This window comes from Pteropus medius, unplaced genomic scaffold (assembly GCF_902729225.1).
Source record: "Pteropus medius unplaced genomic scaffold, Ma_sr-lr_union100, whole genome shotgun sequence".
Taxonomy (NCBI): Eukaryota; Metazoa; Chordata; class Mammalia; order Chiroptera; family Pteropodidae; genus Pteropus; species Pteropus medius.
In genome coordinates this window covers 3,538,421-3,826,778 of record NW_024344370.1, presented here as the reverse complement: position 1 = coordinate 3,826,778, position 288,358 = coordinate 3,538,421, and the positions used below count along the sequence as shown (strand labels likewise).

At 36.0% G+C, this 288,358-nt stretch overlaps 5 protein-coding genes, 1 long non-coding RNA gene and 2 pseudogenes across 8 annotated transcripts; 6 read left to right on the top strand and 2 right to left on the bottom strand.

The window, feature by feature from the left end:
- Window positions 1-17,532: 17,532 nt before the first annotated feature.
- Window positions 17,533-21,992, top strand: LOC120608293 (uncharacterized). Its single transcript, XR_005654369.1, has 3 exons — window positions 17,533-17,625; window positions 20,892-21,004; window positions 21,779-21,992. It is a non-coding gene; the product is annotated as an uncharacterized LOC120608293 (long non-coding RNA).
- Window positions 21,993-52,964: 30,972 nt separating this feature from the next.
- PLPP1 (phospholipid phosphatase 1) lies at window positions 52,965-124,862 on the top strand. 2 transcript variants are annotated; one of them, XM_039869950.1, is made up of 6 exons: window positions 52,965-53,462; window positions 82,861-83,015; window positions 105,166-105,446; window positions 115,571-115,628; window positions 123,578-123,754; window positions 124,262-124,731. In XM_039869950.1, exons 1-6 carry the CDS (start codon window positions 53,405-53,407, stop codon window positions 124,388-124,390), a joined length of 858 nt encoding a protein of 285 aa, XP_039725884.1. In that variant the 5' UTR covers window positions 52,965-53,404; the 3' UTR covers window positions 124,391-124,731. The 2 variants fall into 2 exon arrangements, with proteins under 2 accessions (XP_039725884.1, XP_039725885.1); XM_039869951.1 differs by lacking the exon at window positions 82,861-83,015 and adding an exon at window positions 100,375-100,526 and having other exon boundaries at window positions 52,968-53,462; window positions 124,262-124,862.
- Window positions 124,598-201,726, bottom strand: MTREX (Mtr4 exosome RNA helicase). The gene is made up of 27 exons (XM_039869949.1): window positions 201,342-201,726; window positions 195,639-195,776; window positions 194,173-194,239; window positions 190,955-191,017; window positions 189,984-190,096; window positions 184,434-184,608; window positions 183,328-183,418; window positions 181,993-182,117; window positions 180,876-180,974; window positions 180,292-180,394; window positions 178,758-178,889; window positions 177,799-177,878; window positions 176,391-176,501; window positions 171,175-171,276; window positions 168,991-169,116; window positions 164,967-165,117; window positions 157,869-158,041; window positions 157,194-157,262; window positions 148,648-148,776; window positions 147,135-147,245; window positions 145,679-145,867; window positions 141,546-141,709; window positions 137,876-137,981; window positions 134,829-134,885; window positions 133,652-133,814; window positions 126,259-126,363; window positions 124,598-124,886 (listed from the first exon to the last, which is right to left on the bottom strand). The coding sequence occupies exons 1-27, from the start codon at window positions 201,473-201,475 to the stop codon at window positions 124,834-124,836; spliced, it is 3,129 nt and encodes a 1,042-aa protein (XP_039725883.1). The 5' UTR covers window positions 201,476-201,726; the 3' UTR covers window positions 124,598-124,833.
- Window positions 188,060-188,178, top strand: LOC120608349 (uncharacterized; annotated as a pseudogene).
- An 85-nt stretch (window positions 201,727-201,811) lies between the features above and the next one.
- On the top strand, window positions 201,812-243,201 carry DHX29 (DExH-box helicase 29). The gene is made up of 27 exons (XM_039869948.1): window positions 201,812-202,130; window positions 209,805-209,878; window positions 210,928-211,041; window positions 211,941-212,070; window positions 212,750-212,895; window positions 214,427-214,555; window positions 217,435-217,561; window positions 218,263-218,421; window positions 219,901-220,066; window positions 220,330-220,453; window positions 221,698-222,306; window positions 223,457-223,600; window positions 227,223-227,399; window positions 228,036-228,176; window positions 229,306-229,450; window positions 229,575-229,692; window positions 230,310-230,394; window positions 231,410-231,498; window positions 232,806-232,934; window positions 233,029-233,104; window positions 233,918-234,142; window positions 234,619-234,755; window positions 235,196-235,289; window positions 238,246-238,548; window positions 239,451-239,582; window positions 240,596-240,692; window positions 242,905-243,201. Exons 1-27 carry the CDS (start codon window positions 201,950-201,952, stop codon window positions 242,958-242,960), a joined length of 4,107 nt encoding a protein of 1,368 aa, XP_039725882.1. The 5' UTR covers window positions 201,812-201,949; the 3' UTR covers window positions 242,961-243,201.
- Window positions 232,521-232,635, bottom strand: LOC120608392 (uncharacterized; annotated as a pseudogene).
- A 13,344-nt stretch (window positions 243,202-256,545) lies between the features above and the next one.
- On the top strand, window positions 256,546-259,336 carry CCNO (cyclin O). The gene is made up of 3 exons (XM_039869947.1): window positions 256,546-257,305; window positions 257,934-258,119; window positions 258,616-259,336. The coding sequence occupies exons 1-3, from the start codon at window positions 256,919-256,921 to the stop codon at window positions 259,099-259,101; spliced, it is 1,059 nt and encodes a 352-aa protein (XP_039725881.1). The 5' UTR covers window positions 256,546-256,918; the 3' UTR covers window positions 259,102-259,336.
- A 3,519-nt stretch (window positions 259,337-262,855) lies between these two features.
- Window positions 262,856-269,070, top strand: MCIDAS (multiciliate differentiation and DNA synthesis associated cell cycle protein). 2 transcript variants are annotated; one of them, XM_039869945.1, is made up of 7 exons: window positions 262,856-262,972; window positions 263,060-263,156; window positions 263,337-263,425; window positions 266,598-266,670; window positions 267,241-267,464; window positions 268,143-268,253; window positions 268,511-269,070. In XM_039869945.1, exons 1-7 carry the CDS (start codon window positions 262,856-262,858, stop codon window positions 268,949-268,951), a joined length of 1,152 nt encoding a protein of 383 aa, XP_039725879.1. In that variant the 3' UTR covers window positions 268,952-269,070. The 2 variants fall into 2 exon arrangements, with proteins under 2 accessions (XP_039725879.1, XP_039725880.1); XM_039869946.1 differs by lacking the exons at window positions 262,856-262,972; window positions 263,060-263,156; window positions 263,337-263,425 and adding an exon at window positions 264,158-266,228.
- The last annotated feature ends 19,288 nt before the right edge of the window (window positions 269,071-288,358 follow it).

The window sequence follows — 288,358 nt, the reverse complement described above, 5'->3', positions numbered from 1 at the left end:
AATCCATGTCTTCCATATAACACAGCCTCAGTGTTCTGAAAAAGTTAGATTTCTCTAATTTTAGGCTAACACTAAAAAGTATGTTGTGTTAATATACATCCCATATCCCAGGATGGTGTATAGATTTGTGTTATTTCTGTCCTTTGAGAAAGATGGGTGAAATAGCCTTTTTTTAATCTAGTAAAGAGCTACAGATTCTAGACCAGCCGTAATTTCTTTCAGCAAAGCATTCAATCCAGTCCATAGATACATATCTATATTGATGAACTCTATTTCCTAAACTTCTTTTTTTTGAAGTGTCATGAAAATTTTCAAGCATACACAGAAGTGGAAAAAAATAATATGCTAACCCCTTCCCCATATACCCATTCCCTAGATTTAGTAATTATAAAACTACATTTGCTTTACCTATTCTCTTTTTCTTTTCTTTTTCACTGAAATGTTTAAAGCCAATCTCAGATCTTATGTCATTTTATCTCTAGAAACCTTAATATGCACTAAAATTGCCTTTCGAACTTAGTTACATTGGTTGACAGAGACAGCCTCGAAAGTGTTTGTTAGCAAAACTGTTCACAGAAGTTGGGTTAATGAGAAAATTCTGCATTAGGTGTTTGGATCTTTGTGTTAACCTCTCTTAGAACAGGGATATGATGCATGGAGATAGCGTGTCTCTCTGTGCTTGGGTGTCCCTGCATCTTTTTGACTTCAGAGTCCGTTCAGAGAGTGACATAGGAATCAAAAGCTAGGTAGCTCCTTGAGAGATCCTTTAGGCTTAATCCTTGTTTATCCCTGGTTGCCTCTCTCATTTTTAAAAACATGAGATTTCATTGCCTCTTTTCAGTATACTTGAATATTATTTTGACATGTGGAAAAATGATTTGGTATATTTTTGCCCATTTAATGTTCAAAGTGAATATGACAATGAATGCATTACTTACCAAACTAAAAACCAATGGGTGTGTGTTTTGTTTTCTTTAAAAGACTTGATAATTTAGAACTTCTAAAATCCTGCCTTGGACTTATGCTGAATGACTTTGCCTTCTTTAGTTTCTTTTCATGAAACCAACTCCTCTGGTCTGTTATTTAGCTTGATCAGAAACTCTTTGTGTGGGTGTGTATGTCCTGGCTCACACATTAGTATGATGAGATATGAACTCATTCAGATCCCATTATAATTAATTTTAGACTTGCTCTACTGTCATCTCTTAGAATTTTCTAATTAAATTTATTTTACTTTTTGCTCTGATGTGGTTAACTTTAGTTTCTTTGAATTTATGTTACTTAACACACAACTAAGGATGTTATAAAATTAAAAACAAGTTTTTTAGAGAAGTCTTCCTTAGAAAGGCTCTGGATGAATATGTGGTATGCTAATACTAAACCAGAAAAGACAAAGAAATGTCTTTTGAGATTTGACACCTATGGATGATCATCCAAAATCAGTTTCATCATCACACCCAAAAATGTATTGGAGTAAAGAATAAATTTACCCACAAAAAGGGGCTATATCAAAGGGAAATATTTATTTTATTTACATTAAATATATTTTGCAAACAATACAGCTACTATATGTAGAGGTAGAAGAGTTTTTTTTGTTTCTACTTGGAGTTCATTAGGAAAAATTTTTTCAGTATTTTGACTTAATTAATTTCCATAAGAAATTGACTGAACTATCTATGTTCAGTGCTTTGGAGGATGCAAAGATGTATAAAACATCATTCATATCATATCATAATCTAGTAATGGAACTATGTATATAGTTAACTATAATGCAAGGGACAGTTAGAGAAAGACAAACAGATCCCTTCCAGTTGGGATCCTCAGGGAGGGCTGATGAGAGAAGCAAGCAAAGTGGTGAAGCAGGGAAGGCCATTTTCATGCTTCTGATAACTGTCCAGAATATTAGATATTTGATACATTCACCATCATATGGGATCTTGTAAAATGTAATTGCTTTTATTTTGGCAAATTTCCTCTAAGTTTTATGAGAAATGTTTCACTGCTTCTGTATACTATTTATTGTCCTCTTTGCCTTTTTAACACTGCATTACTCACATCTGTGAATCTCGGACAGCAAAGCACAATTAATAGGGGAAATAATTAGTAGCACATTGTGCAGTACAAACAAAGATTCTACAAAATTTTCTCTCCAAAGTCTTGAGTTATTTAACTATCAGTATTCAAAATGTCAAATGTTTGAGCTCCTTGATAAGAGCAGAAAATATTGATGCTGCATGTTTTCTTTGCAAAGCACTGAACTATCGCTTTTTAGAATCTGATAGTGGTGGATTTTTTTCTCATCCCAGTTCGAATGTCCAAAACAAAATCCCAATCTAGTTGACAACTAAACAAGAGAACACTGCATCAGTTTGTGATCCAAAGTGAAATGTGCACAAGGCCGCCTGGCTGGCCCTAGCTTCACAGTGGACTGCCCTGCCGACTTCACTTCAGATTATGTAAACATGTGTTGCAAAACAGCTCTGACGGGAACTTCATAACCTAAACAGTATTCTCTGAAATGTTATTTGTTGTTTTGTTTTTTTTTAATATAAAAGAAGAAATTAAATCAAATTATTTTGAAGAAAAACAACTCTGGGACTTTGTTTAATTGAATTTTGCCAAGAAATACTATTGCCTAGTAGTACTGACCCCAGGGCAGAAAAAAGCTGAAATTCATCTTTTGCAGGGTCAAACTTCTCAAGTGACTTTGCATGTGTCACTCAAGTCACTCAAGTGACTGTTGCATCTGTCACATCAGGACTTGAGGAGCCCTCCCTAGTGTTCTGATCCTGGAGAAAGGTACATGCTATTTTATGTTAACTAAGACCTAAAATGACCATCACTTTCAGACAATAAACTGTTGTGACCTCTCCCTCTAAGAATATTTCAGAATGAATGTGACACTTCAGATAAATGTAGCCCAGTTTCTGGCAGAGCTTGGTGCCATAATCTTCTAGAGCCATTTAAGGCAATAAAGAGCTCTTAATTTTCTGTCTTTCTTAAGTAAAGTGTCTTTTTTCTCCAATGTCATTTTCTTGTATTTCCCAACTCTTCTGCAAAGATAAAATAGGCTGTCTTTTAAAAGACTAAAATTTTTTCCATTCTCCTTACTTATCTCAGGCCATAAAGTACGAGACTGGGACAAGAATTGGAAAGAGCATACTCTAGATTTTTCCTTCTTTGGCCCTTTCTTAATCCCAAGTGATCCAATATGTATGGTAATAGCAGGTACTTAATATACACTTGGTTAGTTAATCAACTAATTAATGAGGCACGATTCTACTTTAATGGAAAACAATAAGATAATTGCTATTTGCTAAGACTTTGTTCCATTTCTCAAAAAAAAAAAAATTGATTCAGTTGGGTTCAGGATTAGTCCTTCAGTCGATACATAAGTACTTACTGAATGCCAGGCCCTGTGTGAAGCACAGAGCATACAATGGTGAACAAATTAGATGCAGCCCTGCCAGTTTAGCATCCTCTGTCCACCCTTCTGCACACTGGAAGCCGGTCATTTCCCTAAGTACCACGAAAGTGCCTGGCTTTAACCCTTTCCTACTGCCCTGTCTGTTGAATGCTGTGATGAAGCCACATCGTACATGTTTGAACAGATGCCTATAGGCATGGTGCGATACATGCAACTTTGTAAAGTGAGCCATGTTTAGCAAGATAACACTTTATTTCATCACAGACTATTTATTTATCAAATAAAATTATGTAGACATGTGGACAAAAATTAGAAGGGGCCACAGAAGAAAGAATATGGGAGACCTGTTGAGGTGATGGGATTCTAGATTAAACATTTATGTTACTACCTTGGTTTTTGCATGATGGGTCTTCTAAAAAGATGTCTGGGGTAAATCATGAAAAAGAAGGCTTGCAGAAATAAATCTACACTCAACTCATGAAGTAAAGACCAACATATAAGGAACCTTTGGGATGGGAGACAAAGATTTTTGATTATAGGAGCAGATCCAGGTTTTGAGGGGGCCTGAAGTTTATAGAATTTGCAGTTCCCTCTTAACTAAAAACATACAAAATTAGAAAAGTGCCCATACAAGCGAAGAGCCCTAACTTTAGCTTCTTTAGCTTTAAGGTAAATCATTCACAAACCACTCTATGGGCAGGGGATTTAGAAAGAGTCTGAAGGAAGGGAAATAAAGAAAAACTGGGGATGCTCTGATATGTCAAGCTTTGAGTTTCTCTGCTACCATTAAGAACTGCAACATTCACCAGATTGAGCTTTTATTGCTGGATTGCTAAATTGAATTTAGCAAAATAGCATGGAGTACAAATTTAGTAATCGTTAATTTGGGATCAAAATAGGACATTTTTCTTTTTTAAATTAGAGTTTTTACTTGGGCATGGATCTTGAAGAGTTTTTTTTTTTTTCTTTTAATCTTTACAGAGCTAATAAAGGGTTCAAAGAATACTGTTTAATTGTCAAATAGCTATTTGATGAATCAGAGATGACGAACTTTTTAAGGGCTCAAATTTTGATGCAGAAAACAAGCTAACAAGAACAACATTAAAGTACGGTCATGGGGTTTTTTTTTTACTTATACTCTACAACGTTCCAGAAAGAATCTGTTTATTAAAGGATTGACTTAAATTTTTTTAGAGAAAAAAATAAGAAATTCATGATAGCTAAGAAAACTAAAATCATTTAAATAGTTACCCTTCAGCGCTGTATTATCAGTGCTGTATGTAGATAAAGCTTAATCCAATGCAGTAAACTTTGACTGATTGTCCTAGATTTGGAAATGTAAATACAGAGTTATTCTTCCCAATGCTATCAAGAGTCTCTTTATTTAATATGACACTGACTGTGTCCCTCCTCTGTAAAATGCTTCAGTGCCCCAGCAGAAAAATATACAAGGGCCTTTGTAACAGTAGCTCTCAGACGAAAAACTGCAGATAAACATGATGAGAAAAATAAGTTCAGGATTGAACTACTGATACATGCTAATGGATAACCTTAAAAACATTAAATGAAAGAAGGCAGACACAAAAAAACTACATGTTATACGGTTCCATGTATATGAAATGTCTAGAAAGGGCAAATTTATGCAACGGAAAACAAATTTCCTAGGAGCAAGAATTCATGTAAATGGGTATGAGGGAAATTTCTAGGGTGATCGAAATGTTCTCAAGTGGAGTGTAGTAATGGTTACACAACCATATAATTACGAAAATCATTGAGTTGTACACATGCACTAGTTGAATTTTATGATGTTTAAATGAAACTTCAAAGCTGTTTTTAAAAAGTTCACCCTCACTAACAGAAAAGGAAACAGTTTAAAATGCTTTCTACGTGTCATATACTAAGACGATAATGATAAAACCCCGACAAAGGTGTGGGAAATGGATACTCACACAAGCAGTAGTTGTAAAAGCAGGTGCAGACTTTCTGAAGGTGATTTGGCAATATGCATCAAAGCCTCAAAGTGAGACTTTGACTCACTTCCAGAGGTATATCCTAATGAAATAGTTGGACAAGTGTCAACATATACACAGAGCTGTTCATCTCTTTACTATGTATAATGGAAAAATTAGAAACAACCTAAATATCCAACAGTAGATATATTATGAAATATCCATCTGTAGAATACCGTGTAGCTATTTAAAATGATGATGCAGATGTATATATGTAATGTCAAAGAGATATTCATAAATATACATGAACAGAGACAATTAAATATGTATAAAATTTAAAACATTTGTTTATACAGTCATGTGCCTCTTAACAATGGGAATATGTTCTGAGAAATGCATCATTAGGTAGTTTTGTCTTTGTGCGAACCTCACAGAGCGCACTTACACAAACCTGGATGGTTCAGCCTACTACGCACCTAGGCTGTATGGTTCAGCCTTTTGCTCCTAGGCTACAAACCTATACAGCATCTTGTTGTACAAAACAACATGAGAGTAAGTCAAGCACAAGCACAAGAGAAAACGATGCAATCAAGAGTCACTATAAACACAAGATGTGTAAGGCTACTGCGGCATAATACAATGTATTGTTTCAGAGCAAACTTTTTTTAATAAGTAAAAAGATTCACTTTAAAATAACAAAAGTATAGTATAGTAAATACATAAACCAATAACAGTCATTTATTATCAAGTACTATATACCGTACATCATTGTATGTGCTATACTTTTATATGACTGGCAGTGAAGTAGGCTTGTTTATACCAGCATCACCACAAACACGTGAGTAATACGTTGCCCTATGACATCATGACAGCTATCACATCACTAGGCGATAGGAATTTTAAGTGCCATTATAATCTTATGAGAGCACCATTGCATATGTGGTCCCTCACTGACTGAAACGTCATTTTGCAGCACATGACTATACCAGAAATTGAGTTCATTCTGGAATGGCAGAACTGCAATTCAGGAAACGCATGTTGAGCAAGCTACAGGCAGGTCCTTTAAGCATTTGGGGAGGGCTGCCTTTATGGGCAAGGAGTACAAAGATGGGGGAGACCAGCTAGAGTCCAACAGTAAGTTCACTGGCTTGTAGGTGGGGAGAGATTCTTGGTGGATGTTTGAATGTTCGTTGGTCAGGAGGTAAGTCTCAGTCTTCCATAAATCAGGCGTTTACTAGAAATAAGTCTCAGTTCTTAAGTTCCGTTCTAAGGGCACATGTGTGAGCTTTTCCATGTCACATACTTCCGTTCCATTTCAGATTGAAATTTTTTCACAGTACAAAGAAAAATCCAGCAAAAACAAGGCTCTGGGTTTGAGCAGTGCTGTGATTTTACTTTGCAAGGTGCAGTCACATCTTACAAGAACACTGTTAAGGGTAGGGCCAGTCACCAGTGATGCAGTGCACTGTGACCTTTTGAGGGCTACAACGTCCTGAGGGATAGGAAGCCTTCAACTCCATTATAATCTTAAGGAACCACCATCGTGTGTGTGGCCTATCTTTGACCCACACATTGTTATATGGTGCATGACTGTACATATATAAAGGGCTGAAAGTTTATATAATAAATATGAACATTAGGTATCTCTGGATGCTAGGACTATTGGGTGTTTCTTCTTTATTTCTTTTGTTTATCTGTATTTTCTAAACTTTTAAAACAAAATGTATCAGGTTTTATGAGAAAAAGCAATATAAGTTTTTTCTTAAAAAATTATCTTTCAGTGACTTCTCATCACTTAAAACTAACTATAAGTTTGCTTTTTGATAGTAATAAAAATCCTGTGGACCCTCACACAATAGTACTTTTAGTGTTTATTGTCTGATAAAAAAAATAATGATAAAAATGACAAAAACCTACTACAACTTCTATACCACTTATATATAGCTTTAAATATATTATTATAGTATCTACAGACATTTAAACAAGTACACACACATCTTTCATGCTTATTTATTCAGTCTACATTACAAAAGTCTTTGAAATAATTCTGGTCTGCAGGTTGGAAGGAACCAACCTAGAGAATAAAGTCTAAATACTATAGCTTGGCACCTAAGGCCCTTTTTATTACAATCTTCATACTTTCCCAACTTCACACCAGTTCACACAAAACTACTTGTTATTCTCTGTCCACACTTCTTTATTCCATCTGCTTTTGTACACGCTATACTCTGGGCCTGGAATGTCCTTTTTCCTTTGTGCATTTGACAAGCTTTCATCTTTCAAGACATTGCTTGAAAATCGCCTGTTTTATTGGGTGCTCACTTTTCTATCCTCTCCAGCACTTCATACATGCTTTTATTGTAGCATTTATCCACATTGTTTTATAATTACTGGCTTGCAAATATTTCCCCAGCAGGATGAGGAATTTTATATTCGTATCCATTGCCTTTAGAACATTGCAACAGAAGAAGCGCTTGCAATAAATCTCAGTTAGATGAGTGCACAAAGACCCTGTCCTTGCCCTTAGGCACTCAGAGTCTAGTTAGGGAAACAGATAATGTCTAATATATTAGTCCTATAATAAAAGATGGCAATGAGTGCACAAAGGAGATATGATTGATTTTGACTGGGTGAATAGGGATGGCTTCCCAGAATAGGGCCCATTTGAATTTGACTTATTTTGATAAGTAGAGAAGAATAAAAGCCTGAGTCCCCCACTAGCTTTAGAAATTCATTCCACAGAAAAGTAAGTGCAGGTCACTCACCAATTACACCCTGAACCTCCAACTCTCTAGCTCTCCTCCGCACTAGTTGTCTCCGGTTCCCACTGCCCGAACTTCCTTTCCTCTTATTCCTTGTCAAAAATCACTAACAATAATTTCCTTGTGAGGATGCTGAGTTGGCACTCTAATCTGGCAGAGTTTGCTTACCTGGCCAGACATATGTTTCGGTGGTAAGAAAAATGCTAGGTGAGGCACAGAAGAACTGGTTTCTCATTCTGGCTTTGCCATAGACTCACTGCAGAGACTAGCTGTGTGACACACACCATACTTCTTGATCCTCGGTTTTTTCTTTTGCAAGATAGAGGTGGTTATGATAATACCCCTGTTATCTAACTCGTAGAATTTAGAACACTGTCTGTAAAAGCGCTTTATTAAACTATGATACACTGTATAAATGCTCAGTTTTAGGATTATATGATTACAATCCTGAAAACACTTCAAGGAGTTAGCCAGTCCCCTTCCACGGACGGGCTTTACAGCTTACGAAGAGAAGCAGGCAATGGGTTGGGGGGAAAAGTCTTGTCTCCCTTGTACAATCAGATCAGTGATTTTCAAGTGACGGTGGATGGTAAACATCTGGAAAGCATAGAAACAAAATATTGGTGTATTTAATTATGTCACACAAGACTATTTCGTTTGAATTTTATCAGCAAAACTGATTGTATTACAAGCAAGTAAGAAGCAACAGAGATACCCTACTCTCCAGTTATTGCCTCAGTTTAAGCCCAAGGTACTTAAACTCTTTTCTCGCTATTGTAGTCAGAGTTCTCCACAGAAACAGAACCAATATGAGAGAGAGAGAGAGAGAGTGACGGAGAGACAGAGAGGTAGAGAGAAACAGAGACAGGGAGACAGAGAGACAGAGATTGATTTTAAGGAATTGACTTATGTTTTGCAGAGGCTGGCAAGTCCAAAATCTACCGGGCAGGCTGGAGTTAATATCTCAGCTTGAGTCTGCTGGCAAAATCGCCTTTCCCTCAAGGGATGTCAATCTTTTTCATAAAGCCTTGTTCAAATGATCGGATGAGGCCCACTCTGTTGATTTAAGTGTTAATCTCATCTTAAAAAAAAAAAAATTGTCATGGCAACATCCAGAGGTATTTAACTAAATATCTGGATACCATGGCCTAACCAAATTGACACAAGTAACCATCACAGTCACCAATTTACAGACCACAATGGCAGGGTGGAAACAGTTTCCCCTCCCCTTCTTGTCAGTTTTCAGGAATTTCCTAAGGTTCTGAATGTTCAAGGGGGCGTGCAGGGTGTGCCACCGTAGGGAAACAGCAGGAAACAGCACTTCATGTGATGGCAAGTCCAGTAGATGGCATCTCCGAAGCACTGAGAGACAGGGTCTGGTACCTTCCAGGCCTTAGACCGACCCCAAAATGTAGCCTCAGGTCAAGTGTAGGTGACAGCTCTCTCATGGAATGCTCGGGATCTTTCTTTAATTACAAATGAGATTGTTCTTTTTTCTTCACATTTACTGGTCATTTTGAGGTTTCTTTTAATTTTTTATTATGCAAAGGCCAAGTCTAAATCATGTCAGACAGCCCTGCTACTCTGAATCTTGATTTGATTATTGTTTTTCTAAGTCCTTTTTAAACAGTTCTTTTGGTTCCTTTATTTCTGATGATTTTTTGCCTTATAGCTGGAGCATGATTAATGCTCTATGGTAATCAGATTTAGCCTGCAGAAATTTTTAGTTTATCAAGTTAATTCACAGGAATTCTCAGAAAAAAAAAAAAAAAGCTAAAATTCAGAGAGATTACAATGGTTCCCAACTCTGACCGACTTCACTAGGCTCAATATGGCAGCCAAACCACCTTCCCCCAGCCCTCCTCAACTGTATGGAAATTACCTGTTATTTCTTGCTCATCTCTCCCACACTAAGTGTTTTGGTTACTATTTTATCCTTAACACTTTGTCAGACAGATGGGCATTCAGGAAATACTTGTTGATGGAATGAGTAAAATACCTGAAAGAATAGAGAATTTGTTGTAACAATGAACGAAATGGAAGAAACTCGATGAATGTTTCCCTCAACTCTGTATGGGTAAAAATGATCTTAAGTCTGAGAGCCATGGAGGGAATTGCATGGAACAAAGCTATAGATGTGGTTACATAAAACTGTTAAACTCTATAGATCCAAAGAATCATAAACTAAATTAAAAAGAGAAATATCAAACTGGGAAAATATTGGCTACATATATGGCATAGCAATATGGAAGTAAATAAGGGGGAAATCTAAGATTCCAGTTCAAAAATGAGAAAAGGACATTAAAAACAGACAATTCACGAAAGAGGAAGTACAAATAACAGCCATAAAATAACAAAGAAAAAACATTTTTAAAGAACTACTATTAACAAAAAGAAAGAAATCAATTATAGTACTCATTGCTGACTAGGGCACAGTGACTTGGGTATATGCCTCGTACTTGGCTCTTGGTCTCCAAAGACAAATTTTTAAAACTAAAAGCTAGGCATTAATCAATTTTTTTCCTGCATTTTAGCTGTTTAGACTCTACCTTAGGAGTAGTACTTAACAAAATAGCCCTTGTTTCCACTAAAATGATGGGAGAAAGGTAGGAGTACAAAAATTAAAAAGTGCATTAGGTTAATATTAAAGTATTATTCTACCATAAGCAGGTAGAAATCAAACATATTTTATTAAGCTGAGCAGTGTGATCTACATGTGGTCCACCAACATTTTATCTCAGTCACCCACACCTTCAATGAAAGAATTATCAGTGACTATAGAAAATTATGAAATTAGTTGATCAGTATTACTGATACTGCTCTTTATTGGGTACTGTTTTCCCAAAGATCCAGAGAGAATGATGAAATGAAGCATCAATTTTGTCATGAAGCATCAATTTTGTCATGTACAGTTATGTAATATGAATAAAATTTTCTTCTTTCAAAATCTTTTCTCTTTAAAAAAACATCAGTTTATTCTCTCTGAGTAAATTTTAATAAAGATTTTTATCATTAACGCAGGCTTCAAAAATTACAAATCATGTCAATTCCAGAATCTTTTTGTTTTGGTTTGGTTTTTGCTTGCTAATCACAAACCACAATGTGAATTTCTGCAACAGCAGAATGCCATGTCACATAAGATCAGTCTGGCTTCAGAGTCTTCTTATTTTCCCTGCATGGAGGACAGATGCTTTTTTTTGTTGAATCGAGACCATAATTTGCATCTGGTGAGACAATGGGCCATATTCTCTTCTGTCTACACAGAGAGATACATTGACAATAGAAAGAGGTGCTCAGAGATAGAGGCAAAATTTGGCTCAGTTGGTGAAAAATTAAGCCTGATTTTAAAATGTAAATGGTCCAGTTAATATCTAGTAGGAACAAACCAGCTAGTGGGTTTGGAAATTTATTTTAAAGTTTCTTGAAATTTTCCTTTGAAATTCTCTGCCCAGTATTAGGAGTAATTCCAGACGCTAAAGAGTTTCAGAGGCCTCTCTGGCTTAAATAAGAACCAAAATGATTGTCTATATTGGATCCAGAACTTTGTTAGGCCGTGGATAATTTTTTGTTAAGCTCTATGTCCTGGATTTCCCTCAGTGATTGATGTGTTCCCTTCCGTGTTCAGAAAGCTTTTCTAATATTAACCTAATTTTCAAAAGTGACCCTGAAATATGAGTCAAAAGTTCCATACCTGCTTTCCATATGAGGAAGCTGGGGCAACAAAGGAACTCTGGGTTCTCAAGTGGTTGTGGAAATCTAGCCTACATGGAAACGAAACTTCTGCTTCCTTAGGTGATCTTTCTTGTTTGTTTAAAATGAGATTCTTTCCATTTCATCCGTTCCTAGGACATTTTTTGACACATGTAAATTTGGAATCCCCTCTGATTAGAGCCAATTTTCTCCAGACACCCAGTCATGGATTATGAGGAGCCTCTGCTTAGGCCTCTGCTCCCAATACAAACACTGGCTGAACAGATCATTATTGATAGATTTCACCAATAAATATTATAGAGAATCTAGAGAGTAATTTGTTTAATTACCAGACTGGAGTATGTTGTCTCTGAAATCTACACATTTGGGTTTTGTTTTTGTTTTTGTTTTTTTCCTTAGAAAAGCTATTTGAAAGAAAGTTGACAGCTTTGAGAACAGAGAAAAAGTAGAAAGGGGGTTATTGGTTTTGTGAATTTTAGATTTTCCCAAGGAAAAAGATGAAAAGGGGCTGATTCTATTCTTAGAGCACAAAATTCTTGAGTTATATGACATACTTCCCTTTTAAAATGAAGTTAGAAGGAAACAGAGATTCTTTGAGTCCAACCGCCCATCTTACAAATGAAGAAATTGAATTCAAGTAAGTTGTTACATGCTGTAGAGCTATTTTCGTGTCAGTATGTATAAATTTACCTTATTCTTTTAAAAGCCATACGTACATCTACAAAGATGTACTTTAATTTATTATTCATTTTTCTTTGAGAAATATTTTGGTTATTTCCAGTTTTTCACTGTTATAAACGATGTTGCAATGAATAACCTTGTATAGGTATATTAGTTCAGTGTGTATTTTTATAGGATAGATAACCAGAAATGAAGTCAAAATTTTAGCAGAAATAGTCATCCTATGATATTGTACCCATGACTACACATCCTTACCAACCCTGGATATTATCAAACTTTTAAGTTTTTTAAATGATTATTTTTTTTTTACATTTATCTCATTAATCTATCTGAAATTTGCTTTTATGTATAATGTGAGATAGGGGCCTAATTTATTCATTTTGTTGATATTTAATATGAAAGGAAGAGCAGAGTATTAGGGGTAGAAATGCCACTAAAGACAAACATCAGGTTACACAATCCACTTAGCGAAATTAAAGCCCTATAGCGTACCAGACCTGCCTCCTGTGGCCATCTGAAAAGGCTAGTTAGGGACCTTGTATTGTTATGGTAAAGTTGCATCATATATACATTTTGGGATTTAACTACACAAGCTTTTTAAGCTTCTGATCACCCAGATACTAGCAACTTCAGGACATTTTAAGAGACTTCTAAATATTGTCTACAGTGATTTTTACCATCCATGTCAACAATGAATCTAGTCTGTTCTCCCACCCCTACCCACCCACAACAGATATACCTAAGATATGGTAGAGTGTGCTGCCTTTTGAAGGTTTCATTGTGTCTCTCACTCACAACCTCTAAGGAGCTTATGAAAAATATTCCTTCAATCACATAACACGCAGAGTGTGTTCCTGAAAGGATCTTGAAAAGAGGTTTTTTTCACCTTATTATGTTTGGAGTTTTTAAGTTTTCCAGTGATTTTTTTTTTTTTTTTTGCACCCCTTATGAATTGGTACCTAGCTGCCCTAATCCATAATCAACCCACTTTTTCCCCGCAAGCTTCAGAATCTCCTCAACACAGTGCTCTGGGCAGCTACTACCAGTTGATCAGAGTTGGCGCACAGGTAGAAATCAGTTTGCCAACTATAGGTTATTTTTAGTAGGTGTTCCGTGTAGTGGTAGGAAATTTTTGTGTTGATATGTTCATGTTATTACCATGATGTGTATCGATGGTCTCACCCACGGGTGTGAGACAAGGATTATTGGGGGTGGTCTGGCCACCCATGGAAAAGTAGGCTGTGGTTCTTTGGGGGAAGAAAGCCCTTCCTTTTTCCTTTAAGGGCTGATGTGAGTCATATAGTTCCTTCTACTTTCTATGTCGAAGGGCAAAGTCTGGGATATGATTTCATATCAGGAGTTCAGAGGTTGCAGAAAAATGGCTAGCAGATACCTCTGATGCCCCACACACATCCTTTAGCACTCCCTGTTTTAAAAGCAGGTGGCTTCAGCGACTCTGCCTGAGGACTTGCTCTGGCTGCAGGAGCGCACATGGCTTGTGCACAGATGAAAGTGCTGGGCGATCCATGCCCTCAGGAGCAGAACCCAACCAAGAACAGGTGGAATCGTGGTACAATACTCCAAGGGGTACTGTTTGCAGTTTCCCAGGGGTCTCCCAGCTGCCCCAGTGGTAACAAGCTTATTAATGCTTGCTACCTAAAGGCTGCCTTTTCTCCCTATCTCATGTCCCTATTTCCCTACCAAGAACTCCTTCCAAATAACCTACTTGCAAGCCAATCTTTTTCTCAGAATCTGCTTCTGGGAAAACCTAGTATAAGGCAGAAGGAGACATCACCTTTGTAAAAAGAGAGTGACATATCCTTTTGAGAACTGATACTAGCTAACAAAACATTTTAAGGAGCTACCTGTAAGCAATAACGAATTTCATTCTTTACTATGTAAAGAGATGCAAAAACTTTTCTGGGGCAAGAAGGGTATCTGTTTTTGTAGAAACAAGGCAGCTACAAAAGGGAGGGGGCGGATTCTCAGGACAGGGAATCCCTGTCATACCTGCCACCTTCCAGCTGAAGCAGTGAGTGAACTGGGGCTGCTAAGAGAACTCCCCATCTTTTATGAGACCCCAGGGACAGGGTCCAGGCTCAAGCACCAGGAACTGTACCAGAGGCAGCAGTGATAAATAAAATATTACACTGTAATTTTTTTATTTGAAACAATTATAAATGTATTCTTTAAATATATATACATATAGATAGATAGATAGATAGATAGATAGATAGATAGATAGATAGATAGATATAGATAGATAGATATAATCTCTTCAGGATTGCCAAATGTCATTTGATAGGACTGTCATCGTTCTTAGGTTTTGTCTTTTTAATTTAATAATATTATAATATTCATATGTTTATGAAATGATGTTGATAGAAGATACTATTTGTAAAATAGTATTCTTATTGGGCAGAATTAAAAGCTGCCAACCATTTGTCAGTGTCCCTCTTATATGGGGAGACACTTAAACTCTGGGAGCCACTGATTAAACCCACATGGAAACACCCTTTCTGTGATGCAGGGGTTTATACAAACTAGCCACATTGAAAGCCAATGTAGTGGCCAGTCCCTGAGAGCATAGGCCAGCCCTCTGTGGTGGTTCCAGAGGCAAAGATTTCTCATAGAATATTATTCTGGGGTGAACTGGCTAATCCTTAACCCCTCATGCCCAGTGCCTGTTCTCGGGCTCTTTACCTGTCCATCAGGATTTCTCTGGGATGGCCTTAAGCTTTCCAAGCTAGTCTAAATGCTTTACTATACCTGCCCCTTCCTCAGCACCTATATGTGAGGGAGAATAGAGCCTTCTCATGTTCTCAGTCAATCCCCCCATCTCCCAATACCCCTTCAGGGGACCTCACTTTGGAAAAGAGCCTCCCTTAATAGTAAAGGCTGTGTTTGTTGTTGTTGTTATTGTTTTAACTCCTTTGAGGTCAAAACTTCACTCTATTGTGAAAAGTTTTTGCAAATTATGCATTTCACTCCATTCCTCAACACCGTTCTTCCAATCATAAAGTACTAAGGTTTATCTGCATAAAAATGAAGCCCATTTATAATTTTAAACTGCTAGAAACTAAAGGTACCATTAATAACAAATAAGGAACATGATTTTGGACATAAGAGAAAATGATAGTGGCTAAGCTGAGAATGCTCTCACAAAAAGAGCAAGGCCAGGTAATTTTTTAAAGAGATTGAGACAAGCACTAAAAAATGAGGTCAATCACATTAAAGGAGAATGCCTGTTTTCTGGGATCTGAGGAGATAAATTAAATGGGGACAACTTTTAAAACTGAATAAGATGGGGTTAGGTGGGGAGCATCTTTCTGCCCCTATCACACACACAGATTTCAGCATAGAAGGTCAGAGACATTGTTCTTCAAATTGTTAGGCAAATTGTCCCTCTTGAAAAGTACTTGTTTTCCAATAAATAACTTCACGGTATATCTCTAGTCCAGGGGCCAATGTGGCCAGGGGAGCATTGGGCAGAGGAGTCAGGAGACGCAACTGGCTTGGCCGTTATAGAACTGAGATTCCAGATGTAAGAGTTTGCTAGCACTGCTGTAACCGAGTGCCACAAACACGCATTTGCTCACCGTTCTGGAGGCTAGCAGTCTGAAGTCAAAAGATTGGCAGGGCTGTTCCTTCTGAGGGCTGTGAGGAAGGACATATTCCCGGCCTCTCTCCTGACCTTGTAGATGGCTGTCTTCCTGTTCACATAGCATTCTCCCTATACGCTTGTCTCTGTGTCCAAATTTCTCCTTGTAAGGACATCAATCCTATTGGATTAGGACCCACCCCAATGACCTCACTTTAATTTATACCTCTGTAAAGACCCTAGTTCCAAATAAGGCTACATTCTGAGACCCTGGGTATTAGGACTTCAATAAATGAATTTGGGGGAGACACAATTCAACCCATAACAGCGGGCAACCTCTCTGGTTTATTTCTCTTCTTTAGAGGAGAACGTTGGCCTTCGTGTTCCTTAAGGGCTCTTTCAATCTCAGCTCTCCAAGATTCTTTCAGCCCTTTTAACACTGCCAAGCCTGGCCCCCCTATTCACAGGACTATAAATATAAGAATTTTCCTGACCCAGGCCTGCCAGCCCGTCCTGGAGGGCGGGAAATGAGTGGGGAAATGCTGGAAGGGTGGAGTTTTTCTTTAACCTTTGGTCATTTTCATGAGTTCTGTAATCAGACAAACATTTAGAATGTGGTGAACTGGGGTTCCTGACATCCTAAGGCAAACAAGCAAACTTGATGGCATTTGTTCTTTTCCAAATCCTGAGGTTTTATGTGTTCCAACGATAGATGACAAAATAGTTCCAGGGGAGCTGCAGTGTTTTGTTCTCCCTGCCAATTCATTAGCAACAGAACGGTTGCCGGGCTGTACTCCAGCTAGGCTGACATCAGTTCCCCAGTAAAAGAAGGACAGAACTGGAGCTGGGTCTGTGCAGCCAACAGGGATCAGGAGGGCTCAGCTGTACTGACACGTTGGCAAAAAAAAAAAAAAAAAAAAAAAAAGGGGGTGCGATAGGGGGAGAAAAGGGAAGAGAGTTGGAAAAGTTCGTAGAGATGAAGAGGTCACCCAGCTTCTTCGAGAGACTCAGGAAAGTAGGAAGGTAGTGGGGAGCTAGGCATGGTGATAACACATACTGGGATCCGGCCAGCATAGTCTTCAGTGAGTATTTAGAAAAATTGGGGTTTGCTTGACCTATAAGTAAAAGCCATCAGTTTTAGAAACGTAAGCTAAGAACATGTGTGCAAAAAGAAACCTATATAAGGAAGCCGGGCTGGGCTGTAGTTATGGAACAGCCCACATCCTTTCTTTGTGCCTTTTTTATTCATCTCTAAATGAGGGGATGGTAATACAATTGCACTCTTCTCAACTTAAAAATACTTTTCTTCTGAATCACCTGACAAGTCTTTTTTCCCCCTGCACAGTGCTTATATCCATTAAGAGATCTTCCAGAGCCACTTTGTCGGTTTGGCAGCTCTCGCTGGAAGCGTCCGGCACTCCAGACATTGAACGAGGTCACTGACCCCCCACTCTCCTCCTTGTCTTAGTAAAGTGCCAAATCTTTACGTTTAAGGTATGTTTTATTAGGAGCTCCCTGGGCTTTCTTTCCATAGCACTTCTCCATTCTCACTTCTGGACTTTCCTCCCAGCTTTTTACGATGTTAGAGAGCTTTGGATGCCACTTCATGGCTTTTGAAAAGCCTGAGTATTATATGAGTGTGTCTACATCTTACCTTCTTTTTCAGCCACATGCAGCAGGGCAGGGGAGAAAGAAAAATCATCCTTGTAGCACCACTCCCAGCTGATGGGCAGGCACATCCCTTGCTACAAAGTAGCTGAACAAAGGGTCTCTGCACACAGAAAACCAGGACAACAATGAGTTTATCACAAAAGAAAAATCTGGAGTTAGGTGAATTGAGGATGAATTATAATACATTAAACAACTTACTATGGTTCAACCCCATTTCCCGACTGGGTTTTCTTTGACTTATGTATCTCAAAATGATCCATTTTACCATCTTTCCACTTCTATACCCTTGGATACTGACTCTCAGATACTAAACCTGGTCCTCCTTCTTTAGAAATCGTCCACTTATTTATTCGTCCATTCATTCATTCAACAGCAAGGACAGAGTGTCTCCCATCCACTAAACATGGTGCTTGGGGATGCACAGAATAATAGGAAAGGTTTCCTGTCTCAGAGGAACTCCTAGTCCAAGGTCTCCTCCAGACCATGAGGGCTCTGGATTTGGGTTTTGACTTTGACTTTGACTCTTTGAACTTATAGTACCCTTGCTTTCTTTCCAAAGAGGAAGTTGGCTTCCTTGCTAAAGCAGAGCATGGATATCTGCCAAATTCCTGTCCTTAACCAGATATCCAGTCCCAACTTCTCCTGCTTCTTCCTGTCTCTATTTAAAGTCCAGCAGGACAGTTCTTTTGCCTGGAGTTTCCACTCAAATTCAGAAGCTCTGTCCATATACTGAAGGTTATAAACTAGAGCCTTTGGGCCTACAGAGCCTCTTAGATGTTGCTTCTGGGGAGTCTCAACCTTGTTTGTTCCCTCTTGGGTCCACCCTTAGCCTGACCGCCACTGGACTATGACAGAATTCTAAGAGTCCAGCATATCTGAGAGCTAATCTGTAACAAAAGAAAGTGAAGTCAAAGGGGAACGTCTAGGTATTTCCCTTCTGAACCAATCCAGTCTAACCGAGTTGTCAGAGTGGTATCTGATGGCAGTAACTCTGCCAGGCCTCTGGGAGCCCAGGTCTGATAGGCACAAGCTTCTCGGCCACCTCCGCTGCTTTGTCTTCTGGTAGGGCTGGGGGGAGGTGGTTACGGGGTAGTGATGCACAGAGAGGTCAAATGGGCACTGGGCACAGCCTATATCTGCTGAAAATACTCACCCTGAATCCAATCATGAGGAGAAAATCAGACATCCAGTTCATGGACATTCTACAAAACAACTGTCCTGAACTCTTCAAAAAGGTTAATGCCAAGAAAGATTGTCTAAAAAGCAAGGGAGTTGTTCTAGATTAAAGAAAACTTAAGAACATGACAGTTAAATGCAATGCATGATCCTGGTTCAGGTCCCGAATTGAAAAAAATATGGCCATAAAGGACATTATTGGGACCAGTATGGCTGTGTGTGTGTGTGTGTATGTGTGTGTGTTTGTGTGTAGAAAGAGAAAGAAAGAAAAACAAATGGGGCAAAACGCCAGCAATTTGTGAATCTAAGTGAAGGATATATGGCTATTCATTGTACTGTTTCTTCGACTTTGCTATTGGGTTGAAATTTTTCAAAATAATAAGTTTAGAACTCCAATGTAGTTCAGGTTAATAGACAGAGAGAAGGAGAGATGGCATGAGGAGACTGGCAGGAGCCAGGAGGGCATGACATCCCAGTGAAAAGGCAGGAACCAGGCCAAGTTCTAGGAAGGCACGCTGGCCACAAACACAAAGAACCTGCAGCTTAGTGAGCACCTGGCTGCCTCAGGTCAGCCTCATCATCTGGAGAGCAGATGTGGAAGCAAGAGGCAAATGCAGATCCACTAACAAGCAAAGAACTCCCAATAGTGCCACGTGTGGACTCCGGAGGCTCAGAACTGGGAAATATTGAATAATCCAGTGCTTGGCCATTATTCCAGAGGCCAGACAGACTGAAGCCAGCAGGAACTAACACGTCTGCTTAATGCCCAAGGAACTCAAATGGTGGGGGTAGGGGCTCATCAGGAGGCATTGACCTAATTGGATTTTATTTGCTCTCAACTGGTTAAATTTAGCGTTGTCAGATTAAGTTACTAATTACTCCCACAGATGTGATCCTAATTTCTCCTCTCTTCCATCTTTTGTGTCTTCTGTTCTCTATTTGTAATTCTTTCTGGCGGTCCCTGTTCATCTCCTGGTTTTATGCCATTGTGATGTGTGGAAAACATTAGAAGACCTCTCTAAAGTGTCTTAAAATGCCTGAGTACAAAGATGCAAAACAAAACAAAACAACAACAAAAAAAACCACAACGACTCTCAAAGCTGGTTTCGGACTCAATAGTGTGACACTTCGTTTCCAAAGTTCAGGTTGCTGAGTGCTAAAGTGACCCAACCTCCACACCCTCTGGCTTTGTCATCTTTTGGCATTTCCATAACATTTCTGGCCCTTATAGGAATTTCTGATTTCTCCTTCCCGACTATCTTTTAATTTCAGCTCTCCTGAGCAGAGCTTTTCAAATTTTAGACAGGACTAGCAAGCAGTTCAGCCTTCTCCTCTCCAGGGTCTTCCCCTGTACATGGAGATGTACAGGGAGGGAGGTCAGCCAGGGGTTGGTACAGCCAAGGGCTCTGCTCAGTTTCCACCACGCACCTCAGTAACAAAGCAGCCGTGACAAGCATTGCCAGGAGCATGTGCTGGGAGCCAGGAGTAGATGAATTCCCGGTGTGAGTTAGGAAAACAGTAACCGGGTTTGCTACAGCTGTGATTCACATGCAGGATTCAGCCTGGAGAAGTCTCCTCCTGAGAAACCATAACATTTGCAGAAGTGGATTCAAGCAAATCCCAGTGATTTTCAATCTCAATCTCTTTCTTTCGCACGTTCTCTCCCTCTCTCAGGCTCTCTCTCTCTCTCTTTTCCCTTTCGCTGAGCAACAAATCCTTATGTTTGAATATAAATTTTAGAAAAGAACGAATTTACAAAAGAGATCAAAACTCAGCCTGTTTGATTTTTTGAGGGCGCTGTGAACCTACGTGGCCCCTCCCCAGTCATCCCAGGATACTTTCAGGGTATCATCAGAACCCCACCAAATCTAGGGTATGAAAACCATTGCTTGTTCTGTCTTCCCCACACACAGAGGGAATATGGGGTCTTCTCTGGTCATGCTTTCTCAGATTCTCTTCAAACAACACCTCTCCACCGCTCCCCAAGCTGTTTTCATGCTTCAACACATACCAAGAACTTTATCAGGTAAGATCTGTTCTGTTTCTTTCTTGAAAGTCTGGAAAGTGTCTTTTGATGGACACTGAGTCTAATCATAACTGGTGCTATCTTCAAAAAAGATCACTGGCCTGAACTTAATGTATTTCATCCTACTAGGAAAATAAGGTGTGATCACATGCTTTCAGTTCCATGAGGTCGAAAAGGTCCTGCTCACAGATTTTTCCTTCGCCTCCCTCATGGGATGGGAGAGCCCTAGGGTGTGACTCGTCTCCCAGGTTCTGTCATGCTGACTTTTTGTTAACTCAACATCTTTGATCCAATTGAACTTGCTTCATCTTTTTATTATTATTATTATTATTACACACTATGTCAGCCGCTTACTTTTCCTGCCATTGACTGCTAGTCACATTTTCATCTGTAACCTCAAACGTCATACGGGATGGAAAACTATGAGAAAGTTCACCTCTGAAGCCATGGAAAGTTCCCAAATGTGAGAACAACATGGCAACCTATGGTGGGAAAGGCCACTAAACAACTTTATTACATCAGCTATCACAATAGCAAAGACTCTTGGGGTGGAAAATTTATTTTATATGACTACCAATCATCCCAAAAGAACGTGTTTTTAGTCATTCATTTCAAATTTGTTTGGCTCGTTCCTCAGCTACTTAGTTATTTTTCATTTTATTTCGTTAGAGATTAGATTGTATTTCCCTAGCCCATATCAGCCAGAATGCTGTACACTCTTAATAAACAAACAGTGATGATCCATGTGTCCCCTGCTCTTATCCTCACCTCTAGTTCCCATCAATATCCCTTCTGGGAGTTCCCAAAGAGCATCTCACCTGAGTTCATCAAAAAGTTCAGGACCACCATGGGCTGCCACCCCTGTCTTCTTCTGCCTCTCCCTCTTCAGTGATGTCAACTGCCCTGGCCTTCACTACTTATGCAGCTGGATGAAGATGTCTCAAGGCTTCCTCCAGTGTTCCCAGTCAACCACCCCCTACAGGTCCATTGCCACTGTCACCACCCCTGATACACAGGGACCTTCAGTGTACCAATGTAGAGATGAATATTCTGAAGGTTATAAAGTTTGGTGGCAAAATGGGAGAAAGTCTCTTTTGTGTAATATATCTGCGTGAGCAGATTACTGAAGCAGAACTACCTTATATCCAACATCTTAGGGTTTTTAATGAGAATAATTGTTTCTCATTGGAGGTGCTATAACAGAAATTCCATGAACTAGGTGGCTTATTAACAACAGAAATTTATATGTCACAGTTCCGAAGGCTGAAGTCCAAGGTCTGGGTGCCAGCGTGTTTCTGGGGAAGGCCCTCCTCTGGATTTCAGACTGTTGATTTCTTGCTGTGTACTCACAGGGAAGAAGGGTCTAGGGAACTCTTTAGGGTCTCTTTTATAATTGCATTAATCCCATTCATGAGGGCTCAATCCTTATGACCCAATTCACTCCGAAAGGCCCCAGGTTCTAATACCATCACATTGGCCATTAGGATTTTAATGTATGAATTTTAGCAGGACACAAACATTCAAACCATTGAAATAATGCTTTCAGATTTTCTGCATAAGCCTTTCTCTTCTGGGACTCAGTCCTGGGTACATAGAAGTAAGACTAGGATTTGGGGAGTCCTGCACATTTCAGAATTATGCCTTCTACCAGAAGCTTTAACAAGCTTTTCTGTTTCAGTCTCTCTTCCCTTAAATGAGTTTTCTCTCCTAAGGTCATTCTCCCTCTTAAAAATCAGTTTTTGGCAGCTCAGCCCACCAAACAGGCCCAGACACGTCTGAACTCCAGCAGGGGATGGCTTAGGCTTAAGCTAAGGCCAGTGCTACATAGCTTTCTAGTTTAAATTTACTGCAGGCTCTTTACCCAATATGCATGCCTTTATTTCAACAGATAACTTTGGTTACATCAATCATTCATTTCTAAGTTAGTCATTTTCTTTTCTTTGGCCTTGTCCTTATGAGCTCTTCGATGTCAAATGGCAGATTAGTGAGGTTATTATTGATCATTTGATTCATGTGCATTAATCACATGAGTATGAAGTGTATCATTCCTATTTCTCCATGTCAGCATCCTGTTTGTATAAAATAAATTTAATCAAATGAATCTTTACTTGGATATGGAGTAATTGAAACCCTCATATGTTGGGAATGTAAAATGGTGCAGCCCCTTCTGAAAGTAGTTTGGCAGTTCCCGAAAAAAGTTAAACATAGAATTACAATATGACCTAGCAGTTCCACTCCCAGGTATATATCTATGAGAACTGAAAACATATGTTCACATAAAAATTGTACACTGGTACTCATAATAGCATTGTTCATCATAGCCCCAAAGTAGAAACAACCCAAATGTCCATCAGCTGATGAATGGATAAACAAAATGTGATGTATGCATGCAATGGAATATTATTCGGTCATATAAAGGAATGATGTACTGATACATACTACAATTGGGATGAACCTTGAAAACATCATGCTAGGTAAAATGAGCCAAACCAAAAAAAAAAAAATCACATATTGTATGATTTCATGTACATGAAATGTTTGGAATGGGCAAATTTATAGAGACAGAAAACAGATTAGTGATTGCCAGGGACTTGAAAAAGGGAATGGGGAGTGAATACTAATGGATGCGGGGTTCTTTTGAGGTGATGGAAATCTTCTGCAGTTAGATAATGGCAATGGTTGCACAACATTGTGAATATACTAAAAACTACGGAATTTCTATACATTAAAAGGGCGAATTTTATAGTGTGCAAATTATATCTCAACTTTTTAAAATGGATCTTTACTGCATATTAAGCATTCAGCACAAAAAGAGCCTGCTTTTTTCTCCTAATAACTAAAGTCCAGTCTTTATTCAGATTTCCTTAGTTTTTACCTACATATTTTTTTGTTCCTAAAGCCTGCTTTTTAAAGAAAAAAATTAAATAGTTGCCTTACTGATCTATGTTTATAACAAATTGCAGTTTTCTTGTGAAATGCAAAATCTTTGTAAAGCCCAAATAGACAGAATAAATGCTTTTTCTATTCGTTCACCCAGCAAATGTTGAGTACATGGCACAGCAAAATGCAGAGCATTGCAGAGATAATGGTGGCTAATGCAGATACAGCCCTTCCTTCACAGGGAGATACAGGCAATTCAATACAGTTTGAAAAGGGCTGTGCCGAGGAAAGCCCAAGGCTCCGTGGGAGCACCTGGGAGGAACACCCACTTGGACTTGAGGGGCCCAGGGAGATCTTTCTGGAGCCCTCAACTCCTACTGGACACCTGAAGTCAGCCCGAGTCAGGAGATCAAAGAGCAGAGGGAGGAATGTTCCAGAAAGAAGGAACAGCAGTGCAAGGACCCTGAGCTGGGAAAGAACACGGCATATTCTCAGATCTGAAAACAGTTCAGAACAGCTCTTGAAAAAAGGCCCAGTCTAAACATTTGGTATGAGCCGAGTTCAGACAATTAAGTTTAGGAATTCAATACTTCTGTCAGGATTCTAGCTTGTTCAAACTTTACTTTGTGTCAGAATGTTTTCAGCTGCAAGTAACAGAGATTCTGGTTCCCACAGGCTTGCAGATTAAAGACATTCATTATTTCATACAATGAGACGACTACAAGGAGAGTGGACTTCAGGCCTGGTGGATTCAGAGGCTTTCCAATGTCCGTAGAGGCCCAGCTTCTGAGCCTCTCTCTGCTATTCGCCCATTTAGTTTTTTTCAAAGGCAAATTCCCCTCAAAGCCACATGATCTGGGACTTGCTTTCCTGTCCTCTTTGAGCGGAAGAGACACTTCTTTCTCTTTTCTAAAAGCCTCAGCAAGCCTTCCCTGGCATCTCACTGTCACAAATTTCTGATGGATCCCAGGTAAGGAGATAGTTACCGTGAGTGGTTTGGATTAATTTTCTAGCTGTGGATTAAGTGTGGGGAGTCAACCTCAATGTGACTACCCTGGGGACCCTAAACATGGTCGGGTGCCTTGAGCTGGCACTGCATTCGCCTGCACCTGCCTTGGGGCTCGTCTCCCACTTTCGTATCCAAAAGTATGTCTAAATCCAACTTTAATGCATGACAAGTGATGTGGTTTTTATTGCTACAGGTTTTGTGAGAACTTGGCTATCATACTGAAAAACTTCCTAAAAATTATCTTCAAGTCACCCTTTCCTCAAATTTCCACTCCTTACCACAGCCACCACATCTCTTTCTCTCTCCCTCTACTCCACCTTCCTCCCCAGACCTCTTACAGCCAAACTGGTTGTTATCTTTTTTTTTCCAATCTGTTTCTTTAAATCCCTCAGCTTACATTTTCCACCCAGCAGAAACCACCCCTCCCCCACAACAAGGAAGAGAATTTCAGGTCACCTACTGTTTTTCCTGCATGCTTCTGAGGATCTCTACTTGCCCTGTTAGGAATTAATAATTATTAAAAGTTACTAAGAGTTTTGTGGAAATTGTTCTGTGAGGTGCTGAATTAACTCAAAGAGTCAGACAGCTTTGGCTAAAAAATAAAATGACTAAGATTTATTCAAGGGTCTTAGGGCTTGCAAACTGGAAACACTAGTAGGTAATACCCAAGAGAAAAAAAAGAGTCTGAGAGTTTCATGGTAAAAAGTACATTCTTGAGAAGAATTGGTTCTGCATTCTTAGCCCCCGGATTGGTCCAGGATGGTGATCGTCAGATGTCTGGTGGTCATTCAAATGATTAACTGAAGGTCTGAGGTATGCCCAGGTATTAATGCACAACAACACACTGATGTGCATCCAGGTATTGACACAAGACTGGAAGGTTCAAAAGTTTAAGTTCCCAGGCTAGTTAAAACAACAATAATTGTTTCCTTATGCTGTGACCCACTCCAAGTTAATAATTTAGCAGCTTGACCACAGCGACTCCATTTTATTTCTTCATCTATTCCTCTGTGGGGAAAAACATAACTTTAATATGGTTTAAAAATACCACAAACTATGTCTAAAGACAAACAAAAAATTGAGAAATATTTATAAAATACACGACAATTCCTTTAATGTACACAATTACTTTTACAAATCACTAAGAAAAAGATGAACATTCCAAGGTAAAAGATATAGCTGTCGGCTTACAAGAAAGAGAGAGATAACATTTATTTCATTTTAATTTTTTCTAATCAGATTGGCAAAGATTAAAAAACATTACTAATACTCGAATATGGAGCAATAAGTGCTGTTGATGGGAATGTCAATTGGAGCAACTTTTCTGAAAGTCAATGTGCATTTGTGTCAATATTTAAAATATATCTACGTTTGATCAAGTAATTAACACTTCTAGAAATTTATTCTAAAGAACTATGCATGTAAGGACACAAACATGTATGTACAAGATATTCATCCTAGCTCTTTGAAATAGCAAAATTGAACAACTTTATTGTCCAGCCATAGGGGATTAATTTGTGTTCTCAAAGACTTGCTTACCTATGATTGTGTTTCCAAATCTAGCTCAGTGACATCCATATATGAATATTTATTGAATAAATGAACAAATAAATATAGTAGACGTTCTATAACCATTAAAAATGATGATGCACATTTATATTTATTAAATCGTAAGACTGTCATCTGTTGAAAGAAAACGCATGTTCCAATACTACACGAATAGAATGATCTCACTCTTATATTAAAAAAAGCATGTGTGTTTGTATCCATAGAAAAAAAGTTTAGAAGGCTATATACCAAAATATAAGTTGTGGCTCTCTCTACATGGTAACAAATATTGCTGTCTCTAAATACGTGTGCTACTGAAACACATATACCTGAAAGTAAGCATAAACTACTTTGCAGTTTTATATATTTTGCTGGGACAACCTGAAAATGACAAGGTCCTTGTAGAAGCTTGCCACCGGGAAAACTCAAAAGGTTATAAAATTTTTCTCAAAGAAAATACAAAAAGAAAAGTCCCAGGGAGCTCTTCAGCAATACGTTGTGTGATGATGTACTAAGTGGACAAGAAGGTGGACAATACAGCTTTAGGCCTGGTCAGGAGGGGCCTTTCCTGAGCCACATGCTGTAGATGGCTCAGCTGTGGTTCTCTTCTGTCCACCATCCTCCCCACAGGAATCCAAGGAGCCGAGTTCACCCACTTCTAGATCATGCTCCAAATATCTGGGAACTGGATTAGTCCCCTGTGCATGCTTTCTGCAGAGACCTCTTCCCCAAGTGTGACCTCCAGAGGGTCAACTGTGCTGGTAATGTCACTTTCAAAGCCCAAGTGGAGGCCAAGGGCCACTTATGTATGGAGGTATGGGAGACTGGGGTACCCGCATCTGTGTGTGCAAGAATCCCAGGAATGGGCCCTGGGTTGTTCCAGGGCTGAGAATGGAATGAGGAGTAGGCCGGAGGCTGGTTTTCCCACATTCTAGCCTGGAACTCTGGGGACTCTGATAATGCTGAATTTGAAACTGACCTTCCAGGTCATTATGAAGGAATATTTATGAAAGTAGGAGAATAAAATATGATATTTATAGTACGTTGGCCTGATTTACAGCTTTGACTATTTAGACACATGGTATGCAGACTTTCATTTATATTCTTTCCCGGGGTTCCACAAATGTTAGGGACCAGCCTGGAGGCACAGAGCAAAATCAAGTAGACCAGTCTATTGCCTGAGGAACACAAAATGTCATATGAATGGGTCTACAGAAGAGCATAGCTGGTGCTCTCCAGCCTCGTGGACAATGTAGACCTAGATCTGTCTTAAATGACAGCCATGGTTTCTCAGTGGATCCACTGGTACCATCTAGACGCTGGTGAATATGTCAAGCAATGGACCAATGACAAAAGGCCTAGAATATACTTGAAAGCAATGCCTATTAAAGAACAGTTGATAAGCCAAGCATTTGCTAAGAATGGACAACAGGATTCCCAGGCATTCCAGGCCTCAAGCTGTAGGTACACCCGGGACTTATTTGGAAAAGGAAAACTGGCTTCCCATATAGCTTTCTAGAAAAATCACTACTTTCTGGGAGCCCTGGCTTAGGACTGCTCTTGAGCTCAAGACAGAGTTAAAAATAAGAACAAAGGACAATTCATAGAAAAGAAAAGGCAATTATGTTTTAAATATATGAAATATTTTCAACCTCACAATAAGAAAAAAATAAAGTACGCTTTTCACTGTGCATTATCCAATATCAAATGATTTGACAATATGCAGCACTAGGTTAAATGTAGGACAATTTAACCAATGCCTTTTTGGTGGAAATGTAAAGTAGTACATCCTATTCAAAGTTATGTTTTGGCAACATCCATCAAAAAGCAAAATTTACATAATCTTTGACACTACTATTTCACTTTGAGAAATTTATCAAATAGATATACACACCTCAGTATATGTGCACAAAGAAATTTGCACATTGCATAGTTTGTGTATTAGTGGAAGATTAGAAACAACTTGAAAGTTCATCAACATGATACTGGTTAAGTAAATTATGCCTCATTTATTCAGTGGAATGCGAAATTATTGTTAAAAAAGAAATAGACTGCTTTACAAAATGCTTAGAATATGCTTCAAGGTATGTGAAGAAGAAAAAATTGCCGCAAAGGATAGTATTGAGACAACTGAAAAAATTTGTATTTGGACTATGTAATAGATAGTAGTTATTGTGTCATTTTTACATTTCCTGAATTTAATCATTGTATCATGGTTAGGTAAGACAATGTACTTGTTCTTAGGAGATACACAAGCAAGTATTTAGGTGTGAAGATGTCTGCAATTCACTCCAAAATGGTTCAGCAATAATAATAGTAACAATAACAATGCTAATAAAATTATATATATAAAGAGAGAGAATGCAATTATGGCAAAATATTAACTGATGAATGTAGGTGAAAAGCATTCAAGAGTTCATTTTACTACTCTTATAACTGTTCTGAATTTTTTTTAAAAAGAAAAAACGTTTAAAATGAAAGAAACAGAAGTGCAGATTTGTCTATAATATACTCCCTTTTGGAAGAAATGCACGTATCACTTCTAGAAGGAAACAAAGGAAACCGATGCCAGTGGTTGCTTCTAGGAAGGGCAATTGCCCTGAGGGGTGGGGTAAGGAGGAGATTTGCTATATTGTGTACCTAACTATGCTGTATTATTGAAATTAAAAGATATATATATTTTTTACTTTGTGCACATATCCTCTGTACAAAACGAGAGAGAAAGAAGACAAGTTATTTTAAAAGTAGCTAAAGGTACTAACCAAAAAACACAACTTCACCTCTGTTGCACAATGTTAGAGAAGCTATCTCTTTTCCTAATCCATTTTAGGCATTCCCATGTACACCAATCAGAATCAGTCAGGATAATGCTAAAAAAATGAAGGGCAGGACAAAAAATGGCCAGAGACAAGCACAGTTAGTATTTTCCTGTTTCCTTGTAACCTTTTCCCTACATTTTTTAAACAAAGTTGAGATCATACTTATATAACTTTACAGTCGAACTCTTTTTTTTTTTGGCTTAATATGATGTCAAACATCTCATATCTTTAAAAACTCTTTTTAGACAAAAATTTCAATAGCCACATAATATATTATGCTTTCTTACAATCTGTTTAACCAATCTCTATTGTTGGACATTCAGGTTGTTTGCATTTTTATTTTTTTAAAGTAAATCTGCAATGAACATAATTACTTAAAATTCTTCATCTGCATTTCCATTATTTCCTTAAACTAGATTCCTAGTAGAGAAGTTACTAGATTATGTGATATTAACACATTCAAACACTCTTGAGGCATATTTTAAAATTCCTTTCTGCAAAGATTTTTTTTTTCGGCTGCTTTTTGCAGTGCCAAGGACCTTCTAGGACCTGTGGTGAAAGGAGCCTTGCTCACTGTGGACTGGACTAGAAGTCAGGACAGCCGGGGTATGGTCCCTGCTCTGCCACAAATCAGTTATGTAATCTTGAGAAAAGCAATTAAAAAAAAAATAGATTTTAAAATATGCCTAGAACTTATATGATTTTTAAATCACTTCATATTTTTTTCCAAACGTCACAATCACTCCATGAAACAACAGGGAGATGTTATTCCCATTTGAAAGATCAGAAAGCAAAGCCCAAAATGGTTAGGTGATTTTTCCAGGGTTACAGCTGGTAAATATGAAATGCACAACTTCTGGTTCTGATTTCAGAATAATTTCTAAATAATAATCTTTCCTCTTTCTTTTCACCATTTCAGCAATCATTCTGGATCTCAAGGTGGGGATTGCCCTTATGCTTCTCAGACTTTACTGTGCACACAAATCCCCTATGGACACTTATAAAATGCAGATTCTAATCAATAGATCAGGATAGTGCTCAAGATCCTACATTTCTAACAAGCTCCCAAGTGAAACAATGCTGCTGGTCTGTGGACCTCAGAATAGACAGCCTTTTAAACTCTTTTTGGCACTAATATTCCATATTTCAGTATCTGTAGGGAGCTAAAGCTCCCAAAATTCAAAAGAGTGCATGGTTTATCTTGGGAGGCCTGCTTGCATATAAAAGGGAAAAGGCTGGTTCTGAGGAATTCCAGGAGGAAGAAGATTAAGATTAGAAACAGGAGGTACGAAGGGAGTTTCGAAGGGAGTTTCGATTGTACCTTGATCTTCAAGATGTTACTTTAACTATGTTATCTTGGGATACACAAAGGAACAGAATATGTATAAAAAGGAGCCTAAGAAATAAACTCGGAGAGACAGTTGTGAGATCTGTTCTCCCTCCTGCACCCTGTCTGTCTTCTCTTTTTTCTCAGTCCCCGCTCCCCCATTCAGGGACCTGGTTTGACTTGGTCAGCTGGTTTCCGACAAGTATTTTCCACCTAAAATTAAATCATATCATATATAGATGCCATTTATCATATAGAATCAACCAGGTTCCAGAATGTCTAGATCGGTAGATGGGGATCAGTAACTGATGACAGCACAGATTCCATAATTTTCTGCCACGGTGTCAAATAATGAGTTGAAAAGAATTTAAATCTAATAAAGAAGCTCTTCAGAACCAAGAACACAAACTGTGGGACCAGCCCCGTACTGAGTATGACGTTTAGCCGGGGATGCAAGAGTTGTGCACACGAGAAGTTCACTAAGAGCTCCAGGGTGCATGACTAAATAGCTAGGCAGGGTGTCCCCAGGCAGGGACCACAGCCTTGGAAGGCAAAGGCAATAGGAATGAGTCACATGTTTCAGGGACAGCAAATAGACTCATGTGGGAGGAATGTACAATTCATGAAGGAAGATAAGATTGGAAGTGCAACTCCAGGCCAGATTTTTATAGCTTGTGGATGCTTGGTTTAATTTAGGCCTTTACTTAATAATCCAGAGGTATTTGCCATTGAAAGCTTTTGAGCAAAGGAGTGGCTTGAAATGGTGTTAGGAAGATAAATTCTCAGAGGGGAGTGACTGTAATGTTGAAAGGCCAAATCCATATTTAGGTGTGAGAGAATGGCAGTGGGAATAAACATGAACAGATACGCACATGAGAGATACTGTGAGGAAAGTAAGAGGTTGACTGTGTTGGTTCATGACATGTGACAAGAGATGGGAGTGTTTAAGGCGAGTTTTTGAGATTTCAGGGCTAGGTAATCGGTAAGTGATGGCAACATAGCAAAAATAGGGACATGAGGAAATGTATTGACGAGATAAACCACAACTGTCCCCACCCACTTGATATCCTGGCATGGCCCGGAATACTATCATCACAATGGCAGAAGAAAGATTAATTTGAGGTAATCTTGCCTACTTTCTATCCAACCTAGTAACTGTCATTGGTAACAGTTTACTAGGAGTAGAGAGAAATTTTCATGCTTGGATCAGGGCCAAACTAACTGATCTCTGTGGGGTTCAGACTCAGAAGGAGTGACATTATGAATTCCTGCTGTCTGCCCACTCTCAGCACATATAGCTTTATAAAGGCATTAATGTAATTCTAATTTCACCCTGATTTAGCATAGTCCACTGGAAACTTCCTTTCTGGAATCTGAAATTCTTTACAATTGAGGTCAGCTCACAAGTGCACTGGCTTCTTTGCCTTATAGAGGTCTCGATGCCCTCAGAATAGCATAGTTATTTGCAGCAAAGGGCAAACCTTTGTACTCCATTGGCAGCCTCATCTCTGTGGAGCTCGTGGGAGCCTGAGAGGAAGAAGCCCAGACACGCATGCAATTTCCTTCCCTGTGCATCAATTCGCTCCATTGTCTTTTTTGGTGGTTTGACTTTATGCCGCAATTGTAAGGTATCTGGGGGAAATTCTGAGATACAATGCCTAGCTCTTGCTGTACAGACAGAATATTTTTAATTAAAATGAAAACAATAATAGAAACATATTTTCGGAGAAGAGGGTTGGTTTTTGTTTAAGCCACATGTCTTCATCAAATTCCAACTGGGAGAGTTCCACGTGTGGATATTTTTCTCCTTACTTCTTATCACAGACAATTAAGGATTTCTGGAACACCCACTCTGTTCAGAGCACAATAATAGTATGCTATTATTTAGAGTTCAAAACAAGTTGCTAATTCAATAAACCCAATAAAAGAGTTTGTTTTTTCCCTTTGTAACAGGCATGGTTATCCAAGCGATTGACTATATTTCAATAGTAGAATTATGAGGCATTATATAGCATATGTCATAAATTTGCAGTTTACTACAAGATGAGATGGGACTCTGATGAAGCCACCAAGAAAAGGGCTTATCTCATTCCCTCCTCTCTTCTCATTTCTGACAGTTTTAGTGGTGGGAGAGATGTTTCCAGCCTAAGGAAAAGACAGGTGCAGCATCAGCATCTGGCACAAAAGCAGGGATGAGTAATGAGGTCTCAGGATAGTTCTGTTTTTGCTTGGCTGTAAAAATCCTGCCCTGTGTTCTTATTACTCTCTTAATCACTTCTTACGCCAGTAATACAGGCAAAGAAGTTAGTTCAGATATGTTTTCAATCACAGGAAGGCCTTAGAGAACAGGCAACTGATTCAGAACGACTGATTATTTTAACCACAGTCACACAGTAGGAAGATACCCAAAACTAAATAAATGCCCCCACAACTTGCATAAGAACACACCCAAGGAAAGAGAAGGTAAAGCTTTGTAGAAAACCAGCTAGGTTTTATCTGTTACATCAGCTGTTTGGCAAGGTCTGTTTCACATACACTTTTTAAAAACTTCTTTTTGTTGTTTCTTTTCAATTACAGTTGACATTCAATGTTATATTAGTGTCAGGTGTACAGCATAATAGTTAGACTTTTTTTTTAAGTTTCTTATCTATAGAATCAGCTGAGTTCTTTGAAACGTTACGTCATCTTACATTCAAAATGATGATTAAAACTTAGCTTATGGCTATGTCCAAACAGAAACTGAAGGGAAGAATTTGGGTAAAATCTCTGGATGATTTGGGCTAAAAAGAACACTTCTGGTAACCTGGAGCCCGTTTCAGTTACGTTTCACTATCAGTAATGGGGTTACATGGACTCAGACTAAACAATTTGTGTTGCTTCAAGCTGTGCATTTGTGTTTTGGGATATTGTCCAAAATCTTTCAAAATATCCAATTTATTAAGTTTTATAGACTTAAAATATTATTTGAAGGTAATATAGCTCTTACCTACGTCTGTAAAGTTAACTCCATTGGCATCAAAACCCAAAACACTTCATTTTATGGCCCTAGAAACATGGTTTAAAATGTTTAGTAAGATATGAATATAACCCCAGTTGATATTTCCTCATCTTACAGTTAATGTAAGGGCATCATGGAAGGTAGTTTCAGCATCAATGAAAAACTGTATATTATTTTTTAATTGCAATTTTAATTGACATAATGGTAGATCTACACGCAGTTGTAAGAAATAATTCAGAGAGATCCCTTGTAAACTTTGCCCAGTTTCAATGGTAACTGCTCAATAGTAACATAGTCTGAAAGTACAGTACAATATCATGACCAAGATATTGACATTGATACAATCCAGTGATCTTATTCTTATTTCTCCAGTTTAACTTTTGTTTGTGGGTACACGTGTGCTTATTTATACAATGTTATCATTTATGTAGTTTTGTGTATCCACCACACAGTCAAGATAGCCAGTTCTATTACCACAAGGATTCCTTATGTTGTCTTTTCATAACCACGCATTCTTCCCTCCTAGCCCCAAACCATATTACTTTTGACTTATCAGTTAGTTCTCTGTGTAGATTGAAAAGCTGGTATATGTAGTGATTAAGAGTGGCTCTGAAGGTCCACTGCCCGGGGTTGAAGATTCCTGGCTCTGCCACCATACTAGGTAATTTATACACATGATCTTATTTGGTGCTCACAAAAGCTCTGTGAGATAGGTATTCTTGGTTCCTGTTTTAATATAAAGATTCCAAGCCTAGCAAATTAAATATAATACAATAGTTGCTCAGAGTAACACACTAGTAGCCATTTGAACTAAGATTCAAAACCAGATCTGTCTGACCCCAAAACCCATGCTTTTCTACAACAGCAAACATATTAATTACAAGTGTTCCAGTTAGAGTAGTGTGCTGGTTGTTAAGCTTTTGATTCAGCCTCAAACTCACCCTTCTATTCACTGCTTTGTGATGCAAACCACAATTCTCTTTTGCCAGCTTGTTCCTCAATAGGTTGTATCAATAAGAGGCGCTAGGGGAACAAGTTACTGTGCTCCTTTCCATTGTCTTCTGTTCCCATTACTGTCACCCTGGAAACAGCTCCTCACTCTAGCATTGGCAGTTCCTCCCAGTAGCAGGACTCGATTCCAGGTTGCAGGTTGTCCACATTCCCAGAACCAGCCTCATTGCACCCCTCAGTGATACCCTACCACCCAACCATACCCACTCCTCAGAGATCTGGCTCCCAGCTCCTTAGGGTCCCTCCTCTGAGTTCCTGATGCTTCAGGCAAACAGCATCATAGATCTTCAGGCCCTAACCCCAAGACTTTAACTTTTAATAATCCAGCCTCTACGCTTTGTTCCTTCAGTTCTAAGGGTGTCAATCACTTCCTGATGTTACTATCTCTGTAATATCTTCATGTTCTCTTTTTGTCTTTCCAGTTCTAACACTTGGTTAAACAGTGCCTTATATTAAATTCTCTCTGTTAAAATAATTGGTATGGTTTCTGACTCTTGATTGAATCTTAACTGATACAAGTAGATAGCTCATAATTTGGAAATTTGTTTGTAAAATTGACAAAAATTTTGGTAAAATGGTTTACTCTAGCAAATAGGACTTGTTACAACTTTAAGAAAAGATATTTAAAACTTAAAAAGAAGGCGAAAGGATGGCTGTATGTTTGTCCTTTCAGGGTCATACTGGCACCGTCTAACAGGTCTACCCACATACTATATAATCCCCTAGCGAAATGCCTTTCCAGCCTGGCTTCCTTCACTTACTAATATGCATTTACGGTTCCTCCATGTCCCTTTGTGTCATTTCTTTTTATTGCTAAATAATAACCATTGTATAAATACATCACGATTTATCCATCCTCCATTTGACATGTGCTTGCTTACCGATTCACATTAAGGGCTATGTCTTTTACTTTCTAAAAATATACTTTGACAATAATAGCCAACCATATTTCCCACATGAAAGATGATCCTACTGATCCATCATAGGAAGAAAACTCTTTTGTCATTTAAGTCATGATAATGACCTTTACAATTACGCTCAGATTTCCTAAGCATCAACTCACATGTGAACGGTCAAAACAACCCTATTAAAAGCTAATATTTTATGCGTGCAAAAGAGTACCTCGTGAACATTCTAACAAATCAATCCATTGATTTGTTTAATATATATATATAGTGACCTGAGAACCAATTACTAGATAAAAGCTAAGTCACCCTGGTATAAATCTGATTAAAGTGAATTTTTCAAGCTATATATAGTCTCCTTTTTTCTACATATTTTAAATTTACCAGCCTCTGTTAAAGGAGAGAATTGAAATCAATCCTCTACAACTGGGTCTTAGGCTTATCTCCATGAAATAGAATCCTCGCAGGATTTTGAGGCCTACAGGCCGAATTCTGACACTGCACAGAGCTTCTACAGGCAGGGTGGAGAGTAGAATTACATGTCTGTAGTCAGGGAGGCTAGGGTGCATGGTTCGAATGTCAAGGGCATTCTTGGGCTTGCTGCAAACCTCATTCTGATTCGTTCATTTTCAGACTGTTGTGCTGAAGTCTATTTCTCTTCAGTCTTAAGTCATTCCAGACCATGGAGAGAACAGTTCGCTCTCCCCACTCTCCTCAGATGTGGAGCCCCCGGGCAATGGCTGGCACGGTTCACATGTAACTTGCACACACACACACACACACACACACACACACACACACCCCTCAACTAATGTAAAGGTCCCAACATAAACACTAGTTCTCACCAATGTTCCAAGGATTTTAAAGGCTTTGGTGCTGTAAAAAAAATATTTAGTCAGCTTGTGACAGCTACAATCCTGCTCCTGTTTCAGCTTTAAAAAAAAAGAAAAAAATTAAAAAAAGGAAACCATACTCATTTCTTCCTTCCACAGCTCAGTGAAGTTCCAAAAAGTAGAAAGAATCCCTTAGCTTGCCTCATTGGTAGAAATGCCTGGTTGGGACATTCCTTTGGCCACTTTAGCTGAAGTTTTCATACCTCTGGGACTAAAGCATCCTTGCTCTAGTCTCCTGTCTCAGAACTGACTGAGATCTGTCTACAAAGATAGGAGAGCTCTGTGCAAAATGCCCCAGAAAAACAACACGAAACCACACCTGACCCCAGATGGAGGTTGCATTTCCAGAGAGAAAACACAGCCACTGAGATAGTAGCATCCCTCAAGGTCTCTGTTTATTTTGACTGCCGAGCAGGTAACCACCCTCTTAGGAGTTTTGGTCTCTGTTTCTATCATATCTGTGGAAATGTAGGAAACTCTTTTAACCAACAAAATGAAACAGTAGTCTGTATGACACATTGCGGTAACCTCCAAGGGGTCATACTTGCAAGTGAAGAAACCCTCCCTATAGGAAACGGAAAAGCTGACAGGGCCTTTTCTATCTAGGATATTCATGCTCCTGGCTGTTTTCCTGCAGCAGCTTGTACTTAATTTCTTGTTTTATTTGGCAAAGAGCAAACAAGGAAAACAAGGGTATTAATAATGCTAAACGACATTTGATCTTCCTGGGTACACCATGTCTTGTACTCAAGTACTGAATAGAATTTTTTTAAGATTATTGTGTGTGTGCAAATGAGACTAAAATTTGCCACAAAAGTAAATCATTCATTTCCCTTTGTCCCAGAAAAACACATTTTTGTCTCTGTGGCATTTGAATCAATTCTTCTTTCCTATCCTAATTTTGGCATTTTTATGTCATGAAACAACTTTATTTATTTATTCTGCAACTCATGCCACAAAGCCTTAGAGCATGCCAATTAAAAACACAACAGCAAAGAAGCGAAGTAACTCAATTTTCCATCAATGAAATGGTTTCCATCAGCAAGCTCCTTGCAAAATAATATTTGGTGACTCGAATGCCATAAATCTGTTTGTCTCTCTGGTTTTGTGGTAAATCTCACCTGCTATGGGCTTGGTTGGTGACTTTCAAACTTCAGTCTGGCTGCCATTTATTGAACCCTGTTCCCTATCCCTCCTTTGTTAGAAAGGCGGAAAATCAACATGGCCCTGGGAAAACAGGGATCTTGGTAGGAGTCTCCTAAGGGTGATACCATTTACAGATTGTGATTTATGGAATTCAAGTCCTGGAGCATCTGAAGTCTGCTGCAGAAGTTTTCTTGGCATGTTAAAATCTGCCCGCAAGAGAATTTACCAGAAAAGGAACTCCTGAGGTAAGGAGCTAGTGTCTACATCTTTGCCTCAGATGGTCAACATTTCCCAGGAAAATCTCAGTTGGAGCTCTGCTGAGAAATAAGCTGACATCATTGGGTTAAAGGACTTATTACCTCAAAACTCTAATGCTCTAGAAACTTGCGAAAGTCACTACTTTTAAATTGAGTAGCTTGGAATTGCATGCATCAAGGCCTCCTTACAAACAAATGGAGGAGTTGTGCCCAGGAGCAAGTGTCCTTTGCTGTGAGAAACCCCAGAATCAGCAATCTGTATGATTAACACAGTGGTAAGAACACATTTGGTGAAAACCCCCAGCAAAAGCTACTAATATATCTATCTCTAATGCCTCACTCCCACCTCCCCCAATTTGGCCTTCTTAAAAAGCCTGATCCAGCTAATTGCACTTTTGGTGTTCTGAAAATGCAGTGACTAAAGAGAGTAAAGAGTAAATTGAAACTGGGAGATGTTTAGGTATTTTCAATGACCTAATCCAATCCCTAACAACTCCATCCCTGACTTCCTACCTTCTTCTTCTTCCTTTGTTTTAATTACAAAAGTGCTGCATATACATGTGGAATAAAATTTATTAGAGCACAAATAGTTTTAAAAAAATCTTTTATGCTTCCATCAACTGGGAGCAATTATTGTAATCATGTTAGTGTATTTGCTTCTGGTCTTATTTCTGTGCTGAAATTTTAGCAATTTTGTATTATAAATTATATGTATTATAATGTATTATAAATCTACATACTTTCTATAAACAATTCACATACAGAAATAAAGGATAAATTATTTCTTATAACCCCAACCTAGAGAGATAACTATTGTGAAAAATTTGATAGTAATATTATCTATTATATATACATTGATTCTATATTATTGCATAATAACACATAATTTAGGTATACATATCTTATATCTATTACATATTATTTATTATATATACTGACTTGATATTTTTACCAAATGGCTTATACAATATATTCTGTTCTGTAATTTGCTTTTTTTCACATAACAATATATCTAGACATCTTTTGAAGTCCAGATATGGGTATCTACTCCATTTTAAAAATGACCATATAGTATTCTATTGCATGGATGTATCATATTTTATTTATCTAATTCCTACTGATGAAGATGTGTTGTTTTTAATTTTTTGCTATTATGAACAATGCAGTGAACATCCTTGTGTAGTTGTCTTTGCATACCTCTTTGGTAAGTGGAATTGTTGGATCAAAGGATATTGTGCATATATTTTAAAATATGATGATAATTACATCATATAGAATTTTGTCCTTCACTTCCACTAAAGATTGTATCATTTCATGATATCACATTAAGTTAGTAAGTATCATTTTAATGGCTATCTAATATCACCAAGTGAATTAGTACTTCTGAGCCACGTGAATATTGCATACGTGAGACACTTACCCCTCACTGTTTTTAGCTGCTAACACTAGTGGCTGCCTTTAACCACATCCTGAATGAGGAGACTCAACGTGGCTATAAAATGTGTCTTGCTGGAGGCAAAAAACAAAACAAAACATAAGTGATTTTTTAAAATCGAGTTGTATCTGTAAAGGTAGGAAAAAGATGCAAAAGAGTCACTTTCCATAATTTTACTAGGGAATAAGTCAATATTTCAAAGATGAAAAATTATTTCTTGATAGCAAATACAAGCCATCTGAGATTTCAGTGAAAAATCTGTTTTAAAAATACTCATGTCAAAGCAAGAGGAGGTTTCTACCTAAAATAGTACATTAGCAATTAATCTAGGAAACCACAGTGTTTCCTGATCATAATGTTTGCTGATTTCTCAGCCCCTGGTTTATGCATACATTGTTCCTGGCTGACAACTGTCAGATAGTTTCTTACCATCATCATCAATAAAATCTTATAGTTAAAATGCAGACTAATAAGCCTGTTTAAACTTAAACCTCCAAGCTTCATTAAGTCACACCTCTATCAAGAGCCTGCTTCCCAGAAACATCGAACATATTGGACCTGCAATACTGGAAATTTTTATTAATTGCCCTATGTAAAGTATTGTCTAGGATCCAGGATTTTCAAAAAATGAGTAAGTGGAACCATTTTTTCAAATAAAATTTTATATAGAAACCTAATATGTAAAACATTAAAGAAAATCTGCTTGAGTCCAAGCTAGATCCGGGCTCAGAGCCTCACCCTCTCCTTTCCCCAGTACTGTGGTCCTACAGGTGTCTCCTCAGACTGCAGTTGGGTCGACAATAAGTTGACAAGAAGTAATAAATGAAACAAAATAATAGATGAGATATTGGTAAGGAGAAGGACCAAGTATGCAGAAAATAAATTCTATCATTTATAGTTACATGCTTCTGACATTTAGTGCCTTTTAAACTATGTAAACTATGCATAATTATGGCTAAAGTAAAAAAATGGTCAATCTCAAAATTAATCAAGATCAGATCACAGAGAAAGTTTTCTGTTTTAATGCCGTGTTTAATTCAATTTAAACCAGAAAAATAATATATTCACAAATATTATCAGACATTATCCAGTTAAGAAGAATGATATTGAGAGTAATCCACCATTTGGATTTTAGCAATAAAGTACTAAGTTCAGTCTATTTATATTTATTAAATATTGTGTTTGTTTGGAGACTACCTTCATTCTACAGTCCAGCTCAGCATGATAGGCTTCGGTCTAGTAGGATGAAAGAAAACCTGGAGTGTCCAGAAATTTGGAACTAGAGTATCCTCATCTTTAAACATTGCTTTAAAAAATAATAATAATAAGTCCAAAGACTACCTACATTAGAATTGTCTTGAGATATTAAAAATATAGGTATTTCTATTTCACCTCCAAAAATCCTTATTCATTCCTAGTATCTAGGGAGAAGCCCAGGAATTTGTACTTTTTCAAATGGTCTCCAGGTAATTCCAATGTCCACTCAGGCAAGAAATTAGCAATAGGGAGTTTAGCAGGCGATAACAGGACATTCTGGTAAGCTGGTTTGCAGAGCTCAGTTGCAGGTAAACTATAAAACAGGTAAATAGCTGGCATCCAAGAAGTCCCATATCGTTTCTATGCCAGTCCTGAGCTACTTGCACTCAGATATATTTTTCAACTCTTTCTCTACTCTGCTCAGTATAGCAGGTGCCTGATACCTGCAGGCTGTTTCCTAGGCTCCCATAGACTGACTTCTAGCTGGGATCAGAAAATGAGAGGTACCGGTTTATGTTTGGAGGACAGAAGTGAGAAGCCAGGACACTTCTCCCTCTATTCTGTTTTAACCTCCTTCTCTGGCTGCAACTGTGTCTTCTTCATAGTTTTGGCTTCTATCAGACAGTACCGCCGTGGCTTGTGCTTCCACTAGCTGACTCCAGCTCCTGAGCTCTAATTATATCATTTTCTCCCTCTGTCCCTGCAGACTAGAAGTGAAAGTGCCTTCCTGCTGATGCTAATGTCTGGGATGCTTTAACTCAGGATTCTCAGCTGCTCCACCACCCATATAACCAATTCCCTCCATTAAATTATATTTTAACTACTCACGATAGTGTCTGTTTTCCTTATTGGATCCTAGCTGGCACAGGCCTGGCTACAGGGCTAGCTAGGAGTTAGAACCAGGTCACTAGTAACTCCAGAGGCAGGTGGAACTGAATAAGTCCTGGGGCAGGTGGACAAGAATAAGGCAGGGAGGTCCCTGACATCGGGTGTGGCCCTGGAGTATATGCCTTAGGATTCTCCAAATGTGTGATGAGGCTTGGTGCCTCCCTTTAGGATGTGGTCTTCAAAAAAGGTCACAGGGTATAATGTCTTCTGAAAGCCATCCCACTAGAATGTCCAACATATAGTAGCTGCTTAATAAATGTATTAAATCTAGTATTATTGAATGTGCATAATTTGCAAGGGAAACTATCTGATCAGATTTAGAAGGAAGAATTTGAAGGAGATTTTTTCCCCCCTCATCCAATGAATATTTCCCATATGAAAAGAAGACGAAGTTATTTTTCTAGAGCTATTTATTTTTATTTTTAAGCACCAGAATTTCTTTTTTTTGGACTGAACAATATCTTCTAGAGATTAAGTCAAGGTTTGTTATTTTTTTTATACAGAAAACCAGACCTATAAACTAAGAATTTATTTTTATCTACTTGGCAATGAGCAGTAGTCAGTATCTTACTTTTACAAAAAAATCCATGTTAATGAGCTAGGCAATGTCAGATGCTTGTTACATTAAATTTGTACCACAGTTTCGTAGTAAAGTGTTAACGTTCCTAGGACAGTGAAAGTCTCGTATTATTGGGAAAACAATTGAAATTCATGAGAAAGCAAAATGTATTGAGATTACTGGGTTAATGTTTCAATGTAGATTGGTACATTTAATATTTTTATTTATTAAAGTTCCACGAAGTCAAAATTTCTATGTAATTAGTCTCATTCAATAACTAGAACAATTTTTAAAGTCAAAGACAAGGTTTACAAAATATTAATTATCTTTGTGTTTGTAGTATTACATTGTAATTGATTCTTTTCCTTTTTCTTTTTTATTACCCATATACTTATTTCTAAAATGAACATTCATCTTTTTTTAAATTGAAAAAGAAAATAAAGTTAAAATTATAAGACAAATTTATTTTTTTTTAGAAAAGACAGCAAAAATGCTAACCTTAAAAAAATGACAAGTTGGTTTGGTCTAGATTAAAATTAAGAACTGCTCATCAAAAGACAATAAACTGATATATCTGTCAAAGAGATTGTTTCTTGAATATACAAAACCTCCTAAAAATCTGTAAGAAAAAGACAACCAAACAGAAAAAAAATGCACAAAAGAGGTGAACAGACACAACAAAAAGGAAGATATAAGTATCTAAAGAATACATAAAAGAGTTTTCAACTTCATTAGTCATTAAGGAAATGCAAATCACAGCCATAATGAAATAACTCTACAAATCCATCAGAAGGTCTATAAAGAAAAAGATAGATTGTAAAGAAAAAGTATTGGTGAGGATGTGGAATAACTGGAATTCTCACACATTGCCGGTAGAAATGGTAAAAACATTTTGGAAAACTGTTTGGCAATATTCACTAAAGCTGAAAACATTCCTTATGGCCCAGCAACCCTACATCCAGGTGTAACCCAATAGAAATGCACTCATATGTTCACCAAAGACAACATGTTTATAGCAGCACAAGTCATAATAGCCCCACACTTGGAAACTATCCAAGTGCTTACAACAATAGAAAAGATTAAAAAATTGTGGTTTATTCACAAAACAAAAAACCCTACAGCAATGAAAATAAATTAGTTACAGCTACATGCAACAATGAATGGATCTCACAAGAGCAATGTTGCATGAAAGAAGTATGGGTTAGACAATTCCATTGAGATTAAGATAGTTCATTGATATTGAGAGTACACACTATATAATTCCATTGGTATCAAGTTGAAATAATTGGAAAATTAATTTATGGCACCTGAAGTTAGAACAGCAGTTACTCTTGCTGTGAGTAATGACAAGAGGATACCGGGGGGATTTGTGCGGTGCTGTCAATATTCTGTATCTTCATTTGGGTACAGGTTACAAAGATGTGTTCATTTATAAAAATTTAATGCATCTGTACTTTGATGATGTGTGTATTTTTACATATGTAGATTATACTTCACTAAAATGTTCTAAATGGAATGAAATGCTCTAATAGGCCTTCTGAACAACAGTTTGTTTTTATGGCTTATATATTTATAGCACATGCAGCCCAATAAACATAGCATTTGTCCCATATTTCCTTCCTTAAACAAATCTTCAGTGATAGGCAGAATAATATCCCCACCCCCAAAGGTATCCACATCTTAATTACTGGAACCTATAGATATGTTACTTTATAAGGCAAAAGGGACTTGCAGATGTGATTAAATTAAGGACTTTAAGAAGGGGATATCTAGGTGAGCCCAACCTAAAATCACATCTGCCCTTAAAATTGGAGAACTTCTTTCAGATGTGATCATGAAAACATATGACTGTGGGAGAATGGTCAGAGTTGCAACATTGCTGGCTTTAAAAATGGAAGAGAGAGGTCATCAGCCAAGGGGTGTTGGCAGCCTTTAGAAGCTGAAGAAGGCAAAGAAATGGATTCTCTCCTAGATCCCCCAGAAAGGAGCACAGGCCTAGCAATGCCTTGATTTTAGCCCAGTGAGGCAAAGGTTGGACTTTTGACCTACATGACTGTAAGATAAGAAAGCTGTGTTAAGCCACTAAGTTTGCAGTAATTTGTTATAGCAGCAATAAAAACATATATCTTCCTCTCCCTGTTTGTTGGAAATGCATTTTTTTAAATAGAAAACTAATATACTTTCCTTTTCCTGCTTGTTGGAAAAGCAAATCTTTTTGTAATTGCATGCTTTTATCCCTTATGGGCTGTCACTGTCAGCAGCAGCAACAACGATCCTAGAATGTTGAAAGTTTGGCAAGACTTAGAGTTATGAACAGTATTGAATCAAAACAAATATGCAAGAAGTAAAGGGCACAGAGAGCTAACCTGCAGTTTAACCTGTTCACTGTCCTTGGAAGCTCTATCAAGAAATACTGTTTCTGCAAGGTACAGAGGCCAGGACAATGTTCTTGGTATAACAAGAAAAGTGATTTATAAATAAGGAAATCATTCAGGTAAATACATGGCATGTCAATGATCTTAAAACTCTGTTCATGCATCTGAAAACTGGGTATACCTCCCTGACCTGGAGCCAACAAAATGATCTCTGTCCCCAACAGCAAGAGAATAATATAACCAGGTAGAGAACTTCATTATTAGCAAGTCTGCAGAGTAATAACTTGAGAGTGTGCCAATCAATGGCGACCCATTCTCTCCACCCACATTCTCTGATAGGGTCCTTTTGATTTCCCCCCCCCAATCATTTTTAAAGTGTTATGTAAATACGATCTCAAGACAAGTTTCATAAATCCTTCCACACGGAATTCTGGAATCACCACTAGAGCTAATATTTGATACATGACATTGTCATGTCATCGTTTCTGGATACTTGCCAATTTTGGTTGACAATAGTTTGGCCTTAATTTGTAAAGTTGAACATAAAAATACCTGTGTTAGCTTCCTAGGGCTGCTGTAGCAAATCACCACAAACTTGATGGCTTAAAACAACAGAGGTTTATTTTCTAACAGAAGTTCAAAATCAATTTCACTGGATTGAAATGAAGGTGTTGGCAGGGTACCATGCTTCTGCTCTAGAGTCAAATCTCTTCTGCCTCCTACTTGTATAAGGACACCTGTGGTTGTATTTAAGGCCTGGATAATCCAGGATAATCTCCCCATCTGAAGATCCTTAATTTAATTGTATATGCAAAGAGTCTTTCCACATAAGGTAACAGTCACAAGTTTGAGAGATTAAAATATGGACATACTTTTGAAGGACATTGTCAGCCTACCACCAATACCCTGGCAATTCTACTCCTAATAAGTGCCCCATATATCCCTGCCTAAATGCACCAGGAAATATATACAAGAATGTTCATAAGTACAGTTTTCATATGCATTTTAAAAGTCCAAAAGAAACCACCAAGATGTCTAATGATAGGTGAATAGATAAATAGTGGCATATTCACACAAACAGAAATGTATCTATCAGTAAAAATGACTCATGTGTAGCAACAGAAAACAATATGAATAAGCATTAGAAATAATGGTGAGTGAAAAACCAAATCCTCACTACTGTACACGATAAGCTACTGTTTTTGTAAATCTCAAAACATATAAAATATTGGCTAGGGACAAATATGTGGTAAAACCACAATTTTATTTTAAATAAAAGCAATGATAAAGAGAAAATTTAGAATGTGGTCTCCTCCAGGTTAGTGGAGTTGAAAAATGGAGCAGGCTGGGAGTATGGAATTGGAAAGGAACATCCAAGTCACATTATTGAAGAGGTTTTAGCTCTTATGTTGGGTGGTGAAGCTGTTTATTTTGATATGCTTTACAATTTAAACATGTTACAAACATTCTTGCACTTAAAAAATACCAAGGTAATTAGTGGTGATTTATTAGGCATTGTATACAGGCTCAAGCTTGCTAGAGAAACAAAATGATTTATCCTAAGGATTCATATGGATAGGAACTGAAAAGCCTCTGGGATTTGAAGCAACCTAAGGACCAACTTCTCTCTCTTCTCTCTTATATGCAAAAGAGAAAGAGGCTGCTGCAGGAAGTCTCATTCAGCTATGAACAGATTATTTGACAAATTATTCTCTTGATTGGCTGGCTGCTTCATCTCTGAGATCAGTGTTTCCTCCCTAAATGAGAATAACCCAGAGTAATATAAAAAAATGACCAAGTTTCATGAACCAAAATTTCAAAGAAAGACACCAGATAATCTGCCTATTTAATAAGCATACCAGGCGATTCTCATTAACAGGGAAATTTGGGAAATTTCTGGAGCAGTGCTTCTTAAATGTTAATGTGCACAGGAATCACTCGGGATCTTGTTGAACTGCAGATTTTAATTAAATCTTCAGTGGAGTCTGAGTCAGCCTTTCTAAGGAGACTCAGTTGATGCAGACATTGCCAGTCGAGTGTACTATTTGAACAGCAAGGTTCTAGTGCCTCAACACAGTGTCACAGGCCTCCTTTGAGAAGAGCTATCTATAGAGCCATTACACAGCAAAATGCATTAACATAGAATTTAACATATAATCGCAAAAGGTTTGGAAGGGCCCTGAGCAGTATCCTTAGGCCAAGGTTGATAGGACACATCATCAACCTGGTTCTGATGAGGAAGTGACAGGAATCTTCAAATAATAATATCCAACATTTATTGAGCGCCTACTATGTGCCTTGGCACTACGCTAAGTATTTAAGCCATATCATGTAATTCAATCCTCACAACAAACCTATGTGGTAGATATTATTGTTATCATTCTCATCTTACAAATAAGGAAACTGGTGCACAGAAAGTTTTAAGTAATTTGCTCAAGGGTATTCAGTGAGACTGATTCCTGAGCCCAGGAGTTTAATTACTATGTTGTACTGCAGTCTCAATGTATAGCAATCACTTTGAAGAAAGTGATTATATTTGATTAAATTTTGTCTGGAGAGTAAAAATGAAGGCTGACTAGAACTGAGGTTTTCAAATTTTTATGGGCATCAGAATCTCTTGCGGGCAACTGTTTAACTTGATAACAAAACAATGCTTGGGTTCCATCCTAGACCTTCATTTAGACTCAGAATCTCTGGGGATGAAATCAGAAACTTGTATATTTAACCAACAGTCAAGACGATTCTGGTGTGCAAAGTATGAGTATTATTGCCATAGAGTTTACGAAAGCAGGATTTTAAAAGTCCAAAGGAAAATTAAATGAAATTTGTGATGTGAGAAACTGAAATGCAAGGTGGCTCTGATCTTAAGGAGGAAGAAAAGCAGGGAGGACCTGTAAGTCTGTAGTCTTTTGCAGTCCAATCAGGAGTTTTCCATAATATAGTGACTTAGAAGGGAATGGATCCACTTTTTAAAGTAGTTCACATTATTGAGGACACACACAAGTTATAAAGTGGTGTCATGAACCTATAAGAATAATGGCAGGAAATTTAACCCTACTCCCCACCTCCACCCAGGACAAGCTTAAATTTAAGGGGTGGGAGAGCTAGAAGAACAGCAACAAAAAGGTGGGGACACAGCTCCTGAACTTCTGTTTACTTTTCTTTTTCTCAGTCATTAGTTTATTCACAACTCTAGGGGCTGGGAATACAATGCAGAAGGCGGCCTACTCCTTTCTCTGAAGGAGATCAGTTAACCCCAGTCATATCAACACGAGGATGAGGTTTAAGAGAGGGACAAGTACAATGTGAGAGGAGCACAACTGGGGCTTGTGAACAAAAAGAGAATCAGAGGATGAGAGAAGGGCAAATTCTGATTCCAATTACAGACCTGTAACTGGATGACAATCTTACCCAGTAGATTTTAATAGAAAAATATATGTGATATCTTTAAGACTATAGATACTTCATAGGTAATTAACTTCTGTATCTTTGGTGATATATTTTTAAAGAGATTATTAAAGAAATAATTTGTGAGCATCCTTGAGGAAGTGGTGCTTACCAGGGCTGGTGTGGATTTACTAAGAATAAATCATATCAGACCAGCTCCATTTCTTTGGTAGATTAGGGAACCGTGGTAGATATAGGGTTGAGTGGGCGGTAGAGAAGTAGATGTAGATTCACAGATCAGACATTTGCTAAGCAATTTCATCTACATATTTGTATTTAACCATCACAATAAAACTATTAAGAAAATATTGTCTTCCTAAAAAACAACATAAAACCAGGCCCTCCTAAAGGAAAGCCTTGGTGGAAGGAGAATATCCTGGTGGGGCTGGGTTGCCCATTCATGAGGCCCCCAAATCTGATCGCAGAGATTCACTTCCTTTTCATGTTTTTGTTTTTGTTTTTTTTTTTTACTAACTCTTGCAGAGTAGTCGCATTTGTAGATTGAGTCAAAGCCTTAACAGAATACTTTTCCCTTAATACCCTGCACCAAAGATGAAAAAGGGCTAGAAGCCATAAATAAAATTTTAGGAAGATAAGAAGATAACAAAATGAAAATACACATAGTAAAGGACTTAAAACTAAATAATAGTTTTACAAAATAGGTTTACAAAATAAGGTTTACTTATTAGTTTAGAACCCACTGCAGGGATTATGACTTCTCACTACTAGATTCTTCTCAGTGCTTGTTTTAAATGGCTGTCTTCAGCAAGTCACTATGTATTTTCAGCCATTTTTCTTCGCTTCCAGACATACTTTTTAGCAATAAACCGATCTTCTAGAACCTTATCTTTCACTAATCCTCAATATGAATTCTTTATTTCACGGCTTTTTCTAATCAAGAACTTCAGAATATGTCATTTTTTATCTCTAGGTGCAAACTATTCTTCAATCTTCAAAATCTATTCTCCCTCGGCACTCCTTTTTATCTTCTCAAATTGTGGCTTTGTGGTTTCCAGGACCAGAAATTCAATTAAGTTAGCTCAAGTAAAAGATTTTCCTAGAATAATATGACTTGTGATTTCTCAGTAATAGGAATCAGAATACTCTTGAGCCTTTTACCAGTTGTGAATATTTGAAGCTTAAGCCATTTTTTTCCTCACATACAAAGAAATCTGGAGGTAGCCAGTACTGGTTGTTTTAGTAGCTCAACATCATAAACACCAGTGACACGATTTTTCTTGTCCTTTCTCTCATGATCACAAGATGGCTGTTGTAGCTCTAAATATCATGTCCATTTTTAAGGAAGGTAGAAAAGAAAGGAAAGGAAGCTAGTTCTTTCCTTTGGTCAGGAAAGCAAAAACTTTCACAGAAACCTGTCAGTAGACTTCTGCTTACATTACATTTACAATAATTCTGTCGCATAGTTGCTTATAAAGGAAGTGAAATCACAAGCCACATATTGAGAGAAAAAATTTACAACACAAAGAATTACTATTGAGAATATATAAAGAATATAAAAATTTACTGCACTTTGATAAGATAAATGACCCAATAGAAAAATAGGCAAAAGATATGAATAGGTAAGTGACAGAAGAGGAAACATTTTTGGTAAAAAAAAATTCAGGAAAAGATGCCCAGCCACATTAATGATCAGGGAAATGCAAATTAAGACTACATTGAAATATATATTATACCCATTAAATTAGAAAAAATTAAGAAATCTCAAAAATAAGTGGTTTTATTATTATTATTTGTGCCTACAGCATCTGGTCTTTCTAGGTAGTCTCCCATCCAAGTATTAACCAGGCCCGACACTGCATAGCTTCTGAGATCAGACATTAGGCTTGTTCAGAGTGGCATGGCTGTAGACCATGGACCATGGCTCCACTGGGGCACAAACCCAGGACCTTCTACATATAAAGCAGACGTGCTAACTGCTACACTATGGAACTACATCCTCAAAAATAAGTGTTGATGAAAATGGGGAGGCTTGTCCACTACTGGTGTGGGTGGAGTAAAATGGTATAATCCTTTAGGAATGCAATCTGGGATAATCTAGTGAAGTTGGATGTGGGCACATCCTACCATGCAGCAATTCCATAGCTAGTCATTGCACACAAGAACGTACACCCGATATTCACAGAGGCATTTTTTTTTAACAGCAAAAATGGAAACAAACCAGATGCTCATTGTCAGAAGAATGAATAAAATGATATAGTTATATGATAGACCTACAATTATTGCAACATGAATGTAAGAAATATAATTCTCAGTGAGAAAAAACAAAAGTAGATGACTATGTATATGGCATGTTTTGAAAGCTAAAAAACAAGAAGGCAAAACAATATATATTTTTAGAGATATATACACATAACATGTGGTTATGTGCTTCTCCAAAAAGAAATAACAAATCAAGGAAAAGATAAAAACAAAATTCAGAGTAGTGGTCATCTTTCCTGAAGCAGAGAACAAGAAAAGGCTAGAACACACAGATAGATTGACTGATACTGAAACGCTTTTTGTATTACGTTGAGTAGTGAATTCATAGTTGCTGATTTTATTATGCTTCATAACTTATATATATTTGTGTATGAAATATTACATAAAAACTTCAATAAAATAAGAAGTAGCTTTGGCAATGAGTGTTTAAAGAATTATAACATACCACAGTGCGAAATTTTTGGGGGGCGGCAAATATACTTTTTAGTGTTTTACATTTTTTAGTGTTTTAGTTTTACAATACTATTTGAGTAGGATAAAAACTATATTTGTTTCAGTCCAGGTGGGGAGAAAGGAGACAAGCACATATGAATATAAATACTCTAAGGGAATTTATTCTTAATCTTTGCAGACACTTTTTGAAATAAATAAGTTGGGACAAGCACCATTAGAACAAGGAGAGGAAAACTTGCCAATATTATATTAAAGAACAGAGCAAAACGAGGAATGGGAACAGAAGTGCGAATATAGAAGTATTTTAAGAGAAAGTAAAAATGGAGGATAGATTATAGTCTTCTTTTCAAACTGCTTAGTAACGAGGGAAGAAAGTTTCTCTCTTCTGCAGAGAGTCTTCAGGACTATTCTTCCCAAGCCCACTCTGCTTTTGTTTGATGACTGTATTAGAGAGAAAAATAACGAGCCCAAGGACAAATTCTGTTAAGCATTTAAGGAAGCCTCTGAGGTTTCATGTTTAGTCTAGGGACACACTAGTAGTATCTACCCCAACAAGGGTGAAAATGGTGTCACCACTGATCAATCAGTTTCCTTTTTATTATTTTCACCATCTTTTTAAGGTTATTTAACCTATTCTCACTTCCAACGAATCCAGCCATGACAACAGACCAAAACAACACCTCCAAAAACAAACAAAAACTTCCACCCCCAAAACAAAATGACACATCTTAGTCATTCTCACTTCAACTGAGGACTTAATTGTTTATAATCTGCACAAATCAGAGATCCTATTTTAAATGACAGGAAATGATAATACATTTTGATGGACTTTGCTTTGTTGATCTATTTTTAAAGCTATTATCTGCAACTCCTCCAAAAGGTCAAGAAATCTGTTAATATATCAACTGTTTACTTCCTTCTCACCTAAGAAAACATCCATTGGTATGGGAGAGAGTTAGGAAAGAAGAATGTATGCATTACTTTCCCAATGGAGTGTTTCCAGAGCTCCCGAGGAAACCCCCTTTGTGTGCCTGCTGAATATCAACATACTTTTATCACAATATTCATTTAATTACATGCCAGTTTTCTTGACTGGGCAGCAGACTCCTGGAGAGCAGAGATCTCTTGCTCATCTTAGTCTCTCCACAGCTGTGCACTTGGGGCTCATATATATTGGGGGCTCAATAAATGTTGAATGAATGAATGAGTGAATAAACAATGAACAACAGTGTTAAACTAAGGTTTTTTGAATGCTTACTTTTGATAAAGCATTTTTAAAAGAAAATGTTTATTTCAAAAGCTGTTTAAAACACTGTCCCTAGACTATGCCTGGTACACAGTTCCAATAAATGTTTTTTGAATGAATATCTAATACTTACATATCACACGTAATTTCGATTTCTTGTAGCCTTGCAATCTGGGGTCCTTTTAACTCTGGAAATAAGGGAAGCCATAGAACCATGGCATATCTTTCTCAGGTACACATCATTTAAAACATTTTAAAGATAATCGAACAAAAGGTGAATTCCAAAATTCACATTCCTTTTAAAGAAAAACATAACATGCTTCTTAAAATACTTTTTTTTTTTTTGCTTGTGGGGGATCACTTGGTACTATAGGCTCTGTGAGCGCAATATTATCTCTCCGTTGGTTTTAGGAGTATTTCAGAAGAAAAATTTTAGAAGTAGTAGGTACAGTTTTCAATGTGCATCTTACATATTTGTATCAGAACATATGAGGAAAGATACTAATCGTTGACATCTATAGAGTATATGACCTTTCCGAAAACACTTTCATGTTATTTTTTCCAGGTTTCACCACTTTTTGACTGTAACACAGAGCAGGGATTATTGACGTCCCAATTTTACAGATTAGGAAACCGAAATTTACTAAACTTTCGCGAGGGTCCTCCCGGAATCGGGGATTTTCTTTAACTGCCGTTAAAGGATTTTCTTTAACTGCCGTCAGTGGATAGAAAGTTACTAAGAGGTAACATTAACGGTAATGGGCTCCTTACTAAAGGCAGACTACGGACTTAAATTAATATCAAAGGTGGGAGATAAGAAGTTTGATCACATATCAAAGATACCAAGGGTGGGGGATGATTTAGCAGATTTCACACTAATACTGGGTTAGACTTGAAGGCCTAGGTAAGCAGACGGTTTAGAGTAGCCTAAAGTGCCTATTCCGCACCACTCAAGCAATCCCTATGGAGGAGGGGAGCTGACAGAAACTCTAGGGTCGTGGGACGGGCGCTTAGTTTTCCCTCTGAAGCAGCAAAAATCGGCGGCCGGTGCTAGCCAGGCCGCATTCAGTTATCATAAGAGGAATGCGGGTTCGAGCAACAATCCCCGTACCGCACCCGAGACCCACGTTCTATTCCGCCCGCCAGCGTCCTACATCAGGGGGCGGGCCCCCAGGTCGGCCGGGGCGGAGCCTTGGGCGCTGATTGGCTAGAGCGCCCCGAACGGGGGTTGTGTCCCAGCCCTGGCCCCGCCCCGTCGCCACTTACTGGCCGCCCCGCCCCTATCGCGCTCCCTCAGCTTGCAAGGCCTGGAGCTGGCGGGTCCCGCGCTGCCCCGCGGGAGGGGCCGAGCCCGTGTTCCTCCTCCCTACCGGTCCGCATCCTTAAAGCACGAGTCCAGACGCCCCGCCTGTTGGAGAGGGCGCCGGGATCCGGCAAGTGAACGGCGGAGGGAAGCCAGGGCCGACCGTGGAGGGCCTGAGGCCGCAGAGCTGCCGCGGCTGATACGCGAGTGTCTCGGCCTCCACCGAGAGGTTGCAGGACCTGCGAGGGCAGGGTTCCCGGGCGCCATTGCCGGCCGTCAGAGCGCCGCCCGGCCCCTGTTCGCCCTTGGCTGCTCTTCCCTGGCTGGGAGGAGCTGCAGCTCGGGATCATCGCTAGCCCCCGGCCGGGACTCGTGAGACGGGTGCCTTGTCTGTTGCCCGCGCAGGGCCGCCCGGGCCGAGACCATGTTTGACAAGACGCGGCTGCCGTACGTGGCCCTCGATGTGTTCTGCGTGATCCTGGGTACGTAAGTGCCGCCGGGCCGGGGGCGTGTGTGCGCGCGAGCCGGGGTCTGGTGCACCGGTGGCTGCGGGCGTGTGTCTTCTGGGAGGGGACTCGCGGAGAGCGGCGGACTGGCGTTGGGGGGGGTGTGCGCCTGACTCGCGCGCCTCTCTGCGGGCGAGACACTGGGGCGGCTGCCGCAGCCCGAGGATCCCGCTTTGCAGTGTGCACCCCGGCTCCCGCGCGGCCGCTGCTGTCTGTCTGTTGCCCACCCGTGCGCTGAACTCATTCTGCTTGGACGCTGTTCATGCCTCTGCACTCAGTGCCTTGCTTCTGTCCTCTGTTTCCCGTTCCACTCCCAGCAGAACAGAGTGGGCTCCTCCTGCTGTAGGGAAACCTGGTCGCTGGCTTATCAGGTTCAGTAGCGAAACCGGAGGTTTGATCACGGGGGGTTCTCAGTAACAGGCTGCAGTGCCTGGTTTATCTTACTTGTGGGAAGCAGTTTAATTTTTCGTCTGTAAAAGGCTAGAACGTTCCTAATTAGAAGGTGTTACTAGGCTGTAAATTGTCAGGTTGAAGTGGGTGTGAGGATGCCAAGTTTCTACCTATATAAGTCTGAAGAAACTTGATATTTTTTTTGGGGGGGGGAGTTGCGGTGCACGCCCCAGACCTGCTGTTCCTTTCTCCGCACAGACCTTTCCGTGGTATAGCTTTCCGTCTTCTGTGACAGCTCACAAGGAGCCCTGGACATTCTTAACTGCAGCAAATTTGGCGTTGTCTTCCTGATGGAAGAGTTCAGTTCTGGGGTTTCTGGTTGCCAGTTACTCCTTTCTTTTGATGAGAAAGAATTGAAGTCATCTAGATAAGGGGTAGGCGTTGGAATGAGTAACTTTCACCTTTTAAAATATGTATTGTGTAAGGCAGTACGTTAAGGAAAACACACATAAACAAGAAGGCCTTCTTGAGGTTTGGGTAGTCCTACTCATGTGCAAGTAGCGAAGAAATAGTATTAGCAGGTTCTCAGGGTTAGAGATATGTGACTTAGCAGTATTCTAGATGGCAAGCCTGCATTACGGCTTTTCTGTGATGGGAAATTCCTCTGGTTTTAATCCATTATTCCATTCTCCTGCTTCGAACCAGACCATTTAGGTGCTTGCAGTCTTGCTTAATTCTTAGAAATTATGAAACATTTTTACTGTTTATCAAGACACTACCTGTATTGCTCCACAGTGAATTGTAGGAATTAAGTTTAGGAAAAGGAAATGCAATTTTGGAACACTTTTTATAGAAACACAAGCGATCCTTTCAGATGTCAGGATATATTAATAATTACATTAAAATATATTCAAATTTATTTGCAACAAAAAGTTCCTCTTTGGTAAAGATGTTAAATTTTAAATTCACTTCATGGATTGTATAAATGTCTAACTTTTAAAATTTAAAATAAAAGAAAAAAATGTTAAAATTTAAAGTGTACTTTAACTTGTACTCAGTGTCAGTGGAGCTTTGTTAAACTTCATTTATATTTTCATGGAGAGGAAAATGTTTGGTCAGAAGTAATTTGGATAATTCGAATATATTGGATATTATCCTGTCATTGCCATATGTCTTATACTGTCAGAATTATATATCAACTTCCTCTTTCCTACCTTATGAGATTTACTAATTTATAAAACAAATATTATGTTTTATCTTTGAGCCAGGCACTCTACTGCTTGACAAATGAAACAATAATGCTCTGAAGTAGCTCAAGCTAATGTTATTAAACATAGAGCCATATAGTATATCTACATTTTGTTTGTTTTTTAAATTTATGTATAATGGAGGAACCCTATTGCAGTACGGTTTTAGAAATTATAAGTTCTTGTAGTTTATATTTTCAACATGATGCAAACATCACACAATTGTTCTATAGAGGTAATTTATTGTTGCATTGGCCTAACAGTTACAGGATTTATGATGGCTCTCAAAAAGATAAAATTGTGCTTACGATTTTAAATGTCTTTGGTGGTTTTGGAAAAAACTTGTTTGGGGGATTTGTGCATTAAGTATGTTTTAGGAAAAGATACCTGATCTCTTTGAAAAATGTTTTACCTGTTTTTGTATTAATAGAATTTCTTTTATAGTAACTCAGTGTATTGTCAAGATAAGCCCAGAGTTCTCTTTTTCTACATAGCAAATGAAGTATTGATTTATTTCAATTTGGTATATAAGATAACATTAGATTTAAGAATATCACCTCTTTAGAACAGAGAGCAATGAAGGAGAATTGTGGGGCAAAAGATAAAAAAAAAACTTCATTCTGAGTTTTGGAAGACAATATATTTTTATAGCAAACTCACCTTTCTGGTGGAGTCTAAGGGTCATTTTAAATTTGGCTTTTATTCATCTTACCAGCAGCAGGAGATTGGCAGCCTAAAGTCATGGTGGCTTGAAGAAGATTATCAACTTGGCATTAACTCTTTTCTTTTTCTGTGGAGAATCTACAGGTCAGAGTTGACTATACCAACAAAAAGATGATTAAGCACTTTGTAAGTACAGGGTTATGTGAAAATGTTTCATAATTACAATGTGAATATGTTCCATGTTCTGTTAATGACCACCCCAACATCATATAGTATATCCATTTTAATAGGACAGTGTTATGTGATTGTGTTACATGGCTACATTATAATTTTACAGAGGGTGATGTCTGTCGAAATGATCATTAAACACATCCTCTGTGTGTGCCTGTGCGCGTAAGCATTTCTACCCCAGTCAACATAATCATCACTGTGAAACATGAACTCCTCTATATAATATATACTCAAATTATTAATTCTTTCAGTAGGTCTGGTGAATTCTTAGAAAAAGAGAGTTTTGAGAGATGATGTGTATTTGATTCCTTTCGGAAATGGAGCATAGTCTTGCCATCTTTCTCTGTCTCTTTTGATGATGAGTTCTGTGATTGTAGTAAAGGCCATAAACATCTTGTGAGCACACAAGACAGGCTGCTCTACAGAGGATGATAGTGGGCTGGTCTGAAAGGAGCTGTGTGTTTTGTCCAATGTGCGTAACTGTGCCCTGAATAAAACTTATTGGGGTTTAATTGCTGAGGGTCGTTCTAGATTTTATCCACCATGGCTTTAGGCTGTCATCATTAATAGACAGTGAGTCCAGTGCACGCTGATTGAAGGTTAACTTTGTGCCAGGTCCACGTTAGGTGCCAGGGATAAAAAGATGAATAAGACAGTCCCTGCCCTAAAGGAGATCAGGGTCTAATGAGGGAGAAACAAACAAGAGGTTATAGTACATCACGATAAAAATAATAATGGAGGTTTGGAATAGGTGCCTTTCGAGTTAGAGAAGGAAGTCGTCACAATAGATAAATAGGTTGTCTCTACTCTTAGAGATGCAGAAATGACAAAAGTTATCTGAGATTATTTTCATAATTTTTTTTTCCAAATCGATATGAGGTAGTAGGAACTCAGGTACCTATTTTATGAGTTTTCTGCAGGCAGTCTCATGGTGTCTAGAAGATTTAGATGAAACCGGCAAACCTTTTTATGTGCCTATGTTTTTCTGGGTGGCGGTCATTTAGAATACCTTTCTGTGCTTTATATTCTACCTTTGCCCCACCTAATCTTTTCTCCACCCTGCTCTGTGCTTTGAGAAGTGACTTCTGTGGACTGTATTAACTGAGCATTTGCTTTTTGGTTTCTGGTCGGCTTTGGCCAGTTGGACATCAGGAGGAGGCCTGGAAGAGCCATTTCCCTCTTGCTAGATGTGTATTGCCAGAGCAGTCTGAGTTTTGTGAGTAGGTCACAGCTTCTATTTAGTGGCCCTCCCTGCCAGCCAGCTACAGTTACAGATCTTTCTGGGTTTTGGTAACTCTTTACTTGCCCCTTTAGGCCTAGAGGTGACAGTGGCTTCCTGATATTGCTAGGCTGGGAGTATTTCATCTCTCTTGCTGCTTTCTCTAAACCCTACCTATACTTTTAAAGATGGTTTCTTCACTATATTCTCTTGAATACCGTATTTGAGAGTGCTGTTTTTTTTGCCTGGACACTGCTCATAATACTCACGTATTATCAGATCTGATATAGCTTCTCTTTCTGCACTTGTAGTCAATCACAGCTGCCCATGATAGCAGATGCAAACAGGAGTTCATGGACCCAACATTGGCTTTCTTGGAATGGCAGGGGTCATGGTTTCCTCAGAATGCTCCAGATTCTCTATCACCATTATGCCAAATCAAAGTAGTAGATTTAAAGTAAAATGTGGCAGTGAAGAACTTTGGCGGCCAATACTAGGTGGTTGTGGGATCCTTGTTACATATTCTACCCCAATGATTATCATCATAATGCTGACATTATTCTGTCCCTTAAGTAGTATCCGTAAGAAGTGGTCCTTTTCCTTACCCTCAATCAGGGCCCCTTTCTTATGGGAAAAAACCCAAGTATTTAATGATTTTCATCTGCTAAATAGTCTGCAGCATTTTGTGCCTTCCCTTTTCTCCTAACATTTACTTGTTCATTAACTCATATTGAATATGTAGTTGTTTAATATCTAGTAAGTGCTGGGCATTGTGTTAAGTACCAAAGATAAAAATAAGTAAATAAGTAAGTACAGATGGTCTTCTGCTTAGGATGGTCTGACTTGCGACTTTTTTTGTTTTTACACTGGCATGAAGCTATGCACATTCAGTAGAAATCATACTTCAGATTTGAATATTTATCCTTTCCCAGCTTATTGGTAATGTGTCATGATGCTCTCACGATGCTGGACAGCAGCAGCCTCATGATTTCGCGAGTAAACAGTGGGTACTCTTAGTGTACTGTGTTGCCAGCGGTTTTTGGATTTTGTGTTTTCGCATCAAATCATGTCTACAAAATGCCCATTTGTGTTTCCTGCTTCTGGGAAGGAGGAGGAGAGGAAGGCCGTTACTCAAGATAAAATTCAAGGTAATTGGCCAACTGTAGGCTAATGCAAATGTTCTGAGCACATTTAAGGTAGGCTAGGCTAAGCTATGGTGTTTAGTAAGTTAGATGTATTAAATGCATTTTTGACTTAAGATATTTTCAATTTGCAGTGGGTTTATGGGGACTTAATTGTAAATCGAGGAGCATCTGTAAATAGATAAACAGGACTTAGTACTTATCCTGATCACTTGCCATTTCAACTTCTATTATCTTCTATTAAGCAAACTTCTTCTACTTCCAATGAAGATTGACTGAGTTTGTTTCTTTGTTTTATATAACTTTTCTTTTTCCTTCCAACCATAGAGAAAGTGAAAGAATCTCAGAAAATGAACAAAAATTTGTCCATCTGGCATATTCTTGGGTCAGACTGGAGTCCTGTTGCAAGGTTTTTTCTACCTTTAAATGGCCAGTTTGGAACAAAAGCAGAAGTCTGGAGGAAATTGCTACTATTTAGCTCTACTTGATTTTATACAGTTGAGTTTTAACTTAAAATTTACTTTGCTTAGAATAGAGATAGAAATGTTCAGAGACTGTTCTCTTCTATAGATTTTATGAAATGTAAATTCTTCTTTATATTCTTTTTGAATTACATCCTTTTGGAAACTCATGAGCATTCTATGACTATTAATTTCGTTTTTCCTTAGTCAATTTTGACTGAGCTCTACCAAAGTTTCTGATGCGTTACTCAGCTTGGAGAATTATTCTGATTCTTTTATATAAGAAGTTCAAGTTAAAATTGTTACTGTTTATCCTACTAAAAAAGACGGAAGTTGGTAGAAAGTCACTAAATTCCAAGATTTTAAGTGAATCAGTTAACATGTAGTTTCAGTTTTATGGAAAGCAATTTGTAATGTTACTTGTCTGCTTTCTCTCAATTTTGGTGGCTTAATTCAGCATTTGGGATAGAAATACACAGTCTTGGTAATAGGCTAGTTAGGGATTATATAGGCATTGTCTTGTCTCTCTTTTTTTATTTTCTTTTCAAAACATTCATCATTCAGATATTATGAACGGTAGTTACTATTTTCCTTCTGTCCCTTTTCTAATTACCTTATCTTTCATTGTCATTACTCCCTTCCCCGCTTCTCTTCCTCCTGCTTGCTTTCTTCCCTTCAGCCTTCTTGATATCTAGGTTTAAAGACCAGATGGCTGAGTTGTTTTTCACTTAACAGAAACTAGTCTAACATTGGGAATGACTTGTTCTTTATAATTTTTTTTTTTAAGCATTAGAGAGACTGCATAGTTCACTGATGAACTCTGGATCCAGACTGTCTAGGTTCACATTCCAGCCCTTCTATTTACTGTGTGACCTTTGGCAAGTTTTCTCTTTGTGCCTCAGTTTCCTCAGCTGTGTAATGATGTAATTACCAACCTCATTTGGTTGTTGTGAGGCATAGATAGGTTAATATGTAAAATGCTTAGAGCAGTTCCTTGCACTTAATATACATGATATATGTTTGTCAAACAAAATTAATCCTCTGTAATTTTACTAACTATAACATGATAATTATTTTAGTTGAAATAACATCAACCACTTTTGTATTAGGAGACAAAATCAGAAACTTTTAAAAAATACCCATGAGTACTCATGGAATGTTTTTGAAGCTTACAGAGGATCTTGAAATAGCAGTGTTTTACCAAGTCATGTGTAAAAACCACATAGGTGATCTCTAAGTAGTGGTAATCCCAGCTGTGGTGGAAATCGACCTGTATAGGTCTGTGGTAGAGTGTAATTAAACAAATGGAAAACTTATACAGTGGTCATTCCTGAATTTTAGCTTAATCAAGAAAATGGAGTTAACGGCACTCTCGTCACCTTCATTATTTTTATTTTCAGGCCTTGGAAATGGTCCCTCCTCTTGTAAAAAGTAGACCTAATAATCCTAAAATTTTTGAATGACCTTAATTATACATCCTCATTTGTGTAAATTCTGTTATTTTAATTCCTCTCTGCAATTAAGGCAGCAAAGAAAAAAACTTATGTAATACCTCTTCATACCTCTCTCCCTCTTACCCTTGTTGTTTCAATCAGATACTTATTTTGATGTATGCTAACCTGAGATTGTTTTTTATGTTATGTGACTACAGAGTTAAGTTTTTAAAATATTTGACTTTGCTTCATCTTTCACTTATTTATTGAGCACCCATTATGTGCTTAGTACAATGCTAAGAACTAGAAATATCACTGTGAAAAAGATAAGGTCTCTATACTAATATATAAGGAAATTACAGATGTTTGTAAATGTCATGAAAGAAGGCAAGGTTAGAAGAGAGTGAGACATTGGGGCCCAGAAACCTCAAGGAAAGCTTCTCTGAGGAGGGGGGATTTGAATTGAGATTTAAGGATGAAAATAAGTTGACCATAAGGAACCGGAAGAAGATGAGTCCAGGCATAGGGAAGAGCCGCCATTGAGGGCCAAAGGGGCAAAGGACATTTTGCAACAGAAAAGAGGCCAGTGTGGCAGGAATACAGAATGCATCCATGGTGAATTTTGTAATTCTTACTAGTGAATTTTGTCATTCACTTCTAAATGTCGGAGTGGATAATAGTAATAACTGACATTTATTTAGTACTCACTAGGCCTTCTGTGGCCTGCGAAGTCTCCAGTCAACTTGCTCAGGGATGGTAGCTTGGTCATATCCATTTTATAGATGATGGAACTGAGGCCTAGAATAGGTGGGAAACTCTCAGTGGAACCCGGGTAAGAAGTTGTGTGGTCAGGAATTGGGAAATGCATTTTTGAGGATTATAACTTTTGAGTGTAAATTGGTCCAGATTCTGGAAAGGTGATAGTAAATGGAGAAATGGAGAGGGTAAGGAAAGAGAGATTAGAGGAATTGGCTGCAAAAGCAATGATTATTTTAGGTGGCCTATGATGTGGCTTCAGAGTCAGTTTCTGCTTACTATATTTTGAGCATGTGTCTGCTGTCTAAAGGAGGCACTTTAATTTGTTATGACTCAATCTGCTAATAACTACTAAGAGTTTGCCAGGAGGGTATACCATACTAGAAAATGTAACTGATTTGCCCTATTCAGAATTTTTCTTCAAATAGCATTATCACTGTAGGCATTCCTACACAGGAAAGGAAGACCTTTGTCCTTTGCTTGATTTCATGTGAGTCTTGTGTGTAGAGTTCGGAGTCACCTTTAGTAACTCATTCCAGCAGATATAGTTAGAACCTCTTGGTTTAGCTCTCAGTTGTCACTGCTTGGAATGTTTCCTGAGTCTTTTTCAGGGTGGAGTTCCCAGGAAAATGACATATAGGAAATGTGTAGCGGATGAGCTCTTGAGTTAATTGGCAGCTTGTTAAGCCAGGTTCTGCCTTGCCTTTTGGTTTCTTTACGTCAGCAGCAAGAAAGATGGATTGGCTGCCTAGGTGCTTGAGTGGTAAATGAAAAGAGAAGAAAACCATTATTTATTAAGTGCCTACATGAGCCTTTGGGAAATGTCTTACATAAACTCATGTAATCATCACAAAACTCTGTGAGGTGTTTGCTTCATTTTATGCCCTAGCGTTGGGTATACAAAAATGGGTGGAAAAATTAAATAAAACCCATGCATATCCAATAGCTTTTTGCTTGATGTGGAAGACAGAATCATAAGAAACAATGACAGTACTATGTGTGATAAGTTGGGTGCCTGATATGTCATTGCACTGAGGTTACTGAGAGTAGGTGAGAAAGGCTCTCCATTCTCAAGAGGTACACAGAGCCTTGTAAAGGGAGATAGGCAGGTGTCTAAATAATGCCTATCTATATTTTAAAACAATTTCTCCTGAGACCATTCCTTTTACTTTCCAGCAGAGATAATGTAAACCTTTGGGAACATTACTTTTGGCTAGTGCTAAATTCTGGAAATAATTGCTTAGATAGTTCAGAATCCATCTGTATTACTGGGTGAAAACACTATAATGAGGGTGCTTAAAAAATGGGTAGCAAATGGTAGTCATTCAAATATTTGTCACACGAATGAATAGGCAGTATCCTTGAGTCAGCCATTCTTCTGGGGTTTGAGTTCTAGCTCCATCTGTTAGTAATCACTGAATGACATTGGGCAGGTACTTCAGTGCTCTCTGAGTTTCCTCATCTAATGAGGAAAAAGATGATGCTAATAGTGCCTTCCTTATAGTGCTGTGAAATTAGATAATGTATAAGACAATGTATGTGAAATGTTTGGCATAGTCCTAGCCTGTAATGCTATTATCATTATCATTATTAAGCTAATAAAACAATTTGGTACCACTGACCCAGTCTGTTATTTAAATTCGATATGTGCTGGTTACTTTTCTTTTGGAATATTATTTATGTATAGTTTTAGCTTCAGTTTAAACAGCACTGAAATTGGAACCTGGTTCATATTTCAGTTTTTAATGCACAAATCACTGTAAGAAATGTTTTGATTACTTCTAACCTTTTTCTTTCTGGAATCAGGTACCACAGTCAGATATTCTGATTTTACTTGTAGGTGAGCAGTACTCCCACAGCTCCTAGGCAAGATACCCAAATGAACGTTCATGGTTGGAGAAAGAACAGCAAACTAGAAATAGGAATAAACAAAGATGTGTGAGGTCGTAATGGCATAGTTTGGATAGTCGTAACCTCTCTTAGTACTCAGCTCCTAAAACAAATATTTTATTTCTTGAATATAAACTGGTCAAGAGCTAAGTTGCAGTACAGGTTGAATGAGCTAAACATAACCAGTTCTCATCATAACTTCTTTTGATGGATAAGAATTTGTCTTTTCTTCTTTCTATAGAGTTTAGGAAAAGATGTATAGAGGGATACACCTATTTGCAGGAATAATTTGTTCTGGGATAGTCCTAATTTAGGTAATATTCTTCATAGAGGCTATTTGTTAAATACATGACTAAATGTATTTAAAATTTATATTTTTATAATATTTTTCTTTAAAAAACTTTTTAAAGAACATTTTTTCAAATGAAATCCCATTTTGATTTGGAAAATATACTTAGCATAGTTGTGCAGTGTAGTAGAAGCAAGTGACATTTGTTGTATTTTGCTTTTTTCCAAACAGCATGGATAAAAGAAAGGAATTTTAAATGTGCCCTTTTCCAATTATTGTCTCTGTCTGACCCAAAGGCCCAGTTGGGGAAAAGAGTTCTTAAATTGTGATGTTATCAAAACTTGTTAGGCAGGTTATAGATAGCACTCAACTTTATAGCTAGTGTTGGATATCTACATTAATGTTAACTTTATGTTCCACAATATGAGTGAGAATCTAAGTGGTGCCACTGAATATAATCAAATCTAGTAACAAGTAAATTACCTTTTCTGAAGGTAAGTTTTTTGCATAGCGTTCCCCCTTGCTTAGGATTTGACATTGTGGATGACGTTTCAGTGAGTGGCAATATATTTATTTATTAACCTTATTTAAAGAGTTCAAAATGTGATTTAGTAGTGAAAGCAGTTGGCTTGGAAGCCAAATTCTGATCATGCTTGTGCTACTCTCAGTGATCATCGCATGGTGACATATTGAATGTAGGGAGTCAAAGAGAGAGAAATATGAAGGATAATTCTGAAAGTTCTGGCTTATATAATTGGGTAGATGTTGGTTCCTGTGAGTTACTGAGCTGGGGAGCACTATGAGAAAACCTGATTTGAAATAGGAAGGAGATTGGAGAGAAGATAGTTTGGTTTTGAGCATGTTATGTTTAAGGTGCCTATGAAATTTCTAAGAGGAAGTGTCAAATTTTCCTCTGGTTAAATGGGTCTAGAGCTGAGAGGAGTGATCTGACCTTTGAGAGTCATTGGCATATTTGTGGTAACTAAAGTCATGAGAATTGACGAAATCTCAGGAAGAAGTTATGAAGTGAGAAGGAGAAAAGATTTAGGACTGAACTTTGAGAAATACCAACATCTCAGCTGGTTGGAGGAAAAGGAAGAACACCAAGACTGGGAGGGAACTCTTTAAAACCCAGGAGAATGTTTCTGGAAAGCCAGTTGAAAACATTGACTGGAGGGGAGAGTAACAATGTGTACATTCTCCTGAGAGGTCAAGTAAGATAATGTCTGGAAAGTGTTCACTGGGTTTAGTTACAAAAGGTCATTGATAACCTTATGTAAGTGAAGCCATTCCCAGATTACAGTGGGCTGAGAAGTGGGTAGTTGGTGCAGAAATGGAAATTGTGGGTATTGGTAATTACTTTTAAAAGTTGGACTGAGAAAGGAGAATGTAGTAGCTTAAGGGGTAATACACCCAAATATTGGCTGAATGAATAAATGCACCTCATAGGCCTTCTTGAGAAGATTCCAAGCATAGGCCAGCAGGATCGTTTCTGAGAATAGGAGGAAGATCACTTAGGGGCATCAGCTTAAACACATATTCTGAGATAAGATATGTCATGGTTTCCTGTGGTGTGCTGAATGGGGGAAGAATATCTTGAAAGATAGAGGAATACCAGTTTTAGATCAATGGTAAAGGAATAGTTGAACTCCTCCTACAGAATCCTCTTTGCTGAGAACAATGGATTAGTTAATATTGTTGTTTTCCAAAGTAACTGTTACCAAGTATGATGGAGTCTAGGATTTGAAGCTGTAGACAGGATTTCAGAATCCTGCTTTGCTACATGTTCTTGCTTCAGGTCATACAGGTGATTAGTCTTGCTAAGCTTCAGTTTCTTCATTTGTATAAAGTGGAGCGAATACTGTCTACTTCGCAGATTTGTTAGGAATAAATGAGAATCGACGTAAATAAAGCACCTGGCACTTCATAGGCACTCAGTGGGCATAATGTCTGCCTGTCTTTTTTTCTTGTTTTCCATAGTGGCTGCAGTTTATTGTGTAGTTTTAGCATTGAATGTTTGCCTTACTATTTAGCCTTAAAGGAATAATTTGTGGAAGTCCTTCCTTCTTCAGCTTATCTTCTGTATAAAATAACTTGAGTGATACAAACATATATTTTTGGGAAAATGGATATATGGTTTGCTACTGCAATAATCATAGCCATTAAAAAAAGAAATTTACCGAACTTTTTTTGGCCTTATATGCCTTTTTTTAAAGTGTGTATGTGTTTTAAACAAAGCTTACTAATTTAGATATGCCACTTTAGTGACTTCCTGCCAGAGTAAGAGTTTTTATGTTTTTCTTCTGAGACACACCTTAGTATAACTTTATTTTAGTTTCTGGACCCTTGCCATTTGGCATGATTTCAGACTAGACATGATAGATCTACATAACTAGATCTACTTTTAAGACATAAACTATATAATATATTTTTTATTGGGGGGGCGTGGAAACTGATAAGAGCAGTTGTGGACTCAGGTTTAGGCTTTATTTGGTTGCTTATTTTTATTTGTAGTTTTGATTATTGAATTATTTCCTATGTGTATTTTGAGCACCGAGATGACTAATTTTGTACCAGAATGGTGAAATCAAGTCAGTATGATTTCTTTTTTTTACAAGTTCAGTTGCTAAAGCAATCTCTTTGAATGTTTTAAAATCTGTCCCCAGCCACTATACACAATTTCTTAAAAGGCATTTATGTATTTACTTTTCTAGAAGGTGACTGCCTTAGAAATTTTATAAGGGCATTAGAGTTTGCCAGCTTTATTCAAGAATCAATATAATGGTAAACACACACTTGTTACTATTTGGAATATAGGTCTCACTACTGAGTGGGAGAAGTTATCTCCTGCCCAGCTATTAATAAGGGAGACTTTACTGGTTAAGGGAACTTTATAGATGGCATTGCTGAGACTGGAAGTCTAATTGTTGGTTCAGAGAGAGAAGTAACTTAACCAGGTGTTCTTACCTGAATACAGGTTAAATAATACTCAGTTAAAACCCTACAGGTCATAATTTCTTTAAAGACTGAATAAACTCTGTAGAAAACTATACTTCAAAGAGGAACCTTTCCCTTGATCGACTATCTTACATCATCTTCTGAAGTTTGTTAGCTATCAACAAGCCTTTAAAGAAAAATTATTAAAATACATGTAGTTAATATTTGATGAAATGTTCCTGTGCATCTGTTTATAGATTTTCTAAGTTAAAAATTACTTTTTTCACTAGAGGAGCTTCTCATTTTTTCTTGTTTCATAATTTGTAACATATTTTACTGTTTTGACTTTGGAAATACATGGTATTTCCTTGTATGAATTTAGCATAATGTACTTAACCTCCATTTTTGGACATTTGAGTCTTGGATATGGAATACCATAATTAGTAAGATCTAGATTAGCTTTTTTTCTTTAAAAATAATTATTCTGTGATTTCCAAATTTTCTAAAATTAACATGTAATAAATTGGTAAACTCTGAAAAGCCTAGAAAAGAAAATAAATGTCACTGCTAACCTCACCATCACCCAGAGAGGAGCCCTTTTAACATTTTGGTTGTATACCCTTCCAATGCCTCTTTTCATGTCTGTGAAGTCACACTTGAAAAAAAGGGGGAACAAACCCCATACTTTTAAAAAACCAAATTGAGATATTGCTACATATACTCTTAAATTTTTTTTCCTTATTTTTCTTTTTTTGGTCTTCTTTCTTTTGTTTTTATTATTTTTTTCTTATCTTGCTCTTTTTTCTATACTCTTTAAATTTTAACATAGTCTTCTACAAAATTACTTTTAATGGTTATATGGCATTCTGTCTTTACTTAGCATAAACCACTTTCACTTTTTTATATTTAGGTTATTTCCAGTGTTTGTGCTATTATTTTGAATACAACATCCTTATAGAAACTGGAAAACCTTGGGTTGTCCATCCAGACTATCTCAGTGTGTTCTGGCCTTTCTACCTTTTTCTCTTTACCAATACTTCCTTCTTTAAAAATAACACCAGATCAGGTGGACAAACTATTTTTTAAACAATTTATTGACTATCAGGCAATGAACATGCTGGTCTCTGTGAATTCAGAGATCAAAGAGACACGCAGACACATTTTATTTGCTGGAGATAATTTTGTTGGTGATAGATTTATGTATGTATCAGCTTTATGGGGAGTCAGAAAGAGCAGTAGTTGTGAAGGCAGTAGGCAGAGGAGAAGGATCAGGGAATAAGCATTTATTAAGCTCTTTTAATGTGCCAGGTGCTATATCACGTGCTTTACTAGGCTCTTAGTTTGCAGCAGTTTTGAGAAGTATGTAAAGTAGTACTTATTCACCCATGTACACTCAAGTAGTCACTGGGAGAATGCCAGAAGTAAACCCAGCTAGATGTATCTGACTACAAAGCCCCAGGTCTATCCAGGACCGCGCCCTGCCACACCAAAGGAAAGATTCCAGGAGTAGCTGAATAGAAGCTAGAATGGCAAGTAGACATTAGTTAGGTGTGGATGGGGGCAGGGTCATTGTGTAGAACATGGCAAGAAATTTGAAACAGGTGAGGGGAGTAAAGAGCAGTGATACGAGGCTTAAGCCAACATTTTTTAAAAAATTTACATATAGTAAAATTCACTCTTTTGGGATACAATTTTATGAATTTAGAGAATTTAGAGTCATGTAACCATAACACAATCAAGACACAGAACTGGTCTCTCCCCCACCACCCTCCCCGCCCCGCCAAATTCTCTCATGCTACTCTTTTGTAGTCCTTCACCTGATCTGTTCTCCATCTTATAATATCATATAAATGGAATGCCATATAATGTCATATAAATGGAATTATATAGTATACTCTTTTGAGTCTGGCCTCTTCACTTAGCATAATGTATTTTTAATTAAGCAACCATTGATGATGTTCTAATTGTTACCGTACAATATTGCTATAGTTTTTTTGCCTCTGTCAAAATGTGCTTATATCATTTCCAACTCTATTTTCAGGTAAGCAGAATGTTTTTTGGCTGAGAAATGATTGTGGTTATAGCTTCAAATACCAAAGAAGACTGAAATAGATTCCTGATAAATGCCCAGGAGAAAGTAAAACAGGAATAAGAAAAAAAAAAAGCTGTGTTTCCTCATACCCTATTACATCAGCCATCTCCTTATCTTTTGCATATAGAAAACCCACCAGCTTGGAAAGTTTGCTACTGTTTGTGACCTTTGCTAGCTTGCAAAAGAAAGGGAACAGCTGTCAACCATGAGGGGGTGGAAAGTATTAATGTTCTTCCTGGCCAGTTGGCACTGTGTGTCTTTCTGGGGAGGGAACGACAGGTGACCAATTTCTTGCTTTTTATTTTTTGGAGTATATAAATAGTCTAACTTGTTCTTTTGTGCAGAAATCTCAGCGTCCATAGTTAAAGAACCTGCCCTTACAGTCATTATGGATTTTTTAAAAAACTCTCTAAATATATATACACATTATTTTCAGTGTCTTAATAAACCTTAGACTCCAAGGTTGAGGACACTATAAGTAATTATTGACAGAAAACTACAAAAAGTGCATACCTTCTTTGGTAAATGTCACTTATATTCAAACTGCCTTTTTTCCCCTTTTGTCCCAACTTAAACACAAAACAAAAACCAAGAGGACTGAGTACTTTTTATAGTAAAACCATGTCAGCCACAGATAGGTGGTGACTACAAGCCAGTGACCAGAATGTAGGTGTCTCTAGAAGCTGAGGGTACACTGTTCTTTGAACTTTTGCCCTTGAATACTTGGCCTACCGTTTCTGTGAATCATACTCAAATACAACAGTCCCCACCTTATTCATGGAGGAATACGTCCCAAGACCCCCAGTAGATGCTTGCAGCTGCGGATAGTACTGAACTCTATACACTGCACTTTTTCTTATTCTTGCACGCCTTTCATTTAATTTATAAATTAGGCACAGTAAGAGATTAACGATAGTAATAAGATAATTATAACAATATACCATAATAAGTTATGTGAATGTGGTCTCTCTCAAAAAATATCTTATTGTATTGTACTTACCCTTCTTGTGATGATGTGAGGTGATACAATGCCTACAGAATGAGATGAAGTGAGGTGGAGTTTTCCATTTAATATTTTTGGACTGAGGTTGACCATAGGTAACTGAAACCTCAGAGAGTGAAACTGCGATAAGGTGGGGAGGGGAACTACTGTATATTGCTCTCTACCACTGACCCCTCCCACCTGGCTCCAGGCTCTTCCCCATCTCCACTCTACCTTGTACAGACTCATCTTTCTGAAGTATAGCTTTCACCAGCTCCTTTCTTGCTTAAGAACCAGTGTTGATTTTTCATTTCTTATTGAAATATCCAAGTTATTTACCTAGAATCAAAAATCCTCATACTGTAGTTTTGCTGTCCATTCATATTTCTCTTATTCCTCATTTCTCTTTACCCTACCTTAGTTGGATCATCCTGGTTTTGTTTTGTTTTGTTTTGTTTTGTTTTGTTTTTGATTTGGCAACATACTGAGCTCAGTTATCAATCTTTAATTCATTTCTAATTCCATTTCCCATTGTAGTTGTTTGGAATGTTTTTTTCTACTCTATTAAACCTCCAGTTATCCTGTTTTCCTCATTTTTTTTTTTAGCAAATGGGACTATTTCCCACTTCATTTAGAAAGATTTAAAAAGTCAGATAAGTATGTGATTGAATCCTGGGTGTAACACTAATTGTCAAGGCTGATAGCCAATATAGATCTGAGTTTTCCCCTCCCCCACCCACAACCTTCCAGTGTCATGGTCCCTCCTATGGACCTCCCCAAGATCCTACAACTAAAGGTTGAAGTAGAGCCCAGCTCCTCCAGCAGTAGGTAGCATCTGTTCTGAGTGGCCAGTGCTGGTGCATCATTAGTTGTTAAATTTTTTTAATTTCACCCTTATTATATGTATGGCTTTAATTAAGTTACTTACCCTCTCTGAGTCATCTCATCTTTAAAGTGGAGATAATACCTGTTTTACAAGATGACTCTTTGTTCATTCATCAGATATTTGTTGAGGGCTTGTCTTGTTCTAAGCACTGACTTAGGTGTTTGGGATACATCAGTGAACAAAACAAAAGTATCTGTGCCTTCTTGGAGCTTGTGTTCTAGTATTCTGAATATTAAATAAAAATTAATGTTGCATATTCAGTGTGGTGCCAGACATATAGAGGTGCTCACAGTGTCTTGACCCTCTTTCTTTCCCTTTGCCATACTGTTTCCATCAGGGCCAAAGGGCCAAGGGGAATGTGTGACAGGCGATAGGGTGGAGCCAGAATTAATAACTGGACATCAGCTCACCAAAGAAGACTCAAGGCCTGATTACATTGCATGGCAATACAAGTAAAATAGGAAGCTTTTTTGTGTGTGTGTGGTAAAAATACTAGCTGACCTTTCCCTTGGTGGTATTGGTTGCTCACCTTTTGGATCTAGCTCTGTCCATTTATCATTTATCCTCAAGTCTTCCTCCTCCCCATCCCTATTCCATCACCTTAGCTCCCTATCATATCTTTTGCACTATAGACAAAAACAAAAATTGTTACCATTCTTCTGCTCTGTTTGTGCTTCAAGGTGTGGACCAAGTTCTCCCTTTCCTTCCTTTTTATCAGAAATCTTAAAGTTGTCTCCCCACTCATTCATTCGCTCCTTAATTCTTTTCAGTCTTTCTCCCATCACTCTAAGTGCTACAGTCCTTCTATTAGGGTTCATCAGTAACCTCTTTTATTTTTCTACTCAGCTTCTTTGTGTCATCTGTTATTGTTAAGACCACGTGAAGTCAGTGGGCTCATGGCCTCATTGACCTGGGTTCATATCCTAATTCTGCAAACTAAGTGGTTTTGGACATGTTTCTTCATCTTCAAAATGTTGAAATAATATTTACCATTTAAAGTTATTGAAGGATTAGAAAGCTACAACACCTAGCACACTGTCAGGAGATATGGTGGGAATTAAGTGAAAAGTACCTACTGTTATTGACATTTTTAAAAAATGGCCCTTCATTTTTCCTGAGACTATCTATTCTTGCATGTCCTCCATTCTACTTTACTGATAATTCATTCCTTATTAGTTGGCTTAGACATGAAACATTCGTCAGATGATTAGGAATAATAATCAGAAAGTAGTGTTTACATTTGATCCGCAAGGAAGCAATCTATGTTACCTGGAAAAATTATTAGTGTCACTTAAGTTGGTAAAATTTTAATTGACTTTCTTTACGTTTGGACATCTAATGATCTTTTTTGAAGAGGGAAAAGAAAACCTTTTCTGTTCAGAAATAACACATAACTCTTGTCAGTTAGCAGGAGGATTTTTAATGTGATTTTGGAAAGAATTTGTAACATCTGTTTCCAAAGAGAGCAAGAAAAAATATTACATTTTCCCCCAAAATGTATTTTGTTCAAACTGAATTAGACACCAAATAAAGAGCATTCCTTAAGTTTGGAATGAATAGAACTTTCTAAAAACTGCTCAGGTAACACTAAGCAGTAAAGATCCAAAAAAATTTTATTTACTTTTAACCTTAGACTGCTAAAAGGAGAAAATGAAAGGGTTTGTAGAAGAAAATTTCACTAAAGTAACTAGACTTACTTGTTAGACCCAAAAATACATGTAGAAAAACGCACAAACATGGTTAAGTTTACATATGCTAGATTTTTTTTTTTTTTTTGAAAGGGAGACTTATTTCCTACATATGGGTTTTATCCATTACCTTTTCGGTAAAACATCAGCTCCTAGAAGCAGTTTCTTCACTGTTTAATTTTCTTATAAGTTTTGCTGAGGTTTTGTATGTCTCTTCCCTAGTTTGCAGCAAAGTGTAGATAGTAACTAGGATAGCTCAGTCAGCCCAAGTGCAGTAGATTATGATGTATCGTAGGTCACATATAGCAATTTCACCTTCGCCACCCAACCTCCCTCCCCGCAGTCTAACTAAAAGAAGGAAATCAGTTGTTTGTCTGTGTATAGACCAGCTTAGGCTCATAGAATCATGGACTGTAAGGGATCTAAGAAATGATGTCATTCTTCTTTCTCATTTGTAAATAAAGATAGTGATACCCTGGTGGTTAGACTCCTTTCCTAAAAGAGAGGTGGTATGATGTGGTGAAAAAGAAACTTTTTATTAAAATCTTGGCTTCCTGCTTACCAACTGTGTAATACCAGTTATCTGCCCTAGTATACAACCAAGAGCTGTGTAATATTGGATGAGTTACTTAGTATCTCTGAGTTTTTGATAAAAGTTAGCCCAGATATATAGTTAGTACCCTTTAAAATTTTTAATAATTTGCTGTATTTGCTTGTTTGTTGTTATTTTCTTAAGCCTTTAACTAGACTGATCATTTCATTAACTGGTAAAAACTCATTTGGTTTTGTTCACCTGATTTTTCCTCTTTTCTATTTCATTAATTTATGTTCTATACTCCTTTTATTTTCTTGAGTTTTTAAAATATAGTTATCGAATGTTTCATTAATTTCTAATGTATAAATTTGTGGCTGTACATTTTCATGTGTCTTGTTTAAGCTGTATACTTTGTTTTGCTTTGTATTTTCATTGTTAATTTCAAACTTTTGTATTTACATTTTGACTTTTCTAGAGCAATGACTTAGTGATTTTCAAGTTTTCAAATGTACAGATTTTGGGAGACTTTCTTTCCCCCTTCATAGACTTGTTAGAATTAAAGATACTATATAGGCAAATACCTGGCAAGTAGTAGATATTCAACAAATGCTTTCGTTTTTCTTTAAAGAAATGAACCTAGAACAGGAAACCTAAAATTACAATAAGCCTAAGTAATACTAAAAATGACTTTAGTTCCATAATATAACCACATAAGAACATGAAGTATAGCGAGCAAAGAGAGATGATAGGTAAAGGGTAAATCAGGATGAGGTGAGGAAGGAAGCAGAATTAAGGGAGGATGTAGGAATATCAAGTTGAATTAGTTATAGTCTTCTTTGAGGTCATATTCTACTGATCACTTTGGTCTGTGGGCTTTAGGATTTTATTTTTTGTTGTTATATTTCTTATACCTTTGTAATAGAGGTGACCATACATGACCTTTTCTTTGGGGAGGGGGTACATGTGCATGTTGTGAAACCGTGTGGCAGGAGTTCTTATGTTTTTGAGGAGAGAGTCTGTAGTTTCTCTAGAACCTTAAAGCGGTCCATGAAACCCAAGAAGTTAAGAGCTGCTATTTTAGAGACTTGATGACGTGGAATAACTCGAAAAGCTTTCCAGGAAAGAATTCTGTTTTTTCCTGCTCCAATAAGAGTAATGACTGCTACCCACTTGAGAGAGATTGAGTGTTCCGTATGATTCCTCAGGTTAGAAGCAGATGACCAGGCATTATACTAAGAACAGAATTTAGCTTTTACTAAAGTGAAACATAAAATTACATGGTATTTTACGAGCATAAATATTGTGATACGTGGTATGAATGACAAAATCTTAACTCTTTGATTACGATTATTTTTATACAGCCAAACCAAGTGTTCTTGGCCTCTATTGAGGGTAGGAATAATTCAGGGAGTAAGAGGAAGCAGTTGGTAGCTGCTGTGGAGATGGGGTACTGTATAAAGGCAAGCTTTGGGCAGCCATAGACAAGAAGCACTGCTGGAGATGAAGAGGCCTACCCCAGGACAGAAGAATAGGGAAGATCTGAAGTCAGTGAGGGAGGTGGGAAGGGATCCCAGACATACTTGACTAGCCCCTCTTGTTTCCCCTTATAGGAGACCTAGTTGCCTGGAGAGAGAAACCAGTTCAGATTTTAAAAATTGGGGGGTGCAGTAGGAATAGGTTCTTTACAGGAAGCGAGCCAAAAGTATGCGTTTAGAGGAATGTTATTCTGAGCACTGGCTCACAATGAAACCTATGTTTCCTCAAGTACTTCATAATTATTTCCTCTTTAAGTTTCTGGAATTAAATTAGTTTTGCTGTATTAAGTGTTAATACAATTTAGAAATTTGATGGCTCTCAACTTGTTAGTTTGTTTTTAACTACCTAAATCTGCACTATGCAGTATGAGAGCCTCTAACCATGTGTAGCTATTTAAGGTGAGATTAATTCAAATTATGTAAAATTTAAAAATCAGTCCTTTATTCTCACTAGACACATACATATCAAGTGCTCATTAGCCATGTGTGGCTATTGGCTACTGAATTAGATAGCACATCATATTGGACATTCTTGTCATCACAGAAAATTTTGGGATAACACTGCCCTAAATGAAATTATTTTCTTTACTCTCTGCTCCATCAGACTAATGTTGATTTATATTAATATGTAATCAATTTCTGAGATTTTTTTAAATCAAAAACTTGAAAGACTCGCTAGAGTAATGTCCTTGTTTGTTACATAATTAAAAAGACAGTGCCACTCTTTTAGAATGATCTGCCCAAGGGCCATTATTTTATCAGGATTTTCAAGCAATGGTGACTTAAAATTTAAGTGTATTCATTATAGTTTATATTCAGCTGCCTCTGCTAAACTGATGACCCTCAAGATTATTTTCACTCTCTATATAATAAGCATGTTCTGGAAGAGCCTGGAACCCTAGAATAATTATTTCACTGTAGGCCTACTTCTCTGAGATCCTGTCAGTGAGGTATAAAAGCTAAAGGATAATTTCTGTTGCTCTGTTTTTTGTTTTAAACAGTACACAAAAATAGGCCTTTTCTTTTGCTTTGGTTTCACACAATCTCTGTACCAAAGGTACGACTCTTTCAAGTAAGTTGCATATATAGCATAATTTCAGGAAACACAACAAAAAAACTTTTTCATTAAGATAAAGCGTTTTTTTAAAATTCAAAGCTAATCTTGATTTTTTTGTTTTATTATAAAATATTCAAACATGGAAATGTATACAGTAAGAAATGAGTTTTCTACCTGATTTGTATTAATACCATCCCTGGAGATAACTACTTAAAAGTTGGCTGTATATTCTTCTAGGCTTTCCGATGTATATTTAGACATAAACATAAATAATTTATATAAGTGAAATTATACTAAATATGTTTTTACAGATTATTTTACTTAATATATTGAACATATTTCTATGTATGTGTTGATTATTTTCATTCTAATACTATTGATTAGGTTTTTAAAATTTTCCCCAGATTTCATGGTAGGAAATATGAAGTATAAATATGTTTTTATATGAAGATGATATAGTTGAAATGTATGTGCAGCTGCGTTAGTATCATGGTGACCTGTATGAGGTGCTCAATACATGTTAGTTTCCGTTCTTCTTGGACACATAGGAGAAGGGCCATGGAAGAGGAGTAACTTTCTTTTGAGTAGTGAACCTCTGAAGACTCACAAGTAAATGTCCACAAACAACCAGGGTATTAATCTTTCTCTTAAGCATGTTTGTGTTTTGTGATTCAGGTTTATAAATTGCTACACGTCTAGCAGAATTGCTATTTAAGAGTCTTGTAAGCTAGGCTGCCCTGATTATTTTAGGTGCTTTTGGTAAGAGCAAATATTTTTTAATGGTGAATAAGAGACCACATTATGATTTATGTTTTATACTGAGAGTGCGTAGTATAATGTGTGCCATAAAATTGTTCAGTATGTGAGAATGTTGTACATGGGAGTCTCGGGACAAAGTCCTTTGTTAACTTTGAAGATGTGTGGAATGGATGCTGAGGTTGGAAATTAATACTTCTGTCATGGAGCAAGATGTGTAAATGTGTGCTTTACAATCTAAGATCTTTTTTTTTTACTAACAAAATTCACGTATTATTTACATTGAAATAAGCTATACAAAATTGATTTTCTTCACCAAAAATAACAGCAGTATTTTCTGTATTATTCCTAGATAAACCACAAAACATAATTTTGTAGGTTTTCCAGGTTTTGCTTATAAATCAAAACAAGGCACAATAGATATAGTTTTGGAAAAAGGAAGAATAAAACAGACAAATCAATTGTCAGTATTCGTGGTCTCTGATCCTGTCTTGACCATGAAATTGAAGTGTTCAACATATAACTGCTAAAAAGCTTACGAAGATATAGGCTCAACAAAGGAATGCAAATAGCAACAACCAGATGTTAAATAACAATGACAGGTTCTTTCATTCAAATGTTAACTGTAACTCATTCCTTTAAGATCACAGAAAAAAGACAAAATCTACACTGAAATGCTTCTTTGGCAAGCTCACATGTTCCTTTCACTGTCTGGAAATTCCCTTAAGTGTCCATTACAGATTTTTAACAGCATACTTAAAACTCCTGCTATTCAAAGATTAGTTGTGAACTTTATTATAATATTTCATGAAATGAATTCCTTCCTCCCATACTCCTCAAAATGTGTTTCTTCAAAGAACTAATAACTCAATCCCTGACAACTGGATCCACAGTGATGATAAATGTTATATCCAAACTGATTTAACTAAAACAATTCCAAAGTGCCATTAGTAAAGATCTCATAGAAGTGTAACATGACACTTTTCAATACTATCTTCTGGAAGAACTGTTAAGTCTCCAAAGCATGGGAGTTCAAACAGAGGCCATTTAAAAAGACATATTATCAGTGGCTAATGTACTCACTGGGAGGCCTATAGGTCAAGATATTCAGTGGCTAACATAAACCTTATAGCTTTCAGATCCGATTGTTTCTAGTGGTTCTAGAGAAGAAGCTAGGAAAAGATGAGTCTGGAGCTGATAATTATTTGTAAATTCCAGTTTTGAAGTATTAGTGCTTTATACTCTTCACCATCTCATTTGGAAATCTGGTCTGACTCCTTTCCTGCAGGGAAGTCATGGACCGCTGTTCTGGGTAGATCAGTGAAGAGAATTGAATTGGGTGGGGCTCCAGCTTCTTTTCCCAATTGAGAAAAGAGTGAAGGGTGCTGCTGAGAGAAGTGCTTCCACAGCCATTCTGAAGCTTTGCTGGAGGTAATGCTGACTGTACAAAAATTGCCTTCAGGATTCCAGGAGTTTGTGAATTATAAATTTGTTTTAGCAGTTAACATGGGTATATCAGTATGTTTATCTTTACTTATTAGCACTTTGTGTTCCCAGTGGAAAACAAGCTTGAGAAATAATTGTTAGGCTATAGAATTAGAAGAGCTTCCCTGGCATGTTCTTGGACTTTTTAGATTGTCAACCAGTTTTTTGTTTTTGTTTTTTCATCCTTTCTTGATTTGTTTTAACTTGAGTCTTTTGGAGAGAAAAATTACTTAAAACGTTTCACGTATCTAAGTTTATGGTTCTGCAATATTATTTTTGTGCCTCGGAGGCTTTTGCTCACTTGTTTATTCATTTATTCATTCAACAAGTACTTCTTGAAGTGTTTTTATTATAAGCAGGATTGTGGAGGAAATGCTATCAGATAGTAATCTGCTCAGGGTGAAGGAAAATATACCAAAGGCTGAGGATGTGTGTGTGTATTTCAGAGACAGAAACACATCCATATATATACGTATACAGAGATATGGTCCATAGTTATATAGGAACAGTCTAAATTTTTTAGAATCTGTCTCTTCTTCCTATTCCCACTGCTATTTCTTATTTCAGGCCTTCAACATCTATCATATGCACCAGTATTTCCCTCTATTCTAATTTCACACTGCTTTTTCCTTTATATAGCTCTTCTCATAGTTTTTTCCCCCAACTAAAGCACAGATTGGATTGTGTGTCTCCTGTTACCCAGAATAAAGTTCAAACTTCTTCATATATACAGTCATAATATAGATTCTGCAAATAGTCCTTTTAAACTCTCCTGAGTTATCCCTTTTAGTTACTGTCTGTTCCATGCTGAGACACTGATCGGTCTCACCTTCTGCCTCCAGGTTCTGTATAGGTCCTATTTTCTTATGCAGACCTCTCATCGTTATCCACCTGCCCTCAGTGTCAGGAGGCTGACCTTGCCCTTTGGCTTCTAGACGGGTTTGGACGATGGGAAGCACTGGCAGGAGGAGAGTGGGCTTCCTGCGTTTATTCTGCCAGTTTCCTCCAGCCAAATCATATCTTATTGGCTCTCTCAGAGGTCCAGTCCTATCAGGCGGCTCTCTTTGTACCTTTTAGTCCTAGGGGTGATAGTGGCTTCAGGAGGTTGCAGTATCTCTTGACTCTGTCTGTCCCTTCCATACCTGGTAATAGTCCTTTATTAAGTTCTTCTTAATTACACAGTTTGGCAGTTTCTTGCTGAAATCTTGACTGCTCCACTGTTGATATTCCTTAAGCTTCAATCTTGCTTGTTTACAGTTGTGTTATTTTCCTGTGGCACTTATCTCTCTTTCATTAAAATTTTTTTAGTGAGGTCTTTTTCATTTCTTCCCTCTTTTAGTCTGTTTTCCTTTTTCCTTACCTGGCTGCCACATAATAGGAATTGAAATATCAGAATGAATAAGGAGTGGAGATTTTCAAGAGGAGGGACATTTGAATTTTCCTGTGGTATAGAATAATATTTATTTAGATATCTCAAATGAGAAAATGGGGGAAAGTAGTGGGTACTGAAGTCAGTATAGTCACTTTAGTAATATCTAGATTTGTACTTCTTTCTTTTCAAAAGGTAAACTTAGCACTTGTTTTTCTTTACCTTTGCTGCTACATATTCGAAGTTAACATTGGTTTACTTCAGTTTTTCTCTGTCTTTAAAATGCATTTAGATTTATACTATTGAAATTTTTTGTAACAGCATGTCTTTGAAGAAGTATATACTATATATGAAATGGGAGAGATTTTAATTATCCCTTAATTGTTGCAGGAGAATGTAGGAAACGTGTGTGTGTGTATGTATCTGTAGGTATTCACACTATCTTCCTCAATATATCTTAGAAGGGATGCACTAAGAACAGACATACAGTAGCTAACAAATGTGTTTAGCAAGATTGAACTATAAAAGTGAATTCTCAAAAACAAAAAAGTCAATTCTCTAAAGGAATTTTAATTAAGAGAAAAATATTCTAGAATTATGATTAGAGTCAAAAATAGTTTCCATGTCCTGTATATATTAAGGAAAGCATACAGCTGTCTTACGAAGGGGTTTATTTGGAGAAGGATCTTCCTATAACAGTAATGTCGACACAGAACTCTTCCATTACTACCCTTAAAAATACTGTCGAAAATAATCTCTATAGCAGATGGAGAATATTTTGTTGCTTCTTAGCGTAGAGATATCTGTCTCCCCTAGGGGGATGGATATGCCTCTCTCTCTCTCTCTCTCTCTCTCTCTGTCTCTCTGTCTCTCTGTGTCTTCTTGAGGTGCCATAACAAAATACCATAGACTGGGTGGCTTAAACAACAAATTTATTTTCTCACAGTTCTGGAGCTGGAATTCTGAGATCCAGGTGTCAGTATAGTTGGGTTCTGGTGAGAGCTGTCTTCCTCACTTGGAGACAGCTGCCTTGCTGTGTCCTCACGTGAGTGCGTGCATGTGGAGAGAGAAGTCTTTCTCTCTTCCTCTTCTTATAAGGCTACCAGGCCTGTTGGGTTAGAACACTACTGTCATGACCTCATTTAACCTTAATTACCATCTAAACATCCTATCTTCAAATACAATAAAATTGAGGATTAGAACTCCAACATAAGAATGTGGGGGGACCACAATTCAGTCCTTAGGGTTGTGCATGTGTATATATATAAAACATGAGCAGTAGAGGAAATCTACTAAGTATGAAAGAAATTCATACTTAGACTATGATAACCCAATATTGAAGCTTATTATTGATATTTCTTCATAAAGACATTGTTGTGTCAGTAGAGATGGTATAATATACTCTCTCACAGATTACTAATTATACCCTTTTCCCTAAGATTTTGTAGTCTACTCAGTTTTCACTTTCCTTAATGTCTTAGTATTGGACATCCTATGTTTATCTAGATATAGATTTAATACTCTAAGCTACTTTCATTGGCTGTTGTATCACAACACTCTCCTCTTGCTTCTCTATTGCTTACTCTTTTGTTCAAAGAATGGCCAGGGTGTGCTGCCGAATGAGACACACACACAGCCCCTGCCCTCTGGAGCATGTAATCATCCTTTCTTCCTCTTTCTCCTATAATCTCTTTTCGAGATTTCACTATGGAGATTAGTTCTTGGCTGATTGTTCGATCTCTGTTAGTCTTGACTTTAGGCTTTCTCTGAGAACTGTTTCATTCTCTTGGCTTAAGTTACCCATTGCATATATCTCTCTACTTCTGATCTTTATTCTGAATTTTATTCATTTAGCCAGTCAGCAAATGGCTAAATTTTATTCAGAGCCAACTGTGTGCCTGGTGCAGAGGATTACAGGAATGATATAGTCTTTACCATCAAGTTGCTGAGAGAATGCAAAAGATAGTTTAAAATATAGTGTGATAGACGTATATACAACATGCCATTGGACAGATAAGTAGGGAGTGCTTGGCTTGAACTTAAAGGGGAAATGAGAGGGCAAGTATCTCCAGTAGAAAGCTGAACATATTTGAAGGCACCTAAGATTTTGAAAACAGTATATTCAGGCAACAACAAATGGTTCCTTGTGTTTGGAGCCTTGGGCTGCATGGGGAAGAGTGAAAAATGAGGCTGAGCATTTAAGAAGGTGCCAGAGCACTCCAAAGGCAATACACTCAGTACTGAACTAATTTTTTCCATATAAACCAGCTCCCCATCCCAACTTCAGATTTCTGTCAATGGGACTATCATTTTCCCTACTTCCAAAACCCTGACGTGTCGTCTCCAGGCCTGTCTCAGCAATTTGATCAGTCATCAAGTTGAGTCATTTCTAGATTCAAAACACTCTTTCTCACATTCTTTTCTGTTTTCACTATCAACACACCACATAAGTGTTCCCCTTTCTGCTACTTTTTTTAAAAAAATTCTAAAACCCCTTATTTTACCCAAATGCTAGCCCCAAACAAAAGGAGACAGTGATATTTTATTTCCTATAAGCTCTTAGGTCAGTATTTTAAATACATAATTCTTTTTAGTGAACTCAAAATTCCCAAGCCTACTTCCTCCCATTAAAAAAATAAAATTGCAGATTTAAGAGTAATCTGTAGCAAAGATTTTGTTCTATTAACTTTGGGTTTTTATTATGAACATAACATGTGTTTTATACCAAACAAGCTTTTCAAAAGGACAGGCCCCCCTCCCACCCCTGGTGCAATTATATGTTCCTTGTCACATTTCTAACTTGTTAATTTAGCTAGATCGCTTGCCATCATGGAAGGCCCTATATACACTGACTCTAGAAACAGATTACCTGTGTTGGAATCCTGGTTCCACTTACTGGTTTCAGTGAAGTTCTGCAATTCTTAAAGCCTCATAAGTTTATGTGAAAAATGAGAGAAGTGATAGTACCTACTTCACAGAGTTGAGGTAAAGATTGAGTTAATTTCTGTAGCCTGTGCTTGGCATGTGTGAGCATGTAGTACCTGTTGGCTGTAAAGTATTATGTACCCTGAAAACTCCTTGCTCATTCCCTCTGTGATCTCGTTGATGTGCTCTTGCTGACCTTGCATCCATCTACCACTAAATGCTCTCCTTGAACCCTTCTCTATTGCCTATGATTTACCTGCTGTTTCAAGTTCAACTCAGTTGCCTTTGTCTTTTCTGACTACTCTAGTTCAAGTTGACCTCTGAATTCTTTTTATAGGACCTTTTATGCCATTTTAGAAATTAGTCATGTTTTCTGTCTTCTATGATATTTCTTCTAAAATTTACATGTAATAAAATTCACTTTTTTTTGTATGCACAGTTCTGTAAGTTTGGACAAAGGCGTAGAGTTGTGGAATTACTATCACAATCAAGATACAGAAAATTTCATCACCCCTCCCCCAATTCTGTCTTGGTGTTACTTTTTAAACAGTTTCCTGAGTATACATTCTCTTTTTACACGTACAATTTAGGCTCTTGAACCTAGTATCTGTTTTACACTAATTTGTTTCCCTTATAAATGGCCTAGCCTAATATTGAGCATATAGTAAGTAGATGCTTGAACATTTAAATTTTATAGAACAAAGCCTAAAAACATGGTAAATTTGAACATATTAAGAAGCTACTAATTAAAGTTATTTGGGTAAAAAATTGCGAATGAAATTACTCTGTATAAATTCTTAAAGTGATTTTGGAGTCTTGCCAGGCCTAATAAAAACCATTTTTAATTTGTCTTTGGAATACAAAGGGCTTGTTTCTTTCTATTTTTATTGTCAAATATACTTATGGTTTCTATTGTTTTCTAACCCTATTAATTTAAATTTTAATGTAAAACAAATTTTATATCTTTCTCCTCAACTCTATTTGGCTGTTATGACATGATTATTAAATGTATTTACTGAGTTTTCCCCTTTTTTCTTAAACATATTTAAGATATCTAGCAATTCAATTAAAAATGAATTAGTTACAAAATGTAAAACCTTGCTGTTTTCTCAGATTTATTTTTCTGTGGGCCAATTTTGCTCTCTTCCCTCATTTTTTTTTTTTAACTGATTATCTCTAAAATCGGAGGTCAACACAAGAGAATTTATCCTTGATAGAGGTGAGACTGATATAGACATGCTAATGCTGCATGGTTTCCTCAACCTTCATTCTTGGATATTGTGGAATATTTGTTTTTCAGAAAGGGTACAGTATGTTTTAAGATTTGCACCCCATTCAGTAGACTTTACTTCCTAACGAAGTGAATTGAATTTAACCATGTGTGTCTTTTTTCCCTTCCCCAACAGCTTCCATGCCTATGGCTGTTCTAAATTTGGGCCAAATATATCCATTTCAGAGAGGCTTTTTCTGTACAGACAACAGCATCAAGTATCCGTACCATGACAGTACCGTCTCAAGCTCTGTCCTCAGCACAGTGGGGCTTGGTTTACCCATTTCCTCTGTAAGTAAATTAATAAATAGGTAGCAGTGGGCTTGTTGTGCTGAAGGTTGAATGAAGTGATGGAGTTGGGGCGGGGGTAAATCCAAAGCACTATCCTCACCAGTGTTTATGTGGTGAATGATTGCTTGAGGAATATACCCACTGTTTTAATCTAGGGGCAGCCTCTCCAGTTAAAAGGGGATGCTACCCAAAACAACTTGATGTTATCATGAAGAATTATAGAATGATTATTTTAGAATGGAAGGGTTCATTTAAGTCATTTGGACCAACTCCTTTTAGTATACAAGTGAAGAAACTTATGCCCAGACACTTGCTAAAGCCCAGTAAGCTATTCTACGGCAGAGCTAAAATTAAGATTGTTTGTTTTATCATATTATTAGATAGAAATTGAGACCATAATAAAGGATAGATTTTTTAAATTAAATTTGAGAAAATAACTCTGTAGAAAGGCTATAAATATATATGCAAAAAAAAAAATCCTCAGAATACGTCAGAATTGTATCATTATTTTTTAAGTTGTATTGACCTTTATATAGTTCATCAGTTTGTAAGATAATATTGGGTTTCATTATTTTAGATAACTGTAAAGTTTCCTTCTAGGTTAAGTTTCACTAACTGGATAAGATTGGCACTTAAGATGTTGTGCTTACTTCCTTTATCCTTGACTCTGATTCCTGAACCTTGCCTTATGTCTCTATGTGACTTGGAAATAGAAGGAGCTGAGTAGAGATTTACCTCCTAGAGTGTCTTGGAAGTCAGCAGGTCATGCCATACTTCTCCTCTGACCACCTATCTCTTATCAGTAGTCTTCCCCAGAGAGTTTACTTAAAAATTTTTGTCTTAAGCAAACTCAGCAGACGCATTTCCACAATAGGACAAGCTGACTTTTCTTTCTCTATTTTGCCCCTAAATTGGCGAAGAATAATAACCTAGTTCTTTGATTTTCTAGTTTATATCTGAGTTCATTTTGTCTAGCAGTTTTTTTGTTTGTTTTTTTGGGGGGTCATTTTTAGTACTGTATTCTCTGAAGGTGAAGGGGGCTTGAATTTTGTTATGTTCCAAGATATATTAAATATTTCTATATACAGTATACACATTCTAATTTGATTATAACTACTTTTATAGAAGTAAAGGAGAGAAAAAAATCTTGAATTTAGTTTAAGGAGATACTTACTTTTTTTCTAAAACGTAAATTCCACCATAACTGGTAAGTTCTGTGTTAGCCATCAGGCTTACGAAACAATGTGCAGGAAAGCATCTACTACTGCCACTTAGATGATAACAGACAATGTTACTGTATTTGTATGAAGTAAGTTCAAGGTATTTGTTGTAGCCATTATTTTGAGCAGCTATTGACTAATAAAAGTTTTTTAAAAACTACCCTTGTACTTGAGAGTAATTGCTTGAGGATTCGGAGGTTACTTTTTAGTTATTTAACTTGATACATTTAATCTTTTTCTTAAAAAAGCTGAATTATAAAAATACATATTCTTTAATGAATTTAAGAAAATCTGTTATCAAGGAAAAATTTAAAAAAAATCACCCTTCATTCTACTACCTAAGGATAACTACTGTTAACATTTTGATATTATTTCTTTTCGTTGGGCAGTTTTTTAGATCATATGAGCAGTGTGCAAATATAATTTTGTGCCTTGTTTTTTACTTATTTTTATAACAAATATTTTTGAGTTATTATAAGTATCAAACAGCTTAAATTAAGAGCAGTAAAGCTAAATTTAAAAAAAGTAGTAGAAAAAGACTTGGTTTGAATCCTTGAGTTCTTGGCTATGAATTCCTGTGAGGTTGCTATTATAGAGATGTGATCTGGAAAGACATTTTAATGCAAATTTATTTGTATTAAAAGAAGTAGTAGTATTTGGCTACTTTCTGGACCTTAAATGCTATGGCTTGTGGATTAATGTGAAGGGATTTTAGCATATTTCTAGGGTAGATTTGTTTGTTTTAGTAGTTTATATGTAAAACATTTAACTGAACATTTTAAATCAGTGACTTAAATTTTACAATATGAGGTCAATAATTTTTAAAAAAATGCATCCTGTACTGTTTCTTCATCAGCTAATGAAAAAGATGTAACATTCAGAAAACTATAGATTTTCATATTTTTTAGCATAAAGTTTCTTTTTGGGTTTTAAGGATGCACTGTTTATTTAACACTACCTTTTTCCCCTCCCATTTTGGCTTTACATAAGTTTACCATCTCCTTCTGCCGTTCTTTATACATTTACTTTTGTAAGTTTACATTTCTAGAAAAAAGATAAAAGCTTGAATTTGTATGCAGATTTTCAGAGAAATGATAGTAACCATAAAGTTAAATCCCAAATCCCTATGTTGCAATGGATAAGTATGCTTTTTCCAGCATTTAAAATGTATATAGTTTGGGAATAGAAAACTTTCTTTTAGTATTTAATAGGTTATTTTATATTGACGAGTATGTGAGTAGTTGCCTTTCTTAGCTCTCGATTGTTCTGTGGTTTAATCATTTAGTAAAAATTTAACCTAAAATAATATAGCCAATGTTTTTTGTGTGTGCATGACCAATTTATAAAACTCCTAAAGAGACATTGTATTATTTACAATGACCGAAATTGCTCCTCGACCAGCTAGGAATGCATGTGGATGTATGTGAAAAAGGCTTATTAATCCCTTTACATATAAATACTCTTATAAATTAGTGAGAAACAGATGAATGCCCCAGAGCAAAGTGGGCAACAGGCATGAACAAAAAGGTGTTAGTGGAAGAAAAAAGTTGTCAAAAAATGTTAAAAAAAAGATGTTCTTAAGAAATTGAATAAGTTCATTTTAAAACAACACTGAGAACATGATTTGGCTTGTTACATTGGCAAAGGTAAGAGCTTTCCCAGTCTGTCAAGTGTAGAAAACAAGTACTCTCATACACAAAACTGGCAGGGGGGTAAATTGATATTAAAAAGAAGATATCGTTGGACCTAGAAATTATACTTTGAGCAATTTATACTATAGAAATAATAGTTTCATGAAAAGCATTAGTTACAAGATTGTTCATTACAGCATTATTTTTTATACCAGAAAATTGGAAATAAATTCAGCTGTAGGGGACTACTTATGAGTGACCTCAGTGATGAAATATTTTGATATCCCTTTAATATTTGATGATGTTTATTGATCTGGAAAGATCTTCGTAATATGTTAAGTGGAGGTAGGAGGGAGAAGAGTGGTAATGGTATTATTTTCATTTTATCCCCTGCATTTTTCCTCCTCTCCCTTTTTTCATAGTGTTTTTCACATAAGGAAGCCTGTTTTAAGTTTTTAAAACACCATAGAAATTATTCCATTTTCATTTTGATAAATGTGAATTCTGTCTTAACTGTATACCCATTTCACATAGTTGTTCCAGAAGCTTAACTGTTCTGTGTGTGTTCAGTTTATTCTGTCTCCAGAAATGTGCCAAAACAAAAGATTTCAATGGCGATATTTTAAAATGCATAATAAGTCAAAATCAAAACTTCACTCATTTCTTTAGGGCTCAGCATCCTGTGTGGCTGACTAGTCTCTTTTAGGAGTGATGGGTTGTCTATGGACTTGAGTGGACCTACAGATAAACATAATAACTTCTTGAAGGCAGAAAGTTTGTCTTACATGTTGCAGTATATGGTAATCTAATTCTGACGCTAACCACCAGAGTTAATGTCAAACTCCACAGGTTTAAGGTCACAGTCTGCAATAAGATTGTCCTCACTTTAGTTGTCAGCTACAAATTTTAGGGTCCCCAGGTCACCCACAGTTCTGACCTACTGGTTATAAATCCAAGGGATTCCCATGAACCCCTTACCCCACAAGACTGTCCTCACTTCAGATGCCAGCCACAAGTTTGGGGGATTCTTGCTAAGACTGGGCCATGAAGGCAGAGCAAGGACAGGATGAATACAGAAGGATAAGGTCAAAGCCTAACTGAGAAGAGGACTCAGAGGAGCTTAACTAAAGTTTCATAAAAGAGAGTGTCTCGGTCACTATTTATTATCATTAATGATGAACTTCATCTCAAGTGTATATTGTATGTTCTCATTAGCTCATGATAGAGGAAAATCTATGTGAATATATCTTAATGTGCAAAAAAACCTTTACCTAAATTGTTTTAAAGAAAGCATTATTTGAAATTCTATTATGTCTTTATTGTTTGAAGTGTTTGTCTGTACTTTAGAATGTGCATTGTTCCAGTTTCTGTTTCCACGTTGGCATAATTGCTGTGCTACCTTTTCAGAGTTTCACTCCAGTATGCACAAAGTAATAAACTTTACTAAGGTAAACTTTACTAAAACGCCAGTCTGTTTTGCTCACCATTTTACCCTTAGCACCAACCACAGTGCTTGGTATGTAATAAGGTATTTAATAAACATAGGTAGAAAATTTAACGAAAAACTACTAATATGAAATGGAATATGATTGTCACTTATGTTTAATAATAATTACTACCATGAAAATTTGGCTTATTTATACACCATATTTATATACCATTTATAAATTCAGCTTATTTACAAATATACCATGTTTCCAAGCCATCGCTTAATATTGGATAGCTCATTAAAATATCTTTTTAGGAAAATATTGAGAGACTATTATATTGAATATATATCCTGATTAGAGATATCTTAAAATATGGAGGAAATTAGAATTAAAGAAATTTAGTATTAAGGAGCTTGGTTTCTTAGGTTGGAAAAAGGTTTTATTTTCTTGTTTACTTATTCCCATTTGGAGCTACATTTCTTGTGCTCTTGAAAACTTACACAAAAATTAGCATATGGATGTTTCTAACAGCTTTATTCGTAATTGCTCAAACTTGGAACTGAGATGTCCTTCAGTAGGTGAATGGATAAACTGTGGTATATTCATAAAATGGAATATTATTCAGTGCCAAAAAGAATTGAGCTATCCAGCCATAAAAAGACTTGGAAGAACCTTAAATGCATATGTATATTGTTAAATGAAAGAAGACAGTGTGAAAAGCCTTCATACTGTGTGATTCCAACTATGACATTCTGGAAAAGGCATAACTATGGAGACAATAAAAAGATCAGTGTTTTCTAGGGGTTGTGGGGAGGACAGAGGAGGGATGAGTAGTTGGATTACAGAGAATTTTTAGGGTAGCGAAACTATTCTGTATGATACTGTAATGATGGATACATGATATTATGTATTGTCAAAAATCATAGAATGAACACAAAGAATGAACCCTAATGGAGTTTAGTTAATATATCATTATTGGTTCATTAGTTATGTCAAGGGTACTACGTTAATGAAAGATGTTTAGAAGAGGGGAAATTAAGAGTGATAGTTGTAGAGCGACAGTATATCTTTTACTTTCCGTTCAGTTTTTTTTTTATAAATGTAAAACTGCTTTAAAAAATAAGATGTATTGTTAAAAATTTAAAAAGAAAAAAATTGCTCATAAAATCTGGTGAAATATCAGTGTTCTTTGGTTAACTAAGATTGCTACAAATAATTATCCTCATAGTTAGTGAATATTTGTACATTCATTGCTAGGGATTGGATTACCTGATAAGATATAAAAAGTAAAGTTTCTAGGCTATGATTCATATAACTTATCTGTTTGTGAACTCAATTTATAAGAGTATTGTTTTTGACTTGAGATTTGTGGTTTTTTACCAAAAGAAAAGAGTGCAAAATTGGTTGACAGTTTAATAAATAGAATAAACTTGATTTAATAAATTTGGGAAACACAATAGTACTTACAAATTCAGTGCCAGTTTTAAATTTTTATAGTGAAAAACGACAAATGAGGAACTGAAATCTTGTGGCCTCTACAGTCTTATAATTAAGAAAATGTATGTGTGGGATATATTTACTACATTTTATTTTAAGGGACCATTACTGTTTAAAATTTTATTATGTAAATTACCTTGAATACATCAAAGAGTTTGTATTGGCTCTTTGAAAAATAATAGATTGAATTTAGAAGCATCTTTTAATAGTGAAGATTTTTATCTAAGTACAGGTTCACAGTCCATTATCCAAAACTCTTGGAGCCAGAAATTTTTAAATTTTTGGAATGTTATATGATTCATATACCTTATGTAATGCCTTCGGAAGAGCTGAAGAGAGTATCTCATAATCAAGATATTAATATTTATACAGCGAAATATGACGTCAAAGTGGAGTAAATAACGTCTAGGGTTGTTCATTTTGTTCAGGTTAAGTCTTGCCATTAGATAAGTTCAGGTTGGGTTTTGGCACCGAATGTTTTGAAAGAACTAGGATTTTGAGGACTTTGGACCTTCGAATGAAAGCTAATTTAAAATTATTTAATTTCTTAGTCATATTATGTGGTTACTTTAAACAAATAATTGAAAACCCAAAATTTGGTTTTTATTGAGGAGCAGGATCTATGGTTAGAAGTATGTAAACTTAGAACTGTTTATGTGAAACACTTATTTGTGATTGCTGTGCAGGGTTGGTGATGTAAGCCTTAAAAAATAAACAATGCATAAAGTAATTTTTGAATACTGTCTTATTCAGTAATTGTGAAGTGTGAGCAAAAATAGTGTCCTGGAAAGAAGCCACTCATGAAACATTTTGGTGTTTCCTTGTAGCTACAAACAACTTATGTGGCATATCTGGCTTGCTGGAAAATCACTTCATATTTTATCGTAGCCAAAATTTCCTTTGGGCTCCATCTTTAAATAAAAATTTTAAAAAGTTATCTACCATTTCTGTCAATTATCTTTAAGTTTTCATATTTAGAATGAGAATGAGAGTTTTTAAAAAGGGAATTTACTGCTTTGATCATGAACCTGTGTTTCTAGCATGACAAGAAATGAAATGCTATGTTACTTATGGAAAGAAAACTTTTCGTGTTTTTACATCTGTTTTTGTGCCATGAATAGTCAACACTAGTTGAGAGCTGGTATTAGAGCAACCTACTTTCAGAAGGCGGTTCCTAATTGCTGCCTTTCTGGCAGCAGGGTACATAGCAGCAGTGAGGAATCTTTTTAATCTAAGATGACTTTCTACCAGCTATCTTGGCTTGGAGGGCTGGTTGGGGTTGGGGGAAGATCCACTGGGTATCTTGTTTTATCCAGGGGGAATATAAGCAGAGGTCACTGGCAGGGCAGTAAAAGTGAGGAGAATAGTTTAGTGATTGATTTTCTCAGTAGAATACTTGGGAGTTTGGAGCACAACACACCAATCAAGTGTTCAGTTAAATATGCGTATGTGTTAAATCAGATATATTCTTATACTTTGGTGTTAATCTTCTGATATACCTAAAGGCATATTTTTAGAAGATATAAAAATTTGAAAGAAAAGTAAGATTTCTGTTGAATTAATTTCTCTGTAACTTGGGGAATATACCCCTGTTTAACTTTAACAGCAGATTATGTGTTTCTAGCGTGGCGAGTCAATGTTCTGTGGGACCCAGTAAGAAAATCTGGGCAAGGAGATGGAAGGAGCAATTGGGAAAGACATTTATTTTGTTTACTATAGAATTTTGCTTATTCTCTTTGAAAATATTATAAATTGGCTGTTCATTGTTTGGTTTTGAATTTTTGCATATGTGGTAAATGGAAGGCTTCATTTGTCCTGTCATTTATTGTCTATTGTGTATGAAGTACAACTGTGTTATAGAGTCTTTCTCTCCTCATGACAACCCTCTGAAGTCGGTAGGTATTTCTTTTTTATAGCTACCAAGAGGCTGAGTTGGGATTTTGACCCCATCAAGTCTGCCTTACCCCCATTGTTCACGTTCTTTTGACAGTCCCTCACTGTCTTCAGGGTGGAGTGGGTCTCTTTTGTGGAAATGGGTAAGTCCTGTAAATTCTTTTGTTTTGGTTTTCTTTTATCAGTTGGAAGTTATAAATGTGTGTCTAGATGGGGAAGATTAGATTAGGCAAGCTTGGTAGGAAATGGGTTAGTGTGGTAGCAGTCACCAAAGTATACCATGGGGCTTGTCTGTCTAGGTTGACTTTATCTGCTGGAAGAATTTTTTTGAGTCTAGACAATTGAAAATTGAAAATTTAAACGTGAATCTATTTCTTAGTTCCAATCCTGAAATTCAACATAACTTTGTATAAGTTACGTAAGCTGTTTAGATGTATTTCTCTAACTGTAAAAAGGATGTTTTCGGTTTGTCAGAAAGCCATGAGAAGAGCATTTGTTTCATTGATGCATGCACAACACCTATCTCAAAGTCTGTCCTTGTTCTTAAGAATAGAGTTCACCGATTAAGCTCCAAGTACAGCAAACCATTTTGGTATTGTACTTTGGAGAAAGGCACTGCCAATTATTCACCTAAGTAGGAGTGAAATGCTTTGTATTTCTTTCCCTGATCTTTTTGTTGTCTGTCTTTACAACTCTTTTAGGGCTTTAATAATCTTTTCTATGGTCCTTAAATCAACTCTAGAAGAATTCTTGATTACTTGTTGCACTTGATATAGTTTAGTAGCCTCCTTGGGAATATTGCAAGAATAAGCTGATCTTTTCCTTCCGCAAATACAATAAGAAAGTCTCACTTCTCTTAACTTTTCTACTTTAAAGGTCCTGTCCTTTGGCTTAGCTACTTACCTCTCATAGTTATATCCTAGTTGATACAATTTCTAATAACTTAATCCACCTCCATAATCTGAACTTTAAACATTCTGTTCTCTAATCACCATCCTCATGGAAATAGTTCCTTTTAATAACTAGCAGTTTTCAAGTTGTTAAATCCAATAGTCTTGATCTTATTTATCAGCAGCATTTTAAAAACGTTTTTAAATGTTATACTTAAAAATAATTTTAGACTCACATAGAAATTGCAAAAATAGTTCAGAGCTCCCATGTTCCCTTTCTGCAGCTTCTCCCAAGAATAACATCTTATATAACTATGGTAAAATTATCAGTATTATTAACTAAGATACCTTATTCATATTTCACCAGTTTTTACGTAGTCTTTTTTTTTTTTTTTTTGGTGTGTATAATTCTATGAAATTTATGACGTGTATTGATTCGTGTAACCATTAGCACAATCAAGATTCAGAACTCTTCATTACCCTTAGGAAACTCTCGCATACTATCTCTTTATAGTCACACCCTTCCCCAGACCCTAACTCTTGGCAACCAACTGATCCATTCTCATTCTCCATCACTATACTTTTGTTAAGTATGTTATATAAATGGATTCACACAGTATATATCCTTTTGAAATTGGTTTTTTTTTTAAACCTCAGAGTTATGCTCTTGAGATCTATCCAAGTTTTGTTGCATGCATCAATAGTTATATATATTTTTTATTGTTGAGTAGTATTCCATTATATGGATGTATCATAGTTTATCCATTTGTTGAGAGACATCTTGGCTATTTCCAGTTTTTGACTATTAACAAGTAAAGCTTTATGAAAAGTGTCTACAGGTTTTTGGGTGAACATAAATTTTCATTTTTGTAGGCTAGATAACCAGTAGTGAGATTGCTGGGTCTTTTGGTACTGTAGATTGAAATTTATAAGACACTGCTAAACTGTTTTCCAGAGTGGCTATACCATTTTGCATTCTCACCAGCAATATAAAGTGGTCCAGTTTTTCTGCATCTTCACCAGCACTAGTATTTTTTATTTTAGCCATTCTAATAGGTATGTAGTGATAGCTCAATAGAACTTTAATTTGCTTTTCTCTAATGTCTACTGTAGTTGAACATCTTTGCATGTGCTTGTTTACTATCCATGTATTCTCTTTGGTGAAGTGTAGGTTCAAGTCTTGCTCATTTTGTAATTTTTTTTTTTTTCCTGTGGAGTTTAGAAAGATCTTCGTGTGTTCTGGATACATAACGTCTTTTGTTAAATATGTGATTTGAAAGTATTTTTTCTTCAGTCTGTAGTTTGTCTTTTTCATTCTCTTAAAAGTACCTTTTGAGAGCATAAATTTTTAATTTTGATGAACCAAGTTTGTTTTTTTTTTAAATAGATGAGAAAATTTTTGCTCAGAGAAGTATTCATCCCAGGTCCTACACCTAGTAAATAACAAGGCTGAGATTTGAAACTGGAATGAATCAAGTTTGTTGATATTTTTTCTTTTATAGATTGTTATGTTTAAGAGTTCTTCACCTAACCCTATTACAAAGACTTTTTTCTGTTCTAAAAGTTTTATAGTTTTCTGTGTTCTACTTATGTCTATGATCCATTTTATATAAAGTTTTATATAAAGTATGAGGTTTAGGTTGAGGTTCACTTTTTTGTATGTATGTATAGATGACCAATTGTCCCAGCATCACTTGCTAAAAAGCTTCTCTTCACTGAGTTGTTCGTACCTTTGTTTGTTTGTTTGTTTTTTTAAAGATAGTTGGCTGTACTTTGTAGATTTCTAGACTCTGTTCTTGTTCCATTAACATATATATCTTTTCTACCTGACATACCACACCTCGATTTCTATAGCTAAAAATATAAATTGAGTAGTAAAATATATATTGAGTAGCTTAAAATTGAGTGGAGGAAAAAATGAAATATAGACACATTTTTCTCAAAAAATTCAGGGAGTGTGACTCTTCCAACTTCATTATTTTTCAAAATTGTATTAGCTGTCTAGTTCCCTTGCTTTTCCACATGAATTTTAGAATTAATGGGTCTACAAACAATCAGGCCAGAATTTTGAGAATAAGAATTACATTAAAGTCGTAGATCATTTTGGAGAGAATTGACATCTTTACCTTGTTAAATCCTCCAATCCAAGTCTTTATTTAGGTCTTTGATTTCTTTCATCAGTGTTTTATAGTTTTCAGGACACAAATCCTGTACATACTTTGTTAGGTTTATACCTAACTATTTCAGTGTTTTGAACCTACTGTAAATGGTATTGTGCTTTTAATTTTGGTTTCTACTTGTTTATTGCTGCTATATAGAAATATGATTGATTTTTGTGTGTTGACCTTAAATCCTGTCACCTGTTACACACACTTGGGTAGTCTAGGAGTTTTCAGATAGATTCCTTGGGATTTTCTGTATCTTCCTAATTTTAGTTCTGCCTTACTGGCTGCTCTTTGTCCTTCTCCTCTGAAGTTCTTTTTCTTCCTCATGATCTCTTAATATCGGAGTGCTCCAGGGATCAATTCTTGGGTTCTCTTTGCCCTTCAGTGTAGACTCACTCCTTGGCAATTGCATTCAGTTTCATGGCTCTTAATACCACCCCTATGCCAAATTTCTATCTTTAGCCCGGACCTCTCCCTCAATGGACTTTACATCCAACTGCCTAGTTGACATCTCTACTAACAGGCACCTCAAACTTGAGGAATGCAAGTATGAACTCTTGGATCTGTCCCTTGCCCCTATTCATTCTCCAGTTTTCCTCATCTCAGTTAATGCAGCTTTAAACTTCTGGTCTCTCAAATGGAAAACCTCAGGATCATTGTTGATTCTTTTCTCACACTCATATCCAATCTATCCATCAGAAATACTATTGACTCTACTTTCAAAATAAATTCAGAATTTGACCACTATAAGACCTGTGTCATATCTATGGTCCCTCCTTACTTCAAACTAGTGCCTTTTACAGAGTATTAAAGAAATGGTACTGAGGACTTTGAGATCTTAGTTTGTCTAGTTGAATTATAATGATTATTTTTCAGTTTTTTTAAACTCTGCCTCTAGTAAAGATTAATGTTAATGAAGTATACTCAGATAAGCATTCCATTTGACACTAGAGTACATTATGTATAAGGTAACTGCTCTTAATTGTTTACAACAAAAGAAATATAGTCATGCTTCAAGTAATACAAGAATACAGTAGTCCAGGTATTCCTTCAGTTACACAATACTCATGACCATTCCTTCTCTCTTTTTGGCTTTTGTTTTTTGGAGTAGTTCAGTAATTATTTTTGTTTCTGATTTATTCCTTCTGTTTCCCGAACTACATTTTACCTTGGGCCCCTATATGCCCTAGTGCGCATACGATCATGCATTAATGGGTCAGGGTAATTTCACAGGTTCTCTTGAATAGTCACCAGAGTTCATTCTCTCAAATATAAACAGAAGGAAAAGAAATAAGGCATTGACATATTCTTTTTACGGTCTTATTATGAATTCTTATATTTTAAGTACTCACTGGAATGATTATATTTTAGGTACTCACTTTAGACAACTTGTATTTTTAAAACTGACTCTTTCCTACTTGGAATTTTCCCCTTTGGTAAATAAACAAAGGGAGGTTTTCAAATGACCTAATAGAGAAGTTAGACTAAATAAATACACACCTCACATATCTAGTTAGCCTAGGAGTCTAGTCAGGTGGCAAAAACAATAATAGACCCATTATTCTACAGGTTAACCTATACCTTTGGATTCTTTAGGTTTCCAGTGTCCACCTTCATTCTCCTCTTCTTGTTCAGGCATTAGGAGAGAAGTGTGATCTCTGAGATAATTCACAATTGGATGTCATCCTCTTTGTTCAGTGGAGTCTTTTGGTCTGCTAGTGGGGTCTTTTTGTCTGCCAGGCCATTGTGGTATAGTTCTTGACCTCTCAGCAAATCTCAAGGAACCTGACAGCTTTGTATCAGAATTTCTGTCTCTTGCCTACTGCTCTTAACCTTGAATTAGTGTGTTCCCTTAATGATTTGCTACTGTGGACTCTGAAGTGGCACATCCATCAATCCTGGGCATCTGAAATGGTTTATATCTATATGATGAAATGCTATACTGCAAGAAAAAGGAACAACATATCAATCTATGCTACACCATTGGTGAACCTAGTAACATTATTAACATTATTTTGTGGAGGCATTTGTGTAGTTTTCACTATTAGAGGAGTTCCCTTCACACGTGAAAACAGTATCTCAGTTTGCTGGATACCCCACTACCCATCTTTCTAACTGAGACACTTGTTAGTATTTATATTATGGTATCAAGATGCTGGATATTTGTGCAAGATGTTGTGTGACTACATTCTTACTTTGTCTTTTCCTATCTCTGATGAAGGATATAAAGTGTTCATATGGTATTTAATTTGTGGAAGCGATGAGCTACCATAACATGCTCTCTTTTGATTTATTATATTCATTGGTAGAAAGTAGAAAGCTATATTTATTTGTGGGTATGAGTTTACTATGCAGAGAATTTGATTCTTAAGTGGGCTAATATGACTAGCCATGTGGGCATATTAAAAAGCAGAATGTGAGAATGTAAAGTGGTGCAGCCACTTTGGAAACAGTTTGACAATGTCTTAAAAAGTTGAACATATGACCCTGCTATTCCATTCCTACATATCTACTTATTAGAAATGAAAATATATATTCACACAAAGACTTATACATGACTGTTTTTAGTGGCATTAGCCATAATAGACAAAAACTGGAAACAACCCACATGCCCATCACTGGTGAATGTATAAACCCAATGTACTATCTTTATATATATACAACAGGATTCAGCAACAAAAAATGCATGCTACAACATGATTGAACCTCAAAAACATATGCTAAATGATAAAAGCCACTCACAAAATCGCCACATATTTAATGATTCCATTTATGTGAAATGTTCACAAAAGGCAAATCTATATAGACAAAACAGATGAGTAGTTGCCTGGGGTTAGTGATGGGAGCAGTGATGAAATGCAAATGGCTCATAAGAATTTGGAGGATATTGAAAATATTCTAAAACTGGATTGTGGTGATGGCTGTACAGTTATACACTTAGCAAAATAATTGAGTTATATACTTAGAGTGGATGAATTTTATAGTTTCAATCATACCTCAGTAAAGCTGTTTTTAAAGAAAAGAGAATAAAAATGAATTTTACCAGCTGAATTTTGAGAAGAACATTGTTTGACAAATGTTGAAAAGGGATTGGTTTAGAGATGTACTCTTCAGGCAAAAGGAAAAGGGTAGTTGATTTGAATTGATGAAAGAGCAAGTGGAACCCTTCACTTTGCCCTAAAATCTGTAGTACATGCCAAAGGTATAGTACATGCCAGATATCTTTGCTTAAGTTTTTGTATTTCTACATGCTTTTGTACACTGTGGCTGGTAGAATAAATTGATGATATAAAGTAACCTTTCTCGAGCAGTTTGTCAAGGACCTTTGTCAATATTTATATCCTTTGGCCTATAATTCCACAAAAAAATATATATCCCAAGGAAATAATTAGATATGCAAACAAAGACTGGTATTTGGAAATGTTCACTGTAGTGTTATATAGAGTAATAAAACAATAGTAACCCGCATGCTCTCAAAGTAGGGGGAATGCTTATAATTGTTTTAGTTATGGCTCTCTTGGTTGCAAGTAGAATCCTTTTCTAAGTAGCTTAAGTAAAATTGGGTTTTGTTGAAAGGATACCAGGCACTGTACCAACTCCAAACAGCATGATCAGAGAGGCCTTTTGGCAATGGGGAACCAAAACCACTTTCTCTATTTTTTGCATTCAGGGGTCAGGCTCGTCTCTTATGTTTTCTCTGCAGACCTGCGTTGTTCTCAGCCTCTTCTTCAGCCAGTCTTTCTTCTGCGTGGCCCAGTGCTTTGTGCCAACTCTGAGTCAGTCTTTGTTCCAATTTTAAAATTTCCAGAACAGGAATATGTACTAGCTCATCTTTTTGAGCCTTATGTGGGTCAGTGAACAACCGGCGATTTGGTCTTCCTCCCCATTCCACTTTTGGGGGGTAACATTTAGGTTTAGTTAATTCGTGAAAATGAAACGGCATTGGGTAACGACTTTGATACAATACATCTCGTGGGCTTATACGAGAGATTGCGAATATTAACTATTTAAAAATATTTCTGAGGCCTTCTGTGATACCGTCTCTACTTTCTCAAAAAAATAGTGTGCATTTGTGGTAGATTCATGCTAATTATTTTTATCATGTCTCACTGAAACCTCTATGATCTTCCTTATTAAAACCACTCTTACTAAGTCTGAGTTGAACACTCATTGGACATGGTGGACCCATCAGCACCTCCTGAAACGCTCTGGACTTGGCCTCAAGGACATTACTCTCTTCTGGCCTTCCGTCAGCCCACCAAGTCTGCCTCAGTGGATCTTCTTCCTCTGCTCATCCCTTCAGTGTTGCTATTGCCACGCCCCACATCCTCCACTTCTTTTCACTTCATAGCTGTCCCACACAATTTCTTTTTCCTCTGTGGCTTCAGAGATTCTTTATATCCCCAAATCTCTCTCTCTACCAGACCCCTTCTGCTGAGATTCTGACTTTGATAACCACCAGCTTTTTGTATATCACCACTTTAGAACCTCACCAGCTCTCCTCTTTTGAACCCTCATAGCTCTTTGTACCTCTCTTTAGTCTCTGCTATAATTTTGCACTGTGCATTATTCAACTTTGTATTCCCGATAGCACCTAGCAAAATTTTTTGCACAATGGATTCACTCTTTTGCCCACTTGGATATTTCTATTTTAAGAAAATGGACTAATTACATTTGTATGTGATTTTATTTTGTTTCCCTCCTATTCTAAAAAATACCCACAAACATTTTTTTCTAAACCTAAGAATAATTTCTAACATAGTTTTTGTGGTCAAAAGAAAAAAATCAGCTTAATAGATATGCCTGTTAAAAACATTTTTCAATATATTTGGGCCTATTAAGTATGAATTTTTTTTCTGAGAATAAGGACATAAAGTCTACTGAGTTTTAGACACTAATCATACATGGATTTAATTTCTGTACTAGATATCTTTTTCTTACTCCAAAAGAAGGAAATGCTCTTTGAAAAATTAAAGCAGTTCAGAAATATGCAATATAGACACTGAAAGTGTCCAATATTATGTATTGAGTTCTTACAAGTAAAATGAATTATAGAAGTGGTTGTTCTTTGTAAAAAAAAAAAAAAAAGGATAAATTTGCTTATTGGGTTAGAGTACAGTTATTGGTTGAAGGCTAATCATTTAGTTATTGTATTGAGCAGGCAACAACTAAAACTACAGCCCTGAGTATTCACCTCCATGATGTGTGCTAAGTGCAAAAGGTTTTTGCTGCAGCCACAGTATTTGTATTGTAGGTTTGGGCACATCACTCCATTTCTCTGAATGCAAAGAATTCAGTGAATTAGAGGATAGTCTGAATTCAGATATGAGAGGTAGTATAGGGGTCAGTTAGAAAAGTCAGCTCTATTTAATTTTTTTTTTTAATGCATCATTTACTAGAAGTATGGCTTTAGGAACCTTGTGAGCCTCTTAAAGACTTCTAATGAGTTTACCACTATTGGTAAATTGGCTTACACAAAGAAATAAACTTTGGTTCATATCTTAAGAGTCTAAATACAAACTAGGAAGATAAATAAAAGAACTAGGAATGCACTTCTTTTTATTTGGCCCTTGGAACTTGAACAGATTTGATGTTTGTAGTAAATACACTTAGGCAGGGTGGCAGAGTCTCAGTTGTCATTCAGCCTTTCAGACTTTGTGGAGTAAATGAGAACTGTAAGCGGTTGTCAAGTCTTGGTGCTTCATGGAAAGAATACTTGAACATAAAGCACATTAGCTTAGTGGATACGGTATTACTGCTGGGAGAATGAGTCACTTAGTGAGAGCTTTCTGTACTTGAGTAGATCTTGAAGCAGACCTCAGGTTGAGGGTTTCTGCTCACCTATATATCTCTTTTACAAAGTAATACTTGTTAGTATGCTGCAATATTAATCAGTTTGCCAGATTCAGTGAAGTAAAGAAGAACCGAATCCTTAAAATTCACACTTAGGTAAAAATGGGACATTTTAGGAGGTGAGTGTGAGACATGATCTTTAGGGAAAACATTGCTGATGAAAACAGAGAGGTGTCTTTCAGGTGCTTTTGTACTTGAGTCCATTGTCCATCTTTACTTAAGAAACTTGGTTTAAGTTCAGACTCCTTTTCACAGCACCTCTAAACTTGCCATAAACAGCACAGAAACGATTGGCTAAAGCTCTGTTTAGATACTCTGATAACTTAGCCAGTGACCGGACCTGTCTAAAGGTGGTAGTAATATAGAGACAAAATGGGAAATGACAAAATGCTGTTTTCCTTTTAGAAGCAAAGTCTGTGACAAGTTGGTTTAGTGTTGAAAACCCCGTGATGGAATGACAAACAAGAGCATGAGATGGGATTTTTTTTTTTTTGTAAAATGCATTTAGTGTATTTGGGAAGAAACAAAGGGAAAAAGATACTCTTGGTTAAATTGGTTAAGAGAGGACTTGGAAGTGTTTCCTGTAGAAAAAAGATCTTTGCCCTAAACTGTAATCTTTCTAACTTCTGTTGCATGCATTGCTGCATTTCCTTTTTACATGTGCTCTTATTTATTTTCATGGCAAATGTATTTTTAAACACAGCCTCTGGGATAATTACTGCCATTAATCAGTTTTGATATTTCCTTTTTAATGATATTTTCATTTATTCCTTTTGCTAGCTGGATTGCCTTTTGCAATTCTTACTTCAAGGCATACCCCCTTCCAACGAGGATTATTCTGTAATGATGAGTCCATCAAGTACCCTTACAAAGAAGACACCATACCTTATGCGTTATTAGGTGGAATAATCATTCCATTCAGTATTATCGTTGTAAGTTAAATCCACTTTTTCCAAATTTATCACTTTTGAGCAGTTGGCTTAATTTTTGTGTTAATCTGTTAATGATTGAATGCATAACCCTCTAAAACAATGTGTGTTTTTTAATTGAAGGTGTTATTCGATCAAGATAATTTCAGCTATTTCAAGTGGGGCCAAAAGAATAACAATGTATAATTAAAAGAACCTTACTGAATATGTAGGTTTTATGCTGATCTTTTCAAGTCACTGTGAGTTTTAGAGCTCTAAATTGCTGTGGTTTCAGTAATCATGCAATATATAAATGCTCCTTTCAATGTTTCTAGCATACTTTATACCTAGGATATTATTTTATAATTTATTGAATCTGTGTATATGTACTTATTTTCTAGTTACTGATTCTGGAAAAGGACAATTGCTAACTAATGTTAAGACTTCATTTAACCCATGTTTACTATAAAGAATTTTTAGATAATGCCAGAAACGGGAGAGACCAAACTTCTATATATAAATAGCATTGAACACGAAAGAATTTTTACTGGTACTGGAACACAATATTTACTATTATTCTTTAGGATTTCAGATGGGAATGCTTAGAGAATTTGTCTAGGGAAGACATCAAGCGATTGACCCACAGATTCTATGAGTTAGATTAGTTTTATACACCATAACTTGTAACTTTAGAAATAAGATTTATCTTAGTTCAAAGCAGAAAATGTGGTCCAGGAGATAGGTCAACAAGATAATGGCATACATGTCTTGTCGGTTTTGAAGTTTATTAAAAATAAAAGACACTTCTTAATTTAGAAATTTAATGTCTTATTTAAAAATGATCAGAGCTCCTTATTAGCACTGAAAGTTAAACAGCTCATAAGTTGTGGTACATAATTAGTAAAAGAAAACCTCTGTTATACAAATGTGTGCTTCACGAGACTGTGAGCTCCTTGGAGGCAGGGATGGTGCCTTGTTCATCTTGGTATTCTTGCTGCCTTCCATGGAGCCGGGCAAGTCCTAGGCGCTAGGATGAAACTGGAGTAGTGATGCATTAACGTTGGTAACTCTCCTACAGTATGGTGAAGTTTTAATAAATCAGTGGATCCCTTTAATCTGAACAAATCGTTACATTGAATTTTTACTAGTAAAAGAAAGAGAGGCAAGCCTATGATTCTTCCATTAAGGATGGGGTAAGAGTAAGGTCCTTTTTTTTTTTTAAAGTATGTATGTTCTGAGAAATTACCATTTAAATATCATTTTTTAAGTAGGACTCTGTTGCAAATTGTAGCTGATTTCAGACAGGATTCAAATACTCAAGCACTGCTGCAGATGTACTTGTCTTTCAATTCTAATTTTCTTTGTGTCTCAGTAAAAAGGATGCTATACAAGCAAAACTACAGAAATTCACTGCAGACGAGAGACCCGCAACAGGACAGAGGGCTGACTGCCAGGCACCGTGCAGGCGCGCAGCCTGCACAGCAAGTGCAGGGTCTGACTGGCCACTCAGTTAGCAAAAACTCATTGTTTATATTTTGTTAACTTGGAACGTTTTACTATTTCAGCCTCACCTGTGTGAAAGTTATCTTTATATTTAATAAAATAGCAAGTAAGTCGAGTGTAGGTTTCTTAAAAAAAAAAAAGAACAGAATGTTTAAAAGTGCTGTAAAATACTATTTTCATATTAACCATATCAACAAAGACAAACCTGCTTAGGGCAGTGGTTTTATGTAGTAATTTAAAATAATTTTAGTTTATTCAGTAACTCAGCTTCTTTTAGGTGGGACTTGGTTAGATTTGTATATGTTTAATTTTATTAACTAGAAGGTAAATCATTTCTTTAAAAAAACTTTTTAATTATGATTCAGAGTTCATACCAAGTCTTTGATGTAAGTTGCAAATGTGCCACAAATACATGAGTGAAGGAGCCTAGTAGAGAACCAGAATTAAGGTAGTTTCTCAGAAGCGAAGGGAGAATTTCAATAAGGAGGAATAGTCAGCTATGTCAAAGACTACTAATGTTAAGGTAAATGAGGGTTGAGGAAAATCTGTTCAATCTTATGAGACCATTTTGACTTTTGAGAGAAATTTAGTAGAATATAGGGAATAGAGGTAGTTAGAGATATTTAGGAAGGAGTGGAAGTATGTCAGTGATTTTAGACTATTCTTTTGGGAAGGTAGCCCTGAATGGAAGACACATAACTATAGGGACGGTGTAGAGATGTGTAAAATCATCTTGGTTGGTGGAGATATAAAGGAGATGGAGAGAAAATACTGTGGTGCATAGGTTTTAAATGGTTTGATCACACTGATTTAGATAATTATTAGCTTTGATTTTCAGAAGTATTGTATTTAACTCCCTCAAACATTATCTTTAGTTCTTTAATAATTTATCCTGTCTTTAGAATCTGAGTAAGTAATGCATGACAAGTCATCTCAGCTCTAAGATTAGGCTACAGTTAGCTTAAGTGCTGACTTCATCAAAGGCTAAGAATTGGCATAAATGGTTCAAAGAGATAAGATATGAAAATAAAAATATGGCTGCCATGTGTAGGTGAAATGCACAGACACATCCCAACATTTAATTTAGAAGAATTGATTTAGAACTTCTCTCGTTTATTTCTCTCAATAAAGATGGAGCATATAATACAAAATGATGTAAATTGACCTAGCATTTGTCAGCTTTAGAGTCCCCCTACCCTTCTCCAGTATTAAGGGTTAAGTTTCAGCTTACACTACTACTGTAGATCAGCTTTTAATCTGTGCCCAGTGTTCTGATTGCTCCTAGTGAGCTGATTTTTCTGTCAAGAACCAGGGTTTGGCTGATCCTATACAACAATCACTGTGACTAGGGAGACTCAAAAAAATTAATACCTGTTTCTGGAAAATAGTTGCTTGCTTACTCAAGAACAGCTGACAGCTGAGATGTGGAAGATTCAACTGCTCCAATTGTGGTTGATTAATATACTTGCTATCTATTTTAAATGATCAAAGATCAGTTTTATAACAGAGCATTAGAGAAATTTTTTCTTGCTGCTGATCTATTAAGGCAGTGCTGGAACACAGCAGTCTGATGAGATAGTGTATACTTTAATGCAAAGCCACGGGAAGCAGTCTGGGAGAATCCTACACAGAGTTGCACAGGTAGGGCATCCCCAGAAGTGCATGTGGTTTTCTTCTCCTGTGAGACCTGTTCTCAGGAAAACATCTGATTCAATTATTCGCATTAAGGACCACAAAGAGGAATATATTTCTCTGGGGCATAGTGTGTTAAAGCTAAGGGTGCTTGTTTTTGCTCAAGAGGCAGCATCTTCAATTAAAATTTATTGACCACCTATTCCGTTTTAGGTCACTGTAGTGGTGCTAGCTTTCTAGTCAACAACTAAAAATTCATTCTTGCTTTTGTAGACTTCATAGTCTAGTTGTCAAAGTTATAACATTCTAATTATGGAATTTTAGGAGCCATCCAGCCAGATGAGGAAAGAATTTATGGTATCAGGTTCTTGAACTCCTTTTCAGGAGGTAACCATTTATTCACGTATGGTAAGGCTCACACTAAAGACAGTTAATCCTCACTAAATGGAAATGTCTGAATGCTTTGTAAAGTTGTCTATGTAAATTGAACAATTTTTATGTAAAATGAAACTGCAAAACTAGTATGTATCTTAAGCGAAACTTTGTGACACATTCACCCTCAACATAAATTAGCAAGCAGATTTGTTTAAGTGTTTATTTTGGTCTCAGGTAGCTAGAGTGTAGCTTATTTTATTAGCAAATGTAGTTTTTTATAATGTTGCCATTCAGTATTGTTTTAATTTCTCAGGTTATTGGTCTGTGAAGTGTAAAGTATTTGGAAACCTTTTTATGCCTTTAAACTCATTACTCTGTTGTGTGCTCATACACACATTGTTTCTGAATCTGGGAAGGCTTTAACTCCAGTTTTACAGAAGTTGGTGAAAAAATAGAGAGGAAAGAATCACTTGAAATGTTTTCTTAGAGAAGGAGAATATCGAGTGTGTGTTTGATCTTTTAATGAGACTTCTTAAGGAAGCTGGGCCTAAAGGTCTCCTGGAGAGGCAGGATGGGAGTGGGGGGCTACCGGCTAATCTCTGCCCTCTGTACCCATTGGCCTCAGCGTTAGAGCCCTGCATTTATATTAGAGTCCTGCTTTCATATTTTTTACTCCTTTAAACTGTCTTAACTATTTTACCCTTTTTAATATGATAGATGTCTTTGATTCCAAGGAATGTTTGATAAAAATGAAGACTGTCAAAAGTACTTGTGTAAGGGATATTCTAATTGGGGAGGTTTGTGTTCTTCAAATAAACCATAGTTTTTGTCCATAACACATCACAGTCTACTTATTAAACTCAGTTTTTTTAATACAACAAAGGAAATAAGGCCATATTGTTTTGAATAGACTTTGAAATTATTCTGGCTTAGCCATTGCTTTGTAAGCAGTATCCACAATTGATCTGACATCTTTTTCTTTGTGGTTTAGAATGAGATATCTTAAGTTGACTCTCCATTTGTAAGGAAAAAACGGGGTGGTGGTATTTTTAAAATAAAGATTTTATTGTGATTTGCCATTTTTGTTTCTATTTTTGATTTTGTTTAAAGTGACTGGTTGCTGCTTTAACCTTATTTTTCTTTTCTTTTTCAGATGGTTATTGGAGAAACCCTGTCTGTTTACTCTAACCTCTTGCACTCAAATTCCTTTATCAGGAATAACTACATAGCCACTATTTACAAAGCCATTGGAACATTTTTATTTGGTGCAGCTGCTAGTCAGTCCCTGACTGACATTGCCAAGTATTCGATAGGCAGATTGCGGCCTCACTTCTTGGATGTTTGTGACCCAGATTGGTCAAAAATCAACTGCAGTGATGGTTACATTGAAAACTACATATGTCGAGGGAATGCACAGAAAGTGAAGGAGGGCAGGTGCGTGTTAAATGTTTAATGCTTGTTTTATCTTGTGTGTTCTTGGAAACGAATGTTTCAGTGACTGGAAGACGAGTTTAGAGAGAGAAGCTAATATAATCACTGGGAGGTGAGTTGAGTTCATGTGTTTGACCTATTCGCTCCTCTTATTCTTTTTTCCCGTTTTATCCCTATCCTCTGTTTAAGAGCATTTTAATGCAGCTCTTTCGTCTCCAGTGTATTATAAAGTAAAATGAACCTTGTAGATCATAGTAGTCCAGGCTCAGCAAACCTTTTCTTAAGGTGCCAAAGAGTAAATATTTTAGGCTTTGTGGGCCACATGGTCCTTAGGCAACTATCCAACGCTATTGTTGTAGCATGCAGGGGGGCGGGGTGTTGGGGGCGGGGTTAGCAGCCATAGACAATGAATGGGTGTGGCTATGTTCCAGTAAAACTTCATTTACATAAATAGTGGCTGCTTCAGATATTCTAGTTTGCTGACTTCTGACCTAATCCAATCATATGTGAAGCTCTGCTAGATCTCTTAGTATTCATAGAGTACATTTTTTCGTAAGGTAACTTCGTTCATTTCTTGACAACTCTAAGTCTTCAGGTTGCCTTCTTATAACACCCTTGTTGGGTTGCATTCTACATCTAGAGCACCATCAGGCATGAATGAAATAAAATGTTTGGAACTCAGAGTCCAACTTCTTTAATTTATGGATGAGCAAACCAAAGCTCAGTAACATTAAATAAAGCCACTAATTAGTAGCAAAGCCATTTCCTCATCTCAAGTTTCAGAATTGTTAGTGATAACTTTTTTATATAATTGACCTTATATTTTAAGATAGCTATTTCCCTTAGTTATTTATCATTCAGCAAATACTTTCTCTGGGTAAAACATCCTTTGATTGTTCTTTATATATAATTCTTAGATACTTTACTGTTCTTATTGTTAATTTTTGCTTTTAGTGGGAATGAAAAAACCTATTTAACTATAAGTATACGTTATACTATGTCTTTAGGATTCAGCAGTGAACAAGATAGCTCTGGTTCCTATCTTCATGGAGCTTAGGAAGACTTACATTAAACAAATGATGACATTGGAAGAGAACCCCCCTGTTGTGATGCAGCCAAAGATTAGAAGGGCTGTTGAATAGTGAGCTCTGAGGTGATGATATGAGGACTGATATGGGTGTAAAGTCTTAATGAATGAATTAGGGAAAAGTGACTAAAGCAGTAGATGGTTGAGAAATAGATAGTGGAAAATGGTATTGTTGAGTTGAGCTTAGGTGAGCAAGCACTTTTTTAACGGGAGGGAGAATGATTCAGAAATGGCTTTGAGGACTGATGAAGATACCAACACTGGACTCTTAAGGTGTGAGATGTGGAGATCTCATTCTCTGCTTTGATAGCATTTCAGGGCCAAGTGGTATACTTGGGAAGACTCTTTAATTTAATGAGTAGGGGATGCAGTTAACCTTCAGTGAAGAGTGTGAAGACATAGAGGAATATAGAGGACTTTAACAATAGAACTGGAGTTCCAGAGTGTATGGTAGAAGAGTTGGGATGGAGGGGATGGACATATGGTTTGGTTGGAGAAAAGGAAGCTTATTTTGATAGAGATTGCTTCTAATCTGTGGATCAATTTGTGAAGGATTCCTTCTTGATATTGATTCCTCCACTCCATGAATATGATGTATCTCTTCATTTATTTAGGTTTTCTTTAGTTTCTCTTAGCCGTATTTTTTAATTTTTAGTGTTCACGTCTTGCTCACATTTTGTTTAATATGTCACTAAGTTTTTAGTGTTTCTTGATGCTGTCGTGAATTTCCAATTGTGTTTAGAAATACATTTTTTTTTCACAATAGGTTTTTATATTGGTCTTGTATCCTGCAATCTTGCTAATTTATTAGTTGGAGTAACTTCTTATAGATTCTTTGAGATTTTCTCTGTACCTATTCAAATTGTCTGTGAATAAACAGTTATGCTTTTCATTTTCTCTTCTGTCTAGCCTTTTATTTCTTTTCTTTGCCCTACCCTATTGGCTAAGATCTCTAATACAATGTCGAAAGAAGTGGTGAGAACAGACATGATTGTCTTCTTCCTGCTCTTAGATAGAAAGCACTCAGTCATTCACCATTAAGTATGTTACCTGTGTGTTTTTTGTAGATGCCCTTTGTTAGATTTTTATCATGAATGTGAGTTGGACTTTGTCAGTTGCTTTTTCTATGGGTATTGCTTTTGGATTTTGTCAGTTGCTATTTCTATGGTCATATTATTTTTATTTTTTATTCTTTTAATACAGTATATCCCATTAATTTTGGAACAGTAAAGCAACTTTTAATTTCTGGTATAAACTCCATGTGGTCATGGTATATTTATTATACTTTTTATATTAACTGGATTTGATCTGCTAATATTTTGTTAAGGATTTTTGTTTCTGTGTTCACTAGCGTTATTTGTCTGTAGTTTTCTTGTACAGTTTTTGTCTAGCTTTGCTATCAGATGTTTGGTATTAAATGTTTGGTAGAATTCACTGGTGAATCCACTTAGACTTGTAGTTTTCTTAGTGGGAATATTTTAAACTATGATTTTATTTTTTAAAATAGATGTAGGATTATTTAGGTTATCTATTTCTTGTAAGAGCTGTGGGTTTTCTCTTTCATCTCTTTTTATTTTTTAGTTGAGGTATAATTGACATATAACATTATATTAGTTTTAGGTGTAACTTCTTTAATTCTTTAATTTCTGTTCCTATGCTTTTTTCTTTTGTATTACGCAAATATTTTTTAATATAACATTCTAAATATTCTACTGACATTTTATCTAAATTTTTTGGTTAATTTTTCTCTAGGAATTACAGTATACATCTTTTAATCATAATTTACATCACGTTAATGACAATTAGCCTTTTGCACTTAGTATAGCTCTGTGCCCCCAACCTCCACACACACTTTGGGCTATTACTGTCATATATACTACATCCATATACATTATTAACCCAGCAAAATAGTGTTGTGATTTTTGCTTTAAACAGTTGTGTTTAAAGAAATTAATAGAAGACATTAAGCAGTTTTCTTTAATGATTAGGATGTAGCGACTCTTCAATGAAGTGTAGTTTAAGGATAGCGGAAAATATAGGTTTTGTCTATATAGAACTGGAGTTCCAGGGCGCACAGTGGAGAACTTGGGGTTCAAGTTACCATCTTGTGTTATTTCTCTCAGCCTGAAGAAATGTTAGTACGTTTGTAGCTCCACATGTTAAATATGTCATCGCATAGACTTGTGGTCTCCACTGCAGAGATGGCTGAGAGATCTGATGAGAGATCATCTCTTAATTTTATTCTTGCTCCCCTTAATGCAGTGTATTATTTTCTCTCATACAGCTTTCATCAGTTTTACTGTGATATGTCTAGGTATAGTTCTGTATTTATATTTGTACTATACAAAATTTGTTGAGCTTCCTAATGTTTTTCACAATTTGAATCTTAGCTTAGTACTTTTCTACCAAGTATCATACCTGTGCCTCTAATAATAGACATATCACCCAACAGGAAATAGACAGGAAAACTCTAATATTTTCTCTCAGTCAAGGAATTTAAGAAAGTCACTGTGGTGATAAAGGTTTACCTAAGGTGCAGGTACATAAATTTTAGCTCAAAATTTTCTTATGACAGTGTATCTTATTGATAGATTTTTTTTTCTTACACTAGGCAAAATATGAGATAATATAATTTATTTAAAATGGTACAAAAAGAATTACATTTTCCAGTCCAATGTGTCATACCCTCTCTCTGTTTCTAGTATATCTAAGTTAACATAGGGTATATACTCTGATTGTACTTTTGACTTAAGTACACTTAGATGTTTTTACTTATCACCCTTTAAAATTTCTATTCCAACACTCATGCAATAGTCCACTTAAAGTCCTATGGAAGGGTCAGGAAAACAGCCTCTTCAAAAGCAGTATGAGTATATGGATAACTCAAGTTGTAGAGCTATGTACCTTAAAAATAATTACAGTTTTCAATGACAAGATCTGTTAATAAGCTTTGAGGTTCTGAAGCGAGGAGAGAGGAAAGTCATAGAAATGAAAATTTAAGAAGACTTCGTATCTCCTGAGGAAAAAACATGATTTTCATCAATGTTTCCAGAATGAGTTGGTTGTTGCCATTTTTAGAGCTGTATTTGCATTGCTATTTTGTTGTGGAGCATAATTTGGTTGGATACAAACTTTTCTAATCCTTTTTTTTTTTTTAATTTTAAAAGTTAGGATGCCAGGAATGCAGAAACATTTCAGTCTAGACATTATCTATAGTTTATTAGGATTATGGTGTAATTTACTTTTTAAATTTATCTCCATAGCCTGCTCCTTATAAGTTTTTAATTATGAAATTATAATGCTTGACATTGGACAGAAAGAAACATAAGCACCTGAAATGAATCATTTTTGTTGACTACAAATGAGTCAGAGTTACATCTTAGGGTGAAAGTACCCTCCTTCAATTTTGGTTTTAGGTCTTGATTTTTTCCCGTTTATTCTTATTTCCTTTTTCTCTTCCTCCCTCTTTCCTCCTTGCACATGTGCATGCTCTTGTGCTCTGCCTGATATCACTGATGTCACAGGACTTTTACTGGGCTTCATTTGTGGTGGCCATTGAGTCCTAAACATAGAAGTGAGAATTTAATGGACTGTAATAGAATACATATTACTTGTAATATCCTGAGAGCTCCTATTCATTGTTTAAAAATAATACCTGAGAATTTACTATAAATTAAAAGGGGCTATATTTGTAACAGTAGGGCATCTAACTGCCATTGTGTATATCAATGAGAATAGCATTACTTTCAATTTTTGAAAAATATTACCAATGAGCCCAGGTAGTTCAGACGAATAGTTCCATTCCCAGTTCAAGTTTCTCTTTAGAGAAATTTAGACCAGTGGTGCTTAAATGCCAGTGGTTCATTAGAATCACCTGGCGGCCTTATTAAAACACAGATTTCTGGGCTTCTTCTCCAGGCGTTGGATTCAGAAGATTTGGGGTGGGGCCTGAGAATTTGTATTTCTAACAAGTTCCCAGATGCTGCTGCTGCTGCTGCTGCTATTGACCTCAGGACCGCATTTTGAGAACCCTTGCTTTATATTGCCTGGATTATGGGAACATGACCTTGCGTGACATTTGCTATCTCAGGATGTGGGAGCTGATATTAACCCTGTTAAATGGGGTGTACTAAGATTGCACACAGCTAGCTGATCTTTTTGTGCTAGTACAGTATAGAAACTTTGGTTCCTTTAAGGATTCACTTTTTTCTTTTTTCTGGCTTTTATTTAAATTACATTTGTTTAGGTATAAACTCAGCGTTTCTCATTAATTACAAGTAGCTAATCTCTGGCTATATGAATCTGATAGTCAACACAAAGTTATTTCTGTTCGAATTATGGCAGCTTTGTATTGTTTAGATGTTTAACTGCAATATGTTCGCTTGAATATAAGAAATAATCTTTTAAAATTAATTTTTGGCTTATTCTTCCTGTGGTTTAAAATTTTTTTCATTAAAGTATAGTTGCCCTTTTCTCTTTTTTTAATGCAACCCACATGCAGGTAAATAAACCTGAAGTTTGAGGGAGTGCCTCTAATAGTGAAACTATTAGACTGACTGGCTGTGGTACTAAGTACTTGGTAAAACCTGCTTTATACTTTGAGAGGATGGCTTCTTCTATATGGCCTAATACTAGACATTACTGGATAAACCTTTATGCCTCAAAAAGATTACTTTGTTCAGGCTTATCTGTATTTCTTATACAAGTATATATCAGTAAACTAGACAAACTTTCTAGTCTTATCAATGCATATAGAATGAAAGGGGATGATTTTAAAAGATCTTTCACTCAAGGAAAGGACATTAGTTATTTGTGTATTTACAAGGAATGTGATTTCAAGGTTGGCACCTCTTTCTGCCTCCTCTATTCTGAATGTCAGTACTTGACACTTTAGGTTGTAGCTGTGACTGCTTCCTCACCCCTATACCACCATGACTCCTTTGGCCCCACTGTTTCTCACACTAATTTCACTGGAATCACGTGGAGAGTTTGTTTAAAATACAGATTGCTGGACCTCACTCCCAGAGTTTCTGATTCAGTGGATCCAGGGTGGGGCATTTCTAAAACGAGCCCAGATTGTGCTATGGCTGCTGATCTGAGAACCATTGCTTCAGCCTATTCCATGAAATTACTAAGTTCAACTAATACCCACTGCTCTTAAGCCCTAGTCAGTGTGGGAGCTACCAGAGTATGCATGTGGCTCTTGTGGTGCTCACTGCAGAGGAGCTGAGACATGGACTATATGGGTGATAAGTAGTACATGCTTAAAAGGTGTAAAGATAAAATATTACATGAAATCAGAGGATGCTAATACTGCTAGTAGAGGCATTTTAGAGGATGAGTACAGTCTGAATGTAGAATCGGGATGGAATATGTTTGTAAAATATGAAAGTTTTTCTTAACTCCCATTTGATATCTTTCCCCAGAGCCACTGTTCACAGTTTGTACATCGTTTTAGTTGTTTTTCGGTATGTTTTTACATTAAATGCAAAACTGTATAGTTTTATGTAGTTTAAATAAATGACATATTTTTAAGTATGTCCTAGAGATAATTTTTTTTTTGTCGTTTCACATAGTTACTCATTTTAGCTAATTTGTAGCATTCAAAAAGAATAGAGACAGAACCATCTTCTCGGGTCTTTGAGTTGCCAGCAGTGTTGCAGCAGATATCTTTGTGCCTGGAAGTGGAATTACCGGGTTAAAATATATGCTCGTTTTACAGAGAGACAGTTATTGCCCAACCACCCTCTGAAAAGTATGTGCTTATATCAGTGTAGTATGAATGTACCCATTTTTCCCATTCATCCTGTGTGTTTCCTCAAGAATCTTAGACGTGAGATTTTTTTAGATAATAACCTGATATCTTATTGCTTAAGCATTTAGCACATTATTGGTTGTGAAAATCCTTTCATAATAAAGTTGGACTAATACTTGGGAAATTGTTGATTAAGGGTCATTGCTCCCATGTGCCTTTGTATGGGACATGTTTTAACCTTTGAACAGGATCAGTCCATGTTTAAAGGTTATCACAGAAGAGAAATTTATTACGTCCTTCAAGTTAATTTGCTGTTATATAAAATTTATAAGTCAGGAAATAATATTTGGAGAAAATGCCTCATGTTGCAATTTGACTTCCTTTTATTTGAACTTTAGAGTATAGAAAGGACAAATTAGTATTCTCTTAAAATGGTTATTTACACATTGCATTTGTTTTTTCACAGATTGTCTACGTTCTTGTTTATAAATTTGCTTCACACATGCTACCATGTATAAGCAGTGCAGTTTTTCCAGTGGCTGTGCCCCGCCCTGAGATGGCAGGATGACACTGCTGCTGGGTTTGCCTGCCATTCACAGGAGTGGAATCATGGCCCAGTGGGAAAGAGCTGGGAAGACTCAGATTTGAGCAAGTTCCTGAACCTCTAGGAGGTTGTTTCTCTATATGTAAAATAAGGCTGACAGCCCCCCTGCTGTGGGTGTAACTGTTTTATGCCTTTTAATTCTGGGGAGTAGAGAAGAAGCAAGGAAAAAAGTCCGGTGGTAAAGAAAAAGTGAGATGATTAGGTTAATTGTGATTTAACCTCTTCATGAGGCCCCAAGTACTTAGTAAATTCCATTTTAAACTTAAATGCTTTATGTGAGTTGTTTGCTTCTGATAAATGATAAAGGCTAGATTGGGTTGTCTTTGCAGTTTATAAGGCTGAACATTGATGTGAGTGCTGCATAATTTGTAACTGGGAAGTCACAGTCATTGTGGCGGGGGGTAGATGGCTGTGAACGCTCTTAAGACTGATATTGGGGTTCAGGCCAAGTTTAATGAGCTCTCCCAGGAAAAGCAATGCCCTGGCTGATAAATGTAAAGGGTGGGGGGATAACCTTAAAATTACAATTAGGAATGAAATCCCATTCACAGTAAGTTACAGTCATGACCACTCTGCTTGCTCATTGTTAATATACCATAGCCCAGCATTAGTGAAAACAGCTGCATTTTAGAATATAATTTTATCTCTAAATTTTCTTTCTGAAAAGACTTTCCTAAGCATTGATAGTAAGCTGGCTTAAATTTTTATCTACCTTTATTAGAAGGGCTATACGAAAATGAGATGGTAGTCTAAGGATTGGTTAAAATGTAATAAGAGGTCAGTGTTCTTAGGCCACGGACAAAATTTTAAACGTTTCAGTTGAGGTCACTATGATGCAGAAAACACTCTGCATTTCGACTAGTCTTTGGGTTTTTATTAAATTACCCATTGCAGTTTTTTGTTCATTTGTGAATTATGGACACAATAAGATGCTCTTAAGAGCTATGTTGCTTGAGACTCCAGGAAAGAGTTAGTTTTGTAGGAAATATGAAAATAATTTGAATTGATATTTTGGTGTTTTTTTTTTCTGTTTTCTTTTTAATAGAAATAAAAGTCCATAACCATGATCTCTTTAATAACTTACTTTGGGTGAAGACTTAGAGACTGAGGTTGGACAGAGTTCTCCCTTTATGTTTTATATTCTTGTCAAGGTCAGAGCCAGACTTCTTTGGCTGATTCTATACTGAATAAAATGTTTATGTATTCAGAATAAAAACCTGAAACCATTTTGTTTGCAACTAATCACTCTGTGACTGAATCAGAGCTGTTCAAACCTATCACGAGTCTGGAATTTATGATTTTGTGGCACAGCATAAGGTGAATACTCTGAACATGAAGTCTTGGTGAAACTTTTTAACTTGCTTGGCTTTGAGAATATTTTTGCGATCATGGTCACGATGGCTTAATGGGATTTGACAGTCCTTGAAATTGACTTTTATTTAACTTGTAGACTCTTCAATATAACTCACTGAAACTAACCATAAAATGAACAAAACTCTTCTCTAATTATCTGATTTAAAATAAGGATTCGTATTGATCTTTTTCTGTAGCCAAATAGTTGGCAAGGGTAAAAGTAATTTTTGTCTTACATAGATTAAAACCAATATAAGTATCTGGTTTAATTAGTAATTCCTAACTGGCACAGGAAGTTAGAATATTCTTTCTTAGCAATGTATCTGATTCTAAAAAAGACTATCATAATTCTTGGAAGAATTATCATCACTGAATGTTTAAGAACTTTCCACTCTCTCACCTACTCTCAAGTTGCCAAACTTAAACACATGACTTTCTTATGTGTGTTCTAGCAGTCTTTTTTTCCTCTCTGAATCCAGGGGACCAAATTGAACCAAGCAGGGCATAATAAGTAAAATATTTAAGAGCCTGTCCCTTTTTGTCTTGTTTTTATTCATATGTAGGAAAAGCAGTCAGAAGCATGCTAATTATTTGCATGATGCATCTTTCACAGGGAGTACTTCTACTGTATCAAATGTACTTGCCTTTTCTGCATCAGTAGATAATAGTATGTAAGCAGAACTTTCAATTATGAACGTTAGCTTTTTCTAATTCCAAAGTGCCATAAAGTTTTGCAAGCATTCCCTCATTTTTAGGTGGGAGGATGATACTCAGATGTTTACAGACTATAATATTGAAAGAGAAGATTCATGTGGTATAGAAATGTCAGTGTACAATTTAAAAATAAATGTCAAATAAATGCACGTAATCTGGTGGGAAATTTAAGGCAAGATGTGTGCCCATTTAAAATGCTAAAATATAGGTCTTAAATTTTTTTATTTTTTAAAAAGTAAACTTCTGAATGTTCCAAAGAGGTGTTACTATTACTAAGGGGCAAACCCTGCAAGTGGAAAATAAACTTTAAATCATGGTCACATAAGTTTACATGTAATAAAGTCAGGCCATTTATGCCAGTTATGGCTTGTCAAGCATTACTTTAGAAATGCCTGGCAAGTTTGCGCTCAGACTCATTACTCATCCTGAAAGTTTAAATAAAATGACACTGTATTAAGAAATTGGACCTCAGACCGCCCACTCTCCCCCTGCAAATATGCTTTAATGTTCCTGTCCTGTCACCCTACACCATCCTCCTAATTTCTAAAGGGGAGGGAAGGGAGCTGTGTCTCCTGTAGGAGAGAACATTAATGTTTTTCTTTTTTCTCTTTTAGATTATCCTTTTATTCAGGCCACTCGTCATTCTCCATGTACTGCATGCTGTTCGTAGCAGTAAGTACTTTGTGTATATTGGTGGTGGGTTATGTACTGTGTGCAAGTCATGTGTTCAGCCTCCGTGTCCTCTCCTGTGTGGCCACCTCCGACATTCTCATCAGCTTAACATCTCAGTTAAGCTGCGGTTAAGTTCACAAGAGAATGTATGTCTGTGCTTCTGCCCAAGGCCAGTTACAATTGTTTGAAAGTATTTTTGTCCTTCATTTAGCAGTAGCAAACAGGCACATTGTATAGCAAGGTGCAAATTGGGGACCTGCATGATAATAGGGAGTCTTTACTTTGGAAGTAGGTTTTTTTTCTGACAGTGGTAGAAACCTATACAGATAATTACCAAGTCTGCACTCCTGGTGCTAAGAATGAATTGATGTGTGCCCTTATTCTGGGACATATTTTCTGAAAGTTTTCTGGAACACAGAAACTGTAATCAATCACAGCAGGTCACTATCTGAAATATCAGGCCAAGGCGACTGCTGCTGCCTAATAACCTCAGCCTAACTGGGAGCCCTAGTCTCATCTGTTCAGTGTGGGCTTTGCTTCTTCATCCTGGGGGGCTGCTGGGGTGAGGAGCTGTTTCGATTATTGGAAGTCAAGGAAACTTCTGGGCGAGCTAGGTACTGCTTCAAGAGCTTGTCATCTATACAATTTCTAGGTCCAGTTCTACTTGCTCACCCGTAGTGCATGGCAGTTTGTACTTCCATTATACAAAGTCAACAGTCAAGAGTTAGAAAAGATTTGCACCCAAAATTTGCATATCAAATTGAGATGAATGTGTATAAAGAGTAACTAATAGAAGACCAGGCTTTAGGGCTCATACAAGATCTTTAAAGATCAACTTAAATGACTTTTTAAATAAAGTCTTTTCTTTGTGTGGGTGTCCCTCTCTGTATACAATTATCAAAATTGGGTGTTATTCAGGCTCACTGACTTTTTGATTGATTACTTGATCGAAACAGTTATTTTGAAGGTCAGGTGATTCCGATCCCTGGAAATTAAGTGGTGGCTGACACATAACTTTTAGCCATTGTTTTTAATTTTAAAGAATATTTTCAGTTGTATCATATAGCATGTAATTTTCTGCTCTTCTTTGACTCTTCTCAAAACATCTGTATGTAGAGTCAAATAGAAACTTTTACTGAGGGCTGTTTTGTGAAATATGAAATTAATGTATGGACAGAATTAACGTATAGAGGGCCTCAATGACAGGCCTACTCTTTGGGCACTTAGGAGCACAGGAGGCAAGTTAGGATATAAGCATAGGGAAAATTACCTCAACTCTGGTTTGGAAATTGAGTCTGTATGATCCATTTAGACGTAAACTTATAATGAAAATAAAAGTTCAGATAAATAGGTTTGTCATAGACCAATGCCCTTGTGGGGAAGCAGGCCAGAACTGTGCACTGCATTTCACTGACTTTAAGCAGTGGAAGTATTTACTTGATGTGTGTCTAGGCCCCAGCTTTTATTCAGCCCCTGAACACACTGATGTCTCCTTGCTTTCCAGCTTTCACATTTATATACACTTCACCTCCACCCCCAGATTTCTTAGGCCATGACTCATCTTGTTTCTCTAGGCATTTTGGCATCATGGTCAGTCCCAGATTTGGGTGGAGATGTACAGTCATTTGAATTCTGAGGACAGTGTTTGATAGCTAAAACTTCCCTGTCGAGAATTCCTGACACCCAGAAATTAACTTCTAGTTAAAAATGTCTCATAAAGAAAATACCATGATCATTGTTCTCCTCTAGCAGGCAGCCCAGCCCTGCACACTTTACACAATGCTAGTAGTCAACATCCATGAAAACCACATAGGCTGGTGGGAGCACAGGGCAGGGCTTCCTTGCACATGGCCAATTTATGTGCTTAGTGAAGCCCCTTGAACTTGGCTGAATGCCAAGATCCCAACTTTATTTGATCAGGAAAAGAGCCATGGTATGAGACTATCCTTTTTTCAATACAGTGAAGAACATACTAAAACATTTTTCCCAGCACCGTCCTATTGAGGCTGAAACCTCAGATTGTTTATACCACTGCTATGAAATTCCTATGTTCATTACTGCAGTGGGGATCCAGGTACCTCTCTGTCTGTGCCTCGGCTTCACTCCCCTCCCTGCCACAAAATGCCTTGTGTCCAGGCCTTGCTCCCTCCTCTGTGTTGGGACGGTGCTGTCCACTTATCTCAATCTTACTCAGGCTCTTTGACACCACCCGCTTTCTGCAAGATTTCTATGTCTCTCATCTGGTATTACCATATACTACCTAGCACTGTACCTAGCACTGTTTATTTCATGAAAGTGTTTCCAAAAGTGTGGATTAATGCTGAACATTGGGCAAATGAACAACTCATGGCCCATAAACTACATGAGTCCAGCCTAATTTTAAGGTGGATTTGAGATCTTAATTTAGGAACTGTGAATCCTAAGGATGGTGATATTAAAGCCTAGAGAAGACTAAGCTGAGGCCAGCCTTACAGTGCTCTCCTGGCCAGATGTTTTTAAAAAAATAACCCTTTTAAAATGTGAAAACTGTTTTTAGCTTACAGGCTGACTCCCTGAATCTAGTTTAAATGGAAAAAAAATCTCTGAAGAATGGAGTATTAATAATTTCTGTGAGACCCTAACATTTTGCAGTTGTGTTACAAGGTCAGTCAAGGAAAGGCAAAATAAAAACAAACCAGCTTCAAACAATACCTTGTTTACAATCAGATTTTAAAGTTGAGACAATACAATTAGATCTTTTAATGTTAAATGTGTTTCAGAAATTTTAGGTAAAAATGGCTATACCCTCCCTTTGGTGAAAGTGAAATAATGAAAGAATGCTTAAGTAGTGTCATAGGCATTGAATTTCCTTATTTAAAAAAATTATTTTTTACACAAAAGGAAAAATGTGTACACCTTCTAATTTTTTTTCCAATGTGGCCCTGTGCAATGAAAAGTCCTGTTTGACGAAGTATTCTTTGGGCTACCCATAAAACTATCATGAGGCGCTTCATAAAGAGATCCAGTGTCAGATTCTCTTTGGATTATGAAGAAGGCTTCTCTGCACTTGTCAGAGAAATATTTGCTGCCTGCATGGTGGAGCTTCTTCCTACCACCTCTGTGGTCTTGAGTATCTCGTTATTTTGAGCAAATTGACTCCTGTCCTCATGGCCTTAAGAAATAAGAAATTGCCTTTATGAAGTCCTAGTAATAGCCTAGCCAAGCATCTTGTATTTATAAAGCTTTCTCTATATCCTACATAGTAGTTTTATTTCCGTTCCATTTCTCTTTGCTAAGAGACTGGACACTTGATTCTGCACTGAGCAGCAATTGATTCTTTCCTGACCAGAAGCCCTCCCTGGGAGAGCAGCTCAGGAGACTCACCTTTGCTCAGTTTGTTCTTCCTAGAGGCAAAAACTAGAGCTGGAACCTTTCTTTTCATAAGGGCCAGTAGTGATGCCTGGTTTCAGTGAGCGGGGCGGGCGGGGGGCTGGGTATTCCTGGAGTATGTCTACGGATTCCTAAGAGTTAATTCTTCTCAAACTAGTTTCTGCTTTCTAAAACTGAGCTATGCCCAATCAGTGGTTGTATTTGATTTGCTATGAGTTCTTGTTTTGACACACTGGCTGGTCACGTTCAAAGACAGTTCTCCTTCTCGAGAGACGGCAAGGAATAGACAGGCCTCACTGTGATTTCCTTTGGAGGCTCTGAGGTTGACTCCCTCCCTTTATCACGTCCTGTGGTATTTGTCTATCCTGCACCTTTTAATAGACGAAAATGGTGAGGAATTGTGTAAAGGTTCATGAAATATATGACGTTATGTTTTTCCTATAAACTCTTCTTCAACCGCACTTTGTGTTTCCTGGAAACTCACAAGCCTATTGCCTTTCCCTGTTTTTAGCAGGGATGATACTAGTAGCAGGCTCAGGTGTTCTTTTTATAAACATTAACTATTCTCTTAAATATTTCGGGACAGTGTTCAAATTCGTGGACAGGGATAGACAGAAGGAGCAAGCAAAGCTCTTCTGGTCTGGGCAGCTAATGGGATTCGCCCTCATCCATTCCCTCTAATGCTGGACTAACCCTTGTGTTAATTCTCTTTGCCTCACCTCTTAAAAAGAGTTACCACTGCAGCTCCCCCTCGGCATGTCTCTGGATTAGGCCCTCTTTACTTCAGTCTACTGTGGCTGACTTTTGTGGATTGCCCTAATTACAAAACCCTTTGCCATGCCTGGAGTCCTGCCAGCTGCACGTTTTCATCTCTGTTCTTTGCTGTCCTGCATCTGGGCTTCATGATGCCTGTAGCATCACAGTGTGATGGATTTTGCTTTGGGACCACCTCAGTGAAGAGCTGCATGTTAATGCTTCTGTTCTCCCTATTCTGCTTATTTCAAGTTGTGAATTTTCTACTTTGGAGCTTCCTTCACCAGAAAGTTGGATGTTAAGATTGTGATGGATCCAGAGGCTAGAATCTCTCATCAAGCAGCATTCCACCCACCCCACCCCACCCCCATGGCGACTGAATTATCCATTGTACAAGTCAATTAGCTAGGCCAAATTGAAGCAAGTTCAGAGAAGAAATCTTAGAACGGGCTTGAGGCATGAGATGGATCGAGAAGCTCTTTGGCTTGGCGGGCTCATGCCTTTGTACTATTTGTAGAAAAAAGTGATAGAAGCAAATCCCATGCCCAATGCCACTGCTCTCTTATAATGGTGCCTTCAGTGGAAATTCAGTGTATTTACTCTGTTGGGATTTTATTTTTCTAAGTTTTTCTCAGTTGGAACCCAGGTGTTTTCCTTTTCATTCAAAACTTACCATTTTTAAGTAAAACTACATCATTCGGGTCACAGAAATCCAAATTAAAAACAAAATGGAATTTTGGTTAAACACAGAGAAGGGTGTTAACAAAACTCCTAGATAAGATGGTTTATAGTAAAGAGACACATTGGTTAGAACTAGCACACACTAGAAACTGAACTTCGATTCTCCATGTGTCTCATTGGGCACCTGCATTTTCACTGTGGCTGCCACTCTGCTCCATTTTTTTCTCTCTACTAAATGGCTTGCTCTCCTTGCCGAGCCATAGTTTTTGCCACCTCTTTAACTTTTGTCTGCAAGTAGCCTATCATGTATCCATTAAGTGCCCTTTCTGAAAATAGAGAATTTCTCCATACTTTCAGTATAATTCCAGAACCCAGCCCAGCAGATCTCTGGGTCAGGTCTGTCATAAGTCATTTAGTCAGTGCCATCCCAGAAGAGAAGGCAAGGTTGTGTGGTCCAAATAGGGCTATGCCTTCAATTTTGTCTGGGGGCGGGCAATTTCCTCCAAAAGGGGAATTTGTGTTGGTACTTCCACTGAGCCTGTTTGGCACTATACACAATACTGGATATGGAATTCTTTAAGTTCTTAAGACATAAGCAACCAAATGCCTTATTTCGAATGAGTTTAGTGCATGTATTATTAGCATATGCATGTTTGAGGAAGAGGGAAGAGTGGCATTTAAAAAGGCAGGGACCTATAAAGCCTTTTTGTTATCAGCTCTGACATTAAAGCATGAGCTCTGTCCCTGTATCTGGTTCTAACAGAACAGTGCTGCAAAGCTTTAAACAATTTTTCTGAGGCAATTAGGGACATAAACTCTCAACAGACTTCTTTTTAAAGAAAACATATACTTTCCTCTCCCCTCTCAAAGGACAAGGAATAGAATTTAAAAAGTTATAAATCCACAAAAATCAAAGAATGGAAAGAGACAATAGGTGAAAGGTAAGGTTTTTGGAAAGCAGTTAAATGAACAGTAGAGGAAGCCAAAGCTCTAGTGCCTCCAGAGTGTGAGAGCTTGAAAGACAGATCTGCACTGCAGAACCTGAGAAGGGCTTAGAAGTGGAACCACTAGAAACAATGTTGTGTGTGTGCTTTACTGAAGCTGCTTTTTGTAGGAAAGACTTTGAGGTGGCAATATGGGAAGGGAGTTGTAGTGCTACACTGAGTACCCTGCAACCAGGGAGACAGAGCAGACAAATAGGCAGTACATTCAATTACACAACCTCATCCAGGGCTGAGAATTGTTCTGTGACAACAGCCAGCACACAAGCCATGACCATTAGCCATCAGACGAACAGAGCCTGGAGCAGAGGGTAAAGTTAGGTGTATAACCGCAACTGGAGAATCCTAGAACCCTCTCAAGGTGAAATAATCTCTGGGTCTATGCAGATAGGGGAACATCTATGCTTGGGTAGATGTGTAAGGAGAAACTAGCTATTTAGAGGGGTACAGGTTTCACCTAAAGTCTATTGGAGCTTATTCGATTGCTGTTCCATAAGTGAATGTTAATTCTTTCTCTTCACTGGAATGTTGAAAAAAAATTGGGCAAAATATTTAACATAGAGTCAAAGCCAGGGTTCTTTGGAAGGAAAATATAGTTAGAGGGATTTTAGAATCCTAAGTGAGGAAGGACATTGAAAGTCTCTGAGTTTCCTTTAGGTTAGAAGTACAAAATAGGACTGACTAGCTTAAGTCCATTTTAGTTTTTTTTGCTGTCTAGCAGAGATGGGTACAGTTCTCCCTAAGATGACTGCATTTATATAAGTATTTGTAATTACTAGGTATATATTTTCATAGTCTGAAAAACCCATGCCTTTATTGTATCAAGAGGCAGCTTAAATATCCAGAATAGGGACACCTGAACTTCTTGACAAAAATATTCAAAACTTGGCTTTAGCCCCAAAGAACTGTCCTCCTTAAAATAAAATGTTTCCAACTGAGGTAGAACTAATGAGGTGATCTTACTGGCATGGTTATGTTACCTAATTGGCTTCAGCTGCCAGATGCCAACTTTGCTTCAACTAGAATCAACTTATCTTTCCAACTCCAGAATCTTGAGACATGTTTTTATTGTTTACTTTTTTATAGCTTCAACAAACAAAAAAGGGAGGAAGGGGCTCCGCAGCACTTAAACCAGCTGGAGTCCAACTCTAGTTAAAAATGGTATTCTCTTTTAGAAATAGATATTTATATTATAAAGTACTTGATAAAATTAGACAACCTCTGGGTCTTTTCTAGCTGCTGAGAACTGAACACCCATAGCAGTACTCAAAGAACTGGAAATGGATTTGTGCATCTAAATAGGCAGTGTCAATGGGCACAGCCACATACATTGTTTTCTGAGGACTGCATTAAGTATGAGTCAAATTATTGAACAGAATTTTAAAAATGAACATGAAAAAGTATATTCTTATTGGAAGAAGTTAAGCAAAAAAAGAAATATATTTTTAAATGAGACCAGATTTGCTAAAAGGAGTTCCTAGGAACTATCCAAATTCCTTCTACATCATAACCTTTAGGGATGTACCCAAAGTCAGGGCAGGCTGACACGAAAGAAGGGCAGTTCTCAGGTCTGATTAGTATAAAAGTTATAGAATTTAGAAATGTACAAGTGCTATTGAAAGAATAGACTTTTGTAGGGTAAAGACTAAACCTGTTTAATTTATTTAGGCAGATTATTTTATTTACTTATAATTAGTCTTAGTTGCCCTGTTAAATATTTGAGACCAGCAGGGCTCTAACACATGTAAATTGTTTGAGTACATTAAGTAATTAGTCCCTGGATAGGCTGGGCAGAAAACAAAGTAGCCTGGCCCAAGGTAAGTAAGGGCAGCCTGTGTTCAAATGCTAGCAGTTTATCCCAAGACTGGGAACTAATGACACTTGCCTTTGAGAATTATAACACAGATTACAAGGGGAGGAGCTGTCCATGAAATCCTAAACAAGCTAACCCTGGCCTTGTTTAAAATTTGAAAGGTGGTTTAGTTGGATAGGTAAATTCTCCTAAACAGAAGTTATTGGGGGCAATAGTTTTGTTTTGTTTTGCTTAAAAGGATTAACTTTTAGGTACTTGAGTACAAGAATGCTTGCCTAAAGCCCTATTCCACATATAATAAATACTGATTTTTTTCTTATCTTTTCTATAAGCTTTATCTTCAAGCCAGAATGAAGGGAGACTGGGCAAGACTCTTACGGCCCACACTGCAGTTTGGTCTTGTTGCTGTATCTATCTACGTGGGCCTTTCTAGAGTTTCTGATTACAAACATCATTGGAGTGATGTGCTGACTGGACTCATTCAAGGAGCTCTGGTTGCAATACTAGTTGTAAGTATACAGGGTTGCAGCCTACATCTTGATACTGATAAACATTTGGATAAATAAGTAGAAAAAATGTCCTAGCGATAAAACTGCAAAGGCAGAGAATGTGGTACAGTAATCCAGCACTATGTAAGAACTCCAGTGTTGTTAAAAGTCATGTAAGATAGACAGCAGACAAAAACTAGGTTATTCTTTATAATTATAAAAGTTACAAAATCTTACTATGTATTTTTATTGTAAAAGGTTCTAACTATAAAGTTTTCTTTTTGATAAATCGAAAAAAACTAGTTTACATGAAGAATAATTCTTTAAGTGCTGGCATAGTGAAGCTATTTGCCCAAGACATGATAAAGCAACTATCAATTTGGAAAAAATTCCTGTTAAGCCACTAAATTTTTGTACCCTTAATCTGTAATTTGTACCCTGTAATATATATCCTGTTGTTTATATTTTTGCAAACTGCTTATTGCAACTTTGTGGTTTTTAAACTTATAACCTGTTCTATACATACAGGCTGTGTATGTATCAGATTTCTTCAAGGAGAGAAATTCTTTTAAAGAAAGAAAAGAGGAGGATTCTCATACAACTCTGCATGAAACACCAACAGCGGGGAATCACTATCGGAACAATCACCAACCTTGAAAGTGACAGAACGCCCAGATGAAGCTGGCCTGCTTTCTAAAGGAAAATGATTGCAACCTGAAGGCAAGAGTATGTGTTGTTCTTGCCGGTGTACAAGCCTTTAAGGGACTGCTGCTGCTATACCTTGGACGCCCACTTTACATGTGTGTATATAGTTTAACACAACACTTAATCTAATAGCTCTAAATTCATAAAAAAATTCAAGCCTTTCACTAAAACAATGCCCCACCTGTACATTTTTTATTAAAAAAATGTAATGCTTATGTACAAATGTGTTATGTAATATGCTTCCTTGGAATGCTTGATTTAAATATAATACATATTAAAATGTTTGAGGACAACTGTTGTGAGATGGGAGAACCAAATCAATACTATAAGCATTTGTAGTCAACTGCAATCAGACAGGTGGTGAACAATTTAAAATCCCACATTCCTTTGGCTGACTATAAGTAAAGGCTGGCAGCAAACACAATATCTCTCTTGATTTTGGTGATTCCTAAGAGAAAAGAAAATATGGTTTAAACTTTCAAGACCACAAAGAATGTAATTCCCCTCTGCTGGGGGTTGTAAAGACAAACATAACAATGCTGATTAAACTAGTGAGAGAACAACTTGGAAAATAAAAAACACCTTGCTGGTCTGAAAGATCTACCTAAAAGAGGTCACAGCCATCTCTGAGAGGTGGAAAACTTAGAAAATAGACCCCTGCTCTTATGACTTGACTCTAAAGTACTTCGGTGTGTGTGTGAGGGAGCAGTATTTACAACTATTCAAAAAAACTTATCTGGGGAAGGACAAAGCTGTTAAAAGAAGCTGACTGACCCAAAAGCGTGAATTTTCAACCTGAAAACACATTTTCAGTTACCATGTGAAATTTTTTCTGAACTAAGAACCATCATAAATTTTTATTTAAAAAGTTTATGTAATTAGACTTATACCCTGAGTGATTAAATAGCCCTGCTTCTATCAATAATAGAAACATAAGCCAGTTTTTGCAAAGTTTTTCTTTAGGACACTCAGCAGAAATCACTAGGGTTGACTGTAAGCAACTAACTAAAAGCAACAATGTGGTTGCTGTTAATCTCATGTTTTAACTCAGCCCTTTATCCCTTTATATAAGCCAACATTCAGATGGTGTGAAACTATATACAAGCATTTATTACCCCTGACCCCTACCACCTTGGTCTAGCTATCCTTTCTTGATCTGGTCTTCCTGCTTCCATCTTGTGACTCTACAGACTTGCTTATAATGCTACAGCAAAAACTGCCTTGTAAAACCCAAGTGAGAGCACACCATTCCTGTGATCAAAGCCTCCAGACATTTCAGAGGAAAAAGCTGAGGGCTGGGGGCTACATGATTATTTTTCTCTCTCCAACCCCTACTATTCTTCTCATTGCTCACTCTGCTCCAACACAATGGCCTCTTGCTGTTGCTCAAATATATCAAGCCTAAATAAAGGGCCTAAATGCCACCTTCTGAGGGGAACTCCTAGACCATTCCATCCATCCCCCAATTCCCTACTGTCCTTTTTTCTGAAGACTTATTACCACCTATTGTAATTGTTGAAATAAAGGCAGGGATTTGTGTCTTTTTGTCCACTGCTGTATCCCCCTAGTGCTTAAAACAATGCCTGGCACATAATGCACAATAAATATCTGTAAATATATATAAAAATCTTTTTCCCACTCTAAAATTTTATTTAAACATTACTAGATGGCCCTTCTTGGCAATCCAGTAAAGAACATCTGAAAACATCCTCCTAGGTTGTGGTCAAGAGCTCAAGTCTCAGAAGATTTGCCTAAATTATTAAAAAAACAAACAAACAAACAAAAAACAAAACAACAAAAAAAACTGAACGGGTACTTACCTTCTGCAAATTTATTTTCCAGCTCAGTGTTTCCAATGGCTTTTGCTGCTTGACACATTTGTCGAAGCAATTCTTCCAGGCGCCTCATACATCGAATTATGCTGCCTGGACAGAAAAGGAAACAAAATCACTTGTAAAATGGAAATAATCAGGAATAGAACTTTTGTTAAAAGGCAAGGGTGGAGAACATGGGATGATTAACTAATAGCACTTTTAGAGACTTCCCATGTAGTAAATCAGTTAGCAAACTTGACTGGCTGCCTGCTAGGCACTAGGAAGAATGCAAAGATGAAAAGTTAATTCTCATTCTTGACTAATGGTAGAGAGAGTCATGGCTTTATTATCATGGGTTGGCACTTGTTCTCTTACAGAGGTAAGTAAAAAGAACAGAGAAGAGAGCAACTCTGGGTGAGGGATGGCAATATAACCTGGGTCTGTAAGAATGAGAAGGCCTGTCAGGCAGAGACAAAAGAAAATCACTGAGGCAATGCAGAAAAGCCTGACAAAACTGCAGCTGATATTCAAGGACCTTGAGGAGTCTGGCCTATTAAGGCCCCTGGATACCATCCTGTGAAGAGAATGCAACGAGATTTTTAAGTAGGGGAGTAACAGGATCAGATTTGTCATTTGAAAGGTGCAATTATTCATTCTTTTTGACTTTACTAGTAGACTCTTTCATCAGTGCTTTCTTCACACAGTGTGTCCTCAAGGAAGTACAAAGGAGATAAGCCTCTTCACATCAGACTTGACTCCCCTTGTGAGACAAGTGTTTGTATCAAAACTGAAAATGTAAACATAGTTTCACTTCTGTCAGACTTCAGCAAGAAGGGGCCTGGGATCCTTTAACTGCTACCCACTTAAGTTTAAAACTTTTAAAAAGGACTTTATTTTTAACATCTGAAAATACATTAGGAATATCAGTTCTGATAAGGCAAGTTGTGAACTCACACTTTAACTAGGTCTTTATTAACTCCTTGCAACGCTGGAATAATACTTTAACATTTATCAAATTCTTTTTCAATTACAGTTGACATTCAATCTTATTTTACATTAGTTTCAGGTGTATAGCACAGTGGTTAAACAATTATATAACTTATGAAGTCATCACCCCAGTAAGCCTAGCACCCACCTGGTACTATATAGTTATTACAATATTATTGACCATATTCCCTATGCTGTACTTTACATCCCCGAGACTCTTTTGTAACTTCCAATTTGTACTTCTTAATCCTGTCACCTTTTTCATCCAGCACCCCGCAACCCCTTCCCATCTAGTAACCATCAGTCTGTTTTCTGTATGAGTTCGTTTCTATTTTTTTGTTATTTTGTTCTTTAGATTCCAGATATAAGTGAGATCATATAGTATTTGTCGTTCTCTGACTTATTGCACTTAGTATGATACCCTCTAGGGTCCATGTATGTTGTTGCAAATGGTTAAGATTTCATTTTTTTTATGGCTGCATAAAATACCGCATTGTATATATGTATCACATCTTTATCCAATTGTCTATTGATGGGAATTTAGGTTGCTTCCTTATGTTGGCTATATATTGTAAGCAGTGCTGCAGTGAACATAGGGGTGCATATATCTTTTCGAATTAGTGTTTCAGATTTCTTCGGATAAGTACCCAGAAGTGGATATCAAGTTCTTGTAATACACTCAGTGCACAGTGTTGACAGTTCCTTTTTACCTTTTAATGCTCTCCACACTGTTTCAATGTGCTTGAAGGGGAAAATCAGCAGAGAGGTACACTCATAAAGCAGAATGGAATCTGAGTTTAGACAAAGACAAACACAAACACTCAAGCCATTTACTTAACAGAGTCAGCACAATCCAGTAGGAATTGCCCAGGCACAAGAATACTTTCCCTGTGGGACAATCACAGGAGCCCAAGAAAATACTGCAAAGGGGCCTGGACCAGTAAGGACTACTTGCCTGGTTTCTGAACCTGCCTATGGGCCAGAGCAATGAGAATACAAAGATGCTATTTTGGGTACTGGGACATTTATGAATGAGACTGGTCATACAGAAGAACACCACCAGCACTAGGTTACCTTACTAGAAGGACAATACCATGTCCTACATATAGGATGTTCACCTACTTTAGACTTGGAGCTAAGGCACCAGGAGTTAGAGAAAAGGAGACTAGATGGAGATCTGAGCTCTACTCCACATTTTGTCGCTAGGTGATTAGCTCTGCAATTAGGCCCTTATTTAGTCCACTCTTATTAATTTTTCTGGTTTGTAAGATAAATAATAAATACAATTTAAACAGGGCTTGCTCTACCTCTGGTCTCACTTGAGATAAGAGATGCACAAATTCTTTGACAAGAGCAAAGTTGTAAAGAAATGTAAGATCATATAGCCCTTGAGCCAAAATATCTGAAGTCCATAGCTTCTTTTGTCCTTCCTCTTCTTCCATTAAAAGGTTCATGGAGTTCTTGGAGAAAAACTCCAGCCCTCAATTACAGAATATTTCCACTACACAATTCTACCAGTTATTTAGCTCCTAGCAGAGAAGTTTCTTAGATGACAATCAGTAGCAATAATGGCAGCAGAACAGAGAGATGAATTACATAAAATCCAACCAAACACTAGGGTCAAGAGTGATACTACACTCTCACATATACACACATCTTACTATAACTTTGAGGGCATTCTTGTATTATAGACAAGAAAACGTTTATAATGACATTTAAGCATCATGAAAAGGTGAAATTAGGCTGAATAAAAAGGGCCAACATTTTCTGAGCACGTATTTTGTGGCTGGTCTGTAATCTTTATTTTATGTGAATTCTCTCATTTGACTCCATGAGACAAATACTGTTACCTTTATTTTACAAAGAAGAAAAAGGAAAATCTCAGAGAAGTTACCTATGTAACTTGACCAAGGGTAGAGACAGGAGTAAACGGAGTCAGGATTTGAATCCACACAGTAATATCTATAGCCCAAGGTTTAACTATATTATATTACAGTGCCTCACAGGAATTATGTATATTTTCTAAATTTTCTATAATATGTGGATTATTTCAATTTATAATTAAATTCAGTTTGTATATTTAAAATAATTAAGAAAAAAGTGTTATTATAAGTTTTTTTGGCCTTAACTCTAAGCTCTTCACTGCGGTAATACCAAAGAAGTTACATTAATGGGTTTCAAGAGGTAGGAAGCAATAAAAACTGGCAAGCAGGATCCAGTCAGATAAAGGGTCTGTTTTCTGAATCTGGCAATCAGATAGTCACTGGTGACTTGTGGTAATGTCACTGAAAGAGGCAACCAGATTACTGTGGATCAAGAAGGAAATGGGAAGTAAGGAACTGAAGATATGGTCTATTCTTAACTACTCTTTCTGACTCTGGCTATAAAAGGAATGAGGGATTTGGGTGATCATGAGAACAAAGTAACTTACTAAAAAAATGACTGCAGCAGCTAACATTTATTGAATGCTATGTGCTTGGCACTGTGCTAATGCATTGTTTTCCTCACAACAGGAAGCAGAGGATAGGGATTAGGAATGGAGGAGGTAATTAACATCATATTACCTATACAACCAGATATTAAATGTTTATTTTGCAAATGCTTTTATTCAAAGAGAATTAAATTAGGTAGTAGCTAAAAACGTATCATTTATAAGTATTATATGTAGCACTTTAAGGGTCTAAGCGAAGGCAGGCAGTTCATATACATTTTAGCATTATCAGTACTTCATTCCTTTTGCTAGTGGAATACTGTTCCATTGAATGGATATACTACAATTTTAACTATTTACCCATTATGGAACATTTGGGCGCACAGGCTTTAAGGGCAATTTTGCAAACATTAGGCTCATCTGGTTCTTGAACAAAACAGCATCATTCTCAATGAAGACAGAAAGCAACATTCTCTGAATGTTATTTCTACCTCTAGCTTTCCAGCATTCCCCAAAGGGGTTCCCCACAGTTCATGTCCTGCATCTGATTTAATACTTCTATGTACCTGATTTTAATGGGTTTGGCCTAAGGTTAGGATCACAAATATATTTTCTTGAAACTATTTACCACTGGATACCAGTGCAGGTTGAACCCTTTCTGGAGGGCAGAGACTCTGATGCTCACACTGCACCCAGCACAGTATCTGATCCCTCCTAGGGTCTCTGTAATTATTCATAAATAAGTATTAGGTACTTATTCCTAAGTCATTTAGTACTAAAATTTAAACAAAAATGATACGTAATAAAATATTACTCTATTATTTTTAGCAAAACTATTTCTATAAACAAATCCACTGGAAAATCTCTAATAACAATGGTGTACCCTGTCCTAGAGAAGGGTCAAACTATGCCAGCTGAAAAGTCATTTGAGAAGTTATGTGGTTGGGGCAGATTGTGGGAATGTACTATACAGAATTGCTCAAAAAACCTATGGCAGGCAGAAGTACAGTAGAAGGTTTCAAGTAATAATTCATCACAGGTGCTTTCCTGATGACCTGTGCTAAGTGGAAAGCAAGCCCTTTATGTGTAATGGAGAGTACAATATTGCTTCTGTATAGAAAGAAATAGTAAAGGCCATTGTCTAGGTTACAATGCATCTACATGGATTAGTAGACTGAAACTACAGGCTTTAGCCCATACAAATACTTTTAAAATTGCTATTCAAATTTAGTTTGTTAGAAATAAGAACTACATGCTATCATTTTTTCCCCAAGGTGATAACAGATGAATTATTTATATGAAATCTTCAAATTCCTCAACTGAATCCCAGTATAAACTCTTCTCTTGCATCAAACATCCCCTAAACACAAGGTGTTAATCATGACGATGTTAACTGGCCCTTAATGTCTGAAAAATACTTAAAACTACTTCTAGGGTTCATGACATGAAATGATCAGGCCCTTTTATTTTCACATAAAAAGAAAATTAAGAATCTAGGAACAAATATGGTTTGAGCACAGCACATTAAAAAGTTCCAATGCAGTCATTTACTGCCTATGAAAATAAAGACACATTGTACTATGGGCTAGCACTTTGATTACAGTATTTTTCCAATTACATAAAGCCATGTACAGTTACAAGATGAGGAGAGAATGGCTATTTTGAGATAGAATAACTAAATAACATGGTAAAAAAAAAAAGGGGGGGGCGGGGTGAGGGGACACAGTATGTTGGAAAAAGGAAACACTATCCCCTAAGTAAATCAAGGTTCTGTTACTTTTTTCCTGTTTAATTATATGTTTTATTTTTCAAAGTTAATATACAGTCTATACCAATTTCAGAAAAAGCTTAGTTAATATAATAGCACCCAGACCAGGAAAACATGAAAACTGCTGATGTTAGACCAAATTTCAAGTTATAGTTGTAAACTGAATTCCTCAAATTTTCAAACTTAGATTTCTCAAGAAAACTGTGATGTAAAAATAGTTCCAAGGAATTGAAAAGGGGGAAAAACAGATTTCAGGAATGCTAGTATGCTGTGGAAAAGGTCAAAAGGTGGCAGAACAACAGTCTTCGGTTTTAGCAGTTTAAGATTTATATTCCATATTGTTGATAACTTTTCCATTTAAATACAAAGAACAGAAAAATGAAACATAAAACAATTTTATAGAGTTCCTTGGATTCCCAGGTCTGCTGCCCCCTGGTTTTTCTTAAAACAAAACAAAAGCTACTCTCCCCTATGAACCAGTATTGTTTTATATATTGTAGCAGAAGGTATTATATTAACATGAGCTATTATTATATTAACAAGTTTTTGAACTATTTAGGCACAGAAGTCATTAGTTTCCCTTATGTCTCAAAAAGATTTTGAACTGAAGAGCAGTGGTGCTGTATCTGATTGCCTTTGTGCCTCTGAAACACACAAGGTGTCATACATCTACCTGGGTTTCTGCATGTTAAGCAATTTTCACTAGTGAGATGAGTATGTCATGCTTCCTTTTTCTCACATACTCAAATGTTGCTACCCACCATGAACTATACTGCAGACCACCTTACCATTCCTACAAGCATGACTTTTCAGTGGATGTACATGATATAATCTAGGTTAGGATTTAAGTCTTTAGGTGATCCAAAATTCAAGAATAAGATATTCTGGTGCTTAGATGAAGTTATCAACTACCATGTGACTTATAGTCACAGAGGCCAGGATTCAAATCATAGTGCCATCATGTACTATACCCTGATGACTTTGGCCTAAGTATTTACTTTGTAAAAACTCAATTTCCTTGTGCAAAGTGGAGATAATAATATCCATCCTTAGTTGCTATTTTGGTGATCACATCTAAATTAAAGTGCTTATTAGCACAATGCCTGGCACACAGTAGTTACTTAATAATGACCACCTTACCAGTAAGAGAATACAGTAAAAGATTTTGGGACCATATTGCTAAATGATCATTTAATGGAGGCTAAAAAATAAACTTTTAAAAAAAGACTAAAACATCTTCCCATAATAAAAAGATAACATATGGTAAACTGTAACACTTAAAACTGTGTGTTAATTTCAATGTTAATGTAGTAAAGGCCTATAGTTGAAAATTTTAATATTCTGTTGCAAAGATGTTTACCTATAAATCATAAAAATCACTGATTAATAAACTCAGCAATCTATTAGTCTTTAATAATACCAGTTAAAAAGCATATAATATTGGTGTTAAAAATATTTTTTCTCAAAACAGATATTTCTCAAAATAAACAATAGTATGTTTTATATTCTTATAATCTCTATGAAGTCCAAGCTCATTTATTTTCATTTATAAGAAAGTTCAATGTAAATATCTAATTTTTTAAATACAATTCAGCACTATAAATATCTACTTAAGCCAATCTTTTTGCAATGAATACAATATTTCTCAACATGGTCTTTACTGTGCTTATTTTTTGCTTCCTGTAATTCATTTATAATTACTTCTCTTTACCTTTTCTTCATTTAAAATTTCTCTTTGAGTAACAGTTATTTTTCAGGCTCCTAAAATTTTGCTTATTAATCTGATCCATGCTGAAGAGTCTGACTGAGGCAGTATTTGCTATTTGAAATGCAATGATGGACAACATTTTCACTCTGCTGTTTTTCAGTGAAATTATACAGTAAGCCATTAAGTTATTACCAAGAGAATAAAACAAAAAGTAAAAATACCCACACAAATATGATTTACTAGGATCATCTGTCTGTGATGGCAGAGACTCTGGCACAGGATTACAAACTGTTAAAATAGTTTAAGAAATTTATAATGAGCAGACTATCCTTATTAAATAACAAAGGATTGGTGGAGAATATTTTTGATCTACATAAGCAGAAGAGTCTTTTATTACCAAAAATTAAAAATAATACATCATTGTGTTTAGTTAGAACAATGCCATCCTAAGTACATATATATCTTGTATCAGAAGGAAATGTATTTATACAAAATTTAACCATACCTTCAAAGACATCTGTCATTTTGCAGATATGGGCAAATGTAGCTCCAGTTGCCCAGGTATATACTACATCCATTAAGTGAGGTTTGAATGAGCTTAGGTAAGTTTCCTCATCAATTTCCAATTTTGCTTCTGCTGAAACTTTTGCAATTCGTTTAGCACATTCCTTTGAAGATAAAATATAAACTTAAAATTTCTTACTTATGATCTCCCATATCACTTATTTCTTTAGGTTTCCAAAGCCAGTATTCCACAAGGTCCCATTTCCTTTCCTAGGTAATATGCGTGCAATTTGGATATTCTGCTTCTAAGCAGTCAGAATGCCTTTTCCATTGCTAAGGGAACAAACAACAAAGTTTTCCCATTACATTGAAGTAATTAACTAAGAAAAATATATCGAGATCATGGTTTTCACCCAATTATACCTTTTCTACAAAAAAAAAAAAACTCTTTGTTAAAATTATTCAAGAGTAGCACTTAAATTAGATTCATTCTTTTCTCTTTGGTAATCCAAAAAGTCAAAAACACCTATGTCTACTTTCTGTGGTTCTGAAAGTTTAAAATTCTCAGTTATAATAAGGAATGCTAAATGTTCCTTTGAAGGGGCCTTTTCCTATGATTCACTTTTCATTCCTTTCTAGCAATGTCTTAAAGTTCATCTTTCCTTATTTTTCTGCATAATGTTGACAGGCAGACAAAATCGTTTCATCCTAACAAAACAATAAAAGACACAAATTCATCACTATAAGCTCCTGTGGCTTTGAGGATCCAGAGATAAACAATTTCTTAGAGTAAAACAGATTTTAAAACTTTGTTATAAACCAGAATGGAAAGAAAAATGAACAAAAAATTAAAGTTAACTGAATCCTAGTCTATTAAGATGTCATTCTTAATCCCAAGGAGAACAATGCAGGCCCTGAATTGTTGGTATAGCCTATCTGGAGTATGCACTCACAGCAACTCTACACAGTTTATTACACTGGTAAGGGAAAATGTTTAATTATTAAAATAAAAATCACAAATTATGTTATGATATAAATAGCATTAAATGACATAACACCAAGTAACATCTTTAATTCTGAAGGAAGCATCTCTGTTGAATGATAAATACAATTAGACAGTCAAAAATGTTTATTTTACAATATACTATTCATAAAATATGTAGTTCGAAAAATCTTACCTGCATTTGACGAAGTGGTCCTGCTAACTGCTCTGTTAATTTGGGCATCTCACTAGACTATATAAAAAAAAGAAAAATTAGGTGTAAAACCCCACGTTTAAAATGTTGTATATACTACCTGTGCTTTAACAAAACAAAGCTTTTATGATATCCATTAATATCAAATTATAAGACCTTAGACATTAGCAGCATTTAGTTTCTAATCAACTCTCAGTATGTAAAAATACCACTCCTCTCAACCTAATTACAATAGCCTATTATATTTCAGAGGATAATATTATACTGCTAAGTTTGCAAAGTGTAATAAACTAGCTATTTTCTGTGACCACAAATGGAAGTGAGAAGAACAAATATTATAAACACGCATAGTAGTTTAGTTACATTAAAATTACTATGAATGGTTCTATCACTGTTTGATCTTCAAACAGTTTTGGCTTCCAGGCAACTCAATCTGGAGAAACTGAAAATTTTAGATAAAGAACATTAGAAACATGTCCTCAATTTTTATTTAACCCAGATATTTCTAGATCTCTATACAAAGTATAAAATAGTTAAAATTTTAATTTGAGTTTGTGTTCTTAATATTGCCTTCCCATAAGTGAAAAGTTTGTCAATTTCTCAATTAGAATAATAGGAGTTTCAGGTCTATTACTAACTGGCCAAAGGAACCTGGAACAAGCTGCTTGAATTGTGTTAGTTTCTTACCTTGTCAAAGAGAAATAAAAGGTCAAATCCTGAAAACCTATAGGCTTGTGATTAGAATAGACAGTTTTTGTGAATGGTATGTATGTATGTGTGGGAGAGGATTTAAAATAATTATAAATTTTTTAAAAAGCAATTATAGGTTAATTGCAACAGATATGCCTTTATTTTAAACATCAGTATTTACATAGGACTTGGTTTTGATTTGCGTCATGCAGAAATATGTATATTATGTAATAAATCATGAACCAAGTTCTATATTCTATAATATTCCCGTTAAAATAAAAAATCATGAAAAAGCAAAATGGCCAGAATGAACTTAACATCTCATTTTAACAGTGAAAAGAATGCAAGACTGCTAAATGTCTTTGATACTGTGTTCATTTGTGGTCAACAATAACTGCTTCTTCTGATTTTACCAGTGCTCTTCCACCAGGTATGTGCAGTTTGTTCCTTCGTCCATCCTTTAAGCCTCAATTCAAATTATCAGTGAGGCTTTCTTTAATCACTTTATTTAAAATAGCCACACTATCCCCTCAGAAATTTCTATCCGTCTCCTCTACTTAGCTTTTCTCCACAATCCTCACCACTATTTGATATAATCTGTGTGCATTTTATTTCTTTATTGTTATCTTCATCCACTAGCACATAAGTATCATGAAAGGAAAAATTTCTACTCTAGCTCTAGAGCTTAGATCTGTAAATCTTTGTAGTTACTTGATACTTACAAAGATTTTATGTTATCTTTACTTTTAATGATATAAATCAAGGAAGACACAGTTTTAGAACACATTTTAAAACAGAAGTTAATATGTCAAGCAGATTATGATGTATTTATAATAAGTATCTTACTATATTTACCTTTCTGGCTAGAAAACATTCTTTTTAAATTATCAACAAAATTCCATGTGACTTTTAATACAATTTTTCATCCTGATGTTGAAAGGCACCGCCACAAGAACTGATGACACTACAGTGTGATTTCACTGAACAAATCTTAACATATAGTTAACACCTTGCCCTAATATTTAAGAGTTGTGGTTTGGCTAAGTCCAATTCCTTCAAAGAGGCAACACACTTGACCTCTCAGAAGATAAGATTTTTGTAGTGCCACATTAAGGGGGGAAAAAAAAAAAAGCACAAGGTAAGAATTAGCAGTAAGACAAAGTCTGACAGAGGCAGAAGACCGCCAATGCCCAGTCTCTAAACCTTAAATCTGTTAAAAAAAAAATCTGACAAGCATTCTTAATAATTATCTTGGAAATTAATGAAATGAAAATTTGAACCTAAGAAAAACAACAAGCAGATAATATTTTGCAGCCTAATGCATTCTTCATAAGTATATAGCAGGCATTCTCAAGAGAGCATAAAATAGTTTCTGGATTACTGTCCTATTTGTTTTCATTGCCACTATAGCTATAATTCTAATCAGTAATCAGGGAATGGAGAGAAAAGTATCTACTTACTTGAAGTAATGTATTTGATTTGATTAATGAATAAGGAAATAGCTAATTAAACAGATCAATGGCAGAACTAAAAGAAAAAATTTGTCTTAATTTACTTAAAAGTTAAACTAAGAGTACATGGTAAAAGATTCTCTAAAAATTTAGATAACAGTATTAAAATTATTGTTAGAAGGCAAATGTCCTTGTCTTATTCTATCCATTTCATCCACAATGAATAAATGTGAAAAATGCATTTTACCTTTCTAAAACAAATCATATTGGTCTTTGGAATAAAGTACAAAGATGATTAATGTTCTTGTGGTATTTCATCTAACACTTCCTTTTTTTGATTTCTTAAGAGACACTGAAAGTGAAGTATCTACTCACATGGAAAATTTATTGCTAAACCAGCAATGAGAATCTATGGCTACTACTGTAAACCCTGCCTATTAAAATTAAGATTTTGGCCTCTAATAGGATCAGCTGCTTCCTAGTTATTCTCCAGTATTAGGACTGGAAGGATATTCAACCTCATCATCCTCTTCCATTTTGACTAATTTTGCCTGATTTTACATTCACTCATCTTTTTCTTTCTGAGACTGTCTTACTAGGCCAGACCTCCAAACAATACAGGTTATAGAACAAACTTAAAACTTGGAATCTCATTAATGATGACTGTCCAAAAATAAAATCCTATTTCACTCTCCTTTCTGATAATATATGCATTTCATTATGAAATTTTTTACCATATATGTTAAAGTTGTACTGATTTCTAATTAACATTACCCATATTATGTAAATATAAAGTAGTATTTTTATAATTAGAAATACCCATAATAGTATTAAAGTTAAATAACAGAATATGTAAATTAATAAGACATGCTAAATCTATTAACTTACATTCTCCTGAAACACAAAGCAGCTTAGTAGTGCCGTTGCCTGTTCTGCAGATAGGTCATTGAAAAGGCCATTAAACATCATCTCAGTTAGAAGGAGCTCATCAGCACTATACCACCACAAAAAAAGAATTGCAAATTTCAGAATATAAAAACACATACATATATTCACACATCCTTAAAATGTAATTTTTAACAAAATGTATTATTTGACCATAAGGAATAATCAATGAGGAGTGACAGAGATTTATTTAAGGAAATGGCAGGTCTTTATATTTATCAATATACAAATAATAAATTTAAAATGGGTATTTCATGTAAAGATCCCATCTAGCAGATATTAAAATGCATATATTCACTGAAATAAAAGTCATCACCACCCATTTATCTGGGTCTAAAAATCCTTTTAATTATTTTACAAATAATTTAAAAAGTGATAATGAAAAACAACTTTATTAGAGATCTTAATTAGAATGTACCCATAGCAGACATACATTTTTTTTGCAGATTCCTAGTGCAGAGAATATATGATAACCGAGATGTATAATGGCCTCTAAATGCAACAAACTACCGCTTGTCAATTGTCATTGAAGAATCTGAACTATATTCATGTAGTAAATATGATCCTAGATTTCCAATACATGTCTAATAGGTACTACATCATTACTTCTTGCACTTGCGCTGTCAAAACGTATTAACTGACTTCAGGTTTTAGATACATCTCTTAAGTTCTAGCTTATTATTTTTGGTTCCTTTTTATTAGCATCAAAATATAGTATTTTAAAGGACTCTGACACCTCATAATTTTGTTGAAGAGAGGAAGGCCAACCTCTTTGCTCCATAATTATACATTTCCACATTCAGATTTAAATTATAAATATTAGAATGATCAATCCAACAAATTTCTTCATGATGTTTCTTATCAGTTTACTTGTATTTACAACTGTCTTCAATATCTGACCTCTTAGTGGTCAAATCATAAAAGATGAAAGACTACTGTCATAAGTCTTTGTAACAAAATGGGATGATCCAAGTTCTTATCACAAAACATAACTAAACCCTTTCTATTTAACAGAGAGTAAATTAAATAAGTATTTTACAAGTTTTCGTTTTCAGAAATTTATTTACGCACTGATTCTTGTGTTTGAGAATTTCCCTAGGGTCTGAGATTTTGCTTACATGATTAATTTCACCATCATCACTCTATCTAGGGTGTTTTTGGTCTCTATTAATCTTCTGATTTGTGTAATAACTGCAAAATATTTCTTGGTTATTTTTCTCTTTGTCATTATGGGTTGAAAATGGAAAATTCTGAATTCTCAACTGTGTCGACAAAAGCTAAAAAAGACTACAAAGATGGTATCTCTAGAATTCTACAGTCAAAAGTTCTATAAGGTATCTTACATTTATTAAAGGGTTTAATGACCCATTCAGTAATTGTAAGAATGTTACTCTTTAAAAAAGAAAACTTTTTGTTTTTTGGAAGACTTCTGAAAAAGAATAAAGTCATGAACTAGCAATCTTTACAAACAGTTTAACTATTCAAAAACAAAGTTAAAAACTAAATATGGGTTCCCAATGGTAAACTGAAAGTTAAGTCAAGAAAAGAGAACAATACAAAGAGGCAAGATTATTTCAAGGAACTACAGTCTAATGGGTGAGACAGATAATAATCACAGGGCAGTGATTTAACAGGTTTATACAGGTTATTATATTTAAAATGGTGAGGAGCCTAAATCAGATTAGAGAAATTCAGAGCAAGTTTCAAAAGATCTTGGGAAAAAAATATGCAGGAATTAGCAGGTGGGAGTGAGAGAAAGGTCATGCTAAGCACAAAAAATATCAACAAGTGGGATGTGGTAACAGACAAGCTAGAGAGAGTAGAGAAGAACACACTAAACTGTGAAATTTATTCTAAAAGCAACAGAGAATCACCAAGAGTCTTAAACCAAAAGGATGACACAAAAAGATTTGTGCTTTGGAAAGAATATTGTAAAGCAGTATAAAGGATGGGCTGTAGAGATTCAAGATGGGAGGCAACAAACAGGAGAGTTACTACAGTACTCTGAAGGATGCACATTAGTCAGTGGGAAAAGTTAAAAGGGCATGGAGGTAGAAGAAACTACTCAGTAAGATGTTGAGGAGAGAGAAGGAAAGGAGGAGTCTAGAATGACTCCCCAATTTTTTGCCTTTAATGGCTAGATCTTATACAACAGAGACCAGAAAAGCAAATTTTGGGGGAAAAGTAATGTACTTTGATTACTTTTTTTGCTTTTGATTACTTTTGATTACTTTTGATTACTTTTTACTTTCCCCCCAAAGTAATGTACTTTGATGTGATATTGTTATCTCCACCTCTCTAAATAATCTACTTTAGAATAAAATCAATACCATTCTTCTAAGACTAAGTCGAGCTCCAGATACCTAAGAGAAATTCATTTCTATATTAATTATTAAATACAAAGAAGTAATTCCAATAACATTAATTTTAGCAGATGAGTAAGTAGACCAGTGCTATGGTGTAGATTTAATCCTGGATAAATTATTAACCTATGGTGCTTAGGTTTCAATTACAAAGTAGGAAAGCTGAACTTTATCATAGGTTGAAGGAAAACTACAAGCCTGTGGGGCAACTGTAATTTGAAGAAATGTTTTATTTGGCTCACACAGTGACTAAAAAATTGATTCTGAATTAGTTTGTGAACATTTAAAAATCAAGAGATTTCATCCAAAATTCTAGATTGTTGGCTTTCCTAAATTGGAAAATGTGATATTACATTATTCTATAACAACAACTAATTGGAGCTGGGTATTTGCTGCCCTTTTGGTGGCCAAGAATTGTCCTGTTTGCCAGTCTCTGCCTGTCCCCTGCAGACATGTAAATTCCTAACATCTGAACTAGATGATCAAGAAGAATGAGAGTAAGTCTTTACCAGCAATGTCTGAAATCATACACAAGGCCTGTAATTCTCTCACCTCATCCACTAGGGCCATGAAAAAACTTTCAAAAGTGAACTTTAAGGACTCATTGAGCATAATGGTCATGACGATGAACAAAACAAGATATATGTTCAAGATGATGGCAATTATGTGGGACCATGAGCCAGGCCCATCTAATGGGCCTTTCTTGTGTTTCCGATCCACAGAAATACCAGAGAGAATGAAATGACTGTGGTTGTTTCAAGCCATTTAGTTTTAAGGTCATTTGTAATGTGGCAAAAGGTTACCAAAACAGAAAATAGCTTATATCCAATTTTAAGCTGTAGTCTATAATATGCTATGCTATAATACCTGACTGTAGCCTGAGACTTTAATAAAATCTCCTATATGTATAAAAAGATGATTATCAGACTAAATTTCAAGATGGAAAAATGTCCATAATGTGAAAAAAATGATACAAAATTGTGTATAAACTAACATTACAATTATGTAAAAATCTCATCAGTGGAACTACATCAAAATGCTAATGGTGTTTATGTTAATTAATGGGACCTAAGGAATTTTTCAAAATTTTCCTTTTCTAGTTTCTCAATTTCAGGATCAAAATCTGCATTTAATATGGAAGGTGGTATATAGAAACTTTATTTTAAAACAGCTCTTTTTCCAAAAGATTAGTAGCCCTCATTTAAAAAAGACTCCCATTTTAAAATCAGTTTTCTAGAACCAGGTTTTACCTGCTTATTTCACAAGCCACACGTCCTTTCATCTCTATGACATCAGAAGAAGTGGCAAATCCCAATCTCCTTAAAACACGTTTGCGACATTTGAGCTCATCCATTTGTAGGACTGTTCTTGCTTTCTTTAGTTCTCGCTTTGCAGATTTAATATCTATTGCAATCTAAGGCATATGAAAGTATAAAGGAAATTCAATAATAAAGTAATATTACACAAGAGAAATAATCTACCAAAAGTTATTAAATACTAGTAAAAATGTTAAATATATGGAAAATATAAAAATATCCATTTGAAAAATGTGAGGCAGAGGAAAGAGATTTAGGAGTTGTTAAAAGCTTATTCTTAGGGAATAGAGCATGGCTCTTGCTTAAATGAGGAGGGGTATGGAGGAAAGTCTAAAAGGAGGAGAATGAGCTAGATAGCCATCAACTAGATGGGATAACCATCAGGAGGTAGAAAAAGTCAGTGGTGAATTAAGATAGGCTTTTCTAATACAGGATTCATGTGACAATCATGCTCCTAAAATAGCTACACCATCAGCTTCAGCTTTTCATCTCTACGGAACAAAGAACAAAGGAATAGCTTAGAAAACAGGGAAAGATGAGGATATATGAATCTTATCTCTTGACTAGCTATATTTCTCCCATGATACCTGCTTATTTGGTTCCTTCTCTTTGCCCTCAAACTGTATAACAAATCTGCCTAAGCTGGAAATGGCTTTAGCAAAGAGAATAGGTCTTTATTCTATAGAAAGAGATGAAAGCTTAAAAGAAAAATGTATTTTGAGGCCATCCTTTAGAGTAGATGAGTTTTAAATTCAGTTAATCAGTAAATATTACATACTTTTCAACTGTGACAAAAGTATGATAGTACAAGAGCAAGAAAACACTGGGACACTGAAATGGAGGCTTGAAGTTAAAAAAAACACTGACAAAAAGGAAAGTTTAGGGATTGAGAAGCTGAAATCAAAGACTCTAAAATTTTGCAGACAACATATTAAGCTTCAATTGAGGGGTAGAAATTATAAAGGCAATGATGGTGGTTAGTCACTGATATATATTGACAGCTAATTATGTACCCTGTTTATAGTGCTTTATATTATTTCCTATAGCAATCATTTATGGTAGGTAACTACTATTAAATCTGGATTTTACAAAAGTGAAAAAACCGAAGCAGAGAGAGATTACTAAGCAGCTGGTCAGGATCACAGATCTAGTAATAAAGACAGTGTTCAAATCCAGGATATCACTTTAGAACTTAAACACTTAGTGATTATTCATATTGCTATGAACAGATGTGTTGTCATAATGCTATCAGGATAAGAAGCAATATTTTCTATGCTAAGCAAATCTATGCTACCTAACATGACTTACCAGGACTATCAGAAAAAAGTTTTCAAAGTTTAAGGATGCTCAGAGAAGCAGAGCAGAAGACTGTACTAATTTCTCAGAGGCATATAAAGCTTGCTAGTTAGTAGAAGAGAGTCCACTAAAGATTTTTTTCTCAATAATTTTTATTGAAATGTATTTTGGAAATATTGAGTTAAACAAAAATATTATTAAAATTAATTTTGCCTGTTTTTCACTTTTTTAATGTGGCCACTAAAGAATTTAAATTTACATATGTGGCTCACATTTTATTTCTATTGGACAATGCTGTTCTATATCTTTTTTTACATACTTTAAAAGAACACAGACATCCATTTCTGTAAATGCATGGATACAAAGACATATGGGTTTTTCCTCCATAAAAGTGAGATGAGCTTCCTTTTCCACTGAATATGTTAGGACTTCTAAAGACTACATATAAACCTATCTCATTCTTTTTGATGGTCATGTGGATTTGCATCATTCATCTAATTTTCTACTTATGAAACACTAAGGTTATTTATATTAATTTGCTTTTTCAAACAATGCTACAAAAACATGCTTGTACCACCTCACTTTATAGTTTCAATTCCTAGAGGTAGGAAAGCTGGGTCAGAGGGTGTGAGCACTTAAAATGTTGACAGTTGAAAGGTCAAATTTTGAAGGCTTCTTAGGCAGGGAGGGCTAAGGGATGTAAAAGTTATCCTGCACTCACTAGGAGGCCATCAAAAGACTTGTTTTTTCCCTAAATTGTTAACTCTTTGTAATTTTCTTTGATTAAAAGTTGAATATAAGCACATTACAGACCACCTAGTGGTGGTGGTGGTGGTGATGGGAACCCTATTATAACTTCATTGTCCCAAAACAACCACTTAAGGTTTCCCTTTTAGCCTTTTTAGTATATATATGTTCTCATTTTTGCTAAATTGTATCATAGTCCATATCCATTTTAGACCCTACTTTTTCATTTGATGCTTTTGCATAAGCATTTTTCCAGGTATTGCATGAGTCTTCATGACAAGTTTATTTATCCAGTTCTTCAGCCAGACATTAAGGCCTTCTTCAATTATATCTGAGTAGCTAAGACAACGCTTCTTTTGTGGCTTCAAACCATCTGCTCTATGGATGCTTTCCAATTGCCATTAAATCAAGCTCAAGTATCTCTGTTCTCATATTGTGGAATTGTTCATGTAATGTGGGGAGTAACAACTGGAAGCAGGGAGGAAGCTACTGCTGAGAAATGAGCAAGCCACGATCATAACTGAAAACACTTGTGGAAGTTATTAAAGTTTTCTGAGTCTCAGTTTCCTCATCTTAATAGTACCTTCACGGTGGGCCAGAGCATGGTGAACATGTTCACTGAGGACATAGCTGCTATGCCCCATGTGGTACAGGATCACATCATCATGTTAGGTCACGAAGAATTAGAAAGGGAAAGTAAAACTTGAACTAAACACTATTCTATTATGCCAAGAAGTGTCTATTCATATATTTATTCAATAAACATAAGGCATCTACTTTTTAAAGGCAGATCATTATCGGAGATATAGGAGAGTACAAATGAGCTAAAATGAAACATCTGATCCTAAGAAGCTTAAAATCTAGTCTGTGAGACAGGAAGACAAATGACATAAAAGTGGCATGTGATAAAAGTTGAAAAAGCATAATAGCAAGGAGTGATAAGCTTCTAGAAGGAAGTGACAGTTGTATAGTAGAAAAGATTCTAGTTAAAGTGGATAGTGGAAAGGAATGTGTTTACTTTAAAAAGCTTTTTCTAAATTCATTATTCAGAAAGGCTATAATGCTTTTCCTGGTTAGAGAGTACAGCTAATTACCCTAAAAAGCTGAACTACTACAACTTCAAACCATTAAGATAGCTACAACAAAAAACACAAGACAATAACAAGTGTTGATGAGGATGTAGAGAAATTGGAACTTTCATAAAATACTGGTAAGAATGCAAAGCGGGGTGGCCAATTTAGAAAACAATTTGACAGTTTCTCAAAAATTTAAACATAGAGTTACTGTATGACCCAGCAATTCCACCCAACTCCACCCAAGAGAAATGAAAACATACCTGCGCAAAAACATAAGACACAAATATTCACAGTAGTATTATTCATAATAGCCAAAAAGTGGAAAAACCCCAAATGTCTATCTACTGATGTAAGGTTAAACAAAATGTGGTATATCATACAATGGAATATTTTTCACCCATAAAAAGTAGTACTAATTCATGCTGCAACATAAATGAACCTTGAAGACATTATGCTAAGTGGAAGAAGGCCGACACAGAAGGCCACAAATTGCATTATATTATTTATATGAAATCTTCAGAATAGGCAAATCCTTAGAGGCAAAAAGTAGATTTGTAGTTACCAGGGAATGGAGGATGGGGGCAAATAAGGACTGACTGCTAATTGGTATGAGGTTTCTTTGTGGGGTGATGAACATGTACTGGAATTAGATGGTGGTTGTGGTTGCAGATAGCTGTGAATATATTAAAAACCACTGAATTGTACACTTTAAAAGGGTGAATATAATGCTTTGTAAATTATATCTCATGAAAAAATACTATTAAAAGAACCTATCAAATTCTATAGTAAAATGATTTTCATCTTGTCTTGCTAAGAGTTGATAGTTTACTTGAAAGTAGTTTCCTGTTTTAGCTGATGAAAACCAACTGGAAAAGAAACTGAAAAATGCATACTCATTATTTACTGAAATACCTAGAATTCTATGATAAAAATAAGTTTCTGCCATACCTGTGCTTTTTTTTCACAAAGTGTATACACAGTTTCCAAATTTGGATCATTGTGAAGTGGATGAGAATACATTCGATGCTCAAAAGCCTCTACTTTCTGGATGACTTTTTTCAGCCCCTGATCCTGAATGCCCATATCGTCAATAGGATCTAATAAAGGAACACCATCAGGAAAACGTTTCTGAACTTCCTGAAATAAAATATTTAAAATTAATTTTTCATTTTATAGATAAAATTAGTTAAAACTAAATCACTATTTTATTTTTTTAGGCACATAGACATAAAAATAAAAAGGCTGCTACATATATATCATTTTTTCTATCCCCCTTAAATTTGACTATTTTCTATTGCATTTGTTTTTGAAAACTTTTGAATTATTGTTCTATGTTTACTGATATGGGGATGTATTGTAACTTACTAATAATTCTAGTATTTAGAGTTCAATAGTTCTGGAGGTGGCACAACTTATTGGTAAATCCATTTTCATACATTTGGGTTGTTAAAACTTCTTGTCATCATAAATAATGATGTATTGAACATCAATTTTCTGATTATTTCCTTGGTGGTGATTCCTAGGGAGGGCACAACTGAGTAGAAAGATAAAAACTTTTTAAAGGGTCTAAATCTGTACCCCTAATTTTTTCCTACAAGATTTAACTGTTAAATATAATGAGCACGTGAGTTCAGGGAAGGGATAGTTTACATTAGGCCGGCCTCCGCCTGGGAGACTGTCAGGGTCTTGGATAGGTTTTAAAGGTAAGATAAGATTTGGCCAGTTAGGAACAGATAGATTAGATCATATTAGATTAATAAAAAAAATTTTTTTTTCAGGTTATCCACATAAAAATTTTATAAACCTGTCACGAGAATTATTCGTTTCAGGAAGCTCACCTATGGATCACAACTTAAAACTTTGTACTCTACTCTGAAAGCATCCTGTTTTTCCTTGTTTTCTTGGATACCAGTATAGAGCCTCCAATGCACAGTAAATGCTAATTCAAGTGTTTATTGACTAAATAACAAAGTTCCTTTTTTTCCCTACTAGAAAATAAAATTTTCTAGAAAGTCCTATTTCACTGAAAATAAAACTATTTCATCCCCATTTATTAACTATATTAAAAAATGCTTAAAAGTTCTGACACATGATTTTACACACAAAATTTTTAATAAAGTCTATAGTTATTTTCACTGATAACAAAAAAGCAAAACATATTTAGCATGTAATAGTGATCATGTTTTCCACTAGTGAGCCCTCCTTTAATAACTCACTTTATGGTAGACTCAAAGAAAACATAATCTATACGAAAATCTGCTGCCACCATTTTTACCAAAAAGAACTGCCACTATTGGCAGTATTTAGTTTTTCTGAAAGTAATATATTTAAAAGCATTTCAGCTGCCTTATTATAAACTCTATTTGTAAAATTTATATTTAATTTATAAAATTAACATGTATACCTGTATCGATTTTAAAACACTCTGTCTATTGTCCACAGGTCGAAGGTCTTTAGGAATGTAAAGTCTAACACTGCTGATAGCAGACAGGAGATGCACCAAAACTGGAACAACCTACCAACAAAAAGTTATATAATATTACAATTAAAATTGCATACTTGAAATTCTACCATTTCCTAAATTTTGTTTGAATCCTTAGAAGGAAGCTGCATTTACAATATGTGACAGGTATAATAAGCAGAAAATAATCATTGTGGAAGTTATATCTTAGTAGATAAAGCTTTTACCTTTATATTTTAAAGTAAAAAAAAAATCAAACCTCTTAATAACAGATAAATAAATTATACATAAAAATAAGTGATCCTCTCAATACAGAATTCATGCCTTATTCGTTTTTGTGTTCTCAGAATCTGGCACTTTTTAAACACTTGAAAAGACAGACTCCTCTTTAAGTTTATTTAGACAAACAATTCTTTGGGTACAATGAATACATGCCAAACCGTGGGAGTTTTAGTAGTCTCATTTATAGTTAAGCAGACAATCAGTAAAATAATCATTAGGGGAAAAAAAATCACACAAGTTTCATTGGTGGTGGAATTTTGGAGGAGAATAAATTATAAGATTGAGGAACAATGACCAAAGGCTAGTTGGTATTCAGAATAACAATCATACATTTAAATCATTATTTAAAAATGTTTAATAATACACAGTCTTCTTAATTACTGTCCACTCTGAATCTCATAGTTATTTAATTGATCCAAAGGGGCAATCTAATCATGTAGCAGTGGCAGATTTTACTCTCTATAAACCAAAACTAATTTTAACAAATATCATTACAATGATATTCCCTAAAAGAACTAGCTAATATGCCATGTACTTAAAATAATGGTTAAAAATAACAAAATTTCAGTGTGATAGTAGCTTTCAAATTGGAATCTCTACAACGAGGTTTTGCCTCCAATATTTTAACTACTAGAAAATAATATAAAAAACAAAACAAAATAAAATAGATGTTCCAGAAATATAGGATCTCATGTGGTAAACTGAATGTTTTTCATTTAATTAAAAGCACATAGAAATTAAACGATTTTAACTAAGGAAATCTGCGTAAGAAATTGTCATTATTAAAACACTGCTTCAATCATTTTCACAGGAATGTAATAAACAGTCTGGATGAAATAAAACTACTTGATCACACACACACACACACACACACACAAAGTACCTTTATAGTCCAGGTAAAATCCAGCTTCATGTGAAAATTTAAATTATTAAATTCTTTTTATCTTTCACTTTGTGATTAACCTTGCCATAATTTGATAAAAGAAAAAGAGCTTAAATTTCATTAATCATTTTAGTGATATTTTAGATGGGCTTAACATACCTTAAAATGCCTTGAAAACTTCTAATTTAGAAATCATAACAATATGTTCATTATAATTACATTAGGAAATCTAGTGATTATAAATAATTTGCAAAATATCTGAAATATGAAGATGAAAAATAAAGTACAAACCTGCATCTCTCCTTTCTCATCAGGTTTAGCTGGCTTTGCAGCCTCAGTAGCTGAATTTTTTAAGCTTTCTCTGCTACAGCGCAGCAGTACTTCTACTACATATAAAGGATCCAGTTCACCAGAATTAGGCTAGAAAAAATAAAAAGATAAAAGAACTTTATTAATTCTTAAAAACTGGCCAAAAATTTTAAGTTACATATGTATAGGGACTATATGATCTCAGCATTTAGCATTATGATTGGCACATACTGTGCAGAAAATCTTTATTTCATGAAATGAAGACTGTCTTCATCCTTCAAAATGCACCACTGGATAAGGAGAAATCATTTGGTACTTAGGAATTCAAATAGTATGATGATCGCTGTAAACTGGGACATAAAATGCCATTTTAAGTTTCTAATGATTAGTTTATAATTCTATTTTAAACCAGAATTAGAAAAAAAACTAAAAGAAATGATCAGTATCAAAAGATGACTCTGTATTTTCAAATCACCATAATTAAACAACATATAAAGTATACTGAAAGGAGATTGTTTTATTGCTTAATACACTGGTAACTCTATAATGTGGTTTCATATTTTATTAAATATTCTCTAATAAAAATATGATTTTCAAGATCTAAGGACTAATCACATATTTTGCACTATAATAATTTACCTGAGCAGTGTCTTTCAAATAGTATTAAGACACTTTTTTTCTTTTTAGTTCAATATTTGAATTATCTCTTTTGCATGAAACAGATAAATGTTACTTTGATTAAGGAGACACATGGCAAAGAAGTGACTGCTTGGTTTTTCCCCCAATCCTACACATGGTTCCTATTTAAAAATAAAAGACTGTCAAGAAATGACAGTGAATCCATACTTAAAATCTATTTCTGCAATAAACTAACAACCGCTTCATACCAGTAAAATAAATTCCCAATACAAACCAAAAATACAATCATAATTATCTTATGAGGCCAAATTTCCTCAAAGAAAGTATAGCCTCCATTTTCCAATCCAAAAGGAAAACTAGTTTTTTTCTTATCATACATTTTTTTCAAAGTATGGTTATTTTTAAAGAAGTTTCAAAATTCCTCAGCTTGGTATATACACAAAGCAAAGCTGGACAGTATTTTCAATTAAGTCTGTATCTGCAAAAATTATGTATATGTATAGCTTAGTCAATATAAAATGAATTTTATAAACCATGAGCAAAGTATATAATTACCAATTGTCAACTCTTCCAAGGGGCCAATGACTAAAATAATCAGTGACTATCATATTTAGCTTTTCAGAAGGGGGTAGGCCCTTTAAGATGTATTCCATAATTTGATGAATGAATTAATTCAAAGTGTTAGATGACATGTATTTGGACAAAAATAACCTAAGATTTATAAACAATGTTAATGATCTAGATAATACAGAACTCTTGCTGGGTTTGGTTCCAATTCTGTAGATTTTATGTGTAAACTTAATATTCTCCCTCTATAAGATACAACAGCCACAGAAATAACTATTAGAACTCAACCTTATCATGTAGTCATCTGTCTTTGTAGAGCTACCAATACCACTTACAGGTTTGGAGAAACACGGTGGAGTGAGAGATGGCCCCAGATATCTATCCTTGAAACAAAAATAAGTTGAACATCTAAAACGCAACAAAAAACACCCAAACTGCACACCAGCACATCTGAGCATGGGATCTGTGCATAAGAGCTACCATAGGTCAGAACACAATGTCAAGTGGTGGACTGGGTGGTAGACTGGAAGAAATAAAGCTGCTGCCTCTTGCAGCCACTGGTGCTCTCTGTAGGAGGAGGGGGAGATAGGAAGGTATGGCAAGTTCCCTGAACAGCTCCGCCTGGGAGAGTTGTGAGTTTCACGCAGCAGGCGGCAGGGCCCAGTCATCAGGGCAGAAAGCAGAGAAGCGGGAAGGCAATAATAAAAAGAAAAAGTTGATTTTTACCAGCTGCGGTTGCAAAAACCAAGGCTGAATCCAGTCCCCAACTCCCAACCCAGAGGGCCCCTCCTTCCATACCCTCTGAGAGAGAAGACCACAGAGCTCCAGGGGAATCTGAACAAACGCTACTGAAGCTGCTGCTAACACTGACAGGGACTGAAAACAAGGGTAGTGAGCGTAATTAAATATCTATGAGAAAATAAAAAGGCATTATTAAGCTTTTATATAAAGCAGGGATTGAAGGGGCTTAGACGCCACCTACTGGAAACAAAAAGGAAAGAACCTTCTTTGAAGCAGGCTAAAGGAGACCTTTATATAATAAATCTTTCTGGAAAAAAAAAAGCAGAATACACTTCCATTAAAGCCCAGGCAAAGAAACAGTCCTTTAAACACCATGAACAACCAAGGTGACAAGGCATCTCAGAAAGAAAGAGAAAAATCTCCAGAAAACAAGCTTACAGACATAGAAATATGCAACTAAAATGACAGAAAATTAAGGATGGTACTTCTGAAAAAACTCAGTGAGTTCTGAAACGAGTCATAACAGAACTGAAAAAATTCTGTTTTTCAATTTCGAGAATTGAAAAAACAACTAGATGAGCAGAGCGAGGAGATTAAACCCTCAAAAAGGACCAAATATAATTTCTGGAGATGAAGAAAACACTGCAAGAGTTGAAAAATGAAACAGCAATCTTGGGAAAGAGAATCAACCAAATGAAGGAAAGGATCAGTGATACAGAAGACAGAAATCTAGAAATAAATCAGAAGGAAGAAGAGAGAAACCAAAGAATGAAAAATAATGAAAGAGAAATTCAAGAACTAGCTGATACCATCAGGGAAGGAAATATAAGAATAATGGGCATTATTGAAGGTGAAGAAAAGGAGCAGGAACTAGAAAGCATTTTCAGACAAATAGTTGACAAGAATTTCCCAAATCTAAGGAATGAGCTGAAGCTTGAAATTCAAAAAGTCAACAGAACACCCAATTATCTCAACTCAAAAAAGCCTTCACCAAGACACATTGTATTAAAATTATCAAAAATCAATGACAAAGACAGAATTCTCAGGGCAGCCAGGTTGAAGAAAATGGTAACTTATAAAGGAAAACCCATTAGATTATCATCGGACTTCTCAGTGCAAACATTACAAGCCAGAAAGGAATGGAATCAAATATTTAAACTATTAAATGAAAGGAACTACCAGCCTAGAATAATGTATCCAGCTAAGCTCTCCTTTAAATATGAAGGAGAAATGAAGACCTTTCCAGACATACAAAAATTGAGGGGATTCTCCATTACAAGGCCTGCACTACAGGAAATACTGAAAGGGGTCAGCTCACCTAAAACAAAATGACCAAAAAAACAAAACAAAACAAAACAAAACAAAAAAACCATAATTAGGAGTAAAGTGACTATCAGGCACATAGAAGCAGAAGAGTGTAACCCTTATTAAGAACAGAGCATTATTAAGAAGGTTACAGAGCATTATTAAGGAACAGAGCATTATTAAGAAGGTTAATAAAATTGGCAAACCCCTTGCTATACTCACAAAACCACTTAAAATAAATTACAGAAATATCCTCAAGTGTTACTATGGAGACACATTCAGAAGTCTTGATTGAAGCATTTAATGAAATTTTGCTGTTAAAAAATATTTAAGATTATAAAAACTTTCATCAGCAAACTTCTCATTTTGTACTCTAGCAAAGATGGGTCAACAATGTCATCCTTCACATAAAAGTTATTAAATGTTATATTTGGCTTTCCAATAATTAGCATATTCTTTAAGTTTTTGCTCATATGTCCTAATTTTTAACTTCTTAATCATATAATTTTCTTTTTCCTAACACCTCCTCCTTCCTTTTAAAATGTGGCTAATTTCTTACTACAAATGAAAATTTCCAGATTAAAATATATTTTTGATAACCCCAAGCCTGCAGAATGTAAAGAAACAAACAATATTAAATAAATACGATTACATTTTTTTCTCTTTAAAATGCTTCAAACTATTTTCTTCATTGGTGTGTATTTTTCCTCTCTCTAGCAAACCCTATTGGCTACAATAATCTTTGAATCAATATTCTGATCTAAATTACAAAATCATTAAAAAATGTACTTCTGCAGGGTATGTCCTGGTAAACACCAGAGACCCTTGTCAAAACCAATGTCATCCCAGGACAACTGTGGTCAAATCCCAAGCTGCATGCAGGAAGCAACTGTAGGGTGAGGGGAGCAAAAATCATCAACAACATAATAGCAAACTGAATCCAGCAACATATAAAAATAACAATACAATATGACAAAGTGGGATTTCTTCCAGGAATCTAATGTTGGTTAATATCTAAAAAATCAGCTATTGTAATATACTATGTCGGAAAATACACAAAATAAGAAAACAACTACATCATTTGAATAGGCACATAAGAAAGCATTTGACAAAATACAACACTCTTTCATGACAAAAACACTCAACAAACTAGGAAAAGAAGGAAACTTCCAAAATTTGTTAAAAGACACTTACAAAAAACCCAGAGCTAACATTATGCTTAATGGTGAAAGACTGAACGGTTTCCCCTTAAGATTAGGAAAATAACAAGGATATCTGCTTTCACCACTTCCATCAATATTGTACTGGAGGTTCTAACCAGGGCAAATAGGCAAAAAGAAGATAACATCCAGATTGGAGAGAAGTAAAACCATCTGTATTTGCAGAGAACATGACCTTGTATATAGAAAATCCTAAGAAATCCACTAAAAGACTATTAAACAAATTCAGTAAAGTTACATGATACAAGATCAATATATAAGTCAACTGTATTTCAATATACTTGCTATGAAAAAAATAAAAAAGTGAAATTAAAAGAACAATCTCATTTACAATAACATCGAATCGTTAAAATACTTAGGAATAAATTTAACAAAAGAAATACAAGCTTTGTACTTGAAAAACAAATTATTGTTGTAAGAAATAAAGGAAGATCTAAATAAATGGGAAAATATCCCGTGTTCATGACTGAAAGATTCGATAATGTTAAGATAGCAATACTCTCCAAATTGATTTACAAATTCAATACAATCCCTATCAGAATCCCAGCTGACTTCTTTGTAGAAACTGACAAGAAAGTAATAAAATTTATATGAAACTGTAAGGATCCCAGAATAACCAAAACCACCTTGGGAAAAAAACAAAGTTGGAAGACTAAGGAGTCTATTTTTTTCTAAACTTAACTACAAAGATATGGTAATCAAGAGAATATGATATTGGCATGAGCATCGACATATGGATTAACAGAACAGAATTAAGAGTCCAGAAATAAACCAATGTTTCTATGCTCATCTGAGTTTTGAGAACGGTAATATGGCTAATGAGGAAAGAATTTTCCAACAATTGGTCCTAGAATAAGAGTGAAAGTTGGACCCTTACCTTACTCCACACACAAAAATTAACTGAAAATGGATTAGAGACATAGGGTAAATCTTCATGACTCTTGAGATTAGCAATGTTTCTTATATATAACACCAAAAACATGACTGGATTACAACAAAATTAGAAATTTTTGTGCTTCAAAGGACACTATCAAGAAAGTGAAGACAATCCACAGAAATGGGAGATGGTATTTGAAAATCACATATTTGATAAGAGATTGTATCTAGACTATATGAAGAACTCACACAACAAAATGAAAACAATCTGAAAATAGGTAAAAGATATGAATAGACATTTCTCCAAAAAATATATAAATAATCGTAAGCACATTAAAAAGATCCTTGGAATTATCAGTCATTAGGAAAATACAAATCAAGACCAAATTGAGGTACCACTTAACACCATGTTGAATCCAAAAGTCACATAGTAAGGGTTGGTAAAAATGTGAAATCAAAACCCCCATATATTGTTGGTGAGAATGTCAAATGGTGCAGCCATTTTAGAAAGCAATCTGGCAGTTCCTCGTGTGGTCATACAGAATTTCCACAGGATCTAGCAGGATCTTTCCATTTCCAATAGAAATAAAAACATGTCCACAAAAAAACTTGGAAACAAATTTTTAATGGGACGTTATTCATAATATTGCAAAGATGCAAACAATACAAACAGTACAATGTCCATCAACTGATGAACAGACATTTTATGATTCAATTTTATTAAATTTTCATAATAGGTCAATCTATAGAAAGTAGATTAGTGGTTTTTTAGGACTATTGAGTATGGGAGGACAGATTTACTTGAATGAGAGGTTTCCTTTTGAGGTGATAAAAATGTTCTAAAATTGACTGTGGTGATAGTTGCACATACCTGTGAATATACTTAAAGTCACTGAATTATACTTTAAATGGGTAAACTGTATAGTATGTGAATAATGGCTCAATAAAACTTTAAAAAAGAAAAAAATGTAAAACCTACAGCGAAATCTATAGCACTACAGTACATTGCAAGGAAAAATATTCTCCCTTGCAAAATTATCTTAAATATAGACAAGTTTCAGAACGAGTAAACTGGCAAAGACACAGTAACTTTTCCATCATGGTTTATATAAGTGTGGATGGAACCATGACATTTAGCATTTACTGCCACACTTTCCACAGTACATAAAAAATAGAATTTAATAGCTGTCAGAGAGGCTTAAATAAAGACTGCTATCAAGTTAACCTTGCCTCCTATAAGGAAGATCATACCTACTAATAGTTATTCCTAAAGAAAATAATGAGTATGTGTGGGGAGTTAGGGGGAGAGGCAGGTAAACAGTTGATAGTTTTCTCATGGTTGAAGGTGGTGTAATAGAAAATAATAAAAGGCCGTTAAGTCAGACCTGAGTTGTTCTAGTCATCAAATGAATTATATTCATATATTCTTTGTCAAGGTTAAACATTCCAAGGTTCATTTCATTGTATATTTAAAAAAAAAGGTGGGGTGGGAGGGGGATGGAATGGGAGAAATTTTATCCAGCCTAGTATTGTTGGACTCAATACAGCCATTCTTTCATACATATTCAAGTTTGAAATATTATCATCATTAACACTCCCCTCACAAGTACTGTTTATTCTAGCTTCTCAATTACCTCCATCTGAACTCCTCCTCTTCTATCATCATCCTCCTTGTGATTCTCACTCAAAAAAAATAAATCTCCTTAACTGACCAACTTTCCTCTACTATGCTATTTCTTCTACTATCCTTCAAACATTGTTAGTAGGGTAACATATCAATCTCACTCAAAAATCTGAACAGATTAAAAAACCCAACCAAATAAAAATAAACCCAAGCAAACCAGCCAACCAAATAACCTTCAACAGGTTAATATTGCTTTTGAATGTTTAGAACTAGAACATACTCATATCCATATTTTAACCACTTTTCAGGATTAACTTCAGTATCTTTGTTATTTTACTCCTTTCTATCACCTGAAATGTTCTCAGCCTTACGCAGTGAATATCCATCAAATGAAATTCTACTTTCTTCAAAATTGTTTGAAATTAAAAATTTTTCTTCTCAAATGTCATTTCTAATAACTCTGACATTTCTTCCTCCTCTGTGCTCCAAATGCTCTTTACTTTCATCTTTACTGAAGTATTTATCATATACTGTCTGCTTGCCAAATACGTGAGCACAGGGACTTTGTGTCTGTGGTCAATGAATGCTTGTTAAACTGGGATCAAATGAGGTAATACTTAAAAAAAATCCTGTAAATTAATAATTACTAATCAAGATGATAATTTACTGAAATGGTAACAAACTAAATATGCTTAAGAAGTTCTTCAGTGGGATTAATCATCGATCATTTATTGAAACACCTATCACAAACCTATGAACTTAATTGTATTTCTCAGCTTTGGTATCTCAAAGTTCATTTACATATTTCAGGACTAACTTTCAATCCCAAAGCTTAATTTTTAATTGCCTTTACACACAGGTGGGACAAAGAAGTTAATGACAAAATCATGAAATGGTCAACCTTAAGCACAGATGTCACCTTGTGCAAAGCCTTCATTTTAAAGATAAGAAAAACTATGCCTGGAGATATATGTCTTGCTTGAGGTCACATATTTGCAGATAACAAGCTGGTGCCTACTGTAGCTAAAGAAAATATAATAGACAGGATGGCTGATTTAATTTCAAGATAATCTCTAATAAATTCACGAAATCATCCTTATTTTATATATAAGTAATCTTTTCAACATATTTATATAAATGACCAAAATCAACTTTATTATTGCCTTCATTTATAGAGAATAAGTAAAATTGGGCAGTTCTCTAAATTTCTTTTCTTCAAGTCTCTAATGTATACATGAATCAAAATTCTAATTTTCAGTGTCAGAAGTAATTTTTTCTAATATTTAATTTAAAGAGTAAAATTATAAAAAGGACTGATAAACGAAGAGAAGAAATGAAAACTGTCATGAAAATAAAATTTGTTGTTCTTGTTAGGAAAATAACTATATCCTTAAAGGACAAATTTTAAGATTATTCAAAAAATTAATTCCTTATGGCAAAATTTATTACAGCTTTTCTAAAGGTGATATTATTTCTACTTTGATCAATTTCATGAGTCTGAAAAAACATTTCACTAACAATTTAAATAAAATTCTACTTTAAGGACAATGGTTTACCTTAACATTTGACTTTTTTGAGAAATTCACCACTACTCCCCAGCCAAAATCATCTCCTTCATTCTTTACCTGAAAGGAAGCACATAAACAAGAACATTTATGTCTAAAAGGAAATTTCAGACTTCCATTCCCACATTACAGGCAACAAAACTTTTTGAGTTTTCCTGATAAAGTATTTTTTGAAAGATCACTCCTAAACTCAGAGAAAAAGATATTAAGCCTACAAGAAAAAAAAATTACTGCCAAATTTCATAGGTCCTAGAACAGCTATAACTAGCAAATAAATGTTAGAAATGATATGATGTCTTTGTTCTTAGAACAGCTATGTCTTTCATATTTTATAGCTAATGAATTCATCCTGGACTTAAAACTACCTTATTTTAAAATAAAACTGCCTGTAGTTTTAGATTTTATAACTAGAAATAATTTATATCTTAATTCCCAAATTGTCTACTTGCCCCCACCTTATCTCCCAAATGAAAAATCAGTGGAGATTAAAAAGCCTTCTTCACATGACAACTCCTTAACCAGTGCCAAGGGAAACTGGTAAAACAATGTAATTAACAGATTAACTACTGTGGCAGTAATAAGCATTGTACCGAAAAAAAAAAAAAAAAGATTCTCCAAAAATTAAACATTAAAATACCCAAATATTTTATGAAAAAAATAACATACCTTTACCAAACGACCTGGTTGTAGAAATGGTAAGCAATATTTTGGTTTGTGAATATATTCTTCAATTTCTTTACCCAGTTTGGCAAGCTGCTGTCTAATCTTATAATAGATGACTACGCTTTCTTCATTTGGTATTACTATTTTATTATACTGTTCTTCTGAGTTCTTTACCTCTGTAAATAAAATACATGTACGACATCAAAAAAAATTATACACCTTATGTAAATAATACTGAAGATACATCTTTTTCCCACTACAATTGTAAGGAGCAAAGTCAGTTTGCACAGATTGGAAGTTTTGAGGAAGAGTTTCAGAAATGACCATAAAGCATGTTGTTTAGTTTCACCTTTCTCCATTAAGGTTCACCTTCTTTATTTCTTCCTGCAGTTCTCCAACTCAGTAATTGTAAATCCTCAACATGAGTCTCAACTAGCAGTGGTTATACCTGGTAAGTTAATTCTCTGCTATGGACAGGGGTGAGGGGATTATCTCTGGGAATTCTAGACCTACACTGTTCAACATAGCACTGGTCCTATAAACTTTAAGTGATAGAATGTTCTACGTCAGCTCTTTAGCCAGTAGACTCTAGCCATATGTGATTATTTAAATTAAAATATAAAATACTACACTAGCACCATTTCAAATGTTCAACAGCTACTGACTTCTATACTTGAATGCAGACACAGAACATATCCACTACTGCAGAAAGTTTTATTGGACAGCACTATTTTGGACCTACGTAAATTGCTACTATAACTCTCAGCAAGAATCTAGTTTGCTAATGACATCAGCTTCCACCACCACTGGGATTAGGTCTCTAAAACTGAGGAGAGGCAATTCAACCAGTTATCTCTACACTCAGCAGCCAAAACAGTAGTCTCTTTCAGCAACTGTCCCCTTACTTAATCTAGCCATCTATGATGACATTCCCTGCTCCAATTCTTTTATCTATTGCTGACCTCCCTTCCTCACTCATTCTATTATGCATCTATCCCACTATGAATAAACACTATTTTTACTGGCGTAGAATATACATAAAATTCACCATTAATAACATCTAGTACTTTTACAGTGTAAGCAATCACTACCACCATCCAGTTCTAGAATACTTTCACTACTCCAAAAGGAAATTCCATACCCATTAAGCAAACACTCCTCATCCCCTTCCCTAGTCCCTAAGCAACCTTTGTCTGCTTTCTATCTATATAGATCTACCTATTCTAGATATTTCATACACATGAAATCATACAATATATAGACTTACATGTTTGGCTTACTTAGTTTAGCATAATGTTTTCAAGGTTCGTCCATGTTGTGGAATGTATCAGTACTTCACTCCTTTTTACGATTGAATAATATTCTTCCATTATATGGGTATACCATTTTGTTTATGTTTCTAATTGACATTTAGACTACTTCCACTTTTTGACCACTGTGAATAGTGCTGCTATGAACATTCACATACAAGTTTTTATCTGAGCATATTTTCAATTCTTTTGATTATGTATCCAAATTTTTTTGAAACTGTTGGGTTTTATGATAATTCTGTATTTAATCGGCTGAGGAAATGCCAAACTATTCCTCACATGACCACACCATTTTGTTAATAACTTTTAAAAAAAATATCCATCCTAGTGAGTGTGAAGTGGTATCTCAGTGTGGTTATGATTTCCAATTCCCTAATAACTAATGATGTTGAACATCTTTTCATATGCTTGTTTGCAAACTGCTTATCTTCTTTGGAGAAATGTCTATTCGTATCATTTGCCCATTTAAATCAGATTGTCTTTTTGTTGTTGAGTTGTAAGAGTTCCTTATATATTCTGGATACTAGATCCTTATCAGATATGTGATTTGCAAATATTTTCTTCCATTCTGTGGGTTTTCTTCTTACTTTATTGTTGGTGTCTACTGAAGTACACAAGTTTTTATTTTTGACAAAATCGTATTTATTTTCTTTTATTGCTTGTGCTTTTGGTGTCTTATCTAGGAAACAACTGCCAAAGCCAAGGTTATAAAGATTTACACCTATGTTTTCTTCTGTCTTATGGTTTCAGTTCTTATATTTAGGACTTTCATCCAATTTCAGCTAATTTTTGTATATGGTGTGAGATAAGGGTCCAACCTAATTCTTTTGCATGTGACTATGCTGTTGTCCCAGTAGCATTTGTTGAAAATCAACTGACCATAGATACATGGGTTTATTTCTGGACTCTCAATTCTATTCCATTGAGCAAACTCTTCTATTTAATCTGTGATTCAATTTCTTTATCCCCAAAATAAAGATGATAATAGTACCCACACCCCACAAGGCTACAGTTAAAAACTGACAAAAAATATGGAAAGTACGAAGCTAACAGTATAGTACATAATAAATATTCAGGAAGGATATTACTACTGTATTATTATTTTTATTATGATCTTCAACCTTCTCACAGACTGCTCTCTCATACTTCTTATTTTCTGCACTCTGTTAGGCATACTGCATAATCCTGGTTATTTTTAAATGAACTGCATGACTTCTTACAGGAACTGTACCCATTCACTAAAGACTAGAAAGCTTTTATTAACAGCACATATTGTTAATAAACATTATCAGAAAAAGAGACAATTAAAAAATGATAAAAATATTTGATAGACTAAAGTCAATAAGAAGTTATATGAGAAGGAAAACTAACAGAAATACACAGAAATGCTAACCCTGCTGTCCCAGTTAAAGGTACAAAGTAATACTGTTTGCAGAAATCAGTGGAACACTAACCAAGCACTCTCAGAAGTTGTTTATGAAGAGATGATAGACATCTGCTTGGATGCTTAAATACTAACCTGATCCTCCACATTCCAAATCACTTCTGTGCTCAGACCACTTAACCTAATAAATCATAAGTCTGAGAAGCCATATTGTGTCTATGACTCTAACTATAGCTATGTACTACTCCAGAAATTTAGGTGCTGCCTCCTTTTTCTCCAAATTAAGGATTATCTCTTCCTCTCCAAGCAAAGAGGACCCTCAGCATAAAAAGTTCATTTCAAAGCAAAAAAAAAAAAAAAAAGTTCATTTTACTACACTGTCCCACCATAGGAAAGCCTCGGTATCTTAGAAAACAGAATGTCAGATATTTCCATAAACTTTTAAAGACAGTTTGCAACCAACCTCCTCATTTTGAGAGAGAGGAGAAGCAATGGTTCCAAAGCTATATTCCTATCAAATAACCTGTAAAATAGATGGGACCTGTGGGAGATGGCAAAAAGGATTGCTATTCCCAGTACTGGGCAAATTTTAAAACAGGTAAAAATTTAAATGGCTTTACTTATATGACAATACTACCAATAATTTAAACAAGTACTTACTGAGCATTTAATATAAATTATCTCATTTAATTCTTATGAATTGGATGAACTAGATATTATCTCAATTGCACAGAAGAGCAAACTATGACTCAGGCAGTTTTGATGCAAATAAATGTCTACCTACACAGCTCTTGCTATTAACCATAGCATTATAATTATTAATAAAACTAAATAAAAAGGTTAAGACTGAAATTCTCTTTTCAGTAGAGGAACAATAAAATCCTGGAAGTTTTACTCTTATGGCTGGGAAATCTACTGTGGATTCAGTAAATCAAAATGGAAACATCTCATGTATGCCAGACATTTACTTTATTATTTAAAAAAAAAAACCCAAAACATTTTATTTGTAAAATAAAGTACATACTTCCAAAGATAACAGTCTACATTTTAATTCTGGCATATTTAAGATAGTGAATAAAATACCAGGGCTCTTGAAATGGTTCTTGTAGTATCAACAGCAAAAGGAATTATACCCTTTGTAGTAATAAATGAAAATGGAAATAAACTGCATTTGAGATGTACTCTGCACTTAAACACACAGAGGATAGCTCCTATCACCTCTAACCGTCTCCTCTTACACTGTATGCTCCTTCTTCACACCACTTAGCCCTGCAAACTCTACTAAAAGTGTTGCAATTATATCTTTCATCACTTAAATTCCTACCTCTTCCATTAAAAGTCTATTATATTTTTAATATATAGTCTTGTTTACTGGTTTTTAAAAGTTAGAATATCAGATCTTGCTTCTTTAAAAACAGAAGTAGAGAAATGCAGGGATTATTCAATTGCAAGAAGATTCAAGTGTATAATAGAAACTTCAGGGGTCAAAGATTATGTTACTCACAAACTTTTTAAAAGGTAAGTCAATCAGAACTACACTGAATAACAGTAGCAGCTGGGGCTTGAGGAGATAGGACAGGGGATGGAGAAATGGTAGTAATGTTTAATTAAGTTCACGGAGTAGGTAGCTGACTCTTGGTCAAGTTATATTGAACAATCTGAGCCTAGCTAGTCATAAAAGGGCTTTAAATAAATGGGAAAACACTTGGAGTTCTCAATCTATCTTCCACTGTATCTGGGATATTTTCTATGAATTACAAAAGAATAATATGAAGTGAAGTTGAAAAAGTAATTGACTGATTTTGAGAATACATTATTTTTATAAAGAAGAGGGAAAAAAGCAAAGGTAGGTACCCCAATTTGCAGCCTCTTTCTCTTGGTTATTATTCAGTCTCTACACTGCCAACTATGCATGTCTGTGTAATTATTCTAGTGTATGACCTACTGCCAATTGCCTAGGAGGAATATTTTAAAGTTTAATTATTTTTTATTTAAACTATTAAGCTAGCTTGTAATCTTACATTGTTTCAATGACACTATCTGAAATTTCTATGAGGTAAAATTAATGGATATCCTTCTTCAGTACTAATTTGATTTCAATACCTCCTTAATTCAAACCCAAATTCACGATGCAATAAAATCTTGTTGATACCGTTTTTTATTCTATTATATACTTTTATTGCGATGTCTTGTTGATATCGTTTTTTATTCTATTATCATATACGCTTTTTTGCGAGAATTGAAAAATAAAATTGTCTGAGCCTAGAATCATATCTTTAAAGCTTTCTCTTTGCTAAAGCCATAGTTTATAACCACGATAAATGGCATTAAATAAAAGAAAATTTTAAAAAGTAGTATGATCTAAAAATATACATAGGCCATTAATTTTATAAGGTGTGTTTTAAAAATTCAATAGCTTTGCTTATGGAAATTAAGTAAAGATAGCCTTAAAACCAGCCAGCTCTTTTTTTAATTACTTTTTTCATCCTTGTTTTTTTCAGTCAGAGAAGTTACATCTATTCTCATCCTATTAAAAAAGATGGCCTATGCCTTAATAAAAACAGCATGGCTGAGGAAAAAAATCTGTAAAATGATGCCAAAGCTCCTTCCAGATCTATAGTTTGTAATGAAGAAGCTCTCTTAATTAAAACTGGAGAAATTAAGGAAAGAGGAAATAATTATGATCTATCAAAAAAAAAAAAAAGATTTTAACTCACTCAAATGTTTTAAACCTTTTTCCTTAAGGTACGTTACTATACCTCCTTTACTTGCAGGTACATAAAAATTGATTGAAAGTGTTCTATTCCACACTTATTAGAAAGGTATCTCAAATTTGCCTTTACTGTTTATCGTAGCACATTTATAAAATGGAAATATTATGCAATCACTAAAAGTCAAACTTTTGAAGGATACTTGAAATTAAGTTTTAAAAGCCAGAATCAGTGAGCTAGTGAATGTAATGCATTTAACGCAAGGCTAGGCATAGGGGAAATATTTAACAAATGATAGCAATTATAAGCATCATCATTACTATTACAGAAACTGCATATTTGATCCTGCCTTTAAAATAAGTAGTCGCATGGGAAACAAAAAAGATGGAGGAACTACAAGTTAATAGTTGTACGGCTATCTCTATGTGAGATTACAAATGATTTTCATGTTCCTCTGTATCTTTGCTGAATTTTCTGGTGTTTTTTTCTTTCATAATGACTATGCATTTTTATAAGATTTACCCAAGCCACAATATCCTCTAAGATAAGAATCAATACACAATTCTACTTAAATGTAGTTATTACAGAACACTTACTTTCTGGTCTTTAGAAAGCATTATTTTAATATTAGAAGCTAGAAATTCTAATAAAAGAACCGAACTTAAATCCAAGTTAAAGTATTATATTTCCTTAATCATTCATAAACTTATTATAAACTTATTCTATGGCATTCTTTTACAATGAGAAAGAGTGAAAGGGCAAGACTAAGATATCCATGCCTCTTTGAAGTCAAATTTTAACATACCGGAAAAAGTAAACAAATGAGACTACATCAAACTACAAAGTTTTTGCCCAGCAAAGGAAACCATCAACAAAAGGAAAAGACAACTTATGGAATGGGAGCAGACATCAGCCTATGATACATCTAATAAGGGGTCAACATCCAAAACTTATAAAGAACACACACAACTCAACAACAAGCTAATAATTCAATCAGCAAATGGGCAGAAGATCTGAATAGGCATTTCTCCAAAGAGGAAATACAGATGGCCAACAGACATATGAAAGGATGCTCAAGATCACTAATCATCAGAGAAATGCAAATTAAAACCACAATGAGCTATCATCTCATACCTGTCAGAATGGTAATCATCAATAAATCAAAAAACAGCAAGTGTTGGCAAGGATGCAGAGAAAAGTATACATTAGTAGTTAAAAAAGTCACAAAAATGTAGAGTAAAGCACAGGAAATGTATGTAGTCATTAGTATTGTAATGGCTATGTATAGCGTCAGATGGGTGAGAGAGTAATTGGGGGGATTATTTCATAAACTATGTAAATGTCTAACCAATGTACTGTATACCTGAAACTAAAAAACATTTTTTAATATGCCAAGCTTTTTATTGTATCATTATTCATGAACATTAGTTATCATGCTATGTGTCTTTAACAATAAAATATACTAAATTTGAATCAACTATTAGAAAGGTGTCCTGAAAGGGTTTTCTTACTTTCACTTGAAAATGTCCTAATTGGTTACAATGACCAGAGTGCAGTTCTTACTTTATATAAGGACCAAGATTTAGCTTATGAGAAAACAAAACCAACAAAAACAATGGCCAAAACAATAATGCTATAATTTTGCTATTTAGTCTCCTAGATAAATGAGGCTCTGTTATGGTAATTTTATACCTACTCTCTACTACTCCGGGAATTGCTCTATAATGCTGAAACTGGTAGAAGGATTTTTCCAACATGTATTCAGGATTGATTTCTTCTACACGTAGTAAGTTCAAAACCATGTTGTAGGTCAAATGAAAAGCACTATTTAGAGGATCAGCTGAGCCCTAAGACAGAAAAAAAAAGTCAATGTTTTAAGTTATTCGAATAAATTTACACAAATATTTTTAACCTGTTAAATTGCTTTATAATTTAACTCTATGTTAAGGAACACTATAGAAATGTTATTAAGTTCTTTCCTTTAAAATGACCAATACAAAGTGATAAAATAGTTGTCTTTGGAAAGTGAAGGGAAAAAAACAAAACTACTAACTAGGATAGTAATAGTTAAAATACTATTTACCAGTATGTAGCTCTGTGTGCCTTCTATGCATTTGACAGGATTACATTTTCTGGCCCCCAAGCCCAATGTGTAGGGCAAATCAAGAGCCGCTCACCCTAAGGGGATAGTAAGTCCTTAAAACCTTGATTTTTACCTACTTTCCTTGAAATAGGGCCAAAGGGAGATACATTAGTATGAAAAACCACATTCTTGGGGAAGAGAGAAATTAAAGACAACTTCAACCACTTCATTATTATACAAATAGACCCAACCTTTACTTTTCTGTTATCTGTTATTTTTCTTTTCTATTATTTCCTCCTCTAAGAAATTTGGAGCTTCAGTATTACAAATGTTTATTTCTAACCTCAAGCTCTGCTTCTATATTCTCAACTAACTTCTACAGAATATACCAATCTGAATTCTTGGGCACCTGAAACTCGACATGGTATTCTGACATTGTATCCAAGTGAGCCCAGGATAGTCCCAGTTTACACCTGTGGTTCTGATATAATTATTTAAAGCATCCTCTTTCATTCTCACAAGAGTACCCTGATATGGGTGCTAAATAATATGGTTATACCAAAACAAAATTTCTCTCTTGTTCTTTCCCATTCCTGACTTGAGCTTCCCTCTTACACATATTAATGACTAGTGAGATTATCCATTTGATTAATGGTTAATAAGATTACTCATTTAAGTTCCAATTTAGGAGTTTTGTTTCTTTTGCTTTGTCCCTTTTAATTAATCATCTGTTATATATTTTTTCCTTGATATATCTTACGATTAGTTCTTTTGTTTATCATTGACATCATTTGAGAGTTTCATCAATCTTATCTAGATTATTATAACTATTCTCCTAACTATTCTGGTTTCAACTTCCCCTCCAATTTATTTGGCATGCTGCTGTCAGACATGCCAAAACATAATTCTAGTGTGATATAACACCTTATTCAGCAGTAATCAATGACTATTTAAGTACTGAAATTTAGGTCATACCAAATTTTATTTTCTCCCCATGAAACAGAATGGAAAATAATGTAATAATTTCCCTACCTCCTACCTCTCTCTCTCTCTCTCTCACACACACACACACTCACTCACACACATATACACATGGTAAATACATGAGGTGATGGCAGTGGTAAGTGAAAGGTACACTTCATACTGAGTAGAATGGTTATAAATTAAAAGGACAGAAAGGTTATAAATTAAAATAACAAGTGTTGGCTAGAATGTAGAGAAATCAGAACACTCATTCATTGCTGGTGAGAATTTAAAATGGTACTGCTGCTGAGAAAAAAACAGACTGGCCTCAAAAGGTTAAATATAGAATTACGATATGACCCAGCAATTTCACTCTTAGGTATACAGCCAAGAGAAATAAAATCATACTCACACAAAAACTTGTAAACAACTGTTCACAGCATGGCATCGTTATTCACAATAGCCAAAGAACGAAAATAACCCAAACGTCCATTCACTGATGAATGGATATATAAAATGTGATAGCCATACAATGGAGTATTATTCATCAAAAAATAAAGTACTTATATATGTTAAAATATGGATGAATCTTGAAAACAGTAGCCTAACTGAAAGAAGCCAGATACAAAAGGTCACATTATTGTATGTTTCCATTTATATGAAATGTCTATAAGAAGCAAATCTACAAAAACAAAGTAGATTAGTGGTTTGCCAAGGGCTTGGGGGAAAGGAGAAGAGCTTAGGAGGAAATGGGGAGTGACTGTTAATGGATACAGGGTTAAGGTTGATGAAAATGTCCTCAAATTGTAATGGTGACAAAACTGTAAATATTTAAACCATAAAAATGAGTAAATTGTATGATATGTGAATTATACTTCGATAAAGCTGTCTTAAAAAGTTACTTTTAAAAATGGATAAATGAGAACCCTTGTCACATTTGATCCAGCAATCCCACTTCTGGGTATTTACCCAAAAGAACTGAAATCAAGATATTAAATAGTTCAGTGCAGTACTATTCACAACAGCCAAAATGTGGAAATGACCTAAATATCCATCAATAGATGAATAAAGAAAATGCGGTACATACATACAATGGAATACTACTGATCCTTTAAAAAGAAATTCTGCAATATGCCATGTAGATGAACTCTGAGGACCTTATGCTAAGTGAAATAAGCCAATCACAGAAAGATAAATACTGCATGATTCCACTTACAAGGGGAATCTAAAACAGTCAAAGTCATGGAAGCAAAGAATGAGATGGTTGCCAGAGACTGAGGGGAGAGGTAAATGGGGAATTACTAATCAAAAAGCAATGTGGTTTCGGTCAAGGAAGATAAATAAGCTCTGGAGATCTGCTGTACAACACTGTTATCTATAGACAAGAATGACATAATTTACAACTTAAAAATTTGTTAAGATGATAAATCTCATGTGTTCTTTGCACAATAAAATTTTTTAAATGTTTTTTAATGAAATGAAAGGAGACAGAAATTTACACTTATACAGTACCAAATCCAGGGAGATAGATGGAATGAAAAATCTGTACTAATGGAACCAGATGCTGTCATTAAAATATTATTACCTGCTACAATTTGACAACCTGATTCAATTCTTTCTATATAAAGGACAAGGAAAGAAAAACTGTTTATCTCATACAATTTTTAAAAAAGAATAAAAATGTAAAATTTCAGTCTTGTTATTTACCTTACATGAAGTACTAAAGTTACACAGATGTTTAAAAGTAGGTTTCTAAGTATTAATCTTTAAAAATAAAACATCGTATGATCACTATGAATATGTACAAACAAGCTTCATCTTCACTCATACGAAAACATACAAAACAAAAATACCTTTACCTATGTTTGCTTTGGCATACCAGGCTTCCCCCAAACCTGTATCTCAAATTCTCCATGTGATTCTCATGTTTTAAAAGTTGAGCACAGTCTACTTCAAAGAGACACTGACCTATGTATGTCTTAATGTGTTTTGAAGCTTTAATTTAAAATAGCTAATGAGCTGGCAGCTAATTTTATATTTTTAATTAATGTTAAGTTTCCTATCTTATTAACAGTTTTCTCTAGGGATTTTTCTTAATAATTTCTTACTATTGGGAGAGGACGAGAAAAACAAGTTGAACTTTCTTGAGAAGCTCTTTAAAACAAAAGAATAAAAATTTTAGACAATCCAAAACACAAGTACTAAGCAAGAAAAATGAACAGGCTGATTTGAAATAAAGCTTAAAAAATAAATTTAATAGATAGACTGAAAAAGAATGGTAGATCATGGAATTAATCATTTATTAAGCTACCTGGGCTTGCAATGGTAGAGGAAGGTAACTACCCAAAATACTGATGTGTTCCTTACTTTCTGTTCTGGTAGGTGAAGAGCAATTAGAGGGAGTAGATATAAACGTTATCTTAAATTTGAAGGACAAAGTAAATATTTCCACCCGCTCTGGGTATCTTCACATGACATGAGTTGTTCTTCACCTATGAGAACAGAAAGCAGGGTACAAAATACCAGCACTTTGAGCAGTTACCCTTTTCTACCTTCTCAAGCCCAGATAGTATCATACTTAGAAAGGCATCTAAACTAACAACTAATTTCAAAGTGGCTCCTGAAGTATTTTTCTCAAATTCCTGGTGAAGACACAAAATCTTAACCTGGTTACCTTAAGTAATTGTTTTCCAATTGTTGGGCTCATCTTTTCATCTACCATAAGAATTACAATTCCTCTATCATCCATTCCTCTTCTTCCAGCACGACCAGACATTTGAATATATTCACCCGAGGAAATCTGAATGAACATAATTAAAAATTCTGCATTTAGGAAAAAACCTGGTAAAAAATATTCATAATTTTTTTTCATCATAAAACATACAAGCACAAGTTCTATATTCTAAAAAAGGAGACATGATTAAAAACATGAACTTTTAAGAGAGTGTAAGTAAAAACTCAAAAATGAAAGACATTTAAGACTGTTTAAATTTTAGGTCTAAAATGATCAAACCCACCATAGCTACAGGGAAGTATCAGCCAATTCACTGTCATAAAAAATATCTTTAAGCTAGATATTCTAGAAAACGGCAAAGTCTAAGAAAGCGAACTCTATTATATACTAATTCTAATTTGATAATAAATTTTAATTTATAGAAGGAGATTACTATAAAATTAACTTTTTTTTTTTAAAAAAAAGCAAAATTCTCTCCTATTTTCACAGTATATGTTCTTAGAGTTTGGTAGAGTCCATTCATCACTAAGAAAAACCTAGTGGAGAAAGGTTAATAAGGCCCCTATGTACAGGTTTTCAGGGTGAAAATAAACCACCTGAACACTGGGCAAAGTTTCATCTGTAAGTACATGTATACTATTTTCCTGTGGAAAGGATCCAGTTTCCAGCTTCTCAAAAAATATATGACTTAAGAAGTGTTATGAACCACTATGCTACAAGAATGCATATAACTGATAGCATCGAAAACAAAGCTAACATCCTGGGAACAAGGCAGGCGCCAGAAAAAATGACAAAAAAAATCCTAAAAAATATCAGAAAAGAATATTTCAAAATCGCAGTCTGATAAAATCTCAACAAGGCCCAAAGGCATCATTACATCATGACACATTATGATTTTTATATTTCATAATTATGACCCTGAATCTTCAAGAAAAGGTTGCTTTCTTATTGATCCACTATCCTCTGTATCCTTACCCTGTAGTCCATGAGATGCCAAGAGCATGTAAAGTCACAAAACACTTATTTACTTGTTTTCTTGTAGCATTAATTTTATTCAGAGAATTAAATAATTTTAAACTGGTAGATTATGAAGCACTTTAAATTTTATACTAATTTAAAATATAAAACATATGAAAAACTTTTACCTGCTTTGCAATTAAAAAAACACTGAATTAATTTTTTGAAAGGTCAATTTTAACGTTATGTTACAAGAAATTTTTAAAGGCAATATAAAAATTTCTAAAGAGAAATGGCACTATCTCCCTATACTTATATTTCTCTTTTGTATAGCATCCAATATATTTTAAAATAAAAATAAAAATTTGCCTTTACAATGCTACCATGGGCACTTTTCAATCATTTGATGAGTAACTACTGCCAGAAACTTCTGTAAGCAGAAAAGAATCATTTTCAAAGATAAAATGTTAAGGAATAGTTGATTACTTAACAATTTTCTCCAAATGCCAGATGATGTGAAACTTTGGCTTGCACTGGATACTCAAACTAGAAATCTCTCTCCTTCTAACCTGCTTTTCACCCCTGTGATATTCCAATGTCTGCCTAGTAAATACCCATCTGCTATTATTGCTCAGTTTAAGGACTGCCTTCACTATGAAGCCTTCTCCGACCCTTCTTATACTTTATCCTTCCTATACGTACTTCTCAGAGTCCACAATAAAATAGTTTCACCTATTACCTCAACTTTCTTTCCTTCTGTCTTAGAAAAGATGTATGTGCAAACCTATGAAAACCTCCATTTTAAACCTGAAGTGTATAATAGTGAGCTGCAACTCCGCCTACAGTAGATGTGCTTTAAATACCTTAAGCTTTAAGAAATGAAAATTCTATGTATATTTAAAGCCTTTAGGAATCATTTGCACACTTAATCCCTCCCTTAAGACCAAATTCTTTGACTTAAAAGAGTCTATTTTTGCTGATTTTTTTTTTTTTGGCTAAAGGATAAACATGTGAAGAATCTGAAGTTTAACCTTGATAACCTGTATTAGCTCAGGTACAAGTTCTTGAGTATTTAGAAATGAAAATCTCGAAAGATTTACATGTGTCACAATCACCTTACATAAAACAATTAAAAAGTTATTTCAATATCTGAATTATTTTACTTACCCATCGGAAATCTTTCCCATCAAATTTTCGGGCATTTGTAAATAAAACAGTTCTAGCTGGCATGTTAATTCCCATAGCAAAAGTCTCTGTGGCAAATAAGGCCTAAATAAATAAATACAATTAATCGTGTATTTTAAGATGAATATCTAGTTTTATAATAACCAATCATTAATTTTTAAAATTAGCTGTTGAGACTATACTAAAATTATGACAACGTACTATTCTCAGATACATTTCAGAGTTTTATATATAAAATTATTAAGTATTATTAAATATCTCTTGCATCCTAGAAAATTTTAATTCAAGAAAAATACTTTCTTAAATTCCAGTGGTGGTAACCTGGAGAGACTACTACTCTCTAATGGATAAATCATTAGGCTCTAGAACATTTCTCTAAACAGAGTCACATTTCCTGGTTTCCTTACTCATGATGCAGCAGTTAAAAACACCGTTAGGATCCGTGAGGGGAGATCAGAATCAGTGGCTCTTTAAGTTCACTAAGACTTCACCAACAAAAACTTTATTACACGAAAAAATTATGTGTGGTTTAAACACACAAAGGCATATGTACAAGTCAAGTCATTTAAGTTCTATTAAATAATCTAAATTTTCATCAAGCAGAAAGAAGATAAATATACTGTATTTCATCAACTTAATAGAATGCTATTCATTTGTTAAAAACGATGAAGAGCTACGCATGTGACAAAATCGAATAACAAGGCAGGTAGTATTATCATTTTTTTTGTTTAAAAAAAGAATGTATTATTTGTATGTATGCTAGTGGAAATTTCTAGGACATGAAGTGAATGATGATACTTTATGTACAATTATTCTATTTGAATTTTACAATCAACAAGTTCACTTATATATTTTTTAAAAGATTGTTTAAAATGGGCTTTAACAAAATATACAATCTAGAGAACACCAACAGGGCCTTACCAGGATCCAGGTATAACTAGTGAACAATTCTTTATCTAAAATGCCTCAAGTATGTTCTTTAGAATGAATATTTCTTTTAAATATTCCACTCTGTACTAAGGTTCTCATGATAAATCTGTAATCTAATTTTATAAATGCTCATCTGATTTTTAAACATAAAATAATTTATAAGTCAATATAAACTTATGACCACATTTTGAAGTTGTATACAATTTTTAATATCCTATTTCTGGGTATAGACATCAACATAATTTTTCAAATTAAATCAGACCGTCTTTGGTTTAAAACCAGAATATCCTAAAACGCTCTCTTGTAAATCTACCAGCAATTCTTAGCTCTCTAAACTAATCCTTTTAATTTGTATGTAAAAAAGAATCCACTTACAGAATTAACTTCAGTTCTGATAATAGCATCTTTTATAAAATTCTACACTGTATCCAACAGTGTTACCATTTCTTACTTTAAATATAAGGAAACAAAGGGTATTTTATCTACAGCCCCAAATTTATGAAGTACAGGTACCCCTGCTTTTCGAGATTGTTAAATCGCTTTGCTTTTACAAAAGACCTTCATTAGTACCTGTTTTGGCTAACCGAGAGAAACCCAGTGAGGATTTTTCCTATTATGAAAAAAGATGAAAGGCAAAAACACCATTCAGCATCTGTTTTGCAGTGAACAATTATAGAGGCCACATGCACCCTAGCAGTGAGAGTGGCACAGCCAAGCTCCATCCAGGAACTATACTCAGCAAAAGCACCAGAGCTTTGAGCTGTGTCTATGAGCATGTGTGTTTTATATTGGTTTATTTTACGCATCTGTTAGCAAGATGTGTCCAAATGAAACAGAAAAGCCCAAGAGAACTGGTAAGGGTGTTACACTTAGCACAAAACTGGATGTAACTAAGCGTTTTTTTCCCCCCCAGCTTTATTGAAACGTAACAATTAGTTGCTCGAATTTACATTGTACAATGAGTTTTTCTTCAATTATAGTTGGCATACAATAATGTTTTAGTTGTACAGCAGTGATTAGAGAACTATATAACTCATGAAGTGATCACCCCACTAAATCTAGTACTCCTTTCTCCTTACATATTACATTAACTATATTCCTTATGCTACACTTTATATCTCCATGTCTATTTTGTAACTATTTGTACTTAATCTCTTTGCCTTTTTTCTGCCATCTCCCCAAACCCCTTCCATCTAGTAGCCCTCAAAATATCTTCTATATCTATGAGTTTATTTCGGCTTTTATTGTTATTTTGTTCTTTACATTCCACATGTACATGAAATAAAGCAATATTTGTCTTTCTCTATCTGACCCATTTCATTCAGTGCAATACCCTGTAAGTCCATCAAGGCAGTATCTTTTTCCATCCCCTTCCTTTTAGTCTGTGTGTATCTTTTAATCTGAAGTGTGTCTCTTGTAGGCAGCGTAAGTAGGGGTCTTGTTTTTTATCCATTATTTCTTATCCATTCAGCAACTCTATCTTTTGGCTGGAGCACTTAATTCTTTTCCATTTGAGGTACTTATTGATAGGAATGTAGTTATTACCATTCTTTATTCCTGTTTTTGATATATGTCTTTTCCTCTTAAAGAAATTCCTCCAACATTTCCTGTAATAGTGGCTTGGTGTTGATAAATTCCTTTAGTTTATTTTTGTCTGAGAAGCTCTTGATCTGTCCTTCGACTCTAAATGATAGCTTTGCTGAATAAAGTATTCTTGGTTGTAGATCCTGGGTTTTCATCACATTTACTATTTTGTACAAGTCCTTCTGTTCTGTAGTTTCTTTTGAGAAATCAGCTGCCAATCTTATGGCTGCTTCCTTGTACATAACTGTTTTTCTCTTGCTGCTTTTAATATTTTTTGTATTTAATCTTTGGTATTTTAATTATAATGTCTTGGTGTGGGCCTCTTTGTTCATCTTTTTTGGGACTCTCTGAGCTTCCTGGGGTTGTATGTCTATTGCCTTTACTGGGTGAGAGAAGTTTTCCATCGTTATTTCTTCAAATAGCTCTTCATCTTCTTGTTTTCCTTCAGGTATCCCTATGACATGGATATTTTTACATTGAATTGTGTCCCATAGGCTCCTTAAATTACAGTCTTGGCTTCTTTTTTCTTGCCATTCTGATTGAGTGTCCTTGGCTTCCCCGTCCTTTGTATCAGTAGTTCAATCCTCTTCTTTATCCTGTTTATTCTCTCTAATATACTCATCTGTGTTCTTCATTTCCAGCTGGTTCCCTTTTATAATTTCCATTTCCATTTTTTTTTTATCTCTTTGTTAAAGTTCTCATTGAATTCACCTATACTTCCCTTAAGTTCATTGAGCATCTTTATAACCAGTGTTTGGGACTCTGCATCTTTTAGATTACTTGACTCCATTATTCCTGGATCTCTGTTCTGTTCTCTCATATGGTTTCTGCTTCTTTGTATTCCCATATTGGTTGTCTTTCTGAGTCTTTCTATATCCTAAGAAAAGCTCCTAAGTCTTCTGGTCTTATTAGTGTGGCTTTGTGTAGTAGGAGTCTAGTGGCACAGTCCTGAGAGGGGTTCAGCTGCAGGCCAAGTTTAGCCCCCGTGTGTGCCCCTCCAAGGCCACCTGCTAAGATTCAGCAAGCAATCCACAGATGCTGTGCTTAGAGTTGCCTCAAGAAACCACACCAGAAACCAAGGCCAGCTGCCATCAGTATGAGTCTTGGCACTGCTCAACAAGAAGCACCAGACCTGTTGAGGATACAACTGGATATGGCTTGGGTGGGGCCGTGAGGTGGGGGAGGCGGAGTTTCAGGTAATCCTCTGGGTGGAGAGACCTTGGTTATCCTGTTTGATGAAGTCTCAGCTATAGTGGCACTGCATCCGCACACTGGGAGGTGGGGAGGCCTCAAAAGAAGAACAATAGATACCATCGGCATTTCTATTGGGGAGATAGCCTTGCCTCCAGCCTTCACTTGGACAACTTAGTGTCCCCCTTTAAGTCCCTGGTGCTCCCCATGCAGCCAACCAGCCACTGGTTCTCAGGTGAGCAGATCCATCACTGCAAAAGTCGGCTCGCAGACATGGCCCCTTTAAGAAGTGTCTGCACTTGAAAACCCATATCCAAAAAGATATTTGCACACTGTTGTTCATAGCAGTATTATTCATAGTGGCGAGGATGTGGAAGCAACCGAAGTGTCCTACAATAGATGACTGGCTAAAGAATCTGTGGTATATATATACAATGGGATATTACTTAGCCATAAGAAGAGATGAAATACTGCCATTTGCGACAACATGGATGGACCTCAAGATAACCATGCTAAGCGAAATAAGCCAAACAGAAAAAGTTGAAAATCACATATCACTTATATGTGGGATATAAACCTAAAAAAACAAATGAACAGGACAGAGACTCATAGACTTGGACAATAAACTAGTGGTTACCAGAGGGGAGGGGGTAAAAGGGAGGTAGATGGGGTAGAGGGGGTAAAATATGTGGTGACAGAAAGAAAACTAACTCTGGAAGATGAACACACAGTGTAAGTAAGTAAGTAAGTAAATATATATATATATATATATATATATATATATATATATATATGCCTTACAATTAAAGTATACAGCTGAAACTTATTGGATTTTGTTAACCAATGTCACCATAAAAATAAATAAATATAAAATAATAATTAAAAAAAAAAAAAGAAGTGTCTGCAGCTGCTGCTGCCGTGGCCTCTGTCCTGCTCAACTGCTAGGGCCCTGGCAATCTCATGTCTTTACCCGCTACCTTCTACTATTGCAAGTTGATTAATTATTTCTCTCCCTAGCTGTAGGGCTCTGTTCACCTAGATTCCAGGCAACTTTACTTGCTGTTTGCTCCATGTTTCTGTCATAACTTTGATATGGGTGCAAGAGAAATGAACGAAGCCTCTATCATCTATGCCATTTCCCCTCTCCTACTAATTAAGTGTTTTGATGGCGGTCAACAAAATAAAGACATTCTGTGTTGAATACTGGGTCTGGAAACACTCAAAAAATTTTCCATATAAATTAATGGTAATTACTTCTTTGATTTATGCCATTTTAGCTTACAATAGCTTCATAGGAACCTTCTAGCTTGGGATAGAGGGGGAAACCTGTGTAACATTATATATAAAAATCAAGTTCATTAGCTGTCATTCCATATTATCCGGTTTAAAAATAAAAAGCAAAACAATATAAACCTGTCTATAAACGGTGTTCTAGATAATTTTCAAGCTGTTCACACAATTCTAGGGCATAAAAAATAAAAATAAAATCATACCTTTATCAATCCTTCAGAAAAAAGAATTTCTATAGTTTCTTTCAAAATAGGAAGTAAACCACCATGGTGAATACCAATTCCCCGCTTCAAAAGAGGAAGTACATGTTCAACCTGCAATTGGAAAGTTTATTTTACAATGAGATGGAGAAAGAGGAAATTAAAAATGTTAAACCAATCAAATTAAGAAAAATAGACAAGAAAGAATTCTATTTAAAAAAACTTTATATAACCTTTTCAGAATAAAAGGAAAAACCAAAGCCATATCCCACAGGTTATTAAACTCAAAACTATATATTTGTTTTAGCTTCCTTTATGAAAAAACATGAAATGCATGTTCTAAATAAACTTTATAAATGTTTTGCTGCCTCAAATTTTCAGCATCCCTTCATCTCCTCCAAAAAAATTAAAAGTTATGAAGGCAAAGTTTGTATCTGCACAAAATAAACTTAAATACCGGCCAATTCAAACCAAACCAAAAACAAAAACAAACTATAAAGCATATTTAATACAAATATGTTCTCCATTTAAAAACAAATGAATTATTGAAGAGTTCATTCTCTTTAACACTATATCAAATGCCATTAAATATCTGCTATTAGAAGTATGCTAGGATAACAAAGATGGCTCAGTCCTTAGATATAATAATTCAACTGGGAAAAAAAATTACAATACATTTTGTATATTAAGTAGTAATGTTAAATACCAGAAAACATGCTATTGCAGTCTTAGCATAAAGCACTCATAATCAAAGCAATCATTTGTAAGCAGACTATGACCTCCCAACTTTACACAAAATAAAACTTTCATATGTTATACTGGACTAAAGCAGTAGTTCTCAGAGTTGGATAGAAATTAGAAACCCCTGGAGAGCTTCTGAAAGATTCTAATAACCGAATAACAACAAACATCATATAATATGTTTCAAATAATAAAACATCAGACCAATTAAGTCAGAATCTCTGGCAGTGACACCCAGGCATTAAGAGTATTTCAGAACTCCACAGGCAATTCTAATAGACAAAGGAAAAGGCCACTATATTAAAGCAAAGTGGACATTATGTTCCTCACTAAATATACATGACTTCATTAGGTGTGTGCTCTTGTTTTGTCTGGTAGCCTTAAGGAATTTAATGACTTATAACTAACATTAGTAATTTTACAGTATAGGAACAGAAGCAGTAATTTCTAGACCATAATAACTTTCAGAGAAGAGTTCCCTCAGGCAGCAAATCTTTCCTTTTCTCACCTTTTCAGAAATTTAAAATATAAAGGCATTATTTCGGTGCTTGATGCAACATGTTTACTGCAGTGTGCAAACAATGCGATATAGTAAAAAAAACAAGAATTAATGCAAAGTGAATATATGCTATCTATTAATATCCATACTTTAGTGACATTAAACACAAACCTGAGGGAGCTTTTTATCTTCATCCGACAAGCAGTCAATTGCATTACTGAATACTTCTTCGACCATCTTCTTTTCTTCATCTAAGAGAAAATTAAACGGACATAAATATCTAAATAAGTCAGTAATATCAAACACTGAAAAGAAGAGTCTATAAAGGGTAAAGGAAAAGTCAGTATTTGAGATAGAAAGAAAAGTAGATTAAAATGGTTAAGTAATTATTTAATAAAATTCACTACCTTTCAAAGCAAATATAGCAGACTAAATCCATGAATAAAAGTACTATCTTATAAAAATAGTAACAATACACTAAGTGCTCTATATGTAATATTTAACAGTCACAGGATTATTACTATCCACTATTAAGTGAAACTTAGAGCAAATAATGGGCACAGCTAGTAACTGTTAGAACAATTCCAAAGCCTATGCTCTTACCCATTACACTGCCTTCTTGAACAGTGTCTATTAAATAATAAAAAGCCAATAAATATCTGTTGAACTAAACAGATTAGGTAAAGGTTAGGTAAAGGTTAAGATTACGTAAAGGTTAGGTAAAGGTCAAGAATTCCCAGTTTGGATTTCTAGAAAAACAAACCGGAGTACTTTCTACACACAAGGAGGTGTGAGAAAGAGAATGCCCCCTAAGGAGTCACAGAACCACAGTAACTAAGGAGCTCATGGTGACAAAGTATAAAAAGGTTATGATTCTAGTATTTCTCAGTATGGTTCTTTGGATTTTACACATAGCAATATACTTATACCTTCGAATAAAAGAAAAGAGAAGGCAAGGAAAGAAATGACAAATCAAGGATCTCTTAAAGATTTTACGAATGTGATGAGTACCTGCTACTGCAACTATAAGGTCAATTGCATATCCTATCAGTATATAATTGATAATGCCTTATCGGATATATATTTACATTTTCCCAGAACATTAAAACTATACTAAAATTATAAAGTACCTGTGTTGAAATCTAATTTGGTCATTTGAAGTGCATAGGCTTCACAATCTTTCTTACTAAAACTGAAAATAATTACAGGTTGAAAATTCCTTTCCATAATCATCTTCACAATCTTGAACACATTTGATGGTCCTGCAAAGAGTATATAACAACATACCCAAAAATTAATTCAAGATGGATCATAGACCTAAACACAAAATCTAAAACTACAAAACTCTTTTAAAATATATAGTAAATCTTCATGATTTGGGGTTACAGAAAGCATTCTTGGATATGACATCAAAAGCACAAGCAATAACAACAAAAAGTAACAGATAAATTAGATTTCATCAAAATCAAAATTTTTTTTAATTCAAAAAACATCAACAATAAAGTGAAAAGACAATCCTTACCCACAACATGAGAGAAAATATTTGCAAATCACGTATTTTATAAGGGTCTAGTATCCGGAACATATAAAGATTACTTGCAACGCAACAAAAAGACAATGTAATTTCTAAATGGGTAAAGAATTTGAGTAAATATTTCTCCAAAGAAGATATACAAATGGCCAATAAGCACATGAATACATACTCAACATCATTAGCTACAATGGAAATGTAAATCAAAACCAGATTGAGATACCACTTCATACTATTAGGATGATGATAATCACATAGACAGATTACAGTACTGTCAAGGATATGGAGAAAATGGAAACCTCATACCCTTCTGATGGGAATGTAAATAGTGCAGCCACTTTGGAAAATAATCTGGCAGTTATTCAAAAGGTAAAACACGGAATTTCCACATGATTCAACAATTCCACTCCTAGGGGTAGGGGCTATGTATTCACAAGAAAACATATATTCTTGAATAACACAAATGTTTACAGCAGCATTATTTGCAACAATCAAAAAGTGGAAACAACCCAAAAATCCATCAACTAATGAATGGATAAATAAAATATAGTATATTCATACAATAGAATGTTATTTGAACATAAAAAGGAATGAAGTACTGATACATGCTATAACATGGATGAACCCTGAAAACATGCTAAGATGCAAAAGATCAGACATAGTATGATTCCATTTACATGTGATGTCCAGAAAAATAAAGTGATTAGCAAAGGCTGAAGAGTGAGGAAAAGAGATTTGGGGAAAAGAAGAAATGACTACTAATGGGGTATGGGTTTCTTTTTGAGTTGATGGAAATATTCTAGAATTAGAGAGTAGCATAACTTTGTGATTATATTAAAAATGGTGACAACTATGGTACATAAATTATATCTCAATAAAAAAATGACTGTAGTGATGGTTGCATAATTCTGTGAATATACTAATAACCACTGAATGATACACTTTAATGGGTGAACTGTATAGTATGTGAATTATATCTCAACAAATGTCAGGCAGGAAAAAGAAATCAACCTTTATTCATTCGATTTGACTGTACATTATCTAGATCTTTATATAACTTCCTGAAGAAAAAAAAATGTCATTTGAAAATACAATTTACATGTAAAATTCCCTCAAAAGAAGTTCCAAATTACCTTTTGTTCCTCCTTTCCGCCCCTTCTGATCTCCTTTTGCCAAATCACCAGCATCTCGAAGAACTTGCATTGCGGTATTAAAATTATCTTCTCTGAAGTCACCCTGAATTAGAGATATTTTTCTATGTAACTTCATTAACATTTAATCCTAATCCAAACATTTTTCACACATCAAAACAAAGCTTCCTCAAATAATAAAAATAATTTAATAATAATTATAACAAAGGTCACTAAAATAGTTCAAAAATTATGTGTGGTAAGAGGTAATAAAAGGTGATAAAGAGGTATTAAAACTGGAAAAAGCAAAACCTAAGATACCTGAAACATGTCTAGAGTCCCTACTCTACATGCATTTAAAAAATATAGGGAAAGGAAGGAAATCTAATCTATGCACAAGAGAAACATATAAGTCTTAAATAAATTTTTTGAAATAAAAATATATACAACACAAAACCAACAACTTTGGACCATAAAACAATTTAAGGAAAAAAATGGTTCTGTACTATTCTCTAGTTTAAGGAAAAACAGGTATAAACAACAAAAGTATGACATTACAAATATAAGAGTGACAATTACTCCCTTACATTTTCATCAACTACAAGGTGCAGGCCATCCCCTCCAGCTGGAAAAATGTAGTGCTGCAATGGAGTAGGCCGATAATCTGTGTAAATTACATGACAAGGCTGTAAAAAGAAAAAAATATAATTAAACATGTAGTATTTTATTTCTTCAATAATAATACTGTGTATCTGACCTACCTAAAAGACCTTGAAAAAAGAAAAACTTTATAAAAATCACTTTAAAACTAGGCAAGAGAAAAAGGTGGAAAAATTAGGTCTATTAAATTATACTACCATCTGTTTGTTCAATATTACCAATTTCCTAATCAGAGCCAAATACAAGATTTAAGCTTCAATAATAATCTTAGATTCATATCCTAGACCTGTGATGCTATAGAAAAAAAAAAAAAGATGCCTGTTTCTACAGAGCAGTAGTATGCTGAAAGAGAATTTTCCCTAAGGTAAAATGGAACTTTTCGGCCCCACTGAGGGTTCTCAAAGCCTTAATAAAGCAGCAGGTTGATCTAGTTCATCTAAAAGATCCACTTGGTTTCTATCCTACAGGAGCAAACATGGGTGTCACCAAAACACCATTAAATAGCTTACAGATAAGTTTGTGAGGGCTCTGCTGTAAAAGAAAAATAAGGGCAGGAATAAATTTATTACACATGAACAAATACTTGTTATAAAGTCCTATACCACTGCTAAAGTTGGACTAGAAAGGCAAAAATAGTAAAAATTTTTACTGTGTTCTCATGAGAAAAATCAAATCACATGCTTAGCACATGCCCAGCTTTTTCCTGTTACCCAGGTCTTATAGGAAATTCTGTGTTCTCATGGCTCACTGTAGGACTAAATGTAGTAATTTCCAAATCTGCCGGATCTGTAAGATCAGCCTGGGAGCTTTTAAAAGTTGGAACTTCCAAGACCCTACTCCAAGAGATTCTGATATACTGGGTTTGATATGGGACTCAGAAGTCTACAATAGCTTAGCTAGTCACTTCATTTAGACAATCTTGCTTAATTTGGGAAGCAGTTTGAGTAAAATGTCTTTATTCTAGGCAACAATAGGCACAGACATAATAAGGCCAGGTTGTAACAGTTTAAATATTGAAGACATCAAAAAAAAATGAAAAAATACCTGTTTATGTAAATGGCAAATCCATTCAGCAAACTGTCGGGCATTTGGAATAGTAGCCGAAAGAAAGACATAGTGAACATTATCTGGAAGTAAAATGATAGTTTCTTCCCATACCACACCACGCTCTGAAAAAAACAAATATACCTTGGAATCCAATGTCACTTTATTGACAAGTAGTCTAAAATTATCTTCTCTCAAGCTCAATAATGAGAAATGCAGACCACTTTACACAAGGATATTTTTAGCCACAGATCTTTAATGAAAACTGCTTTAGTTTGTACCATGAATTTATCTGTAGAAAGTTAGTAAGACTAAATCACTTATAAACACAATGTACTCTGATATGACATACTGCAAAGAGCAGCTTCAGACTGAATCCTTTTCAAACAGGGTAAGAGGAGTCCCACAGCAATGGAAATATCTACATTTCACTTTGAGAAGCAGAAATTAATGGCTTGTGGAAAGTTACAGCAACAAATTTCAGAGAAACACCATTACAATACCATATATCTTTCATCCAAATTATCCTCATGAACTCTAGAGATGAAAGATCTGATGAACAGCAAAAAACTGTCAATTTTTATCAAAATTGGGGAAAAAAATCAGTTTCAGAATTTCTCCCTAAAATAAACAAATCAATACAGGATTCATGACTTTAAAACCAAACAACTCTGCTCAGAACTTAATTTTATGAATCTTAAAGGGTTAAATGTTTAAAGGGTACATGATTTCTTAAACTGTATTACTTTCACTATAAATATAGGTTAACTTAGTGCTTTAATTTAAATAACAACTAAGTTTTATCTTAGGTGTGTACATATTAAACATTAAACTTTTAAATGTGTTTGTTAACATCAGCGCTTCCAGTTTCATCCAAAATTCTAAGTTTACTTACTTTTCCATTATAGTGTAATAGTTCAAATAAAGGAATATTTACAATTTTTTGATCATTTTTACTTCATTATCTCTTTTAACCATAAGCATGCATTTCTTAGTTTTTTTAAAAAACTAAAATAACAATAAAAATCAATTTTGCAGGCTAGAAGTTTTAGAAATTCTTTAACATTAGTTATATTAGAGAGCTCTCTATTAAAAGCAAACTAGTTTTAATTCCATTTGTTTTATTCGAATTTGCATTTTCTCACCTAGAAAAAGTTACTACTTAAGAATGAGATCCTACTGCAAATACTGTATTATGTTGTCCACCATTTAGTTTACTAAAACTCTAGCCACATGAAATATCAAAGCAAATTGTAACAACTATTATTCTAAATTCTTAATGCCATTCTTAAGGAAAATACATGGCAGACATCTCAACAACACAGAAGAATATACCTGAATCTCTCATGTAATGAATTTCATCAAATATAACCCAAGCAACTTCTCGCATAACTTCAGAACCTCTGTACAGCATACTTCTCAAAATCTAAAGAAAAAAATAGAAGATTTAGCAGAATTTTGACATAATAAAAGCTCTTCTAAAAAATTCTGGAAATTCTTTTTCAATGGAAACAAAATAACTTTAGGGGGTTATATTTTAAATATATTTCATAAATTATATAATATTGCTTTTCTTATAAATTAAAAATAAATTACTTCTCAACAGCTGGCAATCAGAAATGATCCATAAAGAGAATTATTACCACCTCTATCTCCACATGTCAAATATGAAGCCACTTCCTTATATGTACAGCATTTATCCGAAGATCTATACTTCCTAGGATATGATTGCAACTTAAAAACTATCTTCTATCCAACACACTACATCTCATAATGTTTACTCATTTTTTTCTGCCTCATCTCACAATGTACTTTCTGGCAGAAAGTTTAGAGAATGGAAATAAAACTTACTTTGGGCATCAAAATGAAAAGTGAGTAATGCTTCTAGATGACTGCAGACCAGAAGCTAAGTTATGCTCTATTATACCATGTTCTTGTAAAATGCAAAGATAAAAAGTACGGAGATAGTTAACTGTTCCAAACATGTTACAAGTAAATGCAAACCTTAACTGTGGTTATAAGAAAAGCTAAACATAATTGGGCATCTTTTTAAAAGTCATTTATTTACTATTTGTATCAACACTCAGATGCAGAAGAAAAATATCACATGGAAGGAAGAGCCACTACTTATAGGAAGTTATGTACTCAAATCCTTGAAAGTACATAAACAAAACCATCAGAGTATTTTCATGTCACTGACAATGTCTTTAAAAATACTTGGTCAAGAAAAAGTTATATCAATGTTATATTACAAATAACAAAAATAATTGGTAATTTATAACTGAATTTATATAATTACTAGAACATTTTAAGATGAACTTTATCCCTTTCAAGTAAATTTATTCAGAAAGTATTATATTTTATCTATATAGAGCAAGTGATAAAACATTAGATGTTATAAATTAAAAAGGAAAAATTGCATGAGGCACCATATAAATTACCTCTGTGGTCATAACAAGACAAGATGCTGTAGGATTAATAGTAACATCTCCCGTCATCAGACCAACATCTTGAAATTCTTCATACATTTCACGGTATTTCTGGTTACTCAAAGCCTTAATTGGGCTAGTAAATATTACACGCTGTTTTTCCCTTAAGGCCAATGCAATGGCATACCTACAAATGTGAAAGCACACAAAAATAGAGTACTTATAAAACCTTTTCTTTAAAATATGATTTTAAAACTTCTGTTATATAAATTAAGTCTGAATTTTCCCTAATTACTTATCTTAAATGAACTATTAGCAAATTCTGCTATCACAAACTATTATAGTAATAATTATTATGATAAATCTGAAGTGTAGTGGTCTAAATGAACTAAAAAATTTTAATTTTAACTCTGGTCTCTTGGAGTTAATGTAACTTAATTACTAATACTAATGGATCGCTAATGGTTACCTTATTTCTTGTAAGCAAAATACCTTCAGTCCTATAAATGAGCCTCCAAAAGTTTAGAGACTGTGCCTGTCAGTTTATACATATCCAGAGTATAAACAATTAGGAAACACTGGAAAATGAAGTTTTTTCTTTTGAGTTTCACAAATAAATTAATTTTAGCACATGTAATAGTGACCAAATCAGTCTTTGATTGGAAATTATGGTGGGTTCTAATTACATAAAAGCTCTTCTACAGCTAATAGAATGTAAGAATTTTGTTTCTTAAAAAGAAATTCAATTGAATTTAAGTGTTTAAATTTAGACCATGAAATCAGAACTAAGCACTGTGGTTGATCCTCCTTGTTACAGTTCCCTCCCCCAACAGACTTATTAACTATTTCGGGAAATAAAAATAATAATTTCAACCATCCCCCCAAATAATGAAATAAACAATTAAAAAATTAAAAACTGTCCAAGCATAATCAAATATAAACTGTTAAGAAAAAAGAATATAGAGATGCTACAATATATTAACTGAAATATCAACTTTTCAGCAAAAGATATAAAAAGAAACAGGAAAGTGTGATCTACACTTAGGCAAAAAAGAAATCATGAGAAACGGATTCCGAGTGGGCCCAGATGTTGGGCTTAGCAAAGACCCCAAAGTGACTATTAAAAACATGTCCAAAAAAATGTAAGGAAACCATATTCTCAAAATTAAAGGAAATAGGACAATGATTCAACAAATAGGCAATCTCAACAGAGAAACCAAAACTGTAACATAACCTAATAAAAACTCTATAGATGAAAAGTACAATAATTGAAATGAAAAATTCACTAGATGGGCTCAAGAGCAGATCTGAGATGGCAGAAAAAAGTATGAGTAAATGTGAAGATAGATGAATACAAATGATCAGCCCTAAAAGAGAGAAACAGAAAAAAAGACTCTCAGAGATCTGTGGGACAATCTCAAGCATTGAAAATTTCAAAAAGAGAAAGGGCAGAAAGAATATTAAAAAAAGAGAAAAACTTCATAGTTTGTTTAAAAGAATATTAACCTACAAATCCAGCAAGCACAATGAGCCCAAGCAGGAAAAACTGAAAAAGAAACACCTAGAAACATAGTGTAACTGCTAAGTGACAAAATCTTCAAAGCAACAAGAAAAAAACAACACATACAAGAGAACAACATAATTAAGGCTAACTTCTGACTAGAAACAATCAAATAGAATGAAACAATCAGTAAAATGACTAAACAATGTTACAAGAAAAAAATGTCAACCAATAAATCTATATTCAGTGATACTATCCTTTCAAAAACAAAAGCAAAATAGTTTCCACATGAAAACAGTGGGAATTCATCGCTAACATATCTACCCTGCAAGAAATATTCTTTAAAAATACTTTAACTCAAATCCAGAGAAAAGAATAAAGAGTTCCAGGAATGATGAAAATGTGGGTAAATATAAGACTATATGTGTGTTTATTTCTTTTATTCAATTAATACTTTTTTAAAACATAAGACTAAGAAAAAATTACACTATATTACATTAGATTTATAGTATATACAGTTGAAATAACTATGACAAAAATAGCACAAAAAATATTCGACTAAGGTGTCAATATTTCACAGAAACTGTAGTTGTGATTTAGTTAAAAGTGCACACTGTAAGCCCTAGAGTAACTACAAAAAAAACATTAACTCAAAGCTAAAAAAAAAATCAACAAAAGATATAGAATGGTACACTAAAAAGCATTTGTTAAATACAATAGAAGGCTGTAAAGACATGAGACATATACTAAAAAACAAAAGATAAATGTAAATCTAACCATATCACTAAATTATTGAAGTCATAATCTTTTCCACCTACACAGAAATTACATTAGAAATCAAAAACAAAGATATATGGAAAATCACCAAATGCTTGGAAAGTAAACAACATAAGAGAAAATGAATAGATACTTAAGAAATGAACTGAATTAAAAATGAAATATAACTACCAAAATTTATGGGATGCATCTAAAGTTGTACTAAGATGAAAATGTATACTTTTAAACACATTAGACAGAATGAATGATCTAAAATCAATAATCTAATGCCACCCCAAGAAAGACACAAATTACCAAAACTCACTCAAGAAGAAAGAAAACTGAATTAGGAATGAAAAATTTTCCCATAAAGAAAAGCCTAAGTTGTTCGGATGGCTTCATTTGTGCATTCTCTCAAACATTTAAAGAGAAAATTATACCAAACCAACACAAAGTCTTTTGGAAAATAGACCAAGAGGAAACACTTCCCAAACTTATATTATTAGGTCAACATTAACATGATACCAAAGGCAGACACTGTATAAGAAAACTACATACGAATAACCCTCATGAAGAAAGATGCAAAAAAAAGTCCAGAATAAAATGTGAGTAAACTGGCAACATATACAAATGGTCATCTGTCATAAACGACCAGATTGTTTATATTCCAGAAACATAAGGTTAGTTTAACTTAGAAAATACACATTAATAAGATAAAAGCAAATACATCACTGCCTCAATAGATGGAAAAAGCATTTGACAAAATACAATGCTTCTTTTTTTATCCTTGATGTATATTTATTTATTTATTTCCAGCTTTATTGAGATATAATTGCGTATAACACTGTTTAAGGGTTATAATTTGATACATGTGTGTGTATATATATATATATATATATATATATATATATATATATATATATATAGTAAAATGATTCCCATTACTCATTAACACTTCCATCACTTTCCCTAATTATCAAGTAGTTGCTTGAGTATCTGTTTCCAATTCTTTGTGGCATGTACCTAGGAGTAGAATTGCTGAGTTCTATGTTAAGTCTATGTTCTCTTTTTGAATAACAGTAAGACTGTTTCCCACAGCAGCCCTCACCAGATTTTCAAAAGTATAACTCTAGTGAATTTCTTAAATTTCTCTTTGTGGTTTCCTATCCCAGAATTTGACAGATTTCAGCACACATGCAATAATTTCTTCCACTGAAAACTTCTCTCCTCTTATAGGAAAAATGAAAGCAAAGCTACACTAATCTCTGGAATTCTAAGAACTATATATGTTGGCTTTAAATGGATAATGCATCAAACATATTGTATCCTTCTTTAAGTGAGGAAAAATAATTGAATTAAAAGTAGTTAAACCTCTTCTTCAGTCTACAGCCATGTTATCCTGAACAGGCTGGATTTCGTCTGATCTCGGAAGCTAAGCAGGGTCAGGCCTGGTTAGTACTTGGATAGGAGACCACCTAGGAAGACCAGGTGCTGTAGGCATAAAAAAATAAAACATAAGAGATTGTAAGATGACAAGGTCCTTGCAATCTATGAGGTTAACCAAGGGTTGCCTTGCCTAAAAAAAAAATTTTTAAATTAAAAAAGTTTAACTAAATAAACAAATAAATAAAATAAAATAAACCAAACCTCTTCTTCTATATCTGTACCTTAGGAGGAAAAGTAGGAGGGAGATCAGTAAGAAAAAGTCCTACTTTACTGGGTAGAAATGGGATGGTATGAGACCATAATGTATTTGAGGCTGGAAAACAGATTAAGACTATTCTACAATTGGCTGATACCATTAGGATGACACTCAAGACCCGAGCTTCATTCCTCTAACTCTCCGTGTACAGAGAAAAATTGTGAGTTATTCCTAAGCCACAGTCTGGAAGGCACTAATATACAGTGACCAGATAAGCCCAGAATTTGGCAAAGGAAAAAATATTCCAGAACTCATGAAATATTTCCACCATCATGTCAAGTTTAAAAGGAATGATGAACAGGGTGATTGGTGCCATTTTTACCTGTTTCTTTCTCTATGGTCTTCTTTACTCTTTATGCTCACTCTTAAAGAGTACTTAATTCAGCTGCCCAATAGAAAAGCTGCAATTTTTTCATAATGGAGAAATAAAATATATAATAAATTATTAAGTTAACCTGCCAACTCAAATTGATTTTTGAAAAGCGTGCCAAGACTGTGGGGGGAAAAAGTCTTTCAACAAATGGTACTGAGACAACTGGATATCCACATGAAAAGAATGAAGACAGACATTTCCCTTACAAATTATAGAAAAATTAACTCAAAAAGAATCAATGACCTAACATAAAAGCTAAAACTACAAGGCTCTTAGAACTGGTACAGTCACTATGGAAAACAGTATGGAAGTTCCTCAAAAAGCTAAGAATTGATCCAGCAATCTCTCTACTGGGTATTTATTTAACCCGAAGACTCGGAAATCCATATCTATAAAGATATTTGCACACCAATGTTCATAGCAGCATTATTCACAGTGGCCAGGACATGGAAACAACTGAAGTGTCCTACGATAGATGACTGGCTAAAGAAGCTGTGGCACATATATACAATGCAATATTACTCAGCCATAAGAGATGAAATAATGCCATTTGCATCAACATGGATAATCATGCTAAGCAAAATAAGCCAGACAAAAAAAGTTGAAACTCACATAACATTTTTATGTGGTATATAAACCTAAAAGCATGGATATGGGCAACGGACTAGTGGTTACCAGAGGGTAGGGTGGGGGAGGAGGGGAAAGGTAGACGGGGTAAAGGGGGTCAAATATAGGTGGGTAGAGGGAGGGCGAAGTGGATAAAGGGGATCAAATATACGGTAGCTGAATGAAACTGGACTTTAGGTGGTAAATACACAATAGAATATACAGATGTCATATTATAATGTACACCTGAAAATTATATAATTGTATTAACCAATGTTACCCCACTAAACTTAATAAAATAGATAAATAAATTAGAATGAAATATAGACTCACTACAGATGTAAGGACACAGAGACTAAAAGTGAAGGGATGGAAAAAGATAGTCTATGCAAATGGAAACAAACAAAAAGCTGGTGTAGTTATAGTTATAGCAGACGAATGACACTTTAAACAAAAACTGTGATAAGAGACAAAGAAAGACACTAAATAATGATAAAGGGATCAATCCAACAAGAGGATATAACATTTGTAAAATATTTAAAATGTAACCAACATAGGAGCACCTAAATATATAAAGCAAATATTAACAGACCTAAAATTTCAGTTAAGAAGAAAGCTACTCACTCAGCGCATACAGTTTTTCCTGCTGATGTATGTGCAGATACTAAAACAGACTGATTATTATCAACACACTGAATGGCTTCTCTTTGAAAAGCATCAAGAATGAATGGGTATTCCTATAAAAAAAATTAATATTCATATGAAAATTCTAACCACATCAGAGCACATATAAAAGAGGTGTTAATCCCAGAAGCATTCTGGGAACATTTCTTTATGATTCTATTCAGGAAATATGCCATTCACAAGAGAAAATTAGAAAGAGTAAAAAAAAAGTCTTTAACTAGACAGCACAGAAGCTAATTCTGCTGTCTAAACTTTCAATTATTATTCTTATATATACATTATAACACAACAATCACTATTTACCAAGAACATGCTTTGTGGTAAGCACTTTGCAACACATTTTCGATGTAGTATTATTATTAATCTTCACAACAATCCTTCAAATAGGTATTATTTTCTTTCACAGATGAGAACTCTGAGGTTCTGAAAAGTGAAGTCCCTCACTTAAGTTCCTCAGCAGAGGCAGAATAATACATCTATCAGACTTTGAGTTTATGCTTACTCTACCATACTGCCTTCTTTAGAGAAAATGACTTGGAAAACTTATATTGATCATTTAAGGTCTATCGGAACTTCAAAATCCATTTAGGTGTCATTAGAAGCTTGTTAAACTATAGAAAAATTTATTGTACACATGTATTTTTTTTTCCTCGAGAAAGGTTGATAATTTTCATTAGATTCTTTTAAAGGTTGAGAAATCACTTTAATTTTTAAAAATCTTATCAATATGTTGCTTGTTTTTCAGCATGGCTGTTTTATTTGGTTCTCGCTATATTTGATTTCAGGTGGCTTTTTCTTGGCATACATACACAGAGAAGTATAAAAATCTCATTTGAAAGAATTTATCTCTAAGACGTTTAGGAAAAGGATACTCATAAAACTGTAAAAACTGTATTGCTTGAAATACAGACCTTTGCTGCTTTTCCAACTCGAGGTTTAAGTGGTAAATAATCTTCATCTGCAGGAAGTGCAACCTGATGTTAAAAAAAAAATTTGCAATTTACATTCAAAAATTGATGCATTTAGCACTCCATAATCAATGATGGTTTGAAAAATAAGTGTTTGATAGTCCCAGGCATTGCAAAATAAAATAAATTCCTTTAAGAACAAGTCAAAATGCCAAAACTACAACACTCAAAAACCTCTACTAGTGTTTAATCTAATGATAATGTAATTAAAATGTTTAAGACTACCTCCCTGAAGAAACTGCATTTACTCAGATCTAGGACTTCTGTTAACTATCTTCGTATTTTCCACGTAATGTATTGTCTGACATTAATGAATGTTCAAAAAAGTTGAATGGACATAAAAAGGATGTCACTACATGAAAGAAAACTATGTGGAATAAAATGATACTCTCTATTTTCTGGAATAGGAAAGTCGTTTTCCTCTAGTGAACATTAAGATCTGGAAAGCAATTCACAATATAGCTAAATTCCCAAGACTTAAACCTGTTAGTGTACAAATAATCCATAGGGGGCAAAGTAAGGACCACAAAGAAATTAGAAATAATTTCTAAGAGCAAAACATCACCAAACAAGTATTATAGATGAGATTAGTTATCTTAGACATAGTTTGGTAGTTAATGCAGTACACATTAGGAAAGAGTTAATTTATGAGTTGTTTTTATCAGTGAATGAATACTTCCAGGGGACAGAAATAGCTTTCATTAGTCTTTCCCATTAAGACCATATATTCCTCATTATTATGATTCCAAGAAACTTCTAAGTAGTTTCTGATTCTCGAGTAGTTTGACAGTGAGAGGATTATTTATCTATTAAATTAAGCAAACAACATTCTTTTGTATACCTTCATCTCTTATGAGTATGATGAAAGTGAATCTATCTTAAAAAGCACAACCCCTGGTACACTGACAAAACCAAATTTCTGGATCTAAAAATCTTAAGACTAGACCCTAAAATATGATCCCTATCAGGTATGATCAATTTGTGGGGCCATATCTAATCTGGTTAGTTGGTTGACCTCCTTCACATCTCTCTTGATAGTTTCTATGATATGAACAAAGTACATTAACACAAAGCAATTCAGATTTTAGCATCTCTGAGATTTAACAGCAGCAACAACAACAAAAAAACTGTTTTCATATGTATAAGAATCAAAGACTTTTTTTTAATTCTCTGAGAACAGTCTGGGTAACACTAACACATAACAGACAACTAGAAGAGAAGCCTGTGAAAAAAACAGAAAATCAAAAAGACAGAAAATCAGCAGAATGATCAAAAGTCAAATAGAGTTGGCATTTATTTACTGGTAAGAAATAGGAAGAGAAGAAATCAAATTATAGATTAAAAGATAAATAAAAAGTTAAGAAGCCTAGCAGGAATTTTCCAAGCAGAACACTCAATAGCAGCTCTGGAAAAAGGACTGCATCACTTTTCTAACTCTCTTTATACTCAATGAATAAAATGTACCTGACACTCAAAAGGTATGTACCAAATGAATGACCACAGAGAGAAAAAGAACAACACAGTGGCTGAAAAGCAACCTAGAACAAAAAGAGCAGCTTTTGTATATTTACATGCTGGCAGAAAAGAGCAAATAGAAAAAAGGAGACTCTAGAAACAGTCAAGGGAAAATGGAACGATCCAAGCCTTTGTGCAGACAGGATAAGGTACAACCAAGAACACTGAGAGAGCAAGAGGCAGTGCCTTTTACTTTGAGTGGACGACAGGTGCAGAAAGGCTTGGTAACAGAGGCTGTAATCAGAGGGCACTCCAACTTGATATCCTCAAGCCTCTAAATGAAGTAAAAGGTAAAGTTACCTGCTAAAAAAGTGAGAGGAGGTGGCAGAATATAGAGCTTGAGCATAATCTCCTGAAGGAAGGCAGAAAGAGCTTTTGAGAACAAAATTTGTTTGGTTTTTTTCCATCTTTTTAAGACCACAGCATTGAATAAGGTCTAATATGAGTACTGAATGATCAAATGGGTATTACGCCTGTCAAACTAAGTGCTATTGTAAAGGAACATAGTAATTTTTAGTAGGGGAAAAAACAAGTATTTTAAAAAATAAGGTTCTAAATCTATATCAAAAGCCACTTTTGTTAATTTGAAATTACTGTTTCCTCAATGAAGACTTTTAATAAGATTCCCACTTACTTGTTGTGGAGAAAAGAATATTCCAATGAGGAATATTCCACTGCCTAAGTGCTACCAGACTTGCCAATTAAATCTTGGCCAGAACAGAGATTACTTCCCTAAAATCCCCTTAGAGACTGTCTGATCAACCCCTCCCCTAAGCCCCACCGCATGCTGGCTTGTGCTGATTCCTAGAACAGGCCATTGCCTGCCCGCGGGCAAGCTTTTAAAGTGTTGTTCCCCTTATCTGGGGCAGATCTTGCCCCAGTACCCCTTTCCACCCTGTCCTTTATATAATCACTTATCACCTGCCATGCGGTATAGAGGATAGCCATGTCCTCTCACCATGCACAAGATGCATCTTGTATGTAATTTCCTTTAATAAACTCATAATGTAATACTGGAGTTGCCAACCCCTTTCTTATTCTCTCAGCCCCTAAGAAATTTTATGTAACACCTATAATAATAACTTATAAGGTCATACTGTAAAGGCAGAAGACGTAATAGAAAGAGCATTACAATTCCCTTATATCCCTTATATTTAAAAACTCTCACTTCTAAAGGGTTACTATAACCTATCAGTGACCACCATCGTGTGGTAGAAAAATGAAACTGAAATACATGAGTCATCAGAGCACGGCATGAAAAAGCATGTGACCTGCCAAGTGGCACTGTTATTTGACTATAGGAGTATGGGAAGGAACATGTACTAAACATTTACTCTGTATTGCGTCTCTTACCTAATTATCTTATATAATCTTCAAATCACCCCATGAAATAAATCCCATTATTCCAAATTTATAAATTAAAAAACCAATGTCAAAGCGGTTAAGAAATTTATCTAAGACTGTAGTTAGAAAAAGTGCTGTGTCAGGATCTGGGCTCAGGTTTGGATACAGAGCCCCAGCTCCTTCCACTAGACTATGTACACCACAAGCCCTTAAAGCCCAACTGTTTGCTGATCATCATACTAAACAGTCCAAAGTAAAATCCCATTTATAAAACCAACCTACTGTATTCTGTTTGTGCTTACCTCATGTGTACACCCTTCAACAGTTTCAACTGATTGTACCTTGACTCTGGGCATCAAGTCTGCCAAACTTAAGAAAAAAATTGTTAATGTTACATTAAAATAAATTATTTTTCTATAATTAGATGATAAGCCAGCCTCCAATCTCACTGTTAAGGAAAATGGTACTGCTCAATTATCAGTATTCCAAATTGGAAAAAGTTTGGCTTTTAAAAATACTCAGTTTTTCACATTACTCAAACACATGCTAAGAATTCAAAAATAATCTGTTAACATCTTTAATTACAAGTACAGAAGACTCCAAGTGGATTATTTGAAGAATTATGTCTTAGTTCCAATAACTATTTTAAATAAAAAGTACCTCTCCAAAGCACTGTCACTACTTCAAAACAGGAAGCTTGTTATAAAAACCACGACATGATACAAAGTACAAAATAAACTAGTCTAATACAAATGTTGCCATAATTTATAGAAGTGTTCCCTATTCTCATCGAAATCCTATTCTCATCGAAATCCTGTTATAACTCATCTAAGTTCTATTTCAACTGTGAAAAGAAAAAAATAGATGTATTTCTGTTCTAGATTCATTCTTCTCTTACTGATTGTACTTTCGGTTTTTACTTTAAATCAATAATCATGCTTTGGATAAAACCCAAGCTTTAAAGCTTTACTTCAATAAGCAACAATGATTTTAAATAGCTAATATTATTTTGTAATCTATCCCATTAGCTTGAGCAAATGGTGTATCTTAAATATTTCAGTGACACATCTACCACCATATACAGTAGCTACTTTTGCTAGTTACGTTAACCACCAACTGGTTAAAAAAATATCAGAGTAAATTCCTCATGGCATTGCCAAGCTGAAACATGGCATTCAAGAAGGGAGAAGCAAAGCCATTATGGTTCCACCACAAGAAAACAAGTGAAATTGCTACGTAAGAAATTGGCGTTTACTTATAGAAAGTTCCAACTTTCAGAATCAGAGAAATATCAGCTTTTTCTGCCAAAGATATCCATGGGTCTCCCTCATCGATAGTAGTCTTGAGATTCATAGCCACTCTACTGCTATAAACAACAGTGAAAATCGAATTCCTCCTAATGTTCCTTCTCACTTATTCCTTCCATTGGGTCAGTTTTATTCTTTCTTTTTATTCAACTTTCAGTGATCCTCTTCTTGGGACATTAATGAATAAAGGAAATGTGTCATTTCTTTTTTCTTTTTAAATCAGGCTTCAAAATTCTCAAAACTGGATTCTAAAGTATGAAAACATCTCTTTTATATTGTCTTCCACTTCCCCAAATTTAAATAAATGTTCTATGTTTATATACTTTATGAATATATTTTAAAAATCTTCATTCCTTTAACTCAGCAAGTACTTTCATAAAGTAACAACATATAAACAACTTTAAAAACTTTAAGCAATCACCTAATTTGAGTTATTAATATTTATGACAATGGAATTCTACCTTAAGTCTTCAGTTATTGACTCTTCTACCCTGGGCTTCTTTCCAAAAATGGGTTCATCTGTACCCTCGAAATCTGCATCTCTCTTGGTTTTTGCAATATTGGTTGACTCTGATTGTAATTTACCATCAAGACGTTTCCTGAGAAGTAAACAGTTTAGAATTAATTCTGCAGTATCAGTTTTTACTTTAAGAGTGACTCTATAAAATATTATTTCATATATAATATACAGCATTAACAGAAATATTCATGTAAATAGATGTTACAAATCAAAACTGACTAAAGCTCAGAATACCCAAACCTAAATTAATAAAACTTAACACTACTTTTGCATTTTGTATTTTCTTGAAGTTGTTTTTAAAATATTTTGCAACTCATATTAACAATTATTCACAATGGTTTTTAAAATTATAAATTAAAACCATTAGATATTTACATGATCACCTTCAATAAACATTAGTACTTTCTGTAATGATATGATATTACCACTTAGGAGATTTTTTTTTTTTTTTGTGGTTGGATTCACTGGTCAAAAGTAGTGACAATAAATGGTGTTTGGTGGACTGCATGATCCACAAAGAAATTCAATCTGACCCCCACCCTCCTTATACACAAAAACCAATTTCATGTGGATTTTATTTATTTTTATTTTTAAATTTTTTTTTTATGCCTACAGCACCTGGTCTTCTTAGGTGGTTTCCCATCCAAATGCTAACCAGGCCCGACCCTGCTTAGCTTCCAAGATGAGTCATGTGGATTTTAGATCTAATTGTGAAAGGCAAAAACAAGAAAGCCTCTAGAAGATAAAGTAAGAAAATTATCTTCATTTTTTTATTAAACAAGACATAAAATTATTAACCAAAAAGTCTGATAAACTGGACTGCATTAAAACTAAGAATTTCTGTTAATCGAGAGGCCCTATTAAGAAAGTAAAGGAGCAAGACAAAGAGTGGGAGAAGATATCTGAAACACATAACTGACAAAAGGCATATATCTAAAAACCTAGAGGTGGAGACTATAAATTAAAAATAAAAAAGACATCCTAATTTAAAAAATGAGCAAAAGACACTATAGGCACTTTACAAAAGAGGATACCCAAATGGCCGATAAGCTTATGAAAAGATCAAAATCATTATTAGGAAAATGCAAATTAAAATAGACTATACTACATCAGTGGCTCTCAAGTTTTTGGTCTCCGAATCCTTTTCCAGTCTTAAAATTTATTGAGAATTCCAAAGAATTTTGTTTATGTAGTTATATCTACTGATATTTACCATATTAAATATTAAAACTGAAAAAAACTTAAATATTTACTTATCAATTCATTTTAAAATAGCAGTAACAAAACCATTACATGTTAACATAAATAACTTCTAAAAAAAGTATTTCCCCCTCAAAATTTTATATAAGTGCCATTGTTTTCTATTTTTGCACATCTATCTTTAACAGAAGAAATTTGCAAAATCTGGCTTAATAGAAGGCAGCTGGACTCTCATCGGTTTCTGCATTCGACTTACTGTGATACACTGTTTTTGACTAAAGTAGCTAAAGAAAAATCCAGCCTCAGACCTGGTATCAGCCACATCTCTAAAAGTTTCTTACAGTGGGAAATGTTATTTAGTGCATAGAGTGATCACTGCTACTGGATTTCATTGTTTTTTAGGCCTTAACTATGGAAAGAATTGGGGAATCTTTGCTTTTAGAAAAATGAGTTCAGACTGACATGATTAATATTACAGGGTTTTTATTTAACTTAAATTGTATCTTTTTTTGCTGAAAATCTTCATTCCTAAAGATAATTACATAACTAAATTTTATCTTACATATAATAGTTTTAAAATAGTATTAATATTGTTATTACAAATAAGATAGTTTATGGTTCTTTTTGTACTTAGACTGTATCGCACTAAGAGTGAAAATATAGTAGTTCTTTTTCTAAATGTTACTTGATACTTACTGTGTTCATTTGTTTCCATTTATTTTCCATTTTTAAGGAATGCTAAAAATTTAATTTTTAAAAAAAATAACTAAAACATTATTTTACAGTTCCAAAATCAAAGGTTTAAAACATTCTTGCTTTCATCCTTGTTCTTTCTGCCGTTTCTCCCCTTCCCTTGAGATTCTGGTTTATCCTTTCGTTATTTTTTTGGAAATACACTCAAATCATGTGCATGTGTGTGCACATCTGTAGCTGTCTTTTCCACTCCTCACTTTTTATGGTATTACAAATGATGTAGCTTTGAACAGCCTTACACATATCTGTTTTGTAGGCTTTAAAATTTTTTTGCCATTTTATCTTTGGGATAGATTCCTAGAAATGTAATTACTAGATCAAAAGGTAAGTATATGTAATTTTGCTGGGTGTTGCCAAATTCCTCTCCACAGGAGATATGTACCATTTTGTGTTTTCAACAGTGTGGTAGGCAGAATTATGCACCCCACTCTCCAATGATGTCCATGTCCCAATCCCCAGAACAGTTATCAAAATTAAGAAATTAACATTGATACAGTATTATTATCTAATCTATAAACTTATTCAGATTTTGCCAATTGCCCTTTATAAGGATTCTGTACAGGATTCCACAATTTGGTTGTCATATCTAAAAACAACATTTTCAGATTATTTCAATAAATCAAAACCTTATTCTTAAAGAGGAAGCTTGTTATCTATGACACTTTATTTCCAGACTTTCTGTGTAACTCAGGTGTTTCAAGTGTGCAAGTTCCACATGTAACATACATATCAAGCTATAAGAGAACAAGCTATAAGAGAAATAATTGGAGACCTGAAAGTCTAACATACAATATTAAAGAATATGGCTCTTCTGAAGGAAAATGTTCCACTATCAATTTAGGTTTTAAGTTTCTCAAAGATAATAGAAACTATATTTGTGCAAAGGCATAAAACACATCAAATATATAAAAACCCATCAATTCATCAAGAAACTAAACACATAATCAGGCACCCATGTTACTCAACATTGGAAGTTCCGTAGGACACAACTCATTTCTCTTAAAACTGATAATCACATTTATCCTGCCTTCTCCTATGAACTGTATTTCAAGGCAAACAGCTAAGAGGTAATGTTCTTTCTGTATAGTTGGATTCCAAGTAATAAATGGAGGGGAAAAAAGGATAAAAATAGAAAAATCACCATTTTGCAACTGCTACTTAAATAATGGAATTAGGCAATTATCTTAGGTGCTAGAGCCATTATGTGAAAGGTTGATGAGGGATCAGGTTGACACTCTTTAACTCACTGATCAATCTTAGAAGTATGGAACAACATCATGTGTATCTTGTGATATAATACAATAGGAAGTAAACAGCACCACTATAAAGCATTCATATCTAAAACGATTAAACCAGAATGTAATTAAGTCTCTACATCAATGCTGGCCAATATATAGACACACATAATACAAGCTACACATGTAATTTTAAATTTCTATTAACTATATTGAGTTAAATAATTTTATGTATTTTACTTAACCTAATAAATACAAAATATTATTATTTCAGTATATAATAAAGATAAAAATCAATGAGGTACTTCACATTTTTTTTAAAGTCTTTAAAATCTGGTGTGTATGTTACACTCATTGCCCATCTCAATTCTGACTAGCTACATTTAAGCGCTCAACTGCTACAGGTAGGTAGTAGCTATGATAATGGATAGAGCAACTCGATATAAGGATAGTATATACCTGAGGATAAAGTAGCTAGTTAATAGTTAAATAACAGCATAATAAAGCAAATTCAAGATGTGAGAAACTGTAGAGGACAAATGACCTGATCTCTCCTCTCACCAACCCCTCTCCAAAAGGTATCAGTGGCATAAGGAAAAAAAGAGCTCTGTAGAATAAAAGACTTAAGGGATATAACAACCAAAACAGTGTATGCACGTTGTCTGGATCCTAATTCAAATAAACCAACTATGAAAAAAACATCTTTGAGACAAAAGGAGAAATTGCGATCTGGATTCAATAATATTAAGGAATTATTATAAATTTCGTTAGGTGTAATAATGGCTTTATGATTATGTTGAAAAAGTCATTATCGATAAGATGCATACTGAAATATTTAGGGAGAACTAATCTGAGTAGCATTCAATTTACAAAAGAAAAAGAGAGTGAGACTAGATTGACAAGGACTTAATTTGCTGAAGTATTACTGATTTGTGGGTACATGGAGTTTTTCATAACATTATCTAACTCTCTAGACAATTCTCATAAAAAAAGCTTTCCAAAAAGCGCCCACTAGGTTTGGTGTATTATATAAATAAGTTCCTCTAAAGTTCCTGGATTTGTCCTCCTGTGTTACACAAATCAGATAGAAATCATGCTATACGTATTGTTTATATAATAATTATGACAGTATGATAATTGGAATCAGAAAAATTGAATTTTTTCCTAAAAGCACCTACAAGACTAGGCCTATTAAGGTCTCTTAAATTACTTATGTTCTATATTGTCTTACATATTTCCCTTCTCTAATGTTCTCATATATCCTAATAAGATAAAAATGTAAATTAGATCACTTTTATATCCTACAAGTTTTCACCTTGGAAGGTTGTGGAAACAGCTACAAACTGAATTAATTTTACCCTAGTAATTCTATAGCAAAGTATTGACAAAAGTGGGAAATTATACATGTATTGTCTTCATAATATCAGAGTTGCCCATTCAAATTACAGTACTTATTAATTATTCCTGTTTGGAAAAAAAACAATCTGTCCTCTTTTCTCATTTTCCCTGAAAAGTTCCCCCAAAATCTCCAGCTCCAACTCAGTGAGGGGAATACTATTTTTCTACTTTCCGTCACTCTTAGATCACTCCTATTGCATACAACTTCACACTCATTGTTCTGCTAGCGCTCTAATCTGTTAAGTGTCATTATACTTTCCCACAGGGAACCCACCTCAAGCAGTACCAACACAAATAACCTTCGGATATATACATACCTCCAGTTCTGGTGTTCCACAAACTTTGATTAAAACTGCCGAATGGACAATCTTTATCTAATTCACGTATTAGCTTGTCCTTGTTTTGTTTTACTACAATTCTGTACACTTTCTGGTGGTCAAATGCATCAGTCCAAATATATGTTTACAGACCAATAATTTTTAAATTTTTTCTCAATAAATTTGATAACCAGCTTTTGAAATTTTATTATGTGCTAAGCACTGTTAGGCGCTTTGCACATTATCTCATTTAATCCTCAGAATAACCCTGGCGGTACGCACCATCATCTTTTTACGCGCAAGAAAACTATAGCTTGGAGATTAAATTTCTCCTCCTTCCGATGTTATTTGCCCTTTCCCCTCCAACTCAACCCAAGTCACCTTTTCTAAGCATCTTAACCCTTTACTCAACTGGCCATTCGTTTCTTTTATTAAAAAATACCTGCCAGGTATTGTTCTGGTGCTAAATCTGAGACCTTGCGCTCACGACTCCACCGCGCAGACAGAGGTATTGAGACAGCAACGTAGGCCTAAGACAAGTGCAGCGGCAGAAGTCTACGCTGCCTGCGGACACCGAGGTACGCCAAGACCCCGCTTCCCCAAACTAGCATTCTTCCTCCCTCTTCAACATTTTTCTCAAACCCCTTCACTTCCCGACACCACTCAGTATACACTCCACTTTCTCGTGCTCGAGAATGTCGTATTTTCTTCCCTCAGCACTGAGAACGTAAAAACACATACCCGGCCTTTTCTGCAGACCCTGGCGGCCCCTTCCATTTCCCCTTCTCCTTCTCCTTGTCTTTTTTGGTTCCGGGCGCAGTGGTCGAGTCGTCCTCGAACACGCTGAAGAGCTCATCCCCGAAAGTGTCCGCCATCTTTCGGAGCTGCGAGACCAAATCTCCCTCCTACCCACAATGCTCCGCAGCCGCATCGACAGTGACGCCTAATGAAGCTTCAACAGTGGCCCGTGGGAGTCAAAAATAGTCGAGTCACATAGCTACCAAGAATTCTTTCTTGGCTTCTTTTTCTCTTCCGACCTTTCCTTTCCGACGTTTTCTTCCTTTCTGACCACTAATGGGTGGGCAGCTCCTTAAAGATGGAACTCAGCGAGCGAACAGGCGAGGGTGCAGGGTACCCAATAAGTACCTGCAGGGCGGTGGGAGGGCGGTAAGGAGGCGGGACCTTGAGGAATCGGGCCAATTACGAGGCAGCGATCTCCCAGGCCCGAGAAGCCCGGATGGAGGACGCTCGGTGGCAACGCTGGCCCCGGGGAATGTAAAGAACTACTGGAAGCTGTGTTGAGGTGGTTCCGGGGCCTGCTGGGAGAAGTCTTCTGCCACAGCTGCAACATGGGCGGCAAGAACAAGAAACACAAGGCCCCGGGAGCCGCGGCTGTCCGGGCCGCCCTGTCTGCTTCTAGAGCCAAATCCGCCGAGGCTGGAGCTGCGGGCGAGGCCCAAAACAAAAAGCCTGTGGCCAGGCCGCCCCCCACCGCTGCCGCCAGCACCAGGGAATCTCGAGTCAAGCAAGGTACGAGCGGTCGTCCAGACCCGGGATTTCCGCCCCTAGACGCTGCTGCTTGTAGCGAGGGAGAAGCCTTTGCACCTGGGCGGACCCTCGGTCTCGGATCTTATATCCCACACCTGGAGCTGTTAGCTCCCTTACTGGATCGCTTTGTTGTAGATCAGTTTAAGGTGTTTGGGCTTGTAAAGTTCCAACAGTAGCCCCGTTGCAGCCTGGTGTCTCGTACCTAACCCCTACATTTTCTCCTTCCGGGAAGAAAATAAATTGCCTTAGCTTGCGTTTCAGCAGGAATCAGCCCTGAGCCATCATCTAAACTAACTAGCCTAGTGCATAGTATAGTGTGGAGTTCCTAACCTCCTGGAGCCAGACCCGTTTTTTTACCTGGTCTTTATATAATTTTCAGTCACGATGTAGTGTTTCCGTGTGTTATGGAAATCAGTACTTAATAAGATTATCAGTACTTACACACCGAATCACACCGAATATGGGCATAGCATACTATAAAATTATCTTCGATCTTTACTGCAGCTATGCATTTTTGCTTACCTTGCGATTTGGTTTGATGATTCAACTTGGAGACTGCCGATTCCCGAGATCAGCAGGCCACTATTAGAGCCGATTTTAAAAGATGAACAGTTATACACTGTTTCGTTGTGCTTAGTTTGTTTGCTTGTAGTTCTTACTGAAATAGTCATACAATAAATTTTTATTGAACACCTACTGTGTTTCTGGCATGATGTTAGGGATGGAATGAGCAAAACATACATCACCTCATGGAGCTTGCCAGTCTAATGGCAGAGACAGGCATTAAATAATCAAACAAACACCGATAATTGATAAGTGCCATAAAAAGCTAAGAAATAGAATTTAACATGGTAATCTATCATTTTTACTGGGAGAGGAAGGAGTCATGGATGGTCTTTGAAAGTGACAGTTAAGCTGATATCAGGAGGACGAATAAGTGTTAATTCTGTAAAGAATGGCAGACATAGTATTCCTGGCAGAGGTAAGGAATACCATATGCAAGGATCTTGAGTCTGGTAAGAACTCAGGCCTTTGAGGTACTCATAGCATGTAAGCATTGCCTAAGAAAGAGAGACTAAAGAAGTAGGCAGGTACCAAATCTTCACCTAGAAGGTGGAAAATGATTCTTGGCCCTGCAATTTATTGTAACATTTTAACTACAAAGTTATGCCTGTGATTACAAATACATAGGATTATCCTTGACTGTTCTGTGGCACTTTTATTCTGTTAATCGACCCCTTTCTGCCTCTTAGTCATTTGCTGATATTCTTCTGAATTCTTTGAAGTCTCTAATAGTCATTCGTTGTATTCTTTGGCTCCCCATGCCCCCATCCCCTTACTGAAGGCGTCAGTCTGTGACAGTATAGTTTCTTCTCTACAGCCCTTCTAGGAGAGTTCATCTACTATTGTCTTTTTGCCTGTAGATGACTTCTCAATCAACATATTCAATCCTGGTCTCAATTCCAAGCTCAAGTCAGCCATTTCTACATTTACTTTTGGCCCTATTTTGCAAGCATCTCAAATTTAACTTGGCTAATACTAAGCTACACTTCTCTTCCCCAAACTAGCTTCTCACTCTGACTTCCATGTTTTTGTTCTTCCATATTCCTTTTTATCCAACATCACTAGTTATTTTTGATGCCTTTCTTTCTTCTTCACATCCAGTCTTTTGTGTAGTCCTCATCTATTATCTTTCATGTATACCCTTTCACTTTTCATTTGTACTATTCACAGCTCATTCTAGGTACTTGTGAATTCCTGGGGGTACCAGCAAAGGCTTCTAATGAGTTTTTTTTTTAGCTCTGCTCTTTTTTCCTCCTCCAGTCCTGCATACCGGGCATCAGATTGATCTTTGAGAAACACTGCCTTTGACCCTAGCACTTCCCAGTTTCTTCCACAGCATCCTCACTGACTTTGTGATAAAGTCCAAAACATTCAGCTAGCATCCAAGACCCTCTTTCCAGCATTTTTACTGATTTCTGTATTCAGCTATAGCCAGTCTGGTATATATTCTCTGCTCTAATTGCAGCTGTTGACAAGAATAAACATGCCTCCTCATGTTTATTCTTGCCATTTTCTCCTAATGGAATGCCATCTATACCTTACATTATTTACCAAAATCCTGTAATACCCACCTAAGATGTCAACTCATTTTTGAATTCTTCCTTTATCCACAGCTCATGTATCATTACTGTTTGAATCTTTTTTTTTTTTCAATATTTAGATCTTGCTTATGGTATGTGAGGAGTTATGCATTTTATCTGTCCTACAAAATTTTAGGAGGTAAACTGTTTCATGGACTTTAACATCCATTAGCGTCTACTCCAATGCTGTGCATATTAGTCATTCAAAAGATTTGTAAATGACAAGGAAAGATTCAGTGGAATTATTAAGGCCAAGAAATCAAGAGAGAAAATGAGAGGTTATCTACTAAATTTGTAGCTAAATTTGTAGGGAATTTTTCATAACTCTAATAGCAACAATAAAATGTTGCCACACAGATTGCCACATAGGGGTTTTTTTTTGTTTGTTTGTTTTGTTTTTTGCCTTTTTTTTTTTTGCTTTTTTTAATGTTATATTGTTTAGGTATTTTTTATAGCATATAATAGGACTACTTTTGAGAAAAAAGTGGAGAAATACACCAAAGAAACATTACCTCTGAATTCTTAGTAGTTCCTATTGTAAATGTAATTGTTCTACTCTACTTCCATTTCTATCTTTTCAAACAATTTGAAGGATTGTATGTAGTATACTGAAAATTTCTAAAGGTAGAAAATCACTGGTGCCATGAAATGGCTCTTGGCACAATTTTGGATATTATGCCACTCCTGTTTTTTTTATTTCATTTGTTCTTCAAATAATTTTTGAAGAGCTGCTATGTGCCAGGCAAGATTTTAGGCACTGGGGATACCACATGAACAAAACAGACTGAGATCCCTGCTTTCCAGGAGCTTACATTATCCGGGGTGGGGGAAGGTAGCTTATGACCATAAGGCTTGTGTCTGTGAAAAATCTTTAAACCTAGTTGAAACTTAAAATCTTAAGAGGAAAATAAGACTGGGGAACTGATATCATAAGTAAACTCGTAGAAGCCATTATAAGTATTTTTTAGGGTCACAAAAATAGTAGGAAAAGTGCTATGAAGGTCAGAAAACAGTGACTTGGTAAAGAATAAGGGATGATGGGGGCTGTTTTGGTTTAGTATGGAGATAGCTTCCCTGAGGAAACATTTAAACAGATGATTTGAAGCAACCAGCTTTTGGAAGGTATGGAGACAGAATGTTTGAGTCCGAGGGAACAAGGGCAAAGGCCCTAAGTCTGTCATGCTGCAAGAAGACAAAAAGAAATTCTGTGGATAGAGTGAGAGAGGGGAGACTGGAGTTGGTATTAAATGGGGTAAGTGACCTTAACTGGTTTATATTTTTGAAAGATTAGTCAGGTGGTTCTGGCAGTATGGACTTCCTCAGAGACCCAGACTACTTAGGTTATATCAGTTCACTAAAATTTATTCTCTAGATACCCTATACTTTCCCTTCATAGCTTATTTGGATAATTAGTTGCTTAATTACTCCACCAGTAATATGAGCTCCATGAGGACAAGGACTGGGCTTATTTACTGCCACTGGGTCTTATTTATCCCTGTTCAGATTCCTTTTTAGATATATACTATTGATTAGAAGAGAACCAGAGTACCTTACTACACCTATCAGCAGCAACTCATGTCTTAGTGGTAGTGGGTCATTACAATCACTGAATGATACAAAATGTAATACAGTATAAAAGGAATATGTTGTAAAAGAGAATGGGCAACAAAAATATTGATTCTGGCTGATGCTTTTTTTATTAGCTGAGTCATCTTGAGGAAATCACTTAGTTTTTCTGTGCTTCAACTTTAATATTTTTGACAGCAAATTATATATGTTATGTTGTTGCATAGACTTTCACATACAGATTTGAAATCTATAATACTTTTGCCTTGGAGATATTGCATACGAACATCCTTACTTCCAGTCAGATTTTCAATAACTCTCTCCATCTGAAACAAAACATACTTACAGAGAAAGGTCTCATACCAGTAAAGAAAGTAACTTTCAGAAATCTTAGGCACTTGGCAAAAGAATGGAAACTATCTTTATGCCATGGCATATTGACTTAGAATTGTGTTTGAAAATAGGGTTACTAATTTAAAAGTTTGAATAGTTTACTAATTTAAAAGTTTTCCTCTGGTGCCTTCACTTTTTCTTAAGTAACAGATTAAAAGCTGGGGGTGAGAAGCTGTTAGGTTGACATTCTGAAAATTGGCAGCTGACAGAAAAAGAGACTAAAGAATCACCAAGTAGAAAATTAGAGCAGTCTCAGGAAATTGAGTAAGTTCAGCCTTTACAGTAGCCTCTGTCAACTTCTCAGTACAGTAATACGTATTCATAAAAAGAAATACATCATAAAGGCTTTGCATTTTGCTTATGTACTGTGTAGTTTGGCAGGAAGTGTAAATACATTTTAGAAGGATTCCTGTTAAAAAAATTGTTAAAATAATGCATTTCAAATTCTGGAATTTTCATTCACACTGGTTAAAAATCTTATATGAACATATTTTAGGAAGAATTTGAAAATGAAAGGGCCTTAGGGGTTTACTTGATTTAATTGGTGAAATCTCTGTGGCAAGATCTCATTATTGCTCAGTTCCTCAGAATATTGATTAAAATGAAAACACACCCACTTTTAGAGACCCTGATTGACACCTACTGAATGTGCAGCAGTATTTGTGAACATTCCCCTCCTGATTTCCTTAGGACTTGGATCTTTTATTTGCCTTCTTGAATTTTTCAGTATAAGCTGACCTCCAGGAGGTGATACAGTCGGATGTCTTAAGTAGAATGGTAAAAGGAGACAAATGAGAGCTTACTACTGCAATCTTCAAGTCACTAATTAAAAAAAAAAGAAGTTATTAAAGAAATTTACAATTTCACCTCTGTCAGTAACATATCAACCTTGAGCTCTTTTTCAATAGTCTTGCTAATAAACTTCTCATCTGTACCTTTCGATAAAGGGTTAAAACTGGGACTCCTAAATATGATGAGTGTAGAGATCTCTAAAATTCTGATTAGTATGCTAAGTTTGTGAATGAGTTTACTGCAACTGATAAGACCCCAGAAATGGTACAGACTACTTATACTCTCCTTTATGATCACTGACTTGAGTTTATGAGCAAGGTTACTAGAACTAAGGTAAAGTCTGAGACAAGAAGATAACAATTATTATTATCTTTTGACATATTCAGGTAGCTTTGGGTACCTTCTAGATAAGTACAGCACAGACGTAATTTACGAGGGAGCCACAGATGTCACCAGTTCAGTTTGCCCAAATGTAAATAGTTATTCTCAAAATATTTTTTCTTTTAAAATGCAAAATGCATAATTATGATAGTATCTTAAAATGAAGAACCTAATGCAAGCCAACAGAGACTAAAGTCCTTGACTTTTAAAATCATATAAGCAACACTTGAATTTAATGTTTAGTTTTCTCTCAAAGTGAAAAAAAAAGGTCCTTATTTTGAGGTATATAAAAGCAGAAGGACTGGGTTCTATAAAATTTTAGGATTATTCTTATATAGCAGTGGTTCTCAAAGTGTACTCAAAAGGAATTCTTGAGTTCTTTATGGCAGAGTCTCCATGAGATCAAAACTATTTTCATAATAATTCTAAAATGTTATTTGCCATTTTTATGCTCATTTTCTCATGACTGATAGTGGCATTTTCCAGTGGCTATGTGATTTGTAATATTATAGCAGATCGAATGAAGTAGCCAGACATTAAGAAATGTGTAAAAATGGAAAACATTTTGTTCTGGGAAATGTAGTTATTTTTCATAAAAAGTTATTTATATTAACATGTAGTAGGTTTATTATTTTTTCCTCTTTTTGTTTAGTTTTTTTTTTTAATTTTATTATTAGTTTCAAGTATACAGTACATTGGTTTGACATTTATATAGATTATAAATGATCTCCCCGATTGCTCTCTTCTCTGGCTCTACACCTAGCCATTACATTAATGCTAATTGCACTCCCTATGCTGTGCTCCCCATCCCTGTGACCATCTATCAACTACTTTCTATTGCTCTTTTCTCCCAGCCTCTCAGTTCCCGTCCCCTCTGGCTATCACAAGATTGTCCTCTATATTTATGAATGTGTTTTTGCTTAGTTTGCTCTTTTTGTTCCTTAGATTCTGCATAATTGAAATCATATGGTATTTATTTTTCTCTGTCTGACTTACATCACTCAACATAATAACCTCTAGGTCCATCCATGTGAATTAGTACAGCCACTATGGAAAACAGTCTAGAGGTTTCTCAAAAAATTAAAAATGTATGTACCTTTTGAACCAGCAATTGCACTTCTGGGTATTTATCCAAAGAAAACCAAAACAATAATTTGTAAAGATCTGTGCATCCCTGTGTTCATGGCAGCACAATTTACAACAGCCAAGATATGGAAGCAACCTAAATGCCCATCAACAGATAATTGGATAAAGAAGTTATGGTTCATATATTCAATGGAATATTACTCAGCCATTTAAAAAAGTGAAATCCTACCATTTGCAAAGATATAGGTTTATTATTTTAAATGAATTAATGACTATTTAAAAATTTTTCCCTTTTAATTTATCATTGGTAAATATCAATCTTATAACCCACATAAACAGAAACTATTTGAGATCTTCAATAATTTTTAAGAGAGTAAGGAGATCATGAGACCAAAATAATGTTGAAAATAGTATTTATTCTTTTCTGGTCACTCATTATTAGAAGACTAATAATATATAGTATTTCTGTTGATTTGGCAAATGTTGTGAGTTGAGTAGTGTCCCCCCAAAAATTCATGTCCATCTCAGTGTGACTTTATTTGTAAATGAGGTCTTTGCAGATATAATTAGTTAAGGATCTTGAGATGAAATCATCCTGAATTTAGGATGGGCCCTAAATCCAATGACTAGTATCCAGAGAAAGGAGATGCAGGTTTGGACACAGAGAGACACAAGGAATAGTCTATGTGAAGACCCATATGAAGAAGGAGGCCAACAAGTCAAATAACATCTACGGTCACCGTTAGCCAGAAGAGGCAAGGAAAGATTCTTGTCTGGAGCCTTCAGGGGGAGCATAGGCCTATTCATACCTTGATTTTGAACTTCTGGGCTCAAGAATTGTGAGAAAGTATTTGTTATATTCAACCACCAAGTTTATGGAAACTAATACAGCAACCTTGGACTTAATAGATGATAGGAACTCTTAACTTCCTTTTACCTTTAGAGGAGCACTTTCTCTTTAAAATAGCCTGTCTTCTCTGCCAGGAATTTAATATCCTCTGAAAAATCTTACTTCAACTAAGTACCAGGCAGAAAAGCATCTAATTTTTTAAAATAGGAAGTTGAAGATAAATTTAATCTAAAAGATACATGGGCATTTGCATTTTATAGGATACTGGTTAACCTAGGGAATGCTAATTGGTAAAAAGATTTTGAAAACTTGTTGACTTTTAGATTTATTTGGTGAAGTGGGGGGAAAGAGCTTAAATCAAATAATACTTATCAACCTTTGGAGGAAAATTAAAATAGTGTAATAGATATTAATCATTAAATTGCCTTTACTATTCTGTTACAGGTCCAAAAATCTATAGTTTTAGTTCTGCAAATGATTTTGGTGGCCCTGCAAATCTGGATAAGTCTATTTTGAAAGTGAGTATCAAGATTTTGAGTCATTTCAAGAAATATTCTCTTTTTTAAGAAAATATATATATTCTTAAATATAAGAAAATGATGGGACATTTAAAATTTGAGTAAGTAGTACACTAATTGCTAATCTATAAAATAAAGTAAATCAATCATACACATATGTTGAGAGCTGGTAAGAAATTAAGGAAGATTGAATTAGGTCCAAACTTCTAAGCATGGCATACACATCCTTTCAGACCGGACTCAGTATACCTTTTCAGCCCCCTCTCCACTTAAAATTTTAGTTCACATCTCATTGTTCCCCCTCATCTCATATGACTTTATGACTCTAGGTTTTTGCCCATGGGCTCGCTCTCTAGAATGCCCTACTTCCCTTTTTCAATTTGTCACCTCTGTGACCTTAATGAAGTCCTTTATTACATACCAGGTTGATTTTCTTGGTGACTTATTCAGCACTTCATGTATCTTTTTAACTTCATGTATCTTTATAATCTTTATAAACATGGAAACAACAAAAGATGAAATGGCCAATAGGAAAAAATAGAACTCAAACTCTTGAAGCCAAAAGAATTTGTGTAACCTAATTACTCTTTGTACAGATTTTATTTTTTACTTGATATGCCCCCATTTTACTGTAGCATCCATCCTTTCAGGCTGTATGCTTGGACTGCTTTACATTAAGGCAGATTTCTGGGCTCCATTCCCAAGAATTTTGATTCAGCATGTTTAAGATAGGGCTTAGGAATCTGTCTTTGGGATAACAATCCAAGGGAGGTCCAAGGACGTTGTCTTGAAATATATGGCTTCAAGAGACTTTACATGAGGAATTTTTTCTTGCTATATGTTGTTGCTTTTTCCATATTAAATGTATGATAGGAAAGTGGTCTAATGAATAGTAGTCCAAAATATTATAATTACTATATCTGATTTTAGCTGGAATTCTGAGTTTGGTTGGCATGGATATAAAAAACTGTATGATTTCCTTCTAATTATTTAATTACTAAATATGATTTAATAATTTAGCTTCTAATATGGCCTTTTTACCTCAACAGGTGGTAATTAATAACAAACTAGAGCAAAGAATTATCAGAGTGATCAATGAGCATAAAAAGCAAAATAATGATAAGGGTGTGATTTCTGGAAGACTTACTGCCAAAAAATTACAGGTATTTTGCAGACTTTTTTTCAAGTTATTTATATTTAGTTGTGCATTTTTAAGACAGAATCACATGTGAGATAAAATGACTTTTTCAGCTTCCATTGAGATTTCATAATGATCATTTCCATCTGCAAGAGTAGGGAAGGAATTGTGCAAGATACAAATGCACACATTAAAATGGCGATATGAAAACTAAATTACATTCTCAAAATTGTTATTATACTCTGTGGGTACTATGCTTACATTTTCTCTGACACAGCAGTCCCAGAAGATATTTTGCCCCATTTTTCAAATGAAGGAATTGAGGCTTAGAAAGATGATGTAAGTGAGTCTGATGTTATTAATCAGTAAGTAGCAGAGTAAGCAGAGTCTGGATTTGAACCCAGTTAGGCCTAACTCTAAGTATTATGCTTTAGGAAGTACATTAAAATGCTCGAACATGTTTAAGCGCTGCTTATAATAAATGAGAATGTTCTAAGTGGTCAACAGTAGGAAAATGAATGATTACATTCTAATATATCTGCCTAATGGAATGTTATACAGTTTTTAAAAGTGGTGAAGAATTTCTAATAACTTGAGAAGATGCTTATGTTATAATGTTAAGTGAAATTTGTTTTTAAAATCATAGAAACATGACTGAAAAGAAACATACTACATTGTAAAAAGTATCTTTGGATAGTGAGAATATGAGCAGTTTCTCCTGGCTCTTTTTAAAATTGTCTGTAGTTCTCAAATTCTCAGTACAATGAGCACATTTAACTCTTCTAACTGGAAAAAAAAAATAAAGGAAATGTATTTTTTAAATTATAATTTGTGTCAAATGTTTTGGTTTAAAATGAATGGGAGAATATAGTAATGAAAGAGAGAAAATTGAATAAATGAGTTTTTTACATTTCCCTTTCATAGGATTTATATATGGCTTTACAAGAATTTTCATTTAAGACTAAGGACATTGAAGATGCCATGACTAACACACTCTTACATGGAGGTGACCTTCATTCTGCCTTGGACTGGCTCTGTTTAAACCTTTCAGATGGTAAGCCGATTATCAAAATTCTTTGTTTCTAAAATCTTTTGAACTAATTTCAGTATATATGATATCTGTATCAAGCTTTTGACTTGTGCTTAAAATTTTTTCATCTCTAAGGTTGTTGTCTGTGCAATAAGAATTTTTTGTGCTTTTTTCAGTTGTTAATAGTCATTTTACAATGCACTTAATACAATAAAATATCTAAGTTTGCCTATCTTTAACCTATTAGGCTGTGTCTCATGGGTTTTCTTTAGAAATTAGAGCCATTTGGCTTTGGATAAATAGTATTTGATTAAGCAGTGTGTCAAGATTATAAATCTTTGCAAGAGCCTGGAGTACAAATTGCTTGTATGACTGGTTAAAGATACTACCATATGCTATAACAAGCAGCCAAAGACTGGATATAGTTAAGATCTTTTTTGAAATTTTAGGAGTATACCACATACCACATTGAGGGTGGAATGAATGGCCAGATAGAGGCGAGCTAGCTATCATCCAATGAGTGTTAACCACTTCTAGTTTGACAGTAAAACCAAGTTCACCATAGGACTTCTATTCTTAGAAGATGAGGGATGCAAGCAAACTAGGTGCTCTTTGTCTAGACAGCGTTTATTTATATGTTTTATAAATATTTGTGTGTTTTATTATCATATGCATGTTTATTCTCATTCCAATTTCTTTTAAGATGCACTCCCCGAAGGATTTAGTCAAGAATTTGAAGAGCGACAACCTAAAAGTAGGCCAAAATTTCAGTCTCCTCAAATACAAGCCACTATTTCATCTCCATTGCAACTTAAAACCAGAAAACAGGAAGAAGACCCTAAGATTAAGGTAATTTAAGAATTAAACATTTAAAATTATATAAAATCAGAATGAAGCATATATAGCAGTTCATAGGAGTATAAATATTAGGTTGCTATAACATTTCTACTTATTGAATATAACCTACCCGTTTGCCAAACTTTTCTATCATTGTCTGTTTTAGTTATCTATTCCTGCATAAAAAGCCACCCCAAAGTATAGTGGCCTAAACCAACAATTTATTATTTCTTAGGATTTTGAGTCTGGGCTGGGCTTACTTGGACAGTTCTTCTGTTCCACACGGTATCTCTTGAGGCTGGAACATCCAAATTTGTTTCTTACTCACATGACTAGTGCTTCAGCTGAGAGGTAGCCAGGCATCCCTCTCTCTATGTGACTAGATTGGGTTTCCTCACATATGGTGATTCTTGTATGACATTTGGCTTCCAAGAACAAATATTTCAAGATGTTAAGTCCTAATGTACAAATTTAATCAGGTTCTTGCTTGTATCACTCTTGTTAACATCTCATTCATTGAAGCAAGTCACTTAACTGATTCCAAAATCTTGTTGAAGGGTATTACAGGAAACATGAATACTGGAAGGTATAGTTCCTTAGTGCACTACACTTAAATACTCTGCATATTATAAAACACCTGTGAATATGAATGAACCTAGAAAACAGTACGCTAAGTGAAATAAGCCAGTCCCAGAAAGACAAATACTGCGTGATTTCACTTATATGAGGTATCTAAAATAGTTAAATTCATAGAAGCAGAGAATAGAATATTGTTTACCAGGGGCTGGGAGGAAAGGAAAATAGGAGTTGTTGCTTAAAGGTTATAAAGTTTCAGTTATGCAAGATGAGAAAGTGCAAGAGATCTGCTGTGTAACACTGTGCATATAATGACAATACAGTATTGTGTACTTTAAAAAATGGTAAGAGCATGGGTCTCATGTTAAGTGTTTTTACCATACATACCACCACCCCATTCCAAACACACGCAAGAACGGAAGGAAAGTTTTGGAAGTGATAAATATTTATAGTACCTTGATTGTAGTGGTTGTATCATGTGTATGCATATGTCCAAGTTCATCAAAATGATGACTTTATATATGTATTATAAATACATTATATATTAAATAATTACTATATAATGTATATAGTGTGTTAATATACATGAAATATGTGCAGTTTTTTATATATCAATTATACCTCAATAAAGCTTATAAACAAACAAAACAAAGACCTATGGAAGCATCATCCTCATAAAACTAGTTTTTAAGGAATAACACTAGTTTTTTAATTTTTAACAGTTCACCTCTCATTTTTTTGTTTTTGTTTTTGCCCCTCATGTAAACATGTTATTTGGATTATGCAAGTTTAGACTTTTCTTAATGTTGAGTTCATTTGTCCTTCACTGAACATTAAAGAATATGATTTTTGAGGCTGTGTATCTACTGTTTTTGAGTATAAAGGAATCATAAAAGCAGTGACGCTTAATGAGTTTTGATACCTTTTTCTAACTTTGGTTTTTCAGATATTTGTTTTTTATTTCTAGCCAAAAAAGGAAGAAAAAAATATGGAAGTAAATATGAAAGAATGGATTTTGCGGTATGCTGAACAACAAAATGAAGAAGAAAAGAGTGAAAATTCTAAAAGTTTAGAAGAGGAGGAAAAATTTGACCCTGTGAGTAGAAATTTGTATTAGGCTTCCAGCTGGACATTCCTTGGAAAAATATTTAACTTTTCTGAGCCTTAGTTTCCTCATTTGTAAATTAGAGAAATACTTTCCTTTAAGGATTGATACCAAGATTAAACAAATTTACACTTAGGAAAAAACATGACTCAAAATAACTGCTTAATAGATATTAATTATATTTTTCCCATGCTCGAAGAGATAATCAAATATTTTTAAATGGTTGTTATGTATGAGGAATATACTAAATTCTTTGGGTAATAAAAAAAGAAAGGCACATTCCTTTACAGAGGAAACCCATAGTCTGGAGAGAGAAAACCCAGAAATAAACTGAAAATATAAGTCTAAGTGAAACAAGCAAGTTGTAGGAAGAAAATATTATAATACATAATATCTGACAAAAGACATATCTAGAATTTATAAAGAAGTTTTGAAATGGTGACAGATACTTCACAAAAGTAGATATATAGATATCCAATAAACATGAAAAGTATGTTCAACATCACTAGTCATCAAAGAAATGAAAATGAAAACTGCAGTGAGATACTTATATATCCATCAAAATGGCTAAAATTAAAAAAGATCCATAATACCAAATGTTAGGAGGATATGGAACAAGTGGAACACTCATACATTGATTGTGGGAATAAAAAATGGTATAACCACTTTGGAAAACTGGCACTTTATTAAGAAGTTATACATTTACTTATCATATGACCCAACAGTTTCATTCCTAGGTATTTACTCAAGAAAACTAAAAACATATGTCCACAAAAAAAAGACATGTACTTAAATGAATGTTCACTGCAACTTTATTCATAATAGCCAAACACTGTAAGCAACTCTCAAAAGCATTGTACAAGAATGAGAAAAGCCAGACAGAAATGAGTATGTTCTAAATAATTTCATTATATTAAATTCCAGAAAAGTCATCTATGCAAAATCTATAGTGACAGCAGATCAGTGGTTGCCTGCGTCTGGGGGTGGGGTAAGGAAATTGACTATAACACATCATGAAGAAACTTTTGGTGATAATGGAACTATTTTATATCTTAGTTGTGATGGTGGTTACACAGGTGTATACAGTTGTCAAATTCACATGTATACTTTAAAATGGGTACATATTATTGTAAGTAAATCATACCTTAATAAAGTTGGCTTAGAAAGGAAAAAAAAGTTGCACAACAGCACATGTTATGATGAACCCACTTGTGTGAAACAAAAAAATAACATACATATATTTGCATTCTTATGTATGCAAAGAAGACATTTAGAAAGATACACAAGAAACTTACTAGTGATTAGGACTTGGGATGGTAGGGTGAGAAGGAGACTTCTTTTTTCTTATACTCTTCTGTTTCTAACCACGTGCCTATATTAAACTAAACAAAAAACAATTTAGGACAGTACAAGTCTACTTTGAGATTCAGAGAGGTCTCTTCTGATTGGAGCATTAGGTAGACTTCAAAGAGATGGGCCTTGAAGGGTGCATAGAGTGTGTATAGTCAATAAAGGATTGGAAGAGGATCTAGATAAGTGAAATAGTGTGAACAGGGTACAGACATGGAATTGTGCTTGGGGCCTTTGATTATGAAAAAATAGATGAACATGTATAGAGGATAAAATGTGTGATTACATACTGGCAGATAAGAATAAACAGATGAGCTCATCTGAGACTAGAAGATTTTGATGCCCCAAAAAATGAATTTGACAACTTCTGTTGATTGTGAGGAGCCAGTAGAGGTATGGGGGCAGGTGACAAGAAGAAATTGACATTTTAGGTCAGATTTAGTAGTGTTTAAGGTGGTTTGTAATATTTAGTAATATTCAAGGTGATTTGGAAAGGGTATGAAGGGCATTTTGCTGGCTATTATACTTACTCGGGTGTGAAATAATAAGGTCCCCAAATGGAAATTGGAAAGGAAGAGAAACATTTAAAGCAAGAATCAGTAAGAACTGGTGATTTACTGAATATAAAGGTTAAGGAGCCAAAGATTGCAAAGGTGGACAGATGGTGAAATCAATGCTATAAATAGGAACGATGGAAAGAATGAGTGATTTGGGTGAATTTAAGGAGCTAGTTAACCCTACAGTCAGTTACACTATAATGATGTTTGCTTCTACAGAAAATCTGAGAATTCAGCTGGTATGCTATTTCCTTAGTTTTCTCTTTTCCATTTATCTTAGCAGTTGTGTTTCATAGCAGCAACTACACATGCCCTCGTCTCCACCCTATGCTTTGATGCTTCTCATCTGCTGTTCCTTAGTAACCTAACCTAAGAAAAAAAAAATCAGTAATTTGACTTAAATTTAAGCTCTGTCTAGTTTTTGCACAGCAGAGTTAAGTCCTTAAGTTTTAAAACACCAATTTTCCCCAGAGGCCATCTTTTTTCAATGTCCCTATAAGATAGAGATTATGGGAAGGTGACTTTCAGATGAGTATTACTATATTATTACATATACAATCCTTTATGTATATTTATAAAATGTATAAAAATTGATTTTTATACATAAATGAGCTCATACATACTTTCTGTTCTATAGTTTGCTTTATTTTATTTAACATAACATAGTTTTTCCATGTGGATCACCCTCATTCTTTTACTACCTTATTTTTTTTCTAATGGCTGACTAGTTTTCTCTGTAGATATTCAGCATTTGTTTTCCAGTTTTTCCTTTTCAGTCAGCACCACAGTAAACATCTGTGTACCTGCAGATTTGCACATTTGTATTATTTCTCTGAAAAAAATCTTAAAAGGTTTGCTAGATCAAAGAATAATATCAAAAGGTCACAGGTTTTGATATAACACATTGTCAGTAGATAAATTAATCTTGCTCTTCTTTTTATTTCCTTATCTTATTTGAAACAGAATGAAAGGTACTTGCATCTTGCAGCAAAACTTCTGGATGCAAAGGAGCAAGCAGCTACCTTTAAACTAGAAAAAAACAAGCAAGGGCAAAAAGAGGCTCAAGAAAAAATAAGGAAATTTCAAAGAGGTAACACTTTTAAATTCTTAAGTGAATAATGTCTGTTCTTTATGGGCCTTCCTAGCATCAGGGTTGCCTCTTTTTAATATGTCTGCTCTTTCCTAACAGTTTATATGAGATTAGCTAATGTTTTTTGTAACAAGTCAAATAGTAAATATTTTAAGTTTTGTAGACCATACATACTGTCACAATTACACTCAACTCTGCTATCGCAACATAAAAGCAGGTATAGACAGTACATGGCTGTGTTCTCATAAAACTTTATATATGGATACTGAAACATGAGTTTCATACAATTTTCACATGTCACTAAATATTTCTTCTTTTTATCTTTTCAACAAGTTAAAAATATTAAAATCATTCTTAGTTCAGAGGCCATACAAAAATAGGCAGCAGGACTGGGTTTGGCCTACAGACCATAATTTTTCAACCTCTGATGTAAACCATAAAATGCCACCTCCGTTCAAGGAGAGGTGAATGAGGATTTATTTCTAATGAAAAAATTTTCTAGGCCTTCTATATCTGTTAAACGATTTAAAATTTTTAGTATACGATGTGAAAATAAATTGCCTCTGACTTCTAGCACAAATTCCTAATAGGAGGTATTGAACAATTGGCTACAAGGAAAAAGAAGGAATACTGGTTTTTTTCCATCAGAAAGGCACAAAAGACAAATATATAAAACTAAGCATCATGTTTTTTCTTGGTAGAAATGGAAACTTTAGAAGACCATCCAGTATTCAATCCAGCCATAAAGATTTCACATCAACAAAATGAAAAGAAAAAGCCTCCCATAGCCACAGAAGGGGAAAGTGCTTTGAACTTTAATTTATTTGCAAAATCTACAGCTACTACTGAAGAAGAAAAAGGTAAAATGAAGGGAAAGTGTTCCAGGTGTAATTCGTAAATAGTAAAATGTCAAAGAATGTATATTTGAGAAAATATTTTACTTTGGATTCTAGCAAACTACATAAAATGATAGTTTGCTTCCACAAGCTGTATTCAAAAAGTAATAATTATGGTAATTTACTTGTATTGCATTTTGCAATTACAAATATCTTGCTTCAGCCTCATCCCTCTCCAGTCCATCCTCTAAACTTCCAGAATTATTTTTCCACAACAGATCTAAACATGAGTTTCCTCTTAAGAGCCTTTAATTAGTAACAAGTCCAAACGCTTTATCATGGCATTGAATATCCTTTGCAGTCTGCCACAATCTACCTTCCACTTCATTCTTCCAGCTATGTACTGTAGCCACATCATTCTTTAAAACTTATGTTGTTTCCTGGCTCCATGACTTTGCTCATCCTGTTACCCCCTACATGACCAATTTTTCCCTCACTTCAAGGCTCACCTCAAACGTCATCTCTTCTTTAAACCTTTCCTGATTCTGGCCATGCCACCAGACATGTGTAATCATGTACTTCTTTGTGATAAGTAAATTATTGATATAGCTAGTATAATAATAGTTAAGTCCCACACTAAATTCTCATTTTTTAATTATATGTCCTTTCCACAAATATTTATTTATTCCTTATTGTTCACAACATCAAATGCTACCTGCACAGTTATTAACAAAATAACCTAGGTTCTGCCTTCTTTAAGTGTATAGTCTAGTAGGGAAGATAAGCTTTAAATATACACAAATATGTAATTATAAATTGTGATGTATGCTATCAAAGAAATAATAGAGATAACAAAGGGAGCTTAATTTGGATTGAGGAAACCTTGCTGATGACTTGCTCTGGAGTCTGACAGCTGATTAGGTGTCAGCCTGGTAATGAGCTGATAAAAGAGCCTTCTAAGGAGGGAGACAGTACAGAGAGAAATTGACTGACAGTGTGGCTACAGCATAGTGAGGTGATAGAAGAGTGACAACAGATAGGCAGACCATGGAGGGCCTTTGGAAAGTAGTGAAGAATTTGGACTTTATTTTATACATTACATGAAACTTTTGAAGGAGGTGGTGGTGGTGTCATCGCTTAAGCAGGGAAATAACATCTGATTTATACTTTTTCAAAAGATTATCCTTCCTTTGTGGTAGCGTACCAAACACTGTAATTGAGAGTATCCTAAGTAATTCATCACATGGATAGTATCATTGCTATTTTACAAAAAATACATAAGTTACTCAAGATAGTTCCTTTAAAGATTCAGATTTCCAATGGTTCTATCAATCAAGAATTCCTTACATCGCTTACAAAGAGCAAGGCTTTCTGTCTGTCCTTTTTTCACCTATTTTCTTCTAAAAGTCTGTTCCCAAAAGTGAGAGGACTTTGATCATTCATGAGATTGTATATTAGTGCATGACCATTTTTTAAAAAATGAATTTTTGTCTATCATTTTAGAGAAAAAGAAAGAACCTCATGATGTAAGAAATTTTGACTATACTGCTCGAAGCTGGACTGGAAAATCTCCCAAACAATTTCTGATTGATTGGGTCAGGAAGAATCTTCCTAAAAGTCCAAATCCTTCCTTTGAAAAAGTTCCAGTAGGTAGATACTGGAAATGCAGGTATGTTTTTCTGGTTAACTGAATGAACTTTTAGAAAAATCTAAGATGAAAATCTTTTTGTTTCTCATGATTTAAGTAGACATTTAGGAAGCTCTCTAATGCCAACATCTCAGATTGGTAGTGCTTATAAATCATCAGTTACAATGTTTTCCACGAGGATGTTTATTTTAAAGAGTTAATGTGAACTTCAATTCAATGCTAATGGAATTCTGACTTTTTTTTTACTTCAATTTTATTTAAAATTTCTTTTGGCTTCTTCGTAGGGTAAGGGTAATCAAGTCTGAAGATGACGTACTGGTAGTATGCCCTACAATCTTAACAGAGGATGGCATGCAAGCTCAGCATCTGGGAGCTACACTAGCACTTTATCGTTTAGTGAAAGGGCAGGTGAGACTTTTTAGACATGGATGTTTTAAAAATCATTTGTGGTGTAATGGGTATATTATATTTTGTCTATATAAAACTATCTGCATGTGGAAGTTAGTACATATTTAATTATGGCCTTCCGTGCCAGTTTTCTCTTTACTGTTCCTTCTGATTTATCCTTATTTCTGCTTATTTATAGTTTTGACTTCCTCTCACTCCTAAACATGGCTCAGTCTTTCTCTCCTAAGACCAGAGGCATTTGATTGGTTCAAATTTTCAGGCCATACTAATTTACAGAATAAAAATAATCATGCTAGAGTAGTTGAATTAAGGAGAAATTTTTTTAAAGTTTGTTTTCCTTTAATGTTATCTCTCAACTTTTAAAAAAGTGTCGACATTGATTCCAATTTTCAATTTAAGTTACATCCAGATTAAGGAAAGATTAAAGTACTAAAGGAAGCAATTTTAAAAGAACACAGTGCTCTGGGGGGATTGAGGAGATTGTCAGTATTTCCCTTTTATAGTAAATATGTATATCTTCATGGGAAATTAGAACCACTGTAAAGTTCAGGCACTGATTAAGTGGAACCCCAAAATGTATTTCTTTTCCAGTTTCTGTCAGTAAAAGTTCTTAATTTCTTTATTTCCCTTATTTTGCAAAATAAGGTATCATAAGGTAAGCTTAGTTGATAGAAATGACTATCAATATAATAGAGATAATTGTGGGCTCTCTTATAGCACAGAGTTAGGATTACTTATAGTCTTTCCAAGTGTAGTTCATTTAAAATACTTTGACCTATAATAGTATACATTTGCCAGAATCACAGAGAGAGCTTTGTTTTAGAAATGTTCTGTGAATCATCGGCATATTTATATAGCACCACTGCAAGAATAAATAATAAACATTTATTCAGTAGTTTCTTATGTTCCAAGAATAAGTGCTTTTCATGAATTCACTTGAAATTTACCTCAGAGCATGCCTATAAAGGAGATAGTTATTAGCCCCATTTTACAAATGTAGAAACTGAGACAGAGAGAGGTTATTTGCCCAAGGTCACCTAGCTAGTAAGTTTAGAAGCCTGAGTATGATATGCTATTTATAAATCTGCATCATATGCATGTACATCTTCTATTAAAGTAGTAACTTTTACTAGTTTAAGAGACAAATACATTTTCAGAGGAAGATAGCTATTCTGAGTTCTAACCTATTGAATTTTGTCACCTATAATTAGTAAAATAACATACTGCTATTTTTTTCTTTATAGTCAGTTCATCAATTACTTCCTCCAACTTACCGAGATGTTTGGCTGGAATGGAGTGATGCAGAAAAGAAAAAGGAAGAATTAAATAAAATGGAAACCAATAAACCACGTGATCTTTTTATTGCCAAACTTCTGAATAAATTGAAACAGCAGCAGCAACAGCAACAACAGCATTCTGAAAATAAGAGAGAAAACTCTGAAGATCCTGAGGAATCTTGGGAAAATTTAGTTTCTGATGAGGATTTTTCTGCACTGTCCTTGGAATCAGAAAATGTAGAAGACTTGGAACCTGTTAGAAACCTCTTTATAAAGTTGCAAAGCACACCGAAGTACCAGAGACTTCTAAAGGAAAGACAGCAGTTACCTGTGTTCAAACACAGGAATTCAATTGTTGAAACTCTTAAAAGGCACCGGGTAGTGGTTGTGGCAGGTGAAACAGGGAGTGGTAAAAGTACTCAAGTACCACATTTTCTTTTGGAAGATTTGCTTCTAAATGAGTCGGGGACAAGCAAATGTAACATTGTCTGTACCCAGCCCCGAAGAATCTCAGCAGTAAGTTTAGCCACAAGAGTGTGTGACGAATTGGGCTGTGAAAATGGACCTGGAGGAAGGGTAAGATGTTCAACTCCACCTCAGTGAATGGCGACATTAATCACTTTTGCTCTTGGGATCCAATTGGAATCTATACCAACTATGAGTTTTGAGTGTTACTCGTTGTTCAGTAACACATCTCAGGGCACTTTTCATTTTTTCTTTGATAGATGTGATATTATGCCACTCTCCTTCATATGAAAAGGATTATTAATAATTCTTTCATTAAAATTCTCATATAAAAGAAAAAATATATTCAGTTTAAAAACTGAATATTCAAATATGTTATATACAACATTGAACATTCAGATTACAGACAAATATAAATTTGAGTCTAATATCTTATATCTCAAGTTTTTGCAAATCTTTTTTGTGGAATGTATTCTTGAGTGGTTTTCATTAATTCTTGTCAATGAGCAGAAGGTAAAAACAATGTAGAAGAAAATTCTAGACTAATTTCAAACCCTGTATTTAAAAAAATTTAAGAAGGTACTTAAATATCTATTGTCATGTGTTTGCCATGCCAGTATACACAAAACTGGCCAAACTTTAACTAGAGTAACTGCTAAGTATAGCAATTAATAAGTTGGGTAGAACCAACTATGATGAATTCCAAGTTCATATAACTCAGCTTAGTTATACTTTGAATTGTTCTTTCTAGAAATGGTACTTAACATTTTTGTTTCTATTTTTAAAATAAGTACCCCTTCGTTAAAAAAAAAAAAGTTATGTAGCAAATTGAGATTCTCTCATGGAATATAAGAAAAAAAGGCACAGTTTCTGTCTTTTAAGTAATTTACATTAAGGGAATGATAGACAGGTACACAAATAAAATAAAGGAATGTCTGAAGAAGAAAGCATGATGGAAATAGAAGTCACTTCAAGATTCCTGTCAGGCACCACTAGTATGATACCAGCTGCTTTTTAATGGTGGCAGCTTTTATGAAATCTGGAGAGATGAGAAGACCAAATTGAAGAAGCTGCTCTAAATTTCTGTTCCAGAGTACCTCAATATTTCTGATAATAAATTGCACTAAATTTACTTAGACTACTCCACATAGTAGGATCAGCACTAGTGGTTCACTTTTTGAAGTTTTAATTAATAGACTAGAAAGAGTGAGCCTAAAGATGACTTGTGAAAATCTAATCTCAGCCTGTATTCTTTCTTCAGAATTCTTTGTGTGGGTATCAGATCCGGATGGAATCTCGAGCTAGTGAATCTACCAGGTTACTCTATTGTACAACTGGGGTTTTGCTAAGGAAACTTCAAGAAGACGGTCTCCTAACTAACGTGTCTCATGTTATTGTAGATGAGGTGAGTAGATTCTATAGTCATGTTCAGATAAATTCTAAACATTTTTGTATTAAAAAGATGCTACTTCTAATACTTGCCAACATTTTCTTTGTGCTTAATAAATGCCACACAGTTTATATACAAGTATTTAATTCTCTAGAACAAATGTGTCTCATGTTCTATAAAATTGATTTATTTAGTAAATACTATATATAACATTTGCTACATGCTAGATGTTGTTCTAAGGACTTTATATACATAAATTCATTTAACCCTCCAGCCATCCGGTGAAGTAGATATTGTTATCTCTGTTTTACCATTGAGGAGGTTTAGGTACAGAATTTAAATAGCTTGTGCAAGTTCACACAGCCAGTAAGTCCTGCAGCTGGGGAGTTCAAATCCAGGCAGTTGGGCTGTTGTCTGTATTCTTACCAGTATACTGCCTCTCAACTACATTTAGTTAAAGGATTTTCTCAGATTCTTACAAAAAACAAGGACTCTTCATCAATATGTCATTTTCTCTATAGATACACTCCTACTTGAAGCAAATTTGAATGAACACAAATTGAATTATGCCAAAAGTTTTACATTAGAATTATTGTAATTGGCATTCTAGCCCAGTATGTGTAAACTGCTTTGCTTTGTACATATTTTTTCAAGAAGAAATAAGATGTATGGCATTTTTATTATTCAAAATATATTTTAAAAATTTTCCCTGATACAAAGTTTTTTTGAATGTCTATTAATTTACTAAGTTCAGAAGGCAGATGTCATTCATTGATTTTTAATTAATAGACTACATATAGATTATTGGGCTATTTTCTTCCTTTTGGTTAGAAATTATCTCTAGTCTCATGACCCAGAAAAAAATGTTGACATTTAATGTGTATATTTATATATGTGTATATGTAGTGTTATGAATATTTATTATATAATTCTTTTATATCATTAGTCTACAAAAAGATTTTTTGGTAGCTTTATAGTATATTATTTGGATGTGCCATCATTTATTTAACCATTATCCTGTTGTTGGACAAGTTTAGGTTAAGCTGTTTTTAAATACTATAATATTTTGGAAATAAGTCATAGGAATTAATTTTATCTAAGGAATCTTTATTCTTTAATGGGAAGAGAAATTGTAGTATTATCACGAAGATGTCAAAAAGAAAGAGGACCTATGGCCACTTGAGCAGGCCCATGGGTGACTGCTCTTGGTAGTAGTGGGTGGGAGTGGGGGGTGGTAGAGTGTCATGATCATACCTTTGCATGACCAAGACCTAGATTTTATCAGTAGCCTCAAGAATCAACGTAAGTCAAAATACTAATTTATCTATAATGAGAAATTTTTACTGCTAGATAGGTTGAAATATTTGTATTAGCTACTTAGTAAGTTTTCTTGGAATTCCAGTTTATCAGAAAATTGCTTTATAAATATATATCAGGGTGAACCCTAATTTAAAAGCCAGACCAATGTCAGGAAGCTGTTTTTTGATAGTATAGTATTAGCAATCTGTATATATGATTTACTGAGTTGTGCTTCAGTGTGATACTATCAATCTCTTGAACAATACAGTTAGAGAAAAAAGCCCACTGAAATTCATCATTATGTTAAATGTAAGGATGTGGGAGATGTTGTAGCACTGTTCCTTCATTATATTATTTGGAAACTTCTTTATGAAAATGCCCAGGATAATACTTCTGGCCTTATTATTAAGAATTGTTGTGGGATTTGTTCTAATTTATGGTCAGTATGTGAGTTAAGTAGCTTTTCCTGCTGGCTGCTGGTATGTTTACAGCCAAATTTTTTGCCTATCTCTCCCATGTATACTTAATAAAATATATATTTTTATTAGCTGTTTTATGTTCTATACTTATTTTTTCTCTTCTTTTTTTAAAAATCAGTATGTGTATAAAGTACCATCTTTTTGACGACATTCCTCAGATTTGTATCATCCATCAGGAAATCTCTTTCTTGATCTTCAGAAGTAAATATCCTGGTCAAATCACCAAAGTAAAAACATCCAAGATTATTTCTTTTTCTTTCTCTCACAGCATTAAATCCAATCAGTGAGTCCTTTTAATTCTACTCTTCTCAAATCCGTTCACTTTTCTCCGTATTCACTGGTATTGCCCTCCTACGGGCCACCATTCTCTTTAGTTACTATGAAGTCTCAGATTAAACATTCTGCTTTCTGTTTTGTTCTCCACTGCATTCTCCACGTTGTAGCCAGAGTTATCTCTTTTAAAAACAAAACTCAAACCATATGATTCCCCTGCTTTAAAATGTTTTCATCACTGCCCTGACTCATTAGTACAAAGTCTCAACTCCCTAGCATAGTTTATAAGGCCTTACACAGGCTGATTACTGAGTACCTCTCCAGGTATCTCTTGCCCATTCCCTATCCCATGCTCAAGGTGTCATTTTTGTTATCCAGTTCCTAAAATGTATTATGATCCCCGTCTTCACCAAGATTTTGTATAATTTGTGTGTCTCGTGACCACTTTTTCTCCTTTTTTCAACGTATTCCTTCCTCCTTTTTTTCAAACTCATCCTGCAGTTCTCAGCATCAATGGCAATTTCTCTTAGTAGTGTTCCTGATCACCTGAATTAGCTACTCTTCATATGTAATTTCAAATCATCCTGTACAGTGTCCTCTTACTAGACTGTAAACTCAAATGGAGAGAACTGTCTTGATAATTTTTTAATCCCCAGCATCTAGCAGAAAGCTGAATACTTAACTGTTTGTTGGGCTCTGTTTTTAAGGTTTTGCATGATCTTATTTGATTGTCACAACCACTCTATGAAGTCTGTGTTATTTGTATTCTCATTTTATAGAAGCAGGAATAAACTCAGAGATATTTAAATAAGTTTCATAAAGTCATACTGTAAGTGGCCAAACCAAGAATTGAACCCAGCAGTGGTTTCCAGAGCTTGAACACTTAACCACTGTTGCCTTCCTTCCAAAGAAATAAATGATCAAACCTTTTTTAACTTATGTTATCTTGGTGTACTTTATCTTTGTATGCTGCCTTAAATCTTATACAGTGGAGTAGAAATAAGTCAAATTACAGAAAGTTGGAAGATAGACTGGTACATTCAGCAGATAATAAGTTCTGACAGTGTACCATGGCTGTTATGCTCTATAGCAGGTTTAAAGCGCTCTTCACTAAAATGTGTGTATTGGTAGGGCATTACAAAAAAACTTTTTCTTGGACAGTTGATAAAGACCCTGTCAGATTTCTACTAATCAACTTAGCTTTTTCTACATAGTCGATAGACTATCTCTCTTGTGGTGATGGCAACAGTATAGTTTTATATTAGTGGCAGAACTTTAGGAGTCACCCTGGCCACTTAGTGAAATTTGGAAGCTGCCCTAATCTTACCAAACACTTGCAAGCCGTTTGCTAAGATGGAGTCCTACTGTAATAGCTAATTTTGTTCATTATGTGCTGATTTTTACTAGCTTCAATTTTTAGAGGGTGACTTTATTTTCAGTTCCAAAGATCTGCCTTACTTGAAACATACAGCTCTCTTTCCCTCCATGTGTACTATTTAAATATTAACTTTTAGTAGATGTGTGTGATTATTTTAGCCTCTTACTCGACCTTATATATGCTTAATTTTTTATTTCCTTTATACTAGGTTCATGAAAGAAGTGTCCAGTCAGACTTCTTACTAATTATCTTGAAGGAAATTTTACAGAAACGCTCTGACCTACACTTGATTCTAATGAGTGCCACTGTAGACAGTGAAAAGTTTTCCACATATTTCACACACTGCCCTATTCTCAGAATTTCAGGAAGAAGTTACCCTGTTGAGGTAAGTTTTCTTTACAACACGTATATGAACAGAAACCACATGCCCACCAGGGAGTTTCCCCAGAAGATAGGCACTTGTAAGCTGAGCCCAGACCTATTCCCAGGGCGCTGCAAGCAAGAGAAGACCTGGAGATGGCCTTGGGAATCAGATGGCTGGTGCCGCCTTGACTGAGGATGGTTGGGCTGGAAAGGAGGGTTCTGCTTGAAGACATAACTGACAAGTACAGAACATAAAACATTTCCATGTCAAAGCCATTATATCCAGATTGAGGATGGCTGCTTGGCAATAAGGAACTCCTTTTTTACCCACCTCTCAAATATAGAGTTGGCTTTGAAGCTTCCTTTCTTAATATTTGCTCTTTTGGTTCAACTGATAAAGACTGTTCTTTTTAATTGGTTTTCACTTATAAAAAATATACACCGTAATGTAATTTGTCTTCAGACTTATAGGGACAGACTCATCTGCATCAATGAAATTCTTCATTGCCAAATAATGCAGAAAATCTTTTTTCATAATAATTCTAAATTAGCATTTGATGACATTCAAACAGTAACAATCCCCTTATTCTTTTTAAAATGACATTTACTGAGATGAATTTGAGTTCACCATTTATATGCGTTGCCTTAATCTATGCAGGTTTTTCATCTTGAAGATATAATAGAAGAAACAGGCTTTGTACTGGAGAAAGACTCAGAATATTGTCAGAAATTTCTGGAGGAGGAAGAAGAAATAACCATTAATGTTACAAGCAAAGCAGGGGGAATAAAAAAGTATCAGGTAAAAAGAAGACGTTTTATAAGACATCTAACAATGCTATCCAGGATGTAACCTGTCATGAGAGTTTTGAGATCATATGCTGGCATAGTGAATTCGAGTATAATTTGGTAGAAGAGAAACAAATATGATTAAGAACAAATTTTAAAGGTCATTTCTTTAATCTGTGTTTCATAGAGTCTAGTCGTTGGTTTGTAATATTTCTTACACTATCCTGAGCCTTATAAGTGCACATAAAAAAGTCAGGACTGTATAAGTATGATGTAACTTTTATTGTTTCATAGCAATGATTAATTATTGAGAGAGAAATTTGTAATTATTTTTTCTACTTTATCTGAACACCTTAGGCGATCAGCTTGGGCAGGCCCAAATCTAGATCCTTGCCAGCAGTTTTCTTAGCCTCTATCCTGGTGTGAGCCATCCTTAGTAGTGAAACTGTCCAGGGCGCAAGCACAGTTCTTCATAGATAGTTTTAATGACATGTTTCACAAAAGATGTGTTATCCTGCATGTTAGCCAGTGGTGCTATACTCAGTATTTTCATCGTATCCACAGTATATCATGCATATATCTAATCTGATGTAAACACAAAGTTAAAGTTACTTAACTTTAACTTAAGCAGGTGATAAACCAAGAATGCAAAAAACTAAAATCTTTCCCTGAAACTCCAGAGATAGAAATTAGAAACTAAAGAAAGACTTTAGAAAATTAAAAGTATTTCAAAAGAGATGACTGGAACTCAGCAACCAAAGTAAAATCTAGAAGAAATGAAGCAGGTATAAACTATTTAATAAAGTTATTATGACCTCTCAGCCTAGTTGCTTTTCAGTTGCCACAGGACAACGTATAGTGTTCTGTTTTTCTTTAATTCTTCATTAATTTAGCGTGTACATGCCAAGATAAGAAGTTTTGTTATATTTAAGGAGGCTGGATGAAATTAAATTATAAGGAGATAATGAAATCTTATATTTTCTTCACTTAAAAATAGTATTCTTGCTATATTTTAACAAAATAATAATGGTAACAATAAAAAAATACAGATTTGAATGAATGACATACCTCCTTTTTCTCCTTTTGTCTTATAAAAATACTTAATATTTTTGTTCATCTTTTTACGATTGTGTTTCTTTTAGGAATACATCCCAGTTCAGACTGGAGCAGGTGCTGATTTAAATCCATTTTACCAAAAGTACAGCAACCGCACTCAGCATGCTATTCTCTATATGAATCATCATAAAATCAACCTGGATCTCATTTTGGAACTTCTTACATATTTAGGTGTATATATATTTCTAATGATTCTTCATTTGTTTTGATAAAACTTTTAACTGGAAGTGTTTTATTAATATCTTATATGTTGTTTCTCCTTATTTTGAATATTGTGTCTTCTTAAATATTTCAGACAGAAGTCCCCAATTCAGAAATATTGAAGGAGCAGTACTGATCTTTTTACCAGGCCTGGCTCATATTCAACAGTTGTATGATCTCCTCTCAAGTGATAGAAGATTTTTTTCCGAACGGTAACTACAAATCTTTATTAATATTCCTGGTAGTTTTTAAAGAGAAAAATATCTCATAAATTAAAACTCTCGATCAAAGCTTTCAAAGTCTTTTTACCTTCAGTTAAAATTGTCCCATGTTTGTAAAGCAAGTTTGTTTTTGTTTTAACATTTCAATTGTAGTATTTTATCTACTAAAAATTTTAGGTACTGTTTCTGCATTTGTTCTATTAATATGCTTAAGCAGAGGGAATCCTGTGGTTAGATGGCGATTTCTCTCCCTAACCCACTGGATGGTTCAAAACCTCAGCAAGGTTGCAATTTACCATTCATACTTACTGAATTGGCTGTTTACCTTTTTTGTTACAGTTGATTACTGCTGTCATGGTTTTCACTTCAACATCAGCATGTTTTAAAAATTCTTTAAACTCTATACATATAATTTATTCATATTAAATTTTTTTATCTTTGATGAATATATATGGGATTTCACTGTACCATTATCAGAACTTTTGTGTTTAAAACTTTTCATAATTAAAATTTTTAAAGTTGCTTCCTATTTGCAAATAAATTTTGTTATTCTTTGCAGTGTCTTCTAAAGAGAAACTCTTGCTAAGAACTATGATTTTAACTTTCAGATATAAAGTGATAGCTCTGCATTCTATTCTTTCAACTCAAGATCAAGCTGCAGCATTCACACTTCCTCCTCCAGGAGTCAGGAAGGTAAAATTCAGTACAGCAAATTTATATGTAATCCATTAAGCTGCTTTCATGAAAGTGTTATCATCAAAGACAATTAGTATCATATACCTTGTAGTATATAGCGGACTCCAGATCCTCTGCAGCTTAACATACTCAAAAGTGAACCCAATATTAAAATTAAAGTATTTGAATATTTACATTATGCGTTATTAAAGGGACACGAATTTTTAGAGGAGTGGTAGTTGAAAAATATGGCATGGATGTTGCTCGTGAAAAGAACAATCACACTTTTCCCCCAAAAAGGCATCATGAAGGATGTTGGATGGCAGGAGCTATTTGAATCCGAGGAAGATTCTTTGTTGTTTTCTAGGCTATTTATCCTGGATTATTTTTGTAATACATAGACCATTAGGTCGAGGGGAAAAAAATCTCAGTATTTTCATTGTGTCCTCTGTTCAGGATTCTGCATGAAGAGATATTTGGCAAAGAGAGTTTCTTAGATTTTGAACCCTTTCTCAGAATGGAGAAAAAGAGCACAATATAGGAACTGTGGGGAACACAAAGCTCCCAGAAAGAGCATGGACATAATGCAGGAGACCTGGATTCTCATCCCTAAACTGCTACCATGTTTGTGGCCTTTGGCAACCCACTCAGCCTAACTTTCTCATCTTTAAAAGGACCACAGCTTTAGGATTAGAACCGCTGGGTTCTTAGAGCACAGTTAGAAAAACATCAGTTTAATCGAATTCCTTTGACCCAATTTCCCATTCTACTTAGTCATCTTTAAGATGCCTGTGGAATTAGGGGAACGGTATTTTTGTTGGAATAAAAAATTGTAACTTTAATTAGCAAGCTTAGGTAATGAAACTAATTAGAGAAGTTAAAATTGCACAGTAATAACAAATTATGAATTTTTGTAAATAAAATTGAAATTCACTTTTTAAACTCATCAGCTCAAACTGTCTAAAATAGTTTAAATGATAGGACATTGCTGAAAGTTGTTAACTAAATATTTTGGCTTTTTGTTTATTTTCAGATTGTTTTAGCAACCAATATTGCAGAGACAGGTATCACTATTCCAGATGTTGTATTTGTAATTGATACTGGAAGAACAAAAGAAAATAAGTAAGTTTGTTTCCCAAATCTAAACATTTTTAACCTGAAAAGAGTTTGGGGCTCTTGAATTTTTAGGAGAAATCCCAGAATCATGTAGAGAAAATTCCAAATGTCCTTATTCTGCCCAAAGCAAAAAGCCTCCGAGGAACTGTAGGAAACTTTAAAATGTCTGAGAGTAAATGTCAAATTTCAAGTTTTCCCATAAGTATTGCCAGTGTACTGCTACTTTTAGAAAAGTGCTCTCTGAGAAAATTTTCAGAACATGAATTTTTGTAAATTTGTTTGTAAAATAAATTGTTTTATAAAAGCATTATTTGTGGGACTTTAAAAAAGAGCATGGATTTTGGAGTCAGAGTTGGATTTAAATCTCTAATCTGTAATCTTGAGCAAGTAATGTAACCATCAGTTATAATCATCAGTTTCCTCATATGAATGGGGAAATGAAAATTGAAAGTGCTTAGTACAGTAGTTGGCACATAATAGGTAACCTTAACTGAATCTTCAACAAAAAGATTACTAATTTATAAATGTTTTAATGTATATATAGCATAAATAGATGATACCACCTTAGTGATCTATCATAATCTATATACACTATCCCTAGTATTAGGAAACTTTAGCAATATTTGGAAACGAGTATGACTATCCATTACAAAGTAAACCCTTGATTTTTAAAATTGAAACTTTAGAGGAAGCGTTTTCAAGGTTTAACTATCTTGTGAAAAGTACTTTGAATTATAATGTTCACAGTGGCATTTCTTAGACTCTTTCAAAGAATACTTATTGCGTAGTTAATAGGCATTCCATTAAAATAAAAAAGGTCCCATGGTCAGATTAATTTGAGAAAGGGTAACAGTTTTTTTTCTTGTGCTAGAGCTTTTAATTTGATAGTATGAGATTTAGTATGCAGTGTTTGCTAAATTATTATTATTATTTTTTTGTTATTATTTTTTAGGCAAGGCAACCCTTGGTTGACCTCACAGATTGCAAGGACCTTGTCAGCTTACAATCCCTTATTTTTTATTTTTTTACACCTACAGCACCTGGTCTTCCTGGTCTCCCATCCAGGCACTAACCAGGCCCAACCCTGCTTAGCTTCCGAGATCAGACAGGATTGGGCTTGTTCAGGGTAGCATAGCCGTAGACATTTGCTAAATTATTTAAACATGGGACATGATTTGGAAAATATTGGTCCACAATAATGGACTTTTTAAAGCCTATTTTCAACTTAATTTTGAGAGTCGAATATTTTCAGCTTTTTTAGATTTTGATTTAAGTCAATTATCCACATATACTTTCCTCCAACATTTTTTTAGGTACCATGAAAGCAGTCAGATGAGTTCTTTGGTTGAGACATTTGTCAGTAAAGCGAGTGCTTTGCAGCGCCAGGGGAGAGCTGGGCGGGTCAGAGATGGCTTCTGCTTCCGAATGTACACAAGAGAAAGGTATGGCATTAGCATTGGAAATAAAACACACGAATCGGTACAGTGTGGCATTTCTGATAATATGTAAAGTATTTGGTGTTATTTTATTTTTCAGATTTGAAGGCTTTATGGACTATTCTGACCCTGAAATCTTGCGTGTGCCTTTGGAGGAATTATGTCTTCATATTATGGTAATCTCTAAGGAAATCCAATTTTTATATTCTTCACCTCTTTCTAGGGGAGAAAAAAATGAAGGCCTAAACTTTCTAACCTTAGTTGCTCTAGATGTTCAAGTATTTTATTTACTTTTCTTAAATAAATGGCCCCTCCCCCATCTTTTTTTAAGTAAACCCCCTGTGCTTTAATTCTGCCACAGTTACTTATACTTTATAGATTAAAATGCAGTCTCATAACCTAAACCAGTAGTTCTCAACTGGGCAAATATTACTTACCAAGGACAGTTGGCAGTGTCGAGACATCTTTGGTTGTCAGAACTGGTAATAGGTAGGCCATGCTGTGAGTAGAGGTCAGGGATGCTTTTAAACATTCCACAGTACACAGCACAGGCCCCTAAAACAAAAAATTTCTTGCCCAAAGTAATAGTAGTGCTGAGATTGAGAAACCCTGACCTAAAACCAAGGGCTTCCTAGTCTGAAAGACCTATAATATCTTCCAGTTCTTACATTTTGACTGTAAAAATCAAAAACGAAAAAATTAAAAATATGGCAAGATTTTATCTTCTCATGCCTACCTCCTAAACACACACACACACCCACCCACCACCCACCCACCACCACCACCACCACCCCACCCCCACCCCCACCCCCCACCCCACCACCACTCCCCAATTATATTTTTAAAGGAATATGATAGCCTTACTCAGACATTTATCCTCTTTGCTCAGAATTTTACTTAACTCAAATTTAGTTTCAATTTGACCATCTCTTTGAGTAGTGTTAATTCTCTTTGATCACATATCAATTTATCACTTTTTCAATCTGCAGAAATGCAATCTTGGTTCTCCTGAAGATTTCCTCTCCAAAGCCTTAGATCCTCCTCAGCTTCAAGTAATCAGCAATGCAATGAATTTACTCCGAAAAATTGGAGCTTGTGAACTAAATGAGCCTAAACTGACTCCGCTGGGCCAGCACCTTGCGGCTTTGCCTGTGAATGTCAAGATTGGCAAGATGCTTATTTTTGGTGCCATATTTGGCTGCCTTGACTCAGTGGTAAGATAAACGATGCTGCTCTTTCTTCACTTGGAATATCATTTTGGCTGGTAAACTATTAAATTTGGAAATCATGTAGTCCAAATTATTGAAAAAGTATTTAAAGAGCGTTGCAGACAATGGAAATTCAGCAGGCTAGGAATCAAGATATCTGAGTGATGATTCTGAGATTGCTTCTAACTGTGTGACAGACTACAAATCACTCACACAGACATTCAGTTTTTTTCTGATTCTGGTGATATTATCTCCTATCTCACAAACATTGTATAGAAGCAAAGTGGTATATTTTTTAAATTCCATAAAGTGAAACTAAAAGTAACAAAAACGAAAATGTTAGCTGTTGTAAAGCATGATAAATGAAAGAAGAAACATGCATCTTGAAAGTGATTGTTTTGATTTGCTTTCTTTTACAAATGAGCTTACAATGTTTAGCTCCTAATGATAATTTTTGTTTTGTTTTGTTTTTTTATGGGTAGGCAACACTAGCTGCAGTTATGACAGAGAAATCTCCTTTCACCACACCAATTGGTCGAAAAGATGAAGCAGATCTTGCAAAATCAGCTTTGGCTATGGCAGATTCAGACCACCTGACAATCTACAATGCATACCTAGGGTAAAGAAATAGTCTGGGTGTTGTTAGTAAGAGTGAGGTTATTTACTTTTAAAAAAATTTATCTTTGACTTGCATTAAAAAGATTTATCTAAGATTTAAATTTATTTTTAGTTACTTCATCTGTCATATTCTCTAAGATAATTACTTATTTTAGAGATTCATACTTTTGTAATTTTTCCTAAAATTTAAGAACAATACTTTGTATGTATTATTATATGTATATTACCTCAAATTTGAAGTTAATAATTTACTGTTATACATAAAGAGAAAAAATATCGGTATTGTAGTTGAATTTTTATATACAGTTGGTAACTCCTACAACAAGCAAGACCACTCCTGTTCTTAAATGATTATAATTTAATTAAAGCTTATTTTGGTTAGTGCCTCTGAAAAAGTTTGAAAAGATAAAATGTTGAACTTTGGTCATTTTATTTATGTAGATGGAAGAAAGCACGGCAAGAAGGAGGCCACCGTTCTGAAATAGCATATTGCCGGAGGAGCTTTCTGAACAGAACCTCACTGTTAACACTGGAGGTGAGTCAGCACAACTAAGTCAGGGTCATGTGCTTGAATAATAGGTTTCTTTTGGAAAAAGAAATGCCTAGGATAGTGCTTGACACATAGTGTTTAATAAACATTTGCTGAAATAATAATTTATAATTTTTTGTTTTGTTATTACTCTCAACAGGTAACATATATGCATTACATAGTGATTTAAAATAGTATTGAATAATCATAATGTATTTGGGAAGTGTTTTTTTTAAAAAACAGGCAACATGATTTCATAAAAATAACAATAGCTTGGGAATGAGGATAGTTGTCTATTAAATAGCTCAGTTTAGGAAAGTTAATTCCCAGTGCCTCATTTAAAAAAAGAAAGAATTGAATGAGGATAACGTACAGTCCTTTTCAACTCTGAAAAATCACCTTTTTTTATTAGTTATTATGGAAAATTTCAAACATACAAAAAAAAGGCAGAATAGTATAATATGAACTCCCATGTCCCCATTTCTTACTTCCAGTCTTGGGCAATCATGTTTTATTTTCATTCCCATGATTCCATTATCTGCCCTTTAGATTATTTTGAAGCAAATTCCAGGCCTCAGGATTGTTATGGATCCCTGAAGGATAGGACTTTTTTTCTTAAATATTATCATACCTTAAAAAATAAATAATTCCTCAATAGCATCAAAGATATAGTCAGTGTTTAAATATCACCAATTTTCTCATGAAGGATTTTTACAGCTAGTTCAAATCATGATCTAAACAGGGTCCACACATTGAGTTTACTTGATATGTCTCTTAAGTCTCTTAATCTAGAGTTATCCTTCTTTTACTTTCTTCTAGAGTTATCCTTCTTTTACTTTCTTCTTACTCGCTTTTTTTTTTTTTTTTGTGAAGAAACCAGATAACTTGTCCTGTAGAGTTTACTGCATTCTGGATATGTCTAACTGTATCCCTATGGTATTGTTTAGCATCGTCTTCTGTGCCATGTATTTTCCATAGAGGTTTAATCTGATTCTGGTGTTTATTTTTTTTTCTTCTTTCTTTTTTGGAGTCGTCTCCCTTTTTGTAATGTTAAGATTTGTCAGTGGTGTCAGCCAGATTCATCCACTGTAAAATTCCATGAAAGTTGGCTTTTCATGTAATTATTTTAGCAGCCATTAATAATACTGTGACCCATTGTTTCATTGAGGTTGCAAATGGTAGTATTCTAATTCTACTTGTTAGCTAAAATTCTTTCATAAAGAAGTTTTTCCTCATCAATATTTGGATAACCTGAGGTATAGTTTGTATAAGGAAATTAGGATAAATATTTGATTGTTTTCTTTGACCTAGCAGTTTTCATAATGAGTTGATACCCAAGCATTTCTACAAGTAATGAATGTTGTTTTTAATAAAAATCATTATGAACTTAGTGAGTTAAATGTATTTGATGTGTTTCAGTCCTCTGTGGATATTACTTTTTTTGATACTCAAATTGTCCCTTCTTTGGACAGTGAGAGCCTCTTGAGGTTTTCCCTGAGTCCTTTTCATAGAATCTAAGCAGCCTTTGATAGCTTCCTTGCTTGGTGTATGATAGTATGTCCAGGATTGTCTTATGCATTTCATGCTCCAGGCTTGGAATCCGTCATTTTTCCTAAGAGCCCTGATTCCTTTTAATTAAATTCTTTTATATTTCTTAAATATTAGCCAGCTACTTAGTTGCAATTAGGGATGATAGTTTTGAAAAGGCATCCAGGGCATCATACCCTGTGGCTGATTATGACCAGATTTATAAATCTGCTCTTAGGAAGGGAAACCTGATGACTTTGTCCATCATCCAGGTCTTGGTTGCTGATCAAGACCACGGTTATTTGTGTGAGGAGAGAGTAGAAATGTAGTTAAAATGAAAAGACAAGTGGTTATAAAAAGCAGAGCTCTTCCACAAACACTTTTCATTTCGTTCTTGGTGTTTAGTCCAGACATGCTATAAAAGTATTCAGAAAATAAACTTTGTGCATATCTCACATAATTCCTCTATTCTCTGCTCATATTTTAAAAGATTAAAAATTTGTATTCCCATGTAATTTGACCCATTACATTTTTGTGATTTGAAATAACTGCTAGGATGATAGCTGGGACTTCTCTAAGTAAAATGAACTTTGTCCTTCTCTAAACAGATAAAAGGATAAATTGAAGAAATAGCCACCTCTGGGCCAACTGACTGGGATTCAAGATGTAGATTGCTAATCAATATTCCCTTGTCTCCATTCCATTCCTCCCAACCTCCAAGTCGCCTCTCACCCCCTTCCTTCTACGAACCTTTTCTTCTCCTCCCCTGTGATATTATGGCAGCTGTTTGTTTGGTCTTTCCTCCCCTGGAATCATAGTCCCTGAAGCCCCAGAAACTTAAAGGAAATCCTAAATGTAAATGTCACCTTTTAATCACTTGTATCCTGTTTGCTTTGAAAAATGCTCATCCTTCCTGTAGTATTGTAGCTGATTGGCCCTACTAAAGGCAAAAAAAAGATTTTAGGCAACAATAATTATAGATTAAATGAAATTGCCATTCATAAACTTTGTCAGAGTCCACTAGGAAATTAAGGTGAGATTCCCAGAGACAAGTGAAGAAGGTACTTGCAGTCTCAGATCAAGATTCTTTTCTAATTCTTCCTCAAAATTATTCTCTCTGTGACTGTCTTCATTAAATTAAAAACATCAAAAGGAAAGCTACACTTGAAGTAAATATACTGAATGAAAAAGTGTTTAGGCACATTTTTATTGTTGTCACATTTTAGACATGTGTTTTATGACATCTAAAGTCTTGGGGTAGTAGAAACAGGTGACTATATTTTTTCCCTAATTTAATTTGGGGTATAGTTAACTAAGTAATAGTTTGGCATTTTTCCAATTCTGATTGGACACAGTAATATAAATTACAGTATTTGGAAATTTCTCTGTTTTAATCAATTATGATCTTATCTCTTTTTAACATAAACCAATCTAGGATGTAAAGCAAGAGTTAATAAAGTTGGTTAAGGCAGCAGGATTTTCATCATCCACAACTTCTAATGGCCATGAAGGAAATAAAGCCTCACAGACCCTTTCCTTCCAAGAAATTGCCCTACTTAAAGCTGTACTGGCTGCTGGACTATATGACAACGTGGGGAAGATAATCTATACAAAATCAGTTGATGTTACAGAAAAATTGGCTTGCATTGTAGAGACAGCCCAAGGCAAAGCACAAGTGCATCCATCTTCAGTAAATCGAGATTTGCAAACTTATGGATGGCTCTTATACCAAGAGAAGGTAAAGTGCTCATTCTTAAATTCCAATATTTAGGGCGTTATTCTAGAAGTCAGTCATAACAAGCTAGGTTGCCTCAACAAGTGTTATATTTGGTTCTCAAACTGAGCTGTTCATTTCTGTTCAATTTGAAATCAAGATGTATAGAGCTTCTCAATGAAAAAATATATATATAGTTCTTTTATTTAATGAAAGAAAAGTATTAAATGTTCTACAGTAACCATCATTTTTTTCTACTTGAAATAAGGATTATAGCAAAGAGATGTTCTTTAATAATGTATCAGTTCCCTGAGATTTCACTAAAAGGTACTATCTCAAAAGGGAAAAAAGACATATCTGTATTTCCAAAGATATGGCAACAGTTTGAATCACAATGTAACCTAAGATAATTTAATACCAGATATTTATAGATTACAGCTAAAGTAGTCAACCTTTTGAATCATAGCTTGTTAAAGTAACAAGGATCCATAATTTCAAGCACTGGCCTGAATAACTCCCAGCATATCATCAAACTTAACAGAAAAATCAGTAATGGCCATAGCTGAACATTGGTCTAGAAACCAAATACCTTTAAACTTAATCATAATTTTATTTTTGCATTAATTATTTAACATTAGCATTATAAAATTGTTAAAAATATTATAAAATTATGTCCAGGGTATATAATTCAGCCTTACAATTAATATTTTAAATGCCTTTTAATAGTATAAATATACAGGTGGTGACTATAATTACTATACGATTGGCAAATTATGCACATAAGAGAATGTAAACATGTAGCTTCACAAAGCTTATGACTTAAAATATATATAGCTAATTACAAAAAAATGCTCACATGAATCAGATAAATTAATTTCTTATAGTTTTAGGCTGTAAAGTTATTTGTTCTCTTTATTCCTACGCAGATAAGGTACGCCAGAGTATATTTGAGGGAAACTACTCTAATAACCCCTTTTCCAGTTTTACTTTTTGGTGGTGATATAGAAGTTCAGCACCGGGAACGTCTTCTTTCTATTGATGGTTGGATCTATTTTCAGGTACATGCCACATCTGATCTTATTGATTGCATTTGAGCTTCTACTGCTACTGCCATTGAGATAGATTTTTTAAAATTTTATTAGCATTTGCATAATATCTTCCTATAATTTGACTTAAAGCGGAATTCTTCTTTATCTTGCCTTAAATCTGTTAATTTTGAAAATCAAATGATATCACTATTACAGATTGCATTTATCATCAGTAACAATTATAACGTACCATGTGTTGAGTACTTCAATAGTTAACTTTACATGGATTATCCCAAATATAATACCCCAACAAAATTTGTTAGATTCCATTGTATAAAGGCCCTTGAGCTCAGTAAGAGTTAAATAACTTTCCTAGGTAACATGGATTGTTATTGGTAGAAAAGATTTAAACCTAGAACTATCTGATCCTCAAACTCATGCTCCTTCCACTACATTGTGTCACCTATAAGAAGACTCAGATTCATAGCTTTTAATGCATGTTGTTGAAGTCTTCTCTGGAAAAATTAAACCAACCAGTGTGACCAGCATTAAGATTATTTCTCTGTAACCCCATCAACACACTGACCAGTTTAAACTAAGCAAATCTAACACATTCTCCTGTGGTAAACCGTGATAGCTGTTTGTCTAGGACTAGAGAGATAAATTTTAAATGCAACTTAAAAAGTATATGCAGCTTTTATAAAGAGGCCACGGTGGTAGAAATGTTCTATAACTGGCTTGTGGTGATGGTTGCACAACTATATAAATTTACTAAAAATCATTGAATTGTACTCTTAACAATGAGTAAATTTTTATGGTTTTTAAATTATACTTTAATAAAGCTATTTTTAAAATTTCATCAAATTTATGGACAGTTAATAAATTGAAGTTTGCATAGTTTAGCTACAGGAAATAATTTGCCTATATTTTTCCCATCATGTGCTAAGACAGATTGTAAAGTATATATGCTTACCTTGATTTGTTTAAGCATACTCACACTCTTAAGGATTAACTCTGTTTAATTTGTCACCTTCTCTCAACAGGCCCCTGTAAAGATAGCCGTCATTTTTAAGCAGCTAAGAGTTCTCATTGATTCTGTTTTAAGAAAAAAGCTCGAAAATCCTAAGATGTCTCTTGAAAGTAAGTGTTTGATTATAATGAAGGTAGAAAACAGTATACTTTTAAACATTGGAGTACAGTATATAGCATGTTGAAGTCTTAAATTCCAAGTGTTTTAAAATAGTCTAATAAAACTTATTTAATGCTGAATTTCATAGATTCATAGACAGTTCTTCATTATTTACAACCTAATTATTCTCTTAAGATACTTTTAGTTTACTTCTTCCTCTTCTAATCTTCACTTCTAAGATTCACTTCTGACTATTTCACAGAAAAAAAGCGATGGTAAAACTGAGCTTTGTAAACTTTGCTACTTGTTAACTTACTGGTAAACTGGTAATGCAGTTATTATAAAAAATAAGAATAAGGGACTTTCTGTGAGGTTCCCAGCATGTTTTCGCTACCATTCTCACAAATGCAGAGTCTGTATAAAATAAATACATTATCCTTCAACAGAAATCTGCAGTGAACACTTAGTTTGGTACAGTGTTTTCCAAACTTGCCAAATCATCAGAATCATCTTGGCAGTTGTTAAAAATACAAAGTCTAAAGACCTACCCCAGACATATTGAATCTTCTCTATGAGAGAGGCCTGTGGCTGTGTTATTTTTTAATCTTTTCATCTGTAACACTTCCCCTCTACTACCATCCCTTTTTTTAAATGCAGTTTTTAATAAGTGTTTTTTTTCTGGTAGAATTTTCCACATTCAGGATGTGATTGGTTGCATATTCGTGTTTTAATTTAATGTGTTTCTCTATTCCCTATATTTTCTGTAAAATGGCTCATCTAAAGGCTTGATTTGAATCAGGTTTTTAGAAAAGAATATTTTCTAGTTGGTGCTATAGTCTTCTCTTTGCGTCATATCAGGAAGCACTTAAATTTGGGTTTTCCTGTTTTTAATGTTAAGACTTGTTCAGTTTGTTCAATGTGTTTGTATTTAACAAGTATCCCAGTTAATTCTCATTGTCAGGCAAGTTGAGGAGCTACTGATTTGTGCTACTGCCTTGAAGCCTCACATTGTATTTATTTGTATAATCAAATGTGAATACATAAACATTAAATTGTATTAATTTTCTAATACTGAGGGAACTTAGATAAGGTCTTGACATATTAAGAGATGTGGGCTCTTTTCTTGGGGAGCTTTGTGCATTACAACTCAGCCTTAGAAAGAATTACATTATATAAAGAATAGGTTGAACCTCAACTTTTAAGAAAAACGGATTTTAAAGTGGTTTCAGTGTTTCCCTGTACCACAAAAAGGAAAGCGGAACTCAGATGAAGCATATATTTTTGACTTGGGAAGGAGGACAAAGTACATGTATGTTCTCTCTTTCTGCACTTCATAGTAAGAAAAGTTGGGATATCAAGCTTTGAAAAAGCAGTAACTAAAGTTGCCCTTGTGCTTTTCATTACTCTGCTCTTCCTCAGATAAAAATCATGGTTCTTTTTAGACCTGTAATTATTCCCCTTGCAGTAAGTAGCCTTTTCCTTTTTTTTTTTTTAATGCCACCGTATCCCCCAAGAACCTATGAGGCCATGGGCCCAGTTATCAGAATTCTCCACTGCAGCCATTGAAACCCAGAACATTCTCTAACTGAAGTGTCTAATATAAATATAGAATTTAGTCTTACAATCCTGATAATTACAACTATCTAAAGAGTGGTTATAAAGTTCTTAGGAAGTCACAATATCAGAGCAACTATTTGGAAGTAGAAGCAACTGTTAACAAAACCTCCTTAGCAAATAATGTAGCCTCTGTTGTCTGTTTGTCTAGTTAATTGGTATTTGATTACTTTGTTGTGTAGAGAGGTCTGTCACTTCCCTAATAACACCTCTCCAAGAGCACTTCCCTGTTAAAATTTTTTGTTTCCTTTGGACTAAACATGGAGAAACTGATAATAGTTCTTCCTTCCTTGTCCATACTGTGGAAATTCTGACACAGAAGAAATAATTACTTATAAAGGACTAACAGTTACATCCTATCATCTCTTTGGGTCTTAGCCTACTTTTTGTCAAAGTAGGTATATAACTATAGCAATAATTAAAATAATATTCATAAGGCAATAAATTACTTAGGCATCTGTAGCTTTATAGTAAATAATGCTGGTGTTAGTTTTGTATTTTAATTTAAAAGAATCTTTTAATGATATATACCTGTTGTTTACATGTATATACATTAGAAAATTAGCTGGTGATGAATTTGTTCATGGTTTTTTTTTTTCTTCCATTAAGATGACAAGATTCTACAGATCATTACGGAATTGATAAAAACAGAGAATAATAATTGAAACTGAAATTCATGGTCAACTGCTTTAAAAATTTAAGAAGAAGATACAGTCATGAATTGTGTGAAAATGGACCATCCCATTAAGTATTTCAGTACTTCAAATATTGGTATTAGCCATAACGTAAAGGTGGCAGAAAAAAGCACATACTTTAAATGTGTAATTTTCTAGTTCATTTTTAATGATGATTGTTCTCAATGTATTTGCCACTACATTTACAATAAATTCTTTCTTTGGTATCATCCATGTTTTATATATTATTATGTCTTATGGGCAAGGCCTATGTCTGTAGTATCTGTGACTTAGTGTTGTGATTCCCTGTGTACCCACCTCAATTTCTATTAGTTGTTGATGTCTAGAGAGTTTAGACCTTCTTGTCCAGAAGAGAAAATGAGCTCCAAAACCAGATGTAATTAAATTTTCATGAAAAGGAAAAACTTCAAAAGTCAGTTATTTAATATTTGATACTCAAAATCAAATAAGTATACACTATTAATAGATGCCACCTATTTCAGTAACATTCACTAAACATAAAGATGTAGTGATGGAGAATAGGCAGAAATGTCTAATACTACTGTGGGATGGATAGCTTGCACCATTTTTCTCATTCCTAAGCCTTGACATCATTGTTCTTGAACGCTTTTTGTATCCATAATTGAATTGGTAAGGTTGGCAACCTCGAGATAGTAAAGCATGCTTAGATGTGTTTCATTGGTTTTGTTCCACTTAACTGAGGATCTTTCGAAACTCCATTTTGATTATAAAGAGGAATTTTCCCTTCGCTTTCTATCAAGATTGTTGAGAAACTTCGCATATTATCCCGTGTAGAACAGATGGCAGAAATTGTACCTGAAGGGGAAACTATTAGAATAGGAACCTAGCCCAGTTGTTCCACGCTCATAATAAGTACTCAATTAATATTGGTGGACTATTGAATTAAAGAAGCCGTAGCTTTCACTCTGTGTGCAGATAGGAATAAAAGTAATACTTAATAGCTATCTAATTTTAAGTCTACTTGCAGTGTGATAGGGAATTAAGAACAAGGAGTCAAATTGGACTGCCCTTTGAAATGTCTAGCTAGAGCTATTAATAGAAATGGAACTGTCAAGTGGAAGAAATAGATTGGGTGCTAGAGGCAGTTGAACTTGTACCATACAGAGACAGAGAAATTATGGAGTCCTGCAGGTGGAACTAATGTTGACCAGTCACTGTGTGTGTGCAAGCTAGTGCCTAATATTTTTTGTATATTAACTTATTTAGTCCTTACAACAACCCTATGAGGTAGGTAGGACATTATCCCTATTTTTCAGATGAGAAAACTGAGGCAGAGAAGTGAAACAACTTGTCCAAGATCACACTGACAGTGGCCAGAGGCATTATGGCTCCAAAACCATTTAAATTTCTGAAATGTAACCATTATTCCTTTGAAAATGTGAAACAATGGCTTTCATCAGGATTAGGGTCAAAGAGTTAGAGTCACACTCTTAACCCTATGAAGTGATATGTGATAGTTACTTAGAGGTGATAATTAAAGATGTGGGAGTGGAGATAATCATCAAAGAGAAAAGATAGAAAATAAGTCAGGTTAAAATCTTGCAGAACATGTGTCAAAGTCCATTCCATTTTTGGCTTTCCATCTCCTCAGCCATCACTCGGACCCAGGTCATCATCTTTCACCTACATCACTGTAGTAATCTCCAAAGTAAGCTCTCCTTCCTATCCCTCTCTAATCCATTCTTGCTACAACTCTTAGGAATGATCTGTTTAACAGATTCTGTCGCTTGGCTGATTAAACCTTTTACTGGCCTCCCAGTGCCTTTAAAATAAAATACAAAGTTCTAAACATTACCTACAAAGCTCTAAGTGACCTGGACCTTGCTACCCTCTAACTTCCTCTGCCGCTTCTCATAAGTGCTCCAGCCATACCAGGTTACTTTTGAAACCTAGAAGACGCTAAGTGGCTTTTTAAACAGTGCACATGCTGTTTTCTGCTGTAATACACTGCTGCTGGTTCTTTACCAGACTTTATCCTGTTTGGATGTTATGTCCACTGACCACCCTGACTTTCTCACGACCACTGTTCTGAAGTGCACCTCCTATTTTAATCGCTCTTACAACACAGTACTTTTCTCAACATATGCCATCTGCTTTTAGTTTTCTCCCACTAGACCATATGCTGCAGTGGGACCAGAACAGAGGCCATGGACCAGGAAAATAGGAAGAGGCAAAGGGATTAGAGGTCTGGATCCAATCCTCAATTCATACATGTTAGAGTGTTTGTACCCTACATGTTTTGTGTTCTTTGCTTCTGCCCTCCCGCCACTGTCTCTTTGTGATTCAGTTTGGATAGTTTCTATTGATCTGTCTTGGAGTTTACTAATCCTGTCTTCTGTTATATCCAGACTGCTGTTAAAGCCATCCAGTGAGTGCTAATTTCAGATACTCTATTTTTCTTTTAATTATTTTTGACAGATTTTGAAGTCCTTGTTTACTAACTCCAATAACTGATTCATCTTTGGATAAATTTGTTCCTACTGTCTATCTGAAGTGTTTTACTAAAGTAAAACTATACGATTAGATATTGGGAAGGGGTCACTCCTCTGGGAGAATCAGAGTGATAGATAAATATGCCAGGAAAGATGTGATTATTCACTGGGCTCTGGGGTGAGAAAATTGGAGGTATTTCTTGAACAAGAAACTGGACCCTGATGAGAGGTGTCCTAGGGAGAACACAATTTGAAACATAAACTAAGTATTTTCTGCTGACTCACACAATAGGCAGGTCTGAGGAAAAGAGCCCTGTCAAACATGCCACTTGTATACTAAGGAGACCAATCTTAATATCAGGTTAGAGTCATAGGTAAAGAAGACAACTTCACCAAAGTACCAGATGTATGCTTTAGTTTAGACAAACCAAACAAGACCAAGAAAAATAAGTCCGGGATAAGGACAGGGCTTATGGGAGGGCAGCCACAAAGAACTTTCAGAAGGGATGAAGAAGGAGATTTTAAAGTCAAGGTTGGGCAACCTAAAGCTCAGATTATGAATCTCTGAGACCGTACAGAAAGTAAATTGCTCTGTAATTGTCATAGGCAGCTGCCTAACAATTAAATTCAGTCTAGCATAGAGATCTCACATACCTGGAAAACACTGACTAGGATATAGGATCTGGGAGCAACTAGAAATTCCACTAGAGTAAACAATGGCACCAAACTAAAATTCTCTCCAGCCAGGAATCCAAACAGTTAGATCAAGACAAAGTCACACAACTAGTTAGTATCAGAGCTTTAGACTAAAATTTGTAGACTAAGGAATTGGTGCTCACTAAATGCATCTGTTCCTAGTTTTCAAATATCAGTTCTTTAGATATACTTTTTCCTCAGTTTCCCAGTCAAGACGCTTGATAAATCCAAAAGCTGTAGTGATTTTGGCTTAAAAATAGTTATTCTGAGATAAAGTATTCTAAAATAAATTACCTATACTCCTCCAAAAGGCCACAGGGGAGCTGTTTTTATTGCCTACTTAATTTCTATACAGTAGACAAAATTTGGAGACTGATGGAGATACATACACACACATACACACACACACACATTTTACATTTAATCGTACATAGAATTATTTATTTGCCTCAAATCACAGTCTGCTGAATGCTATTAATAAGTCCTATTCAGCTTGGTTGCGCGTGCCCATTCTTTTCTTCACCAACCAAAGTCACTTATGGGCAGAAAAGTAAGGGGAGTGGTAACAGCAGCAGGCAAGCTCAGCACCTCTGGCGGGGAAAGGATTGAGAAAGGACCAGGGAGAGAGCAGAAATGAGAGCAAAAAGGGAAAAACAGCAGTGTAAACATAAGATTAGTTGGTTTCAAGGGTGGGGGGCAGAATCTGCCTAGAAAAAAAATAAAAAGAAATACAAGTGTGTGAATGAAAAAAAACAATAGTAGGGGAAAATGAGAGGGTGCAGGGAAACACTCTAGAAAAGATGGGCACCAGGGGACATAAGTAGTAGCTTTGCTGTTCTTTGTGTGGTTTGGAACTGTAAAAGTCTGTCCTAAGGTAGAGAATTTTTTCCTTTGCATCTTTAACATTAGCATCCTAACATTTCTAGATAAATGCCAACAAACTAAATGTCCGAAACCTAAGTTTCGTTGGTTTCAGGAAATCGCTTTAGAGAGAGGAATGTATGTCGTTATACACAAAACTTCCTGGAATGCTTACCTAAGTAAAGAATGGTGTATACATTTGATGGGAAATTCTGTAGCTATTAAAAATGATTTTGAAGAATATTTAATAATTTGGGGGAAATGCCATAATACAATGTAAAGTGAGATAAGGCAGATGAGACAGAGGCAATGCAATGCACTGGCCATAATTTCCTCTTTCTGGGCATACAAGGAGACTATATTTCCAAGGGTAGGTCAGGATCATGTGATTGGATTTCTCATCAATGAGAATTTGAGCAAAAATGATATGTCACATTTGAGTCTTAGGCAGAAAAGAACCATTGCAAGTTTGCCCAGCTGACTCTCCTTAAACATGGTCAGAAGCACTGTACTTCAAACATGGTGATCTCTAACTCTATTGGAGGAAAACTGACCAGGAGAACTGCCTGACCTGCAAGGACTGTGCTAAACACAATAAACCTTTGTTGTGTTAAGCCATTAAGATTAGGTTTAGTAGTCAGGATGATGAATATGCTAGGATACCAAACTACATATATGAAGAGCCTAAGTATGTACCAAAACATATGTATGTATGCATTGTGTTTATGTGCTTAGATATACACACAGGTAACTGAAAGAGTACATACCAAAATGTCAGGGTTTTCTATTATAAAACATATTAAAATTCTCTATTCATTATGAAATTTTTCTAATTTTATTACAACAAGCAAGCATTACTTTGCTAATCAGGAATATACAATAAACATTGAGGGAAATTGAAAATGTGTCATTCTCTCCAAAAGTACTAGGAAATTTTCCTGAAGGATACAACCTTAACATCCAGACTTGCCACCTGGGGAGAAAATCCAGCCACTCCATCCATTCATTTCAAATTCACATAGTTGAACACACTTAGAAACTGGATCCTGCCTCTCAACAGGTCAGCCTAACCTGCTACACGCTGAGTGCTTTTGTTAACTGCAGGCCCCTGGAGCCTTTTCTCATAAATTCTAAGAAACATATGACTAGGCGGCTCTCAACAGCTGCTCTATTTTCATCTGCACCCTGTGATTTGACATCCAAGCAGGCGCATTACATATTGTACCCTTCAGCCTTCCCCTTTGTTGCTTTTCAATAGAACCAGCTTTGCTTTACATTTGGGACAGGGGGTTATTTTACCATGGTCTGAAGATACTAATTGCCGCCCTCTTTGCTTTTTGTGTGGTAGAGAAAGAAAAAGACATGCTAGATCTGCCCCTTCTAACAGAGAAGCCTGAGGTTATGTTAACTTAGGATGCCCCACTGGGCATAAGAAGACCTTTATGCACCATTTAAAACAACAACAACAATAAACAGATGTGTTAGCCTTATCTTGCATTTGGTTGGGAAAAATCCACTGTATACAGTGAGCCTACTTCACATTCTCACTAGTTTGCGGATCGTCTCTGGATAACTACTCTGGGAGAATTTAACTAAACATTTGGAGGACCAACTCCCCACCAAAAAATATTGCTCCCCAAATAATGACACATTGATTTAAGCAATGTTATGAGAAATCTCACTTAGAGAATAGATTTGCACAACATTTAAAGAAAAAGACTGATATTTTGATTTGCGAACACTAGTAACACATGAGAAATCTCTTCCAAGAGACATTCCTGACCACGCAATTTAAAGTAGCCATACATTCACACTCTAGGCCAGCACAATTTTAAATCTCTGCATAGGCCTTACTATGGTCTGACATCGCTTACGTTTATTGCTTTACTTCCCGCCTCCTGCTCCCTGCTATATGCAAGCAGGGGCCTTGTGCATCTTATCCACTGCTGCAAATCTAGAGCAATGCCCAGCACTTAGCAGGTGCTTGTTAAATACTGGTTGTGGAAGAGCAGAGACAGAAAACTACAGAGTATTCAGGTACAGATATATTCTAGTAACATCTAAAATCTTCCTTTAGTAGGTTGTCTTCGATCTGCTACTTCATGTGAAATATATATCTGCGCCAGGAATAGGAAGTGGAAAGAAAGCCACAGTTTTTAATAGGCTAATTTAATCATGACTAAGGAGCAACCTCCTTAGGCCAGCCTGCCTCCTGAGACCTCTTACTCTCAGCAAGGTTGCTAGATATCAGAACTTATACTCTCCAGACATTTTTAACTTGTCTATTCAGCATCAGCACTCTCTTCTGAGAAACTCAGAAAACTCTTACTTACTTATGTGATCACCTCCTAAGAGGTGGCTGATTCATAGAAATTAGACACAGTCTGTGCTTATCACATTCCAAATGGCTTCATACTGTCTTTGGCTTTGAGGTCTTGCTTCCTTTTCCCCCTCACAGTTCTAGCTCAGCTTGTACCTCCTGGCACATACTGGGGCAAGGCAATTCTCTCTGCCTTGCTAAACCATACTAGAGCCTCTCCAAGGTTTATTACAAGAAAGTGCAACCAGCTCCGACTCTGTGGGATCCTTCTTCTGGGGGCTCTAACACCTCACCTTTGCTTTCCTTTCAAAGCAGAGGTCCAAGGGTGGACTCAGAGCCTTCCCTTAGTTCTCCCTTAGCATTTAATAGATACAGAACAGCATAGGGATGATTGTCTACACTGGAATCCCAGACTTGGTTTTCAGTCCTGGTATTCTACTTACTAGCTGTATATCTTCAAGCGAGCTCTTTAACCTCCCTAAAGATTCTCTCATCTCTAACATAGGGACAATAACTGTACCTATCTCACATGGTTGAGATGATGATTAAGTGCTACAATAAATAAAAGTGCAACCTGAGAAAGCATTAAGAACTCAGCAAATGCTAACAATAACAAGGTCCTACATGATCTGGCCCATGACCTTTGTGATCTCATCTGCTACTCCTTACTCCTAACTCCAGCTACCCTGGCCTCCTTTCTGTTGCCCCACACACCATGCCTGTTCATGGTTTAGAGTCTTTGCACTGGCTGTTTTCTCTGGCTAGGATGCTTTCCTTAAAATGTCTGCATGGCCAACTCCCGCACTTCCTAGAGCTCTCTGCTCAAATCTTCTCAATGAGCTTTTTCTGACCAAATTACTCAATACCACAACCTGCCTGCTGGCTCTCCCCAGCCCCTGTATTGTTTGTCTCTCCATGCACTGCCACCCTATAAGCTCCATGAAGACAGGGGTGTTCATTCCATTCACTGATATAATCCAAGTTCCAAAACAAAAGTCTCACATGAGAAGTACAGAACTTTGCTCCCAGAGTATCCAGACACCGTTTTACTCTATCCACTCTTTCAGATATCCACAAATAATAGTTATCACCACTTTTCAGTCCTTGCTTGGGTTCCCTGCTTTCTAACTTTCAGCCCATCTGCATATGAAATATGCCATTTTAAAAACAGATAACACATACGCATAGTTCAAAAGTCAAAAGGTAAGTGAAGACATATAGTTAAAAGACCCTCTTCCTCTTATTTCTATCTTCCAACCTCCCAGGTCTTCTGCCCAAAGGCAACCAGTGTTACCTGTATCTCCTGTATCTTTCCATGTATGCATAAGGAGATTCTACGCATACATAAGGATATATGGATACACTCTTTTTTTTACACAAGTGACAGCATATTTGACATATTGTTTTACGCCTTGCTTTATTTTATTTAATACTATATTTTGAAATCCTTCTATATCAATTCATAAACATTTTTCTTATTCTTTTTAATGACTGTATAATACTCTGATTTTTGTACATTCTTTATTGAAGACAATCAATGTTTTGATTTAACAAGGATATTACAATAAATCTTTTTACAAAGTCATTTTGAATCAATATGGAATAATTATCCCAAAGTAGAATTGCTGAGTTAAGGACTATGTGAATTTAAAATGTTTACGGATCTTGCCAAACTGTATTCCGAAATGGTTGTGCCAGTTTACACTCTCACCAACAACATACTGAGGTCTTCTTTCCCTACATCCTCTTATCAAACATTCAGACTTTCATCAATCAGATTAACTGCAAAATAACATCTCATGATAGTTTTAATTTGCATTTTTCTTGTTATGAGTGAATTTGAGCATCTTTTCATATAAGACACATTTTTTCCTGTGGACTAGCTATCCAAATATTTGCTCATTTATCTATTAGATTTTCTTTTTCTTGATGATTTATAGGAGCTCTTTATATTTTAAGAAAATTAAGCTTGTGTCTGTGATGTAAGTTACAAGCATTTTTCCAGTTTTGATGGAAAATACATTTTTTTCCAGTAAATACTTTGTTTTTACTTTTACATGATCAAATCTATCAATTTTTTCTTTTATAATCTCTTAGTTTTGTAACCTGATTCTCTATTCTGAGAATATTACAAAACGTGAGTCATACCACCTTAACACCCCCATTAATGAGCAAATCTTCGTTGGACACTTCATTACCCAGGGGAACAAGTACAAGAAAGAGATATTTCCAGCTTGCAGATTACCCCAGGCTTTTTCCCTTTATTCTGGTTTCTTTTGGGGAAGGCACACCTTTACTCCAAGCAAAGGACCTCAGAAATGACCTCGTTCTTCAGGTAAGACTGCTCTCTGTACACTGGTAGTAGCTTAATAAAGCTACATTATAAATACCGATGAACAAGTCCTATAGCATAAGACCATCCTGACTGTATCATAAGTGAATGTTAACAGTCTAAATCTTAACACACAGTACTCAGAGGCCTGTTCCCTCCTAACACCTCTGAGTCTACATGGGCAATTCCACTATCTAAAGAGAAAACAATAGGGTGATCATCAGGCTATGATCACAGTTTAAGGAAATACTTTCAAGGCCCACTAAAATGAGTCACTGAGTCTTCCGTATTTTGAGAGATCTGGGGCCTTGGCTGGCCTCAAGAATAATTATGCTACTGTGCTTACCACTCTTTTAGTTCTTCTCAATGTCCACTTCAAATCCAGGCCCTGGAAGAAGAGGTTGCTCCCAGAGACCTCTCACCCCAATATTATATCTTTCTTCCAATAGTTGGAATTCAGCATCTAGAATGTAGCAAAGAGACATACACTTTGCAGAAGGAAAACTTCTTAAATGTTACCCGAGGTAATGCTTACTTGAGGGCTACATCTCTAGTTCAATACCTCAAAGACCAGTTTCAGATGTCAAAGGAAGTCCAGTAGAACTGTAATATGAATAACAGCCTCTTGCTCCTTACAACTATAAACATATATCAACATATGTCAGATATACATGATATAATATAAATTGTACATATCAACAAACTGAATGACACGTATTATTTTCCCCAGCTACCTTAGATGGCAAAAAGACACATACCTTAGCTTCAAAAAGAAAGATAATTATAGTAGCAGCTAACTCATATTGAGCACATTATGTGCCTTATCTAACCCTCAGAACAATTTTATACGATATTCTCACTACCTCATTTTTTTTAATAGCTAGGAAAACTGAGGAATAAAGAGGTTGAGTAATTTGCCCAAGTTTACAGAGCTTCTGTGATCCATAGCTGGGATCTGAACCCAAGGAGTTTGACTCCAAGGCTGAGGCTCTTAACCATTACACAGTACCCACCCACCTGGGCTGGGCAGATTGCCACTAGTGGGTGTGAGTTGGGAGAAAAAGCACATGTATATATGAGAAAGAAGCAATGCACTCAAGCATATGTACTGAACATTTGATGAACTGGTAATTGGCAAAGCAGTAGGAAAGCTGGTAACAAAGAGATGGCCGTTGTGGATACCAGTGAACCATTGAAGTCAAATGTCTGACTTTTAATAATTTGCTGGAAATTCCTGCTCTTTGTTTACTAAATGCCAGCAAAACTTGTCTGACTTCAAGTACCTTAAATAATTCCTCAATTTAGGTGCTTAAATATGTTAATAGAAAACGTCTTAAGTAAACGTGATTTTTAATGAGATCAAAACTGCTTAAGGATCATTTTAGGCACTAACAAAGTTGTCCACATCTAGGTAGCAAACCACTTGCTTTGATTGCTAAAATAAAGATACTGTCAAGTCTTCCTACTTCAATCCCAGTTCTAGAGCTGGGGCAGAGTGTGGGTGGGGGCTTTTAACTAAAGCTGAAATGCCAAACTGGGGGAAAAAAAAAACGACAACTTTGATTCCATTATATTAATATTTCCTTGCAAATTTCATAACCAATACCTGAAAATAAGCAGGACTAAAAGCTAAGCAGCTTTCATTATAAAAGCCTGGGTTTAATTAGGTTTGACATTTTTAAAGTATTTTAGGTTTATCAAGCACTTTAAGGTGCATTGGGCCCAGGTCGCAGAGATATTAGAAAATAGAAATTAAGTCTAAAGATCCTTCACAGGGAAAATAAAAAGCCCTTAACTTGGACCATATCATTCAGATCACAAATATTGCACCTAAATGGCCTCCAGGCTTGCCCCCTCCAATTCATTTTCTACACATCAGTCACAGTAATCATTAAAACAAAAGACAGATCACCTTTCTCACTTGGCCAAGCCTCTTCAATGGCTTCAGGTAAAGTCTAAACATTTAATATAGTCTGCATGATCTTGCTGTTAAAGGAGAATAGCATGGTGATTATGGAGCAAGGCACTAGGCTGCCTACATTTGAATCTTAGTTCTGCCATTTACTGTTTGCGTGACATTGGGCAAATTACTTTTCCTCTCTTTACCTCAGTTTTCTTATCTGTAAAATGGGGACAAAAATCAAATCATCTCAGAGTGTTGTTTGAAGGTTAAATGAGTATAATATACATAAAAAGCATAAGACAGTATCTTGTACACAATAAAGTTTATACAAATATTAGCTATTATTTCCCCTACTTCTCGTCCCTTCCCCTCAATTCTGTATTCCAGCCATTCTCTATCAGGTAGGCCCTAGAATGTCCCAGGAATGATTCCAGACCCTCCTATATCCTGTTCTCAACTTGGAATGCTCTTGCCCAATGCCCCTCTTTCTTCTTCCCACCCACATCATTTTATCTTAGCTTAACCACCACTTGCTTTGGAGCCATTCTAGTCCAGGCCAGTTGCTCCTACTATGGGCTCCCATGACACCCAGGTAGGGCTGCTGGATTTAGGAGGCCCAGTTAAATCTGAATGTCAGATAAACAACAAATAATCTTTTAATATAAATATGCCCTATGCAATACTTGGATTTCAAATAATTTTTAGTATAAATATGTCCCATGCAATATTTGAGACATACAGTAAAAATTTGTTGTCAATATATGAATTTAACTGAGTGTCCTGTATTTTATCTGTCAACCCTACACCCAGGAGATGCTCTATCATAATCCTTACCACACTTTAATAATTTAAAAAATGTGACAAGTGGTTCTGTTTCCCCCTCTAGAGTGTCAGCTCGGTGAAGGCAGGGCCCATGCAGCCTTGCTCACTATTTTAGACCGGGCATGGCAGGCATATACTTCAGAGGTATTGCAGGTTCGGTTCCACATCATTGAAATAAAGTAATTATTGCAACAAAGAGAGTTGTAACCTTTTTGCTGGTTAAAAGTCTTGCCTTCAATTTGTAAAAACGAAACATCTGTGAAGCACAATAAAGCAAAATGCAATAAAACTAGATATGCCTGTGCCGAGGAATAGATCCAGCAGGCCAAAGATCAGGCACCCCCTGCTGGGAGTTAACGCTAACCACAGGCAAACTCTCTGGGAGGGCAAAGCATTTTCAACAAGGTACCACTAGCCTCAGGTCCACAAGTGGATAAAAATGATGGTACTGCTTTTTAGAATATCTCCAGTGGGATAATATCATTGATTTCCCAATGATAGCTTTAAGGTTGCCACACTATTTTATATTCAAAAAGGACTTTGGGGTTTTCATACCTTTTTCACTTGACTCTCAAGGCAAGTATTAATATCTACATTTAATAGATATGGAAACGGAGGCCCAGAGGAGGTTAGCGGCTTGCCCAAGATGACCAATAAATGCGAATGACAATTTTGACCCTAGGAATTGATTTTTTGCTCTTTCCACTGTATCAGATGACCATCTGGGCTGCTTGAAAATCTGAATTCCTGGGTTCTTCCTCCTCATCTAAACGACTTCTCAAGGAAGAAGTCTAATATCTGGCCCCTCTGCACAGATTTAATTGCTCTGCCACAGTGGTTGCCCAGCAATAGCCTGACAGGAGACAGGGAAGCCTGGCATCTGTATTTTGAAATACAGGTGATTCTTAGATAATCTCTCATGTTACAAATGACACTATTTAGGTCTGGAAATTAAAGACTGCTCAGAGTTAGAGGGAAATACAAGTAATAATGACCAGAACTCGATATTGGTCCTTTTTCTTTTTCCTGCATCCCTAGAAAGACAGCACCCCAAATCCCACTAAATTTCTGGGGAACAAAGATTTACACTTTGACTACATACATTTGGCAGCTTTCTTCTGGAATGAGGTGAGAATGGCTGAACCTGCTCTTGGTATAGCATCTAGTAATTTCACTCCTTGGAGAGCCTCTGGAAAGTTTGTCACGTCTAGGGTATGTGGACTTTCTGCCACTGGGAATGCTTATAAGGCTCACTAGATGCTACTTGTGCCCCCAGTGCCCTTTCTACTGAAGGGTCTGAGACCCTCAGAAAGATCGCTCAGGTAGGAGGAAGACTCCAGCTCCTACCAGGAAAGGAGGCTAGGAATTAAACCAGCAACGGAGAGGAAACTGCCATGCTCAGTACAGTCTTCTCCTTCCTGGACATCCCACCGCCACCTTCCACCCCTGCAGCTTTACTTTTATGAGCTTCTGCAGGAAGCGAAACTTCCTCTAGGAAACTTCCACTCTGAGGAGCGGAAACTGGAAGCAGGGAATAACCAAGAAAGGCTGGACCGCAGGGGACAAAAGGTCAGTAGCTAATGACCTAAAACAGAACTGGCTGTGAGCAATTCGATAAAGCGAGAAATGCAACCCGCCAACAATGTTAGGTTCTTAAACGGCGCCAGCTTACTTGGTTTGGAGTAGCAAGCATGGAATCAGTATTACAGGACCGTAGTTGGAGGCTCTTTGGGCAGCATCCTGTTTTGTTTTGTTGTTTTGAGCACGAATGTCTGTCTAGCTGGGTAGCCTAGCTGCTAGATACACAGCAGCGCAGAGTAACCTTCGAGGGCTTTGCTCTCAGAGACCAGCGGAAGAAGGGACACCAGCTACTAGGGTCCTTCCTAAAACAAAAATCACAAACGCAGTTGAATTAAGATTATTGCTTGTATGAGTCACTGAAGTAAATTTCTCCTGTGCTGACCGAATGCTAGCTGGAGCTTTCGTTTGGAGCTCGGAAATTACCGACTTGGATAAGAGCCAGCATGGAAGGTGGTCGCATGCCTGGCCCAGGACCAGGAGAGGCCCCATACCTTGGAGCGTTGGAGCCCCACAGCTGGATCCTGGGCTCACCTGGCCTCGCCGTCCTTGCCCAACCTCCACTCCCACTCCCACCCTACCTCAGTGGGAGCTCGCAGCAGCCGCAGCAACGCCGGCTCGGTTGCCCGGGTAACACGGGACGCGCGCGGGGCTGGCGGAACAGGGCGGGCGCACCTCGGCCTCTGTAGCTCTTCCTCCTCCGCCCGCCCCCTCCCCCGCCCTTGCAGACAGCGGAGCCTAAGAGCAGTCAGCAGCTCGCTCTGGAGCGGTTGTTTAGCCGGGAAAGCGCGGCTCTCGTGCCGCTCGGGACTCAGCCAGTGAGAGGCCGGGGGTGTGGTAGAGGGAAGGCGCAGGCCAGTACTTAGGGCCTCGCCACCCATCAGTCTTGGCATCCTTCGCACCCTCGCACGCGCGTCCAGCCCACTGCAGCCGGGGATTATTGGGCGGCCTCCTGGCCGCATCATGGTGACCCCCTGCCCCACCAGCCCGGTTAGCCCCGCCGCCCAGGCTGGAAGGCGGAACAACGACCAGAACCTTCGTGCCCCGGTAAAGAAGAGCAGGCGTCCACGCCTCCGGAGGAAGCAGCCACTGCAGCCGCTGAACGCGTGCCCGCTCCCGGGAGACTCCGGTGTTTGCGACCTGTTCGAGTCCCCCAGCTCCAGCTCGGAAGGTGCAGACAGTCCCGCGGCAACCGCAGTGCGAGGCTGCAGCCCCTTACCCGGCCCTGTCCAGCAGTCGGTGCAGCTAGATCTACAGACCTTCCGCGATTACGGTCAGAGCTGCTACGCCTTCCGCAAGGCGCGGGAGAGCCACTTCCACCCGCAGGAGTCGCTGGCGCGGCAGCCGCAAGTGAGGCGCTGATAGAACTACCTCCCACCGCCGCTCCTCTTCCTCTCCCGGGCTCTCTCCTTTTCTGCTTTGTCTGCTCGCCGCAGCGCCCCGGCCCGCGCCAGCCCAGTGCCTGCCCTCGGTCCAAGAGGGAAGGGCCTTTGGAGGACCGGGCTAACGGCCTCATTTTACAGATGAAGGAAAGTGGGGCCTAGACGGCTTAAGTGACCTATCTAAAGTCTCTAAACTGGTTAGTGGGAACACAGTAGAACGCGAGGAGTTAAGACAGTTTCTAGGTTGGAGTTCGGATCCCCACCAACCCTAGGCAAGGTATTTAACAATCCTGAGCTTGTTTCTTCATCTGCAAAGTGGGGAGCCCCACACACTGAATTGCTGAGAGGATTACACGAGGTAATGTGTATACGCGCTCCGCACAGCGCCAGGCACGAATCCAGGCGTCCCGGCGCCCAGCCTGGCCAGTGCTCTACAGCAGCGTTGCCCGCGTGTTCCCCAGTTTACAGAGCATTTAGCCTTTTCCTCTTCTTCCTGTCTCCCTCCGGGGAAGCTCCCTGGGACTTTTTGGCCCGCTCTGCCGCGGCCCCTCTCCACTCTAGGCTCAGCCGGCCGCCTCCCTCCTCCCTCCCGGCAGGTAACGGCGGAATCCCGCTGTAAGCTGCTCAGCTGGTTGATACCCGTGCACCACCAGTTTGGCCTCTCCTTTGAGTCGCTGTGCCTGACGGTGAACATTCTGGACCGCTTCCTAACCACCACGCCTGTGGCTGCAGACTGTTTCCAGCTGCTTGGGGTCACGTCCCTGCTCATCGCTTGCAAACAGGTACCTCCCCCCGGGATCTGGGGGCGAGCCACACTCCTGGCCACTCTGGCCACCTGACTCTCCAGTGCACACGATTTAGTGTCGAGTTCCCTGAACTCATTTTGGCAGACATTTGCAAACTTATACACCCCACACACAGCCTTTAACTTCACCCCCGCTCCCTTACACACACAAACTAACCATCCTTTCACTCAGTCCTCAAAGAAATAGGTTGGCTAGTTCCAAAAGTCAGCCTCAACAGCTCTTTGTAGCGCTGCTATTCTAGTCTGGGATGGGAGGATTTCTCGAAACTTTTTTTTTTGGCCGGACAATAGTTAGAGCAGCTGCGCTGGAAGTACACCCTAGGTGATTTAGGTGGAAGTAATAGAGCGGAGAAGCCCCAACTATCTCGCTGTATGAGTTGGGGGAAGTCCCGGTTTTCTCCTGGGTTTGAGATTGGGGTGGGCCTTGGATCCTGAATGCCGCGCAGCCGGCGCTTAGCGCCCCTCTGTTACAGGTGGAGGTGCACCCGCCGCGTGTGAAGCAGCTCCTGGCCCTGTGCTGCGGAGCCTTCTCTCGGCAGCAGCTCTGCAACCTCGAGTGCATTGTGCTGCACAAACTGCACTTCAGCTTGGGCGCTCCAACCATCAGCTTCTTCTTGGAGCATTTCACGCACGCGCGCGTGGAGGTCGGGCAGGCCGAAGTCTCCCAAGCCCTGGAGGCCCAAGCTCTGGCGCGAGGGGTGGCGGAGCTGAGCCTGGCCGACTACGCCTTCACCAGCTACCCCCCCTCCCTGTTGGCCATCTGTTGCCTGGTGCTGGCTGACCGTCTGTTGCAGCTCCCTCATCCCGTGGACTTGCGCCTGGGAGGGCACACCGAGGCGGCGCTGCAGGACTGCCTGAGCAAGCTGCAGCTACTAGTGGCCATAAATGGAACCTCCCTGACTCACATGATACCGCACCAGATCTGTGAGAAATGCAGCCTCTCCCAGAGCTTGAAATAAAGGAGACCAAGGGTCCCCTAGCCAAGGGGCTGAACCTCTCCCATTGCTTTGAGAGAATGCAATGCTAACCCACAAAGAGGGTTTCAGGGCTCCCACTTGGTCGCCAGGTCATCTTGTGGATTGTAAATAGTGTACAATAGTAGTAGCGTCTAGTCATTTATTTATTTTTCTGAGAGCACATGAGAGGGCAGAGTCTTTCCCCAATAAACAGGCTGTTTGTTGTGGTTTGTCCGAATGCTCCTAATCTTTGCAGGGGATGGTGAAGGCAGGCCAGAAATCCAGGAGTCAGCAATAATGGATGGATCCTCCCTCCCTCCGGGTCTACTCTATACTTGGCATTTGTGTGTAATTACACCAGATCGGGCAACAGCCGAATGGCCTCTGTTCCAGTTACAAGGCGAGTCAGGGTTGCTTGTAGGCCTATATGTGACCCACCTGTCAGGAGTCTGAGGACTGCACACTTCGAGAGGTCCAAAGGGTGTGGTGGGGTGGGAAGCCGAATGGAACCCACAGCAGTCTATGCAGTCTAGAGGGGTCAAGGTGTACACCCTGATGCCAGTGATGTGTGGCCAGTAGGATTTGGGCACTGCACAGGCCCACTAGCAGAGAGTGAAGCAAGAACTACCCTCGATAACGAACTGATGCCGGAAATTAAGGCTTCGCAGACAATTATGGCCATTACAAACTGAGTCATTTACCCTGCAATTTCATGGTTCAATATATACCTGTTACCTGTGAGCCCAGGGCAACTATGGCAGAATAGTAATCATGGCTATCATTGAGTGCTTAGTGTACCAGGCACTATGCTCAGAATTCCTTATTTCAATCTAACAATTTTATGAGGCAGTGTCTATTATCCATTTTTCAAAGAAGGACACTGGGTCACAGAGGTTAAAGGACAGTGGAGCAGCCAGGATTTGAAGCCAGGTGATCTGAGTCCAGTCCTACCTTTAGCCACAGTGCTCAAATTTCCCCACTTAACAGCTTTCTGGAAATGCTCAGAAACTCTCTCCTGGAGATTGGTGTGGCTGTACCCATCCCTAACACCGGGCTGTTGTGAAGCCTAAATGAGATTGTTGTGAGGTAGTATAAAGGAGTGATTAAACAAATGGGCTCTGGAGTCAATTTGCTAGGTGATATTAAGCAAGTTTCATGTCTATGTCTAAGTCACTTTTGTAAAAATGGGAATAACAGTAGCACTTATCTGGTGAGGCTGAGGTATGGATTTATAAGATGTTCCATGCAAATCCCCCAGCACAGGGCCTGGCACATAGCAAGTCTTCAAGAAGGCTGGTGGCAGCCTGCACAACGAAGGGGAGTGGTGGGGGGAAAAAACTTGGAGAAAGAAACAGAAAGCAAACATAAGAAAATGTTCATTTAATAAGTGGAAGTAAAATTACTGTTGTTTGTGTTGTACTGCATTTTTTTTTTCAGATTTTCTGTATGGTTGGAAAAACATTAAGTTTTGAAAGAAAAAGTCATGTTCTATTGCATTTAGAATAAATCTAAATGTATGACGAATGTGCATAAATAAAAAGCAAAGAAACTGAAAACAAATTTAGAGAATCTTCCTTGCACTTCTGTTCATGTGCATCCTCCAATTACTCTCCAGAGCCAGAAATGCCTTACTCTTCAGGCCACTTCTCTCCTGATATGTTGCTATGACAAGCTCTCTAGAAACTTTCACCTTCTTGGCTCAGGAAGAGGATTTTGGTGATCCCCCAGCTGTCTGAGGAAAAGCTGGTCTGTGATGGTGAAAAGGAGGAGAAAGAAAATCATATTATCTGTCCCAAATTCCAAGAGATCTGCAGCCTTCAGCCTGGCTGGCCAGAATCTGTGTGTGTGTAATGTGTGTGTGTGTGTGTGTGGTGGTATTGTGTGTGTGTGTGTGTGTGTGGGGTGGGAGAAATTGAGGAAGTTCGGCACTTTTGCAAAAGAGTGACTTTGGGACAAACTGTCTTCACCAGCATTTATTCTATCACTCAGCCAAGATTGATATGAGTGATTTGGTTCCAGAATCATCCAGACTAGGAGTCATATAATCGTGCTCTCCAGACACATAATCTATTACATATTTTTATGTACATGCCCATATTTTTCTATCCCCATTTGTAACTCATTGATGAAAAATGGGCTTGTTCTGGAAAATCGGTGATAGTCTCCAAGTGTAGAGATTTCTCCAAATTTTAGCCAAGCGTGCCCGTATTCTTTTTACAGACTGGAACGTCAGTAAGGATAGCGGTGGAGGATGGACTGGCTAGTGGCTAGGCTACTCAGAGAGCCGGAGACAGAGCCTGGCAGTGGGAGGCTGGAGATACAGCTTAAAAGGTTTCTTAAGACAACAACGACATTAATTTATCCACACCAACTACCAGTCACATAATCTGTCTTCACAGCAATGCCTGATAGGCACTCTGACCTGAAAGCCAGAGCTCCTCACTGTCAGCAATATCACACCAACTCTAGCTGACTGGCCTTATGCAGCTGGGTTCCCACATTTACAGATGGATCAGAGTCTCTATTCTAGCTCTGCCACTGAGTTACTCTCCATCACTTTTAAGGGTATCTTTATTAATCTAGATAACAGGTACAAATAAAAAAGGATAATGACATTTTAAAAGAGGATCTTTCATCACTACTGCTAGGTATAAGGGAAAAACAAGGTGCCCAATAGGAGGTAACAAAGATTCCAACTTCAGATTGCTTGAATTGGGCAGATATGAGTGGTCCTGAGAGAGGCCTCCTCACCCAAGGATTTGGAGATGCCCCTTCCTGGGAGAAGCTTTGGGCTTGGGAAGGCCAGCCAATATTGCTGCAGAGAAAGCGAGGTCTGGGGGAAGGGGGTGGGGAGAATAAAGACCGGGGCTATAGGGGATTTGGGACTGTCCACTATGACATTTTCAGAAACTAGAGGACAGTATGTAGATGTCACTTTTTCTTAATTGATCCTCTTTTAAAAGCTGTGCTCCGATGCCGCGGCCAGGGAAGATGAAGGGCTACAGGGGTACAGGGCGGGGCTCTAGGCCAAGAGAGACCAATTGGAAGTCAATGAGTTAAAATCGGGGTGCTTCCCTTTGGAGCCTTGAGGGAAGGGGCTTCTGTGATCTGGGGGCTGTTCTGGCGAGTTCTCGCTGGAATTCTACATCTGCACCAAATCCTACAGGGCTGGGCAAATGCTCCTGGAGTCTGACTGGCCAGTGTCGCTCCGCGTTTATTTCGTGCTTTCTGGCTGGGATGGGAAGGAAATGAAATAAGATTCCTTAACGTTGCAATCCCCGCTGTCCATAAACAAGAAGTGGGTACTCAGTGTTAGGGACCGGTAGGGCTCGTCCGCCCCTCCTTTCCCTCCCTTACTTTGGCGCGGCCGGGAGGCGGCGGCGCCAACGCTCGCCGAAAGGGCGCTCGCGGGCCCGGGACCCGCGCTCGCGGCTCCCGGGGGAAGCAGCGTTGCCAGGTTGGGTTTAACGCCTCCTCCTGAGCGCAGATTGTCCGGGGCTGAAGGCGCCACCTCTGGCGCTCAGGCGCGAGCCGCCCCTCCCACGTCGCGGTCCTCCCTCTCTACTCGGCCCTCCCCTCGCACCTCCACAGTCGCCCTTGTACTCCGCCCCGGCCACGCGCCTTCTTGGACCTCGGGACAGCTTCTGAGCCTGCAGGCGTCCGGCGGAGCGCAGGGTGTGGGTCGCCATCCCAGCCCCGGCCACCGCCTCCGAGCAGTCGGCGCGGGCCTCCTAGGCTTTAGTCCACGGGAGGCAGGATGCAGGCGTGCGGGGGCGCTGCGGCAGGACGCCGGGCCTTCGACAGCATCTGCCCCAACAGGATGGTGGAGCTGCGGGGTCGGCCCTTCGGCAAGCCCGGGAAGCTGGAGAGGAAGGTGGGACTGCGGGCCGGGGCCGGGAGGGGTCCGCAACCTCTGCGCCCCGAGGGCTGACCCGCACTCACCGTTTCTGTGCCCGGCTAGTTCGGCCCTCCGCGGAAGTTCTTTTGCGGTTGCAGCGGCGGCAGCCGGGTGTCGGTGTACGAGGATCCCCAGGACGCGGAGCCCGCTACGCTGCCTGGTGAGCATGGTGGCCCCCGCACGGCCCTTCAGGTTTCCTGCGCTGGGTGGGTGGGGAGCGCGCGGCTTGGAAGAGCTGCTTTTCCCCGGGTTCCTACGTCCTGGCGGAGATGCCAGCGGCGAGCCCTTGCGGGAAGGCTCAGGGTCCGCCCGGTGCGTGTCTTCGGTTCTCCCCGCGCAGCCCTCACCACCATAGACCTGCAGGACCTCGCAGACTGCTCGTTACTCGGGTCCGACGCGCCGCCTAGTGGTGACTCTGTCGCCTCGCAGGTACCTCCCTTCCTCTTGGAGCCTCTCGGCCTCTGACAGCACAAACTCCGACTCCGGAGTCATGGGTTCCTTTTTGCAACGGCTTGTCTCAGGTGGGGAGCGCAGGCACTTCTGGCTAGTTGATAGATTAGTCGTGCCAGAATCAGCCTAGAGGATCAGAGCTTCCTCCTCCCTCCTAGTATGTTACGACGGCCGCATTCTCAGAGCTGTTCTGACCAACTCAGGACGGGGGGGATCACCTGGAGGGCTCCCCTGCCATACCAGTCTCCCGTTCTTCTCATCATCTCTTCCCTGGAGCGTCGACAAAGCAATGTGGAGATTGCTCACTGAGGGACCAGGCGGGTAGGTGGGAGCAAAGTTGCGCGTTGGGCATTTGATATGTCCTGTCTGTTCCCCTAACGTCCCATTCCCAGACATTCATTAACTATTTTCATTCCCTGGATGTCTAAGGAGTGTGGAGATCAGAGGATAACTTCTGGATCAAGACTAGAAAAGAAGAGAGTTTACATTTGGAGGAAGCAGAAAAAGGGAAAGACTGGAAGAAAACGGACAGAAAACGGTCCTCTTTGAAGAGATGCCCCTTAAGCAGATGGGCACTTTAAAAAAGTTTTTCTCTCCCCCCACAAATGCTCCCATTGCTTACCGTTATGGGGCAAAGAAGCATTTGATTTTTTTCTTTCCCCCACACCTTATCTTCTTATTTCCCACTTCCACCACTAGCCAGAACTGACATTCCCCAGGCAGATGATGGAGCTTCCTAGAACCTGTGTGTGGGAGGCCAGAAGCCTGGCTCATTGATAGAATATGAAGTGCCCAGAAGGACACTTCCTTCATAGGTAGATACAGCCTACAGGAAGAGTGCCAGTTCCAGCTTCCTGACAGCAGATGTTGGGGGATATGAGATCCAATGGGATAGGCCCAGCAAAGAACTCTCTAGAAGATATGACCACCTCCCATAACTGGGGTTGGGGTGGAGCAAAGCTTCCCAGGGCCTCCTCTAAGTGCCTCTTAGAATTGGCATAGAGCCCAGGGGGACTCAGGGTAGGTGGCCACTGAGAGCAGAGATTGTTAAGATAAGAGGAGACAGTCGGCATTGCACTAAAGGGGCCAATCTATTGTTCTTTTTAGATCTGGATGCTCAAATAATGAAAGATAATACCTGAGCACCTATCAGTGGACCCCGGGGGCCTAAATCACTCCCTTACTCCAACATGTTTATTTTGCAAGTAACAAAAACCAAGCAGGCTCTTGCTGAATTTTTGCTTAAGTATATAGAACTTAAATTTGACATCATTTTGTTAGTCATTTTTTGGAGGGGGAGAAATAGTTGCAGTTGGAGAAACACCAGATTTTTATCTAATTGGAAAGGTAGGATTCAAAGTTTTGAGAACAGAGCTCACGCCAGATGGCCCAAGAGGTCCAGGACTTTTCCTAGGAAAGACAGAGCTGGTACAGAGGGAGAGAAACCCCTAGGGGAAAATCCCCTGGGGACACCCCTGGCCAGTCCACACTCTGGTCATATTTCCCAGCCTCCCTCCTGCTGGGGAAGGTGAACAGAGAGAGGAAGTGCTCTAGAAGTGTTCGAGGTCCAGAATGGGCCAAGACCTGAATAGCATAGAAGAAAGCGTTTCCTGGGTCCCAGTTCCCGAGTTAGCTGCCAGTCTCCTCGTGGTAAGAACTTTTCTATAATCTCTCTGAGAGGGAGACTTTTCAGTCCCTGAAAAATGAGTCCCATTTCTGATTCCTTCAACTAGGGCAGAACTTGTGCTTCAAGATTTGTCTGGGGCACTTAGTCCTTCTTTTCTCAACTCCCTTTCCCTTATAGCTTCAGTTCCCAACTGGTGTTAGAGGCCTCCGTGATCAAAGCCCTCCACCCTGAGGAAGACTGATGCTTGTACATTCTTTGAAGTCAGAGTCAGAATAAGTTCCTCTTCCCAGAAATATTTAAATAATAAAGAAGGGCTTTTGGGATAAGAGTATGATTAACACAAAGAAATCAATCAATCAATCAATGATAGTGGAATCAGAAGAACAAATATTTCTGGTGGGCACATTGGATGCATCCCTCACACCTTGAGAGACTCCTTTCCCTTTCCCAGTCTGTCTTCATTGGAAGCCAGGCTTTCCTAAAAGACAGATGAAGCTAGAGGCAATTGGGCATAGAGGAAAGGGGATTGAAATAGGCACCAGCATTCTGCCACTATTTCAGAGCTGGGTGACTTTGGGCAATTCAATTTCTCTGAGCTTCAGATTCTCCATCAGAGGAGACGGAGTCACTTTCTGGGACCTGCCTACTTCCTGTATTGGTGTGAGAATTAACAGAGAGACTCTATATGAAAGAGTTTTGTCAGCTCTAAACATCCACGAATTAAGGGATTAAGAAGGTTCTTGCACCTGCCAGCATTTTACCATCTTCTTCTGCCTCAGGCACCCAGACACATAGCAGGAATCCAGGAGAGTGTCCAGTTCAAGATTTTGGAGGTGCATCGCACTGTATGGGGAAAGTCAACTCCACCTTTTTGAGAAACAGAAGAGCAATAAGGTCCACACTTGCTGTCACATAAGTCCATTGCTCTGTACAGAAGTACTTTGCATAACATCTCTGGCCCCCATGTCATAGCCTACCTTTTCCCTTTTTTGTGGGGATGGGATGGTTTAGCTGTGAGTGAGCCTCGGCGAGATATATGGCTTCAGGTTACTGCTTCGGATGACCCTGAACACTGTCTGGTCTTGGGAAGAAAGACGGAGAGTTCTCACACCACGCTCCCTGATCTTAGAGCGGTGGCTCCTTGGCGAGTCCAAGGTAAGTCGGAGCTGAGGTTCAGCGGGCGCACCGGGAACGTGCCAGAGACAGCTAGCTGGTTGGCCAGTGGCCGGCCATTGAGGCGGCATGCGGACTATGCAGGCTGCCAGAGGACAGGAGCGGTGCCTGGGTGATGAGCATGGAAGCACTGGGCCCCTGTTTCATGTGTCCTGCTCCCCACCATGGTGGTGCAGCCCTGCTGGGTTCCGTGTCTCTTTGACGGGGCTTTGATTTTCAGGGATGAGGCTCGCCTGCAAAAGCAAGCGCGTGCACACCCGCCGCTGAGCCCAGAGGACAACTGTCGGTCTAGGAAGTGTTCCAGACCTGCTGACTGGACACTAAATAGTTTATACCTTTGGTTTATTTCAGAACCATTCCCTGCAAACGACGGCGGACTTTGATCTGCAGGATTTCAGAGACACGGTGGATGATCTCATTGCAGGCAAGTGCAGTCTCTCGGAAGTTAAATAACTGCGGGGGTGACCTCACCCCACCAAATCTGACTAGTTTAGATTTCGTGGTCATGAAGGTGGTAAACTCAGCACCTGTCAATGGCTCGCCAGCAACTCATCAAAAGTTCGAGATCTTCTTCGGTATATAGCCCCCCCAGCCCCGCCCCTTCCTAGTGGAGATGGATCGCTGGATTCGTAGAGCTTTCTCAGTTTGCCCATGTGAGTTCTGGGAGAGGGAGCCCTACTCTGTAATGTAGTGGAGAGAGGTTGAGGGATAGAAGTGTACAGAGCAATGGACTTAGGTGACTTCGGGCAGGTTTGCCCTGGCTACGGTGGAAATTCAGTTCAGATCAAATCAAGAGGCATATATTGAGCACCTGCTGTGTCTGTACGGAATATCAGGAAGGGCCTGGGAATCGTAGAGATTACAGTTTGAGGTGCTTTACTTAAAAAAAAAAAAAAAATCACATAAACCCTACTATATCCGGCGTGGCATTTTGTCCCTGTAGCTAGTTGGGCATGAGTCTGAGGCTGCAAACCCTGCTCCCTCTCTCCCCTAGACTCATCCTCTTTGATGTCGCCTGCCCTGTCTGCCGGAGACTTCCCTTACTCTCCTTGCGACGTATTGCAGTTCGAGCCATGTCTCTCCGCGCCGCTGGACCCACCCGCTCTACAGTCACCGCCTCTGCGCCCTCCGGACGTGCCTCCGTTGGAGCAGTACTGGAAGGAGGTGGCCGACCAGAATCAGAGGGCGTTGGGGGACGCGCTCGTTGAGAATAACCAAGTAGGGACACTGGGCTGTCGGCCAGGAATCCCGGGGCGGGGACAGGGTCTGGAGCTCCGGGCGGAAGTAGAGGTTGTAGGAGCAGGAATGTGCCTCTGTGGACGTCAGCGGCGAGCGGCTCTCATAGGTGCTATTGCTCCAGTGACTCTACCTCAGTTTCTAACTTCACTAAGTGGGAATAATCCTACCCTACCAGATTTTTAATAGGGCCGCCAATATTTATTGAAGGCTTTCTATATGCCTGGTATTGTCCTTATCCATTTACGTTCTCCTACCATTTAATACAATGGTAGGAGAGCTCGACACTCTATTCAACTACCATTTAATACAATGGTAGTTGAGCTCGACACTCTTACTAGCCTCATTTTACAGACAAGGAAAGTGAGATATAGGGAGGTTGAACTTCAGAGGCAGAACCTGGATATGCCTGTCACCAGAGTCAGTACTCTTCACCACCACGCCGCTACACTGAAGATTAATTGAGATACATTTTGTCTAAGTGCTTTGTGAAAAATATAAGTCAAATAAAGAGAATTGATTATTGTTCTCACCAGTGTAAATGACCTTTGGTCCCCAGTTCCTGGTTAGACGTTAGGATCTGGGTTTAATTCATGCAGAGTGTACTGAAGAGACAGAGCACGGTGGCCTACCTCTGAACGTTTGGGTCTTCTCCTGCAGCTACATGTGACGCTGACTCAGAAACAGGAGGAGATCGCTTCGCTCAAGGAGCGGAACGTGCAACTGAAGGAACTTGCCAGTCGAACCCGGCACCTGGCCTCGGTGCTGGATGTAAGTGGGGAGCGGGCGGATGGGACACTGCGGGAAATCGGAAATGTTCCTGTTTAACCCAGACCCTGTTCCTAGAGTTGGGGACCTGGCAGGGGTGGGGAAAGGAGGGGACCACTGTAAGCTCGCGAAGTCACTAGCTGGGGACGCCTAAGTCCGCAGAGTCGCGCGTTGGAAGCGCTCCCAGATATCCTTTGCGCGCCCCGCACGAGGCGAGTCCGGCTGGCCCCAGAGCGGCGTTCCATCTCTATCTTTTGTAGAAGCTGATGATCACGCAGTCTCGGGATTGCGGGGCGGCAGCGGAGCCCTTCCTACTCAAGGCGACTACCAAAAGGAGCCTGGAGGAGTTGTTCAGCGCTGCGGGGCAGGACTGCGCGGAAGTGGACGCTATCCTGAGGGAGATTTCCCAGCGCTGCGATGAAGCGCTACAGAGCCGCGACCCCAAGAGGCTCCGGCTGCAGCCAGAGCCAGTCAATATGGACCGCAGGCCTGGTAACTTGCACGGCGCCTTCCGAGGTCTGCGCACAGACTGCAGCCAGAGCTCGCTGAACCTGAGCCAGAGTGAACTGGAGGAGGGAGGCTCCTTCAGCACCCCCATCCGCAGCCATAGCACCATTCGCACTCTCGCTTTCCCCCAGGGCAATGCCTTCACCATTCGGACAGCCAACGGGGGTTACAAATTTCGCTGGGTTCCCAGTTGAGCTGGGATGTGGTTTCAAAAACATTGCCTTGTATCCTGACTGAAGCACCTGGAGACTAAATGGGAGTAGCTGAACTATTTCCTGAACCCGACTTCTCAGAACTCCCCCTGTAGGGAGAATGCCACCTTGAAACATTATTATTATTATTATTATTATTATTATTATTATTATTTTATTATTTTTTTTTTCAGGAACAAACCTCGATACTGGTGCACGGTAAAGTTCTGGTACAAAATACTATATAGCCTCTCCCCTTTCACAGCGAAACTGAGTGTATGTATGTATGCATGCATGTATATATATGTATGTATAAACACACACATATATCACAGTTAATTTTAAATGTATTTTCAGCAGCTTTAAATGATGTACTTTTAGATCTAGAAGGGACTTGGAAACCACTCAGCTATTTTATAATTATATAATACCCTAGCTTTATAAGAAGGAAAAGGAGGCTCAAAGAGGTTAAGTCATATTCTACAATAAGAAGCATTGGGAACTTCCAGGCACCCTCGTTAGTCACTGAGGGAGTGTAGGCCCAGAAACCAGATCCCTGGGTGAACATGTCAATACATCACTCAACTTTCCCCAGTCCTGGAAGGACACTTAATTTTGTTACTATTGAAAACTTTTATTCTAGCTGCCAGAATAAAAAATTAGGAGAAGTAGCCTGAACACTTGCTTTAGTAGAGAAAAATGCAAATTCTCCAAGACAGTGGGCTATTAACAAAATAGGTGCTAAACACATTTATTTGTAATGATAATTCATATAATTTTGTACGATTTATGGTAAATGTTTATATTAATTATATATATAGTTCTGTCTAAACTAAATTACCACACCAAAAGCAAATTCTGTTAATAAGAAACATGAATTGTTTTAAGAAAATGGCATATCCCACGTAAAAAAGTCTTCATATTTTTGGCCAGAAACCAAGTGTGAAACTCTTGGTAGAAGTAAAACTATCGTTCGAATTCCATGGCCAAAACCGGGGTGTGCATTCGTGTTCCATATTTTTTGGCTTGATCTTCTAAGAAAAACTTAGATGTTATATAGTGCCTTCACTTTGACTTTTCTTCTATTGCCTTTCATGTGGAGTTCCTTTTTCTACTCTGTGAGTAGCATTGGTCATCACTCTGTGAGTGATTTACTCCAGCCTCCACAGTTCTTAACATGAGGGCTTCTTCCTGTGTTTGGGGGTTCAGCGTGGGTAAGTTTCCAACCTTGTTACACCACTTTGCTGGTGCTGCCGTCTGAGTGGAGATATCGGGTAACTGGTGAGCTGGGCAGGGTGGCAGAACCTGCTCCTCCACTTTCTCCTGCACACTGTTATCTGTATTTAAATAGCCATTTAGAAAGAAAGAAAGAAAAAAGTGATAAAATAGACCATGTTTCCTCATATTTTGTCTAACAAATGAACTTAAAAAATACACTGGATGGCTCAGAATTCTTTTTATCAGCTCAAATATAAACAACGTGTTCAAGACTAGAAAAGACAAAAAAAAAAAAGCTCAAAAGCAAAACAAAATGAAAACACCTTGTTTCATGAAACAATCAGCTTGTTAAATTTCTTCTCTACTCCTCGATTAGCTATAATGCATTAGCTTTGACAATTGAAAAGTTTAAAAAAATTATATGTATTTTTTCTATTTGTCTTATGCCTGGATTTTTTTTTTAAATTATAATTCCTATTGACATTCAGATTATAGACCTGTAATTGTTATGTCAGCCATTGGCAACTCTAACTGCTTAAGTATCTTCCATTTCTAGGGGGCAGGGAGGTGCGTGGAGAAGCTCTCCTGTGAACTAATGGCACAAATGACTAACTTTGCATTACTTAGCAGTAGCTGAGTTAAAAAATTAGATTCATTCATTCAACAGATATTTATTAAATGTTACTGAGAATCTCAGTAATGCAGATACTAAGCAAATAGCAAAAAAACAAAACACAAAGACCCTGCCATCATAGATCTCTCTCCTCGGAAGAGATAAATACTAAACAAATATGTAAGTGCTATGAAAAAAATGGAGAAGAATAAGGATAGTGTCTTAGCTTGGGCTGCTATAACAAAATACCATAGAATGGTGGTTTAAACAAGACATTTCTCACGGTTCTGGATGCTGAGAAGTCCAAGTTCAGGGTGCTAGCATGGTCGGGTTGTGATGAGGGCCCTCTTCCCGATTTGCCCTCTACCTTACTGTATCCTCACTTGGCAGGGAGAGAAGGGGCTCTGGTTCTCTTCTCATAGGGGCACTACTAATCCCATTGTGGAGGCTCCTCTCTCATCTAAGCTGCTCAAAGACCCCATCTCCAAATGTCATTACATTGAGGGCTAGGGTTTCCACATATGAATTTGCAGGGGACACAAACATTCAATCCATAGCAGATAGAGAATGATGGGAGCAGGTGGTATATTTACATAGAGTAGTCTGTTCAGGGAAACCCCCTCTGATAAAGTGACATTTGAGAAGAGACCTGAGGAAGCCAGGGAATAAGCTTTATGGATGTCTGAGGGGAGAACATTGGAGGCAGAGGAAACAAGAAGTGCAAAGTGTGTGTGTGTGTGTGTGTGGCAAAGTAGGGTGTTCCTGACTGTTCGAGAATAGCAAGGAGGCTAATGTGGCTAGAGCTGAGTGAATGAGGGGAAAATGAGGACAATGTAGTAGAAAAGATAGTTCCTCTAGACCTTGCAGAGGACTTTGGCTTTATTCTGAGTGAGATGGGAAGCCATCGGAGGTTTTCAGCTGAGGGGTCACATAATCATACTTAAATTTTAAACAGAATATTCTGGTTTATTTGGGAGAAGTGCATGGACAAGCAAGAGTAGAAGCAGAGAAGCCCATGTGAAGATTATTGAAATAAGCTAGAGTAGAAGCAGAGAAGCCCATGTGAAGATTATTGAAATAAGCTAGGTGAGGGATAATTATAATTTGTACCAAGGTGGCTGTGGTAGGCAGAATAATGGCTCCAAAAGGTGTCTATGTTCTAATTTCTGGATTTTTGAGTCTGGAGTTCAGGGGAAAAGTTGAGTGGGAGATACCAGTTTATCTATGGCATTTAAGGCTACTCAAGAGAACTAGATCATCTAGGGAGTGACTGTAGATGGAGAAGTCTGGGGATGAGCTCTGGGCACTCCAATGGTGATAACTTTCTGTTAAGAAAAATTGGTGGATATGTGAAATGCTTATCAGCAAGTATCATTTTCATCTAAAGCGGGTTCAGGTTATAGAAATTGTCCTTCAAGTCAGATTAACTCAATGAAATATATAATTGCTATTTAAAGGAGAACATGGAATGGCATTTGAAAACTGACAGGGACATTAGAGATCATTTAGTTCAACCATCTAATGAAAGCTAAAGAACCCCACACCAGTGCAGGTTTGGGCTCTGCTTTCAGTCCTCCTGTTTAAAAAAAGGGGATGAGATTCTTTCTCGTCTTAAGATGTCTAAAAATTTACTGAATATAATGAGTAGCCTTTTATACATATGTTCTTTCTACTTGTAGACACTTGTCTTGATTTGGATCATTTTATGGAATCTCAGACAAAAATCAAAAGTCAAGGAAAAATTTTCAAGATGTTTCCTGGAAATCAAATCCAAAACAACTTCATAAGTGAAGATAGCATATAGGTTAATCCTAGAAAATCCAAGTACATAAATACAGATTTCTCTGTGAGAAAACAATTCATGTACAGAAAACAAACAGAGAAATAATTATTATGCACAATAAAGATAATATATCAAAAGCAATAATAACTAGTATAATTAACAATGGTAATTTCACAGAGTATTTATTTTGTTTGTTATCAAACCTAGGAGATGAAGAATGGAGAGTAGATGACAGTGTGCATTTGGGGAATTTCCCCAAATTACTGTGATGATCTCATCTGAGAAAAGGAAATGTGAGAGTTAGGTTCAATATGTTTTGCTTTTTCTTATACCGTTTTGAGTAAATGAATTAGAAAAAAACTTCGTTATGATCAACATGATCTGGCCACAAAAACATTTGATTTAAATTTTCTCTCTAAACAAGGCCCGATATAATAATTAGATCCCCGATTTTCAAAGACAGTCTTGGGAGAACATATGCCAATGACGTAGAGCCCTAGCTTGTGATGTATAGGGAAGGCAGAGTAGTGTGGGCAGGTCTGGTTTTGATAGAGGGGGCAGGGTACCCAAGCATGGAGGTATACTGACTAGAGCCTCTGACTTCCTGATAGAACAAGCATCTGCTTGTGGAGGTTCAGCAGTTGAGACTAGTCCAAGAGGATTCTCTGATATAACATCCATCTTCAGTCGCATGTATCCTGAGGGCCAATCCCTAGAATATGAAAGGATCCTCCCTTGGGACAAGGATGAGAGGACAGAGTGGGGAGTAATTTGGGGAAACCTGTTTGTGGGTGTTTTCCACATGTAGGTGCCTTCACATCCCTAATTTTTCGATGTCCCATAAAAACCTATGCTGAAGCTGAGACATAATGCTTATCACTTGTGACACTGATTTCAGCCTATAGCATCTTCTTCAAGGCAGACTATAAGATTAACAGGTTAGATTCAATCATATGACTTACAGGATCAACCAGCCAATGATTCTTATTACATTTTGCTCTAAATAATTTTTAATTCTTTAAATATCATTGTAGTGTCTTAGTTCTCCTTTGAGTTTTAAAACAAGGTTTTATTTCCAAAACATAATAATAAGTTGAGCTAGGAGTCACTGACATTTGGTTTAACTGCTAACGATGCCATCAGTGAACCAGATTTTCTCTCTCTGCTTTATCCCCCACCAACTTGTTAGCCCTTTGTCCCCTTGCTCAGTGTTTCATGATCAAAAGATTGCTGCTGTAGTTCCAGATATCATGTCTGCATTCAAAATAGTAAGAAAGAAAGGGATGGGGCTTCACAAACTATTTCTGTCGCTTTGATTAGGGAAGCAGAAAAGCTCTCCTAGAAACCCCCGAGCTGGGCTTCCCCTCAGGTCTCACAGTCAGACCTGAGTCATATAGTTACCCCTACCTGCAAGGTAGTCTGGGAATCCAGTTTCTCACTCTTCTAGCCATTATAGTGGGACGTGGGCAAGAGAGAAGGGAGATGAGAAAAGCTCTTTCACAATCCAGCTAACAGTGTCTGCCATGGAGATCTCAGTAACGTAAAGGAGCGTAAAGGGAAAAGGAGAAATGTGTCCCTTGGACTCTGACATCAGAGCTCGGCCTCCTCAGCAAGGTGAGGTGGGCTTCCCTCCTTAGAGGGGGCCCAGGGTAGTTAGGGGCCTTTCTTGGGGGCCTGGGAGACTGAAAGAGAAAGAAGCACTTAACACAGTGTTGCAGTTGGAGCCTGAGGCCTGGCAATAAGGTGAAGGAAGTGGTTGGTACTCTAGTTCAATTCTCCTTAAAACGTTTTCATCTTCATCTTTTAACAAAAAAGAAAAGAAAAATTACATACAAATAATACATGCTCACTGTAAAATAATTCATGCTAACAGAAAAGCACTACGAAGTAACACTAGTGGTAATCTTAGCATCCAAAGATACTACTATGAACACTCTGGTGTATTTTCTTTCAGAAAAAATTTTACGTACTTATAAACACATGGAGTACACGATTGTGTTTGTGGATCTGGGTATGTTTAAAACTTGTATCCTTTACACATATTATTGAATGGTAACAATTGACCAATTACAGCAATGGTCAAGGGTTCAGGAGTCACATGAGATGAATGGCTTCCTATCTTGGCCCTGCTGTGCTGGGCCAGCTGGGCAACTTGGATCTGTGAGTGGGCCTCATTTCTCAACTTTGAAATGAGATAATAGAAGTTGTGAGAATTGAATGAGATAATGCTCCTTAAATGCTTGACGTAGTGCCTGTTACCTGGTAATATATGTTATCTCTTTGAATTAATTTTCTGTTGCTGTTATAACAAATTACCATGAACTCAGTGGCTTAAAACAATGCAAATTCATTATCTCACAGTTCTGCAGGTCAGAAATCCAGATGAGCTCAGCTGGGTTCTTCACTTTGAGATTCTTGGATACCAAGGTGTTACTTGGACTCTTATGAAGAGGCTCTGGAAAAACCCCAAGCGCAGTCAGGTTGTTGGTAGAATACAATTCCTTGGGGTTGTGGGACTGGGGTCCCCAGTTTCTGGCTTACTGCAAATCAAGGACTTGTCTTTTGCTCCTAGAGATGTTGATCTGTTCCTCGTACTTGGGCCCCTATATTTCAAAGCCAGCAAGATCTGTCAAATTCTCATGCTAGAATCTTGCTGACTTTCCCTTCTGCCCTGTGTCTCTCTTGCCTCCAACTAGAGAAACTTGCCCAAGAAGTAAAAATATAGGCATGAATTTGAGGTCAAAAGTGTGGGCATGAGTTATCTGGAGAGCAAAAATGGTGTCCTCGCTCACAGCTGTGTTCTGGAGCCTACATGTTAATGGAGGAAATCCAGAGAGCGGTTTTATTAATAAGCTGGAGGACATTCACAACAGTTTCTTAACACTTCTAGGCAATTGTGGGAAGGAAATCCAGAAACAGGGAAATAAATCCAGTTCTTGCTTCCCAGTGAAATTTTCTGCCTCAAGTTGCCTCAAATTGGATTATAGAAGGAAAGCTGCCAGGGTCCTGGAGGCATCTTGGTCATGAAGTGTAAAAATTTTCCCTTGGAAAAAGATGCACTGAGTTGTGAAGAAAAAATTCATGCATATCAAAATGTTTTGGAACTCTGACCAAGCCTAAAAATGCATTCTTATGTCACCACTGGCCTATTAAAAATTTTATTTAAAAGTTCTGCATTTTTTCTAATTCATTGGGTTAACAGAGATTTTATTGCCATTCTAACTACCTAACAGATTTTGCTCTGAAAAATTCCATTCTCATATTAAGGAATATCATCTTCATCCCATACCTTTCTCTGTCTGGAGTGAACTTTGATTCACTCATTTATTTATTGAAGGCTTTTTTCATCTAGTTGTTTATATTTTATTGCCACTAACATCCAAAACTAATTTGAGACCTGCTGTAATGAAAACTTATATAAAACAGGATAGTTAAAATTGACACCATTAAATATAAGCAAATCAGCATAGTTAGAGTAGTAATTTGCTTTGATTCAACTATTTCTACACTTAAAGACCTATAGCCTTCCTTTAGGCAAACACCTGTTTGAACTTGCATAACTAACAACTATTTTCAATATTTACTTTTAGCTGCTTAACAAAATACTAGGTAAATCAGATATAACAATTATTTATATTTATTCATATTGTACTAATGTTAGGGAAAGGAAACTCCACAGATTTACTTAGGATTTATATGGGTAGCTAAGTAATAATTAGAAATTACATTTGATATAGGATGTGGAAAATTCTATTAATTCATGCCATAGTTTAAAGCAACCACAGACAAATACCATGTTCCGTGAATGATAATAGTAGCTTTGATTACTTGCATAAGATCATGCCAAGAATTTAAGATTTGTCTTTTATTTGTTTCTTTAAAATGGAAAATTCCTAATGTAGAAGATACCTCTTGGAGTTGCTTCCAAACTCACTGTGATTGCCCCTTTTCCAGGAAGAAACTTGAATACACAGGGCTGGATCTGTTTCGTTTGGGCTGTTACCACACTCTTGCCCTCATCATCCATATCACCACCAATAGCTGATTGAATAAGGAGATTTTTTAAAAGCAGATTTATTGAGATGTAATTCATGTACATATAATTCATTTAAAATGTACAACTCAATGTTTTTTAGTATATTCACAGAGTTTTTGCAACCATTCCCACAACCTAATTTTAAAATATTTTTGTCCCCTCTATAAGAAATCCTGTACCCATTAGTTGTTAATTCTCATTCTTCTCCCCTATCCTCTAGCCCTAGGCAACCACTAATTTATTTTCTGTCTCTATAGATTTGACTATTTTAGACATTCCACATAAATGAGATCATAGTGTGTGTGTGTGTGTGTGTGTGTGTGCGTGTGTGTGTGTGTGTGTGTGTGTTTTGTGACTGGGTTCTTTCACTTACCATAGTGTTTTCAAAGTTCACCCCTTTTTATTATATAAACTTTTGGGTTATTCTCACTTTTTTGGCTATTATGAAAAATGCTGCTATGGACATTTGTGTACAAGTTTTCTTGTAGACACATATTTTCATTTCTCTTGGGTATATACCTATGAGTGGTATTGCTGGCTATAAGATAACTCTATGTTTAACATTTTGAGTAACTGCCAATTACATTTGATATAGGATGTGGAAAATTCTATTAATTCATGCCACAGTTTAAAGCAACCACAGACAAATACCATGTTCTGTGAATGATAACTGTTTTCCAAAACTGCTGCACCGTTTTACATTCTTACCAGCAATGTATGAGGGTTTCAGTTTCTCCACATCTTTGTCAACACTTGATATTGTTTGTCTTTTTTGATTATAGGCATGCTAGTGAGTATGAAGTAATATCTTGTTGTGGTTTTGATTTCCACTTTTCTAATGACTAATGATGTTGAACATCTTTTCTGTGTGCTTATTGGCCATGTGCATATCTTTGGAGAAAAAATCTTTTTCAAATCCTTTGCCCATTTTTACATTAGGTTATTCGTCTTTTCATTATTGAATGATAAGAGTTCTTTATACATTCTGGATATAAGGCCTTTTTAGATATATGACTTGCAATACTTTCTTCCCTTCTGTGACTTCATTTTTACTTTCTCGATAATATTACTTGCAGCAAAAACATTCTTATTTTGATGTAGTCTAATTTATTTATTTTTTGTTTTGTCACTTGTGCTTTTGATGTTAACTAAGAAACTACTGCCTAACTCAAAATCACAAAGATTTCTTCTGAGTTCAATAGTTTTATCTGTTAATTGAGGCCTATGATACAATTTTAATTAATTTTTGTATATAATGAGGGGGTAAATAAACTTCATTCTTTTCGTGGTGGATATCCAGGTAGGCCAGCACTATTTGTTGAAAAGACTTCTTTCCCCATTAGATTGTCTTGATACCCTTGTCAAAAATCAATTGGATCTAAATGTAAGGAGTTCTTTTGAACTCACGATTCTGTTCCTCTGATCTGTATGTCTATCCCTAAAGCAGTGCCATGCTGTCTTAATTACCGTAACTTCGTAGTAAGTTTTGAAATGGAGAAGTCTGAGTTCTAACTTTGTTCTTTTTAAAGTTGGATTTGGCAATTCTAAGCCCTTTGCATTTCCAGATGAATTTTAGAATCATCTTACTATTTTCTGAAAAAAAGATAGCTAGCTGTGGTTTTGATGGAAGTTTGTGTTGCATGTGTAGATCACTTTGGGAATATTGCCCTCTTAACAATATTAAATCTTCTGATACTTGAATGTTTTCTTTTTGTTTAGATATTTTTAAACTTCTTTTAATAATGTTTTATAGTTTTCAGTGTATGTCTTATACTTCTTTTGTTAAATTTATATCTAAGCATTTAACTTTCATGCTATTGAAAATGGAATTGCTTAGTGTCATTTAAAAATTATCTCATTGCTAATGTGCAAAATGTCTATTTTGTATATGAATCTTGTCTCTTATAACATTGTTAAATTAATTCTGATAGTTTTAAAAAGTGGATTCCTTAGAATTTTCTGTATACATGATCACATCATCTGCAAATAAAGATAGTTTACTTTCAATCTGATTATCTTTTATTTATTTTCATGCCTAATTGCCCTCACTAATACTTCTAGTACAATGCTGAATGGAAGTGAGGTAAGCAGAAATTTTTGTTTCTTTCCTGATTTCAGAGGAAAACATTCAATCTATTGCCATTAAGTATGATGTTTACTCAGTTTTCATAGATGCCCTTTATCGGATTAAGGAAGCGCCCCTTTTTTTCTAGTGTATTGAACATTTTTTTAATGAAAAGATGTTGGATTTTGTTAAATGCTTTTTTTGGTGTTTATTGAAATATTTCTGTGGTTTTTGTCCTTTATGCTATTAAAATATTTTATTACATTGATTTTTAGACCCAAGAGATTCTTGATTTAAGATAAGTCAATAAGAATGTCCTTTCCTGAGAGAATTTAAATTTTTTTTGGTTCATTTTTAAATTAATAATTAATTAATTATTAATTGAAGAAATGATTAAAAGTCCCCTCCATCTACCTTCTCCCTCCCCTCTCCCCCACCCTCTGGCAACCACTAATACATTGTCCAGGTCCATGAGTATCTGTTTGTTTGTCCTGTTCATTTGTTGCTTTTGTCGCAAATGGCAGTATTTCATCTCTTCTTATGGCTGAGTAATGTTCCATTGTATATATGTACCATAGCTTCTTTATCCAAACTTCTATTGTAGGACACTTAGGTTGCTTCCATATTCTGGCCACTGTGAATAATGCTGCTATGAACATCGGTGTGCAAATATCTTTTCGGATATGAGTTTTCAAGTCTTTGGAGTAAATACCCAGTAGAGAGATTGCTGGATCATATGGTAGATCAATTCTTAGATTTTTGAGGAAACTCCATACTATTTTCCATAGTAGCTATACCAATTTGCAGTCCTACCAGCAGTGTATGAGGGTACCTATTTCTCCACATCCTCTTCAGCATTTGTTATTACTTGTCCTGTTGATTATAGCTTTTTCTAACAGGTGCGAGATGGTATCTCATTGTGGTTTTGATTCGCGTTTCTCTAATGTTAACATCTTTTCATATATTTGTTGGCCATTTGTATGTCCTCTAGGGAGAAGTGTTTGTTTAGGTCCTCTGCCCATTTTTTTGTTTGTTTGTTTTGTTTGTTGTTATTGAGTCGTATGAGTTCTTCGTATATTTTGGATATTAGGCCCTTATCTGAGGTGTTGCTTGAAATTTATTTTCCCATTTGGATGGTTGTCTCTTTACCTTGTTGACGGTTTCTTTTGCTGAGCAGAAGCTTTTTAGTTTGATGTAGTCCCATTCATTTATTTTAGCTTTTACTTCCCTTGCCTTTGAGGTCAAATTCATAAAATCCTCTTTTAATTCCAAGGTCCTTGAGTTTAGTTCCTATGTTTTCTTCTATGCATTTTATTGTTTCAGGTCTTATATTCACGTCCTTAATCCATTTTGAGTTAATTTTGGTGTGTGGTGGGAAAACTTAAATTTAAAACTGGGGTTTGGAAACTCGTAGTCATTTTAATGGCAAAATGCTGGGAGAAGATCCCAAACTTGTTAACGTCAAAAACTTTGGGTATAGACACTATTCAGGGAAGAGGACTGTAGTGGAGCATTCCATGTGGTGACCGTCAGTGAAGTGAGCACTTTGGGGGGTAGGGAAGGGTGGTAGGGCATAAAGACACTGATGACTAAGGAGCAGACAGCTCCTCTCTTTTTTTCCAGTACAAAGAGGAGAGAGACGAGTGTCAAAGGGTTGGTGCCTGGATGAAACAATTCTTCCTTGGTAGTCTCAAAGCTTTGGGAGAAACTAATAGTAGTCCTTGTTCACATTGAAAGTTAGAAACCCCTGCAGTATAAAATCCTTAAAAAAAAACAACAAGAGTCAGAGACCTTATGATATTAACTATATTGTTTCTGTAGCTTTGAAAAAATTCCTTTTTGCTTTTATTTTCTTGGAGTTGTTTGTTTTTTTGAGAAAATGATAAACTCCATTGCTTTAATTGCTGTGGATCTTTGTGAATATTATCTTTATACAATAGAATCTCCTCAGCCCATTGTAAATCTTAGATTTCATTTAATTTGAGAGAAAATAATGTATTACTTAACTTCTAAAACACAAAACGGAAAATGTGGCTTTCATTGACAGATGAATATGCTATTTGGTTTGACACACAGTATGGATGGTGAACCTGCTTGCTCATCGTCACCCTGGAGGGACCTTGCATACTTGCTGCAAAACAAAACCCCACCCGTTGTGTTCTTTAATGCCTCTTACTCATAATTTGGTGTAAATAAAAAGACATTTATAAAACTATGACAAAAATTAAGGCATTCTCCCCTTGTGAATATGAACAACATTTGAAGAAATAGAATAACCCCAAAGACTTGCTGTTGACTGGGTTTCACCATATACTGTATTTGCAGGCGAAATAGGAGGAAGGGAAATATCTTCCAAAGGTCACTAGGTCAAAACGGCTGTCATCTTCCCCAAGAACTTTGGTCAGTTTAGTGTCACTAGAGATTACGTACATAGAATAGAAAAGAGAAATGAATGGGATAAATCTTTTTTTTTTTTTTTTGTATAAACCCCAAATTAATCTTCCCTGAAAGTAGAAAAATACCAAGCATCTGCTATTTGAAAGTAACACATGTTTCTTCTAAACATGAAGGTTTAATCTAAATGTCTTCATGTTCCCCACAAATCTTTACAATAAGATTCTTTATACCTCTTTATTATTTGCAATACTGCGGTCTATATGCTAACACTATTAACCTCATTTTACAGATGAAGGAACAAAATGGTTTAATGTCATTTTTAAGTTCTCATAGAAAATCAATGAATGAGCTGCCTCTACAACGGATTCCTAGCTTTGCTCCCACTTCACTGGTTGGTTATCTCTTTGTAAATTTTAAGACTTAAAAAAAAAACCAAAACTCTCCTATTTGTTTCTTGCTTTTGTCCTCCAGTTTAAACTTCCCCTTGTGTCTGAATAATAAACTTTAAAGATATCTTAGAGTAGAGGGGAGAAATTAAAGCTAGGTTTTTCTGTAATGCTTAGCAAACCAAGTACCAAAAACTAAAAAATAAAATAAAATGCTACTTGGACAGCAGGATGGATGAACACTAGTATTGCACAAACAAAGTGTAAACCTGCAAATTCAACAACAAATAAAGAACTTACAGGTGTTACTACTTAGAGAAACTTTAGCTTTAGTTTCTTTTGTTTCTGGATTGAAAGCAAGACATATTTGCATTTAAATTTGGAAAGTTTTGCTGATACCTATTCTTAAAAGTAAACACTCCACAGTAAGTGGCTTAATCATATTGTATGTATACCAGGAGTGGAGAGATTTGCTACGTGGAGGGAAGAAGAGAGTAAGAGGAAGAGAGCTTGGCATGAAAAGTAAAGTTGAGGAAATGGAGCTATGTGTTAAACTTACTTTTATGGGAATTTTAAAATAAATTCGAAGTTGTTAAATGAATAATGAAAACAGCTATATTATAGAAAAATCTTCATATAGTTGCAGTATAGAGAAATTTGAACAACTACGGCCACATTTATAATAGGAGAATGGCACTTGCATCTGAGCTTAGTGTTGAAAATGATTTACTCAAGAAGTATTTTATATTCTGAACCGAGTACTTAAAGCATCCTAAATCTAGCTATTTGATGGCACAAAAATATTTAATAGATTTATACTGGAGGGAAAAATTTTGTAGCTAATTGAAAACCTATCAACTAAATGGAACTACCAGATCCAATCAGAATGACAAAATTAAGAGTGTCGAAATGTAAAAATATAAATGTTTTTGTTATGTAAACAATAATGTTATTATTCTATTAGTTACATTATATTTATTGGTAACACATTTTTATCAGACCAGCTGTGGAATCTATAGTATATAATATTGACAGATGATTTTCAGTTAATCAGGTAAATAGTGGTTTATTAAGAGGTATTACAATATCTTAGCCTAGGTTTGTCTTTTGTTTTTGTAGGTACAGTTACAGTGAGAAGATTTTGGTTGAGCATAACCCTGCTCAAAATGGTGTCTACACATATATGTTGGCTCTACTCATTTAAAGTGCTTCTCCTTAAAATCTCTGAAGAAATTCTTTTACCTTGAGAAGCTATAAAGAAAACTGATTTAAGAGAATCCACAGTCTATTAGATAAATCATACATAATATACAAATAAGCATCTGCATGTCTATAGCAGATGACAAAATGACAAACTCTAGGCCAGGCTGCTTCATATAACCTGTTCTTGATCTATATTCTTCTTTTAAAAAATCTCCCTTTTTGTTATCATTCCTTGGCCCGGTTCTATATTCCCTGATCATGACACTGGTCTCTGTGAAACTAATTAGTTCTTTGTACCTGAATTCATATATTAATTGCAAAATTTCAGTCTATTTACAGGTGCTCTAAAGTTCAGTGATTTGAAACACTGAACTTCTACCTCAACCAAGGAGACGCCATTAATTATACTCTGTGGTCCTGTTTCTGTTCTCATTTCCTATTATGCAAGTTGATGTGATATAGGAAATGTAGGTAGTGTGATGCTCTTTTGATTATATTTATCTGGAAAAGCTTATTTATACTTGTGCATGACTTCCATGAAATTCTTTGTATATTATCACTTGCTGCATGAGAAGAAGTTTAATAAATTGCTTTGTCTTTAGAAGAGAAAGAAAAAATCTTCCAGACTCAAACATTTACTAGAAATATTCTTTTCTATTATTTAGGAGATCACATACTTGGGTAAACTCCTTCTCTTAGTTTGTTTCCTCATTGAAAAGATGAAAAGAGTCTGGTCCCTTATAGACGTAAATCTTTTATAATCAGAAATAAATTCATAGAAAATCCTTATAAATTTAAAAGAGGAGAGGGTTATTGGAAGCAGAAAACATTTTTTTTTCCTTCAAGTCAAACTAAAGATCACTGTAAATAAGTTGAAAGACATTTTAAAATACTCGATTATCTTGGTTTTACCTTAAAACAATTTATTTTTACCAGTGTCAATATTGGGAACATTTTATTTTTGTGTGTGTTAGGACTACAGATAGAAACAAAGATCTAAGTCAAAGAAAAATCTGAGAAGCTATATTTTGGATTTAAGACAACTTTTGTGTCAAGACAAGTATATTGTGCTGAATGAAGTTTATATGGTCAACAAATGAAGAAATCGTGGATGCCTATATTATTGATAAGTTCACTTAGATAGATGTCATCAATACAGAACAGTTTAAATGTAAAGTTGGACAAAGTAAGTTTATTCCTATACATGCAAAATGAAACTGAGAATTGAGGCCATTGATTTTCTGGATGTTTTCAGAAAAAGCACTTTTTGACTTGCAGAATTTCAGGGGTCCATCTTACTTTCTATACAAAGAAAACATCTAAGGTATTTTGTAATGAATTTTAATTTATTCACTCTAATTTTATCTTTTAAATAAAAACATTACTGTAATCCAGGGAATCTTCTCCTAATAAAATGTTTTATGAGTGGAAACAGGTGAAGTTGAGGAAATAACTTTAAAAAGTAGGGTTAATTAGGAGAGGTGACACCAAGCTAAGGAAGCTCTCCTGTTCTGCCCAAATATTTCTCCCCCCAAATCTTTTCATTCGCATGGATGCATAGTTTGACTTTCCTCTGATTAAAGGCTAATTTGGGTTAATAAGTAGTCTTATTAAAAATATGATTTTCCCCATTATAACAGTAGTATGTGTTTAATGATACAGTTTTAGAAAATAGGAAACATAATAAGAAATCGCCTTTAGTTTCACCTTTTAAATATAATCATTGTTCACATTTTGGTGAAGTACATTCCAGTTTTTTATAACCATTTTTTTTCTTCAGAGTTGTGATCATCCAGTCCATGATATTTTGACTTCTTTGTTCCATGTATTTATCAAAAGCTTTCTGCCCACCCCAGCCCCCATGAATAAGCAGCTTCTTTAACTTTCTCTGGGAGAAACATGGGACTGTTTGGCATTCGTGATTTAGTGTGATTTTGTTACGCTGGGTTGTTTTCCCCACCGCCTTCCTATCCAAGGTCATACGTATTTATTTATTTGACAGGCACACTGGAAGTCTTCTATGTGCCTAAAGACAAGGAAGGTAGATTCCCTATTAATTGAGGGTTTTGAAGTCAGAGCAGTGGTTACCTAGGGTGAGGGGGATTGACTCGGGAAAGAATGAGGCAAACTTCTGGGGTGGTGGAAATGTTGTCTTTATCTGGATGATGGTTACACAGGTGTATTCATACGAAAAAAGTCATCAAGCTACACACTTAAGATTAGTGCACTTTGTGTGTTATGTGTCAGTAGAAAAGTAAAAGTTTTTCCCCATAGGCCTGGCCCTCTGCCAAAGGTAGGAGAGGTGTAGGAAAGTTCTGCTTGTTCTTCTCTGCTGTACTGCATTGCTCTGTTAACAGAACCCAGGACTCAGACTTGTATTATTAATATCATGGTTCTGCTACATTATAGGTTAAAAAGGCTTTTGTGGGTTAATTTCAGAAATAAATGCTGTTTAAAATTAGTTCTGTAAAGAAAGGCAATTGACTTACAAAAGAACATCAGAAGTGCAATTCAGTAAACATTTATGGAACGCCTCTGCGGTGTAAAGAATGGTGCAATGTGCTGAGACAGTCTCCAAGATGAATGAGACTGGGATTCTATTGCCAGGAGCTTGATCTTCCCCAGGTTGGGTCTTTCTCATGTTACTATTGATTCACGTCTTTGATTTTCTAAGTTTAGAAAGAATCAAAATATGATGTCTTACAAAAAGGTACTCAACATCATTAGGCATCAGAGAAATATAAATCAAAACCACAAGGAGATACTACTTCACATCACTAGGGTGGTTATAATAAAAAAGAGATTAAAAAATGTTGCCAAGGATATGGAGAAACTGGAATCCCCTTATATCCCTGGTGGGAATGTAAAATGGAGCAGCCACTTCGGAAAACAGTTCGTCAGTTTCTTAAAGGTTAAACGTAGACCCACAATCCCACTCTTTGATATCTACCCAAGAGAAATGAAAAGATGTTCACACAAAAACTTTTGTATGAATGTTTATAGCAGCATTATTCATAATAGTCAAAAGGTAGAAATATCTCCAAATATCTATCATCTCATAGATTAAAAAATGTAGTATGTCCATGCAATAGAATATAGTTTAATAATAAAAAAGAAAAAAGTACTGAGGTATGCTACAGTGTGGATAAACTTTGAAAACATTATGCCACATGAAAGAAGCCAGTCACAAAAGACCACATATTGAATGATTCTATTTATAGAAAATGTCCAGAACTGGCAAATCCATAGAAACAGAAAATAGATTAGTGGCTGCCTAGGGCTGGGAAAAGAAGAGAATGTGGAGTGACTGCTAAAGGGTAAGGATTTCTTTCGGGGGTGCCCAAAATGTCCTAAAAGTGATGATGGTGATAGTGGCACAATTCCATGAATATACTTTAAAAAATCATTGAATTGTACACTTTAAAAAGGTAAATGTATGTTATGTGAATTATATCTCAATTTAGCTGTTAAAACAACAACCTTCCCCTGCCATCCCGCCAAAAAAAAAAAAAAGCAACAAGAAAACCTTAACATAAACATTTAAGAAAAAAAGTGAGTGGTTAGGAGCTATTCTGTAGCAGACCACTTGGGTTTTAATGCTAGATCAACCATTTATTAGCTGTAGGATCAGGCATATTATTTAACCTCTCCATGCCTCCGTTCCCTGTCTGGAGAATGGCATGGCCTACTTCACTCATAAGCGAATGTCCATAGATTTTTTTGCATAAACTGAATGCATTAACTGGGTCAAGTATAGTGCTCATGTTAGAGCTCAATATATGTTAGCTATTATTCGTAGAGAGCTCTAACATTTTAAAAGTACTCTTATATAAATTTTCTCACTTGATAGCACAAGTACTGGGGAAATTTAGATTCCTTTGGCCTCAGTAAAATTTTGAGCAGTTTGTTTTTGGGTCTGAAACTCCCCTGATGTCTGTTGCTCTCTCTGACACTTCACAGTGCCCGAGGTTTATCCCTATTTGATTCTTGCTCTTACCTAACTTCTGCTAACATGTCAATAAATAGCACTTAATAACATGACCCAGCCAAGGAAATTTCCATGTTAAACAAGAAATCAAAAGCCAAAAGCGCTTGTAGAATTCGAAGGAATGGCAGGCAGCTCTCCAATCATATCATTACGTACAATTACATAACCTTATGGAGGCAGCCTGATGTGCCCACTCCACAGTTGGGGGCTGATTTTTTATTACTGTATAGCATGTATAATTTTCCTTTTCTAAACTTAGATTAAGAGTCCTAAAGACGTATGACTCTTCTCATATATACACTTTATACTTTCCCTCAGGTTTGTTAGGCCTCTTAGGCTAATAATCCAATTCTAAAATTTGCTTTAATTGTGAGAATTTTATTACAAAATGAAGCATTTTTTTTTCTTGTTACAAAATCAATGACTGCAAGCAAAAGGGTAACATAAAAAAAATCATATTCCTCCCACTTTGATAGGAACTTCCATTTTTGTGTGTCTATATATACAAATATATACTTAAAAGAATAGGAATCATACCCTATTGTGCACTCATTTTTTCTCCTTAACAGTATTTATGATTCTTTTATGATTTTTATTTCTTAAATGTTTTATTGACTTCATTTCATTATATAGATGTAGAATAATTTGTTTAACCAATACCCTGGATATTTAACAAATTTTCACAGGATCATAAACATTTCTATAATTATTTCAGAAGTGAACAAAGTGCTAGGAAATTAAGGGAAGTAAGACATTTTCTCCCAAATCCAGCCTTTTGGGCCTTTAAAAGGTTGTATAGTTTTGAGATCTATAATCTAAGATAAATATTGAAACCTGAGGATTCAGAGGACAGTAAACAAAGTATTGAGAAATAGGAGTTGAAATTGTTTAAACTTAAGAAGCAAAAACTTAGAGATGACTATATTTACATAAAAAAAGTCTTATAACATCTTGTATTTTCATTATGTCACTCTCACAGTCCGTCAGCCATTAGAATTATTATTGTGTATATCTCCTTTTCAATTCTAGTTTGAGAGCTCTCAGAGGGCGGAAATAATCTCTCGTCTCTCTCCAATTACCCTATAGTGTGTGCTGTTTGAGAGTAAATATCCATTGACCAAGAGTTGAACATAATTATGACATCTCAAAGGAAGAAAGATCAGTGAGAATTTAGTCCTGCCTGCAGTCACTGTGCTAATTATCATAAACTTCTAGAGGAATATTCAACCATGTGACTTTAAGTATTGCTAGTTTGCTGTTGTGTTTCCTATCCCGACAAGAAGGGTTTAAGAGCTTTTCCTCACAGCCTTACTCTAGTAAATCAGGTCCTTGTGTATAATATTACTGAAATGTAAACATAATTGTGTTGAAATTATGACCCACTTGCTCACTTGAACTGTATGAAATGTTTACTAAATGCTTCTGTATTTACACAGGTATGTTTGCTTACTGGATAAGCATGGTTGGAAGTGTTTCATTTGAGTGTGATGATCTGACAGTCTTGAGGCAAATTTTCCCTGACAGTGATATGATGCAAGTAGTCTGGGCATTTTTTGGACTAAATATCTAGGCCATACAGCTGTGAAATCTCTTAAGCAAAATTAAAAATGGTAGCACCTGTGGAACACAGCAAATGCATATATTCAAATTATGCTGTCTCAAACTTTGTTGTAAAATTTTACTACCTTCATTAGTCGTAAGGTAACTGTAAACTTTTAGAT

Bases quoted from the DNA above. Each gene is read 5' to 3' on its own strand.
- MCIDAS (XM_039869945.1), top strand. From the start codon at position 262,856: ATGCAGGCGTGCGGGGGCGCTGCGGCAGGACGCCGGGCCTTCGACAGC. The intron at 263,157-263,336 runs GTGAGCATGGTG...CTCCCCGCGCAG, and splicing joins GGAGCCCGCTACGCTGCCTG to CCCTCACCACCATAGACCTG. The intron at 268,254-268,510 runs GTAAGTGGGGAG...TATCTTTTGTAG, and splicing joins ACCTGGCCTCGGTGCTGGAT to AAGCTGATGATCACGCAGTC.
- DHX29 (XM_039869948.1), top strand. From the start codon at position 201,950: ATGGGCGGCAAGAACAAGAAACACAAGGCCCCGGGAGCCGCGGCTGTC. The intron at 217,562-218,262 runs GTAACACTTTTA...TTTTCTTGGTAG, and splicing joins AATAAGGAAATTTCAAAGAG to AAATGGAAACTTTAGAAGAC. The intron at 218,422-219,900 runs GTAAAATGAAGG...CTATCATTTTAG, and splicing joins TACTACTGAAGAAGAAAAAG to AGAAAAAGAAAGAACCTCAT.
- CCNO (XM_039869947.1), top strand. From the start codon at position 256,919: ATGGTGACCCCCTGCCCCACCAGCCCGGTTAGCCCCGCCGCCCAGGCT. The intron at 257,306-257,933 runs GTGAGGCGCTGA...CCCTCCCGGCAG, and splicing joins CGCTGGCGCGGCAGCCGCAA to GTAACGGCGGAATCCCGCTG. The intron at 258,120-258,615 runs GTACCTCCCCCC...CCTCTGTTACAG, and splicing joins TGCTCATCGCTTGCAAACAG to GTGGAGGTGCACCCGCCGCG.
- MTREX (XM_039869949.1), bottom strand. From the start codon at position 201,475: ATGGCGGACACTTTCGGGGATGAGCTCTTCAGCGTGTTCGAGGACGAC. The intron at 182,118-183,327 runs GTATATTCTTCT...TGTTTTTTTCAG, and splicing joins TCATTACATGAGAGATTCAG to AGCGTGGTGTGGTATGGGAA. The intron at 171,277-176,390 runs GTATGATTTTAT...TTATTTATTTAG, and splicing joins TTTCTGAAGGATTGATAAAG to GCCTTATTTGCCACAGAGAC.
- PLPP1 (XM_039869950.1), top strand. From the start codon at position 53,405: ATGTTTGACAAGACGCGGCTGCCGTACGTGGCCCTCGATGTGTTCTGC. The intron at 115,629-123,577 runs GTAAGTACTTTG...CTTTTCTATAAG, and splicing joins ACTGCATGCTGTTCGTAGCA to CTTTATCTTCAAGCCAGAAT. The intron at 123,755-124,261 runs GTAAGTATACAG...CTATACATACAG, and splicing joins CTCTGGTTGCAATACTAGTT to GCTGTGTATGTATCAGATTT.